This window comes from Anolis sagrei, chromosome 1 (genome assembly GCF_037176765.1).
Source record: "Anolis sagrei isolate rAnoSag1 chromosome 1, rAnoSag1.mat, whole genome shotgun sequence".
Lineage (NCBI taxonomy): Eukaryota > Metazoa > Chordata > Lepidosauria > Squamata > Dactyloidae > Anolis > Anolis sagrei.
This window is the reverse complement of record NC_090021.1, coordinates 278,437,868-278,685,476: the sequence shown is the minus strand read 5'-3', so window position 1 is coordinate 278,685,476 and position 247,609 is coordinate 278,437,868. Positions and strand designations below refer to the sequence as shown.

General features: G+C 42.0%; 2 protein-coding genes across 9 annotated transcripts; both read right to left on the bottom strand.

The window, feature by feature from the left end:
* Positions 1-9,034: 9,034 nt before the first annotated feature.
* Positions 9,035-33,310, bottom strand: MDK (midkine). Its single transcript, XM_060763846.2, has 5 exons — positions 33,109-33,310; positions 15,575-15,654; positions 14,810-14,971; positions 12,792-12,953; positions 9,035-10,165 (listed from the first exon to the last, which is right to left on the bottom strand). The coding sequence occupies exons 2-5, from the start codon at positions 15,651-15,653 to the stop codon at positions 10,140-10,142; spliced, it is 429 nt and encodes a 142-aa protein (XP_060619829.1). The 5' UTR covers position 15,654; positions 33,109-33,310; the 3' UTR covers positions 9,035-10,139.
* An 11,989-nt stretch (positions 33,311-45,299) lies between these two features.
* DGKZ (diacylglycerol kinase zeta) lies at positions 45,300-243,582 on the bottom strand. Of its 8 annotated transcripts, none has more exons than XM_067462746.1 (33): positions 195,239-195,606; positions 141,975-142,067; positions 105,913-106,021; positions 104,219-104,314; positions 100,079-100,156; positions 99,518-99,574; positions 96,839-96,907; positions 95,452-95,523; positions 92,395-92,511; positions 91,685-91,756; positions 88,861-88,956; positions 88,649-88,731; positions 86,600-86,660; positions 84,123-84,236; positions 83,839-83,979; positions 82,200-82,278; positions 81,001-81,056; positions 80,372-80,434; positions 80,047-80,120; positions 79,833-79,944; positions 78,267-78,466; positions 76,944-77,044; positions 75,972-76,051; positions 74,304-74,348; positions 73,966-74,035; positions 64,806-64,846; positions 62,503-62,684; positions 61,287-61,318; positions 58,450-58,493; positions 56,017-56,137; positions 54,956-54,992; positions 53,699-53,798; positions 45,300-49,035 (listed from the first exon to the last, which is right to left on the bottom strand). In XM_067462746.1, exons 1-33 carry the CDS (start codon positions 195,298-195,300, stop codon positions 48,919-48,921), a joined length of 2,874 nt encoding a protein of 957 aa, XP_067318847.1. In that variant the 5' UTR covers positions 195,301-195,606; the 3' UTR covers positions 45,300-48,918. The 8 variants fall into 8 exon arrangements, with proteins under 8 accessions (XP_067318847.1, XP_060619858.2, XP_060619868.1 ...); XM_060763875.2 differs by lacking the exon at positions 195,239-195,606 and adding an exon at positions 178,454-179,250; XM_060763885.2 differs by lacking the exons at positions 141,975-142,067; positions 195,239-195,606 and adding an exon at positions 242,909-243,582.
* Between the last annotated feature and the right edge of the window lie 4,027 nt (positions 243,583-247,609).

Here is a 247,609-nt window from a genome sequence, read left to right as displayed (position 1 = left end):
AGAGAGATTAGATTTGCTCCCTCCCTCTTAACGTTTCGGAAGCAACTCAGAACGTGGCTGTTTGAGCCAGCGTTCACAAACACAGAGTAAAAGATACAGATAACTGATATAGGAACGGATAACTGATGATGGAATTGGACAATGCTTGACAATAAGGAGACGCCAATGATGTTGTTTTTATTGCTGTTGTGATTTATGTAATTTTAATGTTTTTAAATTGTATTATGATACTATGTATACTGTTTTGTTGGAAACTGCCTTGACTCGCCGATAGGCTGAGAAAGGCGGTATACAAATACAGTAAATAATAATAATAATAATAATAATAATAATAATAATAAGAAGAAGAAGAAGAAGAAGAAGAAGAAGAAATTGTCAATATTTGCTTGAGATAGTGCTCGCAGTTCTGGAAGGACTCTTAATTTTTTGCATCTCATAGACTTAGCATGGGGATTTGGTTAACAAGTTTTAAAAAATTCATAAGTAATCCAGGTTTTTTTTTTAATCTGAAACATTTCGGGGGGGGGGGGTTGAACCCCTAACCCCTCCCCCCTCGCTACAGGCCTGCTCCCCGCATAGTTATGCTGCTTGGATTGATGGGAGATTAAACCCAACAATATTTGGAGCACTACACATTTCTCTACTATCACTGTTCGACTACACAGTATGGCAATCCATCCTAAGAATAAGGAAGATCTATGGTTAGGGCAATTAAGGAGCATTGCATAGATTACGTTTATAATGAGACATAAAACTGCTGGGGTCAGATATGAAGAATTGGAAATAACATGTGTGCAGTTAATTAGACCAACAAAACTTACAGGCCTACTATGGGTGGAATGTGAACATTTTTCCCAATCTCCTGTGACACCCTGCTGAGTCCTTCCCATTTACCGGGTCCAATGATTGTGATCACAGCAGTAGATCTTCCTACTGCCACCATCAACAGCAATGACTGTGGGAGTAGACAGAAGACCCTAGAACAATTCCTACCTACCCAAGGGGCCTTGGTACCCTGCTAAGGTAATTTCCCAAGAAACGTTTCCCAGAGCACCTGAATTATTTGAATGGAAATAAAACACCCTGGAAACAGTGGCCAAGATCTTTAGTTAGCCTGGCAGAACACACTGCTCTACCATCATAATTGTGCTCCTTTTCCACCTCAATGCACTGGCATTGTCTGGGCCAGGATATACCCCCTGTAGGCACTCAGGCAAGGTTTGTGTGTGGTATGACCTAAGGAGTAAGAAAGAATACCTGCACCTACAGCCAATACCTGGCATGTCCAAGGCTGGTTGCACTGAGTGGGAGGGTGGTGAACAAAGAGGCACTTAATACTTCCCTGACAATAATGTAAACCTCCGCCCCCAGATACCCAGGTGTAACAGGAACTTTCACTGTGCATATCATCAACATGCTTTCAAATAGTATGGCCAGGACTGGTTGTATCACGAACCTCTACAGGGGCTGGGGCAGGGGCAGGGAGGGTGAAGCAGTGGTAGCTCCCGAGTTGTTCCTTGTGAGCTTTCCAGTTCCTTCTTTCCATTAATGGAAAACAATGTGTAAGTGTGCTGCACAATCCTTCTGGAGCCTCTAACCTAGTGTGTTAAACTAGATAGAGTACATGAAAAGTGCTATCCCATTGCCATTGTTACACTTTGACCCCCAGAGCAGTCAGCATCTATATAATATAGTGATAGAGGATGACCATTACTTTAGTTTGGTTCACTTGACAGTAGATTTTCTGTCATGCTGAATTGTTTCAGACTCTTTAAAGCTGATTTGTTGACTATATTTTTATGCAGCAGGGCAGTAAAGGATCAGCACAGTCAAAATGGGTTTTTTTCCATGTCAGAAGCAACTTGAGAAACTGCAAGTCACTTCTGGTGTGAGAGAACTGACCGTCTGCAAGGATGTCGCCTAGGGGTCGCCCGGATGTTTTGATGTTTTACCATCCTTGTGGGAGGCTTCTCTCGTGTACCCGCATGGGGAGCTGGAGCTGACAGAGGGAGCTCATCTGCGCTCTCCCCAGATTCGAACCTGTGACCTGCTGGTCTTCAGTCCTGCCAGCACAAGGGTTTAACTCACTGCGCCACCAGGGGCTCCAGTCAAAGTGTGATATAGGGAGAGACAAAAAAAAAGAAAAGAAAAAAGGAATGAACCCAACATGCAACATTGCATTCTGTTTCCAAAATGGCTAACAAGATGTTAGCACCCTCCCATCTATTTTGAATCAGCTGGGGACTGTTTACACTATACTATGACCCCCTAAATTTGTGGGGGATCAATTCCAGGACTTTGTGTGAACATGTGAAATTGTGAATTATATCAAATCTCTACTCAACCAAGACAGGTGTAGGGCCCCCAGAGTAAAGACATATAGGCCTCTTGCTCAGCTGAGACAGTCATGAGCAGCCTGACCATGCTTCTCCTGGTGGAGTAAAGGGATGGAAAATGTGAGGAAGGATTTTGGTTAGTGGCAGCAGCCATGGATCATAGGTAAGTGAATACCCCCTGGTATCGGAACTGATCCAATTGATACAGGTGTTGTCACGCACATATGTAGGACAACATGATTCCACTTTAACTACCACAGCAACTTGAATTAAGTCCTGGTATTTGTAGTTTTGTGGGACACAAGAGTTCTCCAGCTGAGAATTCTAAATATCCCTCCCAAAACTACAAATCCCAGGATTCTATAGAATATAAGGATGGCAGTTACAGGGAGATGATCATGATAAAAATTCCCCAAACACTGTGAGGGATAGCATCTCTGACATTGGGTTGCTGTGAGCTTTCCAGGCTGTATGACCATGTTCCAGAAGCATGACCATACAGCCTGGAAAACTCGCAGCAACCCACTGATTCTGGCTATAAAAGCCTTTGACAACATGTCTCTGACATTGGCATCAATGTATAGCCATTAGGGTTAGCAGTTATTGAAAACCTCTTCTATGAATCTGTTCACTACAGAGGTTTGGAAAATTAGGGGGATTAGGGGGTTCACGGAGTCAGAGAAAATGGCTGCCTCCCTCAAAGAAACCAAAGCAAATGAGGCTGGTGGGATAGGTCGTGTCATCCTCCTTGCTGCTTTTCATCAGTTTTCATGGCTGCAGGAGGAGCCAGGTTTGTGTGGGCACCTTGCCTGGGAAAGTGCCTCCAGAAGGAGCTCCCCTGGGAGCCAGCCGAGTGCCGGTGCCATGCATTTACCCAGGAGAGCTGGTTATTGCCCTCAGAGCTGTCTGCCTCAGCAAGGTTTGCCCAGTCTTTGAGTCTGCTTCTAATCATCCCACAGCTTTTGCAGCCTTGCATTGCGTCTGGTAGCAATTATGCTGCATTAACTGAGGAATTCTAGCAGGCTGAAAAGCCTGGGGCAGGGATTTAGTTCCTCCAAGGAAAGAGGGGCATTGGAAGGAGGAAGAGGGAGGGTGGGCATTCAGCAGAGCTTGGAGAAGCTACTCTTTTGGATTCCAACTCCCCAAACCCTCCAAGCCTCATTGGGTGGGATGGGGACCACATGTAATGCTGCCACTGCAGGAACACAAAGGACCTATGGGAGTGTTTAGTCAATAGGCTTGGCCATGGAGTACACTTGCGTTCCTTGCCATGTGGAGAGACACTATTTACCAGACCAGGCACAGTGACACTGAGAATGAGAGAAGATGTAAAGACGGTTAAAATGCCCAGTCCCCAACAATGAATGCAAAGATACAAGAGGAGATAAATGATCTGGCTTTTCTCCATTACTAGAGAACTAGCAACAGACTACTGTGTGTGGAACAACTGTGATGGGAAACTACAGGGAAGAGCAGACTGAGATATAGAAGAACAAGTGCATTTTTGTATGTTTTGGGTGTTTGTTTTTAAAATGATGTTGAGCAGATATCGTAGGAAGAAAAAGATATTTTGTGGGGCCGAACCCGATTAAAAATTTTTTTCATGTCAGGAGCGACTTGAGAAACTGTGAGTCACTTCTGGTGTGAGAGAATTAACCATCTCCAAGGATGTTGCCCGGAGGACGCCCCGATGTTTTGATGTTTTACCTTCCTTGTGGGAGGCTTCTCTCATGTTCCCACATAGGGAGCTGGAGCTGACAGAGGGAGCTCATCCGCGCTCTCCCTGGATTCAAACCTGTGACCTGTCGGTCTTCAGTTCACCGGCACAGGAGTTTGACCCATTGCACCACCAGGGGCTCCATTAAAATGAGCAAAGATGACCCCAAGACCTCATCCATTTCAGTGGGATGGGTACTGGAGACAAACTTCATCACACTTAAAGGATTGTCCTGATGGAGTCAGGCCATGTAAGAGGTTGAGAAGAAAATTGCACACTACCACTCAGAAACAGACAGCAGCCAGACTGGCAGCTGAATTTGAATTTATTATTGGCATATAGACAGCATCCTCCATCTCACCAGAAGGCAGCAGGCAGTGCAGTTTTGCCCTTCCGGACTTCACTGCTGCTTTCCGTCACTCAGCACCTGCCATTTAAAGCAGCTGCCTCATTGTGCCTAATGATAGAGTTGGCCCAGGCTGAGAGCTAAATTCCTAAATGAGGATGGAGCATCTCAGTCCTCACACTCTCATGCTACTGAATGGATTAAGAACATAAGAAGGTAAGTAGTTACATCAAATCATACCATTAGTTTAGTTATAACAGTATTATCCACACACAATGACTGGCAGCAGCTCTCCAGAATTTCAGGCAGGGAACCTTGTTATTCCTGTCTGGTAATGCCAGGAAGTGAACCTGAGAGATGTCTTTGGTGTGCCAGGCATATGCTTTGCTATTGAACCACCAGAGTCTTTGATTTTTTTGGATCATCAGAGTGGAACTGAGTTTGAACAATAACCACATACAAGATGAATGGATCGGTTCCAAATGTAGATATCTGTTCCGAATGCAGTACACGTCATGTACACATCCAAACTGTCAGTATTGAAAAGTGTTTCACACTTGTTGATTTTCATCAATAGAATTGTACATTCCAAAGCTGCAATCACAAACACACCCGATGAGAAGTAAAGCCCCAAAACAGGAAGGTAGGAGAAATCTTTAATAATTATCAATATGAACTTTCATAAATCAACATCTTCAAACCACTTCTTTAGATGCACAAATGAAGTTGATATTAATGCAACAGGAACATTAACAGTTAATATGTTTGTTGGAATCAGGGTGTAACAGGATACAGGAAGATGCAAATTACTGGTATCTCAGAAAAGTTACTGACTTCAAGAAAGGCAGATGTATTGTTTTTGAATTGCAGCAATAACAGACCAGAAGCTTGACAGTCCTGTGTCATCTTATACAACTCTTTGAGTGTGTATGGCTGGGATCATAGTTACATCACTGTCTCTTTTTATGCTGTAGCATAAAAATTCCTTGGTGGTGTAATGGGTTAAGACCTTGTGCCAGCTAAACTGCTGACCCGAAGGTCAGCATTTCAAATCCGCGAGACAGGGTGAGCTCCCATCTGTCAGCTCCAGCTTCCCATGTGGGGACATGTGAAAAGCCTCCCACAGGATAGTAAAACATCTGGGCGTTCCCTGGGCAACATCCTTGCAGATGGCCAATTTTCTCACACCAGAAGTGATTGGAGTTTCTCAAGTCACTTCTGACATGGAAAAAAAAATGCTGTAGCAGGCTAACTTGGCTTGTTGTTTGGTGACTTCAAGTCATTTCCAATTTATGGTAATATCACAGGGTTTTCTGGGGTGGCTGAGTGGGGAATTTAGCCCTGGTTTCCAGAGCTGTAGTCCAGCACTCAAACCACTAGACCTCGATGGCTGTTTCAGGAAAATTGGATTCAAGAAGCACCCAGACATTTTGCTGCCTCAAAGTGTGTCATATTCAAGGCCAGATAAATTATTCCGGCAAAAGAAGCAGCAAATCCCACAAACACCATTCCTCATCCATGACAGTAAAAAAAATATGCAGTAAGAGTATGACGATTTGCTATCACTTCATGACAACTGATTGGCAGTTGTCTTGAAGTGGCTTTCCCACCTTGTAGCTATTCTCTCAAATTTTGTGCCTTCCAGATACGCTGCCCAATAGCCATATTGGGTGCAAGTGATGGGAGTTGCTGTCCAACTTGGGACATTAACAGGTTGGAGATCCCTGCAGAAAAGACCTAATTACATGGGAAATCAAGATACTTTGTCTAGATAATGGCAACTTTGCAACCATACTCATTTGTACCACCTCTTTCCTTCATGTTGCCAATTAATCACCATTCAATACAGTTTTGACTTGGTTCCTATTGGTCATCCCAATTAGAGTAGACCCACTAAATCAGTTATTGAATAGCGAGTCAACACATAGGTATAACCGCTGGATTTAATGAGGCTCCCTTAGTTAGAGCTAGCTGTGAAATTTAGGTCTTTGTGTCCCAATTATGCTTCCCTCCTTTTCTTTTCCAGAAAAGTAGCTACAGACAGCAAAGAGGAAGAGGGACCTGTTTCCATTTGTTCTATTCACTTCTCACAAAAGGCCTCGTTTTATTTAATTGCTTTTAAAGTTCTTTTTATTTAATTGGTTGTATGAATTTATATTCAGCGGCCTCTGAAGAAAAAAAGACAGAACAGATGATATATTTTAGAAATGCTATTTTTTTCTCAAAAAGAAAGAAAACCCATTAAATCAGAAAGTAGGAAAGCCTCATTAAATCTTTGCCAACTCTCCTTGCTCTCTGTTTTGAGTGACATAACAACGTGAAGTATCTCAGGTCAGAAATGAGCTGAAGGAATGCAGGGAGCAGCTGGTAAAATGTTAGTGGTGTTCTCATCACATCTTTCTTTGAGGTGGAAGATCTGTATTATGCTACACCAAACACCATTGTGGTATTAACAAGGCTTTCAGCATCAATACAGTACTAGAAACTGGTTCCAACTGTTGTCTTCTTTGTTTGACACAGTATGGGGAATCAAACTGCAACTACTAAAAACAAATGTAACAAGGTAGGTGTGTATGAGGGACAGTAAATAGACTTGATAGAAAGCCAAGAAAAATGGAAAGGGTTTTGCTCTAAGAAGTCATTTTGCTGATATGTGCATTTAGAAAAAGTTAAAATAGTTCTACATGGGTTCTCCAATGGTGGAGCATGGAACCCTCTGAAAAAATGAATTTAAATAATCTTTTTTAAAAGTCTCCAAAATTATTCTGAGGATAGGTAAGTTGTTGAATTAGACACAATAGCATTTCCCAATTATAATATAACATATCTGAACTGATAAATATCAGAGCGCTCATTTACTCAACATTTAGACTTGTGAAGCCCCTGGTGATGCAGCAATTATACTGCTGAGCTGCTGAACTTGCTGACTGAAAGGTCGGCGGTTCGAATCCGGGGAGCGGGGCGAGCTTCCGCTGTTAGCCCCAGCTTCTGCCAACCTGGCAGTTTGAAAACATGCAAATGTGAGTAGATCAATAGGTACCGCTTCAGCAGGTATTCCATGAAGTCATGCAGGCCACATGACATAGAAGGTATCTACGAACGACGCTGGCTCTTCAGCTTAGAAATGGAGTTGAGCACACACACCCCAGAGTCGGACACAGACTTAATGTCAAGGGGAAACCCTTACCTTTACTTTTAGACATGGTCCTTCACTTTCTGTGCCCAGAGCTGATTTAATCTAAATAGGTAAGGTACAGTTTATTAACACTGGGCTCTGTTAAGGTTAAACAGCAGACTTCTCCCAAGACATGAAACATGAAAGTGCCCATTTAGGAGCAAGCATGCTATCAGATCTGGATAGCTCACTTTGTGATTGGTGAACAGACCTATGCAGTTAGGGATTGCAAGTATTTTGCAAACAACCTCACTCCATGAGATTCCCACAGTCCACTGATTTGTTTTAATCTGAGCCTCCTTCTACACTGCCCCATATCCCAGGATTATCCATTTATTCCCGATTATATGGCAGTGGAGACTCATATAATCCAGATCAACTATTAGATCCTGGGATATAGGGCAGTGAGCTTCTTTACTTTGGGTGTGGTTGACTTCAGGGACAGCTGGTTGATCTGTGAACTGCAAATTGAATGTTTAGTTTACCACATTTTCCTTCATAATTGCTCTGAGGTGAACAGGAGCTTTGCTGGTGCAGGACTTTAGGTTAACTGAGTATCTATATTATTGGACCCACTAGTTACTTATGGGTGACCCTCTAGATCAGTCGTTCTCAACCTGCGGGTCCCCAAATGTTTTGGCCTACAACTTTCAGAAATCCCAGCCAGTTTGCCAGCTGTGAGGATTTCTGGGAGTTGAAGGCCAAAACAGCTGGGGACCCACAGGTTGAGAACCACTGTTCTAGATATTGGTGAACTACAACTCCCATCATTCCTCATCACTGACCATTCTTGCTGGATCCAGCAGCCAAATATTGGGAGGATCACATGCTGCCCAGACCTACTCTACTTAGTTAAATACAAGAGAGAACTTTTATGTGATACACTTTCCCTGGCACACAATTTGGCTTTGAAAAGCTGACAGGTATCTGGGACTTGACACTGTCTCAGTCTAGTTTTCTCTGGCAGACAAACCCTGTATTTAGCCTCACCTTGCCTGAAGCGGTTGTTTTTAATATCCCAGTGTCAAGCGTGTCTCACTCTGTTGTCCTAAAAAAATGCACTAGGGAAATCTGAATGGACAGCCAGCTCGTTGCATTAACCCTCCAGTCAGAGTCTGTCAGATTGTTCTTGGCTTGCTGGGTGTTGTCATGCTTGAAGTGGTGATCTTCCTTTAGTGGTACCTCACTGTGACTCTTAGGTTCCTGTTCTCCACCCAGTAGTTACTAGATCCGAAGCTTCCTCACTAATCATGCTACCGAAACTTGGAACAGGTAAGTATTTTAGACTCCAACTCTCAAGATCTTCCAGCCATCATTGACCAATGCTGGCTGGAGGATGCTAGAAATTGAAATTCAACAAAGTGACTTTTCCAGGCCCTGACTCTGATCCAGCTAGCCCTGTTGTAGTTCACGGATATATAACCTGAGGCACAAAAATAGGACTCGAAAAAAGAAGACCGTTTTTGTAAAAAGATTTTTATTGGAAAAAGGGGGAAATTGTAAAAAGCAGGGGAAGGGCTTACCCAGCACCTGAAAAGGATGGAAAAGCCACAGCATCCCAGCAAGAATATAGACAAGGAGGAATGAGGACATAGTGATTGAAAAAGAAACAATGCTCATTTAACTCTGGGAAGGTTCTTTCTTGGGTGCTGAAGGAGATGTGAGACATGGCTTATTGGCAAAAGTCCAAGTAAACATGGAGATCTGAGCCACAAACACACACAGACACACTTCTCCACATGGAGAGTCTGCTGATGAAGCAGCTTGCATCGAAGAATGCTGGCGAAGGAGAAAAATGCATTTGCAAACACACACACACACACACATTATGGGAAGGCAGTACAGATTTACGGTGCAATCCTATGAGTGTCTACTCAGAAGAAAGCCTGGCTGAGTTCAGTGGCACTTACTTCCAAGTGAGAGAACATGGGATTTCAACCTAGGTCCCTTGTAAGTCTATGAAGGGCAGAAACAACACCAAAGAAGTTAACACCCTGTTCCCTTATTTAGGAGGGCAAAGTGGAGATCCTCACCCACTGTTTTCATCACAACTCTTACCCATTTTATTACATTCCTCCAAATTAGCCAGTTTTCCTTAGCTGTTTTGATTGAGAGCTTTTCTTAGGGCAACAGGGAATTGCCTGGAGATGTACCAGAAGGCCATCTGACTCTGACAAGGGATTCCTAAGGTGAATAGTGCAAGCCACAACTCAGCCCAACCTACCCCCATCTCAAAACATATCAGACTGAATACTGGAAATGAACCAGAGCAAAGAACACTAGGATGCAAATGCATGGGTTGGGGGGTGGCAGATTCAGAGAGAGTGGAGAAGGCAAAGGGAAGGCCAATAGCGCCTTCATCAAAAGAGGGTGGGGTTGCTGCTCTACAAAACTAGTGATTAGAAATGGTATCTCAGTTAAGGGCAAAGTTGTGGAGGCAGAAGAATAGTGGGATTTGGCAGAACATTGCCGAGCTGGGAGGCGCCACGCTGCAGCTCCAAGTGGTGTGTGTCCAAGTGGGTTCAAGCACCATGCCCTGAAGATGGCGGGGCTGTATCCGTCCTTCTAGTCCTTCCCCTTTCCTTTTCTGGCTGTTTAAAACATGAAAGATAGAAAAGTATTAGGGTAACACATAATACAGTTCACTTGATTTGGCTCTGTGTTAGTCTGGCATTCTATGGCTTTCTCAAAGTTGATAGCTCCTTGTCAACTACCATGCATTCTGGCTGCATTACAGTTTAGAAGTAACACATTAAAATTAATGATGGCTCCTTTGGTGCAATGGGTTAAACTCTTGTGCTGGCAGGACTGCTGACCAAAAGGTCGGCAGTTCGAATCTGGGGAGAGGGGTGAGCTCCCATCTATCAGCTCCAACTTTCATGTGGGGGACCATGAGAGAAGCCACCCACAGAATGGTAAAACATCCGGGCAACATCCTTGCAGACAGCCAATTCTCTCACACCAGAAGCAACTTGCAGTTTCTCAAGTCACTCCTGTCATGAAAATAAAATAATGAAATAAATAAATAAATAAATAAATAAAAGATGGCTACTTGTTATACCTCAGAGCTACAAGGATAAGTTTCTTACTTTTAAATGTTTTTATAAAGACAAACAAAGCATTATCATTTTTGTTAAGTAAGCTTTGCATATTATAGCAAGATCTTGACAATTGTGGAAGTAGAACCCCACCTACTCATCTGATGGCTCCCCATTTTAAAAGAAAATGATGATTGTTGACCTAGCTGCTAAGTAAAATGGACAAAGTGAACGGGTGTGATTCAAGCTTCTGACAAACTTTACTGGACTGCAACTCCTTCTACTTTGCAGTGTTTGAATAAAGATATTCGCTGGCATTCCAGCATCTCCCTCCACACTGACTTACCAGGCGACAGCAGCAGCTGTAAGTGCTGGAGATCAGTTTCATTGGTCAGAATGCAGCAGATTGATGTTGCCAACTCTCTCCTGCAAGCAATCTCCAGTGCAACAATCAGAAGCAGGATCCCTGTTACAATCACTCCATGTACTGGAGCATTCATGGGATGGAGGTGGAAAAATCAATCTGCTGCTCCCTGATTGACTGGAGAACACACTCCTATTGCTCACAACAACTGCTGTCCATTACATCAGAACTTGGGAACTTTTGTAATTTTGATATATTCCCAGCAATACTGATTTTGAAGGGATTATCAGAATGAATCAGTCATGTATCCTTAATTCTAGGTTACACATCTGCAACTGCAAATGTGCAACCTAGAACTACCAGGCTAGTATATTGTGAGTAATAATGGGAGAAGTAGTGTATTAACATATGGAAAGGTAAAGCCCCCCCCCCCCCCCCAATATTTATTTATTTATTATTCAAACTTATATGCCGCCACTCCCCTGGGGCTTGGAGCGGCTTACAAGAACAGGCTAAAATCAAACACAATTTAAAAACAATTTAAAACAATTGTTTTAAACTATTATTGTTTGGAGACTACTCTGATGACTGGAATTTTGAATAACCATTCCCAACACTGAGGGCCCTTCCAGACAGTCCCTATATCCTAGGATCTGATCCCAGGTTTTCTGTTTATTCGAAATTATCTGGCAGTGCCGAATCATATAATCCAGTTTAAAGCAGAAAACCTGGGATCAAATCCTTGGTTATAGGCCCTGTGGGATCAAATCCTGGGATATAAGCCCAGTCTTAATCAAGTCAAGAATTATTTGGAGTCTTCCCCCATAGCCTGAACTTAGAAAATTTCTGGGTTTTTGTGTGTGTGCAACCAGCATTGCCAAACTGATCACATTTGTGCAAAAAGAATCCATTCACCTTATTAGACAGTCCTGCATATTAAATGTGACAGAAAACCAGAGAAGGAAGGGCCCTTCCTCTCTTGGCAAACTCAGAAGTTTTAGGTTTTATTTGAAAGAAACAAATAGGCATTTATTTGGCTAGGAGTCAGAATGTGTGTTACGAGGATCAATCATGTGCAAATAATTACTCGCTTGAGTGATCTTGCAGAGTAAGCTCTGTCATGGCAAAGTCAGAGAATTACACAGTATTATGACTTCTCTTCTGTGAATTGGAATAAACCTGTGATTCTTCCAGTTCATATAAGATGAGCTACAATATCACAGGTGTTCTTGGCTCCAGTACTACACCGTACTCCTGCGAGTCTTAACAAATGTTGTAGTCTATGGTCACAGTTTTGCTAGAATTATCAAAACAAAGGGCAAGATTCAAAAAGGGTCAAAAATGTTCTCAGGCAAAAAAATTCTGAAAAAAGTACAAATACAGCCAACAACAAACTCAATACAGCAGAGTCCCACTTATCCAACCTTTGCTCATCCAACATTATGTATTATCCAATGCAGTCTGCCTCCCATATGGATCCATAGCTGTTTCAATACATTGTTACTACATAATATTACTGTGTATTGAACTGCTTTTTCTGTCAGTTTGTTGTAAAACATGTCTTGGTGCATAATTTGTAAAATCATAACATAATTTGATGTTTTTCCTTAATCCCTCCTTACTATCCAACATTTTTGCTTATCTAACATTCTGCTGGCCCATTTATGTTAGATAAGCGAGACTCTGCTGTACATCACATTTTTTTCCATCCCTACCGTTTGTGTCCCTGTACGTGTGTAGTTACATTTTTCACCAAGATGAATGGAAGTTAAAACCCCTATAGCAAATAAACTGCTTATAGTTGCTCGGACTGACCTTTGGATTTTGACTTGGTCTTAGGAGAGCAAGGCTTAGTCACTTGAATAGTTTCCTGACACTCAGCATTGTACAGAGCCTTCTTCAGAGTGCCTGAACGGGCCTTTAGACCAGTTGCAGAATCGCAGCCACCCCAGCTTTCAAACTTGTACTTGCAATCCGCTAGGAGAGAGATTAAGAACCATTAGATCAGTTTAATGCTTGCAACAAATGCTCATCCTATGTGTGGTACACTTGAGGGTCTATATTCCCTGTACTTCTACTAAATCTTGAATCAGGCCTATGTAGTCGGACATGGATCCTCTATAGCTCTGGATATTTTGATGTGGGCAAAATGTAAACCCAATTCTGTTTTCAGATCTCAAAGAAGATCAGTGAGTAGTTCAGCCAGGATTTGCAGGCAAGATTTCTGACTCCCAGTAATTAAATACTAGGTCCCCAATGCTAAATTATACTGCTGAAATATGAAAATCCCAAGAATACAGGAGTAGGAAGCACTGTGAAATGTGGAAGCACTGTGAGCGCTGTTCAGTTCTGTAACATAACACAAATTCCTTGCTCAGGTTTTAAAAATAAACAAGATGGCAATTCTAAAGGTGGAAAAAGCCAGCAATAATTTAAACAAGTATGACAACAAACATTGGGAAGTATCTATGAGGGAATAGTTGTAGGCAGCTGTTAGATTTGTACTAGTTGCCAAGCTTCTTTTCCAGCTAGTTACAACCTAGTTCTGTTACTGTAATTAAACAGAGACACACAAACAGACAAACAGAAATGTGACTGGGAAGTGGGAGTAGCAGAATTATCCTGGTACGGAGGAAAAGAAACAAAGAAAATGGCCAAGAAGCCTCTTTCAGCTAACGTCCAAGGCAGCCAATTCTTTACAAAACAGTGTGTTATTAGTAACTGGAATTTATAATGTTCTGTACTGCTGGATTCAGCTATTATTATTGTTGAAAAATATTGAAACGGTCCATGATCTCAGGATGACCTTCACATAGCACCCTGCCTGGTAAATCAGCTTACCAGTCAGAGGAAACAAAATAGAAGGTGCCAACTCTCTTGTTACAACTGCTCCATGTGCTATTCGTTTATTTTCAAGGACAATTCAAACTGGCACCGTATTTGGTATCTCTCCAGAAGCAGGTAAAGACATTTGTTTTGGCAGGCATTTGGGAGCCGATTATTCAGAGGAAAGGACCATAATAAGAGTTTATATTTGTTGTCTTTCTTTCTAATGCACATGCTTTTAACTGCTTTTAATTCTATGGATAATGTAATTATATTTTTAATGGCTGGAATCTTGTATCATAGCTATGAAAGTATAACAGAAGATATACAATTGTGAGTGTAACATATTCACAATTCCTAGTTTTGGAACTACAATTGAGATTGAGGACTGTGAAAGCCCTCAATCTCAATTTATCAGGAAGCAGCTGCTGCATCGACGGGGGTCCATTCCAGAGAGTGTAGTAGCGAGACAGTGTAGTAGAGAAACAATAGTGAGCTAGAAGGACCAATAGTCTCTTCACCAAAGCTTGGGATGGGGAGATGACAGCTATCGAAAACCACAGCTACCTATCTGTATAGAAAGCCCAGTTCACCGGATATGCTCTTAACATGGAAATGCTGTGGTTAGCAGATTACTAGTGCACATGCACTGTAAATGGTGCAAGGGAACACTGCAATGATATTGGCAGTAAGTTAAAATAGCAACAAGAAAAGTTGTTTTACGCTAAGTCAGACCACTGACAATCTAGCCCTGCACTGTCAACTCTGACAAGACCGCAATGACTCTCCAGATCCCTGGGTCTCCCATCTTAAGTCCTAACCAAGCCTAATCCTGTTAAGCTTCTAAAAGCAGAGACCAAGTATCTTCAGGATGGTACTATTAATTCAGTAATAGTGGCCAGACATATATGAAGGCTAAACATTTTAAACAAGCTGCCTGACCCTTTTAAGCTTGATAGGTTATCTGAGAAGCCTCATTATTTTCTCTCAAAACCCAATGCGCTCACCTCCAAATTCCTTCTTCCAGTTGCAGGGGATCTTGCACTTCAGTTTCTTGGTCTCTTCATTACAAGTCCCCTCACGGAAGCCAACGCCACAGTCTTTGCTGTTGGGGACACAGGGGCCCCAGCGCCATTCCTCACAATCTGAGCCATTTTTCTTCACCTTGTCTAAAGACAAAAGTGGAAAGGGAGACAGGGAGTTATTACAAAACTTAACATATACCCCCACCCCTTCCTATAATCTTCCACAGGGCATTAAGAGCACCCCTTGCTCTCTCCTCTGACACAACCTGGAGGAATGGGGCAAATTATAGGAAGATGTTTGTTTCTGCAAGAACTGCTACATAGTGGAATAGACTGACTTGGAGAGTTCTCCATCTCTGGAGGTATTTAAACAAACGTTGGATAGACAACTTTCAGGAAAGTTCTACTTGTGTATAAATGGCTCCAACTCTATAGATCTCATCACATGGATGAGGTCCCAAGGGGCGATTTGCCACCATCCGTGGTGAATCAGCAGGGCAGCGGGGCAATCCCAGCACCCCATATTCCCCCTCGCCTGCAGCCGATGCTTTCCCATCCCATGTGGGGAAGCATTGCTGCCGTGGCTTGGCCTCATAGTTTTCCATGAAACATGGGAAGCCTCCCACAGGGCCCCACCAGAAGTTGCTGAAAGCATCCTAGGATGCTTAATTTGCCTCATGTGATGGGATTGTATGATTCTATGAAAAGCAGCCTGCAAGAGAGCTTCACCAGAGCTCTACTACATACCTTTTTTATTCTTGCCAGCCTCCGAAAATGCAACCAGAAGAACCAGAACCAAAAGGAGAAATAGCCCACGGACCTGCATTCTATACAAAAATAGACAAACAGAAAGGCATCACATCTCTGTATCAAGGGAGGGTGTCCCAAGAAGAGAATTTCTATTTTGAAGTTTGGGTGCCAAGGACTAATTGGGGCTGGATAATAGAATACACTGTAGCAGCATTTCTGCCTCCAGGAAGAAACAGTATCCTTACATAAAGGGTTGTGTAATTCCACCATCACATTCACTATAGCAACAGACATGTGGATTTGTGCTCAAGGATGGGAAAGCGTAAAACAAGGATGACCCCATCGTGTTGGATCTCAAAAATAAGCAGAGTCAGTCCTAGTTAGTACTTGGATGGGTGTCTACCAAGGAATACCAGAGATGCCCCAGTAGGCCTAGGAAAGAAATCCACCCTGGAACCTTGGAAAATTTGACAGTACTGTGCTAGAAAAAAACAATGATCTGATTCAGAATAAGAGATTTTTCTACATTCTCATGAGGCTTGGGATACTGTAACAAGGCAAGAAAGAACCAGGTCTTCAAGAAAATGTAGTGTTAGCAGCGCATAATGTTTTGACCCATTCCAGGCTGCAATCCTGCAAAAAATGTGTGAACTCCCCCTGCAGCTTAAAATCCGAAGTAACTACAGATGTACATCCATATGGAAGTTTCGCCCCCAAAAGCACATTTTTGATAAAGCAAGACCACAAGTCATGCTTTTGAGGAGAAGCACAATTCTTATATTGAAGAACACTTTCAGCTGTGGCGGTAGTAGGGTCCCAAAGGAGGCTGCAAAGAAAAAGAAAGAAAAGAAAACAGTGGAGATTTCTACAGAGATCTGTTGGTTCAATGTACCCCTTGACTGCCTTGCTGGTTTGAGTAAAGAGGACTGCTATCAGTCTTATAATCCAATATGAACACGACACCTCTCCAAAACTATAATGTAAGCAAACTCATGAAAATAAGGAGTCATGATGTCTCATAAATGGTAGCACATCTATTGTTGTTTATTCGTTCCATTGCTTCCGACTCTTCATGACCTCATGGACCAGCCCACACCAGAGCTCCCTGTCAGCCATGGCCACCCCCAGCTCCTTCAGAGTCAAGCCAGTCACTTCAAGGTCCATCCAACTTACCCTTGGTCTATGCATCTATACCCTGCAATTATAATTAGCAACTTCTACAGAACGGGCTTTATCACTCTTTTACTTCACAGTTTTCCAAAACTCTTTCTGAGTTCCTTCTTTTAAGCTCCCACTCCAGTTGGCAAACTGGGAATCCAGTGCACATGAAATGAAATCCACTGAATTAATTCTATCATGTCTTGAGCAAAGAGCTCTTCATTAGAGAACTGTATCTTATGAGAGCCTTTTCAACAACTTACTCAAAAGGACCTGGTAGCTTGCTGGCATCTATAACAGTGACTCATTTTGGGAAAGCCATTAAAGAAGATATAATATCCCACCGAGGAAGAGCTATGTGAAAACCACTGGGATTAGCCACAGCTAGTATCAATGTGTTCAGCCCCTGTTGGATGGTCGTTTTCCCCCCATCTCTTTCTGTTGTGCTTCCCTTTGGGTATGTTTTGCCACTTGGCAACCTCTCACAAGGCCTCTTGCACTTCTACACAAGGCACTCCATTCCCACAGTGGCACTAGTCAATGGCTAGACCATTCACAATGCCTCTCGGCCCACGGGCCCCAAATAAAAATGCCGCTACTTACACGCAACCTTACCCAGTGCCTTTAAGCAGTGGCAGGAAAATGAACAGAATTGAGACCTCCCTTTACAAAACAACCCCTCTGTCCCGGCCCTCTCCCCAATTTCCAATCTAGAGCAACCATGTGGAAACCAGGAAAAGCACAAAAACCTGCCAAAGGGATTTATGCTGCTGCCCCTGTCTTTGGAAAGCCAGGGAGGCTTCTGTGGAGGGCTGGCAGCAGCCAGGAGGCCCTGCGGCAGCTCCCCGCTCCCCTGAAATGCTCCCCTCATTTCCCAGTGCCTCTTTTATTCTTGCGCTCAGCAGGCTGCCTCGCCAATGCCAAAGCTCCCCGAGGTTGGGGGGAATCTCAGCTGCCATGGAACTTTTATGCAGCTCAAAAAGAATCCAGGGTGGGAAAAAGAAACCCCGACAGGCACAGTTTTGGAGAACTAAAACAGAAGATTAAAAATAAAAGCCCAACACAATTAGATCCCATGTGGAGCTTTAGAAGGCAGGCTGCTCCCCCTGCTGGCTCTCTTAATGTCAGCCTATTACCATATCCCCACAAAAGGGTCTATGGAAACAAGGCTGGGAGTAAGGGAGCTAGCTAGGCACTATGTGTGCATCTGTGTGTGCGCGCGCACCAACACACCGTACACACACCACCAGGAAAGGGAACAGGTGTAAAGAAGAAAGGAAATGTCTGCACAATTGCTTTGCTGTAGCAAGTCTGTGCCACCATGGTGAACCGAGAGATCTGAACTGCCCATGCCAAGAGTGGCAGATTATTCCACGGCCTGGGATACCATCACTTGGCCATTTCTCTTCTGAAGAAATCTTCCGTTCTTCCGAAGGGCTAGCAATAGGGAACCCTATAGCAAAAACTAGTCACCCGTATTCTATTCTCTCCCTGTCCATTGATTTTGCCCATACATAGAAACCAGCAGCTGTGCTCCCTCCCATTCGTGCAACAGGGCATGAATGCAATTTCTACTCATCCAGCAGAGCCCAGCAGCAAGGGTGACAGGTCAGGTCATCAAATGTAGAGCCAGGAAAATAACTCCCCTGGTGCTACTCAACAAAGAGTGAGCAGAAAACAAAGTTCCTATTTAGTCATACTGGATTTGCTAGAATACCCAAAGGGGTCCTATCCCATATGTGCAAGCCTTTTTGGTGGCACAATGGTGCAAGAAGACATCAGATTATGAATATGACTACACTACAAGGGGGACCCCTCTAATTCAGCATGAGAATGTGGCCACCGAATAGAGACCACATCCATTTTATCAAGCTTGTTACTGAAATTTAGAGGACATAATAGCCACAAATTTCAGCTTCAGTCCTATACATTTTAAATGGTCAAAAGGAAAAGTCAGACAGTAATTCTCAAACTCTGCTCCTCCGGGTGTCCTAGCAATCTTGTTAGGCCTTCTGAGAGTTGAACTCCAAAACATCTGGAGCACCAGTTTGAGAACTGCTGTTGTAAAGAATATTTTCCTGCTCTCTCATATGCATTTTCATTGTGAAGCATAAATTCTGCAACCTGAATATATATGATGAATGTCTCCTGCTTTTACATATTTTGCATACTTTATGTTAGTTTCACTGAAGAGGAATATATGCAAAGTATTCAAGTGCTGTTCTTTGACCAAATAAAAATCCTAATCAACAGAGATGTCATCAGTAAATCTCCACAGATATGTCCCTTTTACTTGCCTTAAATTAAAATGTAAGATTTTCAGTGGTGTGACCAGTACCAAAATGTCAATCCTGTAGGGCATATACACATAGTTTGATATATATTGAGGAAATTTATAAATAAAGTTTCATTTTTATTGTCCTGGCGAAATTGTGGGATACCATGGTAGAATGATATGGAACCTTGAGATTTGTAGTTTGGTGAGGCACTAGATCTCTTTGGCTGAGAATTTTAAATACCAGTGCCAAAACTTCAGATCCTGGGATTCCATTGAATGGACCATGGCAATAAAGTGCCATGGTACTATAAATGTGTGATGTTATTTACAGTCATTACAGTCATTTACAGTCCCATAGGCTATTTTACCATCCCTTCCATCTTTTTCCTTACAAAACAAAAGCAATTGAAGAATAATAATAATGTTTTAAATGTATTTTAATCTAATGTTTTATCTTTTGTATAATGCTATATGTAGTGTGTTTTGTATGTTTTCGGCATCAAATTGCTGCCATTGTAAGCCGCCCTGAGTCTCCCCTTTGGGGGTTGAGAAGGACAAGGTAGAAATGTTGGAAATAATAATAAAAATAAATAAATAAATAATACTGGCAAAATGTTGTTTGATTGGTAGCACTAGAAATCATCAGCCCTTGAATGCACCTAGAGGCACCTTGAATGTGAGCGAGGTAGTAACACCTCAGGTAGAGGTTAAAGCAGAGACCTGGGCATGAGGGCTAGAAACTTTAGGCGATTGCTTAATATAGATTTTTAAAAACAGTGGAAAGATGACCTCCCAGGCTCTTCTGCATAAGGTTCCTTAGTATTGATCCTGAAGGCATATAACACCTCCATTGGTATATTGGTAATATTGACATTGAATATCTACTTTTGTTTGGAAACCACCCTGAGTCCCTTTGGGGGGAGAGGGCAGGTTAGAAATGAAGTTGTTGTTGTTGTTATTATTTTACTGACACAAAAACACAGTATGTCACAGAAAATGAGATACATATGCTGGATTTTGTATCACAAAATCACAAGTCTAACACTTCCCAAGCGTCTAGAACTGTGTGATGCATTTTCGAATGATGAGTGCAGATCCAAGTAAGGTGGCCTTTTGCAGTTGACAGATCGTGATTTTGTCAATGTTAATAATAATAATAATAATAATAATAATAATAATAATCTGGAGAATCTAACCAGCATATGTCTCCTGTTATTTGCACTTGTGAGATATTTAATCTCGTCCCCCTATGCCCCCTCAAAACAGAGGTGTTTTGGAAAAGTCAGTTTGGAAGAACAACAGACACAATGCAGTGGGTGAAAGGCCCTTTTGCTTCTGCTCCCTCCCTTGGAGCGGCTCACAGAGGAAGAACTGATTGCACTGCAGATCGGGATGAAACATGCCATGCTCAGTGTAGGGGAAAGAGATGGCCAAGAAGGCTGAGGGGAAAGAAACACTAGGTCAGCATTTTTGCCCCCTTCCCCCACCGTGCCCCCCCAGGCAGCTCATCCACAGACAGCAGCTCTTGGTTCATTATTCAGGCTCCACTGGGCTCACCTTTTGTATGTCTGTCGCTGTGAAGCTGCCGGATTCACTCTGAATTGAACTGTCACACAGAATTACACAGGCTAGGTAACTGAAGGCAGACCCCTAGGGACAAGAGCCACGTCCTCCCCCCCCCCCCCCCATAAACACCCCTGCAAGCTTGAGGTATGCATCCACAAAGTGCTTTCCAAGGTGTAGCCCTGGCCTCTTTCCTGCAAGGATCTTGAATGGCTTGAGTGGCAAAGGTTGAAGAAATATTACTTTCTTTGGAAAGTACTACTTTCTTTGGAAAGTAATTCCCAGAATCCTCCAGCTAGCATGGCCTTTGGCCAACATGGCTAGGTGATTCCTAGATATGAGATCCAAAGGGTAGCCTTTTCATGCTCTTGGAGCTAAGCACTAGACTCAAAATTTGCTGTAACCAGACTGTCTGGGAACGAAGTAGAGCTTAAGCTATTTATCAACCACTCAATCAATCAATCAATCAGTCTTTTTGTGAGATAGGGTGGTTTAGAAATAAAGTAGAGGGCAATCTAGAAATATTTTTATTAATTATTATATTATATATTATATATTATTATTATTATTATTATATTTATAATCACATTATACCTTGCCTTCACCCTGTCCCCCAAAACTCATGGCAGCTTTATACTGCCATGGAAGTTAACAAGCTAAATAAGGCAAGTTGTCAGGCTTAATTAAGGACTGGCCTCTAACTACAAAGAAAGTCTAACAACATGCTCTCTTCTTCCATTATTTCTTTCTTAATGGGATCGCCCTTCTGACACACTTTGTTTTGCAGAATGCTGAACATGTACAATGTCCTGAGCTTGATGTCATGACTATTGTTTCATGGAAATGGCCATTCACTCCAGGTTGGTTCTTGAATTAGCCTTTGGGTGCAGTTGGCTGCTCCTTGATTCTTTTGACATCAGGGTAAGGCTTAAAACTGGAGACACAAAGTGTGACTGGCTGGTGATGCTTTTACCTCTTATGTTTGCTCCATATAATGCTCACCCAGGAAATGACCATAATCCTTTTCTTACTAATGTTTTGAGGGACGATTTGTGGTGGAACATCTAAATACCCCAGAGGCATGAAATCCTGTCTGATTTTGAAAGGGAAGCAAGTTCATGCCTGGCTAGTACTTGGATAGGAGACTACCAACAAAGGCCAAGTGCTATAGGCTTTGTGCAGAGGAAAAAACCTGCAAAACTACCTCTGAGTGTGTTACTGTGAGTTTTCCGGGCTCCACATCCATAGCTTCAAAGGAAAACTGGGTTGCTGTGAATTTTCTGGGCAGTATGGCCATGTTCAAGAAGCATTCTCTCCTGACGTTTTGCCCACATCGATGGCAGGCATCCTCAAAGGTTGTGAGGTTTGTTGCAAACTAGGCAAGTGGGGTTTATATATTTGTCGAATATCCAGGATGGGAGAAAGAACTCTTGTCTGTTTGAGGCAAGTGTGGATGCTGCAATTGCAATCACCTTGATTAGCATTGAATAGCCTTGCAGATTCAAGATTTGGCTGCTTCCTGCTGGGGGAATCCTTTGTTGGGCATCGATTAGCTGGCCCTGATTGTTTCTTGTCTGGAATTCCCCTGTTTTTGAGTATTCCTCTGAATATACCTCTGAGTATTCCTTGTCTAAGAAAGCTCTATGAAATTCATGGAGTCATCATAAATCTTTATATGTATGCGAGGCCTTGAATTTTGCCATTATTTTTTGTAAACCGCTTTGAGTCCCCTCTGGGATGAGAAAAGCGGTATATAAATACAGTAACTAAATAAAGAAATAAATCCAATGCCTTTTTTAAAAGTGCCATCTCTTCTGGCCTGAGGTTATTGAAGCTTCCTAGAGATCAAACTGTTCCTTTCTCGACACACAAGAGTTCTGATAATTGATTATTTATATCCTGAATCTTCTATTTTCAACCAAAATGCAGAAGAACTGTTGTTCCTGCTATGATATCCTGACCAATGCACCTACTGTGGCCAATGTCATGGGTGCCCTGCTTTTTCTGGCTTTGGCATGCTGTTTGCCATTTTCTCCAGATTTAACCATTAGACCCTTCTGGGGTAACTGTTCTCAAAAGGATACCTCACCTGTGAGATCAGTGGAGGCAGATCTTCTCGCTCTCCTCAGGCCACCTTTCAACATGATCACTGGTCATGCTTTGCAGAATTGAGTTTTAAGCCAAAAGGAACTTTTCCTAAGCTCTAATGGTGCATGCATCCATTAAATTAATAACATACCCAAGATACATGATCAGTATGCAAACCAGGTTACAAATGAAACTCTAAGAGGAAGGGGGGGGGGGGAAAGGAAATGGCAAAACAAATCTGTAGCTGTGGGTAGAGAAATTAGGCACTGCTTAAGTGGAGAGGTATTTTACGGCACCATAAAAAAGCCGACGATCAAAGAACAGGAGGAAAGGCTTGTCGTCATAGAGGATGGAGTGACAGCACTCCCCTGTGGCCGGAACAGAGCATAACCTCCAGGACACCAAAGTTGGAAAAATGCCGAGACACATACCTCTATCTGTCTGTCCTGTATGTCTGACAGCATCGAATGTTTGCCATATATGTGTTCTGTGATCTACCCTGAGTCCCCTTCGGGGTGAGAAGTGTGGAATATAAATGCTGTAAATAAATAAAAATAAATACATCTATCTCAAAACATATTTGTCTGTTGAGTGGATGCTGCCTAAAAGGACAATGAAGGATGGTGTTAGCTAACATGCAAATATGTCCACCATGTTTTTGAAAAAGCTGAATATACTGTACAGTAAGATTCTGGTATCTACAGGAGATGCATTTCTAGTTGAACTGTGGTTGTGTGAACCTGCAGATACAAATGAATGCTACTGAATTACTTCACTTCTTGTCCCAACATAACTTAGAGATTGCTACAAAAACATCCTCTCTAGGAGTTTACTAGGTCCCTCAAGGTACAGTAGAATTGCCTGGAGGACCTATCAAATTCCCTACTTTCTCCAAAGTGTAGGTAAGTGAAATGATGGATATGGGTTCTGTGGCTATGGAGGTCTTACTGCAAATGTAGGCTCTAGTAAGCTAAATGCCTTAGGTGCAAGCAAGTATTTTGCATAGGTAGGAAAAGCCCATGTAAGAGGCCATCATAGCTGTAATCTCTACTCAAGGATGTAATCAATCCAGAATTTTGTTGTATATAAAGAATCGGAATTTAGATTTTTGCTCCTTCATCTACTTGAAAGCTTATTTTAGGAGGACACCTTCAGCTCTCCATTCCACATCATGATTAGTGTCCTGAGTGGTTACAGTAGGATTATTATCTTACTACTCAGGAGGTTGATAGCATGACAATTCAAGTAAGTCAGAGATCAACTCTGAGCTTCTGTGAATTCATCTGAAATGGGCATCACCTTGAAAGGGACCAGGAACTATCAAAAATTAAATATGGTGCCTGTTTGGTTTTTACTTTTCTCTCTCTCCTTCTTTTCTCTTGTTAATTACTACAATCAAATCATCTATTTAGTTGAGATAAAATTTCACACATTGCACAAGTAAGAATGAGACAAAAATTAATAAGATAACAAAGCATTGGCTATAAAGTATTATTGCATGCAGAATAATTTTTTTTAAAAGTTAGAAAAGAAGTAAAAAATGGAGATTGGCATAGTTAAACAATCCCAAGTGAGAAATGTATTGAGAAGAATCCAACATATGAGGCATTTTGCCATTCCAACCCCTTCCAAAACTGCAATATTTTCAGTGAGCAGCGCTCCCTAGATCCCTTGATGACTCATTATACACTCCTGTCACATTCAACTTAAAGCGTATTCTGGTCTTGAAGCATACCTCATTCCCACTTGCTCTTTTGCCTCACGGGTTACACATGCTGAGCTATAGCTGAAAGTTTAGACATACTTTGGCAACAGTGAGGATTGCCAAGGATTTGAGTAACCCTGGAACAAGTCCATGGAAAACCTCTGGGTGATGTTGGAATGGGACTGTAGGTGCCAAACACAATAATGAGGGGCCCTTTAGTTTTCCCTTGCCTCTTTTCTTTGCCAAGAGAGATCTGCTCCAGGTGTCCCTTCTAGACCAGTTGTCTGCACAAGGAGATTTAGATGCTATGCTCTGGACCAGATATGTCACTCTGCACACAAAGAACAGGCTGTGCTAACAGTACAAATTTGGGGCTGTAAGCTTATGCCTGCCTGCAAAGTAGTGCTATTAAGACTCCAAGGAGTAAAGCTGCATATGATTTGGTTGGCAATTTAAACCAGTAATGTTTGGCTAAATCTATAGTACAACCCCCACATCTGCAAGGGATACATTCCCAGATTTTGTATAGATCTACACAACCTTGGATAATAGCAAACTCTATTATAATGAAGGACCTCCATCCCAAGAATACCATAGAGTCCTGCTAATGACCTAGCAAATACCTAGAGGACATATGTTGTCAGACATGGATAAAAGATATTATGGATAACTGGTTCTGCAGACACAGAGGTCGTACTGTACATGTCTCCTTGCCTTGCATTACTACTCTCTGTTTTGATTGCTTCTATCAATTATTCCTACCTTCCTTCTTCACAAATTGTAGCCCTTGCATGAGTCAACCAGTCTGTGTATTACCTCTGCAGGGATCTTACCAAGGATAGAGAGAAAAGACTATGTTCTCCTAAATGGCACTACACAAACTGCAGAATGATCCTATTTTGCTGGAGGAAAACCAGATCACTCACCAAATACACAAACATTTCTTCTAACATTATCAATATACCGGGTTTTCATGCTTTCCTTTGCCTTGGAATCAATCTGTATCTGTTGCAAGATATGACTATTGTTAACCTGTCTTTCAAACTCTTGGTGGATCACCAAGTGAATCTAAAAGAGCCCCTAATTCAAACCTCTTCATTTACAATGTCAGCCTTGTCCAACCTTGTATGTATGCTTCAGATATCTTGGACTTTAATTTCCATCATTCCCAACCAACACTATAATTCCCATCTCCAATCATAGCTATAATGGAAACTGCTGTTTAACACATCTAATGAGAGGCAGGCTGGGGGAAAAAACAACTACTTCCTATAGAAAAGTCAGCACCCCCCCCCCCCCATGACTCCAATAATATTGACTTCATTCATTACAAGAACCTTCTAAGGGTGGATCTACATTGCAGTGTTAATACACTCTGATACCATTTTAACTGTGATAGCTGAATGCAATGGCAATCGTGGAAGTTGCAGTTTTATAAGGTCTTTAGCCTTCCCAGCTAAAGAATACTGGTGCCTCACCAAACTACAAATCCCAGGATTACATAGCATTGAGCCATTGCAGTTAAAAGTAGGGTGAAACAGCATTCATTCTATAGTATAGATGCATCCTAAATTAGGTTAAATACAATGACTTTCAGGACCAAGGAGGATTTGAAACCAATGTCTGTATTACAAGCATTTGGTATCTACCACACTGGAAGTGACATATATGTTTTCCCCTTGAATCCAAATTTCCTCCATACTGAATTAAGTGGGTCATAAATCCAGTTCATAAGAAAGGTCACAATTTTCACAATACAGATTTCAGCTGCCATTTGATCACTTGTTTAAGAGGCATATGTAATAATATATATCTTTCTCAATTAGTCCTTTGCCTAATAAGGTGAAGGAGGTTGGAATATCGTAAGAAAATAGTTATCAGTTGCACTATAGGATTAATATCATCAGTCAGCAGCAGTCAGAAAATGATCAGATTTATCAAGTTATTTGAAATTCAAGAATGTATGTGCACTCCCATCAAACCTTGCCTGATATTCTTTACTCAGTTGTCAGTTAGTGAAGAATATAAGGCAAGGCAAGATAGGAATACACAAAAGGCATGCAATTCAATTTCATGTCCACAAGGATGGCATCCTTACCTACACAGAAATGTGTTCAGAACAACATTTCAGAAGCAAAGAACACTTAAGTATCCTGAAAAGGACACTTTTAAAAGTCCCCATTATCCTAGAATAAAACAACAAGTTCAAATGGGCATAATTTTAGCATATAAATAGAATACAGGTCATCTCTCATCTGAAATGTTTGGAACCAGAAGTGTTTTAGATTTCAGATTTTGGGATGTCTGCAGATTTTGGGACGTCATGATATTCTTATTGTGTATAAAATCTTGGAGATGGGACTCAAATCTAAACAAAATTAATTTATGTTTCATATAACTTACACAAACATTTTGAAGGTAATTTCATACATGTTTTAAGTAATTATAGGCATGAAACAAAGATTCACCACCAAAAAGCAAAAGAGATCACTATTTCCACCACCTATCTGGACAAGTTTGGATTCTTGAATAAGGGATGTGCAACCTTATTTGGAACCAACTCTGATTCTGAACTGTGCATGTTATCTTTATTGCACCAACTTTCCTTTCTGGTACTTAGATACTTTTAAAATGACTGTATGTCTTCCTCTCCTGCCTATTCTGGCTCTCCTTTGTGCTCTCCCATCTTTGGCCCACCCCCTCACCTCCTTATTGAAAGGCATGAAAAACTGGCCACTTCTCCATGCTTTCCCCTGAAGTTAGTAGCCTTCTCAGGTTTCATGAGCCAATGCAGTTGCAAGACCATCTTCTCTGCCTTCAGGCTGTATCCTGGCATACCTCAGGTTCTTCCTTTTATGCCTTCTCTCCTCCACCTCTTCCTCCAGTTTCCCATCATGAGGCTATACTGAGCAATCTGGAAGAGAACCCACTGACTGGTGGATTCTTTTTTCCCATGGTTCATTTAGCATATAATCATTTAGGAATCAGTGAAGATTAACCCCATTGTTTATCTTCCACTAGACACACCATTTTATTTATCTATCTCCGCTATACACACCATTTTATTTATCTATCTCCTTTGCATTCAGCCCACCTCACTTTGTTTAATCCCTTTATCATCTTATAGTTGTGTTATTATGTTACTGTTATTATTTTATTGTATTACTTTGTTATTATTTAGTATTTTATTTGATGTTATTGCCTGTTGTATGTATTTTATTTTGCCTTATTATAATTCTTGGACTTGGCCTCATGTTAGCCGCCTCGCTCTCTTCGGGGAGATGGTGGTGGGGTATAAATAAAGATTATTATTATTATTAATTTAGAAAAGGAAAACGTTACTCAAGCTCCACTCTTAAAAACATTTCTATGTGTATGTGCCTTCAACTTACCAATTATGACCCTATGAATTTCATAGGGTTTTCTTAGGCAATGAATTATCAGGGGTGATTTTGTTAGTTCCTTCCTCTGAAAAAAATGCCTATAGCTTTTGGTATTTTTTAGTGGTCCCCCATTCAAATACTGACCAGGACTGAGCCTGAATATCTTCCAAAACCATACAGGATCCAGTGCCTTTAGGGTGCTTAGGTCACCTAGAAATAAATTCCACTGAATGCACTGAGCTTGGAAAAATTACTTTTTTTACTCCAGCCAGTGTGGGAGCTACAGCATAGTAACTTTCCCAAATGTTGGCTCTCCGTCTGAAGGTACTACATGAAATCATGGTGTTTCTAAACAGGACACAAGAAAAGTACCACACCAACCCAAATGTGTCATTTCAAACATTAGAGCCCATTAAGAAGCAATGTGTTGAAGGGTGACCAGTCAAAAAGCTCTGAGATACAAAAAAAGCTTTTGATCTCTATAAGGTGGGCTGAATTCTGGAGAACTATTAGTTGCACAATTGCCTGAAGAGTTTAGCTGGAGAGCACAGCTCGTGGCACATCCCTTTCACCAGCAAAACATGGAGAACACTGAGCTGACACAACCTGGATGAAAATGAGCTTTTCTGATGCAACTGATCCAGGAGCAGAAAAATTTAAATGCCCACTTACATTTTAGAAGCAATCTTCAACAGACCATACAGAATAAATGGGTATTATTACCATAGAAAAATTGATGAGTTGGACCAGAGACAAAGGACACCGAGTTAGAGATCTTATTATTGTCTGTTCAGGTTTACAAACATGTTGCAAATCTCTTGAAACACAAAAGATTCCTGGTTTTCATTTTAAAGCCATCACACTTCATCTTCTTATGAGCACAATTCAAGAAATCTTACCCTAGCACAAGAACAGAGCTCTGTTGACCAGACTGGATCCCAATGACACATGTGCTTATTAACTCCTTCCCTGGTGTTTGTACCTACATTACAAACATCTACAGGGAAATGGACTGTGTGTGGACATGGCCTCTCTGGCAGAGGATTGGACTCCATGAAGACATGTCAGGAAGAAGGACTACCTGATGCACACACTTCATGGTCAGGTCCAGTTGACATCACCACACTTCCTGTTTTTGATGCTCTAATACCAGGTGTTTTGAACTTCAGCTCCCACAGTTCCTAATAGCTGGTAAGTTGGCTGGAATTTCTGGGAGTTAAAGTCCAAAACACCTGGAGGCCCAAAGGTTGAGAACCACTGCCCTAAAGGCACCAGATCTTGTCTGATCTTGGAGACTAAGCAGGGTCAGCCCTTGTTAGTACTTGGATGAGAGATCACTAATGAATAGCAGGTGTTGTGGACTATATTTCAGAGGAAGGAACTGGCAAAACCATCTCTGAGTGTTCCTTGCCTAAGAATTCTCTATGAAATTCATGAAACAGCCATAAGAGAGTTTCCCATAAGCCAACAGGCAACTTGAAGGCACATAACCACACGTCTGAGTTGCAGAGCCAGTGTGGTGTAGTGACTTGGACATTGGACTATTATTCTGGAGACCAGGGTTCAAATCTCCACTCAACCATGGGAAACCGATGAGTTACCATGACCATGTCACATCTTGGGCTACATCTAAACTGTAGAAGTAATGCAGTTTGGCACCACCAAGTGCCATGACTTAATGTTATGGAATCATAGGAGTTGTACAAGGTTTTTAGACTTATCTGCCAAAGGATGTTGGTTCCTCACCAACTACAACCCCTCAGGGTTCCATAGCATTGGGTTGTGGCAAATAAAGTGGCGATAAACTGCATTAATTCTACAGTGTAGATAAACATTTGGACCCAGAAGAAGATAATGACAAACTCTTTTGAATAATTTTACCAAGAAAATCCTGTGATGGGTTTGCCTTAGAGTTGCTGTAAGTTGGAAACAAGTTGGCGCACAACAACAATATCAGAGAAACAGAGATGGAAACGGCAAAGAACTAGGTCCAAATCTAATAACCCGCTGACACAATGGTTACAATTTGAAATGTATCTGCTAAGAGAAGAACATAAAGTCAGTGTGGGCATCATGCAGTCCCCTGGGTATTGTTGGATTGCATGTCCCAGCAGCCCCAGATAACATTGCCATTGGGGAAGAATGCTGGGATCTGAATCTGGAGGGTCACATGATTCTCACCCCACCCTAAAGGGTTTTAAATAATCCTCCTAAATATGTAATACTATATCAATCCATTTATCATAGAACAAATATCTAAAACACTTGGGAGGAAAAAGGAGAAACATATTACAAAAATAACACATTTGAAGTGGAAATGTATGCCAATTGTCTAAAAATGCAGAAATGTGAAATACCAGGAGGTGGGTTGGTGGGTGGGATGGGTAAGGACAGAGAAATTGGGCGGGGGGGGGGGGGGGTGGGAGGGAATTCATCGTTTTACCATCACAGTTTGATTTTTCTGATTTTTTAAAAAGAGAGTGTGGAGTATTTTCATTCAGAACAATAAATGAAATGTTGAAGACAAGGTATTAATATATTTATTCCCTCCTTATTATATCTAAAACCAGTGCAGAAAATAGTATTTTATGTTGGGTGAGATATTACTCAAAATGGCGGTCAATATACCAGTGGGTGAATTATCATCCAGTCCAAAGCAACTTTTCAGGAAAGAAAAAAACCACACGTTTGAAGGAAAAAAAGACAGCTCAGCCCATCAGCTTGGGAAGCATAGATATGCAGTATCAGATCAATGCATTTCTTGGTTATGGTTTCCCCTTCTTTTTATAGGAATGAGTGTTTTATCTCTGCTGGTACCATAGAGGACTTATGGGGACAAAATAATTTTCTTTGTGTTGTGGAAGGCTTTCATAGCCGAAATCACTGGGTTGCTGTGAGCTTTCCGGACTGTATGGCCATGTTCCAGAAGCATTTTCTCCTGATGTTTCACCCACATCTATGGCAGGCATCCTCAGAGGTTGTGAGGTCTGTTGGAAACTAGGCAAGTGAGGCTTATATGTATATCTGTGGAATGTCCAGGGTGGGAGGAAGAACTCTTGTCTGTTGGAGGCAAGTGTGAATGTCGCAATTGACCATCTTGCCTCAACCAGACAAGAGTTCTCTCCTCCACCCTGGACATTCCACAGATATATAAATATCACTTGCCTAGTGAAAGGTCAGAAGATAATGCTTCTGGAACATAACCAAACAGCCTGGAAAATTCACAGCAACCCAGTTTTCCTTTAAAGTTATGGATGTGGAGACCATTGCAAAAGAGGGATCTTCACTCTGCAGGAAGCAGCCCTGCATCATCATTGTTAATGTAATGTAAACAAATGGAGGACAGGGCTTGGCTGAGAAAACGCAGTTGGTTTGGGGAGACCTTGTTCAGAGCCATTGCTATAAGACATTAATAAAAAGCAAGCGCAAAGACCCATTACACCTCTTATAAAAGTGGGTTTTACGTGCAATGTTTTATTATATTTATTGTATGTATTTTAACTATTTAAACCTAAGTCTGCACAGTACTATTTAATTGCTTTGCAATTTTTTTCGCCTTGTTTTGAATTGTGACCAAAGCCTATGGTTAGCCACCTTGAGTCCCCATGAGGAGAAAGGCAAGGTACAAATAAAGTTGATTATGATGATACTTGGGTTGTATATGCATTGTATGTGTGTGTGTGCATGTTTGCTACAAGACAAAGTGTCCCAGTTTCCTGGGCACATTTCCTTCTTGGAACCAGCCCTGGTGAGAAATATCTCCCTTCTCTCATTCTTCTCTAGGCTGGAGCATTTCCAAAAGCAGAAGCTTTTGATCAGAGCGAATCTCCTCGTTTTGCTTTGTGTGCATTCTCAAGTTTCCAAATGCCCAGATGGGGCAGTCTCAGGCTGAGGGAACAGATAAGGACCACAGCACCACCTTTACTCAAACTGACCTGCTTTTTACTCTTTGCATAAAGCATAACACTTAGGAGAGAATGCTTCTGGAACACGGCCATACAGCCCGGAAAACTCGCAGCAACCCATAACACTTCAGCTATTCCTCTGCCTGCAAAGGCCACATGTTAAATGGCTTTAGAGTTGCAAGGGCTGGAATGGATTTGGGGGGGTCATACACTAGAGACCTCTACAATGATCAAGAGTCTATACATTATTGGCCTATTCATTCAGTCTGAAAATCATTAACATCAAACGGATTAGAGTTCAGCATTGTTTCAGGTGCGTTGTGCATCTGATTAAAGAAAGTTTACTCAGAGACACTAATGGTGTGTGCTTGAGTTCACTTGGCAAAGCTTAATGAACTCCCGACTTTAATCCATCTTTGTCACATTGTGACTAAGCTGTGGGTTTCCCACTAGCTCAGGCAAGGGCAAACAGGCCCTCCGGGTGTTCTGGACTGCAACTCCCACCATTCCTAACAGCCTTGGGCCCCTTCCTGAAAGGAAAGGGCTGTTAGGAATGGTGGGAGTTGAAGTCCAAAGCACCTGGAGGGCCCAAGTTTGCCCATGCTTGCACTAGCCTTTCCATGGCATGTATGCCTACCCATGGAGAAATACAGGTCTCCTGGATGGATTCTCAGGAAGTGCCATGTGGGCATTCTTCAGTATATGTGGTGCCTGCAAGAGAAGCTACACTCCTTGCAGCTACAGGTGAAGAAACAGGATTGGAGTTATAGCTATCAGAAGGGGACCCAAAGAAAGAAAGGAAGTACGGACGGAAGGAAGGATCTCATCCCTCCAGCTACTTTCCCTTCAAAATTCACAAGTGGTCCACAAAGGTGGCTGGGATAGAGACCCATTCGCTTTCAGACCCCTTTCTCACACTTGATTTTTCTGGAGAGCTATGAAAGGTCCCTCAAGTAGGACTTCTGGGGCACCTCCAAGAGCCCCCTTTTGGGGACGGGCTTTGATGGAGAGAGTTGACAGAGTCAATGGGTCCCACCAGCTACCATTGATGTCCAGGGCTGGGAAGAAAGCAACCCAGAGAGGCGTAAAAGGAGGGCTCCCCAGGGCCACCCCGGGATCCCCTGGCTTTCTCTCGCATCCCCGACCGATGCCTTTCCCTTTCCTCGGAGAACACCCATCCATTCGTCCCGATCCCCGGCTTAGTGCCCAAACCGACGGTTCCCTTCGGCTTTATCCCGGATTAACGGGACGGAAAAGGATGGCCACTCTCCGAGCTGGGCGCCTAAGTTGCGAGAGCAGCGTGCCCTGGATCCCCAACTGGGGGCGGGAGAGAGAGGCTTGCCAAGGCTGGGGCTCCCACTGATGCAAAGGGTCCGGGGGTGGCCCCTGCTTCTCTCCCGCCGGCCTTCCCTCGCATGGGGACGGGGAAAGGGGGCACCCGGGGGTCTTGCCTGGATGGACGCCTGGACGAGTCTCCCGGCTGCTCCTGGCTGCTCCTTCCCCGCGGGCTCCGCTCCACCGCCTGCCCCGCTAACCCGGCTCCGGCTCTCAATCTCTCTCTCTCTCTCTCTCTCTCTCTCTTTGCTCTCTCTCCTCCTTCCCTTTGTGTCTTCAGAACGAGTTTAAGCTGGTCACATGGGGACCCAACCTGGCGCGGCGCGGAGGACCCTGACGTCACGCGCCCAGCTGGCAAAGGGAGGGAGGGAGGGAGGGAGTGGGAGAGAGAGAGAGTTTGGGGGAGCCCGAAGTTCCTTCCCCGGCTCCTCCCTGCCTGCCTTCCCTGCCTTCCCTCGTGGAGATGCAGACAAAAGGCAGGCAGGGAGGAGGGAAGGAGTTGTTTTTTTTAAGAGGTTACTCTTGAAATGATAGTGAAGAAAGTGTTTGCAACCAAACAAATGTATGTGTTGCTAGTCAGGAAAGAGGCAAGGGAGATGCACTCAAAACCCTTCTTGCTTGGCACCTCAGTTTGTGCTGGAGACAAAGGGGAGGCCAAAAGGTCACTTTCCAGTCCCTTGGAAGCACCCTTCTCCATTCCAATGGAGGAAAAGAAAAGAAGAGGGGATGATGGGAGAAGTAACTCCAGCTGAACAGTGAGGATGAACTGTAAGAGCTGCTTAAGAGTGTTGCGGAGTTCCCTTCTATATTATGAAGGTTTTGGAGCAAAAGTTGGATGGGCTGTTGTAGGCTTTTTCAGGCTATATGGCCATCTAGTGGACCTCAACTTACGGTGGCCCTATGGATGAGAGACCTCAAAGTCACCACGTGACCAAAACCCCTGCTCAGGTGTTGCAAACTGAGGGCCAGGGCTTACTTGATTGCCTCTATGCACCTGAGTAGCATCTTTATCTTTCCATATTGTCTTCTGCTTTACCAAGCATTTTTGACTTTTCTAGTGAGCTATATCATGATTATGCCCCAACTGAGTGAAGGAAGATAGATGCTTTTGAACTGTGGTGTTGGAGGAAAATTCTGAGAGTGCCTTGGACCGCAAGAAGATCCAACCAGTCCACACTTCAGGAAATAAAGCCTAACTGCTCATTGGAAAGAATTAAATTAGAGGAAAAGATGAAGTACTTTGGCCACATCATGAGAAGATAGGAAACCTTAGACAAGACAATGATGCTGGGGGAAGTGGAAGGAAAAAGGAAGAGGAATCGACCAAGGGCAAGGTGGATGGATGGCATCCTTGAAGTGACTGGCTTGATTCTGAAGGAGCTGGGGGTAGTGACAGCCAACAGGGAGCTCTGGCATGGGCTGGTCCATGAAGTCACGAAGAGTCAGAAACGATTGAATGAATAAACAACAAACATGAAAGTCTCAGTTCAGTCATCTGGCTTCTATGGTAGGAAGGGTTCAGGCTTGATTGGCTCTAGGACCGTGATGATGAACCTATGACATGCATGTCAGTACTGACACGCGTAGCCATTTTCAACGACACGTGGCCACATGTGGCCCCATACAGAGAAATATGGGGCTGCATGCCAAGAAGGATGTTTCATCTTCAGTTCCTGCATGGCCAGGTGTAGTAGCTGAGGATGAAACATTTGCTGTAGTGTAATGTAGACACTTTGTGCTGGAGGTCTATAGGCCAAAACAACAGAAGTCTGGCACATAACATATAGTTCTGGAACTTCCAATTAGGCCATTAGGAGATCATTGACCAGGGGAGCAGGGAGCAGCAGAATGCTACAAGGGATGCATATCTGGGGGCCCCGTGATCGCCATTACCAGCAACCACATAACCACAGCAACCATCACCCAATCTACTGTTCTGGGGTGTTGTGGATTTCTAATTGACCATCATTTCTGAGAAAAACAAGGGGGAGGCTGGGAGAGGTGAGGGCCTGGGCAGATTGACAGATGAAGTTAGTAGTGCTTGCTTGGGCCTGAAGTGTACAAAATACCAACTTTCAATTGAAGATTTAGCCAATGAAATTTAGCAACAAAATTCATTAATGGGCAGGTTAGTTAAAGAATTCCCCTTCCCCCTCACTTATCTCAGGTCACGGCACCCCACACAAGTTAAATAATATCAAGACCAACAAAAGGAATCTGACTGACGGATGAACAAAGAAGTCATTAAACAGGTAAGTTAAATATTTAGTTTTTGGTTTATTAAATACAGTTATATATTACAATTCTATATTTTTATTATTTAAACTATAAATATCGCAAAATTATGGTTTTTTTCCTCAAAGTGACACGCCACTCGAGTTATGCTTGTTGTTTTTTTTGGTGAATTTTGACACACCAAGCTCAAAAAGTTGCTCATCACTGCTCTAGGACTTATTCGTTTATCTTATTAGCAGTTCATGGTGCTGGCACTTAAGCTCTCCTCCAGCATCACATTTCAAGTGGGTTAATTTTCCTCCTGTCAACTTTCTTCATTATCCAGCTTTCACAGTGATACATAGAAATTGGATTTACAATGTCATAAAGTTAGACCAGGGCCATGGTGGCACAGCAGGTTAAACCGCTAAGCTGCATAACTTGCTGATCAGAAGATCAGCGGTTCGAATCCACAAATGGAGTGAGCTCCTACTGTTAGCCTCAGCTTCTGCCAACCTAGCAGTTTGAAAACATGCAAATGTGAGTAGATCAATAGGTACTGCTTCTGCGGGAAGGTAACAAACAGCACTCTATACAGTCATGCCAACCACATGACCTAGGAGGTGTCTACGGACAACGCCGGCTCTTTGGCTTAGACATGGAGATGACCATCGCTCCTCAGAGTCAGACTTGACTAGATTTCATGTCAAGGGGAAACCTTTACCTTTAAAGTTAGCCCATCTTGATTTTGGTATTCAGTGACAAATTTGTCTCATTCCTTCACTGCTGCACCTTCCTAGTCCTGGTCTTCTCATTTCTTAACTACTGTCTCTTTTTTGATTAATGGCTGAACCAAGGTATAGGAAATCTTTAACTACTTCATTGTTTACATTGTCTACAGTTATGTGAAGTATCTGTAGCCATTGTTTTGTTCTTTTAATGTATGACAAAGTTGCTCCTTTGCTTTTGAAGATTAGTGGTGTCATTTCAATCCAACTTCGTGTTTATATCTATATTTTCAACTAGAAGTACTCAAGTAGGATTGAAAGATGATAGCAGCATGTGATGATGAGGATGGTGGTGAGGATAATGATGAGGAGTTGTTGAACTAAGATTCAGAAAGGAAAGGATCTTCTCAGTGGTGATGGCTAGGATTTTAGCATTCCCTTCCCGGGATGGTTCATTTGTCCCACCCAAATACTTTTTACCATCCCATAATTTGATGGAGATGTTTGCTTTCTAGCATGTATGTGGCCTGATCAGTTTCTGACTATATGATTTATAACAGTCACCATGAACAGATGGTTGGGAAACACACAACCTTTCTTATGCTGTTGGAGCGCAGCTCCTATCAGCCCTGGCTGGATTACCAAAGTGAGGGATATTGGAAACAGCTGGCCAACAACATCTGGAATGCTACACATCATCCAGCACTACAATCAGTACTAGTGATGGAGTCAAGTAGTCAAGTATCTACAGGCATACATATTTTCATAAGGGACATGGCATCAATTGTTTGTTCCTGTGTATCAGTAGTGGGAATATTGAAACCTTCCAAATTTTGATGAATGGCAGCTCCCAGAAGTAGCTATTAGGAGTGTTGGAAATTGAAGTTCATTGACGTCTGGAGTGGCACACAATTGCTACTCTTGCTCTGAACCTTGGTTGATCTTTTGACCTCTTCTCTGTTCACAAACTTAAGTGATCTGGAAAGAGATTTATGAAGTATTAACATTACAGACTGAGCTTCAAACATGGGCTGGCATCCTTTTAATGACCCTTGAAAGAATAAATGAGTTTTGGAGTAGAGGAGACATGACATATTTCTCTGGTGAACTTTATGCTAGTCTCATTTATGCTAGGATCTCGATACTTTCTGAGCACATCTCCCTCTATGAACTATCTCAGAGATTAAGATCTTCTGGGGAGGTCCTACTCTTGGTCCCACCTCCTTCACAGGCGCAGTTGGTGAGGATGAGCAACAGGGCCTTCTCAGTGGTGGCCCCTTGGTCGTGGAACTCCCTCCCTAGTTACATCAGATTAGCCCCCTCCCTCCTGACTTTTTGGAAAAATATGAAAACTTGGATGTGGAACCAAGCTTCTGGATAATTGATTAGTGCAATATATGAATATGGAATGGTGCAATGGTAACTGGAATGGCCTGAACTATAATTGTTGGAGCTCAGCCTGTGATTGTTTCAGGATCAGGGTGCTTTGGATGTGGGGAATGATGTCAATGAGTTTCAAGATGTAAATGGTTTGGTCAATGACACTGATGCAAAGAATGACCAGGAGTTCCCTGTTCAAAGTGTAGTTTCCCATGAGAATGTCCCTAAAGGGTGTTGGGATGATGGTGTGTTCCCTGAATTGCTACCAGAGAGTTCCCATGATTTGGAGCTTGAAAACAGCTTAGCACCAGGTGCAGAAATTAATAAGCAAATAGATAGACGGGAGGAGATTAGTCAAAACAGCAAACCGAACAGTGGCTTCAGCATTCTGCCAGGCTCCGAGAGAAAAAGAAGAGATTATAAACTAAAGCAAAACCAATTTCTGAGTGCTTGGAATAAAGCTAACGAGGAGATAAAAGTCCCAAGTACAGTATATGTAGTCAGATGAAGCATAGTTTGGAATCAAGTCAAGATCTCGTCCTTGTTTCATGGAAGCCAAGCTTGGAAAATTCATGTTTAAATGCCTTTTGTTTCATGGTTTTGATTCTTGGATTCTATGATTTTATATTCATGTCTTGGATTCATGTTTCCTGGTTTCTTGGATTTTATTAGAGAAATTTTGACTTAGTTTTCATGGACTTTGCTGGACTATTTGCCCTGGACTACTTTGGTCCTCCTTATCTTCTTGCCTAATTGGATTTACCTATTTCTTTAAAGTGTTTTTTTTTTTTACTTTACTGCTTTTTAATTATCTTCAATAAAAGGATTGTTTTTCCTACTCAACAGTGTGGTATTTAAAGTCAGAGGGCTTTTCCTGTTCTGGAGTGCAACAACGATATTGGATTATGTGATTTTAATAATTTTAATGTTGAAATGTTTTTAGTGGGTGTTTTAATGTATATGTTTTTATTTGCTGGATATGTATTGTATGCATTGTATGACATCAAATTTATGTGCGCCACTCTGAGTCCCCTTTGGGGTGAGAAGGACGGGATATAAATATGGCAAATAATAAATAAATAAATAAATAGATTTGTGGTATCCTTTCTGGCCCATTTATTCCTTTCATATGTCATGCTGGAACCCAGAGGATTCTGTGAAATTCAAAAATTAGCTCACTGCTTTAAGATTTTTATTTCATTCTAATAAGAGGTATTATGTTACTGTTCTCATTTTAGCAATGAACTCTCCCAGAACCTCTCTCTCTCCAGCCTTTTAACTAACCACAGTAAAATCTTGGGAAATGACCCATTTGCTTTTCTTCAGTCCAACAGGATCTAATGGGACGGGCTCTCCTGCTGAGCTGCCAGTAGACTGTGGGAGCTCATGTCATACCTAAGGAATTGGATTGTGGTGAAGAATGAGACCATTTTTCCACCATCCTGTCTGGAAGGTTGTGCAGAGAAAGCTAAAGCTGTCAAAGAGTTTATGAGCTGCTGCAACATTGAAATTTCTTGCCAAACCATCTCTAGTTTTAATCTACATACTATTGGCTATCCCTTAATTTCAGCACAACAATTGTCTGGTGTATGTGAGAGAGCAAGAAAAAGAAGAAAGTGTGAACATAAGCCGTTTGGCATACATGCCTGCATAAGCAACACAGAAAGCTTGAGAGGTCTGCTATGGACAAAATCTCATAAAAATGCATTGTTTCTCTGTGGTTTCTTTTTGTTTGCTTTTCAGTGAGCGTGAGATCAGCAAAATATCTTAGTCACATCGAACCATACTTTGTACTAACTATACAGTATAACTCAAACCGTGATTTAGTTTTTAGGTATACATATAAACCACAACCTAGAGTTTCATGTCTGTAGCCCCAAGAAATGAGAGTGGTACAGAAAAAGACCTGGTGCAGACTAGTTATTTGAGTGTTGCATTCGGATTTTAGGAAACCGGGGTTTAAATCCCCACTCAGGTATGGTACTCCACCGGGCCACTTTGGCCAAGGCACAGTGTTCCCAACCTGAGAGGAAGGCAATGGCAAATTTCTTGGAGAAAATATTGCCAAGAAAATCCTATTAAAAGGTTACTGTAGGTTAGAGTCAATTTGAAGATACACAACACCAACACATGGTGGTACAGATACATTTTCCTGCACTTCTGGTCTTCAAGCTTAATGACAGATGGAGAAAAAATTTATTCTGATTTTTTTCTGAATGAAGCAGAGAGTGTTTGAGGGTTGGGACAAGCGTAGGGATACCAAGGTGCTTCTTTATAAAGCTATTGTCCTCCCAACCCTGCTATACGCTTGCGAAACATGGACTGTCTACAGCATTCACACTCAACTCCCAGAATGATTCCATCAACATTGCATTCGCAAAATCCTGCCAATCTCTTGGGAAGACAGGTGGACAAATGTCAGCGTGCTGAAAGAGACAGAGACCACCAGCATTGAAGCGTTGCTCCTAAACCATCAACGTTGGACTGGCCACATTGTCCGAATGCCTGATCATGGTCTCCCAAAGCAGTTACTATACTCCCAATGTAATGTTGGTGGACAGGAAAAGAGAATTAAAGCAAACCTTAAAAACTGTGACATAGACACCGTGAACTGGGAAGCCCTGGTCCTTGACTGGAGGTCAGCTGTAACCAACAGTGCTGTGGAATCCAAAGAGATGAACGTGCAGAGGAAGGTGTGTCAAGCCAAACCTGATTCGGACCACCTTCCACCTGGAAATCAATGTCATCACTGTGGAAGAACATATGGATCAAGATTAGGGTTCCACAGCAACTTAAGTATCCACTGCCAAGATCCTGCACTTGGAAGGCCATTGTACTCGGACAAAGAGGGATCACCTAAAGTAAGTAAGTAAGTATTAAGCTTGTATTCTACCCTATCTGTGAAACATGTGAAATACTGTAGTGTAAACTGGAGGCAGTACTTGACTTTGGACAATGTATTCTCCACTCTTTAGAGCCATGGAAGAATGCCTCAACTGATTCTCCTACATATCTTTTTGGGAAGAGATTTCTTTCCATAATCACCATAAACAACAAACCCAACATTGTTAAAACCTCTTACATGGATTTTTATTTTCTTTAGTCTCTCAAAATATATTTGTAATTCCCCAGAAACATTGGTGCAGTAATCTTGTGTGAGCATCCTTTTCATGACTCCCGTTATGAACACTCAACTGTGATGTCTCTGCCTCATGCATAGGAGTCTATGGTTGTTTCCAGATGGTGAACTTCTAGTGTTAGCAATCAGAAAACGCAGTGGAGTTATTCCATTTCACTCCTTAATGAAAGCTTATAGTAGAAGACAAAGTGCAGCAGTGGTAAAGCAGAAGTTACATACACTGTCAGCCCCACCCAGTCCTTTTCATGAAATTCAGCAAACTTGGCAGGATGGTTGTATAACAAAGGTTTCATTTACAGCTAAAATTGAGATATACCCTGTGACTGTGTGCAGATCCCCATTGCCAGATTGGGAACAATATATTTAGAAACATAAAAAGCTATTATTTCTTAATCAAATTACTGTATGTGATGATGTGGAACTTTAATGTACTGAATCAAATTTGTTGTTGCTGTCTCCTATTTTGCTTCCGTTTGAACTCTTCAACTTTTTTTTGGTGTTTCAGGAGCGATTTGAGAAACTGTAAATTGCTTCTGGTGTGAGAGAATTGGCCATCTGCAAGGACGTTGCCCAGGGGTGCCTGGATGTTTTACCATCCTTGTGGGAGGCTTCTCTCATGTCCCTGCATGAGGAGCTGGAGCTGATAGAGAGAGCTCATCCGCTCTCTCCTCAGATTCGAACCTGCAACCTGTCGGTCTTCAGTCCTGCCGGCACAGGGGACAAACCCACTGCACCACTGGGGGCTCCTCTTTTCAACTGCAAGGTATATATTCACCTGTGTTTTTCAACTATGGCTAAGAATGCTACGAACATCTTCTCTGAAGGACTCAAATCTGGTGTGTTTTCTTTATGAAGTAGCAACAGTGGGAAGTTGTCTGGGGCTTTGAAAATGGAGGCTTTTGGCTCTGATGGGAAGAGTTGTAGGGTTATGATTGCGGGAACAAACGTTCTTCTCCTCTTGAAGGAAAAAAACGAGGACAAACTTCTTGTATAGCTTAATTGGGAGCAATATTGTGCAGACACAGATGCAGTGATGCACACTTGGTTTCCTTTGTCTTGAATAGCATTTATAAATGTCTTAGTCGAAGCAGGGCCATGTGTTCTGGGTATAAAGTGTCTTGGCCTTTGTTTGTTATCCTGGACAGAAAGAAAATGGTAGATCTGATCATTAGGACTCTTGTGCACTCTGTCAGGCATTTATGGCAAGCTTCCGTAGGTTAATTAAGCTGCTGGCAGGGTATATTTCTAGGAATGTCCTTGTGCTTTTGATTTGCTGGGCTTGTTGTTTCTATCCCTCTATCACTTACTTACTCAGCACCCCTCCTTAGCTTCTTTACAAACCCAGGAGCCTGTTTTCTGGCACCGTTCCATAACTTTCTAGAGACTGTGGGAAGACTCAGAAACCCAACACCATTTCTGAAGAAAGATATCATTTTCCCTAGAGAATGGTAACTATAGTCCTGTGAGAACAAAGAACTCTGGCTAGAATTTATCTCCATTACCAATAATTTTGACCACAGCGCAAATAGAAATCTTGATGGTTTCTTGGAAGTGTTTGCTGATGAAGTGGTTAGAGCCGCTTCACATTTTATATAGGAGCCATGCTCTGAGTGAGGTTCCGGCTGTTGAACAAATTGTGAATCATTAGCATGACCACCCAGCATTCTCAAGACATGTAGACACACTTTGTTCCTTCACCATTGTTCTGTTTCTAGTAGAAAACATGCAATTCAGCTGCTGCAAAATGCAAAGTGGTTTTGATTAAGGACTAGCTTAGAAAAAACATGGTCAGACCTAAAGTTAGTGTTTCAGGTGTAAAAATATGAAAATGAACCTCTTTCACTACATACATCTGGATTCTTGGTATGCAACAGGCAGGGGTGGTGCATAAAAGAGACACTACAATTCTTATGTTTCCGTTTGCTTTTAATGGCGTACAGAGAGAGGACATTGCTCCTGATGCGTAAGCTCCATTGGATGCCAGCCTTCTACCAAGCACAATTCAAAGTGCTGGCTTTCGCCCAGTTCCGGCCCTGTTTACGTGTCCAAAGGTATCTCCATCTATGAGCTAGCTATAAGTGGTTTTAAGGTTTAACATGTTTTTAAAGATTGTTTTAATGTATATGCTTATTTTACTATGTATGTCCATATGGAATCGAATTGTTGCCTATATATGTAAGCCACCTTGGGTTCCCTATGGGGTGAGAAGGGTGGCGTATAAATATGGTAAATAAAGAAATCTGAAATACTGAGAGTGTGGGAAACATTCCAGGGAACTTAAGGCACATAAAATATGACCCTGTGTTTGCAGGAGACATGTTTCTGGACTTTATGTAGATGTGAAACCATGAATAATAATGGATTCTATTGAAAGGATGGATTCCTGGTCCAAGAATACCTTGCACTTAGAAAATGATAGGACATATTTTCTCAGATACCCATAAATAAAACTGCAGATATGAGGGTGGGAGTTCATACTGCATGCCATTGCAGGGTCAGGTTTTGGGGTAGGGGAATAGTTCGGAGAGAGTAATCTAAAACAGGGACATTGCCAGTTATAAATCTTCAGCTTTTTTCTTCTTAGTCAGTGGGCACCATCTTCAGCCCGTTGATTCCTGGCTTCAGTGCTGTTTTTCCAAATTTATTTAGTGGGTTTTTGTTTTTTAAAAAAGGAAGGCCTCTAAGTAGCATCACTATTCTCAGAAAAAACTGTTTCTATGGGACTATTTTAGAATTTTCATCTTTTTATAAAAGAATAATACTGACAGACAGAGGAAATGAGATATTCAAAAACACGTGACTCAGCTAGCTAAACGAAGACCAAAATTACAAGCAGACCTTGGCCTTAACTTTCAAACCACATATCCTTTCAGGAGATATGACCAGGCAGTTTATGGACAGGGGTGGGGTGGATGCCAAAGAGTTCTTTTGAGGAGTTCCAAACTAAACATTGCTGATTAAAAATTCCAAGCTATATTATGAACAAGTAAATCTATTACAAATGAAAGGGAAAGTCTGATTCATATGTTCAAGCTTGCTCTTAGGAGCCTGTAGCCAGAGTAAAATTGATGTTAAAGCCTTCGGGGAGTCTCTGCCCTATACTTCAAGAATAAAGCTGATCACCTCAGTTAAGTAGGGAATTGTCTTCTCTGCATGTTAGATTGCAGCTGCAATCTAAAGTACATTTACTTGGAGGCAAGTGCTTGCTTAAATAAACATGCCTTACTTTAGAGTAAAGATTGTGAGGATTATTGTGTGTGGAATCCAAGCAATAGCCATATGAAGGGGGAAGGGATGCTGGAAAGACTAAAGAAAGGTTGAAAAAAAATGGAATTCAAGAATGAAGATTTTGATCTCAGGAGTTTGGAAATGGTGGCTTTTTGCATGCTTGTCATACTGCCAGTTTTAAATTGATGAAAGAACACGTCCAAGAATTTCTCTTCTCACTCACATCTCAACTTTGGTAAGACCTGTTTAGTACCCTACATATAACAAAGAACACCAGGGAGAGTACCCACATTGAAGCAAGACTTGAGGGCAGATGGCTTGTTCTTATAACAAGCTTCTCCCTGGATTTTATCTGGTGATAAAATGGGGCATAGGGTGGCTACCTGTGCTTGATGGGGTCGCACTCCCTCTAAGGACACAGGTCCACAACTTGGGAGTCCTTATGGACTCTGCCCTGACACTTGATGCTCAGGTGTCACTTGATGCTCAGGTGTCAGTGGCTGAGAGGGCCTTTGCACAGTTAAAGCTCGTGCGCCAGCTGCGCCCGTACCTCGTGAAATCTGATTTGGCCATGGTGGTCCATGCCCTAGTCACCTCTAGGTTGGATTACTGTAATGTGCTCTACGTGGGGTTGCCCTTGAAGACGGCCCAGAAACTACAGTTGGTCCAAAGATCTGCGTCCAGACTACTTATGGGAGCTGGTTACAGGGAGTGGTCTACCCCTATTTAAACAGCTCCACTGGCTTCCAATAAGTTTCTGGTCTCAATTCAAGGTGCAGGTTATTACCTATAAAGCCCTAAATCGACCTGCTTATCTCCACAATTGCATCTTCCCCTATGAACCAGTGCGTACCTTGAGATCATCCAGGGAGGCACTGCTCTCTCTCCCCCACCTTCTCAAACATGGTTGGTGGGGACGAGGGAGAGGGCCTTCTCGGTGGTGGCCCCCTGGCTCTGGAACTCCCTCCCTAGGGAGATCAGACAGGCTCCAACCTTGTCCTCTTTCCAGAGTCAACTAAAAACCTCTGCTTTCAATTAAGCAGTCCACCAGTAATTTTTCCCTGTCCCTATTTTAAATTCAGCACTTTACATTTGGCCCTCTCACGGTCTGCCTCAACACTTTGATGACACTATTTCCAGTCCTAGCAACTTGATTGATTCTCCTCTTCAGGATATATTACACTCATGGAGCCTGAACCTCAGCTATGTCCCCCCCCCCCCCCCCCCCCCGCTTCATCTTAGCCATATTGTTAGATGATGTTTACAATTGTGTTTGTTTTTATATTTTACCTGATGTTTTGAATTGTGTATTCTGTTTGTAAGTTGACCAAGAACTGATTCATAACCCCTTTGGTACTATTGATGAAGAGTGGTCTCTGGTCAAGTGGTCCCCAGTCGAAGGAGTCCCTGGTCAAAGTGATCCCTGGTCAAAAAAAGGTTGGGAACACAAGTCTACAAGAATGGGGTTTGAATTAACAGAACCGCTAAAAAGAAAACCTCAACAATTTGGAGGTCTAGTCAAACATTGAATACCAGCTAGATTTATGCAGATCATAGATGCAGATCCTTTTCAGTTATAGACATCACCTCATATACAGAGACATGCACAAAGAGGAAGTAAAATGTCTGTCATATATTTTAATGGCAAAATTCAACAAAACATTTATACTGTCCAAGAGGAAAGCAATGGGAGCACAAGCTCCCAACACAGTTACAAAAAAATACAATCAATCAAAAAGGTGTCCTAATGGTTTAAATTCTAGGGGGAGAGGAAGTAGGTATTGCACGGGAAAGGGGGAATTCACCCTCAAACATACTCCTCCCCCTCAGAGTAAAACAAGCCAAGGTTTGAATTGCACAGCAACTCAGCTTAGGACACGCACGCGTGCACGGACACACATACATAGAAACTGGGGAAAACAGTGTGCTTTTGAACTACCTGTACAAAGTTTAAGACAACATATAAAAGGAGGGATGAAGAGACAGCAGGCCCATGGGGTATAAAAGCTTCCAGGAGGCTGGCCTATACATCCAGCTATAGAAGTACAATTCTGCACAAATTAAAAAGACCAAAATATGAACCACTGTGAGGTACCATGTGACTACCTAAAATAGGCTTGGGCAACCTATGGTCCTCCAGATCAGGTCCGCACAATCTGTGGCCCTCCAAGTACTCTGGACTTCAGCTCCAGGAAGTTTTGACCATCAAATAAGCTGGCTAGGGCTTCTGGGAGTTGGGAGTCACAAACACCTGGACACAAACCCATGTGCAGGCCTGCTCCAAATGTTAAGTTTGCAGTTCCCACCAGTACCAACCAATATGGTAAGGAATTGTTAGAGTTAACAATCCAACAACATCAGAAGGGCTACAAGTTTCCTATCCCTGATCTAAGATTTTAAGACATGCTCTTCCACATGATCTGCAGTGCCCACCAGTAAAGGAGGTTGCCTTTACTAGTCACTGGAGCTGTCTAGAAACAAGGACCCACTGACTCAGTCTACAAGGTGCATGTGGACTTTAATTGCCTGAAGAGTTTTGTATGCTTTTTCTACATCTCTGGAGAGGAAAACATGAAAAATGTCACACAGGTTACAGTATCTGAATGAACTTCTGGTGTGGTATTGCCCACGTCTTTCCAGGACTTGTGATTGCAGTTGCGCTTGTTTGTATGACCTTTGTTACATGATGCTATCTCTACATATGGAACGGGGCACAGGTAGATAGGAGGAATAAAGTCCCAAATGGTAATACAGATATGCATTGAAACCTTGGAGCTGCTATCGTGACTTTTCAAAAGCTCCACAAATCATGAGAGCACGGGTACAAAAAGTAAAGTCAGTCTGAAAGGAAGACAAACTTTTAGACAGGCTCAAATAATTCCCTAATGGAGAATGGTATCTGGATAAAATGCATTGCACTCCTGACCCTAATCACGCGGAGTGTTCTAAAATGTGGAAAACCAAGACCAGTCTTTGCACTTCATCCCTGCTGATTCAAATTACTGTAAACAAACTTTGATTAGTCTTGTGTGAAGACTAATTTTCCCCATCACTTTGACCATGACTTTAAAGGCAAACATTCCGTTGACAGAACCCATTTCTTTCTTCTTCTTTGCACTCTAGTGCTGATCTCACTCCATAGAAAGCCAGTCATTTCCCAACTGTTTAAGATCACTGTTTGCAGATGCACCAAAATTTAAATGTTCTTGCTGCAAATTCAAGACTGAAACTCATCATAAATGTTCTGTTCACTGTCAGTCTGTTCTTACTAAGCAGAGTTTTACCCCCTTAATATTCTGACAGGATTTTAAGCCTGTAAAACTACATATCAGAGCCCGCCCCCCCTCTTCTATAGTGGCTAACTCTCTCCACCATTTGGATTCAACACCAGACCAGTTGGTTACCTGCTCAAAATCTTTTGAGGGTAAATGAAACTAGTTATACAGCAGCTTGATATGCAAACTGGTTAAATGCAATGAATTCAGAATACCTCAAAGCAAACACAGGCTTCCCGGTTGAGAACATGACTCTCAGTATATGTGCCTGGCCTTATCAAGGAACAGGTTCCTTTAACCATGAGCTTTTTGTTTTTAGCATAGCAAAAAAAGAAAGAAAGGAAAGGGGACAAAGACTTTGGCTAGCAAAGATATTAGGATAAAGTGAAGGATTACTGAGGTCACAGCATAGTACAGAGCAGGCATGGGTAAACTTCAGCTCTCCAGGTGTTTTGGACTTAAACTCCCACAATTCCTAACAGCCTCAGGTCCCTTAAGTGGCTGAGGGGGAAAAGGAAAGGGTCCGAGGCTGTTAGGAATTGTGGGAGTTGAAGCCCAAAACACCTGGAGGGCTGAAGTTTGCCCATGCCTGGAATAAAGGGTAAGTTTTCTAACAATTCAGCTGGAAAATACATGAGGTTCAATGTATGTAAGCACAGGGAGGATTTAGGAATAAACTGCAAATACCATTCCTGTTGAAGTAAGGAATTACGTGGCTATGCAGAAACATTTCTAGCTGTTACTACTAGTACCAGTAGCTTCCTGGTCCCTGGATAAATAGATGCAGTGCATGGCATTAACACTGGTTGATTACTCTGCTCCCTTGACCTTAGTGTATGAAACAGTCAATCTTACTTACCACCCTATAATATAAAGGGGAATGGCCCAGAAAGAGTCCTTCATTCCTAACTAGTAGCCTATTAAGGTTGCGTTTTGAAACCACACCATTTGAGCCAACATATCTTGTACACATTCATAACAGGCTATTTGCCAACTCAGTGTGTGTGAAAGGAAGAGGAAAAGCAGTTATGTGAGAATGGAAGGAGGGGGAAAGTTGGAAAGTAGGAAAGATGAAGAGGCACTTTACTCGAAATGTCTAGTCCAGCAGGCTCAAAAGTCAGCTTGGAACAGCTTGCCCAAAAGAGGGCGCGATGTTCCCTGGACACAGCAGGCACTACCATCCTGTTACATAAGCACCCCTCATAGTACAGGACATACAACAAGGAGTCAACAGGGCAAAAGGGATGAACCAAAGGGAAAAGCAGAAGGTATGTTGCCTTGGAAAGCATGCTAGAATGGCCTATGACCTGATTTGGGTTCCTGCAACGTTTTCCCATGTGACTGTAACTCAAGGTTTGTGTGAGTCCCTCAATATCATGATGTATCGGTAACAGAGGCAGGGTTGGAATATATCACCTGCATGCTATCCCTTTGTTCTGCTATGTCCCCAGAATTGTGCTAGTATTCCTCCAGTAACAGGGCTTATCAGGAAAACAGACACTGCTACTGGTGAAACTGTTGGGAAAGGCAGCATCTACTGCTAGGAGCCAGGTTAAGTGGGACTGAGCAGCAGAAGGCTCGCAGCAACAGCAGATTCTGTGCTTTGGAGACATCATATGCTAGCTGATAGGGCCTCACAACTGGGACACTGTGAGGGTTGAAGGAGAACAAGCACTTCCCTCCCTGTGCTCTGAAGGGAGAATCCATGACCCTCAACTAGACCTGGAGGCTGGTAGGAAGGGAACATTAGGTAGTGGAGTCCATCCCTGGAATGTGGTGGTGGTGGTGGGAACAAACGGGAGTCAGCGCTGTTCAACATCCATTACACTAATAAATAACCATGTGGTGGCTTAGCCCAAACCAAGCTTTTCTTCCTCTCCTTGTTAGGTATTCAAGGAAAAGCTGGCCAAGCTCTTGTGCCACTCTGCTCTCCTGGGCAGGGATAAGGCACACTGCTCAGCGTTACACAGCTGTCTCCTGATCCTCTCTTTGGATCATCTGGTAGTGCTGTCGATTTTCGAGGTAGGCAGCCAGGTCAGGGTCATTTGCCTTCTCGGCTCTGTGCTTGGGTGTGTCTCCCTGAAGAAAAGAGAAACAAAACATGTATTTATCTTCAATGTCCTCCCTTTCTCCCAATATTAGGACCCAACATGGACCACAATGCAATTAAAAAACAGACACATCTAAAACACAACAAGCTTTTGTACTGACATAAAACAAATCTAAAATACATCAGGAGATAGCTTCCTTCCCACCTTTGAAACCCCTTAATTTAGCTGCTAGTCAGTAGCCAAAAACCAACCAGAATCAAATAGGTCCAGCAGAAGGACAATAATGCAGCTTCTGTGGGAAGTGGGTTCCATAACCTTAGGAGCAGACACCAAGAAGACAATCTCTCTCATGTCCTCATAAAATGTGGCTGTGATAGCGATGAAACTATGAAAAAGGTTTCCCCAGAGGTCTGAAAACTTGGGAAGGTTCAAAAGAGACATTTATTTTTCTGCAGATAGCCTGAGTCCTTCAGAGAAAACAAGTCACAGATGTTCTGCCTGAAGACGTATAAGATCTCATCTCCCAGCTGTAGCAGCTCTGTTGTGACATATTTGATTTTAGCCTGAATAGTAGGCACCATAAGATTTGGAAGGAGCCCCCGGTGCTGCAATGGGTTAAACCCTTGTGCCGACAGGACTGAAGACTGACAGGTTGGAGGTTCAAATCCAGGAAGAGCTGGTTGAGCTCCCTCTGTCAGCTCCAGCTCTCCATGTGCGGGCATGAGAGAAGCCTTCCACAAGGATGGTAAAACATCAAAACATTTGGGCATCCCCTGGGCAACATCCTTACAGACAGCCAATTCTCTCACACCAGAAGCGACTTGCAGTTTCTCAAGTCGCTCCTGACACGAAAAAAAGAAGAAAGAATTGGAAGTGAGATTGAAAAGTAAATGGAAAATTGTTAGGCAGTGTACTTATAATGCTGACCCTCCTTTTCCTTATATGCCCAGTAGATACAGGTGTCAAAAGAAATGGGAGGTATTGCTTTTATTTCCATGCTCTACATCAGTGGTTCTCAACCTTCCTAATGCCACGACCCCTTAATATGCTTCCTCATGTTATGGTGACCCCCAACCATAAAATTAGTTTTGTTGCTACTTCATAACTGTCATTTTGCTGCTGTTATGAATAGTAGTAATGTAAATATTATGGGTCCCCCTTTAAACAACCTATTGATTCCCCCCCCCCCCCCCCCCAGTCTTTACATTAACATTTTTAAAGAACACTTAAAATAATTTGGCAGCAAATAGACAAGAAACCTAAACTAACCAAGACTAGTAGTTATCTAAATTCTCACAACAAGCTTGTGTCCTATATTCAAGGGATGATGTCCCTAATGCAACAATAATGCTTTCTACATCTGCTTAAAATCCTGGTCACTCTATGTACAACTTTCTATAAATATCAAGGTGGTGAAGAAGAACCTAGAGGATGTGGATTTTCTTATATTTGTACTGAAGAGCAAGAGAGGTAAAAGAAAAACAGCTGAAGAGAAGAACTGCTTAGCCTAGAACATCTATGCACACTGGTTGCAATGAGCAGACAGAGGCTCCCATAAGTGTCTGTGATTAGGATCTATGGCGACAAGTACTGCCTCGGGGGCTGGAGGAGGAGGAGGGGCAAGGCAGGAATCCAGAAAAGCATGCTGGGAAGGAGTGTCTTGGGATTGCTGGGAGATTAGCAGCTGACAGCTAGATAAGACCTCAAGGACCTGTTTGCATTTGCTCCTGCCCTCCTCCACAACTGACTAGTCAGTTGGAAAATAAAAGCCCGTGTATGTATATATGCATGTGGATTCATAACTGCACCTTCCACATGTGATTGTGCACATAGGGAAAGGTGAAAGCTTTGCTCAGTTATGCAATGAAATCTTGCCATAAAAGTTTGCTCCCTTGGTCTGCAGGAGCTAGGATAATGCAGCAAAATGATTTTTATTTTGGGATGGGGAGGTTAGGTGTGTGCTTGGGAAGTGCCCTGAAATACCATCCCTCCAGCCTCCCACCCCCACAGCCTCGCTAGCTCCTGATCCCCAAGGAGTCTCACATTTCATGAACGTATTGCAGCCATCTGGACTGCGTCCACTAATGAACTCCTGCACTCCATAAAAAGCAAATCTGTTAACAGCTTTCAGCCATGTCTCCCCCTCCTTCTCCCCTCCTCTATCCCACACAAAACTCCCCCTCTCCCTCATTAACTAACCCCCCAGCTCTCCCGCACTCCATCAGGGCTGAACAAACTCACAGCTAAGAGAGGCCAAGGAAAACTGGCTCTTTGCCGTCTCCATTGAATTCTAGAGAGGGCAATCCTCCCACGCTGGCCCTCGCATCCCAGTACGGAGAAGGCAGCGGTTGAGGCAAAGGAGAAGGAAGAGACCCAAGCCCCCAAGGACAATTTCCAGCAACATTTCATTGGAGAGCACAATGGGTCAGACATTCAGGGACTCTGCTATCACATATATGCAGCTGTAGAAACAAGGGGAAGTTGCACTACTGACCTCTCTCCAGCTACATACAGACAAAGGCAGAAGCAAAGGGCATGGGATTAATTCATGAACCCACTCACAATATACAATGTACAGGTTCACACTCCAAAGAGGAGGTAGTACACACACGTTTTACCACTACTGAAAACCTTATCATCACCACCACCAGCTTCAGCATCTCTTTTCTCTTGCAATATGAACAGCAGCAGGACACTTTTCTCCTTGAGCAGACAGAATCTACACCTGGATCATAACTCTATGTAAACTCCCCTGGTTCTGGGAACTGTAATCTGATGTTCCTCTGACACATGTGAAGCAGGAGCTAACTGTGTTCCAGTCATGTTACAAAACCATGCTTGTATATTACCCAGATTATTCTGCTCCCATCACGTTTAAACACATTGTTTTTCAGTCATGCTGCAAGCCATGCTGATTTTTTTTAATGGCTCCAGGTCATTTTGTTTACACAAACAAAATCAATCCATGTTACACAGCATGTGCACCAGCAAAACAAATAGCATACAGCAAACTACGGTAGTTTCTTTTTGTCAATGGCTAATATGAGGAGAGACAAATATAAACAGAATATATAGTTCAGTCTTTGTAGTTTGCAAGGTGCCCATACTCATAATCCACAATCTTCCTCTCCCCTTTTTTACATTTCCAGGGCTATCTACACCACTTGGGACTTTTGATTTGGTTATGTCACAATGCCCAAGGTATTGGTAATAGGGTTAGGGGAGCAAAAAAGCAGCTAAGAATATGCTATTAAAACTTGTCCAGGCAGTTGGCAAAGAACTTTATTACTTGTCTGAAATGCTCCAGTGCTTTTATAGCTCCGTTAGCCTCAGCACTGGTCAGGTGAAATCACAGGCCCCAGCGGTTTTTGGCAACATGACATGATGCATCCCCATTTGATAATCCTACTGCTCAGCTTCAGGTCACAACAAACAGCAGGCAGCAAGGCAAGATTACTCCCCTTTCAACTGGACAGAGAACACATGTTTCTTTCTCCTTTGCACTGGCCAAGCTCTGGGAAGCTTGTTATTAAAGTGTAACCTCAATTCCTCCCCCCAAATTGTACTGGCACAACACTCTAATTGCATCTCAACCACCGCATGCCAAGATGCTGTGACACTCTGATGTTAAAGGGGACACCACTCAGGCAACAGAAGTCTATTCTACTGCTTGAAGTACTAATTCCGATGTTTTCCCTTCAGTAGGGTAGCATACAGAACACACGAAACTCTGCAATTAGGAGAGGGAAAAGTCTTCAGTGAGGCTGTCCTTGCAGTGACCTCAAGGAGTGATGGTGAGTAGAAATGAGACATTCTGGCTGGATGTTTAGAAGATAAACAAACAAACAATGATAGTGGCAGAATAAGAGAGATTTAACTCTTTGAAAAGCTCTTGGGTTAAATACTGCAGATCACCCGCAGAAGTTAAGTGTCCTTACCAATATGCTTTCATTCTTAGTTTATAAACATATCAAGTCATGTTTCCCTATCCTGGCCCCAACAAAAATTAGCATTTTGGTTGTCATATTATGGTGAAAGTTCAGATTCACATTTTTTCAGCCAGAAAAAACTTGTATACAACGAAATCTAAGAGTGTTCAGTTAGTCTCCATACTTTTTCCTGACACTATATACTATATGGATTGTTGTTAGTACAGGAGTTGCTTTTGTTGAACTCAGAAATAGGGTAACTTAATAGGGCAACATTTTTGCCCTCAGAGATGAATTCCAATTTTAGAACATCCAAAAGCCATAATCCAGCAATGAGTGGGTCGAGATGTACTTCAGCTATACACCACTGTCCAATGGTTTCCTGGTCTACTACACACTAGAGTGAAATTCCATGTGACATGATCTCAGGACACAGATTGGAGCAGAATTCCACAAAACAGCTTCCTGGGCTGCAAATGAGAACTCTGTTCCATTGAACAGCTTCCCAAGCTACAGACCAAAGTTCACATCTATTGAACAGGAAACTACAAATCTTGGACTGCAAAAGCTGATCTAAATTCCATGAAATGGCTTCCTTGCCTGCCTCATATTTTTGGGCACCAAGAGAAACAGAAGAAACTTGTTACTGGTTTGGGAATCCCCACATGCTGCTTTTGCTAAGAATCACTACTTGTTGAGCATAGAAATTAACTACTAAAACGGGTGTTCTCAACATTCCCTTTTTGCAGATAAGACTCTTACCTGCAGGTCAGTTTTCATCAGTGATGCCCCAGCTTCCACAATGTAATGGCAAATTGTGCGCTGGCGAAGAGTTGCAGCCAGGTGTAAACTGGTCTCACCCCTAGGAGCAAATGACAAAAAGGAGGGCTATGGTGAAGACCACACAAACCCTCCTCTCACATCTGTGAAGGTATACATAACTACGGCAGAGGGTCTGGAGCTATTTTGGGGCAAAGATTCTCTACTGAAGGATGAGATGGGGTTTGCCTTAGCACAGGCATAATAAGCCAGATACGTTCATCACTGAGCTTTAACCCGCATCCCCTGATGCCCTCACTATCCTTCTTCCATCTTCTCAAATGGCTTCCCAGCCTATGCCTTCCCAGGTTCAAGGAGGAGAACCTGAGAAGGAAAGGAGATTCCACCTGAACATTAGGAAGAAGTTCCTGACTGTGAGAGCCGTTCAGCAGTGAGTGTGGTGGAGGCTCCTTCTATGGAGGCTTTTAACCAGAGACTGGATGCTGGATGGCCATCTGTCAGGGGTGTTTTGAATGTGATTTTCCTGCTTCTTGGCAGGGGGTTGGACTGGAAGGCACGCGAGGTCTCTTCCAACTCTATGACTCTATATTTTATATTTATCGTGTCATCAGCAACCATACCATTGTGTTACAATTCTAACAGAACAAAACAAACACACAGATTAAAAAGAAAAAGAAAGAAAAAACACACAGATTTTGCAAACTTGGTAGTTGGTTAAATGTCCTTTGACCAGTATCTGGCCACTTGGAGTGCCTCTGGTGTTGCCGCAAGAAGGTCCTCCATTGTGCACGTGGCAGGGCTCAGGTTGCATTGCAGCAGGTGGTCAGTGGTTTGTTCTTCTCCGCACTCGCATGCCGAGGATTCCACCCTGTAGCCCCATTTCTTAAGATTGGCTCTGCATCTCTACTCTATGAGGTAGTTTCACCATGTGAATTTGACCACCTCCTGGCTCTTAGAGAATGGGGCTCTTTAGCAAAAAGACCTCAATCTCAAAAGTGAACGTCTGCACTCTTTTGATTTTGAAAAAGTCATTTAAAATATGTTTTCAGTGAGAGTATAACCCATGGAGTAGAATTGTCTTCTAGAAAGTGCTCACCCTGGCACTAAGATGACTCCTGTCCAACTAGGAACAGGAGATGAATGAACACAGGGAATAGTGATGAAGAGAACAAGCTGGCGTTTTGCCCACTTCAGAGCACTATGATCATAACAAACACTATCAAACAGGATGGAACTTACTTCTCTTCTTCAGCCATGTCCAGAATCTCTGCAGGAGCTGGAGACAGAGTTGAAAGTAAAATAGTAACATGCCAGTCCTCATGAATATGCTAAGAACAGCATCCTCCCTTCTCCATATCCACTGTGGAAAAAATCTGCATTTTCTGTGGGTTTCAAGCACTTCTACAAAATTAACCTCATGGCTCTTTACCTGCATCAAATACAGTCTGGCATTTTCTTAGCTATCAATTATGCAGCTCCCTGTTTTTTCATTCAGCCCACCATAACCTCTGCCAACTTTCTAGTCTCAGAGGTGGGAATGGGGCTTTCAAGTATCTTTTTATTTGTAACTGTTTAGAGAACAGAAAATCTAGGGTAGAAATAATATGCAGGAAGTTTCTTGTATGTGGATGGCAACTGGTAAATTCTTAGATTTATAGTAAAAACAATTTCAGACTTTGATAAGGCATCCTTTACAGTATGTATATAGTTTTAATGTATTTTTGGCATCTAATGGCTGCCTGCTGTAAGCCGTCCTGAGTCCCTCTTCAGAGGTGAGAAGGATGGAACAGAAATGCCTGAAATAAATAATAAATTTCTCAAGGAAATGGCATAAAAGAGAACTGCTGCTGGTTACAGTGATAATGAAAATTCAGCAAGGAGAACTGACATGTATGAGAGATTGTGTTAGCTATTCTGAGTACAACACATCTGAGAAGAAAATAAAAACTCTAATAACATGCCGCCCATCCTGCAAGGTAGAGTTTCTTTGTGTGTGTGAATGCACAAGCATGCAAAAACTAGGGTCATCACTGAGGTACAGTATTTTTGACATAGCTTAGCCAGTAACAAGACAAAGCACAATCTCATTTCCAGTTAGAAGAGTCAAGCTGTAGTAGTACTGACTTTGTTTAACTCTATGGAGCATTTTCCGAATCCATTGTGTAAACTCTTCCTTAAGATCTGCTTGATGGACTTCACAAATATTTGATTTAATCCCTCACTGGATCCCCATTAATTCCTTACTGTCCCATGGATCAAATATAATAGCAGAGCCCCTATAAATTTTCTGATCAACTTACCATTTTCAATTATGTATTTGACAATCTCCTTGTTCCCTGATTTGACTGCATGATGCAGGACAGTTTGGCCTGAGTGATCACGCATCATCAAGTCCTTTCCAGCCTGGTGCAGTTCTTTGAACTAAAACATGATAAGAAAAGCTCAAGCTATAATACAGTCTTGAGGATGGTATTTACAATGTGATTTATAAAAAAATAAAACCCAAAGCAAAACCAAGAGCAGACCACTAAAGAAAACAGCTGTTTACCAACTATTTAGACTGTTGTATCAAACAAAAACAGTTAACAGTGTTGAAATTTTCAACCTAGAGAAGATAGTGATGTGACTCGCTTCCTCCACAAAGGGAATTCCACCCACAGAACCTGACTTCCGAAATGTCTGATCAATCCCATCAGTAGAAACCTCTTTTGATAGTATGGGGATATGGAAAAAGAATGGTTCTTATGTGCAATACATTCATTTTCAAAAGATAAGGCAGGAACATCCTGTAACTTGAGTTACTCCTCCCACTTGTTCCAATAGGTAGGAAGAAGAAAAGACCTTCTGGTGTTGCCAAATGGGAGAGCAGCCCTTCCAAGGTTAGTTGCTAACCCAGCCAAAGAAACAAATGCTTCAGAAAGAAAACAATTTAATAATTATTAGCAATTTGGAAGACATACAAAACTGGTCAGAAAGGAGTGGAAGGAACAGCTTGTGATACAACTTACTCTCCTATTAGGAAAGAGGTCCTTTTCCTCACCACTATAATCTAACATGCAGGGTATCAGAGCTGGGAACACTACCAGTGATATATCATCAGGGCTGACTCCATGACGTTTCAATTGAACCCAACCTTTACCCTCAAACAGAGCTCTGTCTTTTACAAAGCACAGGAGGTGATCCTCCCATCCTTTTGCCCGTGACCATCCAAGAAGCTGGAGATGTGGACATCTTGGATGTTCTGTATTTATTCAAAAGGAGAAGCAGTTTCCAATCCCCTGATGCTCTGATCATTTCCTTCCAGTCATGTGCTAAGGGTGAGAAGATATCTTCCTCTGACTAGATGTATTGCGGTTATGAGGATCTGGGGGTTCATGTAGTGGCGCACTCCTCTAGGCCACAACTGTAACACTGTCTACCAGTACTAACAGAAATCTGTAGGGAAGCCACATGGAAGTCACCCTCCACATTCATTAGAAATTACCAAATTGACAGCTTTGACTGAAGGCCCCTTTGAGTGGAGGGTGGGTCCTACTTTAGGTAGGTAAAACCTAAGTCACGGGGGCAGCAGCACTGCCTACTCTAATCAAGAAAGCTTTGGTAGGTCCCAAGTTACAGGATGTTCATCCCTTATCTGTAGAGAAAAGGAATGTTGGTTTTCATCTGCAATACATTTGTTTCATGAAAATCTTGTCTACTATGATGGGTGCTGGTGGGGGAATGTGTCAAGAGTAGACTAATAGGAGAGAACAGCCATTTTATGTATGTCCTACAAATTGCAAATAAAGATATTAAGGTGTGTTATTTTATTCCTTCTTGGGTCATTTCTTTGGCTTGGTTCTTGGCCCTTCTAAGATTGCTCCCCCATTTCGGAACACCAGAAGGGCTTTCTTTTTCTTGGCCACTTGAGTGAGTGAAAGGAGCAACCAAAATTACGGGATCTGTTCCTGCCTTATCTGCTGAGGAAACCCTTAATTCCATAGACAAAAAAGAGATGCAGAGATAATACTACATAACTACATGTTAGCCAATTTTAAAAGATTGTGGGTGATTTAATTACCATGAAAAGTCACTGTAATACTTCCTTACTTACTCGGGGTCTATAAATGTATCCCATGAGACTAAAACTGGCATACCACAATTAAACAACACAATATTAAGGAAATCCAGTGAGCTTCTCTCTCCCTATATTGCAATATTAATTGTCAAGGCCATTAGTTTAAACTAGCAGCTGGAAATTAGTTTAAACTAGGGTCACTATTTGTGTATATCTATACCGTGAGGCAGCCATGCTCCTGACTTCATTATTTTGAGTAAGTTTTCTCTAAGAAGAAAGAACGGTATGAGAACATCATATGTATATGTATGTGGAATGGGTGCATGATTGAAGAACTAAGCATGCTTCTAAGGAAGCTGTCAAGGTGTCCTTATAATCCAACAATACTTGGAACGCCCTCTTGGTAAGCTTGCTAGAAAGTCTATTGGATGGTTATATCTGAAAGGAAGCCTGAACTGCTGGGAGCACAGGGGATGTGTGTCCTCCTATGGTGAACACTAACAAGCAGGCTTAACCAGCTGGCATCATCAAGAGATTGCAAAAGGAAAGTCAGTTCATAGCACTGTATCCAATAGGAGAGGAAAGAAGTGAAGTGACAACAGTGTAGCAAAGGGATTTGCACCCTCCTCAGTTTTGCAGATAGGGTTGTTGTTTTTTTAAATGCAGTAGCTGTTACCTTTTGGAAATCGTTATTCTTGGCAGCTTCTATCAAAATATCATCTGCAAGGAGGAGAGACAGGTCAGGGTTACAAAATCAAGCAGGAGATAGGGAGAAAGGGTGGTGGGGAAACAGGTGGACAGAGGCTAAAGGGATTGTGACTGAGGTTCTAATCACCAACAAAGAAAGAAGCCACATGGATTACCTAATAAACTCAGGAGATGCTCATAATCTATGGAAAGAGTGTGTAAATTTATTTGGCCAATAACATTTCGGTAATATAAGGGCACTTTTACTGCTGTAGAACATCCTCTAGAACAGTGGTTCTCAACCTGTGGGTCCCAGGTATTTTGGCCTACAACTTCCAGAAATTCCAGCCAGTTTACCAGATGTTAAGATTTCTGGGAGTTGAAGGCCAAAACATCTGGGGTCCCATAGGTTGAGAACCACTGCTCAAGAATGATTCTGCTTAAGTTCTCTAAAGGCCAATGTTACTTTTAATACACAGCATGCATCTGTATCTGTCCTTTTTTCCTACTCAAATGCATAGGAATTATTTGGATTCAAACCCCAGTGAACAAGAGTAGAGAGCATTAATCTTTAGTTCCATATTGTGTTCCCAATACAGATTTCTCTCCACAACACAAAATTCACATTTTAAAAATTAACGTGCTCCTGTTCAATGGCAGACATGGGGCCCTCATACAGATCAGGAACCCAATAGGGGGACAAAGTGTTAATGCTTGGTCTAGAATTTTGTTTCAAAATAGTGCCCCACACTGACTTTTTAGGAAGCCCTCCTCAGCTATAGCGGTATATGCATTAAAGGTAAATTGTACTTTAGTCATTGGCATCTAGAAATGCATGGAGTCTGGGAAAATGAAAAATGAGAATGGATTATGGAAGTCCACAACATATTTTATTTGAAGTCTGAAGACAGCATGATTAATGTTACCTCAGCATTTGCTGAACATACTGTTTTGCTGTTTGGGTCATTTCCTGTAGTTACTCTTCTGTGTATCATGAGAATGGGGGAGCAAGTATGTACATACTAAACACATGTATACATATAATGAGTATTCTTTGTGGCATTTCTTGATCTTTTCAGGTTTCTGGGCATTATGATTCCTTTCCTTTTGTTTCCAGGCCTTAATTAATAATAAGCTGTTGTTATATAGGTCTGGAAGGGATGAAGAAAGCTTCACAAGACTAAGGCAAACGAGGGAATCTGTAAGGAATTAAAGAAATACACCCCAAAGGAAAATTAGAGGAATAAATAAGGTGGGAATCATAAACATTAAGGGAGAAAGCAAGACAAGAGAGGAACATACAAGCAAACAAGGCAATTTCAAATCAGAGCTTGGAAAAGTTTCTTTTGTGGACTACAACTCCCAAAAACTCTTAGCCTGCATGGCCAGTGGTCATCCTAGTTAGAGTATTCTAGAACCTGTGGTCCAAAACGTTTCCAAGCTCTGTTTCCAAGGCACAATGTAATGAATGCTCAACAACAAGAGGTAAAGCAGAAAGAGTAAGCAGAGAAGGCAAAAAGCAGGTGTCCCCATGGAAACAGTGGATAGGGATGCCTCTTGTCAGTGACTCACTCACACTTCCAGGAATTCAGCTCTGTTCAAGCTCCAGAAAACACATTCTATTTGTTCAACCCAGGGAGGCCCCCGACCTTGTGCACATACCTTTGGGAAACTTCACTGGTGCCTGGCAGAGTCTAGCTCTGCTCCCTAACTGTGCATCCCAAGTCTCTACAGGTGGGAGATTAACCCTTCACAGCGATGGTATTTCCTGCCACGTTTTATAAATGAGCTGAGGAAGACAGCTTGTTAAGCCAATGGATGTCAAATCTCACCCAGCCAGTAATTTCTGCAGCTGCTCCCTGGAAGGAATTTTCTGATCAGTGCCTTTGTAGCACTCAATTCTTGCAATATGAAAGTGGGAAATCTTTGGCCTCCAGGTGTTGTTCTGGATGCCACTTTTTGCAGTACTTTATCATTGGCTGCGCTGGGTGGTGTTAACAGAGGCTGTTGGCCAAAACATGGGGAGGAGGGGAAGATTTCCCGTCCCTGTGGCTAGACAGCATGGAGAACAGCACAAAACTCCAATGCTTCTGCATGCCAGCACACTGTGCAGCTCTCCAGTCTGTCTTGTAACTTTTCCCCAGAGGCTCTACAGCTGAAATATATCCAGCTGTAGTTTGCTCAAGGCTAAATGTCAATTCCATCTCAAAGTATACTAAAACTCTTCTGTTTTCAAGCCTGGGCCAATTCCAGAGTAAGCTTTTGAGGCTTCACAGTCATAAGCAGCAATAATGCAAATGTAATTGTGATATGCCTTTCTCTTTATCTGTATATTAATTTGTGCTTTACTATAAATACTGACTGTTTTCCATCTCCAAATTAATACCAGCATGCCAGTTCCGTGAATCATCTAATGATAACTCCAAATTCCCTGAACTGGAAAAAGTATAATTTTCCAGGATGGGTTATTACCAAAATAGTTCCCAAAAGCTCCACTGTCCACCAGAAAGCACTTCTCTTGACAACCTCTACCCATCTGGATTTATTACAGCAATAATTAAAGTACAGCATAAGGCATAATAGAGATGTCCAAGATTAATGTAAAGGAGGTTGTGTTTAGTTGATTGTCTAATGTTTGCAAACACCCTTCAAGACGGATCATGCAAAAGGGAAAAAACCCATGTTCTTAGATTGTAAAGAGCAGAAATGGTGTTACATTGAGGGACTGAAGGATATAAACATGAAACATAAGCAAAAACAACCATGACCTGAACAAGAGCTAGAGAAATTATGTTGAAAGCCCATCTTGAGAGTTACAAGCCTCACCTTTGAGTGAGTAGCTGTTCTCCATTTCGGACCTGGGAAAATAAAACAAAGATGCAAAGCTCAGATTAAATCACAAGTCTCTTTCTCAATTTTCCCAGTGCCTTCCTCTACAGCCAACCAACCAGCCACCAACTCCTTTATCTAAATGCTAAGCTTAATTATGCTAGTAATATAATTAATAGGAACTCCCACAAATTTAGACTTTTGGTCTACTTATGTGATCAGGGGAGTGGAAAGGTTGAAGGGAATTCAGATCCTATATGGTTTACCCCCATCAGTCACTTTGTTCTGCAATGCCTGATCTGTATATTTCTATTTCTCTTATTTATTTATTTAGAGTACTTATATTCCGCCCTTCTCACCCCGAAGGCGGGTCAGGGCAGATCACAGAACACATTTATGGCAAACATTCAATGTCTATTATACAATGACAAGACAGACAACAGATAGAGATATATTTAGGCTTTTTCTCATCATTTGGCATCTTTTGGAGGCTGTGCTCAGTTCTGGCCACAGGGGGTGCTATCGCTCCATCTCCTTGCCGAAGAGCTTTCTTTGTTCATAAACTTTCCTCCAAAATGCTGTGCCTAAGATACCTCCCCGCTTAATGCAGTTCCTATTCATCTACTCTCATTGATGTTTTGAACCTGCTAGGTGGGTGGGGGAGCTGGGCTGAAGGTCAGGAGCTCATCCTGACTCGGTTTTGAACTGTCAACCTTTCAGTTGAAGGTCAAGAGCTCACCCTGACCCAGCTTTGAATTGTCAACCTTTTAGTTGGCAAGATTTACTGCACCTGCAGCTGGTGTTTAACCTATTGTGCTAAAGCCGGCCCTTGGATCAATTTGCTACTCATTTTTCAGCGCAGGTTTGGTACATAAGATTTAGTAATTTATATTTCTGAGTCTATTTCAATTCCGTGAAGCTTAAAATAATTTTCAACAGAATCTAGCAGATAAATTGCAGCTATTTACCAAGAGACCAAAAAGGCTATCTGTTGGGAATGGTTTGATTGTACATTCCAGCATGGCAGGGAGTTGGTTGCATGGCCCTTGTAGACCCTTTCAACTTTATGATTTTACGATAAAAACAGTCAAAGCCTGCAAACATAACATGCATTCTTTGCCTCTGTTCATCCTTAAATTACTCTTTCTTTAGGACTTTTCCCCAACCTTGCCAGATCTTTCTTACCTCCCAGTAACCAAGCAGACAGCCTCACCTGGAATCTGATGTTGTGGATGGTGAAACTGAGAGAGAAGGGTGTTGCCTGGTGGGGGTTGAGGGCACATCAACAAGGTCAGGCATGGCAGGTGATGTGCCTACTGTCTGGGTGCGCACAAGTTCTGGGTCCAACACGAAGAGTTCATCTTGGGAGATCTCAGTTACATAATTAAGATGTTCCTGAAATGGTATATGAGCCAATCATTTCAAGGATAACATTTCCTTATACTAAACTGCTGCTCTCCAAATACATCCATAATTTCTAGTTTGGAGAAAGATGCATTAAATAGTTAAGAAATTAGGAAAAGTCAGAAACTTGCAATATGGATAGCAACACAGTACGCTATCACTTGAACAAAATCCAACGAAAGCTTGGGGCTTTTTCTTTCTTTTAAGAACACAGCATCCTTATTACAGTGGTGGTAGTAGTGGAGGATTGAAGGTATAAAGGGGAAAACCTTATATAAATTCAGGGGAAATGATTACATATAAACAGGGATTATGTTATTTCTACATGGTAATAATCTTAGTAAAAATAACTCAATTCCTGTTTCTATTGTGTAATTTCTTCATGGTAATAATCTTAGTAGAGCACCGGTGGCATAATGGGTTAATCCAGTGGTTTGGCCTTCAACTCCTGAGTTGCCTGAGTGCTGAGAAGGGCGGTATACAAATATAGTAAATAAATAAAATAAACTCCCAGAAATCCACCTGCCAAAACACCTGGGGACCCATAGGTTAAGAACTACTGGGTTAAACCCTTGTGCCGGCTGAACTGCTGACCAAAAGGTTGGCGCTTCGAATCTGGGGAGAAGGGTGAGCTTCCACCTGTCAGCTCCAGCTCCCCATGCGGGGACATGAGAGAAGCCTCCCACAGGGTGATAAAACAGCAAACATCCGGGCATCCCCTGGGCAGATAGCCAATTCTCTCACACCAGAAGTGACTTGCAGTTTCTCAAGTCACTCCTAACACACACAAAAATCTTAGTGGATAATGTTTTAACCTATTTATTTTAATATCTATATCCACAGATTTTAATTAAGTGTCATCTATAAAACTGATTAGGATGGTTGTATATCCTAGACTTTCTGCTTTTGATGTTTTGAACTTCTGATTTTAACATTTTAATGTTTTAAACTCCTGGTCTGTGACTGTAATAATAAAATTCATTCATTATTTCTCCAAGTTTTAAACTCTTCTGCTTGTATAAACTCTTCTGCTTGTATGACAAGCAGAAGAGTTTAAAACAATACCTTGGAGAAATAATACACTTTACATTTGTACTCTATTTTCTAATTGATTAAGAAAATCATTCCCAGAAAAAAGAAGGAAAAAAAACCAGATCGTTGGAAATCCTACATGAAAATCTCAAAAAGTAGCTAATCTTATATATCTGTTTACTTATTTTTTTTTCTATATTTTACTCACTGGGTTTTTTCAAACCCACATAACTCTAGATATCTTGTTTACTAACTGTAAAAAGCTTGAACTATCCTATTATTATGATTGCAGTATACTAGTGCTACAAAAAGGTACTGTACTGTATATACTTGACTGCAAATTGATCTCCTGAGTAAGCCGAAGGCAGGTTTTAGGAACAAAATTACAACATTTTCTGTGACTCATGGAGAAGTTGAGGGCAAAACCTGGTGGCATGTAACAAGTAAACCTTCTCCTCTAAAAAGGAGAGGATCTATTTACTTAAGAAGCTTTTGACTCTGCAGAGGCACCTTGCTCAGGACTGGAGATGGAGGGAGAGGAAGGGTGAGGTAGTCAACTGACACTTGTTGCAATGGTTGCTGTCATCTCTCTCCACCTCATGCCCCACAAATAGTGGGGAGCATGAAGCTCACTGAACTGTTGTCATTGTTGTAATCTTATTTCCAGCACTGACCCATGGACAAACCCGTAGAGTAGATATAGTATGTAATTTCACTGGAGATAATAAATACTTTTACTGCAGGCCTAAAATATGAACATGTAAACCTCCCAATTTCCAGGGGCATTTTCTCTAGACCCACCATGAGAAGGTGTCTTAAATATTTCTTCACCCAAGTGGATCAAGTATAAAAGGAAAGGGATTATCGAGAAAAGTCTAGTAGTTTTTGACTGCAGGAAACAAATACCTGTAGCCTCAAGACTGAATCCCTTTACTCAATAAATATAATCATAGGGCTTGGGATATTTAACGGAAATGAAAACCAAGATGTCTGCACGCTGCTGAGGAGATGGCATAGCCAAGTCCACAGGGAATGTATAGTCAAACAACCACAGTCTATGGAACAGAAACAGGATCTCACCTGGGCACGGTCTATTCTATAAAAACGGTCTGCTGTTGTTGCTGCAAGAGAAAGACAAAAGAGTACTTATTTATGTAGTGTCTTAGAATTCAAAACAGTTCACATACATTATCTCAGATGTGATAAAAGGCGGCATCTTTCACATACTGTAGAGGCAAAGTTGAAGTAGAGAGTGTAGACGCAGGCTTGATGATATTTAAGAATATGGTTTAAGAGGGCATAATGTATTAGAAAGCCTCTGAATGATTTGGGTCACTGGTATAAACTAAGGAGGAATTAATACTACATTTTGGGAATATCAACACAGGTAGATGTGGAAGCACCATAACATAGTGCCTCCTACTTCTAGCTGGCACAACCAATCCATAGGGGTGTTGTTATAATTTTATGTGACTTGTTTTATACTTTTGTACTGTTTTTACCGGTTGTATGTTATACGTGCACCCTGGAGTGCTTTGTAAACCACCCCGAGTCCCTTCGAGGAGATAGTGGCAGGATATAAATAAAGATTTATTATTATTATTTATTTATGACCAATGGTATCAAAAGCTGTTGAGAGATTCAGGATGATAAATGAGTTAGCACTCCTTGTCTTTCAGCTAGAATAGGTAGTCATTCATGGCAACTATGGCTATTTTGAGATGTTACTCAGGTCAGAACTGTGTCCAGATGACATTTCTTCCAAGAACACCTGAAGTTGCTCTGCCATCACTTGCTCCAGGAAATATTAGTGATGGCAGTAGCTCTCATACACCTTGAATGGGTTGGAGTGGACTGTTTAGAGCATATTCAGCTGTTAGGAATTGTGGGAGTTGAAGTCCAAAACACCTGGAGGTCGAAGTTTGCCCATGCCTGATCTAGCCTTTGTTCAAAGTAGCACAAAAAGTGCTCTCTCCGTGAAAAAAATTTCAATTATTTTATTTTGTTTTTATCACACTTTTCTCCCAATATGGGCCCTACGGCTCACAACATAAACTAAAAAAAATGTTGCTAGAAGCAATAGTAAGAAAACAATTAAAAACAATGAAACTCTATTAAAACAGCACTTATTTAAAACTGTTTAAAACATTTTCAATATAACAATAAGGATAAACATTTTTCCACTACAAGATCCACAGCAACCAGTTAATAGCTAAAAGCTTCTCTGATGATATAAAACAAATTTAGACTTATATGAGCTCCCCTCTAGCAGTGAAATGTATTTATTTTGATGAGAGGCAATGTGTTCTGTGTTCATGTATTCCATATTTTGAAAGTTACCATGACAGTTATCTACAATATGTGTTAAGAAAAGCTGAATTTTATGATTTAATTTTTACATACCAAAGAAATTAAACATATGCACATATATGAGCTATTTAGATTTGCTCCTCTACTAGTCAGGAGAAAATGGAATGTGGAAATGAAAGCACTGAAGCAATAAGTAAGTGATTACTGGTAGAATCCTGTATGATTATTATGTACTAAGCACCATAACTATGGTGATACATAGTGGATTATGGCCAGATACTCCCCTCTCCACTCTTTGGTAACTAAATACTGAAATCAACTGGGGTCTAGTCCCTTGCTGATTGAGAAGCAGCTGTCTGACAGTCCCACCCCTTCTCATGAGAGGTCTTGGATGCAACAAGGAGAAAAAGGACTCCCATCACGCTGGAGTTTATTGTGTAGCAGTAGGGACATCAGACAGCTATTTAGATAATCAACAGAGAATTCCAGCTGCTGCATTCTGGTAAATGTAACCCCTAAACTAAGGGCTATGTAAGGACTGTGAATACATAGCACTTACAGATGCATAACAGTAGGTTACTTATTTATAACCACCCTACAGAATTGTATCTACATAACTGACTTGTCTGCTATACAAGACAAACCTCAAATGCCTCTCTGAACAAAGAAATATGTCATGTCAGGGAGAAAGCTAGGCTACAACACTCTCCTTTAACAGCTCGTTTTCTGTGTGAGGAAATCTAATTTAGATTCTGGTTTACTACCTTAATCAGAAATAGTTCTTAGAATGGGATACCAACATTCAACACCGTGTGAGTAGAGCACCATAAACTTCAAATACAGAAACTTTCAAAAAGAGCAGTAAGTATACAAAGTATTTGTTGAGATGAAAAATTAATTAAAGGTGAAGAGGAAAGAAAGAAGTTATCATTGAAGAAGCCAATGCTGGTTTTGCCAGCCACACTACAAACTTTATTGCAGATTCTGCTTATACATCTAACCATCTATTGTTTCTGAATGGATGTGGAGTGAAAACAATTCTCTTGGCACTTTCCTTTGAATACATTTCACATCAGTCAAAATGGTTGATCAGGAAACTCTTAAATATCCTGTAATACTCATTAGCTGCTAACCTGAGAATCAAGATAGATGAACATTTCCAGGCATGGCCTCCTAGTCTTTAGGTCCATATGTGAAGCAAGTGAGAACACATATTTGAACAAACTGTTGAAATGTGTATTTCAGAGTCACCTCTCAATATTTATCTGAAGATAAAGAGGAATTCCATTCTGATTTCCGAAGTCAAGCAGCACCCAAAACTGCTTTCCAGAAGAATTTCCACTGTCTACTAGTGGAGCCCATAGTCTTTCCCAAAAAGAATGCCAGTCTAGACACATCTGGATTCCAATAAGCATTCCCTTTACAAAAATCACAAACTTGTATGGGGAGTGTCCACTCTCCTAACATTTAGACCTATGTTTTTACAGCAAAAGCTTTACAACTGTGACTTCCAAAAAGTGTCCCTGCAAATGGCAAGAAATAACTGCTCTCAGTCTGCTGCAGTATTTATTAATGGAAGATACTTGAAAATAGCCTTTTAGGGAAAACTCTCCAGTGGTAAAATATAGGAAAATTTAAAACAAAATATAATAAAAACACAATTACAGCAATAAATCTGCATATGTGTACATATTTCTAAATCTTGTAGGACTATCTGTGTACAAGGACAAGTATGCCTGGGTCAAATAACGCCCAACACATTAGTGCAGGTGTAGGGATACTACTGTGCTACTTTAATATCCCTAAACCAACATGCTACCCCTCTATTCATGCTACCCCTTTATTCTGACTTGGTCAGACCACACCTGGAATATTGTGTCCAATTCTGGGCACCACAATTGAAGGGAGATGTTGACAAGCTGGAATGTGTCCAGAGGAGGGTGACTAAAATGATCAAGGGTCTGGAGAACAAGCCCTATGAGGAGCGGCTTAAAGAGCTGGACATATTTAGCCTGAAGAAGAGAAGGCTGAGAGGAGACATGATGGCCGTGTATAAATATGTGAGGGGAAGTCATAGGGAGAAGGAAGCAAGCTTGTTTTCTGCTGCCCTGGAGACTAGGAGACAGAACAATGGCTTCAAACTACAGGAAAGGAGATTCCACCTGAACATTAGGAAGAATTTCCTGACTGTGAGAGCTGTTCAGCAGTGGAACTCTCTGCCCTGTGATGAAGGCTCCTTCTTTAGAGACTTTTAAGCAGAGGCTGGATGGCCATCTGTTGGGGGTGCTTTGAATGCGATTTTCCTGCTTCTTGGCAGGGAGTTGGATTGGATGGCCCACGAGGTCTCTTCCAACTCTAGGATTCTATGATTCTATAACATCCCATTGTTTGGGAGGAAGCCAGCTTGAAGTTCACCTGCTACCGCAGGTCATGGCTGATGGAGACAGAAAACAGGGTATGAGCCATGGTAGTGCCCATCCCTTTTCTGCTAGGACTTCTTTGTGATCTGTGGAAAGACTTTAAAGTCACCTGTTGCTTTGGATCCCCCTTTGACAATGAAACACATTAAAAGTTTTGAAGGAATAGCTCGATAGGGGCAAATGAAATAAACCTGTATCCATCAATACAAATCCAGTTTAGACTCTCATTTTGTTGATGGTGGCATCATGACCTAAATGCCACTGATGTCATAAATTGGGGGTGGAGTACAGGAAAACAGCTCAAGTAAGTGAATCTTTTGGACTGGGGAGGGGTTGCTATCAACTGAAGAGTGCTTTGGTAAGTCTGAGGTTGCTATGGCTGGGGGCGACAAAGACTGGGGAATTTTCCTTGGGAATAGGGGCAGAAATGATGGAGGGAGGGAGGGGTGTCCATGACACAAGCCAGAGCAGATTAGAAGACTGAAAGAGCCTCGTTTATCCTGTCCTGGGGAGAGATTTACAGCCGCAGAGCTGTTGATGAAGGCCAGTAATTCAACCATTTTAATGAGCCTGCAGTTGCCCTTGAATGCCACTCCAGTCTTTTCCATTGACACATTTTCCTCAATTTGGAACATGCTGCTGGGAAACTGGCAAAAAAGAAGAAAATAATCTACAGCAGCAATATCTGTGAACAGTCTCCTTATATGTAGGCACAGAGGCGACTGCCTCCTCTCAGTGGGATCCCACAACCAAACATCCACTCTCTGTCTGTGTGTATTGATAATTTCACATCCTTTGGATCAGAGATAACAGATAATGATGTGCATTTGGAAGAGTGATTTCCTCTCATTCTGGAGACTGAGGAATGAGATGAAGTTAACAGTTTAGTAGCTGACACAGATGCAATGTCAGCACTATACACTTTCTTGAGAACTGGGCTAGGAAGAGGAAGGATGGTCATATTTTAAAAAGCAGACAGTTGGCACCACAATAGTGTCAGAGGTCAGTTTGTAAAAAGAAGAGCTATCTGAAGAAAGTAGATAGTACATTCTCAAGACCTTACAAAAAGCGGCCATCTTGGCAGTATAAAAAATCATAAACCCATGTTGTGATAATATTTTTATTTGGCTAATCAAAACAGTTTTTGGGTTTTTTTTCTTTGATTAACTGATTATCATTGCAAAGATTTTGGAATTCTGCACTCTCTAAAGTACTGGCTTGAAGTAAAATTGCTCTCTACCATAACTACCTTCAGGCTTGGTTTGACCTTGGCCCACCTACTTTAGTTTTCGGCTCTCTTTAGGAATCCTTTTGCCTCTGCACAATTATATTATCATGATTCCATTTTAACTTTAGATGGAGTTCTGAGATTTGCAGTTTAGGTAGGGACATTTCCTGTCCCAACGCATCTCCCCCTGTGAACCATTGCGGAGATTAAAATCCTCCGGGGAGGCCCTGCTTTCCGTCCCGCCATTGTCACAGGCACAATTGGTGGGGACGAGAGACAGGGCCTTCTCGGTGATTGCTCCCCAGCTATGGAACTCCCTTCCTGGTGAGATCAGGTCAGCCCCCTCTCTCCTGTCCTTTAGAAGGATGGTAAAAACTTGGCTGTGGGACCAGGCTTTCGGGACAGGGCAATAAAGCAGCAATAGGAAAGATTACCAGACCAATTAGATTTGACGTGGATGACTAGGACAGTTTTAAATGGTGTATTTTAATATTTTGATAAATGTCCTTAATGTTTATGTATGTATATAAGAACTTGTGTCCCGACATTGAATGTTTGCCATATATATGCTGTGCTCCGCCCCGAGTCTCCTTCGGGGTGAGAAGGGCGGAATATAAATGTTTTAAATAAATAAATAATAAATAAATTTCTCAGTCAAAGTTATAATGCCTTATTAAACTACAAACCCTAGATTTCCATAGGATGCACCCATGGTAGCTAAAATGAAATCAAAGTGCTATAACTGTATAGTATGAATGGGCCCCAAGACCCTCCTGAGTTGGTATTAAATTCCCCTGCGACAGGTGCACTTCTCATCCATTGGGCCGCAAAGGTTGTTGGGACTTGCAGTAGCCACAGCAGGGGGAGGCTTGCTGTTGTCTTTGAGGCCCGGTGCAGCAAATGAGCCCAGTAGGCCATGCAAGCCACTCCCTGTGTGTTTGGGAACTCATTCCAACATTGCTACAGGGACACAAAAGCCCCTATTGTTCCAGCCTGTGGGAGAGTCTCAGAGTTTTGATCAAACCAAACTGAGAAACTACAGGGAAAAAAATGCGCTACTAAAAGTGAAATGTGTGGCTTGGAAGGCTTTAGGAACACAGCATCAGACCTTCAGGTGGGGGGGGGGGGCAGAAAGAGGAAAAATAGGGTCTGAGAAAAGCACTGAAACAAAGCCATGTTTGTAAACAAGCCTCTGCTGCCCTGCCGAGCTCTTGGGGGTTCTTGCAAAAACACAGCTGGTTGGATCGCAAGCCCAGCAAGGGAAAAATCCAAAACAAAACCAGTCACTCGTCTTTCTCCTTGTCTCATTACTCTCCCAGGGCCAAAGTGGTAATTGAATTTGATGTACAAAAGGTAACACTGAACACCAGCGTATTCACCGATCCCAGCAAGCACATTATCCCCGCACCTTTGCCTACAGAGCCATCTGCTGGAGAGCAACAAGATGACTAAAGCTGAGAGGGGACAAAGAAATGGCAATACTCAATATACAATATACTAAGTCAAATATACGTGCAAGGTATTCCCCCCCCCCCCCCACACACACTCAAATGTATCAATCCCTTGACAGTCAAGAGTAGCTATGGTGATTATTTGAAGACTAAGTAAATACATAAAAGCTAAAGGTTTCCTCTTGACATTAAGTCTAGTCGTGTCTGGCTCTGGGGGGTGGTACTCATCTCCATTTATAAGCCGAAGAGCCAGCATTGTCTATAGATACCTTCAAGGTCATCTGGCCAGCATGACTGCATAGAGGGCTATGACCTTGCAGCCAAAGTGGTACCTATTCATTTACTCACATTTGCATGTTTTCGAACTGCTAGGTGGGCAGAAGCTTGGGCTAACAGCAGGAACTCACCCTGCTCCCCAATTCAAACCACTGACTTTTTGGTTAGCAAGTTCAGCAGTTTAGCAGTTAAACCCGCTGCACCACCAGGGCTCCAAGTAAATACATACACATTTCATTTTAATTTACAATTTTATATAAAGTGTTCAAATTGTCATCCCTAGGCAGCAAACTGTTGAAGAAAGAGTTACAAACTACATTAGATGTTTCTCTTGAAATTTCACAGCACTTTTCTACTATTAGGATCTTTAATCCGTTTCAAGATGTGTATATTTTTTTGAAAACAAATTCTGGAATCCCTCTCCTCCCCCTGAATTATATAAATGGTTATGAGTGTGTACATTTTGGATTACCCTATATGTTACTTAGAGGCCTGTTGTCCCGCTTCTGTCTCTAGTGCTTAGAGCCAATCATAATAGATGCAAATAACAGAAAATTGTAAAGCCTTTTTAACATGCATGTAAAATAAAAAATAAAACTGATGAAACAATCAGATAATTTCCGCTAAAATGTTGGCTGGTGGTTGGGGTGTGGAGGGCCTGAGTTTCCACCTTAGACCTCACCATTATCTACAACCCCATCCAAGTATATAAACACATTTTTGCCCTCCATTTCTCCTTTAAAATGGTAATCTGAAGTAATATCACAACATATTTTCAGGAAGACATGGGGGAAAGGAAGTATTTGAGAAGAGGTAGACATTTGGGGGGGGGGGGGGGAGAAGATTTATATTTGTGTGTGTGTATACACTGTGGGGCTCTGGGTATGATTTGGGGGAGTTTTTAACCTGAGCACACTGATTTTCTAACAGGTGAGTTGAGGACTAATGTGAAGCTTCTAGGGCCTGGAAAAATTGGCTTCAGAGTTACATGTGGTCTGCCGACTGCACCTTTCATATCCCCACTTTGGCTGGACTTCCAACGTAAGGTATTTCAGTGATGATCCAGGAGTCTATTTTAGAACCAAGTGAGATTCAGTACAGGCTAGGTATAAGCAAGTATACTAGAGGTAAAAGTACTAAGTACAAGAGCTGGATGAAGTCTGTCCCTCCCGTCTATCAATCAAAATTGAGGACAGTAAAACATCCGGGCATCCCATGGGCAATGAGTCCTTCAGAGAGAACAAGTCGCAAGTGTTCTATGTATTGTTGAAGGCTTTCATGGCCGGAATCACTGGGTTGTTGTAGGTTTTTTCGGGCTATATGGCCATGGCCTAGAGGCATTCTCGCCTGCATCTATGGCAAGCATCCTCCGAGGTAGTGAAGGTCTGTTGGGACTAGGAAAAAGGGTTTATATATCTGTGGAATGACCAGGGTGGGACAAAGGACTCTTGTCTGTTGGAGCTAGGTGTGAATGTTTCAACTGACCACCTTGATTAGCATATAATGGCCTGACAGTGCATGGAGCAAACTTTTGTTGAGAGGTGATTAGATGCCCTTGTTTGTTTCCTCTCTGTTGTGCTGTTGTAATTTTAGAGTTTTTTAAATACTGATAGCCAGATTTTGTTCAATTTCATGGCTTCCTCCTTTCTGTTGAAATTGTCCACATGCTTGTGTATTTCAATGGCTTCTCTGTGTAGTCTGACATGGTGGTTATGAGAGTGGTCCAGCATTTCTGTGTTCTCAAATAAAATGCTGTGTCCAGGAAAGAGGAAACAGAAAGGAGTAAACCATGAAAATGAACAAATATTCAGGCGAAATGTCAGGAGAGAATGCCTCTAGACCAGTGGTTCTCAACCTGGGGTCCCCAGATGTTTTTAGCCTTCAACTCCCAGAAATCCTAACAGCTGGTAAACTGGCTGGGATTTCTGGGAGATGTAGGCTAAAAACATCTGGGGACCCCAGGTTGAGAACCACCGGTCTAGTCCATGGCCATATAGCCCAAAAAAAAACCTACAACAACCCACAGATGTTCTGTTTGAAGACATATAAGATCTCATCTCCCAGCTGTAACAGCTCTGTTGTGACTTGTCACATATTTGACTTTAGCCTGAATAGTAGGCATCATAAGATTTGGAAGGAGCCCCTGTTTGCATAGTGAGTTAAATCCTTGTGCTGGCAGAACTGAAGACTGACAGATTGGAGGTTCGAATTCGGGGAGAGTGGGTTGAGCTCCCTCTGTCAGCTGCAGCTCCCCATGTGTGGAAATGAGAGAAGGCTCCCACAAGGATGATAAAACATCCGGGCGTCTCCTGGGCAACATCCTTGCAGACAGCCAATTATCTCACACCAGTAGTGACTTGCAGTTTCTCAAGTCACTCCTGACATGGAACCCCCCCCCCCCTCAAAAAACAAACAAACAAACAAAAAAACCAACAACCCAGAGTTGAAAGATTCTGGAAGTTGATGTTCAAAAAGTAATATTTCTCATCTATAAAAGCTGGTATATATTTACACAGCCGCTACACATGCACACTTATACATACATATGTACTTACAGTCCAAGAAACACCACTTAGGGGATAGCTTCTGGCATGACAGTGTCTTTGGCTTGGCTCCATCCCCTTCCTGCATAAAAAGGAATCAAATATCTCAAGTCTTTTTTCCATCTTGGTCGCATTTGCAAAAATCTTTTTTGGTTTGTTTATATACAAGTAGCTCATTTGGATTTTGACAGCAACTAACAGGCACAAAGCTATAGTACATGGATAAGACTCAGAACAGACGTACTGCATGTCACCAAACAGAAACTGATGGAAGCTTATCATGCAGGACAGAGGCAAAGAAAGAGGGAAAGGAGGGATCTCAACAAGGGGAAAAGGCAGAAGATACACACCTGAGGAAATAGGCTCTGAATAGTGGGAGGGCATGGAGGGAAATCCTGTGGAAAGGGAGGAGCTGAGTTAACCGAGTTATGACACAGCTATAGCTCTCCCAAAGGAACATGTGGATAGCCTCCAATGCACCCATATTAGTTTCCGCCATCCAAACCATTGAAAGCAAATAACCCCAAGTGCAATAAAGGGATTTTTAAGACAGGAGAAGAAATAATGAAACAATGTGCTTAGAAACTATGAGTCCAGCCCCTTCTCCCCTCCCAAACAACCATGAAACAATTTAACCATGGTTGTTTTATGTAATTGACCTATGGCTAAAATAAACCTTGTGAAGTTCAGGGCTTTTCCACACCAAACACTAGTAAGATCCAGTGAAGGGTGCATATATGGTAGCCAGAAAGAGCAAACAACCAGCCACCACTGATTATTATTAAAATTTTAATTAGGTAGATTGAGGTTTCATAGAAATCCTTAGGGGTCACAAAAATTGTATTTACAAATGCTGCACTTTGCTCACCCCTGCTCTAGAAAGTGGCTTTCCCCTTGTGTTAATGTCATTGAAGCAATGGAAGAAGCCAGCAGGATTTCACAGCTAAAAGGAATTTAGGTGTACTAATTATGCAGAACTTCTGAAAGAACTGGAGGCTGCACAATAGGATTCCAATTGTGACAGAACAGAAATCAATGCAAATAAAACAGACAAAGGTTTAACATGTTAACAGTTTCTACAGATTTGTAGAATGAATCTTTTTGTTATAAATAACTTGACATTTTTTCCAGAATGTTAAAAGGGAGGTGGCCGATCTAATATCTATAGGGAGGACGTTCCACAGCCAAGGAGCCACCGCCAAGAAGGCTCTGTCTCTCGTCTCCCCCAAACATACTTGTGGCAAAGGCGGTAATGAGAGCACGGCCTCCCCAGATGATCTTAGAGTCCTATATGGTTAATAAGGGGAGATGTGTTCAGCCATGTAAGTTGGGCCAGAACTGTTTGGGGCTTTATAGGCTAAAGCCAGCAATTTGAATTGTGCCTGGTAGCAAACTGGCAGCCAGTGGAGCTGGCGCAACAGAGGAGTTGTATGCTCCCTGAGCGCCGCTCCTGTTATGTATTGTAATGTCCATATTACTATTTTCAATCTGTTCCAGTCAGGGTGGTTTACAAAAAACACTCTACTCCCCTTTCCCTTAAATCTATAGAGCACGCAGTGTCCTTTTTAACTGTTTTCTTTGGATTTTTCCCTTGATAAAGAGTATTAGGTTAACAGCTATTCCGTTCTATTCATGGCTTAAAGATTCAAAAGGCTAGACAATTTCCCCAACTTGGTAACACTGAAATGTGCTCAACAATAACTCCCATTACACCTAAAGGATGTTTGCTGGATATGGTGGGCGTTACAGTCTAGGGTCTTTAGGGGAGGGGGCAAATGGGAGGGGGGCTGATCTAGACACACTCAAAATCTAAACAAAGAGCAATAACAAAACAGTAGTTTTATTCCCTTTGGGATGGAAGCAGAGCAAACTACTGCTGTTCAATCAAGCACCAACATTCCCATGAGGAGCAATACTATAGAAGTAAGAGCATTTTAGCAACCTGCCAATTAAGGAGTAGTAAAATTGTGCCAAGGCTGCACCCTTTTTCCTTGCCAAAAGTTTCTGAAGTAACTTACCTCCTGAAGCCTCTCAATGTGTGTCCGGCACAGCTCCAGGTCACTGTCTCCTGGCACAACAATGATTCCCAGGGGCACAGCTGAAGAAGTGAAACCGGGAAACATCATTTAGACTGCTAAACAAATTCACAATAACCCAGCCTCTCAAATATTCACTGAGCAGACGTTAGGAGGTAATTCATGTGTGCAGCCCACATACAGAAAGTAGTGCATTGTACCATCAAACAATGCACATGAGAAACAGCCTGTCTGAAAGCACTCCTGGGAGAAACACTGTACATATGGAAATCTAACACACCACGGACAAAGGCCTAGAGAAGACAGCTTTTCCCATAGATGTTTTCACTTTTCAAGTACAGGTAATTCAGATGAGGGCTCTTTCAAACAAAGCAGTTTCACAAGACACTATCATTTCATAATTATCAAGCAAATTAAGTTAAGAAAATCTGAATAGGTAAGGTGACAGAAGGTGAAATAATATCTTGTTTCTAACCATGTAACATTGTCCTGTTATAACCAAATGTGTTTAGCTACAGTTGGCCCTCCATATGTGTGAACTCCACATCTGCATATTCAACCAATCACAGATCTGAAAGCTCCCTTTGCTTGCTCTTTGATGCTGGAAATTGAAGAGGTTGTGTTGCCCACAGAGAGCTGGGAATAAGACAGTGTGGCCCTTGCCACTTCTCTATCTGCTTTGTGCCTATGGTTACTGGATGATCAGCGAAGGGCTTTTCACAACTGACTGACATACAATCCAAATCAGGCTGCTTTGTTGGCCATTTTATTTAGATGTTAACATATAGGGCATAAGTACCTATGTATCTTGGAATCTGTGGGGGCTCTGGGACCAATCCTTCATGGATATGGAAGGCTGATCAGATAGGCTATTGGCTCAATGTTTCAGAAAGTTCCTTCAGGCTGCTTTATCCTCAACACCACAACACCCTGGCTTTCAGTGCAACTACTCACAGGCTTCCTTGAGCTTCTCCTTGTCATAATGAAGTGCCTCATAGTCGTGCATGCCAATTCGGCTTACGCGGATTCTCAGCCGTTCTGGAACTGGCTGCTGACTGTTTGCACAACAGGAAGGAAAAAAATTATGGAATAATTATCTCTGAACTACTGAAAGTGAGAAGATGGCAGGCAGGTGAGGAAGAGGAAACAAGGCATCTATGAGCTAGCATTTTTAAAAAAGCCTCCTAGTAATAAGAGCTATTAACAGCATTGACCTTGCTTGTGCACAAGGGCTACTTCCACAGAACAGCATTTACAATGTATAAGGTAACATCTACAGTGAAGTTTCCTTTGGTTTAGCATCCATTCTTCAGAATGAAGGTTAGCATGCTGCAGGCATCCCTTAAAAAGCATAGGGGAAATGGATAGAGAGAGGACATCAATATGCCCACTTCTCCGACTCTCTGAACCAATCTCATTACTATTCTACATTTCTCAGCATCAGTCTCATTATCATTCTACATTTATGATGCACATGCCTGAACAGGAAGTGAGTTATGATTGTTAGCTTCCTTGATACTTTTTCTTTTTCATGTAACAATAGACAATACAGTCTGGAAGGGGGCTCCGTAACTGAGAAGAGCTGGGGATGTAGGGAAATGTTGCAATTCCTGCACTACAACAGCAGATGGAAGCACAAAGGGAGCAAGGTTTTATACTTAACAACATTCAACTTCACCATATTTATGGAGCTGTTTATAGTAAAGGTAAAGGTTTCCCCTTGACATTACATCTTGTCATGTCTGACTCCGGGGGGTGGTGCTCATCTCCATTTCTAAGCCTTTACCTTCCCGCAGAAGCTGTACCTATTGATCTAATCACATTTGCATGTTTTTGAACTGCTAGGTTGGCAGAAGCTGGGCCTAACAGCGGGAGCTCACCCCGCTCCCCGGATCTGAACGGCCAACCTTTAGGTCAGCAAGTTCAGCAGCTCCGTGGTTTAACCTGCTGCGCCCCCAGGAGGCAAATATTTTAATTTTGTCAAATTTCATACATTTTTGTTTTTCTAAGATTTTGCTTTTTGATGGATTCTGATGTATTGTAATCTAGCACACACTGCTGAAATAAAGTTAGAGAGAAATCAACTGATCTAAACTCAAGTAATTCTTGTGATCACAAAGTCCTCCTTCTATAAGGAACAGGAAAATAACAAGACAACAGGGAAGACATTTTCCAAATCATGAAGACTTTAGCTTTTAACTTGTAAAGTGACCTTCATCCCTTGAACCACAGCCCCAAGGATGTCCCACCCAACTATCAGCATCATATAAAACATACTCATTGAGCAGAGGCATGGAGTTGCGCCTCTTGGTCTTCTGCACCATGTTAGCCTGGTTGCGCAGGGAAATGTGAATACGGGAAGCTCCCAGCTTACAAGGCTCTCCATCCACTTGCATGGGAATGGCCTTGGATGTGGTGAGTAGCACCTCCCGGCACTGGTGCAAGCGCTCTCCATGGCCTCCCACCTGCAGCGCCGCCTGTAAAAGGAAGAACTGCATGAACTGGAAGGAACATAATGCATCTAACATCAGTTTGAATTAGAGGTGTTACAGGTGAGCTGAACCTGGGCAGGAAAACAATTGCATATCTATCCACTAAGAAGATGCAGCCCAGAGGCTTATAGGACAGTTACACTATTGACTTCCATATCAAAGAAATACACTGCCCATGATGTGTACTGATAAGTGTTAGCAGGGATGATAACAACAACAACAACAACAACAACAACAAAATAACACTTTATTTATAGGCTGCCCTATCTCCCCGAAGGGACTCGGGGGGCTTCCAACACATATGGAAAACCTTCAGTGCCAGGAAAAAGACATAATAACAATGCACATCAAAGAACATAGAACAGCCATTACTATAAACTTAACATCAAATACAAACTAACCAAATAATAAAACTTGACAATCCTAGCAAACATAATCATATAATATGAATTCGAACAGGATAACATTTAAAACAACTAGAAATTGATAAATTAAGAAATTGAATTATCCACAGGGATGAAGAGGTTACTCTAGGAGCCACGAATGCCACTTGTATGAAGCCTTCTTCATACAAGCTCTAAGGGAAAGCTTCCCCTGCTCCTCTAAAACTACTCTTTTAAACTACTCTTTTAAAGGGCAAAACAACCAATGTCCTTCTCCATCACACCTGTAACTGTACTGAGCATATATATGGAGGGGCATCTGACTGCATTTTATTCCTGTCCAATACACACAATCCTCTTTGTACTAGCAATTTGCATTGTAAACAAATTATAACCCATTTGAAAAATGGAGCTCCTTCATGCAAATATGAAATACTGGTTTTGAATTCCTAGTATGGATCAGGGCTTTTATATTCCTTGCTTATTCACCCCCTCCCCACTTCCTCCATTTTAATTTTCAAAGAATGCCACCCAATTTTCCCACTAAAACAAACAAAAATAAAAATGAAGCCCCCTTTCAAAACAAAAACAAAAACAAAAAGTAGCTGTGGCAAGAGATGTGTCTGCAGCTGCAGGGATATGCATAAGGGACCTCAGCATTAAACTGAAATTATGTTTATTTTATTCATGAGAAGCATGTGTTCCAGACTAAGTTATATATAAGGTTCACGTGCAGAAGAACAATGCACAAACCTTGTGTGATATAGCTCTTCCAGGCAAGCTTACAGTTGCACAGTAAATTAGAAGGTTGCCATTATCAATGAAATCAGCTGACTGCTCAGTTATATTTGTTCATTAAATCCTCTAAGAGCTGCCTCATTGTAAGTGAGCACAAATTGCAGCCTTGATGGGTAACGGTAATGTATTGCCACCCAATTCACCAGCCATCAGTGGCTATACTGACTTACCAGGGATGTCATAGTGAAACCAATAACCTCAAGGCAACCATCATCATGGCGCTGAGGCTCAAAATCATGGTGGTCTCCAGGATTTCCCCAAGGCATGGTGCCTGCACAGTACCTGCATGCAGACAGGGTAGGGTGAAAACGGAGATTTGTTAGTAGGGATAAATAGCTTGAGCTCTTGGCTAATGCCCCAATGGGCTACTGGGAAATAGCTCACCTTGGAATGTTTAGAAAGACGAGACACTGAGGCTTCAGTTCTTGAATTTTAGGAGTTAGGTCTGTTCCATCACACTAACAGAAAGGGGGCAAGGAAGAAATATATTTGTTAGTCTGTCTTCAAAAGGAATTTAACACAAGACATTGTTTTCCAATGTGGGGAGAAAGGCAAATTCTGACTGCCTATTAAGGCAGGAGATTATTCCTAAAGGACATTCACATATTTTAACATGGGAGCAAAATGACTTTCCCAGCCCAGCCAGCAACCTTGTGTCTGATTCCCCAAAGCCCATAAGGAACCCATTAGGGCCATGGCACACACTCACCACCACTTTGATGTGTTTTGCTAAGTCTTTAGAGCTCCCCATGAGGAAATCAGAGAACGCTGTCTGCCAACAGAAGAGAAATCGAGTTAGTTTACACAAAATGACCTTGCATTCGTTCAGCTGACTTAAGCAATAGTTGAGAAGACAGATGGGTTTCAGGCAATTTCCCAACTTCCAGTAGAGATATGGATATGCTGTTTTCCATGTGTCTCAGATAAAACAGCAGGAAAAGGCAGATATTAAAACACTGAGAGTCTCAAGGGCAACCCCAATGCACACACTCCTTACTACTCTCAATTTCACTGATGCTGCATCATATCAACAGAAACATGAGATGCTACTTTTACTGAGTTGGACCATTGCTTTGTTCAGTCCAGTTTTATCAAAAGTTACTGGTATCTGCTCTCCAGAGTTTTAGGTAAGATCCTTGGCAATTTCTAGTAATATCCCATCTAAGTGCTAAATAGAATAATAGAATCATAGAGTTGGGTACTCCTGCACTCTTCCTACAGAGTCTTGGGATGCAGTCAAGTTGCCCTTCTCTGTTCTAGGAAATGAACATATGGGTGTACTGAGAACAAGGAAATAATTTTTGATTGGCACACAATAATACATTCTTTTGAACTCACCCCAGCATAGAACATTTTATTCCGAAATCGGCTGTTGAATTTCTCTGGATTTGCCTCTAGATAAAGAGATTAATAATCAGTCACTTGCCCTCTGAAGGGAGAGCCCACCCCTCCCTCCCTAGTCCCATGGCTGTAGTTTTCAGTTGTGGTTTCTCAGTAAGTATAGCATTATCATTAGGAAGGTGGGCCAGTTTGGGGGGGGGGCGGGGCGGGGCGGGGGGGGGGGGAGAGAAAACACAACTCAGTGGAAACTCTTTTAGGACTGCATTTCCTACAAACATACATCTAGCACAGTGCTTCCCAACCTGTGGTCTGTGGAACACCAGTGGTCCCCGAGAACTAAAATACACTCCACAGCCTCACTGTTATTACACCACTGCAATGAGAGTAACTGGTCTCATGAAGCCCTCTTATAGTGCTGAGGCAATGGGAACATTGGGAGGCGAGAGGATGACTACCTACGAAAGGCGCAACAACTAGCCTCCTAACTGCTTCTCCTCCTCTTCCTCCCCCTCCCCCTAGAACCTGGAAGTCGGGGCGACTTGGTGTTTTCGTTTTTAGGCCTGTTCCTGGGATTATTTGGGGTGCTGATTCAGAAAATTGCATTGGATAGAACACATCAGCTCTAGATTATTAAAAGTGGTTTACTGTGGTGAGCAGATGTCAACTACTGGATGGAGTAAGTTCTGTATCAGAAACTAGAGCTGATGTGGTCTATCCAATGCAATTTTCTAAATCAGCATCCCAAATCACCAAACCAAATCTAAAGTTGACCAAAAATTGATTTGTAACCCTTCTGGTACTAATGTTGGAGAGTGGTCACTGCTCAAAGTGGTCCCTGCTCATTTTTTTTTTTTAAAAAAGGCTGGAAACCACTGCTCTAGCACAACCATTATCAATGGGGGGGGGGGGGGGATCTGGGTACTACAAAAAGTAGTGTTTTGCAACAGATATAATACAATAACGATCACTTGATATTTTTCTAATTTACCTTTATTCCCTTCTGCTGAATGAAAAATGCTTTTATTCTGCTTCTAGGGCAATTGCCTTCACTGCCACTTTCTCCTCCCTTTATACTTTGAGTTCATTGCTTTCAGACACTGAAGATGTTTTTTCCCCGAAGGAAGGTCTTCCTTCCCCCTACTAAATTCTGATGCTTGGAAAGTATAAGTTGATTTCCACTTTTTGTTGCCATTTACCTCGGGATTCATGGAATTCCAACGTCACACGAGCATCAAAACCAAGGCTGAAATAATTGTTGAAGACATCAAGAGGGAGCTGGAATAGGAAAAATGCAAAATGCTGATCCTGGGATTACTGTGGAAGTTGAAGCATAGCTACTTGTACATAATTAACTAAATCAAAGCAAAACCAATTCTCCTCCTGAGGTGACAGATATATCGTCATTTCCTTGGTTTTCTATGAATCAGCAGACAAGAGATTTTGGAGATCCAGATTTAAGCCCTCATTTTGCCATGGAAACTCAGTGAATGACTTAATACTATATATGGTTTTCTAGTTTAATCTACATCACAAGGTTCCCTGGAAGATAAAGCAAAGAGGAAAATGTCACATAGAACACCTTAAGCTCACCTTAAAGTGAAATAAATTCCACAAATCTATAAAGAAACCTTCAAATAAGATTGTTGTACATTCATTTTGGGCTGTGTTAAAGTTGCTTATTGAATAGGAAAGGATACTAGATGGGACTAATAGGTTCCAATGAAAAAAAAAGAAAGAAAATTAGAAACCTAATTAGATTTCCTCTTGGTCTATTAACTGTATAAAAATAATGCTTTGAGGCTGAAAAACATCTCTAGGAATATCCTACTGGTCTTAAAAGATCTTTCTTGTGTGAGAAATTCAAAGGGATTTATAAAACAAAGCCTCGCTAAAACTTCAGTGATTCTAAGACAAATATTTCTTTTACTCAAAATGATTCTAAAGTATGTGCTAGGGCCAAATTAGGTTATTATGTGTATGTATATTAGGAAGGGCTAGGGGGATAAACAAAAACAACATTCAAAAGAAGTGACAAAGGCCTGCCATTTCCTCACTTTAATGCATGTGTCCCTTTATTTAGAATTCTGATGGGAAGTATGAAGCTATTTAGGAAGGGCAAAATCTATATGCTTAAACTCTTTGAATATTTGAACATACAATAATGCAAGATTTTCTACAGTAGTCTGTGATTCATTTTAATACAGTACAAAAATGAACCACTTCTTTTTTCTTCTCTGTTTCCCATCTTCATTTTCAGGATATATATTTTTAGTTATCCATTTGTTTGCTCACATGGAAATATACATACAGTAGAAAAAGTGCAAATGTAAGTTTGTTTTCTGTCATAACACAGTGTATATTTGAATACATTTCAACTGTTTCCTACATGTGATCCACCATGAAAAATACAACAAAGTGTACTGAGTATATTATGTTTGAAATGGGTAGGTAATTCAAACGGGCAGGATATTAATAGTTTATCAGGTTTTACCAGGGCCCTCTGGTGGTGCAGCAGGTTAAACTGCTGAGGTGCTGTACTTGCTGTCTGAAAGGCTGGCAGTTTGAATCTGGGAGCGGGGTGAGCTCCCGCTGTTAGCCCAGATCCTTCTAACCTAGCAATTCAAAAACATGCAAATGTGAGTAGATCAATAGGTACTGCTTCTTGGAGAAGGTAATGGAACTCCATGTAGTCATGCTGCCCAAATGACTTAGGAGGTGTCTATGGACAACGCTGGCTCTTCGGCTTAGAAATGGAGATGAGCACAAACCTCCAGGGTCAGACACAACTAGACTTAATGTCAAGGGTAAACCTTTACCTTTACCTATGGATTTTACCTTATCTGCAGCAGTTTCATCCTTCTCTTCAGAGTTTGCCTCAAGGTTGGGCTCCACCAGTAGATTCCAGCGGTCAAGTTGCACAATTTCTCCTTCTTCTACATGTGAAAGGATCTTTGACAAGGGCTCATCTGTGTATCCCTGTGTGTTGAGATGTGCTCTGTGAATGACTGAAATTCTAAGCAGACAGTGAAGATAACCTCCCTTTAACCTTAATTCAGACTTACTCACTGTGTTGACCTGAAACACAGTGAAATATTGAGCAGATATTGACACACACTTACCCCACCCCAGTTAAGTGTTCTTGCGAGGTCATTTCCTGTCCCTAGAGGAAGAACAGCCACAGGAGGTGGGGGATTCAGCCGTAACTGGTCCAAGACGGAGAGGATCCATCCCACCTATTAATCCAAGAAAGATACAAGAGTTTCAAACACAGTTTCTACTTGTAATTTCTTATGCCTTTACTTTTTCATTAGACATTTCCTGTATTCCCTACAAATACCAACATAGTCCATCTCTGAAAAGGAATGAATAAACAAGTTTGGGAACACCATGTGAGTATGTAGGCCCAAATAAATTTAATCTGAAAATTACTTGCCAACATCAAACAAAAAATATTGGCTGGTGTATGGCAGCTGTGAAAATAGCAAATTTTATGATAGGTATATTTTGGAGAAGACTCGAAAATATACTGATAAAGACAGTCCTCGAGTTACAAACATCTGACTTACAAATGACTCCTAGTTAAGAATGGGGGTGAAACAACAGGAAGTGAGAGGAAATCTGTCTCTAGGAAGGAAAATTTACCCCTGAAAGAGTAATCATGGGAAAAGGTGTCTCAACTGAAGCTTTATCACCAATCTGTGTTTCTACAACAAGACAAATTTTCCAAAACCCAGTTATCACAGTGACAGAAAGTGAGGTGAAATATGAACAGGGGCACAGACAGCAAAACAAAAATAACAGGGGTGTTAATCTTTCCCTGTGCCACCCAAAGCTAAAAAAATATGTATTTTTGGCTATAGTTACACTTAAAAAATGTACCAGTTCCAACTTACACACAAATTCAACTTAAAAACAAACCTACAGAATCTATTTTGTTTGCAACTTGGGGACCACCTGTATTCCAAAAGCTACAACTATCCACATGTGTGTTTGAGATAGTCACATCCTTGTTTTCTGAGAGTTCAATGGGCACACATTTTGTTTCATTCACAAAATTTTTAAATAATTTTGTGAATTATTTGTGCAAAACATTATTTTCAAGCCATTCCACATGGCTCTGTAAACTACTGACAACAGATGAAAGCTATTATGTGTATATGAAATGTCAATGAATGTTGTGTTTAGACTTGCATTCAATCTCCAAGATTATGTATATATTTGTATGCAAATACAAGCATTCCAAACTCCAAAAACTTTTGGCAAGCACTTTGAATAAGGGATACTCAACCTGGTCTATAATGTCTTTATACAATTTTACAGGAGTAAGACCATACTTTGAATATTGTGCACAAATTCCACATCAAGGAAAATATCAATCAAAATGATCAAGTGGTCAGAGCAAGTCCCTATAAAGGAAGACTACATTAAAGGTTTCTGATTTTTACAGGGTTTTTATTGTTTTTCTTTACAGAGGCAATTATGGGTGACAGTCTGAGGTGTATAAAAGTATGCATGATGTGAAGTTTTCCCCTTTCATATAATACAATCAGACTCACATAGTGCATGGCTAAACTAAGTAAGGGATTTGTTACCGTAAGATGAAATGAAGGCCACCAACCTGGATGTCTATAAAGTGAATTAAACAGATCCACGGAGAATCAGATTATCAATGGTTATTTATAATAGACTCTGACTTCAGAGGTCAGGGTTCAAATACCTGCTTAGCCATGAAACCCACTGTGTGATCTCATGCAAGTCACACTATCTCAATATTATTTTATGTTGTTTTCTGATGCTGTTTTTATAAATTTTACTGTGTTATGTTTTAATTCCATGTTTGACTGGGCTTGTCCCCATGTAAGCTGCCCCAAGTCCCTTCGGGGAGATGATAGCGGGATATAAAAATAAAGTTGTTGTTGTTGTCTCAAAGGAAGGTAATGTCAAATTTCTTCTGAACAATTTTTGCCAAGTAAACCCTGTGATAGATTAGAGTCACTATAGACTTGAAGGCACACAACTATTTGTTATGATAGCCATAAGGACCATTACTTGTGATGGACTATGGTACTCATATTCCCTAACAAAGAGTATTTAGCCTCTAGTACAGGCAAGGGCAAACTTCGGCCCTCGGGTGTTTTGGACTCCAACTCACACAATTCCTAACAGCTGGTAGGCTGTTAGGAATTGTGAGAGTTGAAGTCCAAAACATCTGGAGGGCCAAAGTTTGCCCTTGCCTGTACTAGAGGCTAAATACTCTTTGTTAGGGAATATGAGCTGGAAAATATTATTGTATACATGTCTTTCTAGGGATGTGTCATAAGTATCTAGTTGACCACTATGGGAATGGAATGCTAAATTAGATAGGTCTTTGGCACAGTCAAAAAAGCCTCTCTCTCACTTAATTGAAGAGATAGCATACTGCAGCCTAAGAATGTTGTCTCTAGCAGTTACAGCTGAATTATATAACCTGATGAACCCATTACGAGTTGAAGCAACAACATGCTCCCTTCCCTAAAAGCTACCAGAGTCAGCTGCTGGTGCACAGCTCCATCCCTTTACAGACCATCACGTACACAAGAGATCAACGATCACTTACTGTGCCATCTCCCCCACATGCCAGAATACGTAGGTTGTGCACTTTACGATACATTTCCAACCTGCAAAGAGCAAGAGTGAAGAGAGGGAAAGGGGAATGAACACTATAAATCACAACCATACACATCAGAGAAATGTAATTACGAAGTGCTATTCAATTCCATAGAAATGCTTAGAAAAGCAGATGGCCAGTGTGAGACCAAGAAGATGAATCAGAACTTAAAAGAGGACAAATTTACTATAGAATCATTCCTCAAACTGGCGAAACACTCCATGTCTTCATTATATTTCAGAGAGTTGTTGCTGTTGTTATGTGCTTTCATTTCAGGGGACTGTATGCCAGAATTACAATGGAATGTTGTTTGGTCTGTGGTACTTAAATCTTTGGGCCAAAATTCTGGAATCCTAATGCAAAACTACTGCTTCTATGGCTCAGAAGAGGATTGTGTAAGGATATGAAATTAAAGTAGTCCACTTTAGTACACAACTTGGAGGGCTTTTATTCACAGCATCACCAAAATTAAATCTGACTTGATGTCAAATAACAACAAGCAACAAATTAATGTCCAACTGAAAGCTAGTGTCATGACAGAGGACCGGGTTTAGCAAACCCTGTACAAGATATAAATCTTGTTTGGTCAGATGAAGCCCTCTCTTTTAGCCAAATCTACTCTACGGTGGAGCTGCCTTCCATCTGACTGGGTTCTTTAGTAGTTTTCACTCAATGACACCTTATACCAGGGGTCCTCAAACTAAGGCCCGAGGGCTGAATACAGCCCTTCAAGTTCCTTTACCCGGTCCTCACTCAGGGTCAACTTAAGTCTGAAACGACTTGAAAGCACACAACAACAACAACAATCCTATATAATCAGCCAAAAGCAGGCCCACACTTCCCACTGAAATAGAGCAGTTTACATTTGTTAAAATTGTTCTTCATTGCATTGTTTTAAAGTGGTTTTTTTGCATAGGAAATTTTTTTCAAATTATAATCAGCCCTCCAACAGTTTGCAGGACTGTGACCTGGCCCTCTGTTTAAAAACTTTGAGGACCCCTGCCTTATACCAATTGAGCACCGGATCACTTTCAAAGTGATGGTACTCACCTTTAAGGCCTTGCATGGTCTGGGGCCAATGTACCTGAGGGATCGTCTCACCCCCTACCAACCCCAGAGATCCCTCCGTTCTGAGGACCAAGATCTATTGGAAGTCCCCAGTGTCAAGACCTTGCGTCTAACGGCAACCAGACACAGAGCCTTCACAGCAGTGGCGCCATCAGTCTGGAATGCTCTGCCACCTGAAGTTCGTGCCCTGCGGGACTTACCAGCTTTCCGCAGGGCATGTAAGACATACCTGTTCCGACAGGCTTTTAATGTTTGATACTGTTGTTTTTAAATTGTTTTAAATTGCTTTTAAACTTTGTTAGATTTTAGCTATTCTTGTAAGCCGCTCCGAGCCCCAGGGGAGTGGCGGCATATAAGTTTAAATAATAAATAAATAAATAAATAAATACTATGTCATGTGTAGAGGTAGTTGATGACTTTCATATCCATGGGCAAAGAACCTAGTCCCAATATTAAATGACATATTCAAAACTCTACATGCTACTACACTTTAGACAGTGTCATTAAATTCTAGACTAAAATCCAGAGTGGACACCATTGACATGGGAGCTGCCATTCAAGTCAGATGGTATGAGTGCTCACAGATTAAAAGTCCTGTGTTAGGTAGCAGGAGTAAGAAACCAGCTCTCCTCCAGATATGCTAAATTCCAACTCCCATCCATCCATGGTCAGTAATGGGTAATTGTAATGGTGATCTGGAGGGCCACAGATTTCTCCATGTGGGTTTTTTTGTGGTGCCCTGCTCAGATCCTTTTAACTGCACAGCCTCAAAGGGTTCCAGGGACATTCAACTGTTGTGACTCAAGAGGGCCATGTAACAGGTGAATAGATGTCTATATGGGAATGTTTCTAGGATTTACACTCTGTCTCTACTTGAAATGAAGCATAACTGCTGGGATGAAACTCAGATGCCTATGAACTGCTACTCACGCTTCTTTGGGGCCTCCTTGGCTAAGATCAAAAACTTGTCGTGGGTTGAGGTACCACATAAATGACTGGATCATTTTTGCACCCTAAAAGTATACAGAAAGAAAAGAATCAAGAAAACAGGGGAAAAACTACACTAGGATTGAGGTGAAAAGATGCTCAGTTCAGCACACAATCTGCAACCAAAAGGAAATCTGCACGGAAATTAAACCTACCTGATTTCCACCACTCTTGGGGTTCACAAACACTAGCAGTGGTTTCATGAGGGGGGCTGGGACAGGCTTGATAACAAAGGGCTTCCATCGCCCTTCCTGTAAAGTGAACCCAGAAGATTACAAACACCATCAGGACAAATGATTTTTTACTATAGTTTAGGGAGGGCTTTTTTGGGGGACTTCTGGTGTTAGCCATTAAATCTCACATCATACTATAAAAACAAGTTGCTCAGAATGGAATTAATGTGTAAAATGTAATGCACAAAATTTGCTCTGATTTTTATGCTGCAGCAAAAAAATCCCCATAGCCTAAACTCCAGCTGTTTTTATTCTATTTTATATATTTTCACACTCTAGTATCAAGATGCCATTAACTAGGGCTTCTCACCTGTAAAGAATACACTGGTATATCTAAACTGAATAGCTATTTTTGGAGAAAGCAAAATACAAAATTTTACTTCACAGTCTTTTGGACACTGTAGTCTCTCTAGCAAGCAGCAGCAGATAGTAGTTTACTTGAAAAAAGTACAGAAATTAACACACGATAAATTAAGATGTGATATTCATGGAATGTACTGATGTAATTCTAATACAGTATTAAGAAGGAACCAAAGGAGTTCTTGAACTAGGCTCCTATCAGCATTATTCTGGAATTCCATGACTGCATTTAGACAATGATACCATGAGTTAATTAAAATAAAGTTAAAATAATTTAAAATAAAATACCCACACAACAAATAATATGTATACAAATAAAAGTTAGTGTACACACAGTAGCAAATAACAATGTAAATATTAAATATAAAATAAAGATATGTTGTATACAAAGTACAAACACAAATGCCAACTAACAAGAATTACATATTAACGTACATCAACACGATGGACACTCATAAAACTAAATGTATTTTGGCTTTCCTCAGTAGTTGTACCTTAATATTGGCAAAGGTGTCAGTAGGTGAGACAGTAGTATTATTTATGTATTTATTTATTTCAAGCATTTATATCCCGTCCTTCTCACCTCTGAAGAGGGACTCATGACAGCTTACAATAGGCATGAAGATGTAAAATGGCTGTGGATGCTGGGATGACCAGGGTGGAGATGGTAATGCAAAGCATCAGTGTAAACCGGCTCTATCAGAACAGACAGTTGTCCTGCCAACTCCTGAATGTCTCAAGGACCAATGGAACAGTTTCTCTAGTGAAATAAACTATTTGTTGTCACCCTACTGATACAAGTCACTTTTGGGACAATGGGCTTTTACAATAGTATAGGATGATCTAACTTTGGCCCTCCAGGTGTTTGGGGCTTCAATTCCCACAATTCCTAACAGCCGGTAAGCCAGCTGGGATTTCTGGGAGTTGAAGTCCAAAAAACCTAGAGGGTCAACGTTTGCCCATGCCTGATCTATATTACAGAATTAATGCAGTTTAACACCACTTTAACTACCTGGCTCAATGTTACGGAATCATGGGGTGTGTACTTTTTAAAGATCTGTAGCCTCCTCTAAAGTATGTTGATGCCTCACCAAACTACAAATCCCAGAATTCCAAAGCACTGACCCATGGCAGTTCATGTTGTGTTAAACTGCATTTTAGCTACAATGAAGATGAACCCAGAGTCATCAGAAGGATTCTGGCCTGAGTTAGAAAAGGTATCATACCTGTGGCTGAACTATAGGGCATAAGCTTTCTATGCTCTAAAGGTCAAAGTTTACCAGACTACCAGCAAGACTGGTCGACTTTTGAGAAAAGACAAATATATTGGAAAGTAACTCCAGAGCAGGTTGCCAGTGACAATAAACTCAAGCTAAATTTGTTTTGCCTTTTGTCAGCAGACTATACTTTTGTTAGCAAACCACACCTCCCCCTTCAGCACCCAGGAAAGAATCTCTCCTAAAATTAAACAAGCATTAGGTTCTTGTGAGTTTTTTCGGACTATGGAGCCATGTTCTAGAGGCATTTCTCCTGACGTTTCGCCTGCATCTATGGCAAGCATCCTCAGAGGTAATGAGGTCTCTGGTAGTGAGGACCTCACTACCTCTGAGCATGCTTGCCATAGATGCAGGCGAAACGTCAGGAGAAATGCCTCTAGAACATGGCTCTATAGCCCGAAAAAACCCACAAGAACCTAGTGATTCTAGCCATGAAAGCCTTCGACTAAACAAGCATTGTTTCCCTTTCAGTCATTATGTCCTTGTCTATATCCTTGTAGGATCCTGTGACTTTATTTCATTTTCTGGAGCTGGGCAAACTCTCTCTTTCTTTTAAAAATAAAATTTCTCCCCAGAAAAAGTCTTTCTACAGAGGAGCAGTTGAGATTCCAGTTCTGTGTCACTGTGTTCTGTGAGCTAGAGAAATGCTGGCTATTTTTGAAGCTAAGCTTGCAAAACGTTTTAGATTACAGTTCACAGAATGCTCCAGTCAGCACTACCACTGTGGAGAGCCACATTTTCTTAAGCCAATATATCCAAGTTCAGTTTTGAGAGAGGCACTTAAAATAATAATAAAAAAACAACCTTTCACAAATTCTTTCTATATCCTTCTTTAGGCCAAGGTTTTGCTTTGTACCCAAGACCCTTCTAAAATAATAATAATAATAATAATAATAATAATAATAATAATAATCTTTATTTATACCCCGCCACCATCTCCCCAAGGGGACTCGGAGCGGCTTACATGAGGCCAAGCCCAACAACACATCAGTAAAAGCAACAAGCAATACGCAAATAAAACAATACAATTAATATAACTCAACATATAGACAATAGCAAGCAAGGGTTTAAATCTCAGCCCCCCTTCAACCCTGACCAAAATCTCTGACCTCAGGCCCCTTTTTGCTGGACTTTCGCTTGAATGATGTCCTCTTTTTCTTCTTACTTGACTTTAGTGGGTTCTGGGGAGGAGTGGAGGAAAAAAGAGATATCAGGATTTATTGATTGATTCATTTATTCATTGGTTTCCTATCTTTTTCCTGGCAGAAAACTTAAGTAGACTTACAACAAACAAAAGCAAAGTATGTTTAATACCTTCTAATTGAAAAGCTTAAAAAAGAAACAAATAATGCCATTAAAAGCACATAGCTAAAGCAATGTAAAACACATTCAAAGCATATTTAAAAATTAAGAACACATTCAAGAAAGCATTGTTATAAATGAAAGTCTGCCCAAATACAAAGCCATTTGCCTGCGGAGTGGGGCCTGATGAAACCTTCTGTGGGAGGGAGTACTCCAGACTGGGAGCAGCTACTGAGCCCTCCCCTGCCTTAGGCTTTATATGTGGTCTTTTGAAGGCCTTTAAAGGTCATAACCTACACTTTGAATTCTGCCCAGAAATATACTGATAACCAATGAAGTGTTTCAACAAGGGAGCCAAATGTTCCATGCAACCACTCAAGCCAGAACCTTTCTTGTAGCATTTTGGACCTTCGGAAGTTTCCAAGCAGTTTGTTACAGTAATCCTAACACAATATAGTCTGGGTTAAATGAAAGTAAATTTGGTTTGAAAGGAAAGACACCTGAGGAAGCAATGTACCTGGGGATGCCGGACCCTCAGAATCCAGGTGGGAGGGATGACCACAGCAGCATGTGCCCCAAGTGAGCAGGGCTCCTCGATGTGCTGCAGCATGAAGCATGAAACTTTACTGTGATACTGAAAGGCAGAGAAAAGAACAGAACCAGTCATTTTTTTCAGCCTAGTCAATATTGGGTTTCATCACTGGACTGCAGAAATCTCCTGTGTTACCAAGTTTCCAGACCTCAATGGATAGCTAAGCTAAGACAGAGATAGAACCAGGCTGAAGGATTCCTTTCCCCACATTCCTATGCATGTTTTCCCAAAAAGGGTTTTGTCTTCTTCACTCTTCATGCCAGCTACTGTCTCCTCCCCCTTTGATGATGTAGTAATAGAATTCTGTGAGGGAACTTCCTCTTTAAGTGTTATTGCCCTGGGTTGACCATGCAGTCTCCTCCTTTGTCTCTTTTTCCTATTCTTCCTTCCTATAAGGAAACATTTTTTCCTCTCTCTAGACAAAATGTAGTTGCATGGATCTTTTTATCTTTTGCCTCCTTTAGAAGATGAGATTTAGTAAGCTACTGAATTCCAAGACCTTTTCTATCAAGAATGTATTTCCTTTACTTCAATAAATATTTTTGAACCTAAAGTTCTGACTCCAATCCTGATCCATCCTAAGATATAGAAGTCTATGCCTGTTCGCCACACATAAGTTTCTGCTGGTTATGAAGTTTACTTCTGGTACTCTGCTCTATTTGTGGTGCCAACACCCCAACTGAGGGTTATTTTGAGTCTAACAGCTTAGATTCCTCAATGGTCAAGGACAAACACAGTGCTTTTGAAGCCTGTTTCAAGTACAGGACTAAGTCTACAGATGCAGCAGAATCAGAGTTTGGATTGTTTTTAAAAGTACAAGGATGCTGTGGGGAGTTTCTTGAAGGTTATATTCCATAAAGTACCTTTTCCAAGCTCTGAGGAAAACAAGGCAGGAACCAGGTGGTAAATTTTCAAAACATTGGAGTTGACAATGCCACTTGGATGGTCAAAGATCCCATGTGATTCATCCGTATGATATATAACATAATGTTGTTGTGTGTGGAACTACAGCACATATATCCTCTAAACATCCTTTGGACTTGCCATTTAGCTGCTGCAGTTACCCAAAGCCATCCCTTGTTGGATATAGAAGGGGATCTAACTAGATCTCTCCAGCCAGAAATAGAATGATTATTTTGAGGTCTGCTGGAAGTCTCTGAAGGGCTCAGTAGGCCAGTGGTTCTCAATCTGTGAGTCCGTAGGTGTTTTGGCCTACAATTCCCAGAAATCCCAGCCAGTTTACCAGCTGTTAGGATTTCTGGAATTTGAAGGCCAAAACATCTGATGACTCACAGGTTGAGAACCACTGCAATAGACAATGAAATCGTACTGTCGAAGGCTTTCATGGCTGGAATCACTAGGTTCTTGTAGGTTTTTTCAGGCTATAGGGCCATGTTCTAGAGGCATTTCTCCTGACGTTTCGCCTGCATCTATGGCAAGGATCCTCAGAGGTATCTGTGGAATGACTGGAGTGGGGCAAAGAGCTCTCTGCTGAAGCTAGGTGTGAATGTTTCAGCTGACCACCTTCATTAGCATTTGAAGGCTTGGCTGAGCCTGGGAAAATGTTCTGTTGAGAGGTGTTAAGATGTGCCTGGTTGTTTCCTCTCTGCTGTTTTGCTGTAGTAATTTTAGAGTTTTTTAATACTGGTAGCCAGATTTTGTTCATTTTCATGGTCTCCTCCTTTCTGTTGAAATTGTCCACATGCTTGTGGATTTCAATGGCTTCTCTGTGTAGTCTGACATGGTGGTTGTTGGAGTGGTCCAGCATTTCTGTGTTCTCAAATAATATGCTGTGTCCAGGCTGGTTCATCAGGTGCTCTGCTATGGCTGACTTCTCTGGTTGAAGTAGTCTGCAGTGCCTTTCATGTTCCTTGATTCGTGTTTGGGCGCTGCGTTTGGTGGTCCCTATGTAGACATGTCCACAGCTGCATGGTACACGGTAGACTCCTGCAGAGGTGAGAGGATCCCTCTTGTCCTTTGCTGAACGTAGCATTTGTTGGATTTTCTTGGTGGGTTTGTAGATTGTTTGTATGTTATGTCTGAGGATGCTTGCCATAGATGCAGGCGAAACGTCAGGAGAAATGCCTCTAGAACAGGCATGGGGAACCTTCGGCTCTCCAGGTGTGGTGGACTTCAACTCCCACAATTCCTTGAGGCCAAGGTAAGCCTTTGGGGTGAATGCCGAGCCTCAAGGAATTGTGGGAGTTGAAGTCCACCACACCTGGAGAGCCGAAGGTTCCTGACCCCTGCTCTAGAACATGGCCCTATAGCCCGAAAAAACCTACAAGAACCTGACAATGAAATCATTTTGCACCTCATTATGAGGACATAACAAGTCACATCTCCATCCCTACCCACAGCTTGAACAGCTACCAGGATTGATAACTGTGAATAGCAGAAGACTATACCAATCTCTGTAACCTCTATAACAATAAAAAAGGCACATAGACATAATGCCTGTTTATGCCAGTAACAGGATGCCAAACTCTGTGGCATAGAGAGGCATAGAGAGGTGTGCAGACAGAAGGGAAGGAGAGAGAAAACTATGTTTTTAATACTAACTTTTAATACTAACTTTAATACTAGCCAATACTAAAAATGTGTCTTTAAAAAAAAAAGCAGGATGGAGAAAGCAGGCTAGACTAGGTAGAAAAATATTTCCCTGTGCCACATTAGCTTTCTACACAGAGAAGTATTAAACACCTTTCATTATATCTACAATGGATAATGAACCTGAGCACATTTCTAACCGTAAACCTCAATGTTGACTATCCTCACTCCACTGTTTATGAAGATTAATGAGACATGGTAATAGAAGGCACTTCTGCACACACAGAAATCATGATGCAAATGCTAGTAATGAAGAGCAGCAGTAGCAGAGGCTTCAGTGAGTATACTTCTCTATACTTTGTGGAAAGGAAGCAAAGGTACATGACAAAAGAAAGGAAGGCAACATAGCAAACAGGTACATGCTGCACTCACTGCTTGCTTACACCAGGAACAGCTGATGGCTACAATCTCCTTGCTGTGGAAGGCAAATTTCTGCTGGAAACCCTGCAAGAAAAGAAAAGAGGGAAAGAAAGTTCATAAGGGAAGGTATGTAATACTTGTTTGATTTTTCATTTTGTTTTGTTTTTACTGCAGTGAGAAGCAAATGATCCATGAAGGCTGCAACCCTGTCTTCAAAGGCACAGGTTTGTTGACCATAAGAACTGATTGAAAATCCCCTTCCAGTGTCTTATCCCCTTGATTTTAGAGAGGATAGCTGTGATCTTAATTCTGGGTTTCTAGCTTCCATTGAAGATTTCTCAGTAGTCCTATGTATGTGATCAGAGTTCAGTGTCTTGTATTTGGGGGGGGGGGGGTGAGGCTGAGCAGGAGGTGTTTTGTGGGTATCGTGATGGACTATGACAGATTATGAGTAATGTGCATGGAACTGGGAAATAGTAAGGCGTTCCCAGCAAAAGGCAAATATGTGCCTTGAAATGGGGCAGGGGAAGAAGACTTGGAGCATAATCCAACATTGGACTTCCCACAACAGCAAAGCAAAATTCAGCAAAAATATTTGGAGCAGGGAGTAAGCATTTCCTTCCCTTCAGAGCTATCCCTCTGATGCTTCTGATAAACCTGAATGCTTCTGATAAACCTTCCTCAATGGAAGGATGCTTGATTTATCCATGGGTCATATCAAAATCCACACTTTACCACCGAAAACCTGTCTGTGACTTATACAAAATACATCTTATGCAAGACTATTAGTAATGATGAGCTCTAATGAGGAAGATCTTAAGATGCACGGACACAGCATATTATTTGAGAACACAGAAATGCTGGACCACTCTAACAACTACCATGTCAGACTACACAAAGAAGCCACTGAAACCCACAAGCATGTGGACGATTTCAACAGAAAGAAGAAAACCATGAAAATGAACAAAATCTGGATACCAGTATTAAAAAACTCTAAAATCAGGACAGTAAATAAAGAGCAACACTCAAAAAGCAGGGGAATTCCAGCCAAAAATCAATCGGGGCCAACTAATATCTTCCAACAAAGGATCCCCCCTTGAAGCTGCAAGGCTATTCAATGCTAATCAAGGTGGCCAATTGCAACATTCACACTTGCCTCAAACAGACAAGAGTTCTTTCTTCCACCCTGGACATTCCACAGATATATAAACTCCACTTGCCTAGTTTCCAACAGACCTCACAACTTCTAAGGATGCCTGCCATAAATGTGGGTGAAATGTCAGGAGGGAATGCTTTTGGAACAGGGCCATACAGCCTGGAAAACTCACAGCAACACAGCATTATTGCATCTGCAAGCTAAGTATGAACATCTGGACAAACACATAGATTTTCCTCTCACCTTTCCACATTGTCGGCATTTTCCTTCCTGGCGTCTCCGATGCACCCAATGATGCCGTACAATAGTAGGCTACAAAGAAATAAGGGGAAAGGTTCATGAAGAGTTTGAGCAAGTGAAACTGAAAAAATGCATAACAAGTCTCTTAAGCACATATCCTGCCTGTTGGTGTGATGATCCCACTGCAAATCCCTATATTCCAAGGGATTATGGTTGTTCCTTTTGATTCTTGCTCATGGGTCCAACATTTAAGGATTGCTAACAAGTGGAATGACTACATACTATTAGGTGGATAAATGTTTATCTCAGTCACCATATAAAAACCCCTGCCAATTTCATACAATTGGATGATAATCTGGAAAGAAAGCTTTGGCGGAATTATTCTGGGGATATAAAACTGCCTCCCAGGAAGGTTCGTTGATCCAATGCTAACCCTTAGAAAATAACACTGCTCTTTGTGACTGAGACTAATAAGAAAGAGAAAAATGTGATTACATTCTATTTTGATTTGTTCCCACCATTCGGCTCATTAAGCCCCTTTGACTAACTTTGTCTTCTTCTTAGAAAAAAAAGTGAAAACCTTTTTATGTCAGCTGACATATGGTGGGAGGAACAGTTGGCATTTCATGCTAACTTGACATTTCTCTCCTCTGTGGTGTTTGTTTGTAAGTCTTTATGGCTGCATTTAAAAGAATCGTAATTCTTTTTACTGCTAATTGTTTTATTAACTGTTTATTACCCCAAGGGCCTTTTCATATCAATAATGCAATTGCACATAAATGCACCATAAATACAGTTGTGAAAGTACGGTATTAAACATAGGCCAAAATTTAATGTGCTCCTTGTATCTGCCAGGGCAAAAGTGGAGGTCACAAATGATGCAAGATGGGGAGCAGACTCAGGAGTTTATTTTCTTGTTGTCCAACATTCTTCCCTGCCTTGCTTATCTTGTTAACCTAGGTATTCATCCAATCTACTCTAATGGTAATCCAGGTTCTACAATTACTGTATATCAAGAGTCATGGAAATAAGAATCAGATCCTACCATTACTTGTTTTAACTTGTGTAATGTATTGTATTGTTTGTTGTTTATATATTTTTTAATTTGTTTATACAGGTATTGAATGTTTGCCTCTATTATGTTGGAAACCGTCCTGAGTCCCCTAGGGGAGATAGGGCGGGTTACAAATAAAGTATTATTATTACTACTACTACTACTACTACTAAAATCAAAACCATGAAAAAATGTATTGTATTTGAGAGCCCAGGATCATACCCTTGCCATGCCCTCTCATTGGAAGGCTAGGATGGTGAATTGATTGCTAATGACTATACGTTTTCTCCATTGGTTTTTTCCTTTTGAAATCTGGCAAGTAAAATATAAAGAATGGCAAGGCATGAGATAATACTGTGCATTTGAGAGCAGTAGTGGCATGTATGTCAAAAGCTATTTGATTTATTTAAGAGAAGAGACTCTACATCTGTATCCAAGGTGGGTGTGAAGGCTACACCAAGTAGCTTACATTTCCTCTGCAACAGAGCCCTGAGCGACCAAGCATGGAGACTGCCTGGTGGTGAAACAATATGAATTCCCATTACCTCCACCCTCAACTCTTCAAGACCATGGAGTGTTCTTACTCTAGGTCTCATCCTTCAAGCCAGAATATAGACCTGCTCCTCTCTATTTTGTGTGTGTGTGTGTGTGTGTGTGTGTGTGCGCGCACGCGTGAGGAGCAAGTTGCTTCTGGTGTGAGAAAACTGGCCATCCACAAGGACGTTGTTCAGGGGACGCCTGGATGTTTTGATGTTTTACCATACTTGTGGGAGGCTTCTTTCATGTTCCTGCATATCTCCTCACTAATGAAAAAGACACTAAACATGCACTATGGTCTTAGGAAAGACAGCAAAGTTGCTGCCCATGTTGTTAAACTGAATTTTGTCTTATTTATAAGATTTCATTGACATGCTACCCATATTGTTAATGATATCCTGTACATAATACAATACCTAAATATTCCAGAATGAATGCTTAATGTTCTTAGTAATGACTATCTATTTCCCTAATTTTCTGTTCAGGAAAGTCTAATCGTTTACAACATTTTATTTTGGCAAATGCAAACTATTTATTATTTATTTATTTAGTATATTTCTATACCGCCCCTCTCAGCCTTCCGGCAACTTGAGGCGGTTTACAAGGCAAGAACTCAATGCCACTTAGGACACAGATTACAATAGACAATATAAAAACATCAGCAACAATAAAATCAAACATTATAATGAAACATACTTCAATCGATAATCAATGTCCAGTTCCGTCATATAGTTATTCTGTTATTATATCCATTACTCCTAGCTAGGTGTTATCTCATTATTTCCTTTGAAAAAGAAATTCTACACATTATTAAAACATACAAACAATTCATGTCTAACACTTATTCATTGGTATAAAAATATTGCTTTCTTCCTTCTCTATGTGCAGATTCTCAAAAGAATGTTTAGAGCCACAATAGTCTACTATTACCCACAATTTTGTAACTCAGGTTTATCCTGGTGTACATTATGAGACTGGGATACAGAAATAGGTTTAGGATTAGTATTTCTTACCCACTGTGTAATGTAAATTATTCTGCATAGATAATTTCCTGATTGTACAAACCCATAAACAGCCCATACAACTCTCACCTCTCGGACATTCCTTGATCCAGATTCCCTGAAGGAAGGCTTGCATCGAAAATTTATCTACAGATTTAACATAAAGTGAGTGAATATATTTTGAGAAAAAATGAAACATTTTTATCCCCACAGGAACATGTTATTCAGACAAGGGAGTCCCTCTTCTTTTTCCTTCTATCAGTTGAGACCTTAGAATATGGATAAACATGATTGCCCAATATAGCGTTTGCCAACTGATCCATATAGCTCAGTGATTTCTACTCAAACTCAGTGATGGAAATCCCACAAAGATGTCTCTCAGGCCACTCATTTAATGTGGCACAAATAGAGTTACCAGATATTGAACACAGAGACTTCTGACTTCAAAGATATGAATTTTAACTTTTGTAAGTACAAATACAGCTTGCATTTAGAGTCAACAAACAAAGTAAGAAAACAGAGTTCTTGGGAATTTCTCCCACTAGGCATATAAATGTTCTTCCAATATGAATCCAAGCAGAAATGTTCCATCTCTTTATTAAATCTGATTTCTTTCCATATAGCAATGCAATATTACCCATATTCACTCACTTTCTCTAGCTGTTCTATACAAGGCGTATGGACTACAATCTTGCAGGCTGCACACTTGCGTTTGGAGAAAGGTTTTTGCTGCAAGTTCAGAAAATGAAAAGATGACATTATAAGTTGTTCCTGGAAACCATGCAAGCTTCACTTCTTAATACAATGACTCTGAGGAAAAAATAAAATATAAACCATAAGATACAAGCCTGGAAAACTGGGTAAAAGTCAATTCCTTCCCATGTCCCCATCTATGTGAGAGCCAAAAACGCAATTATTGTAAATATGTGGAGCAGATATTCTTTCCCAACTCTGTGTCATAACAAGCAAATGCAATCAGGGATATTTGGGTTGCTGAATAAGTATGGGTTTTCAACATAGAATTCAGTGACATGGGTCCTTCGAAATGTTTCTTTCTGTCTCACTTCCCCACTTCCCTGGGGTCTGGCTCCAGGATCCCCATCCACCACTCCTGTGGATGACAAAATCCATGAATGCTCAAATTCCATTATATACATAGGTGTAGTGAAATAGTGTCCCTTATATAAAATGGCAAAACTACTTTTGGGATTTAAGTTGTGCATGGTTGAACTCATGGATACAAAAGTTCAACTGTATTTAAATTAGGCTCCGATTTTTTTTAAAAAAAACCCCTAAATTTAATTGCTAGCCCAAACTGAGACAATTAGATGTGTACAACTGTTTTCTTACCATGGCACAAATTATTTAGCGGGCATATTCTAATTGAGTCGAGTAAATGGATACTTAAGAATGGAAGATAAACAACAGGAAGAGAGAGAATTCTGTCCCTCGGAAGGGAAATTCACTCCTGGAAGTCTTATCATGGGGAAAAAGGTGTCTCCACTGAAGCTTTATCACCAATCCTTGTTTCCACAAGCAGCCAATTTTTTTTTCAAAATCCAATTATCACATGGACAGAAAATGAGGTGAAGTCTTCTGAACAGGAGCACAGACAACAAAACAAACACCACAAGTGTGTTAACCCTTCCCTATGCTTGTATGTATGCATCTGAGATCATCTGGGGAGGTCTGAGATCATCTGGGGAGGCCCTGCTATCGACCCCACCACTGTCACAAGTGAGGCTGGTGGGGACGAGGAGCAGGGCTTTCTCAGTGGTGGCCCCTCACCTGTCGAACTCACTTCTGGGGGAAATCAGGGCATCATCATCCCTCCTCGCCTTTAGGAGAAGGGTGAAGACTTGGTTATGGGACCAGGCCTTTGGGCACTCCGGCAACTAAATCAGACAACCAGGCGAGTAAGACCAGCAGGATTGATGAAGTGGAACGTAAAACTAGATCTATGAGTAGCGAACGCTGACCATGTAAGAGGAGAAATTGGGTTTGTATTTGGTTTTATTGATTTTATTGATTTTATGGTTATAATGTATATTTGTTGTTAACTGTGTATTGATGTAATTCTGTGTTTGATTGTCTTTATGATGCAGGCATCAAATTGTGCCTTGAGTCCCCTTTGGGGTGAGAAGGGCGGGGTAAAAGAACCCCAAATAAATAAATATGGTGTGTGTGTATGTATGTATGTATTTATTTACTTCGCTCGTATACCACTTTTTTCACCCTAGGAGGCCTCAAAGCAATTCCCAACAAATTGCAAAATTCAATGCCTCACATATGGAAATGTAACGTAAAACATGATATATATGGCTGGAGTTACACTTGAAAATGTACCTGTTCCAACTTACATACAAATTCAACTTAAGAACAAACCTTCAGAACCTATCTTGTTCATAACTTGGGGACTGCCTATATATGGGCATCTGCAGACTAACATTTGACTATTTTCATCAAGAACAAACCTGCATGTTTATCTGGTTTATCCACAAGATAAACATACAAGTCAAATTGTATTTCTTTATTTTCAAGTTTTCTTATTTCCTTTGTGACTCTTGAAGGCTATCAAAAGCACTACAGGTGAAGAGTCGAGTCCTATGGTGGCTTTATGATGTGCAATTTTAAACTTAGAGCTGTGATTACATATTTTACCAGTTTGCACAAGGAATTCTCTAACGTTGCTGGTATAATTCTGTGGAATTAGACTCTGCCAGGTCTCAAGAAGACTTTTGCCACAGGGTGATTTTCTTAAGAAGAAGAAAAAAAAAATCCTAAATTCTTGAATACAGCAGGCTTTTGGTATTCGCTAAGGTTACGTTCCAGGACCTCCGTCAATACCAAAATCTAAGGATGCGCAAGTCCCATTACACATAATGGTATAGTAAAATGATAGCCATTAAATAGTATGGCAAATAGAATGATTTGAGTTTTGGATTTTTTGAGGGGAGATAAATATTTTCAATCCCTGCGTGGTTGACTCCACAACTACAGAACCTCTGGATACAGAGGGCTAGAATGAACTGCTCCAGTTACAAAGTTGCAAATATCAGAGAACTGGTAATCTAGCCTAGGTTCATAAGCTTCTACTGGTGACAGTTTTTCACAATAGATTTTTGTTAGCCAGAGCTTGAGTTTGGTATCTGTGCCCCTAAATCATATTTTTAGGCATGCCGTTACTTTATATAGCTGTTACCTCTGATGGTTGTCAAGCTAGCATTACCTCTCAAAGGACTTGGCAACACTCTTTCCGGTCATTCCTACTGATAATTGGGAATAGCAGGGATTGAGCCAGATTGGGTTTTGTTATTTTGTTTTGCATTAAGTGTGTGTTTTCCCACTGAGCTATGGCCCAGTTTTGTTTCATGCCTTTTGCGGAAAACACTGAATTTTTCTGGTTCTCCCTAAGCAATTAATTATGTTTTTAAAAAAAAAAAGAGAGAGAGAGAAAGGACAGGTTGCTTATCTCTAGCTATGGACCCTTGAGTGGCCCTTGTGAAATCACACATATGGGTTGTTCTGTTCCTGTGTAAAGCTGGTCAGAAACCTCTAGAGCTACGTGAATTCATTTTTCCAGTGTCATAAGTGGGTGTTCTCACACTTTCCTTCAGCTCCTACACGCCACAGCCCACAAAAGGAAGCAACAACAGACAAAGAGCAAAGACAGTGGATGGATTGCGAGCTCACAGATGATCACTGGAATAACCAGTTGCAACTAAGCAACATCGTCTTCTCTCTCATCACATAAAGGCGTGACTAATAAACTGGCCCATGTGGAAGTAGAATAGTTGTCAATGGCAAAGAAAGTACTGCACCCCAAAATCGCCTCCTTTCGCTCTTTACCCCGGGGTGCACACCAAAGGCAGCTGCTACCGTCATAAGCAAATGTGAGCCCCCACTTCCCCTTCTAAGCCTGTCCTGACATTCGTTTCCCTCTCTTGCTCTCTGTCCCACAGCAGCAATGGCTGCCTTTGCTGCGCACATGGGACAGGGAGTGAGGCATAACTGTATTAATTATAATTACAACTTAGCAAGGAATAAATCCACTCTTTTGTGATCAACTTATTTGTTGATGTTTTTGAGCAGTTATATAGGTGCAGACTCACTAAATAGTGTAGGGGGGTTATCCGATGGTTCAAGCACTGGAGAGTGTTGTCCCAGGCTATACTGCTGTTTTGTTTTTTCATTTTTTTTTCATGTCAGCAGCAACTTGAGAAACTGCAAGTCGCTTCTGGTATGAGAGAATTGGCTGTTTGCAAGGACGCTGCCAAGAGGACGCCCGGATGTTTTACCATCTTGTGCGAGGCTTCTCTCATGTCCCTGCATGTGAAGCTGGAGCTGACAGATGGGAGCTCATCCCACTCTCCGGATTCGAACCACTGACCTTTCAATCAGATGTCCTGCTGGCACAAGGATTTTTAACCCACCGTGCCACTGGGGGCTTCATATTGTTGGTGTCAAGAGAAGAATGAGTTCACTGCAGAATGTCACAGGACAGATATTTTTCAAAATAACTAAGAAAAATTATTTTAGTCATTCCTGAGAATTGGGAAAGAGTTGCTTTTTCAGAATTGTGACCATAGTAGTAATTGATTAAATTTGAGGTCTTAAGATGATAGTGCTAACAAATTGTTTTCTAAAGTAGTTTGTCAAGCTTTCAATTTCTAATTGATGACTTATGGGGAGGATAACTTTAGATGATTTCCGTTTTGCCCCCACCAGATGTCAGTATATCCTCACAGACTGAATCAATCTCACCATAGTTAGCCTTTTACCGAAACTTACCAGCATTTTTGCTACACAGTTTTGCTCCCCCACATAGCAGAAGTCCCCAGAGACATTGGTTTCAAACCAGATGTGCTCCCCATAAATTGCACCTTCCTGAAAGAAAAATACAAAGATAATGTTCATGTTCTGCAATATATTATGGGAGAAGCAGTTTAGGATCTGGCCAGTTTTCTGCCTAAAGATATCAACCCCAAGAGAAAGACCATCACAGCTCTCCAGCTTGGCCCACAGGACAAAACAGGAAGACAGAACTTTGGTCACACCAAAATTATTACCTCATGGCAAGACTTCATTGTCACACTAATGTGAACACAACTTTGCTTCATCATGATACAAGTGTTTCCTGTTTTATCACCCACTAACTACCAACAGCAACATGAAGAAGATTCACAATACAATGGTCCGAACAGCCTATGAACTAGGGCAGACATGGGCAAACTTCGGCCCTCCAGGTGTTTTGGATTACAACTCCCACAAATCCTAACAGTTGGTAGGCTGTTAGGAATTGTGGGAGTTGTAATCCAAAATGCCTGGAGGTCCGAAGTTTGCCCCTACCTGAGCTAGGGCAAGTTTGTTTCTTTCAAATGAAGGGATTTGGGTGAAAAAATGAACATCACGAATCAATGGAATTGGCAAATATGAAAACACATAATGTTACCTGTGAAAGGTAAGAATTTACTCCAAGTGCTGTACTCATTCATGGTACAACCCCCCCCCCTCATTTTTAAGACAGCTGTTTTATAGGAGATAGCTGGGTCAGTCTTTTTCAACATCAGAAGGAACAGAAGGGTCCTTTGAGGCTCACCGATATCTTTTAGCATAAACTTTCATGGACTCCAGTACAAGAACACTTGCACCTCATGAAATGGACTAGAGTTTGTGAAAGCTTCTGCTGAAAGATATTGGTGAGCCTCAAAAGTGCTGCTACGGTTCCCCTCTCTCTCTGATCCCTGTGTTTTGTTTCATTTTCAGGACATGACTCAAAAGATGCTTATTTTAGTAGTAAAAACAGTAAAAACTGTCAAGTTCAGAAATAAATTCCATCCATATGTGGGGTATAAATTCAATATGTTGGTGATGATTCTGGGCTAGGAATTCTAAAACCATTTTGAGGACATGTGAAAACATCTTTCTTTTATACAGTAAGTGAGAATGATAATAATAATGTTTTACTTATATCCCACCCCCCTCTCCCGTCTCCTTGTTCAGATTCTAAATAGTCCTTGAAGAATTCAAAATAATGTGTGTTGTTTTGATAGATTAATTTGAATGTTTTATATTCACGCTTTATGTTCGTTGATTATATTTTATTTAAATTATAGTTGCTATGCTTAAGTCGCTCTTTATGTGGTGTTATTTTGGGCCATTGCATTTATATTTACTGTTACTGAGGCATTTAATGTTTGCCTTTTTGTTTGTTGGAATCAGCCCCGAGTCCCCCAAGGGGAGATAGGGTAGAATATAAATAACGTTTTATATCATATTATTATATATAAAATATTTTGGGCCTTTGTATGATTAAGAAAAGCATATTTCAAGCATCTTGATGTACGTCATAATTTTCTTCTGTGGACCCAATCTAGAAGGGTAGCTCTTTGTGGACAAGATCTATACTGGTAGGCCAAGAATGGAGAAAAAACACCAATCTCCCTTAATTTGATTTGTCAGATCTAGGAAGAGACTGAACTTACACTCCAGTCCACAGTATTGCGAATTTCCCGTTCTGAATCACTTCTCAGGGCTAGTGTTGGGGCTGGTTGGGCTACCATGTGCTGGAGACCAGACTTGGCAATAGCTTTTCTGAAAGACAGGGAAAAGAGCAGCTATAAACACATTTTGTTGAAATTAATTACTAAAGATACACAACATTCACAGCTCCACTTGAATGAGAAGCTACAAAGGAGACAAGGAGGGGGAAAATAACTCCATGAATTAGCATCAATGTCAGGAAACAGCCTTGAATTAGACAGATATTTCTACAAAACAATACTTACCCAGCTCAGCACTAGCAAATGTCTCAGTTTCTATTTATACCAGTGGCTGTGAGAGAATCAATCTCTATTTATACCAATGTGTGGCAAGTCATCTATAGTGAGCAGCTAGCCACACAGACAAGACAATTTATATCATGTAGCTGATAAGATACAGGATAAACTAAAAACAAAAGTAACTCCTTGGTGGCAGCTGGCATGAAGAATAGATCTCCATCTTTCACTTTTGATAGAAAAACTAAAATGAATAGCACATAGCTTTCAAGTTGCTTCTTGAGCCAAATGTTCTAATGCTAGCATGATATAGAATTGGAACTTTTTGCAATGGCATTTCAAAATCAAAGGGTACATGCCCAAAATGACACGGGGTGTTTACAGATCCATCCTTGTCTTCCTGTATTTTTTCCTTCCCACAAGTCAGACAAGAGAACAAAAAATTCATTTTTAAATTGGATGTATTTTTATCTCAACCTTCCTTCAACTAGCTCAAGGCGTTTAATGTAATTTCATGGCTTTTACTCTCAGTTGAGGTTGACCATGTGTGACTGACCTAAATTGCTCCAGTGACCTTTGCAGCTAAGCAGGGATATGAACCAGGATTGTTTAACATACTACGACTCCCTTGCAGTAAATCAACATTACACTCATGAAAGCATATAGAAATGATTGCTGTATTAAATCTATAATTGGAACTACTGAAAGAGAGAGAAAAAGTAAGATAAAGAGAATGTTAAATGTTTGTTCACATAGACATATATAAAGACAGGTAGGGGAGTGTGTTGCTATAAGCATGTTAAGAGATGTGAAAACTATTCAAATCTGTTATGAAGACATGGGAATAATGGTGGGAGGCCATCTTCAAGTACTATATCACTAGCTTTAGCTCAGAAATGCTGTTTGATTAAAAAAAGGAACAGTACACACAAAAAAGAGAAGTCAGGATGCTATGTAACAGGATGTTGGGATGAGGTAGGCTTAGAAACCTTGGTTGGCTATGCTTGTTGGGTGACCTTGGACAGCTCAGCCTAATGTCTTCACATTTGATACCCTTTGAAGGAAGAAGTAGACAAACTTTTTGCAATACACTGCCTATTTCTGGTCTTCCACAATTAATGAAAATGAATATGCATCACTGTTGATGTCTGGGCTATGCTGGCCTTTCTCCACCTCAAATCATCTTGATTCCATTAAGCCATTCATATGGCAATAGGGCACAGTAAGCTTCAACAAAGTCTTCCTGGTGGGCAAGAACTATTCTCAGGATTTGTGTGCAGTCAATAATCTACCAAATAGTTCCAAGGGACACTTCCCCACCTCCTGGCAACCTTCTGTACCCTGCATGGGTGAAGCAAAGCACCTGACTTGAGAGTTTCAGTGGAGTACCACTGTGGGATGAGGTACCTGCAGTGGCCCTGAAGCCCATACATTGCTTTGCTGTGTGCAGACTCTGTAGCTAGTAGGTGGGAGGACCTTTGGTACAAGTAATGGGCCCTGGATCAGCAGGATGCTGTGGAGGAGGTTTGGTACCTAAAGGAAGATCCACTTACAGCTCTTTCCCTTCCTGTTCCGCTGTCAGACCACTTCCTTCAGAGCCTGAGGAAGCCGCTTCCTCACTCCAGTCGCTCTCCACCTGTCCCTCCTTCGAGGACTCCGAGCTGCAGCTTTCAGTACAAGGCACCCTCCTCCTTTCCTCCTCCTCTTTATATACCTGGATGAGGCTGGCTAGCAGCAGGGAAGGCCCTATGAGATGAGTATCTATGGCACGCACTCGGCCACCACGTTTCTTCTGGACAGAAAACCTAGGGCTCAAGCGAGGGGTAGTGGTGCTGGATCTCCTACGGGAATTCAACTGAGGCCTATGACGGGAGCCCAAGCAAGACAGCCCTTGCATCTGGATACTGGATTCACGCCGGCGCTGTACCAGTACGGTGGAGGGCTGACCCACCACAGAGCGCCGCCTTGCTTTGCTGGCAGGCAGACTCAGCACACTTGTGCGCCGGGACCCCAACAAGACAGCCTTCTTCCTGAAGTGCCTTTTGAAAAAGGATTCCATAGCGAATGGGAAGGCTGTTGACAAAGAAACCAAGTGTTTTACATGGGGAGCTCACAATACCCTATCTAATATCCATTTTTGTGCCCCCCCCCCCCACCATTTTAGTCCAGTGAAGTACTTTTTAAAGGAAGAAATAAACCAGTTACTTTGAATTTTGTGAGGAGAAAAGCCTCCTCTACAGGGTCTAAAAGGGCAAAAATGCCCCCCTAGACTCTAGAGGAGTTGCATTGTTTTGCAGTGTGGAATGTTAAGGGAATACTTTCCCAAAGCCTCCTATTGTCAATCTAAACCCTACTGCAATGGTCAATGGACAAAACCAGTCTTTGGTTTGGTAGTTCTACATTGCTACACTGAACCCACTTTTTAAAATCTCATCTGTCTCCTTGAAACTTGAGAAAGAAGTACAAGAAAACTAGCAATCAGAAAATCTCACACATCCTGCCAGAGAACAGGTGTTCCATTTTACAAGTACAAAATAGGGCAACCAAGACTCATGACAACTATGGGACATTTATGTTCTTTAGAGTCATTTCTGCATGAAACAATGAATTATCTCACAGATCCACTTTTAGCTTTTACATACAGCAATTCAGATGTCCAGACTCCCAAGTACTGGGCAGCCCAATTGTTTATCATACTATGTTAACTAATAAAAAGTACTGACATGTAGCCCATTTAAGATCATTAAAGGAACCACTGCTGGACTATACCAAAGTCCTATCTAATTCAATATGCTGTTCAGACAGCGGCCAATCTGTTGCTGACAGGGATTTCACCAAGAGGACATGAGTCCAACTGCACACACCATACTCTCAAGTAATTAATATCATTCCTATAGGTTGCTCCTGGAACCTGCTGTCTGCCCCAAAATAGTTTCCTAACCTTTTTCAAACCACAGAAAATAGCCAAGTAGAAGCAGTACACATCGAATATTGAATACTCTTGAACTGGCAAACTTTTTTCAGATGTGAGAACCAGCAAGATTTTTCCCCCTGGACAGAAGAACTCTGAGATAAACCTAAGAGCCAGAATTTTCGTAAAACAAGTCAGAAACAGCAGGGTAAAATTCAGCATAAACAGCCACAATGGAGTATGATAACACCTTTCCAAAAATTACACAGAATTGGACTCTAAGATACATTAGGGATATTTATGGGAGAAAAAAGTCCCCAATCAGTTGTAACCCCCAAAAACAACTCTTCGGGGATTACAATGGGGATGGGGAGGGAGTCTCTTGAATAATATAAAATTCAGAAGGGTTACTGTAGATGTAGATCATAATACACTTAACTGTGCCATCAACCAGTCTCAATGAGTTTTCAGGAATATGTACTAATAGGATAATAACATGGCACAAAAATTGTACCAGCCCCACCATGCTGGAGAAAAGAAAAATGCAACTCAACTGTACTGCTTTGTGGGAGGAGGCAAAGCAACATACTCTAATGAGAAATTTCAATGAGAAATATTCATGGCACATACAAATACCCTTTTTTATTCACATGACAAGATTAGAGCCTCATCCGCTTCATTAGTAAATGTTTTGCAAAAATCAGTTTTATGTTCATGTCACACTCCCACAAAGTAGTACCACACTAACCAGGTTGACCTACTACTACCACCAAACATCAAAGTGGCCAAAGAAACCAGCTTGTTAACAATGAAGAGTGAGGGCCGGGAAATGACCTTGGAGGGCCATATCCAGCCCCTGGGCCTTAGTTTGAGGACCCCTGCTTTATATCGTGGAAAAAATGATATAAAGAGTGCTGGCTCCTGTTACTCAATTATGAATTTCGATTACAAGTTTCTTCAATAGTAAGGCCTGGAGTTTTGGCCCACTAGATAATCAGGGTTGTGGTAAGCTTCATGTTTGTTTAACAACAGGCGGCTGAAGCTTCAGCATAACAACGAAGCTAGCCAGACCACACAAGGCAGGTTCCTTCCTCCCAGGCAACTAAGCAGGAAATATTACAGCTTCAGTCAAGTTCCACAAATTCCAGCATCTTTTGTCTTATTCTATAGAAGGGTAAACATAGCTTGCTTTAACTGAGAGATTTCATGCAATTCACAGGCATATAAACAATGAAAACCCCAACACACTATCTGTAGATTGAGGCTGTCATTTTGGATGTCAGAGCACCATGAATTCAATGGCTCTTCCTGCCTTGAAAGGACAAGTGGTGGTCTTCAGAGCACTCCCCAGAGAGCCAGCCACTTGGGCAGAAACCTAGTGATATCATTCCACTTTAAGTGCCATGTCTGAGCATACAATTCCTTGCACACTGGAAATCCCAAGAATCCACATGACAGAGCCCTGGTAGCCCTGGTTGTGCAGAGTGAACTGGGCCCATTTCTGAGTTTTACCAGTCCAAGTTCTGAGTTTTACCAGGTTCGCAGCTTGGGGGTGATCCTGGACTCATAGCTGAGCCTGGAACCCCAGGTTTCAGCGGTGGCCGGGAGAGCTTTTGCACAACTAAAACTTGTGCACCAGTTGCGCCCGTACCTTGGGAAGTCTGATCTGGCCACAGTGGTCCACGCTCTTGTTACATCCCGAATAGACTACTGCAACGCACTCTACGTGGGGTTACCCTTAAAGACTGTTCGGAAACTTCAACTGGTCCAGTGAGCGGCAGCCAGATTGCTCACCGGAGCGACATACAGGGAGCACACCACCCCCCTGCTGTGTCAGCTCCACTGGCTGCCGGTTCAGTTCCGAGCACAATTCAAGGTGCTGGTTTTGACCTACAAAACCCTGTACAGTTCCGGTCCAGTGTACCTGTCCTAACGTATCTCCCTCTACATCCCACCCCGGAATTTGTGATCATCTGGGGGGGGGGCTGCTCTCGACCCCACCGCTATCACAAGTGAGGCTGGTGGGGACGAGGAGAAGGGCCTTCTCAGTGGTGGCCCCTCGCCTGTGGAACTCACTCCCGGGGGAAATTAGGGCATCAACATCCCTCCTCGCCTTCAGGAGGAAGGTAAAGACGTGGTTGTGGGACCAGGCCTTTGGGCAATCTGACAACTAGACAAGGACAACCAGACGAATAGGACTGACAGGACTTGGAATTGGAATTTGAACTATGAGATAGCGAACGCTGACTGTCAATGAGGAGAAATTGGTTTGTATTGGTTTTATGGTTGTAATGTAAGAATTGTTGTTAATTGTTAATTGATGTTATTTTGTTTTATTGCTGTTATGTGATGCGGGCATCGAATTGTGCCTTGTTTTTTGTAAGCCGCCCTGAGTCCCCTTCGGGGTGAGAAGGGTGGGGCAGAAGTAACCGAAATAAAATAAAGAAATGGCATGTAGAGGGGCCTCTGCGCTTCCCTTTCTGTAGGTTGTCCCTGCATACGAAGGGCTGCAAATCAAGGTTTCAAAGGAGAATTACACTCATAATGTAAAAGTAATGAAATGCAAGAAATTAATTTCCAACAAGAACTATACAGCTGTATTACGTTGCAAGTGTATTCTTGATTGATAATTGTGTCAATCCCTTTTGGTGCAACTGTTTAGAAGTTATTCATACTGGATTAAAGTTATTTATACTACAGTTATTCATACCCCTATGAGAGTGCCCCATGTTGCTGCATCACACTCTCTTTTGGGTGTTGGGGAACACTGAGGGGAGCAGAAGTAGAATGCTTTTTGCAATTCAGGCATGCAGTTCATAGCATTAATTCTCTTCTAAAAGCAATATAGTTTGAGTTTCCTTTATCTGAAATGTGTGGGAGAAGTATTGGATTTCAAATTTGAGTATTTCCATGTATATACACAATGGAATGAAGCATGAAATCAATTTATGTTTCATATACATTTATACACATAGCCTGAATATTACTATTATATTTTAAAATAATTTTGGTGTATAATGTTGGTGTATATTGAAAACTCAAGGTAGTGCTAAGGTGTATAAAGAGCGGCAAAATAATAATCCAAAGAGAGCTATGCTGCTGTTGCTTTGGACTGTCCAACGCATCAACTGGATAGCCCCTAACTTAAGTATCCTGCCAGTTAGTAAGCAATTGAGTAGAAAGGTTCCAATCAGTGAAGTTGTTTCTGTGCTATTTTGTGAACAGTGGTACAACATGGCTATTCCTATCCGTGGATATTCTTTCTGTGCTTCAGAAGAGACACAATGCCTATTAAACAAAACGAGGCTAGAAGCAGCTTTTCTTGGCTTGTAGCTTAAAGGAGGCTGTGGGGCAGCACTGTTCCTTCCCCTATAAAATGCAACAGTACACTAGAAAAATTACAGAGAGGGCAGGACATGAAGTCTGCCAAATGGGGTTTTTCCTATGACACCAACTCCCATCCCAAGAATCAGGAAACTGCTGAAAGAACAGGAGTTATTTATAACCTCCACTGTTGACACAGGGACCCCGTGGGCTCTATTCACTATCGCTTTGCCATCAGGATGCTAAAGGGGCTGGACACAGTCTTGGGAAGCTTGGCCAGGACTTTTGCTCATCTAAGCTCACAGGCCAAGGCTTCCTTTTGGCTCATGTTTCCATACAGTCTTCTTACTCCTACACCCTCCTGACATCCTAAGATGTATTTTCTCACACACCTCCTCTTACTCCGCAAAATATCTTCTTTCCAGCTTTACCAGGTCGTCACCTCTCTAGCTTCTTCTATTTGTCCTAGCCAGTTTCTGAATCCTCCTGTTCACTGGCATGTAGTGAGGCCAAGCCTGCACACTGCCATACCTGGCAAATACTTATTTGGCCAAAAATACTGTGTGGAAATCAATCAATCAATCTTTATCTATATCCCACCCCATCTCCCCATGGGGTGGCTTACAACAACCATGGTTCTGTGGCAATCATTCAATGCCACAGAAATAAACAATAAATTAAACAATATAGGTAAATAATATAAACATTTAATCATAAATTATAATAAAACACTCATCGTTGAGCCTGGATCCCCAGGTTTCAGCGGTGACCAGGGGAGCATTTGCACAGCTTCGGCTCGTGCGCCAGCTGCGCCCGTATCTTGGGAAGTCTGACTTGGCCACGGTGGTACATGCTTTGGTCACATCCTGCCTCGACTACTGCAACGCTCTCTACGTGGGGCTGCCCTTGAAGACGGCCCGGAAGCTCCAGCTAGTCCAGCGCGCGGCAGCCATGTTGTTAACCGGAGCGGGACGCAGGGAGCACACAACGCCCTTGCTGTCCCAGCTCCACTGGCTGCCGATTTGCTACCGGGCCCAATTTAAGGTGCTGGTGTTATCCTACAAAGCCCTAAACGGTTCCGGCCCAAAATACCTTGCGAACCGCATCTCGGCCTACGAGCCCACGAGGACCTTGAGATCATCTGGGGAGGCCCTTCTCTCGGTCCCGCCTGCCTCACAGGCACGCCTGGCGGGGACGAGAGAGCGGGCCTTCTCGGTGGTGGCCCCCCGGCTATGGAACTCCCTCCCTGCTGAAATCAGACAGGCGCCTTCCCTCATGGCCTTCCGCAAGGGCCTGAAAACCTGGCTCTTCGAAAAGGCCTTCAACTAAGTGCTATGTTTTTTGGAATGACCACCGGAATGGACTATGACTATGAGATTGATTATGACCCCAAACTAGACGAAGCGGATTTTTAGATGTTGTGTTATGGTCTTGATTTATTGTAAACTGTTGTCTTTTCTATGTTCTGTACACCGCCACGAGTCGCCCTCGGGCTGAGAGTGGCGGTTAACAAGTGCAAATAATAAATAAATAATAATAAATAAATAAAACATATTTCAAAATAACACTTTTAAAAATAATGTTAAAAGCCATATCCATAGTTTAAAAGCAATATCCAGAGTTAAAAACCATATCCATAGACCCTTTCTTATTTGATAAAGTCAGATCTTCAAACATTCGGTGTAAATGCCTTGCTAGGACCACTAGGGTCTCCAGTCCATGACATTTAGATACCAGCTCAGGGAAGCTCTTTATGACTTCAAAAGAGTGATGAATTTATGTGCATATGAGCCACCCGGCGGCTTTAGAACAAGAAGTCACAGGGACTCTCCCTAGGCCAGTTCTCCTATCACTTTTCCACGTGCATGACATATGAGTCATAAACCACATGCACCCACCTGGCACACGAACATGCAGCCACTGACATGGGAATGGTCCTTGAGATAGTGAAGCCTCCTGAATCATCTTAGCCTTGAGGCTCTCTGGTCTTATTTGTGAGGAACACTCAAGTGCTTGACTGAGCAGAAGCTGATGTTCTCTCCCTGCTTTCATCTATCTCTTTGCTAAAAACAATATGACTGTTGAACTGCGCCCCCCCCCCCCCAAATGTGAACCTCACAGATAGATATCATGACAGTAGCCTCTACAGTTTGAGTGCTGGCCTTCAGAGGCAGGCTTACGTGTACATAACCCTGCAAGAGGAATGAGCCAAAATGGTTGTCTGCTAGCCGCATCAGCACTGTCCTATTTTCAGACTCCATGAACTGGCTAGCATAAAGAATAGGTGCACCTGCTCCTACTCAGCGCTGCTATTAAAGAAAACAACCTTAGTAATAAAACTGATATTTTAATAGTGGCGAGCTGACTGCTTTGGATGAAGGAGTCCTTCTATAGTTAAACAAAATTTGCCCAGTCACACTAATGGGGCGTCTTTCTTCTGTGCAAAGAGAAATAAAAGGGAGTTGGATTTCTATTCTGGTGTGCTTTTCATTTGGCTAAGCACGCCAAGCAAAAGAACCACACATGATTTTTGACATCAACACTATTGTTGGGAAGTCAAAGAAATAATACTATATATAACATGCACAGATCTCTCAGAATGGATTTTCAAGGAATTTGAGCCCATCTGATCCTTGATCAGGACTAACATGCCTATTTAAATCAGTTTAAAATACCAAGAGACCCACTCAAACAACTTTGGATGATGCAATTTGGTGAAGATGCATGACAATCTTCAACTTGCTACACAGAATTATACAAGTAGCCCCCAAGTTACAAACATCTACCTTACAACCGACTCATAATAAATAATGGGGTGAGACAACAGGAAGCGAAATAAATCTACCCCTAGGAAGGGAAATTCACTCCTGAAAAGAGTTATAACAGGGAAAAAGTGTCTCAACGGAAGTTTTATCACCAATCCTTGTTCCTAAAACAAGTCACCTTTTCCAAAATCCAACTGTCTCAGGGACAGAAAGTGAAATGAAATCTTCTGAACAGGGGCACACATAGCAAAACAAACACCACAGAGGTTTTGACCCTTCACTATGCTATCCACAGCTTGCATGTATGTGTGTGATTGTAATTACACTTTAAAAAATACTTGTTCCAACTTACACACAAATTCAACTTAAGACCAAACCTACAGAACCTATCTTGTCCGTAACTTCTTGGGAACCGCCTGTAGTGCCTGGACTAGGTACCATGGATGTAGAAGAGAAATGAAACTAGTTTAAACTTGTTGTACAGACACGCCTTTAATTCATGAGAATTCTGTTCTAGTTAGTCCTTACATAATTCTGTAGTGAATCAATGCCTAGGAGGCAATGGGGAAAATTCCACAGTAGAGACCAAAGAGTGCTATCCATTTGCCCAACAACTCATCATTTACTTATATATGACATCAGCATGCATAACATACAAAGCAGAAACTTGGCCACTAGTACATATATAATAACTTCCAACCACTTCCATGAAAAGCTACCCATTTCTTTTTGTAAAAAAAGATTTGGTGGGACAAAGATCCCATTAAGTGCTTAAGCAGACTAAGCTGTGATTAAGGTGTGCCTACCTATTAATGTCCATGGACATGACGTTCCCAAGAAAAAGATGTACACACATTTGGAACAAAAATAGAACAAGCAGCCCAGGTATGATGTTGAATCTTGTCTTGAATAATTTTTTTCCAGTGTAGTGACAGACAGGCTTTCCTGCTAGGCATATAGAACAATTTGCCTTTGGGTAGAGGAGAAGACCTGCCTGGGATCCTTTTACTCTTGTGGCTCAATCATTCAAATCTATTTTTAAGTCTGTGTAATCAACAGCTCCATATGGCTCATTATCTGGTGATCTGGAAAGCAGTGGGCTGAGATTAGACGGAGACCTTCACCTTATTCTAGGACTCCAAGATGACTTTCCTTTACTAAGGAAATGATAGACCCCCCTCCCCCAGCTTGGAATTCTTGATAAGGCAAGAAAATATTCCCACTTTTTTCTGCCTTTATCTCTTTATGCCATATCACATTGTTTATTTATATCCTAGTTCTCCATCACAAAATTCATAGCAGCTTACAAAAGACTACACAGCTGTCTCCCTTCACTATAATGAATAGACTCAGGCTCACTTAGTGTTAACATTGTGTCTTAAAGAAATGTGTGTCTAGCTTGCGCAGAGAAAACCCAGAAAAATAGAATTGCTTGAAACATCTGAAAGAATTGGGTGAATCTAACAAAAGGACACCTCTCTATAGATTTTAAATGTCATTATTTCTAAACAAATCTGTCTATCTGAGTAACAATTGGAGATATGTGGCAAAGGATCACCCTAATTTCATTTATATGAGACACAAAGACCTATACCTCCCTAGTAGTCCCCCCCTCTAATCTGGTGTCCCCATAGCTGCTGCTCATAGTTAATTAGCAATTTATTCAATAGCAGTTTAATCAGTTTCTGGCAACATATGCACTGAGTGCCTAGCAGAAAGGCATAGTTTTCTGACTGCTTTGCTACTCTACTGCAGTTCACTGAACTCCATATATTTTGGAAATAATGGTCTATCCACTGAGGTATGATCTGTTATAGTGGCTTGAGTCCTGGACTGGGATTCAGGAAGGTCACAGTTTGAATCCTTCTCAGTCATGGAAATATACTATATAAGTGGTTCCCAACCTTTTTTTCTGACCAGGGATGACTTGACCAGGGGCCACTTTCACCAGGGACGACTCTCCGACATTAGTACCAAAAGGATTACAAATCAGTTTTTGGTCAACTTTAGATTCAGTTTGGTTATTTGGGATGCTGATTCAGAAAATTGCATCTGATAGACCATATCAGAACTAGTTTTTGATACAGAACATATGCCATTCAGTAGTCGAGACTTTGTATTTCTTGGTGCAAAGATTACTGCAGATACAGACTACAGCAAGGAAATCAGGAGACGCTTACTTCTTGGGCGGAGAGCAATGTCCAATCTTGATAAAATAGTGAAGAGTAGAGACATCACACTGGTAACAAAGATCCGCATAGTTAAAGCAATGGTATTCCCCATAGTCACTTACGGATGTGAGAGCTGTGAGAAGATAGATGCTTTTGAACTGTGGTGCTGGAGGAAAGTTCTGAGAGTGACTTGGACTGCGAAAAGATCCAACCAGTCCATACTTCAGGAAATAAAGCCTAACTGCTCATTGGAGGGAAGGATATTAGAGACAAAATTGAAGTACTTTGGCCACATCATGAGGAGAAAGGAAGACCAAGGGCAAGATGGATGGATGGCATCCTTGAAGTGAATGGCTTGACTCTGAAGGAGCTGGGGGAGGTGACGGCGGACAGGAAGCTTTAGCGTGGGCTGGTCTATGAGGTCACGAAGAGTAAGAAACAACTGCACGATTGAACAACCACAACAGTCGCCATCTGATCGCCCACATAAAACCATATTTAATAATCTATAGCTGATGTGGTCAATTCAATACAATTTTCTGAATCATTACCCCACATAACCCCAGGAACAGGCCAAAAAATGAAGACACCAAGGCACCTCCACTTCCAGACACCACATGGAATGGCTCCGCTCAAGGGAGAGAAGAAGAGGAGAAGTGACAGTCAGGAGGTTTGTTGTTGTGGGTAGTCAGCCTCTCCCCTTCCAATATGCCCGTTGCCTTGGCACTATAAGAGACCAGTCGCTCTCGTTGCAACGGTGTAATAACGGTGAGGCTGTGGACCATATTTTATTTCTTGGGCACAGGTTGGGAACCACTGTACTAGATGATCTAGGGCAAGTCACACTTTCTCAGAGGACGACAAATCTCCTCTGAACAAATATTGCTAAGAAAAGCCTGTCACAGGATGACCAAATATCAGAGTCAACTGGAAAGACTAAAACAACAAAAATTAGTTCAACCACAGAGACTACCAACAGGCAGATATTAAACAGAATAGAGTAGGGAAGTATAATCCACTAAACTATTTCCTTCCTGTCCTGCCAAAAAAAAGAAGTTCCCTGTGCAAAGTATGCGTGGTGCTTTTAAATTATCATGCAAAACAACCTTCTGCTCAGCGAGCTGAAACTATCCAATAATCCCCTTTCAAAGTCTTGCAAACAGTTCATCTTAATATCATTCTGTGTTTCCTGGCTCCAGCTTGCCCAGCAATCGTACATCTCCAATCTTCATCTTACACTGACGCTGAGCTAATTATAAAGTAAAAATACTTTCGAAAATGTTTTTTGCGCTGTCTTTTCAGGGGCTGCATATTCCTCATATATAATCCAATCCAAACTGTCAAACTAAAAGAGAAGATTTTTCTGCATGAAGTTTCAGGATACAGCCTTCTCACGTAAGATCCTCAAAAAAACATTCTTCACATTCACACATGCATTAATACATATAGATAACTTTCTAGACCAGACATAACAGGTTTTCAAATTTGTTCCCTGTCATATTTTTAAAAAATCACTATTTACTCATTCTGATTTTAAAGAACTAGCTGACTGCACTATAAGAAGAAAAGATCAGCTAAGTGATATTTCACTGTGTTCTTGAAAGGTGCTTACTCGGAGCCACAAAATGTGAATGCTTTCAACACAGGATGGAAACTATGAAACAATAATTAAGCACAGCTGGATAGATAGAGAAATTCCTGACACCACTAATTAAATATAGCCTGTCTTATATCTGCAACAATAGAGAAGGTCAGAAAGGACGACCTTCATGTTTATTCAAGAAATTAGGGGAGCTGTGCTGATCAGAACTGGTTTAATGCTAGTGTGGAGCTGAAATGACATTTGTTTGTTTTGTAAATATTTTCTCCCATTGGATAATGTATGCATGAATGTGCTCATACTATAATCCTTACTTTTGAAGGTGGAGGCCTGCAGGGTTGGGGAAAATATTCCGTTATCTAGCTGAGGATGTGCCTATCTACGCACGATAGGGTAAAAAATAGAGACTGTGTGTCCACATGTTCCCTCTTCAGCATACAATCTGTTGTTGCTCTGGTGTTTCATTTTTTAAAAATGCTACCTTCCACCTGGAAATAATGAGGTTATCATTTAGCCCAGGGGTTCTCAAACCTTTTCAGCTGTGGAGCCCTTTTTGAAGCAGAAGTTTATTGTGGAGCCCCAATAAATGTTTATACACTGTTATATTATATTATATTAATATTGGAGCCCCCGGTGGCGCAATGGGTTAAACCCTTGTGCCAGCAGGACTGAAGACTGACAGGTTGCAGGTTTGAATTCGGGGTGAACGTGGATGAACTCCCTCTGTCGGCTCCGGCTCCCCATGTGGGGACATGAGAGAAGCCTCCCACAAGGATGGTAAAACATGAAAATATCCGAGCGTCCCCTGGGCAACGTCCTTGCAGACGACCAATTCTCTCACATCAAAAGCAACTTGCAGTTTCTCAAGTCGCTCCTGACATACATACATACATATATAAATTTATAATGTATATATATCAGACATGGACAAACGTTTTGATGCATTGTGTTTTAAAATTTGACAGATGTGCCGAGCCAGTGGGAGATGAATGGAGTGTTTGTGTGAACTACCTGGAAAAAAAAAAACAATTTCTATGCACACTGAACATATGTCATTTGTAGTTCGGAAAGAAAAAAAGAATGAACAAAAGAAAGAACAATACAATATTTAAAAAGAAGAACAATTTTAACCAATATAAACTTAACAGTATTTCAGTGGAAGACTCCAGGGGCTGTCCAGTCCAACCCCCTTCTATCATGAAGGAAAAGCACACTTAAAGCAACCCCAACTGATAGCCATTCAGCTTCTGTAATAATATTAATATTAATAATAAGAGCAACCCTAATGGGTCATCCAGTCCAACCCCCTTCTGCCATGCAGGAAAAGCACAAAGTACCCCCTGAGCGGTGGGAGGGAAATAGGGTTTTAGAAGCAAGGAAGGCAAAGGGAAAAGGCTTTTGGCAGCAAGGGAAGTGGGGGAAGTGAGAGGAGCAGGAAAGAGGATGAAAATCTTGTAGGGGGGAGGAGGACGGAAGCACGGAGCCCCTCAATATGCTTCACGGAGTCCCAAAGCTCAGTGGAGCACACTTTGAGAACCTCTGACCTAGCCAACTAGATTTGGGTGGGTGATAAATGCAACACAATGTAGTCTGAGCACTGGACTCTGGAGACTGAGATTTGATTCACTGCTCGCCATGGAATATCACTGGGTGACCTTGGTGAGTCAAACACTCTCAGTCCCAGAAAATGCTGAGGTAAGTTCATCTTAGGGTCATCAAAAGTTAGAACAACACAAAACACCCAACAATATATGCACTAAAGGCACCAGAACCTATCTGATCTTGAGAGCTAAGCAGGGGCAGCCCTGATTAGTACTTGGATGGGAGACTACTGGGAGACCTACAGAAGCTGTAGGTAATATTTCAAAGGAAGGAAATGGGAAAAATCACCTCTTATCATTTGTCTAAGAAAATCCTATGAAATTCATGTGGTCACCACCACCTATAGGCACACAAGCGTGCGCACACAAAAATCTTCTAGTCCTTGTTTGGCTTCAATAACATCACAAACCTGCTGTTTCTTACAGGAAGAAACCAGAATGGTGGTATAAAGTTTCCAGAGGGATTATGTGAAGTACTGAGGTTGTACGCCACTCATTTCTATCGAGAGTACATCTTTTTTTGCCATGAGTTTTAGCCATTATAATCTTCCTCCATCTAAGTACTATCCAGGCCTGACCCTGCTTAGCTTTGGAGATCAGACGAGATCAGGTGTGTTCAGGGTGGTATGGCCGTAGGCTATAATTTTCCGTCTAAATTTCTCTGACAAATATCCTCAGACCTTTCAAATCCAACTTCTCATTTCCCAGCCATGGACACCTTTGCAGACAATGGAACGGCAAACAAAAGCCAGATCAAAACATGAACGAGAATTAGAAAAGAAATAACAACGGGTATATTAAGCATGATTGTGAAATCATGGCTCAAAACATTTTAGATTCTTATCTTTTAGTCCCAAAAGATACTCTATTCCATGACTCATCTAGGGAAGAAATATAAATGTGTCATCATAATGATGTAGAACGAATGTGAAAGGAAAATGTTGCACCTCATGCCTGTTGCCAGCTATGAGGTTGCTGCAGCTGAAAATTTGAGATGTACACTCACAACACTTGCCTTGACCCAAAATGACCAAATTGTGACCTCCAGGCAAATGAAATTTTGCATGGATCCTGGTAGTCCCAACAAAATTTAAATAAGAGAGAAATAACATTTGCCTTAAAAAGGAATGTTTACTTCCAAAAAGGTATTATTAGCTTTTTGATTCTGAAACGTGACATTTCTTTTCACTGGGTGACCATGGCTATGTTATATATTTTCATACCCAGAAATGTATATGAAATGACGTCATAAGTCAGAAACAACATACAGGCACAGAACAACAAAATATTTAGGTATATTTTTGAAAATGGAAATGTTCCATACACTGTAATCATCTATTTAAAACATGTGAATGTCATGTGCCCTGCAGCTGCATTGGCACCAATGTTATTCTGATAAATCTTGAGGTGGTTGGTTGTGACGGCAAAACTCATTCTTGGGTCATAAGTTATCAATTGGCAAATAAAGGAAGCCACGACAATACAGAAACTGGCTGTTTGGGGACAGGGAACTAAATGTGGGAAGGAAATGCGTTGTTAGCAAACTTGCTTCCTAAAATCCATTTATTATAATTTTTGAATCATGAGAAGTAAAAAGATAACCATAACACCACTATCTGGTTTTAGTGGACAAAACTGAAGCCTGTCACTGGTGCAGAAGGCTGTCTAGTCTTTTTCTAGAGCAGGGAAGACATTTTAAAGGATGTCAGGGAGGGTGGGATCTTGGACTCCAGGTTATGTTAAAATTTAACATTAGATTGTCTGTTTTAGAGAAAGAGAAAACAGTAAAGAAGAAGATTCTCATTCTTGCTTCTCCTTTCCCTTTGCTTTTGTCATCTCCTCATCTGGTGGCAAAACTGCCAATTCTGCTACGCCACTCTTTCTTTGCCTTTGGATTGCTTCTCTCATCTGCTCCTCTGATGGGAAAAAACACAAACTCCATGCCATTCTTTTCACTCACTTGTGAAGGAGAAATGCAATTTCATCATGATGTTTCCTGTGGGGTCTTCACAGCCAAGATAGGTTTCTCTCTCACAAATGAGGGAAGGGGACAATGCAGAGTTTGCAGATTTTTCCTCTGCAGGAGAAAGAGATGACAAAGGCATCCCAAAAAAGGACTGCAAATCAGCACCATGTTGAGGGGAGGTGGGGAAATTATCAGAGAATCACAGAATTGAAAGAGACGACATGGGCCTTCTAGTCCAACCCCCTGCCATGCAGGAAAGGCACAAAGTACCCCCGACAGATGGCCATTCAGCCTCTGTTTGAAAGCCTTCAAGGAAGGAGCCTCCACTACATTCTGAGACAGAGAGTTCCACTGTTGAACAGTTCTTACAGTCAGGAAGTTCCTCCTAATGTTCAAGTGGAATCTCCTTTCCTCTAATTTGAACATATTGCTCAGAGTCCTAAGCTGGGGCTAATTCACTTTGCTGCTTGATCTGAGGGAAAGACACCCTCTCACAAACCTGGAGTGAGGTGCTAAAACTTATTTGTATTTGTAGCCTGAAGAGGTTAAGCCTTTTTAATTTTTACCCCTTACTACTGCCAAGTTCTGCAGGTCTGTTGTATATACTCACGTCTAGACATTTTAATAAAAAAAAATTCTGGGTTGATTTATCCACAGATCAACTCATTGAAAGGGGAACCATTTCCTTTTCTAGCAAAAAACTAGAGCTTAGATCATTTCTGGTGAATCTAGAAGAAGCATTAAGCCCCTCTCTGCTCTCTCCACCACATTAATAGTTCTGGTCTTTTTGGATGCCTGGGTAGCAGTGCTGATCAGGGGAGGGTGTCTCCTCCACTCACGGTGTTATTGATGCTTCACCTCTCCATGGAATGACCCTTCGCCTATCCACAGATCATATCAAAATCCATAACTTTAGTCCCATAACTTGCTCTCAACTTACACCTTTAGTAGACTTATACATGAGTATATACGGTGGTCTAAACACGGAATGGGCCCCATATGACGAATGGCTGCATTGGGAACAATCAGCTCTCATCTCCCACGGTATGCAAAGGGACTTGCTCTTTATGCTGGCTTGTGCAAGGAACACAGCTGTTCATTCCCAAATCCCTTGGTAAAAAATGAGGAAGGAATTTTCTTTCTTATACTTTCCAGTATAAAATCTGGAGAGATTTCAAGAAAGCAATACCACTCTGCTGTAGTCCTAGGTCTGTGAGCTGGGGACAGTCAGAAGAAAGGGGAAGGGGGAGTTCCCAAAGGCTTTCTTCTGGATAAAAACATTAAATTATAGACTTTTTAAAAGAATGACAAACTATGTAACACAAGTTGTTTGTATACTTCCATGCCATTTCTAAAAACTGCACAGCAGGGAGACTTCCATACAAGATTATGTTCAGTACACTATGTAACATGATTTTTGTCCCTGGGCTATAAATGTCATTTCCTAATTGGTTCTACCATAAAACATGGAAAAAGTTATTAAACTGCAAAAACTTTGTTTCTGTGGGACATCCTGCAGAACATTTTGCTATAATTTTCCAACAAATATCTCATTGAATCTCAACCACTTCAACAAAGTTTGTGGCAGCCACAAAAATAAAGCTTCTGGAATATAATAACTACTTTCAAAGTAAGTATTGTACAAGTAACCCCTGGTGGCGCAGCAGGTTAAACTGCTGAGCTGCTGAACTTGCTGACCAAACGGTCAGCTGTTTCAATCCAAGCAGCAGGGTGGGCTCCCACTGTTAGCCCCAGCTTCTGCCAACCGAGCAGTTTGAAAACATGCAAATGTGAGATCAATAGGTACCACTCCAGTGGGAAGGTAACGGCACTCTATGCAGTTATGCTGGCCACATGACCTTGAAGGCATCTACAGACAATGCCGGCTCTTCGGCTTAGAAATAGAGATGAGCACTTCCCCCAAGAGTCGAACATGACTAGACTTAATGTCAGGGGAAATCTTTCCTTTACCTTTTACCGCACAATTAAACAAGAAATAACACTTTCTAACAGGAGGAGGAACAGAAAAAAAGATCAAATTTTGTTACAAATTGTATTTAGTCTGCTTGTCACTAGGGAAGGTTGTGAAAATGCTTTTCTTTGTTTTACTGATACTGATGTTTCCTCTGTTTTCACCTTTATTTTTAAATTGTTGTTCATAAGTTGGTAAAGGAAAGAGATTCCTTACAGTTCATGATCTTGTAGCTACATTTGTAACAATAAGATTTTTTAAAAACTTCACATTTATTATATGAATTATGCAATATATTATATGAAACCCCAGTAAAAGGAATGTTAAACACGATGCATTTGGTTTATCTAAAGCAAAAAAGAAAATCACTTTCATTCGGGGGAAGCATTTTCTCCCATATCTTCAAAATTTTTGGAAAATGTACATCTTCAGGGATGCACAGCAAGACAAGGCCTTATATTATTGTTGACTCCCATCTACTTGCTAGATTACTAGCATTTGGTTGAAAATACTTTTTTTGAAGTAAAATGTTTTCATGATGACACAATCTGCTGTCCTCATTTCTACATACTGAGATATTTTTGTGTATCTTTCACCACCAGAAGAATGCAAGCATCGTGTGGTTAGAGCAAAAGGCTAGTTTAAGTGATATCCAATGTCCATATACGTGCAAATGATTGCTTTGTCGGGTGAAAATAATATCTTACTGACAAATGCAACTGCACACCATTCATTCCTGTTCCTCCACCTCACCAAACAGGCACGGAAAAGCTATACAACCTAAATCACAACTATGAATTCTACTGAGATTTGCAGCACAAAACTCAGCATGCAAATTCATCAATCTCAGTAAAGTCGCCCTTGCACCAAAGTTGGTTCAATAACAAGTCCTAGAAAAGATAAGAAACTCCCTGCCTCCAAACCGAAAGTTCAAGAGGCCCAAACTGCATTTCTTTTAAATGTGTTGGTTGCACACAAAACTGTACTGACTCGCAAACATGCTCCTTCCTGAAGCTTCCAAAACCAGTATGCAGCAGTTCCCTATGTTTATATCCAAATGTCTTACCCTGCTTTCCTGCCACACTTAATTCCTCCGCACGAGCACACTCAAGGAGTGAAGGTCATTTCCCACATAGCTATCCAGCATTTCCCTTCCCTCCCTCAACATTTTCTCATTTCCTGAGCCTGACTGCAAAACCCAAGCTGAGAATGTTTAACAGGGGAGGAGGAGGAAGAAGAAAAGAGGGCAGAGTCTTTGGTGACCTGATCCGGCGCTGAAGCAAGAGTCCTTGCAGGTGAAGAGCCTGGGGCTGCAGCAGCCGGAGGAAAGGCTGCCAGCCCTGAAAAAGATTCAGTCCTAGTTTGGAGAGAGAGGTCTGTGTTTATCCCTCTGCCTCCTCCCCATGCTGCAAATCATGACAGCCCTTATTTTAAAATAACCAACTGCACTTCCTCCTAGAGTAGCTCTGGGGGTGGCTACCTCTAAAAGGGGCGGGAATGGAGGGAGCGAAGGAGTGAGAAAGAGAGATATGCATACTTACAAACCCCAGAGCCAAGTCCAGCGTAGGCAGTCTCGGCAGCAGAAGGAGCATGCAGACCTACTTCTATTTTATGTCATTCTTTCTCTCCATCCGCCCACCCAACATACAATGCATAAAAAGAAACAACTGCGAAAATGTCAAACAGCAACTTGGCCAAAGAAACTTTGCAAGCATTGGAGCATATCACGCAAAAAAGGGTTCCCAAGCTTCTGGGATAGGATTTTTATTTGTTGTTAGCATCTTCATAGTTTTTCAGCACTTTGTTTAGAAGCCAAAGTGAACTCTATTCTAGATATCCACAGCGGGAGAAACCTCACAAGCTTTCCTCTCACACAGAGTCGGTCCTGCTCACCTACTCTTTGTCTGGCCACATCTGCTTTTTGACTCACAGCCACAGCCTCTTGGCCCACTTCATTGTTGCAAAAGGTCACCCTCCTGCTTCATTTCCTTTCCATTCTTCTACTTAAACAAACCTTGTTTTCGACTACAGTTTTAATGATGTTTCTCTACTGCCCCATAAAATATTGGATGCAGTCATGTAAATTCATTATAAAAAGACTGGACAGCAGCACTAGTACACAACTTTTATTAATTGGTTCTAAAGTTATTAGGCAACTGCTTCTGTTTCTTTTCTTTCAACAAATAGTGACATAGTAAGAGCTTCACTCACTGCAGCCAAAGCACAGGATGACGTTATGATCCAAGAAAATAAAATTATTTACTTGGAAGGCTTTCTGTGTAAAACAAGAACTGGCTAATCCGTGTGCGACACAATTGTTCTTTCACTTCTTACATACCATATATATATAGACAGGAATTCAAAAGGAAGTAAACTTTGAATTATTTCCTTAGCAGAAATGCAAACATGCGCCAAGTGATGTTTCTTGCATCCCTTTTCCACTGATTTGGTTTCATTTTGCAAAATGTTTGTTCTGGATTGTCTCTTAAAATGGAATCACAGTAAAACTGTGCCACAAATAAGGTAAAATAAGAGGTGGTTGACTTGTGGTTAATATATTTAAGGAAAGTTGCAAAATAGCTTGTAACACGTGGAAACTATAAGAGAAAAACAGTTTATGCTTATATTAATTTGAGGGTTTTTTTAAAGCAACATAAAAGAGAAATGTATTGTCGAATGCTCAAAGAGAAAGAAAAAGGCACCTCTAAACAATGTTTATTCTTCACTTTCCCATTTGTATTGTCTTTCTCACCAGTAAAATATATGTTCTATCAAAACCTTCTTCTTAACCAACTGGGGCAGATTTATATTTACTAGGCAGTCCATTGACTAGGAACCGTGGTGGAATAATGGCTTAAACCAGCGGTTCTCAACCTGGCCCCCCCAGATGTTTTTGGCCTACAACTCCCAGAAATCCCAGCCAGTTTACCAGCTGTTAGGATTTCTGAGAATTGAAGGCCAAAAACATCTGGGGACCCCAGGTTGAGAACCACTGGGTTAAACCCATTACTCCTTGTGCTGACTGAACTGCTGACCTGAAGGCTGGTGGTTTGAATCGTCAAGATGGGGTGAGCTCCCATTTGTCAGCTCCAGCTTCCCATGCAAATACACACGATAAACCTCCCACAAGATCGTAACACAACCGGGTCTTCCCTGGGCAACGTCTCTGCAGCCGGCCAATTCTATCATACCAGAATCGACTTCCAGTTTCTCAAGTCGTTTCTGGCATGATAAAAAAAACCCATTGACTGACTGCTGTTCTACTGATGAGTAATTTCCATTATCATTAATAAGCAATATAAAGATGGAACAAAGAATCCATGTCAAATTATGGCATCATTATAGGATAGAGGAAAAGCTCTTTTTCTCAAAGCACCAGAGACCACTGCCAAGATAGTTTGCTAATAATATTGTTATTCCATGTGGAAAAAGAAGCTTATACAGCTTATTTTATTTTCTAGTTTATGCAGTTTTATTGTATTTATGTGCCTCTTGATAGAAAATAAACTATGGGAGTTCTGTTTCAAGCCAGGAGAAACAGCAGGAAATAGTCTATTTATTTATTTTAAAGCAATTTTATACTGCCCTTCAGTTTCCAGAGTGGTTCATAATAAGTCATAAAATGCAGTGAAATAATAGGAACAGTTGACAACAGTAAAGGGCAGCTTTAAAATGATCACAATGGAAATTCCTAAAGATTTTTTTAAAGTATTTTCCTGGTGTGTAGAAGGCATTCACCAAGGAAAAAGGCTGACGAGCAGGTTATCTCCTTGGTTTCCACTCACTTCATCACACACAGTGAGGACTCTAACATGGAGAAAAAAACCTACCCTGAAGAAGGTTTTTGTCTAAACTACAGACAGGTTATGACTATAGCTATTTATTTATCTGGTACCAGCAATGCACCTGAACATTGGGAAGAACGTCCTAACTATGAAAGCTGTTCTGTAGTGGAACTTTTTTGGAGTCTTTTTAAACAGAGGCTGGATGACCATCTGCCAGGCGTGATTTGATTGTGATTTTTCTGCTTCTTGGTAGGGGGTTGGACTGGTTGGCCCACGAGGTCTCTTTGTCCTGTTTTGCTCTTCAAAACAAAGCCTTAATACAAGGTTGAAAGTAAAAGAAAAATGCTTTACTTCAGCAAACAGAATGGATAAGCAAATGCAATTGAAAACAAAACAAAACAAGGAAGTCTTAATGCAGACACAAATTGAAGTCTCTTACAAAAGTCCCAAAAGAAACAGCAGACAATGGGCAAAGATCACAAAGTTCTTAGCAGCAGACACAAAGCAGGTTCAGTCAGCAACAGAGTCGTTGTTACCAGTGAAAGCTGACTGCTCCTACTTCTGATTTATACCTCACGCAGGAGGGGCTAGGGCATCTCCTAATTAGTTCAGCATTTTTAGCAGCTATTCGAGCTGAATGGTGTCTGTGCTCTGTCTCCCTTCGTCTCTCTAAAAATGTAGGCACTTGCAAAGCCTCATCATCTGATTCTTCTTCTCCCTCCAATTCCTGAGCACTTCCCTGCTCCCCTTCCTCCTCCGAAGATAAGGAATCCCTAACACTCTTCCAACTCAATGATTCTATGGTTTTACAAGTGGAACAACCAAAAATAGTGTCCACAGGTGAACACTGTGAAATATATGTATATTCATATGTACACACAGAGAGAAGAGGATAATATAAAATTCTACAATACAATTGTAAAACAAATTATCCAGAAAAAAACCTCAAAATACAATATAATATATAATCTGACCAATATTTTAATCAAATATACAAGATTCTAAAACAGTATTGAAATAACATTCCAAAAGCTTTGGAAAACAAACAACCTGAAGATGCCTGCCATCGATGCAGGTGAAACGTCAGGAAAGAATACTTCTAGAACATGGCCATACAGACCGAAAAACCTACAAAAACTCAGTGATTCCGACCATGAAAACCTTCGACAATAGATTTTTAATTGAGATTTAAAAGCATCGAGGGAAAGAGCAGTCCACAAATTTTCAGGGAGGCAACTCCAAGAATATGGAGCAGCAAGTTAAAAAGGACAAAGATGAGCCAGGGAAGAGGCGATCCCTGGGTGGGAGAGAAGCCTAGAATTCCTAGAATTTCAGAACTCCAGCAAGCTGGTAAAAAGAAAGAAGGACTTAGAAAAAAAAGAAGCTAGGTTGAGTTAGGCTTTGGACAATTAAACAAGAAGCTTGTACTGAATCCTGGTTAACCAATGACAAAAAGTAGGGTAACATGATAAAAATGATGTTCCAAAAAGATACTTTTAGCACCTAAATGTTGAATGAAAACCTGATACTGTGGTGAGATAATAGATCATAGAATCATAAAATTGGAAGAGACCCCGTGGACATCCGGTCCAACCCCCTACCAAGAAACAGGAAAATCACATTCAAAGCACCCCCGGAAGTTGGTCGTCCAACCTCTGTTTAAAAGCCTCCAAGGAAGGAGCCTCCACCACACTCTGGGGCAGAGAGTTCCAATGCTGAACAGCTCTCACAGTCAGGAAGTTCTTCCTAATGTTCAGGTGGAATCCCATTTCTTGTAGTTTGAATGGAGATAACTCAAAAGAAGGTAATTATCAAGGCAGGAACTGACCACATTAACTAGTTAACTCTACAACAAACTAAAGTGACCAAGTGAAAAGCTAATCGGTGATAACTCATTTTTATGTGAGCAAAAAAGGGACAGGTGTTCATTCACTGTCACTAATTTTTACAGTAGAATAAAACGTGATACACAGTAGAATAAAACGTGATACAAATTCCAAATAACTTCTTGGGAAAAGAACTGGACATTATTCTAAGATTATTCAGCATCTCTGCTCCCCAGAATGGGTTAAGTAAACTTCCACTGGAGCGACCTTCAGATGTCTCATCAAGACATCCATCTCTCCCAAAAGGTTCTACTAAAAAAAGTTTGCAGATCACAGTAGGAAGAAAGCAACAGCTGGCTTCATCTATTGAAAATCAATTAATTCTAGTATGTGTATGTACATATTAATGACTGAGGCAAGCTGTGAGAAGCAGGACAATGGAGAAAGAGATGCTCACCATGGGCAACAAACACAAGTCTCAAAACTGCAAGGCAATTTTCTTAAAGCTCCAGCTGTTAAAGTAACAAGAACAGACATTTCAATTCACAAAAGACACCTCTATTGCTTATTCCTTTAATAACATGGCTTGCGTAGGTAAACAGCTTAGGAAAGCAAACATAGAAGAGACATTTACATATCTTTACAAAAAAACTCATGAAGGAGGCATGAGTTAAATCTGCCAAAGATGAGCAAAAGATAGAACTACCATGACTATTTCTGCACACACAACTAAAATGGCCCAAGCTCCTAGACCTGTCCTTCTTCTGGCAAAAAAGAAGGGCAAACTACTATTTCTAGAGGCTTTCAGGAGCGGCAATCTATTGTTTGAATGAATCCACTTTCAAAAACAGAATTACTCATTGAATCACTTTTTGTTTTTCTTTCTTTCTCTTTCCTTTCTTTCTTTCTTTCTTTCTTTTTTTTTTGGAAGGGGAATTTTTAGCAATGTTTGCAGCTTCCTGACTATCCTGAGACAGAAAAACTAGCCCTCAACCCACCAAAGTTGAGTAATCCTGAGTTAAGCTATTAACAACCAGAAACCTGTAACTCGTGTCACACTTCCAAGAGGAAGGAATGTCAATAAGAAAGTGATATATTCTAATTAATCTGTTTATGCTGGTAAAACCTCCACTGATCACATTTAAAATCTTCATTGATCTCTTCTTTGTAAGCTTAAAACCATGAAGCTGGTGCCCATTCCTACAGTGGAAACTACAGATGTTACCCAATCAAATATATCTTAGTTGATCAATCTGTGACTTTTACTCAGTGAATCTCTTAAGTGAGGAAAACTGAAATAGTTTCCATGTGAGAAAAAAACAAAACCAATGTGTTATTGTAGTGTATCCTCTTAAAAGAGTCATTTCCCCTGCCTCATTTACACAGGAGAAAATGTATCTTTTAAGAGGAATTCCACAGTGGGTCATAACATTGATCACAGCCAATCAAATAGTAAAGTAGCAAGCAAGTTTTTAAGTTCTCCATAACTGTTCATAATCAGGGATTGTAGTGGTGAGGAAAATGCTAACTCAGTGTTGTAGCCAATTGGTTTGCATATCTAAGCTCAGTTCCAAGATGAAGACTGCAGACCTGCAGACTGATAGAATTATTTTCTGTTAGGATCTGCATATTATTTCTAGGATCCTGAGCAAAGCAGTGGGGCTTTGAATTTAGCAGTTATCCGAGATGTTTTAAGACGGCCCCTGCCATTTCCTGTTTTTACAAGTTCATTGGTTTATTTTATTTTATTTATTTTTAAAATTGCAATGTTGACTGAAAATACTATGTAACACAATTTTTGTTCCTGGGTTATAAATGTCTTTTCTGAATTAGTTATATCATAAAAACATAGGAAAAGTCTATTGAACTGCAAATACTTTGTTTTTGTGGGGCATCTTGAAGCAGATTTTACTATATTTTTTCAATGTATATCTCACTGAGTTTCAACCAATATACCATAATTTGTGGTAACCACAAAAATGAAGTTTCTGGAGTACAACAACTACTTTCAAAATAAGAAATGCACAATTAATAAGGAGCATTTATAACAGATTAAAAGTATAAAGAGACACCATGGTGTGGTGGTTTTAATGTGGACTATGTACCTGGAGAACAAAGTTAAAAACCTTGCTGAAATCCACTTGATGATCTTGAACAAGCCACACTCTGAGCTTCAGAGGAAGGCACAAGCAAACCCACTCTGGAAAAATATTGCCAAGGAAACCCTATTACAGGTTCATATTAGGGTCACCATAAATTGGAGCTAACTCCAAGGCACATAACAACAACATTATTTACCCAATAAATACTGCTAAATTGAATTAATCTTGCCATCATAATGGATGGATTTTATGCAAACTTTCTATCATTCATGCATTATTCCTAATATAGGAATGAAAGTCTGCAATCAGTGTCTTGGAAAAAAGAGCTCAGAACAACTTCTGTTTATTCTTTCATGAAAAGGGGGCCATAGTACCTTTAACTCATCCATTCTTCTCTGATTTCAGAGATTAACCTTGACCAGGCCAGATAAGCACTTGGATGGGAGGTCACTGAAAAACTCCTAGGGCCTCCCTGTACAACAAGGAAAGAATTTTGCTTGAAAATTTCAAGCGTTCTTGCCAGTCAGATTTGACAGTACTGGCCTACAATGACTAAGGGCCTGATTTAGGATAAGGCAGTTTCCTATAATTCTGCATTAAACCAGCCTGAACAGCACACCACAGCCAAAAGCATTATGCAGTATTATTCATACTTCCCATACCATTACATGAAAATAATTAGTATTTCCTGTTTCTCCATGCATATTAGAAGCCAACAGCTTACTCTGACCTTCCAAACATGCTGAAATCTGTCCAAGTCACAAAAAAGGAAGCATAGCTCATTTATGTATACAATGAGCCTGCCTTATCTTTGGAAGCTTGGTTCCGGGACTCCATGTGGAAAGCAAAGCAAATGCAGATTATTAACTAGTGGCAATGTGAACATGACTGCTTCAGCATTTTCCAGTCATGTCACTTCCATGAAATAATAGGTGGATTCATGATACATGGTTAATTGAAATGATCATGGATCCAGGGCCCCCCTGTATTATGCTGTTCAACCTCTTCTGGGATCTAAACTAAAAAATCTCCCATATTGATGTCAGAAAAAGGCAAAGCAGAGAAGATCAACAAATGTCAGTAAGTCCTCCATGTTATAACATCTCTTCCTATCAGACAAAAAAGCCTCACTGAGTTTACAGCAGGTAGGACTGAGTGGGCAGAGTTGAACACTGGGAATAAGTGCTTGGTTACAAATCGTCACACAAATCATGTATATCTTTTTAGTCACAGGAGAGTCAACGAAGACAACAAGGAGATAGAAAAACAGAGCTGGGTAAGATCTACACTGGTGTCCCTTTCATTTCTGAAGTTCTTTCTACTCAGTGAGCACACCTTAAGGAATATAATGCAGCATCTACTATATCAACAATTAAAGTATTGTAATCATGGCATCATGAAGAGGTGTTTGGAAGATCACATGACCTGTGTCTCACTCTTGGTGTTTACAGTTCCAGCACAATCCACAAGTCACAGCTGTAAGAGAAGCAGGGAAGACATGCTACTATTTCAAGTAGTAGTTGTTTTTTAGTCTTGTAAAAAATTGCATCCAGACAAAAGATCAGGGGCAAAGAGTGTGCAGCAAAAGCATGCCATTCATTACTGTAAAGGGATAAAATGCAGTTTGGCCTTAGAAATCTAGTAAAAACCATGTAAATAAGTTCCAACATAAAAAGCTTTCCAATATGGAAAACTATGTGATGGACACTGAGATTGTGCTGAATGAATAGTAGAATTGTCATCAAACCAAAGGGCTGGGAAGGGAAAGTGTGTGAAAAAGCTGGTAAAGATTTATGTCTATGTCAACTGAGTGGAAGAACCATTTTGTTTCAGTGTGAACTTTAAATTTTCCCAGTTTCCAACAAACCTCACAACCTCTGAGGATGCCTGCCACAGATGCAGGCAAAATATCAGGAAAGAATGCTTCTAGAACATGGCCATACAGCCCGGAAAACCTACAACAACTCAGTGATTCCGGCCATGAAAGACTTCAACAATACATTTAACTTTAAAGAAGATATCCAATGTGCTGAAATCTGACCATTAAAACAGGTTCAGGATCATGATGAGTTCTTTTAAAGGAAGGGTGGAAAAAGTGCAGCTGCAGGTTACATACAGCTCCCCAAGGCCTCTCAGGACTAAAAAAAAAAAAACATAGGGGAAGAAGGATGGCTTGTGTTTTGTTTGTTTTGCTTTGGAGCAATTTGTTTTGCATCCAAATATCCCAAAGTGATTTTTGGGGGACCACGAAGATCGTTTCCAGTGCCAAAGTACATATGATGAAATTCAATGTACTTCTGCTTTAAAAATGAAATGTGAATCTGTGGCACTGAATGACCTTTTGGTAGGATTAACAGACGTATACTCATCAGTGGCCAGAAAGGCTATTGAGCTCTGCTTCCCTTTATGTCCACCTATCAATGTGAATCAGGCTTTTCAGTCCATTTTTATACCAAAAGCAAATTTAGGAGGAGGTTGGGTGACGCCCTGGATTGATGTACTCAGCTGTCAGACACAAAGCCCAATTTCAAAACTATTTTAAGTACACAAATGAAACAATTTCATTTATCATTTTAGGTATGAATCCAATATTTTCTTGTACAAAATAAATGTTTGTGTTTATATCCAATATTTTCTTGTACCAATATAAAGGTTTGAAGCAGCTTTTGATGCTATTGACCATGGTATCCTTCAGGGTCTTCTCACTGGGATGGGACTGGGAGGTATATCCAGAAGGTGGTACTGGGGGACTTCGGACACCTGGCCATTGACCTGTGCGGTTCCTCAGGGCCCCCTCTCTCCTGTCCTTCTGGCAGCAGGCTAAAATGTTTTTATTCAGACAGGCTTTTAAAGATGAAGGTGTTTAAGATCTAGTCAGGGAATGCTGTGGTTTTTAAATTTGAATATGTTTTGCTGGATTTTAACTATGATTTTTTTTAGTATTGTTTGTGTTTAATTTTGTATATTTGTATATTTCAAATTGTACACTAATGCTTTCAATGTAAGCCGCTTTGACCCTCCTTGTGGTGAGATAAAACGGGGTATAAATAAGTATAATCACACTAACCATAATAATTTTTTTTCTATTTCCAAATTTACTACTTCATATTACAAATTCAGGCAATAAGGGTAGATGAAAGAAGTGAGAACTCTGTGGGTTTACAGGAAAATCAGGGAAAGAGTTAAAGTTCCATAGGCAAAAGAGTCTTCTGAATGGTTCAATGACTGAAAAAGTTTGAGAACCAGTGCTCTAGGGGCCCAGTAAGCCCCAAAGGCAGGTTCTGAGCTGAGCATTTTGAAATCCAATATGGACAGTCTGCTATATCATGCGCTGTCATGCTCACTAATCCACTTCATGCTCACTAATCCACTTGCCAATTGAATGCATATACTATAGATTAAAATTGAAGTATGTTAAAAGTTCATTAATCCTCCAGCCATTCTCAAGTCCCATTGAGGGTGGCTCAGGTCTCTTCCCTTCACACAGTGTGTAGCATGGGCAGATAATGCCTCTTCCACTTCCTAAAGTCAAGTTAGGCAGCGTTAATTTCCGTCTTCCAAATTCAAGCAGAAGCCACAGTTTTTAAAGAAGGAATTCCTTACATATATGTAGTCTATGCAAATTGGCAAGAATTATTCCACTCAAGAGGTCTGATGTACCATGCTGAGAAACTTATATCATATGCGAGGACCTGATCCAAGCACAGCAAATACACTTATTAGACTGAGGCAATATTACCAAGTAAAACTGTCACTATCCTTGCATTGGGTAATGACTTCCATATTATCTTTTGCATTAAACATCATTGGGGCTGGGAGGGCAAAACATGGCACCAATATATGATGTAAGAACAGGGCCCAGTATAAGATTCAAGGCAGAGACTGCTTCATTGGATAAATAAAGACACAAGGGTGTTAGTGTGATATATCATATAACAAATAAATAAATAAATAAATAAGTAAATAACTTTATTTATAAACCACCCTATCTCCCCTAAGGGACTATATAATTTACATAAGATTTCACTGTCAGAAATTGCTTCTAATGCTATTACTTTTATGTAGCAGGTGGATTCTTCTGTGCTATTTTTACAAGAATGGAAAATATAAATATGGAGCTATATCACAGTGACAGCCTGTTCTCTTTTTAAAACTTCCCCTGAACTAATATAACTTCCCTCCCTTACAAATTAGAATATAGGATTAATTTCTTTCATGCATCAAGTGACTAATGCAGTGTTTCATTTTTATTTATCCCCACATACTGAAGCTGACAAAGTGACAGACTTGCCCAGCTTTAAACGTTTTGAAGAGTGGACATGTTCAAATGTGCACTGAAGCATGCAAATGAAGCAAGACAATATATGCCAACTGCTTTACTGAGATGTCACCCTGGTGGGGAATCATCCGGTGAGGAAATCCTGTCGAGCTCAATGAAATTCTAAACATGCTTAGAAAAGACTCCAATCCCAGATGCCCACACATTTTTGATACCAAACTGAAATACATAGACCTTCTAAAGAAACCTTCTTAGATTATCAAATATTAAGTAGCCCCATTTAGCAGGAGTGGGTAACTTTTGGAGTGGGTAATTTTGGAAAGCTAAGAAGAGGCTTGCCTCCTCCTTTACTTCTATTCTGCCTTTCTCCCCGCAGGGACTCAAGGCGGCTAACAAGAACAATAAAGTATAGACCTACAATCCTTGTAATGGCATTCAAGGGGGCATAGGATACAAAAGATCACCTGATGGAAAAAAGGAAGGGGGGGGGGTAGAGATCCACCATCAGAAAAGATCTATTTTGGATCCCACCACCAAGTTCTACAGTCTATTCTAACTTCTCACTGTTGAAGGTCAGAAGTCAAAGAGCTTTGGCAACAGAAGAGGTTTCTCAAAAGCAGGCCACAGGGACTTTGGATTTGATCTCTAAGTATCATTAACACAAAAAATGTATACCAGCTCTGAGGCTGGGGCCAAATCCATCAGTTACTGGAACTGGAGCGATGGTAGGAAGAAAGAGAGAATGCTGCTCTTCCCTCCCTGGGCTGTAAATGTATCAGAGAACTAACATTGGAGCTCTCCAACTCTTCAGGCATGAGTGCCTTGTAAAGAAACAAAAATAAGCTTGTATTTGATTAACATCTTTCCCTACCAATACATTTTGCTGGATTTTTTTTAAATAAAGAAAAAACACACACACACACACATGGAGCAGAACCAGGGAAAATACTATGATGTAAGAACAGGCCCCAGTATAAGATTAAAGGCAGAGACTGTTTCATTGGATAAATAAAGACACAAGAGTGTTAGTGTGATACGTATACCATATAATAAATAAATAAAAAACTTTATATATAACCCGCTCTATCTCCCCTAAGGGAATATATAGTTTACATAAGATTCAATATATTTTCACTGTCAGAAATTGTTTCTAATGTAGCAGGTGGATTTTATGTAGCAGGTGGATTCTTCTGTGCTATATTTACAAGCATGGAGAATATAAATATTTAGCTGTATCACAGTGTATATGATTAACATCCTCTCCTACCAATAATCTTGCTGGATTTTTTTTAAATAAAGAAAAACACACACACACACATTTAGCAAAAGTGCAAATGAGAAGCACTAGATTAAAAGACATGCACCTCTTATCTCACATAGAAGGAAAAGTCTTCTAAGATAACATATACAAGCATGCTTCTAGTTTCCTGTTGCAAAATTATTTGAAATTTACACATGTGGATAAGAGAAAGAAAGCAGTAAAGAAGGATTAGTATACAGATATGTCCCGGTTGCATTGTATAAAAATGCCTAAATGCATTGTTCACTCGGATTCATCTTTCAGGCAGTAGCCACTCTATATGGATTGTTTCATATCAGGGATGAAAGCAGTAGTAGCAGCAAAGGAGAACATCTGACATGGTTGAGGTCACCTGGAGAATAGTCCAGCAACAGAGAAAGGAGATTCACACAGCATTATTTATTTCATGTATCATGTTCTTCTTCTGAGGATTTTGAGAAGCTTCAATGCAGCTGACCTCATGGTTTTCCATCTAGGCAAATTACAGGGCCTGGTCTGCCTTAGCTTCAGCAGCACAAAGGCATCCACAAACTATGTGGCTACGGCCAATTGAATAACATTTGTTTTTAGACATTTAATCCAGTCTTTGCAATCCACAACATATGAATTTACACTTCATGGTGATTTAGGGATTGTAACTGCATCCTGACCATTATAATAATGGAGCAGAACCAGGGAAAGTAACAGCACAGCATTATGACCACAGATGCACAGATGCATTCATGGACTAATTCTCCACCTGCCAGATTAAAAAATGAAATTCCTCAACATCTTTTTAGGCTACTGCAAAAAGAAGAAGAAAAGGACAGGTTTTGGCTTTTGCTTGCACTATCTCCCAGGAGTATACATTAGCAATATCTAACAGCTGCTACAAATCCAGATTGTACAGGGTTAAGAGAATTAATGCTGCAAGAGAAAGCTCTCAGTAGGGAAGCTAACAAGTTCTCATTAATGGCTTCCCTTTTTAAAATTAACTTCCCCTGGGCTGCAGGACTATATGGGGGGAGGGGGGGGCACAGGGTAGAAGCTAATGAGTAAATGCCAAGGAGGATGCTGTGCTCCATAAAAGGCACCAAAGAGAGTTCTTCTTGCATCTTCCCAGGGAAGGTCTCTGCAGGTCTCCATTCCCAAAGGTCCCCCTGATCTGTCTCTTTCAGGGAGGTTAAGAGGAAGATAAGAAAAGATAGATACTGACTTGCAAATATCTGAAGGAAAACAGTTTGCAATGACATAGAAATGAAATGGGTTGGGAGAAAAATCTAGTGGCACCTTTAAGATTAACTGGTTTACCTTAGCATGTGCTTCTGTGGATTTCAATCCACTTCTTCAGAAAAATTGGTGGAGTGCAATATTCAACAGAAAGGGGTAAGTTATGACACTGATCATAAAATTTAAATTAAATTAGCACACATGAACACACAACCACCCAAGTTATTGGGCACTGTATCTCATTGAAATATGTTATCTATGGCTTATTTGTGGTGAAAGGATAGCATGGGAAGAGACGACCACATAGTCCCCCTGGTGTCTGAAGTCCTGTGTTACACATCTCCCAAACTTCTCACTTCTTAGACCAAAGCATTTAGGAAACAACTATTCTTACCAATGAGATAAAACACAAGGATTTGGATTTCCTGTCATAGTCCTGTAGCACAAGGCTAACTAATTAATTATAGCATTAGCTTTTGTGAAATACAAGGGGGATTTTGGAAGAATGTTTCAAGGAATATTTCAGGAAAATCAAAGAAGCAATGCTACTCTGCAGAGCATGAAGGAAGGGGAAAGAAATAACTGCAGAGGAGGAGACAGAAGGAATCATAGTTGTCTGATGCAAGGTGTGTACAATGTTTGCCTTCTTACCAAAACTACACCTGTAGCAGGTGCAAATTGGTAACTTTCTTGGAAGAGAAGGTCAATACTCTACAGGGGAACTTCCTGGATAAAACAAAGGGAGAAAGGATCATACAGAACCAACAGGAAGAAATTGTGAAGAAAAATGGAAGAGGCCTATAAATGTGAAGAAACACCCTGGAGGCAAATCGCTGTCTGAAGCAAACCATACTGAAGGGATTCAGAACCTTTCCAACTAAGCAATCACTTTATATATCTTGCTCATTTGTACATCTGGGACCAGGAAAGAGTCAAGGTAACTTCTAAACCCAATAGAAGAAAGTGGTTGGGATTCATTGCTCAGGAATAGAGAGGCACCTGCATGCCAGGCTAACGAGATAAATCAAGAAGTGTGCTGTTCTCCTGGGAGCCATACCTGGGATGTCACTGACAATTTGCAAAAACTCAGCAAGAAACAGAACAGCACCCCTTTCTCCTTATTCATGTGGTTATCATTCACAGAGCCAATAACGCCTTTGAGCAGATTATTTCTGATTATGAAATGTTGTATAGGAAGCTGAAGCAGTGTGAGGCATGGCATTCTCATTAATTCTGTCAGTAAAGAACAGAGGACAGGATGATACTGAAAATGAATGATTGGCTGCGTAAAGAGGGTAGAAGGGACAAATTTGGCTTCTAAGACTGCTGTCTTTACTTCTTAACTAGATAACTACTGGCTACAAAAGCTGTACCTCATGTAGACTAGGAAGACTGATAAGTAGCATGGCATGTCTAATTTATATATTTACTCTATTTATATCCCGCCTTTCTCTACCCCAAAGGGGACTTAAGGCGGCTTTACAAATGGCAACTATTTGATGCCTTTAGAGAACAATACATTTCAGTTAAATTTTTAAATTTTAAAAATTAAAAAATTAGAGTTGAAATGCACATTAAAATATCTAAACATTATAATCACTATTAAAATCATACCATCCACAATAATAATTCGTGGCTGTTCCAAAAATAATTGCTGCCTGAATCAGTATGGAAAGAACTCTTGTAGCAACTTTGAGATCAAGAGAAAGAAATTAATAGCATAAGCTTTTACAGATGTAGGTTGACTTAAATCTATAGAAGCTAAAATATGGGTGATAGTGACAGAAACCTAAAAAGAGATTCCAGAAGAACCAAGGGAGTCACATTCTCTCCACGTGTTCCCCAGGACAAGCTACCAACTGAGGCAAGCAATGCTATTTCTTTACCTTAACCAAGCCAGAATAAGAAATCGGACTGTATCTAAAAATAGTTTTATCTCTGAATATCTTGAGTGGAGACTCGTATCTCGTTTCTCAAGTGGGAACTACTTAGTATTGGGAACAGTTATCTAAGGGCAGAGTATCTGATTTTTTTTCTTGTTATGTTTTTCAGCAAATACTGCTTTTTAAAGGCAGTATAAACAACAATTTAGAAAAGCATTCAACATTTTTAAGGTCCAAAGCAGTTAGAGAAGATAAGAGCTGTAGTCTAAATACCTGGAAGGAAACTGTGCTCCTTTCCCTTCAAAACAATCACGGTTTCTACACTGAATTACAAAAGAACATTCCCAGTGGAATGTAGCATAGTCAATAAAAACCAAGAAACACAACACAACATCTCTGGAAGACATGCCACAAGATACATACAATGCTTTTGCAGTTAATACAGATCAAGGTTAGGCAACTCGTGACCTTCCTGATGCATGTGTATGACAGCTGTCATAATCCTTTCCCCAATAGCTAGGAATCATTTGCAAGCCAAAACATCTGGAGAGCCACAGCTGCCCCCTCCCCTTAAAAAATCTCGGGTCCTTGTATTGTTGCTGCAATTTGAAAAATATTGGTGCAAGTTGTATTTCCATTTTTGGGCATGCATGTTTTGCAATATCCACAAACAACATGCAGTTATTGTTTGGCATTAGTCAGAAACAAACAGTTTTTTTAAAAAAGAGGCTGTTTTTAGAAGATCTCCCCAGGCCCAAGTCCAACTAGCCTTCCAGTTATTAGGGAATAGAACATCGTGCCTTAATGCCACTCCGAAGAGGTAAGATACACAGCACACACAGCACAAATTTTCAGATTTGCAGATTCTGTTCCAGTGTCGTATGCTGCTCTCCAACACAAAGGCCAGTGACTCATGCACACTTAGTTAGCAACCTTTGGTTCAGAGGCCCCAATTAGTGCAGACTCTAGAGGGACAAGACGTGGGTGGAAAAAGAGAGACTTTTCTCAGCAGTAGACGGAGCTGCAGCTAACAGCACTACAGAGCTTAGGCAAGCTAGCAAAAATACCACATACTTATAAACTGCTGGCCTGTGCTTTATCCTGTGGGCTCCGCCATGGCCAGGTTGGCTGCCCTGGTGGCAAGGCAGGACTTCGCCGTGATGGAGTCTGGGAATACAAAGAAAGTGGTCAGCAAGCCCCAACTAGGAAGTAAATTGGATTTTTTTCTTACCTCTCTGCTCATTTTACCGAATGCCTTGGGGATTTTGCAATTTTCCCATTAACAGATTGATACTCAATGCCAATGACATGCTTATGGGTTCTAAAGGGCAACCAGCAATACCTTCAAAATGGACAGACAGTTCTCTTCCTTGTCTGACATTTCCATAGCCAGTTTTTCCCATAAATGTTGCTCCCACTTGGACCCAACCTAGGCCCATTCTGGCTTAAGCAAATACCTATCTTAAGAAAAACAAACTGAGCTCAGTTTGGATACTAAACGGATATTCACAAGGTGAACATAGTAAGAATACTGTTGGATCAGCTCTTGGAAATGCCAAAAAATAGGCAGATAAAAGAAGAAGGGAAGTGAAGAAAGAAAATACCACTAATATTAGTCCCAACCACAGTTGACTCTGGTCTTACGCAGTCATGGGTGCATATTCCTTCACAGCATTTCCCCCAAGGGAATGGGCTCCTCTACATTTAAAAAGCTCTCATATCTGCCCTATCTAGGGTGGTATCTTGTCTTACAGGACAATCAATCTGAAGCCTCCAGCTGCACACAAATTCAGCAACAACCTTTCACGATATTGACCCATTAATTTTCAAGACTAGCAGTCACTGACAGCTTTAAACTTTAGGGAGGATAAGGATATCTACATATGGCTGCTACCACATGCTGCATTAGCAAATTACAAGTGGAGTTTCCCAAAATATTTGTCTGCCTGAAACAGAAGAAAAAGTCCGACCAGAAAAACTTATCTGTGGATGACAGATTACGCTTAGAAGAATTCTCCCTCGTCATACACAAAAGGCAATCCTTCCTCCAATATGGTGCCTGTTGCCAAGGGTAGGCATTACGCAAGTTTTTTTCTTTATAATTATTGCTAAAATCTCCACGCATTACTCACATAATCAATCAACTATGGTTTACACATAGAGTGACTAGCATACCAAAGGTGCTTAAACAATCTAGGTGTCTGTTTAATATCTTCACTTTCGGTGTGAATTCCAGCTCTTCTGAGGTCTCTAAAAGGAGGTCAGGATTCCCCATGGCACATGTTCCTCTCCCTCCTTCACCACTTTTAGTGGCCCATAATTTTGAGAAGTCGCAATAAGTGCAAGGTGCACTTCTCACCAGCAGGTGGAGTTACCTCCCTACAGAGAGAAGGAGAATCATCCAGTGGCTCTGTCAACACATTTCAACACTCTCTCAATGTGTGTGACCCAGATACTTCAGGGAGAAGCTCAGAGAGAAGAGTCAGGTGGCAGATCTAACAGGAGAAGCTCCATTACCCTCCCCCTCTTCAGATCATTGCCCCAGACTGACTCCTGGTGCTGTCATCATCAGCATTCATTCACCTTGAGTGCTAGACACAGATATTGATTTGTACATCAAATACACCGAGGTAAGGCACCAGCCGTATGTTGCACTGAGTGACCATGAAGTTTTGTTTAACTGGGACTCAAATGAGACAGGGGCTTGTTTGCATTAAGTTCCAAAGTATAAAATCTTTGAAACACTGTAAAGTACACTGAATTGACTTTGTCTAATACCTATGAATGTTGACAACTGTTCTTTCTAGAGTAGACTAAGGAATCTATCCTAGAAAGCCGAGAGAGATAGAAAACGACTAGGAAGCCCCTTTCAAGTTCTCCACCTATTCTCTACATCAAGCAATTGGAATTCAGATTTCTTAAATAAGGTACACAAGACAACTGGCTGCCTTCAGAAGGAACAGAGGCAAGACCTATGACTAATTCATGAGTCCTGTCTTCAATGGCATCCCATGGGTTTTACTCCTCCTTGCTGTATCATCAACTGGTTGTGGTGAAGTGGCTTGTGTGTTCCAGTGAACCTGTGAGCAAAGTCATCAAGAGTCATGTACTCCCAGCAAGATCTCTCATGGTGGCAAGGCCACAGGGAAGAAACCAGACAAAGCATGATGTGAAGACCTCAATGTTGGAGCAGGCAAATGATAACATGATGCATGTTACAATGGCAGTGATGGGGGACAACGGCTGCAACAGATGAGAAGCCACCGGTCATTGTGATAGCCATGCCATTGGATCAAAACCTTTCTGTGAAGACTGTGTGTTTGTCACTATGCACTCATCTCCACAAATAAAACAAATTTTCACACAGGCATCTTCCAAGACAAACCATAACCAACAAAAGTCCCAAGGTGATTGGCAAGTGGCGATGGGGACACAACTATGAAATACAAAAGCCCCTGACTACAGACAGGCATGGGCAGTGGATACCGATTCAGTTGTTCTAACTCAAGGCACTTGAGAGGTTCGGCAGCTGTGTCCAAAACTGAACAGCCCTACTTAGGTTCTACTCTGCTCACCCCAAATGGGGAGGAGGCTAGAAAAGGTGCCCTAAACATAGTCTGCCTCTTTTATCCCTGACTGGACTGTTGCATCCAGAAGAGTCACCACCTTGTGGCCAAAAAAACAAACAAATAAATTTTGGAATGCAGAACATATGGACACTGTTGGATAACACAGTGAACGCCCTGGACATAGGACTGCTATTATTGCAAGGAAGCTGAAGTATTTAACACTGATATAGCAGCACTACAAGAGACACAAAGAGCAGAAGAGGGATAGCTAAGGAAGAAAAAAAAAGCTACACTTTCTTTTGGAAGGGACTCCCTGAACAGGAATGACAAAGACATGGAATCAGCTATGCTACCAGACACAACCTGGTGAAGCATCTGTATGAAGCATCTGTCAGCATTCACAAACAACTCTCATTACAATATTGGAAAGAGAAGTACCAATATCTTGCAAATCCCTCAACAACAAACCAGGGATGACCTTGAAGCACTGCCTACTTTGGAAGAAGTCAGCAAAGCCATCAATCAACTAAAAAACAACAAAGGTAGCAAGCCTGATGGGATTCCTGCTGAACTCTTTACAGAAGGTAGGCCTGAGCTGATGCAACTCTCCACAGATTGATTGAAAAAGTGACCAGAAGATCCCAGCAGACTTCAAGGATGCCATTATAATCGCCCTTTTCAGAAAAAGGGAGAAAGAAGAGACTGTGGAAATTATCTCTTTTATCCACCATCAGAAAAATCCTTGCAGGGATCCCCGCAAACAACCTTCTACCTATCTCAGAAGACAGCCTCCCTGAATCCCAGAATAGTTTCAGCCTGTCCAGAGAAACAATGAATATGACTTTCACTACACAACAGCTCCAAGAAAAATGCAGAGAACAAAACTAACCTTTCTACATGGCATTAATCAATCTTGCAGAGGGCTTCGACACCGTGAATCATAGGTGCTCTCTGGACCACCTCTTGAAAACTGGATGTCCTGATAAATTTGGGAACATTCTGCAACTCCTCAATGATGGCATGATGGGAACAGTCTTGGACAGCAATGGCTCACAAAATGCCCATTTAAGGCGAAATCAGGGATAAGTTATTGCCCAAACCTTATTTTCCATCTTCATAGCTATGATTCTACACCTTGAAATCACATATTGAACAGATGGCAAGTTCTTTCAACTCAGCAGGCTGGAATCCAAAAGTAAGGTCACTATAGAACTCCAATATGCTGACCATAACATAATATGTGCTCATTCAGAAGACCTACAAACCACATTAAACACCTTCTCAGAAGCACATTGAAGCTTAGCCTCTCACTTAACAGTGAGAAAAACCAAAGTGCTCTACCAGCAGGCATCAACCAACCTCTCTGCAATGCCAGAAATAAAACTTAATGGTGTAGCGCTAGAAAATGTTGACCATTAGGCAGCCACCTCTCCACAAAAGTTGACATTGACACTGAAATCAACACCATCTGATTTCTGCGAGTCCAGCATTTTTTCGGATGAAGCAGAATGTGTTTAAGGATTGTGACATTTGTAGGGATACCAAGATGCTTGTTTATAAAGCTATTGTCCTCTCAACTCTGTTGTGTGCCTGCAAACCATGGGCCATCTACAAATGTCACTCTCAATTTCTGGAAAGATTCCATCAACACTGCCTCCAAAAAATCCGTCAAATTTCTTGGAAGGACAAGCAGATAAACATCAATGATCTGAAAAAAAGCAAAGACCACCTGCATTGAAGAGCTGATTCTCCACCATCAACTTTCTTGGACCATCCACATTGTTTGAATGTCTGATCACTGTGTCCCAAAGCAGTTACTTTATTCTCAGCTCAAGAACGGAAAACAGAATGATTAAAGATGATCATGAAGCTAATCTTAAAAAATGTGGAATAAATACCGACAACCGAGAAGCCCTCGGGAACATGCTAAGAGGAAGGAATAGTATAAAATATTTAAGAAACTAAGTGCATAGAATCATACTCCAATATTATGGCAGCTCTACTAGCTGCCGGTTTGCTTCTGGGCTAGATACGAAGTGCTGGCTACTACCTTTAAAGCCCTAAAAGGTTTGGGTCCAGGCTATTTGAAAAACTGCATCTCCCCTTATAGACCAACTTAGTCACAGAAGTCAGTGGAGGAGGCTCTACTTTTGGTTCCACCTCTGTCTCATGCACGACTGCTGGGAAAGAGAGAAGGGGGGGCTTCTCCATGATCGCTCCCCACCTCTGGAATGCCCTCCTTAAAGAGATAAAAATGGCCCCTTCCCTCCTCTCCTTCAAAAAACAATTAAAATCCCGCTTGTGCTCTCTAGCATATTGAGAAGAGAAGGTCTCGAGAATGATAGTCAGCTAATACACCTCCGATTGTATATTACCACTGTACTCTGGCTCTAGTGGGTTGGCCGGCACCGCAGACATTATTGCAATTATAGTTAATTTAAAATCTTTTAATGAACCTTTGGGAGCTCTACTAATTGAGGTTCATGTTTTAATGGTTTGATATTATTTTACTGTTTAACTATTTGTGCAATTTTAAGTCTTATATTATAATTAGTTGTTTGATGTCGGTTTGCTTGGGATTAGGTGGGTTGTTAATGTATGCATGTTTATACCTTTCTTGAGACAATGAATGTTTGCATCTGTGTTTTTTGTTTGCTGGAATCCGCTCTGAATTCCCCTAGGGGAGATAGGGCAGAATACAAATAAAGTTGTCGTCTTCCTCTTCTTCTAATAATTATTTTTTGAAACACAACAAGATGAGTCCACAGCAGGTACTCTGCTAGCTGTTGTATTGGATCACATGTTGGACACTTCCCGAGTGTCTAGGACTGTGTGATTTATCGGCGAATAATGTGTGCAGTTCCCAGTAAGATGGCCTTTTGCAGCTGGCAGATGGTAATCTTGTCAGCGCCTATAGTGTTTAAGTGCAGGCCAAGATCTTTAGGCACTGTACTCAGTGTGCCGATCACCACTGGGACCACCTTTACTGGTTTGTGCCAGAGTCTTTGCAGTTCGATCTTTAAATCCTCATATTGTGTCATCTTTTCCAGTTGTTTCTCTTCAATCCAGCCTAGTGTAGAAGGTGCCACTTGGGGAGGGGGCTGCTCACCATCCTCCCCATGATGCCATTGCAACATCGACAATCCATACTTTGTTTTTTAACACGATCGTGAGGCCAGGAGTATTGTGCTCCAAAATTCTGTAAGTCTGAATTCGGAAGTCCCAGAGTAGCTTGACGCGTTCATTCTCTGTAACTTTTTCCAGCTTGTGGTCCCACCAGTTCTTTGTCGCAGGCAGATGGTAATTGTGGCACAAGTTCCAATGTATCATCTGAGCAACGGTGTTATGCCTCTGCTTGTAGTCTGTCTGCGCGATCTTCTTGCAGCAGCTGAGGATATGATCTATTGTTTCATCTGCTTCCTTGGGATCTAAATAATAATAATAATAATAATAATAATAATAATAATAATAATAAGATATAGCATTCCTTTGCCTCTTAACAATGTTCCCTTGGCTTAACTCTTCTTTACCTGGAGGGGGTCCACAAAAAAAAAAGAGAGAGAGAGAGAGAGGCATGTCTCCAAATGTTCAGTGAATAATTGTTGTTATTTGGGGGGGGGGGGGGAGAACCCTGAAGAAGGTCACTGAGATGTATATAGGCTGAAATGACCATTCCCCAATTTTTGTCTATTTTATCAGTAACAAAATCATACTGTCTTGTAAGATATGGGTTTTTTTTATGGCCCCTACCATGTTGACCTAACAACACCAAGCCACACCTGTTATCAACAGAAGGAAATCATCATGTTATTTCCCAAGCTATGTCCAGGTAACCTGGACATTTTTATATTCCTATTGTCCTCCCAACCCTGCTATATGCCTGTGAGACGTGGATTGTCTACAGACGTCACATGCAACTCCTGGAACGATTCCATCAGCACTGCCTCTGGAAAATCCTGCAAATCTCTAGGGAAGACAAGCAGACAGCTTGCTGGAAGAAGCAAAGACCACCAGCACTGAAGCGGAGGTCCTCTGCCATCAACTTCGCTGGACTGGCCACGCTGTCCGAATGCCCGACCACCATCTCCCAAAGCAGTTGCACTACTCCGAACTCAAGAATGGAAAACGAAATGTTGGTGGGCAGGAAAAGAGATTTAAAGATGGTCTCAAAGCCAACCTTAAAAACTCTGGCATAGACACTGAGAACTGGGAAGTCCTGGCACTTGAGAGCTCTAGCTGGAAGTCAGCTGTGATCAGCAGTGCTGTAGAATTTGAAGAGGCACGAATGGAGGGTGAAAGAGAGAAACGTGCTAAGAGGAAGGCGCGTCAAGCCAACCAAGACCACCTTCTACCTGGAAACCAATGCCCTCACTGTGGGAGAACATGCAGATCAAGAATGGGGCTCCACAGTCACCTACGAACCCACCGCCAGTACACTGATCTTGGAAGATAATCCTACTCGGACAATGAGGGATCACCTAAGTAAGTAAGTATAGATTCCTAGAAATCTAAGGCCGTGACACACAATATTGATTCCTTAGTAATGAATCCCAGGAAAATGCAGGGAGATTGCCAGGAAATGATACTGTTTTGGTCCCAAACCCAAAGGAAAGTGATGCTAAAGAGTCTACAGATCTAGAATTCCAAATGCCACATAGCAGTACTATCTGCTCCATAAAGTAAAGATCACGGTGACTATTTCCTAGGCAGAGCGAACTTTGAATGTATAATGAATAGCATGAATAGCATGAGAAGTAACAGGAAGGGCTAATAGGATTGGTTAGCACTATTTGATACCTTAATGGGGTGGCACCAGGAAAACCTGCTATTTTAAAGGAGCATGGTATTACATTTAACACAGTAAGATTTATTATCTAAGGGAAGCATATATTATAATTTTCATCTGGTCAAGATTCCTCAAGCTTGGTACCCTCCAGATGTTCTGCAGCCTTCTCAAGACTATAAGGTAAGCTGTGTTTTTTGATGACAACCCCACCGTCTGGTTGTTGATTAAGAAGCTTAGTGCAGAATCAGGGCAGCTTGAGGCTAGAGCCACCAATGGCCACAGAAGATGCGATGCAATTAATGTGATTGAAAGAGAACTTTCACATGAAGTAGATAATGTATGGTTTGGCACACTCTGCTCCCTTCCCCATGCTGTGGTCAAAGATGAACGTGGGCATTTGTGATTGGTGAGATTTGGCACCCAGCAGCCAATACAGCAGAGGATGCCTCACTCAAAGCAGGGAGCTCCCCCACCTACTCAAGGCTCACAGCATCCAAAGCTAGTCATATTATTTTGGAAATGAGGCAGAAAAACTTCACAGGTACCTCTCCACCCACCATTCTTGGCAATAACGACACAACAGTAACAGATCAAAATAACTAACAATTTTCTCTTATTTCCTAATGCTCCAAATCTACTCCCTGGGGTAGGGTTTACTCTGTCTAACGGCAATGCCAGCCGCAAGCAGCAATTTCCTCTCTCCCGAGTGAAAGCTGTTCCCCCTGAGAGTCAACAAGTAATTCCAGTTGTTTCTGAAAGCAACGTTTAGTGTTCAGAATGTATCAGGCATATAGAATTTTCTGAAGAACTTCCCTGACAAAAGGTTCATGTTATTTTTGTGTTCACCTCTTCTTTTCCCAGACGTTCTCACAAGCAGCAGCTGTGAAAACAGGTGAATAAAGGGGGATGGTTGTGGCAACAATTTATTATTTGGGAACAGAGGCTTGTATGTGGTGGGTGAGGGCAGGGATGAGCCATGCGACTTTTATTCAGCTGCAGCTGTACATTTCACCTGTCTTTTGCAGGGCAATCGTGGTTTTACAAAACAGATTTTCAAATGGACTCTGCAGAAGGCAACACCAGCATTTTACGGTTTCTGACAAAAGTGAGCTAGAGATATGCGAGCTCTAACCCAACAGGCAAAGCAAACTCAATTTGCTTTAGAGTGTGGCATATTAAGCAATCTTTGATAGTTTTTGTCATTTTGGTTTTGTCTTTGCATATTTCATCTCGCTCCCAAAAAACTTTGAACTTTGGCACACTGTGGATGCTTATGCTAATGCCTATGAAGTTGTTTTTTTGTTCTGAATATGAAATCTAAACTTTGCACCACATATTGATTTTTGCTCTCCTTTAGTTTCTGAACTTCATCCAAATTTTGTGTAATTAAAAAAAATTTAAAAAATGTGTTGCAGTTTTTTAAAGTAACATTGAGAACCTGAGGGTATCACATGCTAACCAGGGCAGCAATCTTGCAAATTCACTACAAAAAATGCATGTCTAATACATGAGGATGCCTGCCACGGATGTGGGCAAAACGTCAAGAGAGAATGCTTCTGGAACATGGCCATAACAGCCTGGAAAACTCACAGCGACCCATGCCTAAACTATATTTGTGTTTTCAGCCTTGGGCAAACATTACATCAAGATTAAAATTATACTCCCATTTAACTCAACCACACAACTGTACCTAGAAGTTGCTGGATCTATAACCATTGTAGACAAAAGTTTCTAAATTCATACTTAGTTGGGAAAAAAGGCCAACTTTGAATTATTTCACTGTTATGAAAATTCAGTCCCAATATTCACCACACTGAGAAATTGAGTAGAAAAAACTAATAGAGAGGGCTAGGAAATTCTCATTAGGATGTTGTTAAGAGAAAAGAAACTGTGTGGGAGGAAGGATCTGTGAAGTTCAGAGGAACGTTGTATGTGTGGGGGAAGTATTAGCCACCAAAACACAAGTCGAAGAAAGGATGTTATTCCGTTATAAGAGCCTGGAGAGTTCATCACCTGATGCAAACTAACATCAAAAGTAACAGAAATGAACACCAAATTCAAATCAGTATGTGTCTTTAAGTTTCACAGATGAGATATACTATATGGCAAGTTTGCTTGTGCCAGAGCAAGGCCTGAAAAGTTATTTCCTTGGACTACAAGTCCCAAAATTACACAGTCAGTTTATCTCAAAAAAGGAGGACATTTCCAAACTCTGAGTATGTCCACTTTAGCCAGAACATCTCCAATAAATATGCTTCTCAATTAATATATTTATCATGCAAACACACCCTTAAGATTTCAATCTTGGGAAGTGCCACTGAGAAATTGATTAAAACGATAAAGAAAAAGGGCACAGTTGTCTAGACTGCTTTCATCTCACCACTACCTCTCCTCCCAGGAGAGGGCCTCAAGGCAGCATTTATTGGAATACACCCACGTCCAGGTTTGTGACCATATTTGTATCATGACTAAAGCTTGCCATTAGCTGGCACTGCCAGGAATAGCTTTAACAGAAGTGCATTAACAGCTCAACAATGACCATTAGCATTGTCAGGAGACGGTCTGCAGGGCCTACAGAAAGCATTTCAAAATGCCTGCAAGAGCAAGAAAAAGCAGGTGTGCAAATGTAAGCATGGTGGGTTGCTGAAGACAGCACTGCAACTGGAGTGTCCGATTAAACCCAAACACATGTCACACTCTGTTCTTTCAGCAATTGTCATAGGGTGCCTAGTAAAATAAAGGTAAAGGTTTCTCCTGACATTACATCTAGTTGTGTCTGACTCTGGGGGATGGTGCTCATCTCCATTTCTAAGCTGGGGATCTGGCACTGTCTGTAGACACCTCCAAGGTCATGTGGCCAGTATGACTACATGGAGCTCCGTTACCTTCCCACAGAAGTGGTACCTGCTAGGTTGACAGAAGCTGAGCCTAACAGCAGGAACTCACCCTGCTCCCTGAATTCAAAATGCCAACCTTTCAATCAGAAAGTTCAGCAGCTCAGCAGTTTAACCCGTTGCACCACCAGGGAGAAGTAGCTAACAGGAATTACCCTTACCTTGTCAGTCTTAGGAAATGTTCTTTCAAATATACCATCTGGTCAGTCCCAAAAAATACATGGCTTGCAAAAAAGTCATCACACAAGAAAATAGTTCAATGCAATGACATATGCAACACCATTCTGACATTCCTAGCCAAACAGTGCCGAGAATCAAGAGGCAGACACTAACAAGGGCTGGTCCTGTGTCCCCATCAGCCAAGCTGGTAATGGAGATGGGTCTGGGAGAAGGGCCTCTCCTGAGGATCTCAGGGCCCAGACAGGTCTGTACAGGAAGATATAATCTGCCAAATAGCCTGAACCTGAGCCATATAGGATTTTATAGCTCAGGACCAGTATCTCCTGCTATGAACCATCACGAAGCTTAAGATCATCAGGAGAGGCCCTGCTCTCGATCCCACCACTCTCGTAAACACGGTTGGCGGGGACTAGAGTCAGGGCCTTCTCCCCCGTCTGTGGAACTCTCTCCCTAAGGATATCAGGTTGGCCACCTTCCTCCTATCCTTTAGAAGACAACTGAAAACCTGGCTCTGGGGCCAGGCGTTCGATTAGAGGCCAGCGGCAATAGAAAAAGGAAATTTGGATTTTGCGATATGGATTCTCCTGGCTCGGCTTGGTTTTACTGGCACATTAATCTATTAATTTATTGTTAAATTTCAGTGATGATGATGTACAATGTTTTAAAATGATTTTATTGTGAATTGTAATTTTTATGGTATTTATGCTGTTAGCATCCTCTGATGCTCATGTGAGGCTACGCTGAGTCCCCCTTGTGGGGAGAAGGGTGGGATATAAATATATGAAATAAATAAATAAATAAATTTTGAATTGTGCCCAGAACAATTTGGCAGGCAGTGAATCCATTGCAACAGGGGGGTTTTGTGCTCCCTCTAGCCAACCCCAGTTAGCAATCTGGCCACAGCTTTTTGGACCAGGGAGTCTCACTCAGTATGATTAAGCAGAAAGCACTCTGTTGCTGTTTAGGAAATTTGTATTGTAAGCATATCTAGGGTTCGGTGTTAATGTCTTCTACATAAATGAGATCCAACCTCCAATGCATGGAAGTTCCAGGCAGGGCTGGAAAAATACCTGTTTGGAATCAGGCAGAGCACTGCCCATCTAAACTGATAGTACTACTTAAGCAGAGGGACCAAAAACTTGATTCAAAAGTCAATCCCCCCCCCCCCCCCCATTCCTACAAGAGCATAATATAGAATGCAAAGTCTCTCCAATAAAATCAGATACAGAGTCCCACTAAATTTAACCAGGATGGAAAAGAATAGCATGGTACGGTACGTAATCATGACTCTGCCCAGGATGTCCAGGCACAGATTTTCCTACACTTAACATTTTCCAAAACGCATGAGCTTGATGAAAGGTTCTTGTCTTAGAACACAGGAAATACGAAGATGCCTTTGGCCAGCCTGAGGACATCACAGGAAGTAGGACAAACTTCTCACAGTAGGCAGCAGAGGCAAGAGTTCTTTTCGAAAAGTCAAGCTGCAATCTGTGGTGGAAAGTCTGAATTTAACGGCAATGAGTAACAAACTCTTTCATGAGCAAGGTATTTTTGATCTAATGAAGTGTGAAAAGAGAACAGTTAACAGTATTTCACAGCCAAGGCTGGATTAAAATAAGCCAAGACTGTAAATTGAGAAGACACTATAGCAGATAAACACAACATACAACCCTCCAAAATACTTTGGGCAGCTCGCAAAGGCTGCCACTCTCACCAGTTCCCCTGCCTTGGTCACCCTTTTGTGCTCCAGGAGATATCCATGCAAAGTCAAGAGCACCCTTGGGGGAGCATGAAGTGCTGAAGAGGGTGATAGTAGAAGATACAGGGAAGCCACAAGCCAAGGAGAACCAACACGTTTGGCCAGGGCTGAGGCCACAGCAGCCATACTCCCTCCATGGGCCCAGGCGCCTCGTTCAGCTGCCATGGTGAACCATAAGTAGCTGGCAGGAGATGGAGCCACTACCAGCCCCAGCCCCCTCCAAGAGGAGGGTTTGGGTGCAGGAGCAAGGAGAAAGAGGCAACAAAACAGCTAAAGAGGAGGAAGCTAAAAATAAAAACAAAAACCTACTGCTTGAGAGGTTGCATCACCATAAATCATGTGATACCTGGAAGGCTAACCATTTTAGTAAACTTCAAAGTCATAGGGTGCATCTACACTGTGGAATTAATGCAACTTTAACTGCTATGGTTCAATTCTATAGAATCTTGGGAGTTGTAGTTTGGTGAGGCGCTAAAAACCTATCTGTGGTTCAAAGAAATTTAGCCTATTTTAATTTTGTCCTACCTAGTGCCAAGTTGTGCAGTTATAGTATTTCCCAAAAAAAGTGTATCATTCCAATAGTTAAGGTAAAGCTTGAAAATTGGTATTTTAGGTCCTTCATTTTTACCAGACTTCTGAATAAATACATCACTCATGACAGTCCACATGGGTGTTGTACTCAATTCAGATAGTTTGTGTTGTCGTATATTATCACAAAGTTCAACTTACTGTGTGGTTTCTGTTGTATCAACCCACTTCCATGTGTGTGTATTGACACAAATATAACTTTGAGCCAATTTTTTCCACTCAATGGCTTGAAGGACAATAAGCACATGATAGTAGTATACAACCTAATCATCTCTGCATTAAAAGATCATGTATTTTGCATATTCAGTGAGCATGCAACAAAACAATAAACCAAGCAGATAAATGAAGGCTTACAGGCACTTTGCAATGATATACAGTCTGTATTATTGGGTATGCCACAGAGAAGCTTTGTACAAGACAAAAGACTAACTTTAGATATAGAGATAAGTGTCCTTTCCGGAACAAAACTGAGTGGCAGCCCCACTCTTTAAAAGCTATGGCTTTGGTTTCCTGCAGCCACATTAATTCATTTTTCTTTTTGCATGTAGGGATAAGATGAGACAGAACTAGGGAAGGATCACAGAAAGATACGGGTCTGCTACTCTTTGCTGCGCAGCAAGCCCATCTACATTCCTCAACGTTACCAGAATTATGTTCATATTCACCTTTGTTTTTAAAAGTACATATTCCACAACACAAAAGCTTGCACTAAGAAGTAAGTTACAGTGTACTACATGGCGATATAATCATAGTTGTAAGCCGCTCTGCATTCCCTTTGGGGTGAGAAGGGTGAGGTATAAATAAAGTAAGTCAATAAATAAAATACTGTATTTTATGGCATATAAGACTACTTTTTATCCCAGGAAAATCTTCTCAAAAGTCAGGCGTCATCTTATATGCCAGATGCCTTCTTATAGGGAGGTGCTGATTTTTGAGTCAGACTCAAAAATCTGCAGTTGCCACATATGGTGCAGGGAAGCTCAAACACGGCCGCAGCCGCTTCCCCATCATATGAGGCGACTGTATGAAAGCAACAAGGGTGGTGCTGTACAAGGACGTAGAATAAAATCCACTCACCAGGATTCATAGGCAGAAGTGACTTAAAGCAGTCCCGCTTCTGGAGTTACTAGAATACCAAGTTGGCAAACTTGGTGTTTTGTTTGTTTGTTTTAATACAATACAACTGTTTTGGTTCGCTCCTGACACAATAAATAAATAAACGCAGTCCCGATGATGAGCTGAGGGGGTGCCTCACCAAGAAAATGTAAGTGAAGGGCAGAGCAAGCTGCAGGCGTCTGGAATGTCAGGGCATGGAAAAAATGGATAGAGTGGCGGTGTGCCCAGAAAATCACACCTCTTTCACCCATCTGGCCTGCCCTTGTATCGCATTACTGTACCTCCTTCTCTGCCTCTCAGATCTCACTCCTGAGGACTGCAGTGAAGCAGCACAGGTGCACATGTGTGAGATCTGAGAAGCAGAGAAGGAGGTACGGTAATAGAAAAATTACGATATTGAAATCAAATCTGATTTTTTAACATTTTTATTTGGTGTGCGTTGGAAGAAGGGTAGTCTTATACGGCAAGTATATCTCAAACTCTATATTTTAACTGGAAAATCTGCAGGTCGTCTTATATGCTGGAAAATATGGTAATTCTACATATCATTAGAAAAGACAAACTACAGAAATCAAATGGTCCCATCTCTTGAACCTTTAGCTCAGTGGTTCCCAACCTTGTTTTGACCAGTGACCTCTTGACCAGTGACCACTTTGAGCAGGGATCACTCTCCAACATTAGTACCCAAAGGGTTTTGGTCAACTTTAGCAGCCTTGGTTTGGGGTGCTGATTCAGAAAATTGCATTGTAAGTAAGTAAACTTTATTACAGTCGATGACCAGATCATAACAGGGGGACCCAGTCCCACACATTGCACTGCATAGACCACATCAGCTCTAGTTTTTGATACAGAACATATGACATTGTCAGCAACAGGGAAGCAGTGGCAGGAAGCATGAAAAAAGCGGAAATAAAATAAAATAAAGAGGAAGGAGGCTAGTGGACCAGATTTTCATCCTCTTGGCCCACTGGTGTTCCATGGCCCACAGGTTAAGAACCATTGATTTAGCAGGTTACTTAAATGCTCCGAGGACTAGTTATCACACAGAGTACTGGCACTACATGAATGCTTGGACACACTTCACTGTGCAGAGTGAAATGAAAGGTCCACTCATTTCATGTTTTAGAGGGATGACAAAATGCAGGTGAAGAATGTAAGACAGTTATCTGAGGCACTGACCTTCTCTCGCAGCTGAGCTGACCACATCTAAAGCAATAACCTTCAAGAGGAAAAGAGCTCCACCTCTTAAAGAAAGTGAAGAGGTGTGGGTCTGAGTTAAGCATCGGATTGGGGAGGGGGGGGGGTCACCTGAGAACACAAACACCAAAGGAAACCACAGCTCCAAAGTAGTACAGCTGAAGGCTAAATATAGAGGGCTCACCCTATCTCCTTAGAAACTGTCTCATAGCGTGTCATGCCCTAGGCAAAAAAGGATCAAACCCACACACAACACTCCTCTTCTCATTGTTGCCTGTACCACTCATGGTTTCTTCCGGCTCAACAGAGCATACTACGCATTTTTCCAGACTCTGCAAAAGTACAGAACTTGGAACTGCTTGTAGATTTCAACCTGTTAGTGCCTTCAACCCTAGTTTTGGAGAAAGGGTGGAATATAAATAAAGTTGTGGAATGTCCTCCCCTTGGCGGCTCCATCAGAAACAACACTGACGTTATTTAGGTGTCAGCATAAACAAAATAAAAACGTCTTTGAGGCCTGATTTCCCACAACATATTTATGTATATGATTTTAAATGGTTTTAAGCCGAGTCTTGATTTAATGTATATTCTGTTGAGAGATTTTGTAATAAAAACAGGCTATAAGTAAGCTTTTAAATAAATATTCTTGATACTGTTATAAAGATGTTTTGTTGTTACATTACAACCAAATGTAATGTAGCATTTTGGTTGTAATGTAACACCCCTCCTATGCATTTTGCATTGCACAAACCACAATCGACAAAATTTCTCTTACAGATCCATGCCACTCCACTAATGCTGACACCACACACAAGAGCTTGATTGTGTGGGATATATTTTTTTTCACTCTCCTCTTCTTGCTAGCTATGAATTTGGTTAGTTTTTCTTTTTCAAATGTTTGTAATTTCAATCACATGCTCCGCAGAACTTGCTGTTCATCATGAAGTAAGTTACTGACATAAGTACTAAAAATAATGCTAATAACAACTGTAGAAAATGTATTCTCCTCACTTCTAAGCAATGCAGCTGAGTACAACATCTTCACCCCATTTGTGTGCTTGCAATGAGGTATCTAGGCTTCAGAAGGTATGATATGATTATTCCCACAGAACTGAAGCCCAGAAACAAGCCAATTAGAAATCCAGCAATGTTCCTTGAGAAAAGTTCCCATTCTGGCAGGTTCTATATACCTTGCTCCCATCCAAGACCAGATGATACCAAGGCTTAGGGTTAGAAGTGGGAGTTACGTTTATTTCTTGCACATCAAAAAATAATGTGATTGGTTCCACATCTCCACCATCTTTCCACCACTACTCATGCACATGCTGCCCCATGGCAACTGAAAATATATTAGAAAATAAGGCATGTTTTACATTCCATTATTATTCATTAAAGCAGCTTTCTAATCCATTTGGCTTTGGGTATCAAAGTGTGAAAACTCTATTGGCAAGATGTAATGGTGCCATAGTAAAAGGTAAAGGTTTCCCCTGACATTAAGTATAGTTGTGTCCAACTCGGAGGGGTGGTGCTCATCTCCATTTCTAAGCTGAAGAGCCGGCATTGTCTGTAGACACTTCCAAGGTCATGTGGCCAGCATGACTGAATGGAGCACCCTTACTTTCCTGCAGAAGCAGTACCTATTGATCTACTCACGTTTGCATTTTTTGAACTGCTAGGTTGGCTGAAGCTGGGACCAACAGCGGGAACTCACCCCACTCCCAGGTTTGAACTGCCAACCTGTTAGTCAGCAAGTTCAGCTTCTCAGTGGTTTAACACGCTGCGCTGCCAGTCAAACCTTCTAGGGGGCAAGTTTCCCAACCCACTCAGTTGAGAATAATAATAATAATAATAATAATAATAATAATAATAATAAACCAAGATAATTCCCAGAGAAATGAAATAAGCAATGAAATCTGGTCGCTCATGAGCCATGCCAAACAGATATCATTAAGGTCTGATATTCACTCCACTTTGACTTCCTGACATGATTAATTTGCACACAAACCACAACATGTAAAATCTACAGAACAGAAAGAATAATATTGGAAAACAGCTCTGTGTAAAAGAAACCAGGTTTCAGCCCATTTATTCACTGCCTTCCATGAGGAAATGTAAATTAGGAGAAGTTAAAAATCAGCAACTATTGGGAGACAATTGCAGTTAAAACACTGTACATCTCCCAGTGCCCTGCCTCTGCCACCAAACTGTAAAATATGCAGACCTGCCTGGAATGTATCCCTCTATCTTCCTTTGCAGCTGACATTCAGGTCCCATTTCATTTTGCACCAATTTAGAGCTGGGGCTGTCATTCAGGGTGTTTTTCTATTTTCCTTATCGATGATTCTTTCATGAGGCAAATGGGAAAGGAGGCTTTTCTTATAGCCTTTGACTTGATCTCTTTGAGGTCCTCGCTCTTGCTTCTCTGTATAGGAAGCCCTCTATGTCACTAACAGTAAGAGCCCAACATCGCAAATGAAGTACCAGATGGTTATGAAATATTCTATTCTATAGAATGGAAAGAGAACGTCAGGCAATAGTTTTATTTCATTTGGATGGAAAAGCCATATCAGCCTGCAGGGCAGTTTGAGATGGAGGAGAAATTACTCCTCAAAGGTTACTTAACTGAGCTTCAATGAAACTGGTCTCCTCTCTGTCTCCCACCTTTGAAGCACAACACTGTGTCCATACTCCAGGCATGAAACTAGCTATGCCCTACTTCATGTTTTTCACACTGCTGAAAAAAGACACAGACCTCACAGTAAAGCGAAGCAAGAGGAGGCAAATATTCCACTTTATAAAAACACTGGACACCAATTCTTTTTTGCCTACTCCTCTGTCAGGAATATTAGAGAAGTCCTTAGCTATGCAGACTCCAACATCAGTCCTACTAGTGATGACTGTTGGCAATCTTATCTTCACTGCCTGGTACAAACAAAATAAAGGGAGGGAATTAGTTGTCATATTTCCCCGCTGGCACCTAATCATTATTTGGAAAGTGTCCCTTCAGGACAACTGGGAAATTTAAAAAAGCAATCTAATCCTCACCATCTGCAACTCTTATCAGCCCAATTAGAAGAATTACCAAGCTACAACCCGGATACATGCAGCCTTCATTTCCCTCAGTTAGTGCTGGAGCCAATTATTCAACACTTCCCTTAAGACAATTACAAGATACAAAAATAGGCCTGATGTCAAAATGCAGGAGCCCGACCTGCAGCAGCTCAGGGTTTAGAGGAAGTTGCCTCTTCCTCTTCCCCAGCCCCATGCCTACCTCTCAGTCACAAGAACAAACTTCTTTCCAAGAATAATACTGTGGGTGCCATCTTCATGCTGTTCCCACAGAAAGCCTTGGAGAAGCACTACAAGATACCTCCAATGGTTCCTCCCATTTCTGTTCACTAGAACAGAGGCACAAGAGAATTCTGGTGTTAGAAATCCCAGTGTGATTAAAAACAAAGGCCACTAATGGAAGTTGAAGGTTGGCTTTTCTCTCAATGCAGTGACAGTGAAGAGAGACTATCTCAAAAGAGAGAGTCCAGTCATGTGCTTTTCTCAGTTTTTATGTGCTTTCATTTGAAATGTAAGGTTGGACAGGCTCCAAGTATCGTCTGGAGAAGCCCTCGCCAATGCAGGAATCCACAGTAAAACATTCCTGACAAATTGACACTTAACATCTATTTTAAAAACTCAAATGAAGGAGAATCCATCTTTTTTAAAAAGTAGCCTCTTTCACTGTTGAACAGGAAGTTCATCTTCAGTTAAATGCTCTTATCTTCCATGCAACAATCTTCAAGATACTTGAAGATAATTATCATATCACTTGTCAATCTTTGCTATTCCAAGCTAAACATATTCTGCTCTGAAATATGCAATTGATCGATCAGAGAAATCCTCCTGGAGAAAATTGAAGGAACCTATACATCAGTGTTCTTAACCTTCCTAACGCTGCGACCCATTAATACAGATCCTCATGTTGTGGTGACCCCCAACCATAACATTATTTTTGTTGCTACTTCATAACTCTAATTTTGCTACTGTTATGAATCATAATGTAAATATCTGATATGCAGGATATATTTTCATTCACTGGACCAAATGTGGCACAATTACCCAATGCACCCAAATTTGAATACTGGTGGGGTGGGGGTGGGAGATTGATTTTGTCATTTGGGAGTTGCGCTTGCTGGGATTTAGAGTTCACCTACAATCAAAGTGCATTCTGAACTCCACCAATGACGGAATTGAACCAAACTTGGCACACAGAACTCCCATGGTCAACAGGAAATACTGGAAGGGTTTGGTGGGCACCTACTTTGGGTTTTGGAGTTGTAGTTCACTTATATCCAGAGAGCACTGTGGACTCAAACAATGATGGATCTGGACCAAACTTGGCACAAATCCTCAATATGTCCAAATGTGAACACTGGTGGAGTTTAGGGAAAATAGATCTTGACATTTGGGAGTTGTAATTGCTGGGATTTACAGTTCACCTACAATCAAATAGCATTCTGAACCGCACCAATGATAGGATTGGGGCAAACTTCCCACACAAAACCCCATGACCAACAGCAAATATTGTGTTTTCTGATGGTCTTTGGTGACCCCTCTGACACCCCCTTGCTACCCCTGCAGGGGTCCTGACCCCCAGTTTGAGAAACACTGCTATACACCAATGTGACCTATCCTCTCAATTACATATAAATGAAATATAGATTATGTAGGGCTTAAATGATTATCAGATCTCTCCAGTACGAGATTGTCTATAACAGTGGTTCTCAACTTTCCTATTGCCACGACCCCTTAATACGCTTCCTCATGTTATGGTGACCCCCAACCATAAAATTAGTTTCATTGCTACTTCATAACTGTCATTTTGCTGCTGTTATGAATAGTAATGTAAAGATCTGATATGTGGGATGTATTTTCATTCACTGGACCAAATTTGGCGCAAATACCCAATACACCCACATTTGAATACTGGTGGGATTGGGGGAGGGTATTGATTTTGTCCTGTGGGACTTGTAATTGCTGGGATTTATAGTTCACCTACAATCAAAGAGCATTCTGATCTCCACCAACGATGGAATTGAATCAAACTTGGCACACAGAACTCCCATGACCAACAGAAAATACTGGAAGGGTTTGGTGGGCAATGTCCTTTGGTTTTGGAGTTGTAGTTCACCTACATCTAGAGAGCACTGTGGACTGAAACTATGATGGATCTGGATGAAACTTGGCACGAATACTCAATATGCCCAAATGTGAACACTGGTGGAGTTTGGGGAAAAGAGACCTTGACATTTGGGAGTTGGGGTTGCTAGGATTTCTAGTTCACCTATAATCAAAGAGCATTCTGAACTCCATCAGCGATGGATTTGGTTTGCCACACAGAACTCCCATGACCAACGGAAAACACTGGAAGGGTTTGGTGGGCATTGACCTTGAATTTGGGAGTTGTAGTTTACCTATATCCAGAGATCACTGTGGACTCAAACAATGATGGATCTGGACCAAACTCTACACGAATACTCAATATGCCCAAATGTAAACACTGGTGGAGTTTGGGGAAAATAGACCTTGACATTTGGGAGTTGTAGTTGCTGGGATTTATAGTTCACCTACAATCAAAGAGCATTCTGAACCCTACCAATGACTGTATTGGGCCAAACTTCCCACACGGAATCCCCATGACCATCAGAAAATACTGTGTTTTCTGATGGTCTTTGGTGACCCCTCTGACACCCCTTCGCGACCCCCTTAGGGGTCCTGACCCCCAGGTTGAGAAACACTGGTCTATAATATATTCTTAATAATGTGTAATTAGAAAAGTTTTATGTTATTCCTTCACCTCAATGGAGTGAAAGCATTCTGATCAAGTCTCGCCTCTATAAGTACATAAAAGTACACAAAATGATACAAACTCTTTGTAAAATCTGAACTACACACAAAAATCTAACACAGCTAAATAATATAAAATATACCTGTAATGACAAGCAGATTTTTTGTGGAGTTAAAAAAAAAGTTTCATCAATCACCAAATACAAAGGAAACCTTTGCTGAAGATGACAGCAAATAAAATTGGATTTATTCTCACCCTGGAGAACCCATCTCGACTGAAGGAGAGAAATAAAGTGCTTTGATGAATCATCATATGAAAAGGAGAATTAAAATTCAAAACACACATCTCTGTGCATCAAAGCTAATGAAAAGTTAACACAAGTCACATGAGCTGAGTCTTAGCCTCAGTATGCTCATGTTGATGCCTGCCTAAAAGATTCACTCAGAAAATCACTGAACTCACATCTAATTATCTACCGTATAAATACATATATAAGACAAGGGCAGGTTTTGGGCCAAAATCATGGATTTTGGTATGAATCATTGGTAAGTCAAGGGTCAATCCATGGAAGGGGGAAACCACCAATGTCATCACAGGGAGCCTGCCACCCCTAGCCACCATCAACATTTCCCCACCCAGGTATTTAAAAAGGCCAGAAGTGACACCACAATAGAGACTAAAGGCAGTTAGTGCTTCTTTTAGGTTCTCTCAGAATGGAAAAAACTCTTACCTTTCACCACTCTACTCAGAGGAGAGGGTGGATCCTCTTTCAATAACAATTAAGTTATAGTAATCATATTGACCCATGGATAAGTTGGCCCAGATTTTTTTGGGGTTAATTCTGACTAAAACCTTTAGTCTTATATATACAGTACTTGACTTGTGGCTACTATTTCTCAGGGCAGAGAACCCGTCTCTCTCCAACTCCCATCAGCTCCTTGATAGAATTCTTTATCATCAACTATTAAAGAAATTAACTCTCCTGTGTTACTATCCCAACCTGAATGCTATGGACACTGTATTACTAGGTTGTTGTAAGTTTTTTCAGGCTGCATCTATGGCAGGATTCCTCAGAGCTTGTGGGGACCTCACAACCTCTGAGGATGCCTGCCATAGATGCAGGTGAAACATCAGGAGAGGATGTATCTGGAACATGGCCATACAGCCCAAAAAACCTACAACAACCCAGTGATTCCAGCCATGAAGGCCTTCAACAAGTCACTGTATTACTTTGGAAGGAATGATACTCATAGTATCATTCGCAGCATGCAACTACCTTACAAATATAGATTCCAGCCCTGCAATCTGCCATTTACTGGCTTCCTAAGGTGAGCAAAAACATTCCCCAGTGACCAGGAACATCCCCCCATCACTACCACACATAATGTGCGAGTGCAAATGCAGCAAGAACAATTCTCCAATGGACTGGGGAGATTTATCAAATGCATTCTTTCCATATATTTTCAAAGATCAAAATCAGAGAAGTTACTTTTTAGAACTACAAATCCCAGAATCCTCAATGTTCATGACAAGTAAAAAAGCTATCTGAAATATTGGGGCCTTTATAGTCTAAAGAAGTACCTTTCCAAGAGCTAAAGGACTGCAGCTCTTCTCTTTCAGAATTAAGGATGAAAGAAAAAGAACACCAAGAATAGCTACTATCAGTTTGTGTTGCTCATCACTGTCAAGCAGGCATATTTAGTGTTTATGGTTTTGCTGTTATAGCAGCTACCCAACCCTGTACAATAGGAGTCAGTAGTGCCGAGGCAGGGGAGGAAACTCGATGCTGGTAGCACTGCTCAGCAGTATTTGTCGACAGGCTTACAGGATGGAATTGTGGTTATGCAAGCTGGTCACCATTGACTAGGGAAAGTGCATTTGCAAGGTTTTTCTCCACACCAGCAGCAAGTATGTATTGTAAAGCTGTCAGATCCAGTACTCAAACAAAGTCTCTATGCTTTTAAAAAGTTGCATAGAAGAGAGAATTTCAGTAAGTGCGGTTTGGCTCCTGGTACTTTTTACTGGGAGATGCTATGCTGCTCCTGTCAAAGTGCTTCCTGAGTGTGGGTGCTTAAAGTAAACCTGGCTCTTCTCCCATAATGAGTCCAGGTAGAAATGTGACTGCTTACTCACCTAAGGGACACGTGCATGTGCACACACACACATATGAAAAAGTTTCACTAGCTGCTTTCTAACATTCTTAAACACAGAGCAGGCTTCCACTAAAGGCAAATAGCTTCTTCAAGTGTCATTCTGACTAAAGAGGGGCAAACTAAAGATACTGACACTTAAGAATGCAAGGAATCCACCAAGGGAGAGGCAAGTGGAATTTCTTAGGGACGTGTGGAATCACCCAGAGCAGAAGCATGAATTTCAGGTGAGGCAAGATATGACCACTCCCAATATAGGCAGAATTTCTAGCAAATATTGCTTGTTCTCGCACATAACTTATGTCTGTTGTCCTCTTCCTGCAAGAAGCCAGACATTGTTAGACTGGAAGCCTCCTAGTCCAGCACCATTGGTTACATTGTCTGGTGCTTATGGGAGTACAAGTCCAACAATATTTGGGAACTCTATGCTAAGAACTGGAGGCCTGAATGGTTTCCCCTGAAGTACCTGGCTGAGGTTCCAGAACAACGTTTGGACAGTATTTATCATCTTTTGCATCTGAAAAAATACTTTTCCAAGATGAGAAAAAGTCCTGCAGCCATACCATTTACTACCAACGCATACTTGGCCCAGAAGACTCTCTGGAAACTGCCTGAGAAAGATTAGCTCATGGCCAAACCTGTAAATATGCAAAGGTGGACTTAGCAGGCCGTTGCCAAGCTTGGGGGGGGGGGTGTCTATATCTATTAGTTGAATAACTTATGGAGCCCTTTTAAGGTAAACACATAAATCTAATGAGCTTACAGATTAATTCTCAGGAAGGGTTTTTAAAAAATTTAAAAAAAATAGAAAAGAAAAGTGGAGCAGAAAAGTAAAAAGTATGACTATGGTCTCAATGAAGGACTCGTTGAATTAACATGAACTTGTAAGTCTCATGTACTCAGCTGGTTTACTCTAACTGGGACTATCTCTTGGATTTAGGACACAGTTCCCAACAGGAAGAGGCACAAAACAGTGGGTGCATACAGAGTGCCATACATATTCATGTTCAAATTCAAAGGATGAAAAGGTTGTTGGTTTATTTGCATGACTGGGGATTCTGGGAGTTGCAATCCAAAAAGGTAACTCTCCTGAACTCTGTTGAAGTTCTTTGTGTATTAATTGTCGAAAAGTACGTGACCTGAATGCTTATAGCAGCTAAAGTAGGCAGTTTCCCTACCTTACTCAAGTACATCCTAAGTGTCTGGGAGATAGTACTTACAAAATGAGGAACATCTCAAGTCTACTAGCATTCCAGTCTACTAATTTTTATAACAGCCAGCCAACTGGCATGGACATACAAAAAATTAAGCCATGTTTTATAGTCAGTATACAGCTGAACCAAGCCTGTGCCCTGGGGGAGTGTTAGTGGAAAAGCTTACTATTGGAACAGCAGCTGTGTATTACCCACCAACTCATCGGCCCTCAAGTCAACAGCCAGTCCAACATGCAAGTGTAAACTATCTGTACAATACCTCAAATGTACTGTCCTTTTATGGCATTCACGTCCAATGTCTTCCCCCTCCATCCTCCAGCAAGATACATCAAATCATGCAAGCGAGTATAGCCAGTTATTAAACTTGACCACATCAATGAAGCCTCTTTTTTTCTTTTTGCTTAAGTGAAAACAATCCACCTTGCCAAAAAAAAAAGTCATCTTGGTGAATGCTGGCACTGCTAGAATTATTCTAGCCTAGAAACCAGAGCTTGGGAAAATTACTTTTTTTTTTTTTTTTTTAGTTATAGACTGCATAATGGTCCAGCCTGCATGGTCATCACACTTAGGAAATTCTGGGCATTATAATTCAAGAACAGAGCTCTTCTGCACTCTGAAGAACAACTATATGCCCTTTCACCAAATCCATCCCATTCTAGTCTAGAGATGGATAAAAAATTAGCAATAAAATTTTAGAATTTCCAAAATTTCAGTAGACCAATCAATTATCCTTTAATCAAAAAATATTTAGATGTGAATGGATATTGCTGAATAATAGGTGCTCACTAAAGTACTGAAAGACACTTGGCATACAGTGAAATAAAACTATCACTCACTCCTTTAAAAACATCAAAGGTGACCTTTCTTTTTCTTCAATTCCCTATAATAGTAACTCATTAGAACCAAAATAGCCCCCAAAATGAGTAAGCGAGACTCAAATTCACCACCTAAGATAGAACTTGCTCTAATTGTAAAACCACTAAAATTAACTTGACTGATCTATTTATTAAAAGCTTAAAGTCCAAGAAAAAAAAAGCTAGCTCTCTGCTCATGGTTACAGAACTGTGGAAATGAGCAGACTGCTTGAAAAATGTGTTACTAGAATGGAAAGACAGATCTGCAACACTTTCATATCTCATGATTCCTAGAATCATCCCATCCCATGACTTAATGAGCTGAATCATACAAGTATTGCTTTAAAGCCAAGGGCTGGATGACTTGCAGGGCAAGGCAGGATACATTTTCGACTAAGAGCATCCACTACATCTACTTAAGCAAAAACACAGAGTCTTTATTTCTTGCTGATGATCAACATCTTGGATAACCCTCGATATCTATCAAACTGTTCCTCCTTGCTATAATTTTTCAAGACAGCAAATATCTTCTGATTCATTGACACAGGAAAATTATTCTTCTACCCATTTTTCTTTCTATATGAGCTCTGATCCCAATCAAAGACCTATGCAGCCTCATGTGATAGTATTGGTGATCTTCCCGAAAGAAGGTGTGGACAGATGCATTGAAGGACAACTGAAACAAAAACGAGCAAATAGAAGTATGTTGACTTATTCTCCAGCTCCTGTCCTGTTTGTCAGGCGCAATGACCTCTATGTTCATTCCATTAAAGGCTTCAAATGAGGCCAAAGAGCAAAAACGAACCCCCTTGACTGGAACACACACATATTCCTCTGAAGTCAGAGCCAGACTGTAGAACTTAACCTTGTCCTGACTGACGAACAACTCCTTAAACAAACGAGGCACAAAAATCAACCACCTTTTGGAGCTTCAGCATAAACATATGAGGTCCACAACCACAGGATGAATTTTCCGACCACTATTCTTTTAGCGTATTAATGAGGGAAAATCCGTATCCCTCAGGAAGGTTTTGCCCTGCAACATCATGAACCCCTGCTTATTTCTATGATTGTTTATCCTGATGCAGGTCAAAGACTTACAAAGCGGCATGGGACTCCTCGCTACAGGAGAACATGGGTGATATCTGTTGAGGATACGAGCAGTAATCTTCCTCACTGGCTGAGAATCACATAAATGTTTTGGGCTAAAGGGGAAAGAGCAGCGGCACTTTGGCAAAAACCAAACCCTCTAAAAGTAGGGGTTTTTTGACAGGTGATTCCTTATTCATTGGTTACAGAAAACACTGCCTTTCCTAGGGATTAACGAGACCAAAGCTAAGTCATCTGCAAAGTTATTTAAATAAAACAGCACACATCAGGGGAATGTTGGCTTCATTTCAGATAAATTCACATCAGTTTTTCCTTCATGATTCAGTGGGTCTCATTAGCATGCCTCTAATTACATAAAGATAAGCAATGTCTTGTGAAAACAACACACATACACACCCTTCCAGCACATCACGGATGTGTCAACTTCCTCCATGGGCAATCAAGGGATCATTCAGGAATTATGTTGTCTGCCTTGATCTTGGAATACAGAGACACCTAGGGCAATTTACTATGTTTAAAGATAAATACCTGTCAGAATTAGATACAGCCACCCTCCATATTTACAGTTGTGACTTAGGCGGATTTGATTATAGACGGATTTGATTTAAAATGTTCTCTTGAGAAGTCTTTAGGTCCTCCATTGTGACTCTGATCTACTTCCTTCAGTCATTCTGGAGAACCTAGAGATTCCTAGAGACACCACCTCTCTAGGAATCTCTAGGTCCTCTAGTAAAACTAGATATTCAGCTTTTGGTTGAAGATAACCATAGAGTCATGTTGGAAGACTTCGAATCTCCTAGGAAGGTGCTCCCTGAGTAAAAATGAACAGGGATTTCTTTATTTGCACTTTTTCACTTTCATAGGGGTCCTGTGACCCTAACAGAAGCAAATGTGAAGGGTTAGCCATACATTATCCAAGCTAGAAACAGAGAACAACTCAAATCATCATAGGGCCCACAATAACTGACAGGCACACTGCAGCCCCAGCCTCCCGATATGTAGATTCAGAACAGTGTATTTTTGGACAGTCTTCTCACATGTCTCAATGACAAATTCAGTGCAACTTGTCCTTAAAAATCTACAAATAAGACAACACGTGAATATTGGCCAACAGTCACCACAACTTTCTACTTAGCCCAGTCATTTGCCTTAACAGATCACTGACAGGCTAATCAGATACTAGAGCACTGTTTTCTGGTTTCTAATTACATCCTTTGAAGCTGAAATTACAACTTGCTTCCAGTCTACACCAACAGCATCCCACACTGAGGATCTCATTTGGTGCAGTTACACTGTACTTAGGCAACACAACCCTGAAACAGCTCCCAGAAGCTGCCAGCCAGCACAAACAATGGTCATGCAGACTGGGGATTTTGGCCATTTCGGTCCAAAAAAGTAAGTTTTCCAAGCCCAGCCCAATATTTCATGTCACTTTTCCCAATCTCCCTTCCATCAGGCTAAAGAAATATTGACTCCAAACGTATAGTTTAGAATGAAAAATGTAAAAGAATTGATGCCCTTTTTAAATGGAAGGTACCGGTAAATTAAAAGGTGTGAAGGTGAAAGTGAAAGTCTATCTAGACCAGTGGTTCTCAACCTGGGGTCCCCAGATGATTTTGGCCTACAACTCCTAGAAATCCCAGCCAGTTTACCAGCTGTTAGGATTTCTGGGAGTTGAAGGCCAAAAACATCTGGGGACCCCAGGTTGAGAACCACTGATCTAGACAATAATATCCAGTTCTTTTCAGTTGCATATCACTATACTTAAGAATAAATTGCACATTACTGAAAGGAAACATCAACAAGATTTTAGTTGCATTTAGTCTATCCACTTCACTTGACATTCAATTGTCTCTTCACCTGCCTTCCCCAAAGCAATTCTCACTTGACCTAGCACTTATGGTCTGCACAGAGACAATGTAATGGCTAAAATGCTGTCTCTAAGAACTGAGGGAACTAAATACAAATTTGGACTTTCTGAAATGTGATGCTGTAACAACACCAGTTCACACTCCCTTGTAGATATAAAGTGTGAATTGTTTTCTCGTCTGTAGAAATAAAGTGTGAATTGGTTGCAGGACATTTGCTCTGGGTGTATGTGCCTTACAACAGCGTTCCTCAACCAGGGTGTCGGGACCCCTGAGGGGGTCATGAGGGGGTCTCAGAGGGGTTACCCAAGACCATCAGAAAACACAGCATTTTCTGTTGGTCATGGGGGTTCTGTGTGGGAAATTTGGCCCAATTCTATTGTTGGTGGGGTTCAGAATGCTCTTTGATTGTAGGTGAATTATAAATCCTAGCAAATACAACTCCCAAATGTCAAGGTCTATTTTCCCCAAACTCCACCAGTGTTCACATTTGGGCATATTGAGGATCTGTGCCAAGTTTAGTCCAGATCCATCATTGTTTGAGTCCACAGTGCTCTTTGGAGATAGGTGAACTACAACTCCAAAACTCAAGGTCAATGCCCACCAAAATCGTTCCAGTATTGTATGTTAGTCATGGAAATTCTGTGTGTCAAGATTGGTTCAATTCCATTGTTGGTGGAGTTCTGAATGCTCTTTGGTTGTAGTTGAACTAGAAATCCCAGCAATTACAACTCCCAAATGACAAAATCAATCCCTCCCAACCCTACCAGAATTCAAATTTGGGCCTATCATGTATTTGTGCCAAATTTGGTCCAATGAATAAAAATACATCCTGCTTATTAGATTTTTACATTACAATTCATAACAGTACCAAAATTAGAGTTATGAAGTAGCAATAAAAATAATTTTATGGTTGGGGGTCACCACAACATGAAGAACTGTATTAAGGAGTCGCAAATTTAGGAAGGTTGAGAACCAATGATTTACAACAAACCCATAAATTTCATGCATTTTTAAAGCAAGGTTTTCCCAGTTTCTTCATCTGAAACATAGCCTACAGCACATGGTGGTCTTCCATCTAAATACTAACCAGTGCTGACCTTGCTTAGCTTGCAAGATCAGACAGAATCTGGTGCCATTGGCTATTTGTGCTGCAAGCCCCCAAACGCCTTCAGTCACCTACAAACTGCCCATGTTACAAGGATTGCCTTTCCCAGCCAACACATTAACATATCAAAATTATCCAAACTTAACAGTTTTTAAATTCTGTACGAAGCAAAGTGTTAAAACATAAGCTCTAATTGATTGTATAAAAGTTAGAACTGCAAGGGCAAGAAAGAAGAGATTTCCATTCACTGTATTAACAAGCAGTACCCCTCAGTAGGACATATATGGTGTCACATTAACTCCAGAGCAACCCCAGTCCAAACCAGAAAGATTAATCAATACTGCTGTCTTTGTTCCAGCCGTTATGAGTGTCCTGGTTTTTCTCAACTTTGTGAAATAATCAGATCTGTTGCAAGGATAAGAGTGTCCAGTACTTACCAAAGGAAAGAGAGAAAAAGAAAATGTTCTCTTGAGTCAACATTCTGATAAATATTCTGCATAAATCCCATCATTAATGGACCCGCTCTACCGGATTTTGCAGAATGTATTCAGTATTTTTTCTTTATTTATGTTATTTAATGGATTTCCATTGTTCTGCAATAATATAAAAATCTACAGGTTGAGTACCTCTTATCTGAAATGCTTGGGACCAGAAGTGTTTAGAGTCTGGAATACCTACCTATATATGCATAAACATGCATAATGGGATACCATGGAGTCTAAACACAAAATTGGTGTATGTTTCATATACATATAGCCAGAAGGCAACTTTATAAAATAATAATTCTGTGCATCAAAGTACAGGTGTCGCTATCTCAGACATTGTGTGGATCATTTTAGATTTTGGAGTATTTTGGATTTCTGCATAAGGGATGCTCAGGATCTGTAGCTTATACCCAGCCAAATATCTGATCCTCAGTCCACTCAGCCAGTGCAGTGCCTTTCTATAGAAAACAACTGGAAGGAAGTAGGAAATCAGCACTAGATCAAGCTATGGATGCAGTAGATCCAGATTCTCACAGTCATGTCCTGAAGAATATTTTTGTATATGCACTGAGCTTTGGTACTTGCTTCAGAATAACAGCTAATTTCATGGAATATATCTGAGCAGGTATAATCATGACTAGAAGACTGGACATTTTTGGTATGTTTAAAGCCATGGATAACTAAACCCTACAGAGGGCCAACTATCACAAGTGAGATTGGCAGGGACGAGGAGCAGGGCCTTCTCAATGGTGGTCCCTCACCTATGGAACTCACTCCCCGGGGAAATTAGATCGGCGACATCCCTTCTTTCCTTTAGAAGGAAATTGAAGACATAGATTTGGGACCAGGCGTTTGGGCAATCTGGCAGATAAATAAAGGACTGCGATGACGGATAGGAATAGACAATGTGGAATGCAGTATGAACTCTGAGTTGGCGAACGCTGAGCATGACATTGGTTATTGATTGTGATTTATAGTGATTGTTTTAATTGTTATAACTGTTTAATTGTTGTTTGTATGCATTTTGTATTACTGTGTAGGCATCAAATTGTGCCTGTCTGTAAGCTGCCCTGAGTCCCCCCTCGGGGGTTGAGAAGGGCGAGGTAGAAGTACACGAAATAAATAAAATAAATAAACTGTACTTTTATTAACCAACCAAAATGTCACAGGATAACTTTGTAATTAACTAAACTCCTCCTCCGATAGCTGGTAAAGAGAGTAGAAAATAAATGTAAGATGAGAAAGGTCTAAAAATTAGGTCAGGTGGTATGATTATAAGACCTATAACTAAAGTAAAGATAAAGGTTTCCCCTGACATTAAGTCCCAGTTGTGTCCGACTCTGAGAGGTGGTGCTCATCTCCATTTCTAAGCTGAAGAGCCTGCGTTGCCCGTAGACACCTCCAAGGTCATGTGGCCAGCATGACTACATGGAGCGCGGTTACCTTTCTGCAGAAGCGGTACTTATTGATTTACTCACATTTGCATGTTTTTGAACTGCTAGGTTGGCAGAAGCTGGGCCTAGCAGCGGGAGCTCACAGCACTTCCCAGACTCGAACTGCCAACCTTTCAGTCGGCAAGTTCAGCAGCTCAGTGGTTTAACCTGCTGCACCACCAATACAAACACTAATTAAAATCACTGAAAACATGCAGATGGCAGAGTACTGTGTACCTAGCAACACAATTTAGAATAGAGAATCAGGTTTTCTTACTTCTTATAGGGCCATTCAACACCCTTCAAAAACTATCAACAAATAGTTAAAGGCTATTATGGGCTGTCCACCTGAACTCTCCCCCTATGAACTGGCTTGCGTGTTAAGATCCCCCAGGGAGGCACTGCTCTTGGTCCCACCTCCTTCACAGGCACGTCTGGTGGGAAAGAGAGAAGGGCCTTCTCAGTGGTGGTCCCTCAGCTATGGAACTCCTTCCCCAGCAAAATTAGATCGGCTCCCTCCCTCTCAGTCTTCAGGAAAAAAGTTAAGACCTGGCTGTGGAACCAGGCGTTTGGGTGCAATATGGAATCAATATGAAGCAGCATAATTTACAACTACCAGACTAGGTGTTACGTTTTAACTGTTTTAATTCCATGAATATATTTTAATTTTTTTTCGATTTTAATGTTTAATGTGTTGCATTTTATACTTGCATTAGAATGTGGCATTGAATGATTGCCAAAACTGTAAGCTGCTCTGCGTCCCCTTTGGGGTGAGATAGAGTGGGGTAGAAATATAGTAAATAAATAAACTCTAATTGCCTAGGTAAAGTAAAATTAGGATTTCTTCAATGTAAACAAACAGTAATTCGTGTCTATTAGAATTCACCCTATGGCTTGTTAGTACATGCCCAGTATTGGGCTACAAGTACAAAACTGGATTCTGGTAATGTGGAATGCCTTCAACACTCTGAGTCTGCATAGCTCTGGAAACAGGGGTTTTGTTGTGATGGTGCTGAGTGGCTTGCATGTATTTATTTATTTACTTATTTACTTTATTTGTATACTGCTGTTCTCAGCCCTTAGGCGACTCACAGCGGTTCACAACAAGAACAGCAGAAATTCCATACCATAACACAGTATAAAAAACAGTTAACATCATAACATATAGAAAAGTATACAATTAACAACAATATACAATTAACAACAATAGCCATTCGCTAGCGTCTCATCACTAAAAACATGATCCAGATCTGTCATCCATTGTTCCAATCCTATGTTCATTACCTTCATTGCACTAATTATTTGAACGCCTGCTCAAACAACCAGGTTTTCACTTTTTTGCGGAATACCATTAATGATGGAGCTAGTCTAATGTCCGTGGGAAGGGCGTTCCACAGCCGCAGGGCCACCACCAAGAAGGCCCTATCTCTCGTCCCCACCAGCCGTGCCTGGGAGGCAGGCGGGATCGAGAGCAGGGCCTCCCCGGAAATCTCAAAGTCCTGGTGGGTTCATAGGCAGAGATGCGGTCGGATAGGTAGCTTGGGCTGGAACCGTTTAGGGCTTTAAAGGCCAACGCCAGCACTTTGAATTGAGCCCGGTAGCAAATTGGTAGCCAGTGGAGTTGGCGCAGCAGGGGGGTTGTATGCTCTCTGCGCTCTGCTCCTGTTAGAATCATGGCTGCCGAGCGTTGGACTAGTTGAAGCTTCCGAGCTGTCTTCAAAGGCAACCCCACGTAGAGAGCGTTGCAGTAGTCATATTGTGTCTGATAATCCAAGCTTCACCTGCAGAAATTCCCTATACTACTGTAAACTGGTAACCTGCGACAGTCCTGTCCTCTGTTTTTCCCTTCCAACTTCTACTGAAATTATCCAGTTTGTGTTTGAACCAAGAACTGGATGACCACATAAGAAAAGGTATGTCTCATAATTGTATAGAATTACAGCCAGACCTCCACATTTGCTGCAGTTTAGGGGCACAAGACCTCTGTGAAAGCGGAAAAAAATGTTATTTAAAAAAAAACTGGGAGAAGCTCTCACTAGGGTTTTCTAGGTCTTCCAGCAGGAATCAATGGTCAACTTCCACTGAAAGCCAAACATTGATTTGCATTGTAGAACCAAGAGATTTCCAAAGAGGTGTTCTCTCTAGAACAGTGGTTCTCAACCTGTGGGTCCCCAGATGTTTTGGCCTTCAACTCCCAGAAATCCTAACAGCTGGTTAACTGGCTGGGATTTCTGGGAATTGTAGGCCAAAACACCTGGTGACCCACAGGTTGAGAACCACTGCTCTAGAAACTTTAGCATGACCTGAGAACGTTGACCACAGAATCAAACTGAAAGGCCTAGAGATTCCTGAATGACATTTTAAAATAAATGAGTGAAGAATCAAATCTGCAAAATTCAAAAGCGCAAACGTGAAGGGACAATCGTATTGTGTCTGATAATCCAAGCTTCACCTGCAGAAATTCCCTATACTACAGAATTATATTAAAAAGTAAGCATGGGAACTATATGGTTGCCCAGACGTTGCTTAACTACAATTACCAGCATTTGCCATCATTCTCTATGGTGGCTACACATGATGGGTGCTGCAGTCCAAAAAGTCCTGGAATTCCGACTCCCATCTCTATTTAAAAAAAAAACAGCTAGAAGCCCTCTCGTTCTCTTTTTCTTCTGGGAATCCTAAGGTGGAGGAATCTAGTGTTAACGTGATGTGTCACAAAACCACTCTAGATCTTAATGCACTCTAGTTCTCAGATTTCAATATGTTGTAAATGTGTATGTAACGTTTGCCACATTGTTTGGAAACCGCCCTGAGGCCCTTGGGGAGATAGGGCAGGTTACAAATAAAGTTGTTGTTGTTATTATTATTATTGGATACATAACAAGATTAATACACAGAAAATAAGATCACTATGCTGGCTTTTGTATTGGATCACACGTCAAACACTTCCCAAGCATCTAGGACTGTGTGATGTATCAGCAAATAATCCATGCAGATCCAAGTAGGGTGGCCTTTTGCAGGTGACAGATGATGATTTTGTCAGTGCTGATTGTTTTTAAGTGCAGGCCAAGGTCTTTAGGCACTGCACCCAGTGTGCCATTCACTAGTGGGACCAACTTTACTGGCTTGTGCCAGAGTCTTTGCAGTTTGATCTTTAAATCCTCATATTGTGTAAGCTTTTCAAGTTGCTTCTCGTCAATTTTGCTGTCACCTGGGATTATTATGATTATTATTTGTATCAGTAGCCATGTTGGCCTGGTAAAATAGTCCCAAAAGCAACACATATGGGGTCCGTGAGAACTTCCTGCTTCTCTTCACATGTTGATATAATTTGAGTTCTTGTGTAAATTTGTGAAATATGCCCAGACCAGACAATATCGCAAGACTTCCTATTGCAAATAGCCAGCAATGCCGGGCCTGTGTACGCATGTGAAAGGACTGCCAATGAAAATAAGTGTTTCAATTTATTCCCTAACCCAGTTCTACATGGCAAAAACAATGAAATTACAAAGCCCCACAAGCCCGACATCTGTTACCACTGGCTTAGAAGCCATGTTGTGATTACAGACAAGATTGTGAATCCTTTAGAGTAACAATGATTTCCTGCTCCATTTCCCAAGGCTTGATGATGTGCAGGGTGGACCACAAAAGAGCTCTGAGGTACAATAAAATAACAGTGTACAATATTCAGTTCGCAAGATTTCATTTCTCACATGTAATGTAAATATAGTTCTTATATATTCTGTATACAATTTTATGGACAGTCTTAAGGAACACGTGGACAGCATCTCTTCACACTCCAGTGTATTATTTTGCTTTGGGGAGCCTCCCTTCTGCTGTTTGGCAAAACAGAACTCACAGCACCTACTTCTCCACCTTTGAGTTCTCTCTAGGATTGGGTGGCAAATCTTGGGTGGCAAATCTTTGGCTCTGCAAAGAGTACAGACTACATCTCCCACAGTGCTGGCCGAGGCCCCCAAGTGCCAAAGTCCGAAAGATTTGGAGAATAAAAGTCCTTTTTTTCCCTCTCTCTCAAAATATTTTGGACTTCAACACTCAGGAGGCCTCGGCCAGCATGGTCAATGATGGAGGATTATTTATTTATTTACTTTCAACATTTATATGCCGCCCTTCTCACCCCAAAGGGGACTCAGAGCGGCTTACAAGTAATATGTACATACAATATATTACATTATTAGCACAGCACAATATTAGTATTATATATTACTATATTGTACTATACTACTGTACTGTAATAATATTAACATATATAATTATTATACTGTATTATTATCAGCATTATATTGTATGATATTATTTTCAATATTATATGTGTACACAATATATTATAATATTAGGGGAGATGTTAGGAATTGTGGGAGTTGAGGTCCAAAACACCTGGAGAGCCGAAGTTTGCCTATTCCTGGTGTAGATGCATCCTGTTTTTTTTTTTTTAAGATCCTGCAAGACTACAACTCCTGTGGCCGCCTGTGGAGAGTGGAACGCACAAGCAAAGCACTCCCGAGGGATAGTCATCCCGCCTGTCTGTGTGGGAGTTGCAGTCCAAAACACCTGGAGAGCTGAAGTTTGCCTATTCCTGGTGTAGGTGCATCCTGTGTGTGTGTTTTTTAAAAAGACCCTGCAAGACTACAACTCCTGTGGCCACCTATGGGGAGTGGATCTCACAACCAAAGCACTCCTGACAGATGGCCATCCTGCCTCTCTGTTTGGGAACTGAAGTCCAAAACACCTGGAGAGCCGAAGTTTGCCTATTCCTGGTGTAGATACATCCTGTGTTTTTTTTAAAAAAGACGCTGCCAAACTATAACTCTTGTGGCCGCCTGTGGTGAGTGGAACGCACAAGCAAAGCACTCCCGGCAGATGGCCATCCCTCCTCTCTGTGTAGGAGTTGGAAGTCCAAAACACCTGGGGACCCGAAGTTTGCCTATTCCTGGTGTTAGATGCATACTGAGTTTTAAAAGAAAGATTCTGCAAGACTACAATTCCTGTGGCCACCTGTGGGGAGTGGAACACACAAGCAAAGCACTCCTGACAGATGGCCATCCCGCCTCTGTGCGGGGACAGAAGTTCTAAACACCGGGAGAGCCGAAGTTAACCTATTCCTGTGGGGTTTTTTTTAAGATCCTGGAATACAACAATTCCTGCCACCACCTGTGGGGAGTGGAACTCACAAGCAAAGCACTCCTGACAGATGGCCATCTCCGCCTCTCTGTGTGGGGACTGAAGTCCTAAACACTTGGAGAGTCGAAGTTTGCCTATTCCTGGCGTAGATGCATCCTGTCTTTTTACAGGAAAGATCCTGCAAGCCTACAACTCCCGTGGCGGCCTGTGGGGAGAGCACTCCCGGCAGATGGCCACGCCGCCTCTCCCTGCTGGGCTCACCTCCTCCCGAAGATCTTGAGCCCGAAGCGCTTCTTGCTGTGCCTCCTTCCCAAGGCGGGCGCTCTCTCCGGCTCGGGGCACAAGGAGGTCTCGGAGCTGGCCGAGGACGGGGAGCTGGGGCAGGTGGCGGAGGCGGCGGAGGACGAGGAGGCGCCTCCAGCAGGAGCAGCAGCAGCAGAAGGAGCAGCAGCCCCGCCGCCAAAGCCGCTCTCCGGGGGCTCCATCCGCCCCGCTCTCACCTGGCCGGAGTCATGATGCCCTCCGCGGGCCCAGGGCCAGCCTCCCCTTCCCCTTCCCCCTCCGCCCTCCGGGGCCCATGGGCCACCCGCCTCAGGAGCCTCAACGGTCGCCGGTGGGGGAGGCGCGGCGGCGGGACACACATCCCCGGCGAGCCTCCTCCGCCGACTGAGCCGCGCAGGAAGTGTCAGCAGGCACCAAGGTAAGCAAGCCAGCCAGCCAGCAAGCGCCCGAGGACCCCGCTTAGCTGTCCGGGGAGCTGCCTCCTCGCAACGGCGCCCAAGCAAAGAAGGCAGGCAGGCAGGAAGGAAAGAGGCGCCGGAAAAAGCAAGCCGCCCGCGCCACCTGCCGGCCGCAAGCGCGTACTGCATGCAAGGAGCCCGGTTGAAGAGTCGGGACAGAGAGGCTGGGAAAAACAGCAGAGCAGGCATGGGCAGGAGCCCCTGGTGCCCCCAATGGGTTACACCCTTGTGCTGGCAGGATCGAATCCAGGGAGAAGCGGGTTGAGCTCCCTCTGTCAGCTCCAGCTTCCCATGTGGGGACATGAAAGAAGACTTTTTATTTTTATTCCTATTGTTATTTTTTTCTTCTTTTTTCCGGGTCTTTTCTTTTTCTTTTTATTCTATCTTTCTCCTTCCTACTCCCTTAATTATAACAAATATGTTCTCTCACTTACGATGTGGACTGCAAAGGATGATGGATTTGTAGTACTTTCAACTCCTTCGGTTTCCAGAGACCACTGTGGCTCCCAACAAAGACCAATAAAGGCCAAACTTGGCACACAGAGCCCCCATGACCCAATCTACTTCCTACTGTAGTTTGGAGGAGGGCGAATCATGGATAATGGGACTTCAAGTACCTCCACACATTTCCCAAGACCACTGCGACCCTCATCCGATGAAGACCAAACTTGGCACACATAACCCCCATGACCCCCTTTAGTTCCTGGTGAGGTTTGGGGGAGGACAGACAATGGATGATGGGATGTGTAGTACTTTCCAACCCTTCGGTTTCCACAGAACACTGCAGCCCCCATGATCCACTCTACATCCTGTTGTGGTATGAAGGAGGATTCACCATGGATGATGGGACCTGCAGTACCTTCACACACTTCATGAGATCACTGTGACCCTCACCAATGACAGAGTAAGATCGAACTTGGCACACAGAGCTACCATAACCCACTCTACATTCAGGGGCTGTTTGGAGGAGGATGGACCATGCTCGATGGGATTCACAGTACCTTCACTAACTGATAAAGAACACCTTTGCCACACAATGCCTTTCTCAAATAACCCAGGCAGCGCCGGGTCCCCAAACTAGTCTATAATAAAAGTCAGTGTTTGTATGTATTTCTGTATGTGTGGGAGATTAATTTGGCAGCTTTCTGATTGGCTCTCACTTTCATAGGCCACTGTGACCAGCACGGGTGACGAACCTGGACCAAACTTGATTTCAACACTGTTCTCCAGAGTCATAGTCCAAAGCTCAAACCATTACACCAGTGGTTCTCAACCTATGGGTCCCCAGATGTTTTGGCCTTCAACTCCCAGAAATCCTAACAGCTGGTAAACTGGCTGAGATTTCTGGGAGTTGTAGGCCCACAGGTTAAGTAACACTGCATTACACTATGCTGGCTCTCAGCGATCACACATAAACAAATACAGCAAGCAACACATTGCTTCCTAGAATACCCTGCCCCTGACTGTAAGCACACATGTGCAAAAACCCAGGCATTATCACTTGAGTCAAGACCTTGGCTTGTGTCAACATGGAACGCATGCCTAGATGATTTAAAAGCCCACAGACAACATTTCTCACATGCTTGTTTTGGATGCCAGTAGGATGCTGTTATTGCAGTGTCTAAAATATATTTGAGTGCTTGTTATTAAGCTCTTTTGTTAATCACTTCACTATAACAATAGATAGACAACACAGTTGGCCCTCAATTTTCACCGGTTTTACATTCATAGTTTCAATTATTCACGAGTTTGAAGCCTGCTGCCTTCCGAATGTGAGGGTGCTATTGGGGAGGTGTACATAGCGTGAGTCTCTGTTCCACCAGGCAAAACAGAGATTGCAGCACACAGGTAAGAGGCAGAGCCAGACCTAAGATGCTTAATTTTCCTTCAAATGGGAAAGTGATAAGAGGATTGTTGTATTGATCTTAGTGTTGTTAGCAGTTGTGGGTTTCTTTTTAGAGAAATAAAGCAATATATACATTATTATTATTATTACTATTACTACTACAACAACAACTATTATTGCGACGACTACTGTGAGAGAATTGGCCCTCTTTTTTTGTGCCAAGTCACTCATGACACAAAAAAAATCTTACTACTATTCAAGTCACTCCTGACACCAAAAAAATCTTACTACTATTATTACTACTATTATTGGAGGTGGCAGAATCTTGACCTCTTCTGGAGGTTCAGACAAAAGCACACTGCAACAGTCTCTCCTAGTTTGCCTGATCTTCCTCATTACTAACTTTTGCTATCTTGACCACACATTGATGGTTGATTGCCACTTGTGTCCCAGATTTCATCTGTTAAATGTTGGAAGGCATGGAATAGATACTGGGCAGCAGAGGGAAAGAGAATACCTCTTTCAAAATGAGGTAAGGCTCCATGTCCAATAGGATGCTGGGCCTGTGGAATAATCGGTAAGGAAGGGATTCCTGCAATTATACACACTTCCTTGTAAAAGTCCCTTACTGGGTGGTGAGTAGAGAGTGTCCTTGCATTACTTTGCTGGAGCAGGAAATGAAGAAGCCAGAGTTCACTTTCTGCAACAAAGAAACAGTGGCTAACATGTGAAACATTTGTAGATTCCTCAGTATACTGTATAATAAAACATTAGGGGAATGGGACTGGATCTTGTGCACAGATATTGTGGACAATCCTGTGAAACGTGGACTGCCTACAGATGTCACGCTTAACAATTCCATCAGCATTGCCTCTGAAAAATCCTGCAAATCTATTGGGAAGACAGGCAGACAAATGTCAGTGTGCTGGAAGAAGCAAAGACCACCAGCATTGAAATGATGTTCCTATGCCATCAACTCCACGTTGTCCGAATGCCCAATCACCATCTCCCAAAGCAGTTACTATACTCCCAACTCAAGAATGGAAAACAGAATGTTGGTGGATAGGAAAAGAGATTTAAAGTTGGGCTTGAAGATAACCTTGAAAACTGTGGCATAGACACCAAGAACTGGCAAGCTCTGGCCCTTGAGTGCTCTAGCTGAAGGTCAGCTGTGACCAGCAGTGCTGCGGAATCTGAAGAGGCACGAATGGAGGGCAAAAGGGAGAAACGTACCAAGAGGAAGGTGCGTCAAGCCAACCCTGACTGGGGCCACCTTCCATCTGGAAACCGATGTCCTCACTTTTGCAAAACATGTAGGTCAAAAATAGGGCTCCACAGTTCCCTACGTATCCACCGCCAAGACACTGAATTTAGAAGGCCATCATACTCAGATAACAAGGGATCACCTAACTGAACTGTGGACAATTGAAAAAAGCTTCTGCACCAGAGGGAACAATAAATAAAATGGTGTTTGTGACTCAAAAGTATTTGTGAAAGCCATTTCTTCAATTTCTTCAATAAGTGGGAGATATGGGGTGAATGTTCAGCTTCTCGGCATTTACACTACATGTTGCTGGCAAAATGTGACTTTCCAAGTTTTGTCGCTTTTAGTAATGAATAAAGCAATGCTGCCCCCTATCTGTGTCTATTAAGAACATATTTAAAAGTTAGTATGGAATAATGTACCGTATGAATTTCAGGGAGAGGAAACTGATGTACTGCAAATGTCTGGCTGCAAAGCACTGTCAATTAATCCAAGGTGGAATCTTCTTAATTAGAAATGCTTTGAGTGACTATGCAGAAGATTTTTCTGATCAAATCACTGCATTCTCTCTGCCAAATATAAGCAAAAATCAATAGAAGCGCATTTTGAATACAGGAGCCATGGATCCCAAATTCATTACTATACCCCAGTGGCTCTCAACCTGTGGGTCCCTTGGTGTTTTGGCCTACAACTCCAAGAAATCCCAGCCAGTTTACCAGCTGTTAGGATTTCTGGGAGTTGAAGGCCAAAACATCTGGAGTCCCACAAGTTAAGGACCATTGGAATATACATTTACCTTGTTGCAGTCAATGAAACTTCTGAGAGAACATGTGAGGAAATGAGTTTAGCTATAGGAATCTTTTGGTTCCAAACCAATAATCCCACTTAAAGGTTCCCAAAATGTGTGATCCATTAAAGCAGGAGGTGAACGGAAAGCTGATCTTGGGGAGAACAGAAAAGGAAATGTGGGATGGGAAAAGGAAAACTTTTCAGTTAATTATCCAAGTGTGAAGGATACACACGCTAAAGCCATTCAAGAGGATTCACTGTAGCTCACTGCAAACAATATACAAAATAAGAAAATAACATCATAAAATTAGAGGAGTATCAAAAATAAAAAAAAACTGACAACAATCTATATGCTAACAGATGGCAAGATGAGGGGGTGTGAGCTCTGATTTTCAGCCACAATGGCCCTGATACTTCAAAAGGGTAATAATGGATGCCTGAAGCTCTCTTCCTGGGGGACACAAATCACACCTTACTCATATATTCCATTCATCCATTCCAGATAAGGCCCCACAATTTTCTTGCTTCATTGGAACAACAGACCAGCCAATACAGACTCCTGTTCTTATCCTTCTTCTCTTAAGGCCCTTCTGTTTTATGGCAGCGTGCAGAGAACAAACCACACACCAACCCCGAAGTAATTCTAACCATCCCCAAAAAGACATTTGTATAGGATTAATCTCAGTATCAGTTGAGAAACATGCAGCACTGGGAGAAAAGCCAAATCAGATGTTCTGCTAATTGATCAATTGTGACAGCAGAGGAGTATATGTTGCAGTTATAATTCTCTAGATCAGGGGTCCTCAAACTAAGGCCCGAGGGCCGGATGCGGCCCTCCAAGGTCATTTACCCGGCCCTTGCTCAGGGTCAACCTAAGTCTCAAATGACTTGAAAGCACACAACAACAACGATCTTATCTCATCAACCAAAAGCAGGGCCACACTTCCCACTGAAATACTAATAAGTTTATATTTGTTAAAATTATTCTTCATTTTAATTATTGTATTGTTTTTAAGTGTTTTTTGTACTACAAATGATATGTGCACTGTGCATAGAAATTCATTCGTGCTTTTTTCAAATTATAATCCGGCCCTCCAACAGTTTAAGGGACTGTGATCTGGCCCTATGTTTAAAAAGTTTGAGGACCCCTGCTCTAGATCATAATCATAGCCCAGCCCAATCCTAGTTCAAGAAATCCTATCCATTGGGGAGGCAGGGGGAGATATGCTCGTTCCAGGACTTACATGACAACTTGAGCACCTTGGTAACACCTATATTCTGAGGCCTCGTGCATACATAGATAGGTAGTTCACTCATAGGTCCTATTCAGCATAACAATATCTATCTATCTATCTATCTATCTATCTATCTATCTAAGAATTATGCTGGATAGGACCTACGAGCTATCTAGACCATCATTCTCTTTATACAGTGTTCAACCAGGTGTCAATGAATAAGACACGATTGCAGTAGCATCCTTCTTTTCATGTTACCAGGAGCTGATTCATAAAGGCATAAAATCTGATAGTGGAAGCAATATACAGTTATCTTGAATTATAAGTGGTAATGAATCTGTTCTCCATGAATCTAACCAATTCCCTACCAAAGCCAGAACTATGTCTCATGGCAGTGAATTCCACTGCTGAACTATACACTGTGCAAAGAAATAGTACCGGTAGTTCCCATTAAATGTCATGAATTGCCCAGTATTCAGCCTCTGTAGCTGACCCTGGGTTCTGATATAAAGAGACAGACTGCTTTCTATACACTTTGTTCAAATTGTATAGTGTTATGCAGCTATGGTCACATCTTTCCTTACTTGCCCTGTTTCTACATTATCTGTTTCACTTTGGGATTCCAACCCAAACATCCAAAGCTCATTTCACCCTAAAAAATAGAGATGCCAAAATGGGATATCCTACAGTAGACATGAAAGAAGTGGGCAGAAAAATAGAACTTGGGTTGTGTTTAAATAGGACTTTAAATTCAATGCAAAAGCTTGAAAGGATAAATACAACAGATTTTAAAATAACTTAAACATTTCTAAAGTTAACACATTAAAATTTATTAAAAGACTGTATTTGTTGCCATCAGCCTTGAAGTCATTTCTGACTTACGGCAACTCCCAAGATGTTTTCTTGGCAAGATTTATTCAGAAAGGGGTTTGTCTTTTCCTCCTACTGAGGCTAAAAGAGTGTGATTTGCCCAAATTGATCCAAGGGAGTTCCCTGGCAAGGATCAGAACCTCAGGGCACTTCTACACAGTCCTAAAACCAGCACAGAAGTGGGTTTAAACACTGCTTCAGTGCAGGTTCCTGTCTCCACCCACCCACCAAACCCTGGCCATGAAGCCACCCGGAAGCCCCCCATGTACCCCTAAAACTTACAAAAAAGGTCTCTGGTCGCCATTAATCCTCTTCTTGCATCCTCATAGCAAAAGAAAATGACACTGAGGAGTGAGGAGGAAAATCTCTCCTTGCCCCCCCCCCCCCCCGTCTCCTTGCACAACATTTTTCTGTGCCAGGAGGACACAAGAAAAAGATTTAGAGACCTTATTAGTAAGTTTTAGGGGTAGAAGGAGGGGTGGGGGGAGGGGTGGGTGCCCTCTCGTACCTTTGGGATTCAGGAGTCCAAAAGGTGCAGGATGGCAGTAGGGACAGACCCCTGGGGTCATGGAAAGTGAACCCAGAAGTCAGTTCCCACAGGCCCAATACCTTATTGGCCCTGGGCCTTTCAGGAATCTAATTAGGTATTCAATTAATTTGGTTTCCTTGGTTTGTTCTGAATTAATTTTTTTTTTACCAGAGGTGTCATTTTACCAAGACAGGTCCTGCATTTTGGGACTGTCTGGATGGGCCCACCAGGGGTTCAAACCACTACACCATGCTGGTCCTCTATACAAATAGTTTAAAACAACACTGCGCAACATTAAAAAGCTAACCTAGTTTGTAAAAACGTGATGGTAGTAAAATGTTTCAATTTACTGACACAAGGACAGGGGTATTCCAGCCTCCCTAGGGAGGAAGTTCCAAAGTCTGGGAGCAACCATTGGGCCATGGGCACCAGAAGAGAAGACACAGGGCAATATTCTTTCTTCCCTGTTCTTCAAATGTTGTTACTTTCTTGGCTGTTACTTTCCCTTCTCTGCCCTATTGCTGAACATACTCTCCTTTTAGCATAAGATCTGTCCCGTGTCTTGATCCAAGGAAGCCAGAGAGAGAGAGAGAGAGAGAGAGAGAGAGAGAGAGAGAGAGAGCCTACTCACTGACTGGTAACAGTGACCAGAATTCTCCCAGCTGTTTCTCTGTGTGGTTGTTTGCTTAATTTCTCCAGAGAAGCTCCTGCATGCTGGCAAGCTTCATGACAGATAGTTAGTTATTCAATAGGTGAAATTATTCAGTGGTGAAATCATTCCTAATATGGAGCCAAAAGCCTTAAGGGTCATTCCATCAACCACTATGGTACCTTCCAAGCCACTTAAAATGGCATACAGTAACAAAAGTAAAAGAGGTCAATTATGCAGAAGAAGAAACGGCAACAGATAGAGCTTTTGTAATATGCCACGCCTACTGGAATCTCCTCTTTTTCACAACTATTACAGGTACAAGAGTCCTATCCTGTTTTTTTTACTCAGAAACTCTACCTAAGCACCAGAGTCCTACCAGGATGATTGGACGGGCAAACCTATGCATGTGTCCTCTCCTTTTAGGATCACATTGATCATAGATGCTGTACACTATGCCTTTGCTATATGTGAGGTTTCACTAAGGACCACTCATATAGAGTAAAACTGTGGAGATGACATGATGGCACACCATAAATCAAACTTACTGTACAATATTTGCACATTCAAAATTGTATATGAAATGAGAAGTGTGAAGGGAACTGCTACTGTATTAATAGAGCTGGTTTGATTAGACATGCAAGGTAATGGAGCAAAATGTGGGTGTTTTGAGGGAAAGTGTAGAATGTAAATGAAGATTTATTGCTAACCACAAATGTCTTTATTAAATACTCATATTCTGTCAAAGTACCACATAATGGTAAATTATTACTACAAGATTTTGATTGCTAAGTATTACAAAACAAATACTTGCAAGTTAGTATTATTATGGATGAATGACTGTTGGTGTACAATCTTCACATATAAACTGACATGTATGAAATTTGTAAGAGAGGGAAAAATGCTAATATATTTTAAGAAAAATTGCCTTCCTTTTAAAGGATTCTATGATATCTGAAAAGAAGATTCCAAATACAGTATGCTCCCCATATCTGCAGGACTGGTACCTTCAGTTTCATTTCCTAAGTCCTCCAGTAGACATTTGTTGAATTGCATTCACTATTATCAGCAATTTTCACTAACAATTTATAGACCAGAAACATGCCCCCTACAGAGATGAGGATCATATTGTAATGCTATTATATAAACTTTTACAAATGTATGATGAGTAAGGACAGAATTTCTTTGCTCTTTGTTCAAGAACGTAAATATATAAAATTGTTTTGTTTTGTTTTGTTTCTCTAGATAAGCATATAACAATAGATAACAGTACCACTCTCAGGCTACATCAATCAAATGTTCAAACTACAAAAAATATTTAAGAGTGTATTCAAAAACAAAATGTATGAATTATACTTGTTACGTTTTGTCAAGTTGGCTTCAATCTATGGTGACACCATGAATGAGAGGCTTCCTTGAGTTCCGGCCATCAGCACCCCTTCTCAGGTCTTGCAAACGTAGAACCATGGCTGTCTTTATTGAATCTTCTGTTTGCTGATGGCCAGAACTCAAGGAAGCCTCTCATTCATGGTGTCACCATAGATTGAAGCCAACTTGACAGCATGTAACAACAGGTATAATTGCGGGCAGCACTGAAGACCGACAGGCTACAGGTTCGAATCCGGGGACAGCATGGATGAGCTCTCTCTGTCAGCTCCGGCTTCCCCATGCGGGGATATGAGAGAAGCCTCCCACTAGGATGGTAAAACATCAAAACATCCAGGCGGCCCCTGGGCAATATCCTTGCAGCAGCCAATTCTTACACACACACACAATCTACCATATATCCCAGTTCAAAGCAGATAGTATGGGATTTTATTCAGCTGTGTGGAAGGGGCCTGAAACAACTCCATTGGCTGCCAATCTGTTCCTGGGAAGAATTCAAAGTGTCTGGCTATGGCCATTAAAGACCTATATGGCCTGGGTCCAAACTATTAAACCCAATTTCCCTATGTGAGCTTGTCTATGGTCTAAGACAGTGGTTCTCAACCTGTGTGTCCCCAGGTGTTTTGGCCCACAACTCCCAGAAATCCTAGCCAGTTTACCAGTTGTTAGGATTTCTGGGAGTTGAAACCCAAAACATCTGAGGACCCACAGGTTGAGAACCACTGGCCTAAGATCTGTGGAGGAAGGCTTTCTTTCAGTCCTGTCACCATTAAAGCCACATTTGGTGAATACACAAGAAAAGTCTTCACAGTGACTGCTCCCAAGTTATAGAATTTCCTATCCCACAAAGTCAAATTGGCCACCTTCCCTGCTGTCTTTCCACTGGTGGATAAATACCTTCTTACTTAAGGAAGATTTTGGCTTGTAGCGTGTTACGTCAGATAAGTATTTTAATGAGACATGATTTAAAAAATATTTTAGAGCATATTTTAATGTTGTTTTAAAATTGTTTTAAGGTGTGTTTTTTAAAATACTTTTATTTTACGTTTTGTATTAAGAGTTTTAAAAATTATATTGTGATTTTCTAAAGTTGTATGCTGCCTTTCTCCTGTGCTGGGAGAAAAGTGGGATATAAATAAGACAAATAAATGAAACAGTTATTTGGATAGCATTTATACATTCTTTTGAGCCCCTGGTGCCACAATGGGTTAAACCCTTGTGCCGGCACATTGCTGACCGAAAGGTCGGTGGTTCGAATCCAGGGAATGGGGTAAGCTCCCATCTGTCAGCTCTAGCTTCTCATGCAGGGACATGAGAGAAGCCTCCCACAGGATGGTAAAACATCTGAGCATCCCCTGGGCAACGTCCTCACAGACGGCCAATTCTCTCACACCAGAAGTGTATTGCAGTTTCTCAAGTCGCTCCTAACACTAAAAAAAAATACATTCATTTTAGAAAAGAAGGATCTCTTTCCTGTATCCTACTTTGAGCTGGATTTAGCTGACCTTGTGATAAATGCTTGGAGGGAGGGGGTTGGGTAATGTGCTCAATGGTGCCTCTATCTTCTGTAAATCTTTGTTCTCTTTATTGTGAAGCAACAAATTCCCCAGTGTACACAGGTGATGAGGTCAAAGCAGTCATGGAGTTGGGGAGAAGAAGAGGAAATAAAGTATGCTGGAATACTGTCATGCAAAACAACAGGAGAAAGTGGGCACATAACTTGCCTAAAGGCTAGCTGACCCATACAGTAGCGGGCTATTCAACCTGTTTGCAGTATCTTCATAATATGATGCTGGAAGAGTACAAATGAGTGGCCTAGTTTCAAAGCAAGAGTATGGCCACTAGGAAGGACTCTTGCATTCTAACTGAAAACAATGTTAAGCTTGATGAGTTCAGAACCAAGAGCCTTCTATGATGTAATGGTTCGAGTGTCCAATTCTGGGCACCACAATTTAAGAGAGATACAGTATTGACAAGCTGGAATTTGTCCAGAGGAATGCAACTAAAATGACCATGCCCTATGAGGAGCGGATCAAAGAGCTGGTTATGTTTAGCCTGCAGAGGAGAAGGTTGAGAGGATCACCATGTTTAAATATTTGAAAGGATGTCATAAGGAAGAGAGGGGGCTTGTTATCTTTTGTTCTGGAGACAAGGGTTCTTTCTACACTGCCATATAATCCAAATTATCAAAGTAGATAATCCACATTATCTGCTTTGACCTGGATTATCTGAATATGCACTGCCAAGTAATCCCATTCAAAGCAGATAATCTAAATGTTATATGGCAGTGTAGAAGAGGCCTAGGACACGAAGCAATACGTTCAAATTGCAGGAAAGAGATTTTACCTGAACATTAGGAAGAACTTCCTGACTGTAAGTGCTGTTCAGCAGTGGAACTCTCTGCCCCAGAGTGCGTTGGAGGCTTCTTCCTTGGAGGTTCTTAAACAGAGGCTGGATGGCTATCTGTCAAGGGTACTTTGTGCTCTTCCTGCATGGCAGGGGGTTGGACTAGATGATCCATATGGTCTCTTCCAACTCTATGATTCTATGATTCTAGGAGTATTAAACTAGGAGTATTAAACTCTGGGAGACCAGGGTTCTATCCATCTATGGAAACCCATTGGGTGACCACATTCTCTCCATTTCAGAGGAAAATAATGGCAAACCTATGAACAAATATTGCTAAGAGAACTCTGTAATAGTTTGCAACAAAGGACATGAGAGAAAATCTCCAAATTCTGGCACTCGCACAGAAGAAAACCTGTTTCCAAGCCACTTAGGGTCAAGAATGATCTCAAATCATTTGTTGGGAGGAGGTTGGTTTTTTTTTTTTTTACGTTTTTTAATATTTTCAGCCTGCAGAGCATTAAGAATTTGCTTATTACTATATTCTTGGGGAATGCAATGCCAAAACTTGCCAACTATTAATTTGCCAGCTGCTATGAACTTGAACAGGTTGGAATTAAATTATTTTGGATTAAATACTTCATATATTAAATTCTAATGTATCTGGTGGTGGGTTTATTATGTATTTGCCCTGTTTATTCACCACTCTACAAGGACATTTTTAAAATGTTAAGTGAAACTGGGTGAAGGCAATAATCCAATGTAAATAGAAAATCAATCTAGGATCCCAAGGCATTTCATTAGATGGGATTGAATGAATTGTACACATCCCTGCAGCTTGCCCAGATGTTCCCTGATGGTCTTTGAGAATGTAATGCACATTTTATTCTGTATACATACTTGCAAGACATCATATTCTGCAATTCTCTATACCTTGACATACACAGTGTTTCAAAATGATGGGTCCAAATTCAAAGCAGTAAATTTCACGATGAAAACATGTTAAAAGAAGCTGTGGTAGTGCAATGGGTTAAACACTCATACTGCTGAACTGCTGACTTGAAGGTTGGCAGTTCGAATCCGTGAGACAGGGTGAGCTCCCGTCTTTCAGCTCCAGGCTCTTGCCAACTTAGCAGTTCAAAAACATGCAAATGTGAGGAGATAAATAGGTACTGCTTTGGCAGGAAAAGGCAAAGAGACACTCTATGATGCTATGAAATGGTTTAATGAGTTATCAAGATATCACATTTTACTAACCATTTTGAGCTAGAAACAAATGATAATAAAAAATAACCCCACAAATGAAGAATATCTCATTCGGCCTTATATTGCAGATAACCATCTGCACAGGAAGAAGCATCTAGCAGAAATCCTTTGAAACTCTATTTCACCACCCTTTCAAGGGGCAAGAGTTCATTCATGGGCAGATAGTAGTTGCGGGGAAAAATAGCAATTTCAAATAGGATCCATTGTTTTGAAACACACTGTAATGCTTGTATAATTTTACTGCAATTTTCTCTCTCATAAACATGTAGACACCCCACACCATCCCTTCTTGTACTGAATGGGTTTTTGTTGTTGCTTTTTGTGCTTCGCTTTTGTATACGCACACCAAACTCTGATAACTCAAAGCTTTACATCTCTGTGGTTTTAGATACGGAAGCCGTGTCCAACCTGTCCTCTTACTCAACATGCATGCTTATTTGCGCTGTCCAGTGGCGATGTTGACTTCACCTAGGAAACCACACCTGTTCCCTGGCAATGAGAGCAGCTGTCACATCACTCCCTCACCTCCCTTCTTTGCAAAACAAATGGGGTTCACCACCATCGCTTTCCTCCCCCTCCCCCAGTTTTCACACTTCATGAGGAGATTCACTTTAAGGCCACGGGTATGAGCCAGTGTGCGGAGGGAAATACCATGCCTGGTGATGCAGTTTGATACCACTTGAACTGCCACGGCTCAGTGCTATGGAATGCTGGGAGTTGTACTTTTACAAGGTTTTAAGCTCTCTCTGTGAAACGTGTAGTACCTCATCAAACTACAACTCTTATTTTTTTTTTGTAGCCCTGAGCCATGGCAGCTACTGTCAAATTGCATTGATTCTCCAATGAAGATGCACCCTCAGATTGAAGGATTTCATGTTCCAGCTTCCTCACAAAAAGGAACTTCTTCAAATCCAGCATTCCCCTGGCAGGAATCAGCCAGGCCTTGAAGCAGCAAGGCTTTGTAATGCTAATCAAGGTGATTAATTGCAACATTCACATTTGCCTCCAACAGACAATGTTTTCTCCCACCCTGGACATTCCACAGATATATAAAGCTTCCTTGTCTAGTTTCCAACAGAGCTCATGACGTTTGAGGGTTTTTTTTCCCATGTCAGGAGCAACTTGAGAAACCACAAGTCACTTCTGGTGTGAGAGAACTGGCTGTCCGCAAGGAATTTGCCCAGGGGATGCCCTGATGTTTTGATGTTTTACCATCCTTGTGGGAGGCTTCTCTCATGTCTCCGCATGGGGAGCTGGAGCTAACAGAGGGAGCTGCCTTTTGCCTGTAGTGCAACACACATTCGTAGGGAACCCGGCGCTAAATCATTCGTAGACAACCTGATTCTGGGTCGGGGTTTTGCACATAGCAGAGCATCTCCCTCACTACGATCTATTGAAAGTCAGCCCTCGACACCTCTGAGGATGCCTGCCATAGATGTGGGTGAAATGTCAGGAGAGAATGCTTCAAGACACCTACTAACCCAAGGGGTGACCATCACTCATGGCCAGACAGCCCGGAAAACTCACAGCAACCCTATAACTCCCATGATTTCACATCACTGAGCCAGGGCAGTAAAAGTAGTGTCAATCAAACTGCTTTCATCGTCTAGTGGCTGCACCGTCAAAAAAAAAGATGCCATTTTCAAGCTTCATCACAGAAAAAGGACTTGCCAACACTCAAGAGCGAAAAAGTCATTGAGGATCTCCATAGAGAGATTAGACCAGTCATGGGCAAACTTTGGCCCTTCAGGTGTTTTGGACCAACTCCCAACATTCCTAACAGCTTCAGGCCCCTTCCTTTCCTCCCTCAGCTTAAGTGGCTGAGGGGGGAAAGGAAGGGGCCCGAGGTTGTTAGGAATGTTGGGAGTTGGTCCAAAACACCTGGAGGGCCAAAGTTTGCCCATGACTGGTCTAATCTCTCTATGGAGATCCTCAATGACTTTTTCGCTCTTGAGTGTTGGCAAGAGCGACCCCAAAGAGTGACCATCACTCAAAAAACTGATTTTGTCATTTGGGAGTTGTAGTTGCTCGGATTTATAGTTAACTTACAATCAAAGAGCTGAACTCCACCAACGATGGAATTGAACCAAATTTGGCACACAGGACTGCCATGACCAACAGAAAACACTAGAAGGGTTTGGTGGGCATTGACATTGAGTTTTGGAGTTGTACTTCACCTATATCCAGAGAGCACTGTGGACTCAAACAATGATAGATCTGTAGCAACTTGGCATGAATACTCAATCTGCCCAAATGTGAACACTGGTGGAGTTTGGGGGAAATAGACCTTAACATTTGGGGATTGTAGTTACTGGGAGTTATAGTTCATCATCAAAGAGCATTCTGAACTCCACCAAGGATAGAACTGGGTCAAACTTCTCACACAGAACCCCAATGACCAGCAAAAAATACTGTGTTTTCTGGTGGTCTTTGGCGACCCCTCTGCTATTCCCTTGCGAGTCCCCCAGGGGTCCTGAATCCCAGGTTGAGAAATGCTGCCTTAAGGCCATCCAGTCCAACTCCCTTCACCAAGGCAACGAAACATAACCAAAGACCTCCTGACAAAGAGCCATCCATAGATAGATAGATAGATAGATAGAAGATTCACACACACACACATATGTACACTAGCTGTCCCCTGTCACAAGTTGCTGTGGCCCAGTCTGTTTATATGTGTTTTGTGTGTGCATATATGTGTGGATATATTTGTGAATATATGTGGTTTTGCGCATGTGTTGTAATGTATTTTTTTGGCTTTTTAAGTTCTTTCACTGTGTTTTTCTGTGTTTTTATGAGTGACGGTCACTCCTTTGGCCTGATAGGTGTCCTATGTCCAAATCTGGTGTCAATTCACCCAGTGGTTTTTGAGTTATGTTAATCCCACAAACCAACATTACATTTTTATTTATATAGATGACAGATATAGTATCATAGATTTGAAGGGGACCCCTAAAGAAGGACAATTATATGTTGTATGTTCCAGAGTAGGCAAACCAGACAATCTCTACATCAACAGTGACAGAGAAAGAACAAAAAAAACTCTTTATCAACAAGCGGTGGCCAAAAAAACCAATGGGATTTTGGCCTGCATCAATAGGAGTATAGTATCTAGATCCCGGGAAGTCATGCTACCCCTCTATTCTGCCTTGGTTAGACCACACCTGGAATATTGTGTCCAATTCTGGGCACCACAATTGAAGGGAGATACTGACAAGCTGGAATGTGTCCAGAGGAGGGCAACTAAAATGATCAAGCATCTGGAGAACAAGCCCTATGAGGAGCCGCTTAGGGAGCTGGGCATGTTTAGCCTGAAGAAGAAAAGGCTGGGAGGAGATATGATAGTCAAGTATAAATATGTGAGGGGAAGTGATAGGGAGAAGGGAGCAAGCTTGCTTTCTGCTGCCCTGGAGACTAGGACGCAGAACAATACCTTCAAACTACAAGAAAGGAGATTCCATCTGAACATTAGAAAGAACTTCCTGACTGTGAGAGCCCTTCAAGCAGTGGAACTCTCTGCCCTGGAGTGTGGTGGAAGCTCCTTCTTTGGAAGCTTTTAAACAGAGGCTGGATGGCCATCTGTCGGGGATGCTTTGACTGCAATTTTCCTGCTTCTTGGCAGGGGTTGGATTGAATGGCCCATGAGGTCTCTTCCAACTCTATGATTCTATAAGCATAAAGAAATTACATATATTAGAAACCAACACTTTCTCGTTACTTTCTTTTCGAGATCACCAGACTGGGTCACAACAACGCGTGGCAGGGGACGGCTAGTATATATAAAATAACTTTTGAAAAAGTGATGAAAGCGCCAGAGGCCTTTGTGACTTTTGTCCCTCTCGGTCTCTTTTCCCTTCCCGACTGGAGGCGCCTTTCCTTTCAGGGCAGAGGGCAATCCCCACTCGAGTCCCCGAGGCGCTCCAAGCCTCGGAAGGCAGAGGGCGAGTGGCTGCCCTGCTCCAGAGACCTCCCTTCCTCCGCTCAGTTGGCAAAGGGAGGAAGGAAGGAAGGAAGGAAGGAAAGGAGGGGAGAGCCCTTGGCCTTTCTCCTTCCACAATGGCAGGATGTAAACAACAGCCGAGGCGTCGGGGGAAACCTGCGGGGAGAGGCGGCTGAGCCAGGAGCGTACCTTGCCGGGGCGCTTCTCCCGGGGGGGCTCCGCGGCACGTCCCACGACTTGTGCCACCACATCGGTCCCGAGGGGAGCCTCCTCTTCACCGGCCCCGGGGCTCCGGAGCCCGTCCCAGCCCGGCAGCAGCAGCAGCAGCAGCCTGGCCTCTTCCTCTTGGGGCCATCGGGCCAGCCGCTTCGTCCGCCCGGTTCCTCTTTCTTCGGCGCTTCCTGCAAAAGGGGAGCCGCGGGGAGCCTCGCGCTGGGTGAGAACGACGCACGTACACACACACACACACACAGCAGCAGCGGCAACAACAACAACAACAACTCCAGCCCCTGGGAAAGGCTGGGACAATCCTTGACGCAGAGGAGACGCTTCTCCCGGGCAAGTGGGAACACGTTCCCGCCCCACGAGGCTTGGGGAGGATGGAGGGAGGCAGGGAGGGAGGGAGGGAGGTCGCCTTGAGGGGAAGGACGTGCCTCCTCCCGGCAGCAGCCGCAGGGGGTTTACCCCCAAGAGGAGCAAGGCAAACCCCTGGAGGAGGAAACCTCCTGCGAGCCCTGGAGGAATGGGTCAGACCTCACAGAGAGAGGTAGACCTCCTCCTGTTGGAAAGACGACTGGGACACTCCCTCCCTCCACTCGGGAAGCAAGCCAAGCGACTTTCCCTTCGCAGATCTTGCCCTGCTGCTGCCACCAACGCAAGGCCCGGGCACACTCAGACTTCTCCTTCTGATTAACCAAACCAAGTGCTCGGCAGGCCTCTTTTTTTCTTTCTTCCCTCTTTCCCTTTCCTGTCCTTTCCTGTCCTTTCCTGTCCTTCTTTTCTTCCTTCCTTCCTTTTCTTCTTTCTTGCTGTATTCCTTCCTGTCCTTGCCTTCCTTCCTTCCTTCTCTCCTTCTTTCTCTCTTTCCTTTTTTCCTTCCTTCCTTCCTTCCTTCCTTCCTTCCTTCCTTCCTTTCCCCTTCCTTCCCTTTCCTTTCCTTTCCATTCCTTTCCTTCCTTCACATCTTTTCTTCCTTCCTTCCTTCCTTCCTTCCTTCCTTTCTTTTCCTTTTCTTCCTTCCTTCCTTCCTTCCTTCCTTCCTTCCCTTTCTTTCCTTCCTTCCTTCTTTTCATTCTTTACATCTTTTCTTCCTTCCTTCCTTCCCTTCCCTTCTTTCCTTTTCTTCCCTTCCTTCCTTTCCTTTCTTCTTGTCTTTCCTTCCTTCCTTCCTTCCTTCCTTCCTTCCTTCCTTCCTTCCTTCCTTGATAGCTGTGTTGCTGAATGGCAAATCAAATTGCTGCCCTGGGAACTAGGGCTCTGCCTCAGAGGAGTGTCCTATGTCCTATGAGGAGCGGTTTAAAGAGCTGGGCATGTTTATCTTGCAGGAGAGAAGGGTGAGAGGCATATTTAATACAATCATAGAATCATATAGTCGGGAGAGACCTCGTGGGTCATCCAGTCCAACCCCCTACCAAGAAGCAGAAAAAATAGCATTTAAAGCACCCCCAAGAGATGGCCACCTAGCCTCTGTTTAAAAGCCTCCATATAATAATCATAATAATCTTTATTTATATCCCACCACCCTCTCCCAAAAAGGACTTGGAGCAGCTTACAAGGCGCTACAAGTTTAGCATATAACATAAGTATACATGAGTATAAACACAATATCACATAAAATTTATGAAAACAATCACTATTAACATATCAAATAAAATAAAAACACAGTTTAAAACACAGACCATCTGTAGTTAAAACTAGCTGCCTTCAAATCACAACTAAATTGCCAAACTATTAACCCTAATAAAAGATAATTTATAATAAGGGAATTTATAGTTTTGTCAAGGACACCAGGCTGGAATGATATAATAAGTTTAGTCTTGGCCAATCTGCAAAGGGACCATCAACCACAACCAATGTTGCTAAATCTGTGTACATTTGACCAAGGTTCTATATTCTACATTTTATATATTTATAGCAGATATGCATAGTAACGTGGGTACTGGAACATTCATGTGAATGTCTCACTATCCTTTTCTATAATTTCATTTTTTATTTCCCATAAGAGAACCAGGGAGATAGGAGCCCCTTGGAAGCCTTATGTACCCCAATTTGTACCTCCCAACCTGTGGTGTGCAGGCCTCCAGAACTGGGTACCCCTGCAACCACAGCCCCTTATGTGTGTATAATCTTGTTTATGCTTTTTGTATCACTATATGAAATTATTGGAGAAGTCACCAGCTGAAGTCTTGCAGTGACCTTTGCCCACATTTCCTTGTTCTGGGAAGATCTGCAAGCATCTTGCCAGGCTACATTTGCATTTGACAGGATCTATCAGCTATCTCAATGGAACCTATACAAACAAGTGGCCCAGGGGATAACAGGAGCCGAATGGTCCACCCTTCCTCTTTGTCACTGCTTGGACAATACATGACAATACATGGGGTTTCCAGTCAAGGGATAACCATGCCACCATCTTGGGAAGGCTATTTTCCCCTTTGTTATTCCCAGCCATTAGACATTTCTGTGGACACTATTTTCTGTTGAAATATATAAGGAAGTCTGGTGGTCGAGCCACTGGGCTTAATCAGGAACTGGAAACAAAAAGGGACAATGAAGGTTTTGGGAGACCCATCAGGGTCATTGTGCCCACATATCAGGGATATTTAATCCCATCATCAGTCATCATTTCCTCCATCGTTCTAAGACCTGCCAGCCCCTCTGCAACCATTGGAAGAGGGAAATTTACAACAAAGGCAGGTGGCGCCCTTCCATTGGCTGGGAACAGTGGGAATTTTGAACCTGAAAAGTGTATAAAAGTGCATGTTCTATTGCAGTGGTTCTCACCCTGTGGGCCCCCAGATGTTTTGGCCTTCAACTCCCAGAATTCCTAACAGTTGCTAAAGTGGCTTGGATTTCTGGGAGTTGTAGGCCAAAACACCTGAGGACCCACCAGTTGAGAACCACTGTTCTATTGTGTTATGGATCTCAGCTATCTTTCAGCAGGCTACTGCAAGCTGCCATCACTTTCAGGTGAAATTAAATAAATACTTCTGCTTCAATTTGATGAGAGTTATTCTGGAATATTGGCTTCTCTTTCTCACCAGGGTAAACCCACAGTGTCCTGGATCTCACTATCCATTGCCGGTCTAAATTGCTCGATAACACCCACACAACCTCAGCTTAAAGATGTTCAAAGATGGAGAATTCACGCACACACACACACCTGAGGCAATTTCCCCTGCACTGTTCAGCACTTGAATAGAGTGCCTGAGAGGGCGAAAGGATTGGACGGGTCCATTTTAGGAGTGCTATACAGTGGGCCCTTAGTGTCTGGTGGGGTTTACATCCAGGACCCCATAGAATATCAAAATCTGCAAATGCTCATCCAAATTAAAAATCCATCTACTAGACCAATATACATTACACAGAGGATCCCAATCCAACCTCAGTTTGAAAACCTCCAAAGATGGAAAATCCACCACCTGCCCAGGAGTTGCACTGTTCCACTGCTATTCAGCTGTTGATCAGACTGCTTGGGAGGGTGGGGAGACTCCCCATTTTTGGAGGGCTTTAAGGCAGTAGTTCTCAACCTGTGGGTTCCCAGGTGTTCTGGCATACAATCCCCAGAAATCCCAGCCAGTTTACCAGTTGTTAGGATTTCTGGGAGTTGAAAGCCAAAACATCTGAGCACCCACATGTTGAGAACCACTGCTTTAAGGAGAGGTTAGTTGTTCATTCGTTCAGTCGTCTCCGACTCTACGTGACCTCATGGACCAGCCCACGCCAGAGCTCCCTGTCGGCCGTCACCACCCCCAGCTACCTCAAGGTCAGTCCGGTCACTTCAAGGATGCCATCCATCCATCTTGCCCTTGGTCGACCCCTCTTCCTTTTACCTTCCACTTTCCCCAGCATAATTGTCTTCTCTAGGCTTTGCTGTCTCCTCATGATGTGGCCAAAGTACTTCAACTGTGTCTCTAGTATCCTTCCCTCCAATGAGCAGTCAGGCTTTATTTCCTGGAGGATGGACTGGTTGGATCTTCTCGCAGTCCAAAGCACTCTCAGAACTTTCCTCCAACACCACAGTTCAAAAGCATCTATCTTCCTTCGCTCAGCCTTCCCTAAGGTCCAGCTCTCACATCCGTTGATTACTACAGGGAATACCATGGCTTTGACTAGGCGGATCTTTGTTGCCAGTGTGATGTCTCTGCTCTTTACTATTTTATCGAGATTGGACATTGCTCTCCTCCCAAGAAGTGTCTTCTGATTTCCTGGCCACAGTCTGCATCTGCTGTAATCTTTGAACCTAGAAATACAAAATCTGTCACGGCCTCCCCATTTTCTCCCTCTATTTTCCAGGTGTCAATCATTCTTGTTGCCATCATCTTGGGTTTTTTGATGTTTAGCTGCAACCCAGCTTTTGCGCTTTCTTCTTGCACCTTGGTTAGAAGGCTCCTCAGCTCCTCCTTGCTTTCGGCCATCAGAGTGGTGTCATCTGCATATCTGAGATTGTTAATGTTTCTTCCAGCAATTTTCACGCCAGCTTTGCATTCATCAAGCTCTGCACATCGCATGATGTGTTCTGCATACAAGTTAAAAAGGTTGGGTGAGAGTATGCAGCCTTGCCGTACACCTTTCCCAATCTTGAACCAGTCTGTTGTTTCGTGGTCAGTTCTGACTGTTGCTACTTGGTCCTTGTACAGATTCCTCAGGAGAGAGACAAGGTGGCTTGGCATGCCCATCCCACCAAGAAGTTGTCACAATTTATTATGATCCACACAGTCAAAGGCTTTAGAATAGTCAATGAAGCAAAAATAGATGTTTTTCTGAAACTCCCTGCCTTTCTCCATTATCCAGCGGATATTGGCAATTTGGTCTCTCGTTCCTCTGCCTTTTCTAAACCCAGCTTGAACATCTGGCAACTCTCGCTCCATGTTTTGCTAGAGTCTTCCTTGCAGGATCTTGAGCATTACCTTACTGGCATGAGAAATAAGGGCCACTGTACGGAAGTTTGAGCAGTCTTTCGCATTTCCCTTTTTTGGTATGGGGATATAAGTTGATTTTTTCCAGTCTGATGGCCATTCTTGTGTTTTCCATATTTGCTGGCATATGGCATGCATCACCTTGACAGTATCATCATTTAAGATGTTAGGTTAGATACAGAGGTTAGATGGGCATATTTCTGGAGAGCTCTTGAGTGGGCCCTTGGTATCCTCTTCGCTTTGGTTCCAGGATCTCCATGGACATCAACATCTACGGATGCTCAAGTCCCATTTTATACAATAGCATAGTAAAATGTTGTCCCGTAGATATAATTGTAAGATAAAAGTTTGCTTTAAAAATACATATATTTTCAAGCTATGGATGGTTGAATCTGTGGATATGGAGATCTAGCTGTAATAGTGTAATTCCCACATGACGGGGTTGGACTAGATCAGGCATGGGCAAACTTGGGCCCTCCAGGTGTTTTGGACTTCAATTCCCACAATTCCTAACGGCACTTAAGCAGCTGAGTGGGGAAAGGAAGGGGCCTGAGGCTGTTAAGACTTGTGGGAGTTGAAATCCAAAACACCTGGAGGACCCAAGTTTGTCCATGCCTGGCATAGGTGGCTCTTGTGAACCCTTCCAACTCTAAGAAACTACAATTCTGATTTAACACAAATTTAACACAAATTTAATTTAACACGAATGTTCTTCAGGTATACATGGCCAGGGAAATGATGATGAGAAAGAATACGCTTGCCACTCCGATGTTGGCAGAAGAGGGATCTGCACCAAAAAGAGAGAGAGAGAGAGTTTCCTTGACCTAGAGACAACATGCCATGCTCACTTCTGCAGGAGAATATATGACAGCCAAGTATGGCACACCAAAGAAGCAGCTGTGCCAAAAATGGCACGAGTTTTAGATGTTAGTTTTCCTTTTTGTGCCAAAATCAGTAAGGGCTAGAAATACAAGTAAAAAGAATCCACCAGAATGTTTCCATTTGCTAAAAGATTTCAAGCATACAGTTTTCCACAAATATTATGCTGTATAAAATTAGTTGTTACCTGGGAAGCACATGGCTTCCATTCATTTTACTTTTTTTGGGAGGGGGGCGGGGTAAAGTCTGACAGTTTAGTTTTTATTATTGTATATTTTTCCCCATTTTTATACCACAAATAACAGAGCCTCTGACAAGCTCCTTGTTTAAAATATTTTTTACAGTTTCTGAATACCCAATTTTCCTATCAAATTCATAGCTGGAGCTTCTTCGGTAGCATCAACATTGGCAGGACGGTGAAAAAGAACTGAAAAAGCAGACTTTCAATGCAGGGTTGAAACACTGTGTTTGCAGTAAACAATGTAATAAACAAAAAATAGCTTTATATTATGCTTCTTTCATGCTAACTTCCTTGCTTCCTCATTTGTTTCAAGACCTATTTCAGAGTGCTTGTTTCATAGCAGCCCAATAAATGTTTTATCCAAAGTAAGTAGGACTCACTTCCATGTAAAACGACATAGCAGCCTTTAACAAGCAGCAATATCCCAACAGTCCCAGAAAAGGTGATTATTTGTGAAATACGTATGTTAGACACCGAGTAAAGAAAAGTGGGTTAAACCACTGAGCTGCTGAACTTGCTGACCAAAAGGTCGGTGTTTGAATCCGGAGAGTGGGGTGAGCTCCTGCTGTTAGGCCCAGCTCCTGCAAACCTAGCAGTTCAAAAACATGCAAATGTAAGTACATGAATAAGTACCACTCTGGTGGGAAGGTAATGGCACTCCATGGAGTCATGCCAGCTACATGACCTGGGAGGTGTCTATGGACAATGCCGGCTCTTCAGCTTAGAAATGGAGATGAGCACCACCCCCAGAGTCAGACACAACTAGACTTAATGTCAAGGGGAAGCCTTTATCTTTACTAGGTACAAACAATTGCTGTGTAAGTACAGTCTTGAATGCCAAGGAACTTATTGAAACCCTAACCCTTTGTACCAGGAAAGAGCAATTTTCAGACATTTGGGAAGCTATATGCCTCAGTTGCATAAGGAGGACCATAACTTTCCCTACAGCATTTCATTAGTAGCTAAGGTCAAAGAATAGGACCCAAAATACTAGCATATTTTAGCTTAATGTTATTTGATCATCTGGTGGCTGTTCACTGTCTTTTGCTTGTTGGCTTGTTATAATAATTGTCTGTTGCATTAATTATTGTTACATTTAGACTGCTCTGCTTTGTGGATGGAAGTCAGAGGCAAGGCATAAAATACATATTAATGTGCAACCAGAAGGGCTGCTTTTTCTGGCTCTGCATTGCAAAATAGCTCTGATAAATATAGCTTGCACTGAAATCCCTACAAGCCTCTAAGCTTCCTTCAGCACTTTATAAACATTAAATAGGAACCCAGGTAAAGGCTGGATAAAGGCAGATGAGTTCCCAAGACAGGGAATAGTGTCAAAAACAGATAGCCACACTGTGTGTGCCCATGTGAAAGCTTTTATGGGAGAGGCAACACAAAAATTTAATAGCACACAAGACAGCTATACCTAAATCCTTATGTGTGCAACTGCATTGAGCCCGACTGCCTATTTCCATAAATTTATATACAAATAACACCAAAAATATTCATTATATCAGAAGGAGTAAGAGAGTCCAGAAATTACCAGAAAAGGAAAATAAGCAGAATATACTCTCCCCCCCCCCCCCCCGCCTCATCAGCGCTCCATTCACTAGTCATTGGATGGCTGTAGCAACTGCTTCAATTGAACTACTGATAATCTGATTGGGAACCAAGTAAACAGATTATTGGGGGAAAGGTAGCAAAAGCAGGGAACTTGTGACATGTCTGAAGTTCCATGAGGAATTGAAAGTGTCAAGAAAAGCTCATCAGACCAAAACGGTCATATAGAGAAAAGGAAGTGGGGTGTAACCAATTCTACAAACAGAAATATCATCTGAATGACCCCACACAGGCACATCCAGAAGACTTTCCAGCACCAATGGAAACAGAAACTGAGTTATTTTCACACCAGAAAGCAAAGATGCCAGAATAAAAGCCCAATTTTTCTATTGCCATTTAAAATGTTGAAGGCTTACTCCAAGCAAAATTGATGCAAGCAAAATTGTAAGCAATGACACCAGCTGATGACTGACTGGCCTCCCAAGATATCCATCCCTAGATTGATAACTCATTAGTTTGATAATCTATAAAGTATGATGCCATGCTACAACTGTGTTCTGTAAATGAATGCTCAGAAACCATCAAGGTCTTTGCATTTTCCTATAATGTATACTCTGATCTCTATACACAGCTATCCTAAAATGCAGTAGCCATATGACAAGAATTGGAGTGAATTATGAAAGGTGTTGGCGTAATGAAAATAATGTGTACTTCACATTTTATCAGTCCACATACTGTCTTGCCAGAGAAAGAAAATAAATCACACAGATGATCAATAAAAAAACAAGTAGTCTACTCTTTGTAACGCAGAACAACATATTTCCATGCTTACCTGTCTGAACGTATCTCCCCTTACGAACCCTCTAGGAATTTAAGATCTTCTGGGGAGGCCCTGCTCTTGGTCCTGCCATCTTCTCAGGCTCAATTGGTGGGGACGAGAGACAGGGCCTTCTCAGCGGTGGCCCCTCAGTTGTGGAATGCCCTCCCCAGGGACATTAGATCGGCCCCCACCCTCTTAACATTTTGCAAAAAGTCAAAACCTGGCTATATGAGCAGGCTTTCCCAAACGCAGTGTAGCTGTTAAACTCTGATCTCGGAACGGTTGGACAACGCGACTGGATAATGATGCGGAGGACTTATGGTTTTTTATTATGTTATATTGATATTATTTGTAATGAATTTTTATCTATGTTAAATGTTTTTAATGTTTAATTATCTTTGTACTGCTGTGGGCATTGAATTGTGCCATTTTGTAAACCGCCATGAGTCGCCCTTGGGCTAAGAATGGTGGTATAGAAGCATAGTAAATAAATAAATAAATAAATAAATACAACCATGAGATCAGTTGCATTGACTCACACAATGATACAAATGGTATTTCGGTGTTCATGTGGAAAACTTCCTTCCAGCAGTTCATGAAGCAAGAACTATCTTTCTCTGTGCAAGCACCTGCACAGCTCAGCTTGAGTATTTATTTATTTATTTATTTACGACATTTATATGCTGCCCTTCTCACCCTGAAGGGGACTCAGAGTGGCTTACAAGTAAAATGTAAATACAATGTATTATACTATTACCATAGCACAATATAAATATTACATTTATAAGCACAGTGCAGGAGACAAGATGGAACTGCCTTCCTGGCTCCTCTCTTCACTCTGCTTCACTCTGCTGGAGGTGGGGGGGGGGGGGGCGCTGGTCTCCCAACTGATGACACTGGAGGCAAGATGGAACTGCCTTCATGGCTCCTCTCTTCACTCTAATCTCAGAGCAGTAGTTGGTACTGGGGGGGGGGGGGGAGGGTGCTCCCAACTGATGACACTGGAGGCAAGATGGAATTACCTTCATGGCCCCTCTCTTCACTGTTGCCAAAACTCTCAGGCTCAGCTAGCTCCCTGGGCATGGCTCAACCAATCAGCTTTCTGCTTTGCATGTCCAGTTAACACAAACACCAACTGATTTCTTACATGCCCTAACAAAAGGGAATATTTCATTCAACATTTCTTATATCCTGATGGGGGAAGAGTTGTAGAGAAACACTAAAGGGGGCTTTATCAAACTTTATTTTCTAACCCCAACAGGCAATATGACTCTGCTATGAAGTTTTCTAAGGTACTCTATTTTAAGATGATGCCTCAGACTCTTCCCATGAACTATGATGGGGAAAGAGTAGTGTGGTCCTCCAGATGTTGTACTACAGCTCGTAGTAGCCATGGCCAGTATAAACTAGTGGCAAGGAATGGTGGAAATGAAAGTCCAGAGGGACACTTAATTCCCATGCCTAAAATATAGTGTCTGCCTGGTAATCTTTATCAGAAGAATTATTAACATGGTTTGCGACATGCTAAAGAGTATCATACACATTTATGTAAGAACAAACAGCACCAGCAACCTGATGTTTCTCTTTTTGAGAAGACAGAGCTGCCCGTGTCTGCTCTTTGTTGTTGTTATGTGCATGCAAGTCAACCCAATATTATGGACACCCTAAAATAAAGGTATTTCTATCTCTGTGGGAAAAAAAACTGCAACCCTCAAGTACAGTGAACAATCCTATTTCATTGCCATTACTATTTCTGCTTCATTGACTATTCCAAAGCCTTTGACTGTATGGATCATAATAAATTGTGGCAAGTTCTTGGTGGGATGGGCATACCAAGCCACCTTGTCTCTCTCCTGAGGAATCTGTACAAGGACCAAGTAGCAACAGTCAGAACTGACCACGGAACAACAGACTGGTTCAAGATTGGGAAAGGCGTACGGCAAGGCTGCATACTCTCACCCAACCTTTTTAACTTGTATGCAGAACACATCATGCGATGTGCGGGGCTTGATGAATGCAAAGCTGGGGTGAAAATTGGTGGAAGAAACATTAACTACCTCAGATATGCAGATGACACCACTCTGATGGCCGAAAGCAAGGAGGAGCTGAGGAGCCTTCTAATCAAGGTGCAAGAAGAAAGCGCAAAAGCTGGGTTGCAGCTAAATGTTAAAAAAACCAAGATTATGGCAACAAAAATGATTTGACAACTGGAAATACAGGGAGAAAATGTGGAGGCCGTGACAGACTTTGTATTTCTAGGTGCAAAGATTCCTGCAGATGCAGACTGTGGCCAGGAAATCAGAAGACGCTTCCTTCTTGGGAGGAGAGCAATGTCCAGTCTCGATAAAAAAGTAAAGAGTAGAGACATCACACTGGCAACAAAGATCCGCCTAGTCAAAGCCATGGTATTCCCTGTAGTAACCTATGAATGTGAGAGCTGGACCTTAGGGAAGGCTGAGCAAAGGAAAATAGATGCTTTTGAGCTGTGGTGCTGGAGGAAAGTGCTGAGAGTGCCTTGGACTGCGAGAAGATCCAACCAGTCCATCCTCCAGGAAATAAAGCCTGATTGCTCATTGGAGGGAAGGATACTAGAGACAAAGTTGAAGTACTTTGGCCACATCATGAGGAGACAGCAAAGCCTGGAGAAGACAATTATGCTGGGGAAGGTGGAAGGTAAAAGAAAGAGGGGCCGACCAAGGGCAAGATGGATGGATGGCATCCTTGAAGTGACTGGACTGACCTTGAAGGAGCTGGGGGTGGTGACGGCCGACAGGGAGCTCTGGCGTGGGCTGGTCCATGAGGTCACGAAGAGTCGGAGATGACTGAACGAATGAACAACAACAACAACTGAAGTATTCAGACTCCAGACATCTTTTTATGTGGTGTTTCGTAAAGGGTGCCATTTCCCCTTCATCTTAGGCACCCAAAGGTATGGTAGGTATTTTTAGTATAAGTTTTTAGTATAAGTATTTTATTTCACATCTCTAGTGCAAATTCGTTTTCTAGATTCTACAACCTTTGTTTTCTATTCACGGAAATACCTGCTGTGCGTATTTATATATAGCTTCAATTGCAGCTGAAGATGTTAGGAAATGGTGGATTTAACAGTAGCTAGTACTATATTTCAGAGGAAGGAATAGACAAAACCACGCCTGAATATTTCTTACCCAAGAAAACTTCACTAAATTCATTGGGACGCCATAGGTCAACAGGCGACTTGAAGCCACATATCAACACACAAACACAGTGTGGCTGCTAGCAGTATTAATGCTGCACAGAGTGTAGTTGCAGAACTGCAGAACTTCAGAGTAGTTGCTTTTAATTACTTCCCTTTTACTCAAAACAAAAGTACAAACAGAGATTGCATTACACCTGCAACTTGATGGTAGAGAACCTCACTGCTTCTGTAGCATTACTGAGAAGTCCCAGTTTATTTTATATACCAGTGCATCTAAACTGCAAAATTAATATGGTTTGATACTACTCAAAATGTCATCCTATGAAACCACGAGCGCGATAGTTTTAAAAGGGTTTTAGCCATCTCTGCCATATAGTGTTGGAAGCTTCTTAAATTATAGCTCCCAGTCCCACAGCATTGAGCTATAGCAGTTAAAGCAGAGTCAAACTGTAACATTGGCATGTACAGTGGCACAGGCCCGTAGCCAGGATTTCGTTTCGGGGGGGGCTAAAAAATTTTCGGGGGGGGGGGCTGAGTTTCGGGGGGGGGGCTGAGTCTGAGTGAAAGAGGGTCTAGCCTAGCAAACCTTTTATATCATTACCCCAATACCCCCATACATATGGGATATATTGAGAATGGTGATCAAATCATGATATTAATAAACATAACAGTTTAAATAATGCACCAGTAAGGCCTTTTCGCGAACCACCATGAGAATTTCGGGGGGGGGCTGAAGCCCCCCGAGCCCCCCCCCTGGCTACATGCCTGCAGTGGCATGTACCCTGTAAAAGTAGTCCCCCTCCCATTCACATCATGGCCATTGTTATTGGAGGGGTGGGGGGATAATTATTGATTAGGAATTTCACATAGTTCAAATGCTGGTTTGTATTGAGCCTAGCTTGCCTCATCCTCTCTTATGTTAGATCAGTGGTTTTTGGTCAACTTTAGATTTGGTTTGGTTTGGTTATTTGGGGTTGTCATTCAGAAAACTGCATTGGATAGATCACATCAGCTCTAGTTTCTGATGCAAAACATATGCCATCCAGTAGTCTCCATCTGCCTGCCCACAGAAAACCATATTTAGTAATCTAGAGCTGATGTTGCCTATCCAATGCAATTTTAATCGGCACCTCAAACAACCCCAGGAACAGGCCTAAAAATGAAGGCACCAAGGTGTCCCCACTTCCATGTGTCATATGGGATGGCTCTGTTCGGGGGGAGGGGGGAGGAGGAGAAGCAGCACTCAGGAGGCTTGTTGTCACACCTTTCGTGGGTAGTGAGCCTCTCCCCTCCCAACAACCCCGTTGCCTTGGCATTATAAGAGGGTTTTGTGAGAATAGTCACTCTCATTGCAATGGTGTAGTAACAGTGAGGCTGCAGACCATATTTTTCTTCTTGGGGACCACTGGTGGTCCGCGGACCACAGGTTGGGAACCACTGTGTTATATATTTGTTTTTTTTTAAGCAGTGAAAATTGATTTAGTTATTATTGAAAAAATGGGACAGTAAAGTGTTACTTTAAAAATCTCTAATTCCAGTGGTCTCTAACTACTTTGAAATGGAAGCAATGTATAATTACATTTTAAAGTAACTTTCATAATTCTGTACAAAATGCAGAATGGACAGAAGCTTCTCAAGAGTAAAAGAAGCGTCTACTTTAGAGGGGAACAGCCATCCTTCTGTGTTCTCTTTAATAAACCCTAGTCTCTCTTAAGCAATTCCCAATCATCCTGACAGGTCTTCTCCTTTTGTATCATTCCAAGTTTAAAATAACAATAACAATTTGAAGTGTGTGTTCCTTTTCCAGCACGGCAGTGAACATCTCCCGACATCATTATTTAACAAGGATATAGTTGTTCAGTACAAAGATACACAATGAGACTGCTGAAATTCAGAGTAACTCAGTGAAAACCTGTCTGGGAACAACCGCAGTAGACTTTCTCTGAATAAGGAATGCAATCTTATTTGAATAAGAGCTGATCATATTAAAAGCTTACTTCTTTGGGAGGCACCAAGAACCCAGGATGTGCAGAATTCCCAAGATAGTGTGTTTATATTTATTTATTTATTTATTTATTTATTGCATTTATTGACCGCCCCTCTCAGCCCGGGGGCGACTCGGGGCGGTGAACAAACAACAAAAAGACAGTGTACAGTGATAATGACAATACAAACCAGACAAATACAACATAACATATACTTATGCTAAAAATCCGCTTCGTCAGGTCCTGGGGTCATAGCCAAAATTCATAATCCTAGTTCATTCCTATGTCGTTTCAAGAACACTCAATTGAAGGCCTGCTCGAAGAGCCATGTCTTCAGGCCCCTTCGAAAGGCCATCAAGGAGGGCGCCTGTCTAACTTCAGCAGGGAGGGTGTTCCACAGCCGGGGGGCCACCACCGAGAAGGCCCGCTCCCTCGTCCCCGCCAGACGTGCCTGTGAGGCAGGCGGGACCGAGAGAAGGGCCTCCCCGGATGATCTCAAGGCCCTCGTGGGCTCGTAGGCCGAGATGCGGTCTGCAAGGTATTTTGGGCCGGAACCGTTTAGGGCTTTGTAGGATAACACCAGCACCTTAAATTGGGCCCGGTAGCGAATCGGCAGCCAGTGGAGCTGGGACAGCAGGGGCGTTGTACGCTCTCTGTGTCCTGCTCCCGTTAACAACATGGCTGCCGCGCGTTGGACTAGCTGAAGCTTCCGGGCCGTCTTCAAGGGCAGCCCCACGTAGAGAGCGTTACAGTAGTCGAGGCGGGATGTGACCAAAGCGTGTACCACCGTGGCCAAGTCAGACTTCCCAAGATACGGGCGCAGCTGGCGCACGAGCCGAAGCTGTGCAAATGCTCCCCTGGTCACCGCTGAAACCTGAGGCTCCAGGCTCAGCGATGAGTCCAGGGTCACACCCAAGCTGCGAACCTGCGCCTTCAAGGGGAGTGCGACCCCGTCCAGCACAGGCTGTAACCCTATACCCTGTTCGGCCTTGCGACTGACCAGGAGTACCTCTGTCTTGTCTGGATTTAGTTTCAGTTTGTTCACCCTCATCCAGACCATTACAGCGGCCAGGCACCGGTTCAGGACTTCGACGGCCTCCTTAGTAGCAGGTGGGAAGGAGTGACAGAGTTGGACGTCATCTGCGTACAGGTGACACCGCACCCCGAAACTCCGGATGATCTCACCCAGCGGCTTCATGTAGATGTTAAACAGCAAGGGGGACAAGATGGAACCCTGAGGAACGCCACAAGTCAACGGCTGTGGCGTTGAACAGGAGTCCCCCAGTAACACCTTCTGAGTGCGACCCTCCAGAAATGACCGGAGCCACTGCAGAGCAGTGCCCCCGAGACCCATCTCTGCAAGGCGCCCCAGAAGAATACCGTGGTCGACGGTATCGAAGGCCGCTGAGAGGTCCAGGAGCACCAACAGGGACACACTCCCCCTGTCTAGCTCCCGGCGCAGATCATCCACTAAGGCGACCAAGACCGTCTCGGTACCATGTCCCGGTCTGAAGCCAGACTGTGCCGGATCCAGATAATCCGTGTCTCTCAAGAATACCTGGAGTTGTGAGGCCACCACGCTTTCCATGACTTTGCCCAAGAAGGGAAGATTGGAAACAGGCCGAAAGTTGTCCAATTTAGTGGGGTCAAGTGATGGTTTCTTCAACAGCGGCTTTATAATAGCCTGTTTTAGGCTCGCTGGAATCTTGCCTTCCCGAAGGGAGGCATTAACCACCACCGTTACCCACTCGGCCAATCCCCCTCTGGCCTCCTTTAGAAGCCAGGATGGGCAGGGGTCTAGGATGGACGTGGTGGGTCTCATTCCTCCAAGTATCTTGTCCACATCCTCGGGTTTCACAAACTGAAAAGAATCCAACAAAATCGGACAAGCAGGTGCTTGTGTCACATCCACAGAGACTGCATCTAATGTGGCATCCAGCCCAGAGCGGATCAAAGCGACTTTGTCTGCGAAGAACCGAGCAAATGCTTCACAGCGCGCTGCCGAGTTGTCAGGGCTCCCACCTGAGATAGGGGGAGTTAAAAGACCTCTGACAACTCGGAACAACTCCGCCGGACGGTTTTTTGCAGACGCAATAGTGGCTGCAAAGAAAGTTTTCTTTGCAGCCTTTATTGCCGCGGCATATGTCCTCAAAAAGGACACAAACCGTGTTCGGTTTGGCTCGCTTGGGTCCGAGCGCCACACGCTCTCTAGAACCCTCTTCCTTCGCTTCATCGCTGCCAGCTCCTCAGTAAACCAAGGGGCTGGTTTAGCTCGGTTACTTGAGAGGGGACGTTCCGGAGCGATCATGTCAATAGCCCTGGTCATCTCCCCATTCCAGAGAGCGACCAAGGCCTCGACATGATCACCTACCGCGGTGGCGGGAAACTCCCCAAGAGCCGTCAGGAATCCAGCCGGATCCATTAGTCTCCTGGGGCGGACCATCTTAATGGGTCCTCCACCCTTGCAGAGGTTAGGGGGCGCAGTGAGCCTAAATCTAATCAGGAAATGGTCGGTCCATGGCAACGGAGAGATGGACAACTCCTCCACACCGCCACCCTGCTCCCATCCCTGGCAGAAAACCAAGTCCAATGTGTGTCCAGCACTGTGGGTGGGGCCAGTTATTTGTTGGGACAGCCCCATGGTTGCCATGGCGGACATGAAGTCCTGAGCCGCACCTGTGAGGGCTGCCTCGGCGTGGATGTTGAAGTCCCCCAGCACAAGGAGCCGTTGGGACTCCACCGCCAGGCTCGAGACCACCCCCGCTAGCTCAGGTAGGGAGACTGTAGTGCAGCGAGGTGGACGGTACACTAGCAGAATCCCTATTCTGTCCCGGTCTCCCACCCTCAGGTAGGACATATTATGTTTTTAAAATGTTTTAAATAATGATGTTGTGAAATATTTTCAAATACTATTTTGTTAGGTTCTTGTGGGTTTTTTCGTGCTATGGAGCCATGTTCTAGAGGCATTTCTCCTGACGTTTCGCCTGCATCTATGGCAAGCATCCTCAGAGGTAGGATGCTATTACAACTATTTTGTTGTTTATTCGTTCATTTGCTTCTGACTCTTTGTGACCTCATGGACCAGTTCACGACAGAACTCCCTGTCAGCTGTCGCCACCCCGAGCTCCTTCAAGGTCAAGCCAGTCACTTCAAGGATACCATCCATCCATCTTGCCCTTGGTCAGCCTCTCTTCCTTTTTACTTACATTTTCCCAGCATCATTATCTTCTCTAAGCTTTCCTGTCTTCTCATTATGTGGCCAAAGCACTTCATCTTTGCCTCTAATATCCTTCTCTCCTGTGAGCAGTCAGGTATTATTTCCTTAAGTATAGACTGGTTTGATCTTCTTGTGGTCCAAAGCACTCAGAATTTTTTTCCAACACCACAGTTCAAAAGAGTCTACCTTCCTTCGCTCGGCCTCCCTTATGGTTCAGCTCTCGCATCCATAGGTTGCTCTCGGGAATACCATTGCTTTAACTATGCAGATCTTCATCACCAGTGTGATGTCTCTACTCTTCACTATTTTATCGAAATTGGCCATTGCTCTCCTTCCAAGAAGTAAATGTCTTCTGATTTCCTGGTTGCAGTCTGAGTCTGCAGTAATCTTTGCACCTAGAAATACAAAGTCAGTCACTGCCTCCATGTTTTCTCCCTCTATTTGCCAGTTATCAATTAGTCTGGTTGCCATAATCTTGGTTTTTTTATGTTCAGCTGCAAACCAGCTTTTGCACTTTTTTCTTTCACCTTGGTTAAAAGGCTCCTCAGCTTCTCCTCCCTTTCAGCCATCAAAATGGTATCATCTGTATATCTAAGGTTTCTTTCAGAAATTTTAACTCCAGCCTTAGATTCATCAAGCCCTGCATGTCGCATGATGCACTCTGCATACAAATTGAATAGGTTAAGTGAGAGTATACAGCCCTGCCGTACTCCTTTCCCAATCTTGAGCTAGTCTGTTGTTCCATAATTTGTTCTTACCGTTGCTACTTGGTCGATAAACAGATTCCTCAGGAGACAGACAAGGTGACTTGGTATCCCCATACTACCAAAAACTTGCCACAATTTATAATGATCCACACAGTCAAAGGCTTTAGAATAGTCAGTAAAACAGAAATAGATACTATAATTTCATGTAATTCATGGTGTGTATGAGACTCTGAGGTAGAAGCGCTATAGCTAAAAATGGTTGTAGTTGGGATTAATTTTTTACAATAGTGGTGTGGATGGTGGGTTCTTAGGCTATTTCATGTGAGTGACCAGTTTGTTCTTTTCCCACTGTGTCAGGAAACATTCTGAGAAAGTCAGTACCATCAAACCCAGTCATTTCCTGTACCTCCAGATTCAAAAATGCTTGCCTAATTAGATATCATAGGATTTACAAGGAATTCTGGGCAAATGTTAGCAGAAAAAAGTGAAATGACAGAGCAGGTGAGCACATATTTTCCCACATAAAGGTCCCCACCATGTCACCCACCTTTTAGACCAGAAAACCTTTAGATTTGGTGGGTGAATCTCTCTCAGTAAATACAGCACTGAGCAACGCCCCAGTGGTTACAACACAGCAGCCAGATGGCTCCTTCCCTCAGCTATGCATTTCAAATGCTAAGTGCAGGAAGAAGTGCCCACCAGCTGGGAGGGGAGGACAGTGCCATATGCAGCCTGGAAGAGAAGAGGAGACTCCAAAGCAAAGGCCAACTGACTGAATGAAGAGGTGGGATTGGCAGGAAGAGAGCACAACAGATATGAGCACCATGTGTTGGTTCCTGCAGGCTGTTCCATCCCTTTGGGAAAGTTTCCAGCCAAAGGAAGGAGGAAGCAATAGCAAGAGAAACCATCTGCCAGAGTGGAAGATGAAAAACATGGGGGCGACTACTTCAAATCATTCGGCAAGCTAAACTCTCTGAAGTAACAAGTGGATTCAGAAACAGGTCATAGAATCATAGAGTTGGAAGAGACCGCATGGGCCATCCAGTCCAGCCCCCTGCCAAGAAGCAGGAAAATTGCATTTAAAACACCCTGACATCTATCCAGCCTCTGTTTAAACGCCTCCAAAGAAGGAGCCTCCACCACACTCCAGGGCAAAGAGTTCCACTGCTGAACAGCTCTCACAGTCAGGAAGTTCTTCCTAATTTTCAGATGGAATTTCCTTTCTTGTAGTTTGAAGCCATTGTCCCGCATCTTAGTCTACAGGGCAGCAGGAAAAAAAAGCTTGCTCCTTCCTCCCTATGACTTCCTCTCACATCTTTCTGCAACACTGTCAACCAGAAATCTGGGAATACAGCATTCCCTTTTACAGTAATCATTTATTTTTCATTCTTTCCAGAATGAGCAAATCTTGCTTCCCAGGCACTGATAGCTATGGGGGCGTGTAGGTTAAGGACAATAAAAGTAAATGTATTCATAAACCACTGGCCTATGAATGCCTTATTTGTTTGAAATGAGGCTAGAACAAAAGTTCCTGTCAACAAACAGCAGGCCCAGATTGCTGGGAACAAATGGCAATTTGATTGTGCTATTCTACAAAGCCTGATTAACATGATTAAAAAGGCTGGCAGATAGGATTCAGAAGGAAGGTAAAATTGGAAAAAGCTGTTCATCAACCTAGCATCCAAAAAGCATCTTTCTCATTTGAAGATAGCTCTCACTTGGAAGTCGTCAATATAGTCCTGCGCCTACATCTCATTTCCCAGTACAAGTCACAAAGACAACAGTGGCATTCTGGACTTCACATGGATCAAAACGGTACAAAAGAGGTCACTGGTGCAGCAGCAGAAGTAGCTACTGTCAGGGCCCTTCCACACAGCCCTATATCCCAGAATATCAACGCAGAAAACCCCACATTATCTGAATGTGGACTGAGATAACCCAGTTCAAAGCAGATATTGTGGGATTTTCTGCCTTGATATTCTCAAATATGGGGCTGTGTGGAAGGGCCCTCAGAGCCTACATCTTGGCCAAAGCAAGTGTCTTTATCTCTTTGATGAAGCTGAATCTGTTTACATTGTGAATGTTTGTTTAGCACAGATGATGGTTATTATGCTACCCACAGATAATTCCTTTAAAAGAAAAATACAGCATATTTGTTATAGTTAAAAGAAATGCGAAGGTAAGATCCAAAATACAGGGAAAGAAACTCCACCTGAACATTAGGAAGAACTTCCTGCAAGTAAAAGCTGTTCAGCGGTGGAAAACGCTGCCTCTGAGCATGGTGGGTTCTCCATCTTTGGAGATGAAGAGGGTTCAGAGAAGGACAACAAAAATGATAACAGTATAGAGAAAAAATATATGATGAATGGCTTGTTCAATTTGGGGAGAAGAAGACTGAGGGGTGACATGATTGCACTCTTTACAAGGGCTGTCACAGAGAAGAAGGGGCAGGTTTGTTCTCTGCTGTCCCGAAGAGTAGGGTAAGGTCTAATGGTTTTAAATTACAGCAGAATAGATCTTGATTGAACGTTAGGAGGAACTTCTTGAGTGTAAGAGCAGTTTGGCAAGGGAATCAACTGCCTATGAGAGGTGGCAGTCTTCTTCACTGGAAACCTTCAAAAAGGAGGCTAGGCTTTACCTAGCCTACTGGAGATGCTTTACCTACTGGAGATGCTTTAACTAGAGGTCCTGTATTGAGCAGAGTATTGGAAATGATGGCCCATAAGGCTCCTTCAACTCTGTGATTCTATGGCTCTGTACGCTAATTTGTATATATTGCTGCAAATTCAGAATTAATTCCTACATTTCAATTACAAACAGAATATCTCTCATTCTATTTCTACCTTTCACCATAGTGTTGAAGACTGTAAACTGGTGGATTTTGGCTACTTAATCTGGGCTAACTATGGGCCAACAATTGACTTTCCCTTCTTAAACTTATGTATCTTTCAGGGAGGTTGGGGCAGACAGTCCATCAAATAGCAATCACTCTCAAATGATCTATTATTCTCTATCGAGTAGGACAACATGGATGTCCTAATAAAGATTCCTTCCTCCGCCCCTCCCCCTGCATTTTCTGTCAGTCCTCAATGACAGGAGAGGGATGGACCTATCTTAAAAAGTGCTCCATCAGTGCCTGAATTAAGAATGACTGAACAAAAGGCATGAATTGTTCTCCTCTTACCATTGCAGATCACAAATAAATCCCTGATGTTATACTGCCCTCTTCCTGCTGTGAGACTCAGTGTATAGGATCAGCTATAGCCCAGCACTCCATCAGCTCAGGATCTAAGTACCCCTGCATTTCTGTGCAATTTAAGACATCCTTGTTGCAATTTACTCTTTGTACTCTGGCATCTAAAGTGCATTTAAAAGAATAGATCAGAGGTTATAGGTTGCAAACTGTCAGTGTGTTTTATTCCATTTAAATCAATTTTGCCAAGTTCTCTGCCTTCATTTAACATGCTATTGTGTTTCTCAGTGAACAGCTAGATTATGTTTTCTATTACCATGGAGCAAAGGCTTCAATGCTTAGCAGGATGAAAATCCAGCTGATTTCATTTGGTTTCCAAGTACAACTGGAAAATTTAAGATCACAATTCTCAGTTTAGCACAAGTTGCAGGTGTGAAAATGAAGTAGCCAACTCTGAACAAGCTACACTTCTCTGTAAGTCTGGAAGCAGAGCTGGACCTCACAGGCATAGATTCCAAATGGCTCAAGGAAAAAACTACTGCCATTTCCAGAAAAATTGATGTAGGGTTGGCAGTGATGCTTAAAACCAAAAGGGGATTGTTGCCAGTTGGAACCACATAGATGCAAAAGGCACCCTGCTGGTCTTTGAGCTTTGGGGTACTGCACCGCTGCTCTCAGTGCTACAATAGTCACCCAGATGTTTGGTCAGACTAGTTAGTATTTTTAGGAGATAAATATCTTCCCCAGAATCTGGAAGTTGTTGAAAACCATAGCTCATAAGTGGTTGTAATATATGGGGGAAATGAAGAGGAAACATCTTATTGGTGTGTACAATCAAAGGATGGGGACACTGTCCTGCTAGGTAACTAATTCCTCCAATACCGAATTGCTGTGACAACTAAGGCCCAAACCTACTCTTCCTCTATCCTTCCTCTGCCTTAAATTCATTACATCTAATCACATACTCCAAAGCAACTGAGAATATAAGACTTCTGAGTGAAAGCCATTCAGAAACTGGACGTGTTGAATCAGGATTTAAAATAATTTAAAATCATTTCTTTCCTGGCAGAAAAAGCAAATGTTGCTTCCCTCCATAAGTCCAGGAGCATGGTATGGAAGGTCAACAAAGGTATTTTGGTACCTGGGACAGAAAAGCTTACAAGCATCTCCTGCTTTTCTGGTTTATGATACAGTAATACATTGAATAGCAAACAATATGATATTCTTTCATAACTTACAATCAAAGAGCATTCTGAACCCCCACCAACAACAGAATTGGATGTTGCACAGTCCCCAATGGCAGTGGCTATCTCACTCATCTTTCTAAACAGAAAAGTGATAAGCCCAAGACATTGGCATATATTGCACTAGTTCTCAATGCCTCACACAAGTACTTATTGGGTAAGTAGCAAAGTGGTATAGTGGTTTGAGCACTGAACTGTGAAACTGGAGAAAAGGCTTTGAATCCCCATTTGACCATAGAAAGCCATTGGGTGATCTTAGGCAAGACAATTCTTGAAACCTCAGAGGAAGGCAAAGGTAAAATGTCCTTCGAACAAATCTTGCGAAGAAAAGATGATGATAGGTTCACATTAGGGTTGCTATGACCTGGAAACAACTTGAAGCACACAGCAACAACAATCCAACAGCCGGCTCTGTTGGGGGAAGCAACCTTCTCAAGCCTCCTCTATATGATGTTTGTCGGTTTTGTAATGTATCATTTTATAACCTGAAGTATGTCTTATTTGATTTGCAGTTTCCTTATCTCTATATATCTAAAGCAGTGGGAGGGGCTGAAAATCACATGACTGACTCTGTGGCAGTTTAGAATGTTCAGATTTAAACAGGATGACAGTTAGGGAATGTCAGTTGAGGAATGACTGTTAGAGAAGTGTGTTGAGCCTTGAATAAGCTTGAGTATAGAAGTCTGAGTTCAGAAGCTCATGTTAGGAAGTTAGACACTGTTGAGGCTTGTGTTTTATTTGAAAGTAAACTCTTATTAAAGAGAGCTGTATAGAAAAACAGTTTATGAAGAAACTGTTAAAGATTATAAATTCAAGATACAAACTGTCTGAAACGTTAACCCCTTTTTAACCCTTGACAAGAAATGTGCCTGTATCTTTAAATACACAAAGTTATCAGTGAACAAAACTTGTTAATCTTTAAAAAGAAGTCTTCTTGCATCATTGTCTGCTAAAAGTACCAAACACAAAAAATACTTACATGCCCAGTGATCATCAATCAACATATATAAAATTTTTCTGTTTGTTTTGAGTGACATCATAACTCAAAATCCGCTGGATGAATTGCCACCAAATTTGGCCACAAGACACCTACTAACCCAAGGAGTGACCATCACTAAAATTGATTTTGTCATTTGTAAGTTGTAGTTCCTGGGATTTATAGTTCACCTGCAATCAAAGAGCATTCTGAACCCCACCAACAATAGAGTTGGGCCAAACTTCCCACACAGAACTCCCATGACCAACAGAAAACACTGGACTTTGGTGACTCTTCTGACACCCTCTCGTGACCCCCAAGGGGTCCCGACCCTCAGGTTGAGAAATACTGCCTTAAGGCCATCCAGTCCAACTTCCTTCACCAGGGCAAGAAAACATAATCAAAGCCTTTCTGACAAAGAGTCATCCAGCCATAGATATTGATAGATATATGATTCACACACACACATATGTATATGATATAGTATTATAGATTTGAAAGAGACTCCTAAAGAAGGACAATGATATGTTGCATGTTCCAGAGTAGGCAAACCAGATAATCTCTACATCAACACTGACAAAGAAACAACAAGAAATACTATTCACCCACAAGCAGAAAGAAATAACAGAGATCAGAAACCAACACGTTTTCATTATTTTATTTTCCAGATCACCAGACTGGGCCACAGCATTGCATGGCAGGGGACGGCTAGTTACTAAATAAATTCTGCTACCCCGATTAGGTTGTGATCCTAACAGTTCATGATCTGTATCCCAATGGTCAGTGATCCTAACAGGTCATGATCTATTATTCCCAATAGGCTCTGTTTTGTGTCCAAGTTCTCAAGACAGTTCTTTTAAAATTTGGACAAAAAACATGGAGCAGATTGCCCATTCCACTTATGTGGAAACCACTACCGACTAGGGGTTGTAAGCAGGTGGGAAGAATAGGTTGGAAAGGAGATGCTCTTTGTATCTGAAATTCATATTAGAGATGGGGATTCCAGAGAAATTACAAGATATTTATCCAAGAATCCACAAGAATATCCCAGCATTTTTAGCACAAGGATGAGGGATGGGAATCAGAATTCACAGGCAGATACAATTAAACAGAAGAATAATAGATGGGAAACTAGTCTTCTTAGATAATGTTCATAAGAGCCATCTTTAAGGAAAGGAACAAGTTGTGGGTATTAGAGCGAGAGAGGTGGGGTTCTTGTTTTTCACAAAGCATAATCTCTCCATCCCTTCCAGGCAGAGTTTAATTCAGAAGCGGCACGGCTCAGTTTGGTAGGAGCGCTTCTAACAAATGAATGGCTGCTAGGTAGGATTATTTGGTGGCAAGGAAAAAGCATCATTTGTACATATACCCACAGCATTCTTTTGATTATTTCTATTGCATATTATCTGGAGCTGATGGTCATATTAGGAATGATATGCAGATGCATGCAGCTTTCCCCTTCACATTTTTCTTTTTACCTGAAATTGCTTTTTGAAGAACATGAAATTAGATAGAAGAATATCAAGAGAAATATAAAACACTCTCCTTTCTAGCCACTTCTCTGCCCAAAATGCACTTTCTGCTTATAAATACATATCCGAGAAAAGCAAGTGGGACAGATTTTGAGTGGGAAATGAACAGGAGGAACATAGTTAAGCAGGCATCACTCTCCACTGTAGTTCCTTCATTTAAACTCACAGCTGGTGTACCTGGGTTTTAAGCTTTGAGAAAGATGCATGCATTTTCTCTTAAAATGTAGTTTTCAGCCTAATTTTGAAAGGTGTTATCAATCAATGTTGCCAGTAAGTCCTTTCTTTTAAGGAAGCTTGGGGAGAGGAGAAGCATGTAAACACAAGAGAAGGAAAAAGAAATTGAAAAGTCAAAACATGCAGGAGCAGCAGCAGAATGGGAAAGAATGGAAAGAAAAGGAAAGAAACATGCCATTGTGGGAATTCCTGATAAAGGCTGCATCTATACTGTCGATTTAATGCAGTTTGACCTCACTTTAACAGCCATGGCTTAATACTATAGAATCCTGGGAGTTGTAGTTTTACAAGATTTTTTTAGTTTTCTTGGCCAAAGAGAGCTAGGGCCTCACCAAATTAAATCTTTCTGGATTCCATAGCTTTGAGCCAGGGCGGTTAAAGTGGTGTCAAACTGCATTAATTCTACAGCACTTATATGTCAAAATAATGTGACTGATCTTGATGGCCCTTGGCTTTGGAGAAGGACCATTTACTGCTCCTCCAAGTTACCAAAAGACACATTGGTCTAAACCAGTGGTTCCCAACCTGTGGTCCATGAACCACCAGTGGTCTGCAAGAACTAAATTATGGTCCGCAACCTCACCATTACTACACTGTTGCAACAAGAGCTACTGGTCTCACGAAACCCTTTTATAGTGCCGAGGCTTATTAAATATGGTTTTCTGTGAGCGAGCAGATGGCAACTACTGCATGGCATATGTTTTGTATCAGAAACGAGAGATGATGTGATCTATCCAATGCAATTTTCTGAATCAGCACTTCAAATAGCCAAACCAAATCTAAAGCTGACCAAAAAACTGATTCATAACCCTTTTGGTACTAATGTTGGAGAGTTATCCATGGCCAAGTGGTCCCTGGTCAAAAAAATATTGAGAACCACTGGTTTAAGCCTAAGACAGGGTAATATAAGCAGCCCTACATAAGTCCTGTTCACATTGAGGCTTTTGCCTTTGTGCTCATTCATATGGATCTGAGGAAGACATTGGTAAAATCACCTCTGGTATTCCTTGCCTAAGAAATCCCTATGAAAATTCATGGGGTCACCATAAGTCAACAGGCTCAAAGGCACATATAATCATGGATCATTAACAACATAATGATTTACCGCCTTCCTTGTCTGTTTGTTTATTAAAAGTATCTATTTTTAAAAGCCAGGTCTTTTTCCAAGATGGCTTTCATTGTATACAAAGGAAATGACAATGTTATATAAAACAAAATCACCATAAAACTGTAAGGGTCAGCATAAACATAGCAGTAAAACTGAGAACCAGAAAACTGTGCTAGAGCTATAACAGGAAACAACACTCAGCTCACCAAAATATTGTTAAAAATACAATAACCCAAGTAATGGCACTATTTTATACATTTATACTCAGAAGCATGGCCTCATTGAAAAGTAGATATGGATGGCAGCTTAAATGTTTCAACACCTGAACCCATGCTGAGGTACTGCAGTCCTCCAGATGTTTTTGGCCTGCAAATCACATCCATTCAGCATCCTCAGCGATGAAGGTTTATGGCACACATGGTGCAAGGACATCTGAAGATCCACAGTTGTCACTCTGTTTTAACCCTCTGCACAGAGAAACTACTTCAGATCCTATCTGTAATTGAATTAATAAGCAATGCACCTGTGTGCTTATTATTTTTGGACTCTTGAGAACATGATTTAAACCAAGATGTTTTAAAGGAGAGTATGTTTTGGGCAACTAAAGTAACACTTCTGAAACTGCTGTTTTTGTGCATTGGCATATCTTTGTTCTTAACAGTTCAAAGAGATATTATCTAGGTTTATCAGTTTAACACCTGAGAAATCTAATTGCCTTGCATGAATACTAGTGGATATTTATTTATTTGTGGTATTTGTATGCTGCCCATCTCAACCCCAAAGGGGACTCAGGGTGGTTCACAGTGTTGGCAACTATTCAATGCCATCGATAAAAAACACTATGTTGTTGTTCATTTGTTCAGTCGTCTCCGACTCTTCGTGACCTTATGGACCAGCCCACACCAGCGCTCCCTGTCGGCCGCCACCACCCCCAGCTCCTTCAAGGTCAGTCCAGTCACTTCAAGGATGCCATCCATCCATCCTGCCCTTGGTCGGCCCCTCTTCCTTTTGCCTTCCACTTTCCCTAGCATAATTGTCTTCTCTAGGCTTTGCTGTCTCCTCATGATGTGGCCAAAGTACTTCAACTTTGTCTCTAGTATCCTTCCCTCCAATGAGCAGCCGGGCTTTATTTCCTGGAGGATGGACTATAAAACACTATAAAACATCAAAATTGATCCTCTATTTACAGCTAAGGAGAAGGTTGACTCAAGAGAGTTTTTAACTCTTCTCAGGAAGATCATACAATCTCTACCAAGGTCATGCCTTTCCAAAAGATTCCTGGTTTTCCCAAATGATTATGAATAGCCATTTTCTAAAAAGTTATGGAGATTTCTGGGTTGTTGTAGGTTTTTTCGGGCTATATGGCCATGTTCTAGAGGCATTCTCTCCTGATGTTTCACCTGCATCTATGGCAAGCATCCTCAAGATGCTTGTCATAGAGGCAGGCAAAACATCAGGAGAGAATACCCCTAGAATATGGCCATATAGCCCGAAAAAACCTACAACAACCCAGTGATTCTGGCCATGAAAGCCTTCGACAATATATGGAAATTTCCATTTTCCAAAAAAATTAAAAGTGGTGGTCAAATAAATGCAGGCAAATGTATTCACAGGGATATTTCATGCACACAATCAAAACTTGTATTATTTGTATCTGTGCAAGTTGTATAATTTTATCTGTGCAAGATGATGTAATACACGGCTTGCACACAAAACCACACAAAGTGGCTTCCATATATTTCAACTATGTGGCCAGAGGGAAGAGTTAGACTTTTAATGTTATCTACAAATACCACTTTTGTACATAAATACCTCCTTTTTAGAGCATTCCTTTGTAGATAGATGTTCCAAAATGTTAGAGAGCAGGCCATATTCTAATTCAAGCACTGTTCAACCACCTTATACATTATGATGCCCACTCACAGGTGCAGTGGACACACACAGCATATTTGTTAACTTTGCAATGTGCCAAGAAGGAAAGGCAGAAATAAACTGTGATTCTTTTGTCTGGTTTGAATTTCTAAAATACTTGCCCAAACATTTAAAGTGAGTTACATATTTAAACCTGAAAGCTGCTCAGGTTCCTATTGCAGCAACTTCAGCAAAAGCTGAAGCCAATGAGCCTTGCAAATCCAATGTCATTAAAGAGCCCAGGGTTGGGATGTGCTAAATATAACCCATATATTCAGCCCACGCTCCACCCGCTTGAAAAGTACCTCCACACATTCCCTCTATTTCTGGAACAAAGAAACATTTATTTCCATTACTTTAAATACATCAACGGTATTCTTTTCAATGTCTTTATGTAAAAACTTATGCCATATGCCCCGCCTGCTGGCTGCCGGATCTGAGAAAGAACAGACACGAGCCAGGCATTACTCAGAAAGAAGTATCGACTTTCTTAGAAAATTAGCATAATGACATTAAATGTTTGGTCTCTGACACAGGCTGGAGGAAATTGATTTTGCAGAATTGTGCTGTAATATTTAGAGGCTCTGTGGCCATCTTTCCCAGGATTTCCCTCCGTCTTTATGTCAATATCAGAAGGTACAAAATACTCAACTTCCTTTCATTTGAGTGGAGATATGATCTTCAGTTCTGATGGTGCCTAATTTAAAAATCACTGCTTTTCTCAATCCTGTGAGGGACTCAAGGCAGCTTACATATATAGGCAATGATCTGATGCTATTTAAACATACAGTGTTGCCTTGCTACTTTGCGGTTCGCTTTTTGAGGACTCACTGTTTCGTGGGTTTTTGCCTCCTGACAACGATGGATAGTGGAAGGGGGTTTCGCCCTCCCCCTCGGGAAAGAGGCAGCCAATCATAAAAAAGAGAAAGGGATACAAAGCAATATGTAAATCTCAGCCTTATAGCCCCTTCCTTATAGCTAGCAAAAAAAGTACGTGGTGCCTTTAAATCTTTCCTTGCTTCTGCCTCACCCTCGGAATGCGATATATAGCATAGCGTCCCCACTTCACGGATTTTCACTTTCGTGGGTGGTCCTGGAATGTAACGCCCGCGATATGTGAGGGAACACTGTACATACATAGTAAAATACGCATATACATTAAAACAGCCATTAAAACATATGAAACCTTAAAACACTTATTAAAATCACGTTATCAAAAATCATAATCTATGGCTATTCTAAGTTGTCATTTCACTATTCCGGTAGCACAGTGGGTTAAACCCTTGTGCTGACAGGACTGAAGACCGACAGGTCGCAGGTTCGAATCCGGAGAGAGCACGGATGAGCTCCCTCTATCAGCTCCAGCTCCTCATGCGGGGACATGAGAGAAGCCTCCCACAAGGATGATAAAACATCTAAACATCTGAGCATCCCCTTGGCAATGTCCTTGCAGACGGCCAATTCTCTCACATCAGAAGTTTCTCAAGTCGCTCCTGACATGATAAAAAAAAACTATTCCAAGTTTTCTAGTGGGTTACTAACCAAACACTTGTTCCCACATCAAGGTCTTTAGCCTTTTCTTGAAGGTCAGGAGGGAGGGGGCTGAACTGATTTCATTAGGGAAGGAGTTCCATAGCCACCACTGAGAAGGCCCTGTCTCTTGTCCCCACCAATTGCATCAGCAAAGGATGCTGGACTGTGAGCAGGGCCTCCCTAGACAATCTTAGCCTCCTAGCTGGCTCATAGAGGGAGATACGTTCGGACAGGTAAACAGGTAAATACCGCATTATGGTATTAAGAAAACCGCTATTCTTTCCATTTCAGCATGTGACAAACAATATGGCAGTACCAGCATGGCAAAATAAAGATAGCCATGTTACCTTGCTTACATTCCAAAGGTGGGTTGTCATTATTATTATTTGAATCACTCTAAGCCTGCACACGAGAACAGGATTATACCTCATGAAAAATGGCAAGACCCTTTTCCAGAACTTCCTTGAAACTCCTCCTTGTTGATGTTATAAGAAAAGGTCCGTGTGTTTGCCCAGCAGTTCAGCTTTTGAATTACACCAATCTTGAGTCTTCATAATTAAATCAGTTCTAGTTCAGTACATTTTTTAAAAAAAGATCAAGCAGTGAGAAGTTTAAAAATAGCTGCTTTAAAAATTGGAATTAAACATTTCATTTTAAAAGTATTAGTTTATTAAAACCAGCTTAATTCTCCAAAGCAGCTTACAGGTGGGTGGGTGTTGGGGAGGGGGGAAGGGGGCTTTACTTGACCATTTGCCAGCCTCATGAAGATTAAACAAGTTTGGTTTGATTAGGTTGGTGTTTTCCATTGTTTTTGAAAACCAAAATTATCCCATTGTGGGCAGGCCAGCTCCCAGTGTGGAAAATTCAAATTGAGTAAAGAATAACTGAGAAATACATTTTGTGTGCCCTTTAGATGAATCTTGTATGTACCTAGTTAACATACGTCTGAGTCATGAAATATACGAGTGAAAAGGAAGAGGAAGCATCACGATGAAACATGTATAAATACAATTTTTGTTGCCTATGACAACCTGGCCATGTCTCAGCATGCTCTTTTTGTTATTGTGTGCCTTTAAGTCATTTCCGACTCAGGGCTTCCTACCACAATCTATGGTCTCTGCCCATCTCAGCTGCTTGATTCCCAGTTGCAACACAAGTACATAGCATTTTATTGGGGCAATGTGGAAGCGGCCTAAGATCTTCTGTCTCCCAAAGTGGGAAACAAAAGTTTTGTCACAGGCCCCATCTACACAGCTATATAAAATCCAGATTATCTGTTTTGAACTAGATTACATTAGTCTACACTGCTGTACTAAGTCCCCAAGAGGAAATAGGGCAGAATATAAATAAAGTTATTATTATTATTTGATACACAAGATTAGCACACAGCAAACAAGATCACTATACTGTCTTTTGTATTGGCTCACATGTCAGACACTTCCCAAGTGTTCAGGACTGTGTGAAGTATTGGCAAATAATGCGTGCAGATCTGAGTAAGGTGGCCTTTTGCAGATACAGATGGTAATTTTGTCAGTGCAGGCCAAGGAGACACTGCACCCAGTATGCTGATCACCACTGGGACCACTTTTACAGGCTTGTGCCAGAGTCTTTATATCCTCATTTAATGTAAGGTTTTCCAGGTGCTTCTGGAAAATTATTATTATTATTACTATTACTATATAATCCAGTTCAAAGAAGATAATATGGATTTTATATGGCAGTGTAGATGGGGCCCTAGTGTACATCATATTTTTCAGCTGTTCAGTCCTATCTGTGCATTTACTAAGTACCAGGCATATGGGGTGACCAGCTGAGATATATAAAATGTATAATGCTAAATAACTAAAGTGCAGTTTTGTAAAATTGTAACCATAATGGAATTTGGATGGATGACACTGTTTTTAAAAGCAAATTTCCAAGCTTTGACATTCTGCCAAAGCCCATGTTGGTGTCCACATAGGGGAGGAAGGGGTAAAACGTCCCCTTGGTTTTCAAAAGGGAAGAGTTTTTGGAGACAGTGTTGTTGGGCATTCAACTCATGAAAATGGGTTCCAATGAAAACATAACTGCTTACCCACAGACAGGCCCGTAGCCAGGATTTCGTTTCGGGGGGGGGGGGGGGCTGAATTTTTTTCATGGGGGGTTTCGGGGGGGTGAGTTTCGGGGGGGGGGGCTGAGTCTGAGTGAAAGAGGGTCTAGCCTAGCAAACCTTTTGTATCATTACCCCAATACCCCCATGCATATGGGATATATTGAGTATGGTGATCAGATCATGATATGAATAAACAACAGTTTAAATAATGCACCAATAAGGCCTTTTCGCGAACCACCATGAGAATTTCGGGGGGGGGGGGGGCTGAAGCCCCTCAAGCCCCCCCCCCCCCCCCCCCGGCTACATGCCTGCCCACAGATCAAATAATGAGTGGTGAAATGAATGGGGCCACGGTGACATAATGGGTTAAACCGTTGAGCTGCTGAACTTGCTGACCAGAAGGTCAGCACTTCGAGTCTGCGGGACAGGGTGAGCTTATGCTCCTGCCAACCTAGCAGTTTGAAAACATGCAAATAATGTGAGTAGATCAATAGGTCCTGTCTCAGGGGAAGGTAAATGGCACTCTATGCAGTCATGCCGATCACATTTCCTAGGAAGTATCTATGGACAATGCAGGCTCTTCGGCTTAGAAATGGAGATGAGCACCACCCCCAGAGCTGGAAGGGAAAACCTTTATCTTTATCTGTGCATCTGTGTTTCATTGTTTCTAGGCATTGAATGGCATTGAATGTTTGCCTTTGTGTCTATACATGCTCAGGGAGATAGGGCAGAATACAAATAAAGTATTATTATTAGGAGTGCAGTGGGTTAAACCGCTGAGCTGCTGAACTTGCTGACTGAAAGGTCATAGGTTTGAAACCGGGGAGAGCATGAGCTCCCACTGTTAGCCCCAGTTTCTGCCAACCTATTACTTTGAAAATGTGCAAATGTGAGTAGATCAATAGATACTGCTCCGGCGGGAAGGTAACGGTGCTCTATGCAGTCATGCTAGCCACCTGACCTTCGAAGTGTCTAAAGGCAACGCTGATTCCTGGGCTTAGAAAAGAAGATGAGCACCAACCCCCAGAGTTGGACACAACTGGACTTAATGTCAGGGGAAAACCTTTACTTTTAACCTATTATTATTATTATTATTATTATTATTATATGAAACAATTTGTGCTAGAAGCAATATTTATACCTGTATGGTGTCTTTTTCAGAAATGTGGGCCATGACTCAAAGAGCCAACTCAGGCTGATCCTGCAGTTGTTCTTAAGATTAACAAACACTGTGTGGGGCTCACAGTTTCCTAACTCATGGTGTGCTAGAAGCACTAGGTATTCTGTGTGTATGCAATTTGAACCCATATAAAAGCTCCATGTAGGTGTGTCACTGACTTTCTTTTTTTTCTCCTTTGATGGTGACGATTACCCTCTGTCCAGGTGCTTAGTCAACAAGATAACCTAAATTTGCCTGCTTGCAAATAGTTTGAATTTGCACACAGTAATCTGTAGGCATAGACTGACATGACGTATACAAATGTGATAGTGCCACCCAAAACCTTTTACTATTTAGGTATTCTCCTCATGTAGGAAAATTCTCTGACCTGCAATGGTTGCAACAGATGCACTCCTTGATCCAAGACAGACCTTCAAAATGTCGTGATGTATTCACCAGGGAGACCCTCTCAGGATGTGCGTCAGACAAGAGGGTGGCCATCTGTCTTTTTCGACAGAAGACAACAGTTTCTTGGAAGAGCTCTCAGGGGAGAGTCTGGTACTCAAAGACATCCACTGTTTGAAAGGCTGTCTAATCCAAGTCCGAATTACAGATGAAGAACTATAAGCAGGGGAAGTGGTTGGGGAGCACACTAGAAGGCATATAACCCATGTGCCCATTACACTCTTCCCCACTCGAATGAGGTAGATAAGTCTTTAGCTTTGTGTTCTTTTTTTGTTTCTATGGTAACGAATGTTACATCACATGAAAGCCTTATGTGTCTAATATATGTTTTCAAATTTTTGTGTTTAAGGCACCAGTCATCTAGGCACGTGAGAAAACAAAATGGCGGAATTTAAGGCGATCGCATCTCCCTCTATGAACTGGTGCAGACGCTAAGATCCACTGCGGAGGCCCTCCTCTCGCTCCCACCACCGTCTCAAGCCCGGTTGGTGGAGACGAGGGAGAGGGCCTTCTCGGTGGTGGCCCCTTGCCTCTGGAATTCCCTACCCAAGGAGATAAGGCTGGCCCCATCCCTCACCTCCTTCCGTAAGAACTTGAACACTTGGTGGTTTCATCAGACCTTTGATAATGACTAGTCTCAAGCTCTTGATCCAACAGTTAGGACTTGGCCTTGTACCTTATCCATTCCCCAGTTCCCTGACATCTGAGGGCACCTTTTCTACAAATGAACATTTCAGTTCAATGCAACACCCACCTGCATGGAGAGTAATGTAAATGGCAGAGAGAGAGTGAGGAGGGGGCAGGGATGCTTAATTTTGGCTGTGTTCCCATCCAGTGTCATTTTTATTAAACCTGGCATGCAGCCTCTGAGAAATTAACTCTGAAGGATTGCAGCCTTTCATGGAAAGAAGGGCTGCTCCTCTCTAATTTCAATTATTGTAATTATTTATTTCTATTTTTACATTGCTATTTACAAATTCATATTGGCAGATTTTGCATTAATCAACATCCTCTTTTGAGGGTGAAATGCTATTCCTCTCTTGTCTTGGCAAAGATATGAGTGTAGGCTGCTATATGTAAAGCTGCCTTGAGTCCCCTTCGGGGTAGCGAAAGGCGGGATATAAATAGAGTAAATAAATAAATAAATAAATAAATAAATAAATAAATAGACTGGAAATGTCAGAAGGTGTTATGATGGGGGGGGGGGGGGACTAGCCTCAACTCTAATGGTTTCTCTATGGAGGCAGGAGAATGTTATCTCCATCTTGTATTTCCTAAGGCTATTGTGACTAAGATCCTCTATCAAGAAGGCAGAATGCCTCCCTCCAGCTCACCTTCAGGTTCCAAGAGGAGGGCCTGCTCCTGCTTACCTGTGGGGAGGATAGCTACATCTTCATCATCTGTTTCCATCATCAGCATTGGAAATAACAAGCTTCTCAAGCCTCCACTAGTTATTTGTTATGGTGGGGAGGGGGGAGAAGGGAGAGAGAGGAGGTTGGCAAGAACCTTTAAGCCTAACAACAAGTGTAGAAGAACGGGATCGTATGGCTCGGAACTGCGGCATGGAGGGGGGGAGGTGTTCCACTAGCCGAGGGGCCCCCATAGAGGTCGTGGTGGGAAGGAGGAGATGCGGGAGACGGAGACCTCGAATTCGGCTTAATTCGGACCGCTTATCCAAATTAACTATTCCCAATCGGTCTCCGAAGGTAAATTGGTGTAACCAGGTGAGCGGGCCCTCTGGCTTGAAGGTGGTGTTGTTGAACGCCAGGTCTGTCAACGGAAAGACATCTTGGATCCAGGATTTAATCCTGGAGGAGCGGGCAGACCTGGCGTGCATCACGGAGACCTGGTTGGATGAAGCGGGGGGCGTAAACCTCTCCCAGCTTTGTCCCCCAGGTTTCTCCGTGCAACACCAACCAAGAGCCGGAGGACGGGGAGGCGGTGTCGCAGTGGTCTATAGAGATTCCATCCATCTAATCAGGACCCCCATCCCGCAGACCACAAATTTCGAATGCGTCCACCTGAGGGTGGGTGACCGGGACAGAATAGGGATTCTGCTAGTGTACCGTCCACCTCGCTGCACTACAGTCTCCCTACCTGAGCTAGCGGGGGTGGTCTCGAGCCTGGCGGTGGAGTCCCAACGGCTCCTTGTGCTGGGGGACTTCAACATCCACGCCGAGGCAACCCTCACAGGTGCGGCTCAGGACTTCATGTCCGCCATGGCAACCATGGGGCTGTCCCAACAAATAACTGGCCCCACCCACTGTGCTGGACACACATTGGACTTGGTTTTCTGTCAGGGATGGGAGCAAGATGGCGGGGTGGAGGAGTTGTTTAGCTCTCCGTTGCCATGGTCCGACCACTTCCTGATTAGATTTAGACTCACTGCGCCCCCTAACCTCCGCAAGGGTGGAGGACCCATTAGGATGGTCCGCCCCAGGAGGCTAATGGATCCAAATGGATTCCTGACGGCTCTTGGGGAGTTTCCCGCCACCGCGGTAGGTGATCATGTCGAGGCCTTGGTCGCTCTCTGGAATGGGGAGATGACCAGGGCTATTGACAAGATCGCTCCGGAACGTCCCCTCTCGAGTAACCGAGCTAAACCAACCCCTTGGTTCACTGAGGAGCTGGCAGCGATGAAGCGAAAGAAGAGGGTTCTAGAGAGCGTGTGGCGCTCAGACCCAAGCGAGCCAAACCGAACACGGTTTGTGTCCTTTTTAAGGGCATATGCCGCGGCAATAAAAGCCGCAAAGAAAACTTTCTTTGCGGCCACTATTGCGTCTGCAAAAAACCGTCCAGCGGAGCTGTTTCGGGTTGTCAGAGGTCTTTTAACTCCCCCAACTTCAGGTGGGAGCCCTGACAACTCGGCAGCACGCTGTGAAGCATTTGCTCGGTTCTTTGCAGACAAAGTCGCTTTGATCCGCGCTGGGCTGGACGCCGCATTAGATGCAGTCTCTGTGAATGTGACACAAGCACCTGCTTGTCCGATTTTGTTGGATTCTTTTCAGTTTGTGAAACCCGAGGATGTGGACAAGATACTTGGAGGAATGAGACCCACCACGTCCATCCTAGACCCCTGCCCATCCTGGCTTCTGAAAGAGGCCAGAGGGGGATTGGCCGAGTGGGTAACGGTGGTGGTTAATGCCTCCCTCCGGGAAGGCAAGATTCCAGCGAGCCTAAAACAGGCTATTGTAAAGCCGCTGTTGAAGAAACCATCACTCGACCCCACTAAATTGGACAACTTTCGGCCTGTTTCCAATCTTCCCTTCTTGGGCAAAGTCATGGAAAGCGTGGTGGCCTCACAACTCCAGGTATTCTTGAGAGACACGGATATTCTGGATCCGGCACAGTCTGGTTTCAGACCGGGACATGGTACCGAGACGGTCTTGGTCGCCTTAGTGGATGATCTGCGCCGGGAGCTAGACAGGGGGAGTGTGTCCCTGTTGGTGCTCCTGGACCTCTCAGCGGCCTTCGATACCGTCGACCACGGTATTCTTCTGGGGCGCCTTGCAGGGATGGGTCTTGGGGGCACTGCTTTGCAGTGGCTCCAGTCATTTCTGGAGGGTCGTACTCAGAAGGTGTTGCTGGGGGACTCCTGTTCAGCGCCACAGCCATTGATCTGTGGCGTTCCTCAGGGTTCCATCCTGTCCCCCTTGCTGTTTAACATCTACATGAAGCCGCTGGGTGAGATCATCCGGAGTTTCGGGGTGAGGTGTCACCTGTACGCAGATGATGTCCAACTCTGTCACTCCTTTCCACCTGCTACTAAGGAGGCCGTCGAAGTCCTGAACCGGTGCCTGGCCGCTGTAATGGTCTGGATGAGGGCGAACAAACTGAAATTAAATCCAGACAAGACAGAGGTACTCCTGGTCAGTCGCAAGGCCGAACAGGGTATAGGGTTACAGCCTGTGCTGGATGGGGTCGCACTCCCCTTGAAGGCGCAGGTTCGCAGCTTGGGTGTGACCCTGGACTCATCGTTGAGCCTGGAGCCCCAGGTTTCAGCGGTGACCAGGGGAGCATTTGCACAGCTCCGGCTCGTGCGCCAGCTGCGCCCGTATCTTGGGAAGTCTGACTTGGCCACGGTGGTACACGCTTTGGTCACATCCCGCCTCGACTACTGCAACGCTCTCTACGTGGGGCTGCCCTTGAAGACGGCCCGGAAGCTTCAGCTAGTCCAACGCGCGGCAGCCATGGTGTTAACGGGAGCGGGACGCAGAGAGCATACAACGCCCCTGCTGGCCCAGCTCCACTGGCTGCCGATTCGCTACCGGGCCCAATTTAAGGTGCTGGTATTATCCTACAAAGCCCTAAACGGTTCCGGCCCAAAATACCTTGCAGACCGCATCTCGGCCTATGAGCCCACGAGGGCCTTGAGATCATCCGGGGAGGCCCTTCTCTCGGTCCCGCCTGCCTCACAGGCACGTCTGGCGGGAACGAGAGAGCGGGCCTTCTCGGTGGTGGCCCCCCGGCTGTGGAACGCCCTCCCTGTTGAAGTTAGACAGGCGCCCTCCTTGTTGGCCTTTCGTAGAGGCCTGAAGACATGGCTCTTCGAGCAGGCCTTCAATTGAGAGTATCTTGAATGACACTGGAATGGACTAGGATTACGAAATTGGCTATGACCCCAGGACTTGACGAAGCGGATTTTTAGTATAAGTATGTGTTCTGTTGTATTGTCTGGTTTGTACTGTCTAAATCTTTTGTATATTGTGCTTTTTGTTGCTGTTCACCGCCCCGAGTCGCCCTCGGGCTGAGAGGGGCGGTCAATAAATGCAAAAAATAAATAAATAAATAAATAAATAAATATATAACTGCTTACTGTATTTTATATGTATGTATCGGTATGCAATTTGACTTTAACTCTTTGTTGTGGGAGGGGCTACAGACCGTGTGATCAAAACTAGGTTTGTTCAGGACTCAAACTCCATTTCAGAAACAGTTCAGCTTGGAGACTTCAGTAGAAACAAATGTTTTTAGAAGTTAGTTGAAACAGACTACAGAGACTATTAGACTCTCAAAATGGAGAGATTATGGACGATTGATTTTAAGAATGATGCCCTGTGTTACCTACACAAAGAAACTATTTCAAATCCTATTTGTAACTGAATTGTACCTGTATGCTGAATACAAGACATTTGTGAGTAAACTAACTGTGTAACTTTTAAAGAAGTCTGCTTATTTTTGTCTTTTGAGAGCATGATTTAAAGGCAAATATATTTTAAGGGATAGTAGATGTTTTGGACCAATTAAAGAGAACCCTTCTGAAACTCTGCTCTCTCTCTCTGTGTGAATGCTGGTGAATGCCATTTTCCCAAAAGGTTATGACTTTAATAGGTTGTGCTTTTACCAAGAGGTTAGGGCATCATTTTTCAAAAAGTTGTGACTTCTAACAAGGTCATCCCTTTCCAAAGATCATAAAATCTCCAAAAAAAAGTTATAGAGATTTCCATTTCCCAAAAATCAGCACCTTTAGTGACTTGATAGCTGCTGGAGAAATAAGGGGATTAGCAAAAGGCTAAAGAATAATTCCCTGCACCTATTCAAAAAGCAACATAAGCACACATAAGCCACACTTATGCACATGTATATCACTGACAAGATGCTACCTCTGCATCATGAGCAATAGGTTGCGTCCCTACAAAAGGCATTCTGTCTTTTCCCCTTGAATTATGTTTTTCGAAAAAGAAAAAAGTCTGAGCAAAATTGTCAAAGCAATACAAACATAAATAGTATCATCTGGATTCTTCTTCAAGTAGAACTGAGAGATTGCCCTATAAAAGCCTCATTTCAAGAGTCCCAGGCTGAGCTGCTTAGGGAAAGAGAACTATTCCTTCAGTGTGACCTGATGCTAGTCCAACATACTATAACAATGTCATATATCTTCCATATGACCTGCTTTGTTTGATGTGTGTGGATTGTGGGGCTTCAAGTTATCTGTCAACTTAGGGTTTTTCTTAGACAAGGAATAATCAGAGATGGTTCTCCCAGTTACTCCTCTGAAATATAGCATACAGCCCCTGGTATTAATTGGCAGTGTCCTATCCAAGTACTAACCTGGGCTTACCCTGCTTAGCTTCCATGATCAGATGGGATATTCAGTCCCACAGCAAGTGTGGTTATTGCTGACACAAGCTTAAAGCTATTTCCAAACTGATCATCCTTTCTCTGACTTATATGTTCTTATTTAGGTTTTAGGTAGGTTATAGAAATGACAATAAAAGCCAACCCTCCCTATAGTCTGCTTGGAAGGGATGCTGGTACCTACGCATAAATATAATTAAAGATAAGAGTGCTATTCAATACTGCCATGTGGACCAGTATGTCATTTTCTGATGGTATTTTAATGGACTGGCCCACCCTCCCTAACAGAATTCACTTCCACATAACAGGAAAAGGTGTCTGTGTCTATTCTTAACTATTTAAAAAGTGAGGATTTGAACAATTTGTCCTGACTGACAATTTAATGAGTCACCTTCAGCAGCTTTCACAGAATTAATCATACCTAAGAATTGCAAGCAGAGGAGCAGAGAAGGATATAGGTGCATGCGAGGAGCGGGGAAGGGCATCAACAGCCAAGGAATGTGGACTTTACTGCTTAGAAAAATTGGAACTCCAGGATGGTGGTGTTTCAGTGGAACAATCTCAAAAGAGCCCTTGGCCAGACAGGAAGGTGACACTGCTCCCAGCAGCAGTACTAGATAGAGTCTGGACCAAGTCCAAGATTATGATCATATTAGTTTGCAGTATGTTCCATTCGTCCTGCAGAGATAATTACAGCCAGCTAATCCACCCATAAAATGAGGTCTGAGCATCTGGAGAAGTCGACCTAAGAAGCACAAATCCTACTCGTTTTCCTTTTCCAGTCTGGTAATCTTTGACTTTCAGTGACCAAAATGCCCTAAAATCTTCAGAGGCTCAAAGATGAACTTCTTATTGGAAACACTACATCAAGACAAGTCAGTTATCCATTATGATTCAAGGAACCCTTTCCAAAAAAAGCTAATTTCAGTACATTAAAGTAGTGTCTAGTAACCTGGGGTTCCAGCTAAAATTTTGCTGCAAGATCATAGGAATACAGGAAACTTTTATACTGAATCGGTCCACCTAGCCCAGTACTATCAACTTTCAACTATCCTATTCAGGGTTTCAAGCAATATTATTTTCTTGCTTTACCTGGAAATTTCTCATATTCCTTCCATGGTCTCCAATCATTATGCAGGAGGCCCTCCTTTCGCTCCTACCATCATCACAAGCACGGTTGGTGGGGACGAGAGAGAGGGCCTTCTCGGTGGTGGCCCTCCACCTCTGGAATGCCCTTCCTGGAGAAATAAGACAGGCCCCATCCCTCCCCTCCTTTCATAAGAGCCTGAAGATCTGGTTGCTTAAACAAACCTTTGAGAACGACTAGTTCTAGCTCTGCCCCAGATACTGTTGAAATTGGCCATATCTTTTTCTACCAATTACCCAGGCCACTTTCTTCTATTAGGCCCTGGAAATGTACAGCCATAGACTCTACCTAATTTCCTGGGCCCTCTAAAATCGCACTAGCCCAGCCTTTTAAACTACCTTGAACAGGCAGGATTATTTTAAATATATGTGCTTTGTGGTTTTTAATGTTTATATTGTCTTGTTAATTTTATGTTAATGCTGTTTTCTTTGTATCTATTGATTATGTTACTTGGAAACCGTTCTGAGTCCCCTTGGGGAAATAGAACGGTATATAAACAAAGTTTTGTTGTTGTTGTTAGAAACTCCATAGGACAATTACCACAAGTCAGTACTTAAGTCAGCAATGCTTTACCTTGCAGCCCCCAAGATGTTGCACTGTAACTTCCAGATGTCCTAGACAGCATTAGCCAATGGCAAATAATGCTGGGAGTTGCAGTTCAACAATATCTGGCAAGCCAAAAGTTTCTTGCTTCTCTTTTAGGAGCACATATTAAGCAACATAAAATCTGAGATAAACATCTGGCATCTTCGGCAACCCCTGCATGCATTCTGACTCACATCTATCAGATTTACTTATTCATTTGAATAATTTATATCTTGCTATTTCAGTGATCAAAGTAGTATTCAAAGTGGCTGACAAGATTCAAAACAGAATTAAGCCATCACCAATTTAAAAACAATTACTACACTTCTCTAAAAAGCAGAAATGATGAAACACTCCATCCATCACAACATACTAAGTTTAACAAAAGGACTGGTGGAACAAAATTGTTCAACTGGCAACAGAGGCGAAGGAAGGAAGGAAGGAAGGAAGGAAGGAAGGAAGGAAGGAAGGAAGGAAGGAAAGAAGGAAGGAAGGAAGGGACAATGTGGAATGAATTTATGGATTCTGAGCTGGCGAACGTTGAGCATGAGATTGATTTTATTGACTGTGATATATAATTGATTGTATTTAACTGTTATAATGGTTTATTTACTGTTTATATATGTTTATCTGTATTACTGTGTAGGCATCAAATTGTGCCTTTTGTAAGCCGCCCTGAGTCCCCCCTCGGGGGTTGAGAAGGGCAGGATAGAAGTATGTGAAATAAATAAATAATAAATAAGGAAGGAAGGAAGGAAGGAAGGAAGGAAGGAAGGAAGGAAGGAGTAAACGCTTCTATAGGGGGGGAAACCCCTCCTATGTGTTCAGACAATTGAAACCCACCCATGTTGGAGTAAAGAGAACTCATTCAGTGGAATTGCACAAGCCTGGGTTTGGAACAGAAACACAACATATTCTCCTGATCTGGAAATTTTGGGGTAGAGTCAGTGTATCACTGATAGTTCTGCTGGACCTTTAAATATCTTTTGATCCCATAAATTTCAATAGGTTTTCACATTACCTGAGAAAGATAGGTCTTGGAAGCATCATGTGAACATTGTGCTTTATGCATACTTTGGGTGGGAAAGTATTTGGAACTGCTATTGGAAGGGGCATCAGAATAACAGTTTCCCATAATCCTATTCTGGTTCTACTGCACAACACTATGGCCTTGTATCCAACTGAACAACTCAACTTGGCTCAGCCTGGAAGTCAGTGGAACTCAACCTGTGGGTCCCCAAATGTTTTGCCCTTCAACTCCCAGAAATCCTAACAGCTGGTAAACTGGTTGGGATATCTAGGAGTTGTAGGCCAAAATACCTGAAGACCCACAGATTGAGAAACACTGCTTGTATACATGTATACATACATACATACATACGTACATACGTACGTACGTACGTGCTGTGGAATCAGAAGTACTAAAGCTGTGCCATGGATTTCCCTACAAACAAAAGAAGTGTCATGAAGAAATATTGCCTACCTTCCCAAGCCTCATATCTTCATGATAAACATGGTATGTTTGAAGCTCGTGTAAGGATACAATGAGTTCTCTTAGACCCACAACAACCTTGTGAGGTTGGTTAGACTGAAAAGTGACTTGTTAAAAGTGAATTTGAACCCAGGTCTTTTCTTTGTGCTAATCTAATATTCTATTCAGAGAATTAGGCTACATACAAACATGCTTAAAGCTGAGAATGGCCATTGGCACTTTACACATTTATGGCAAGAAGCAGCATTGTTGGTTTCACAATTATACATTTGTATAAAGTACAGATTCAACCTAATATGCTATTCTGGATAAAAAAGGGCTTCCATGATTATCAATCAATACAATATATCTGTCTGTTACTTCTCTGGTTGATGATCAAAGATAGAGTCACCAATATAAGGCAAGTAAAGTGATAGCAGCTGAGAAAAATATGTAAGCTTTTGGGTGTCATTGTTCTGTTCTTCAAGGGGCTTGAGGAGATTTACATTTCTTTCTGACTTTCTAATCATAGTAAATTGTGTCTTCCTGTATTACACACACAGACCATAACATCCAGGTTTTGTACGTGTGTTGTTATCAGTTCCTCAACTTGCTGGAGACATATCATAAAGTTGTTCGAACTGAAATGACACTGCCAACTAATACATTTCTAGCTTTCCAAAAAAGAGTTCTGCGATACTCAAAAAGTGTTTGCATTCTCATCCATAGAAACCCAATTTTTATCTATGCAAATGGCAATGGCTGGTTTTTGCTGCTACATTTCTCCAGCTTTTATGTTGTTGGGTGATTTAGGAGCTGTCCCTTGGATTTCTGGTACTGTCTCTTGAAGCCACACTGTTCTAGCATTACATTATGGGTATGATCTATGTACCTGTCTGCAGTTCAGATACTGTAAAGTGTTATGATACCCAGTTTTAACTATGGATTTTAAACTCTATGTCTTGTGTTTACTGTATTTTAATCTTTGTTCTGTGCATTTTAATAAATATATTTCATAGAAATACATTTTAATACCGTATATGTATTTTACATAATATTTTATAATTATGTGTTTTTAACTGTGTTGTGCCAATTGTGGAGAGATGGGTAAGAAATAGAAATATTATCGTCGTCGTCGTCATTATATAAAACAATAATAATAACAATAACAACAATAATTATAATAACAATAATGATCATTTCAGTCTCTCTTCAAATGGATGTTTCTTATTATTATTTTACCTCGTATCATGTGTTTACCCTGTCGTATTATTTTGTTATTGTTTGCATTTCATTTTGATGTTATTTTATTGTAATATCCTTGTGTTTACCCTATTGTATTTTTTGTTATTGTCTGAATTTTATTTGATGTTATCATTTTGTATATATTTTACTTTGCTTAATTGTAATTTTTGTGCTTGGCCTCATGTTAGCCGCCCCGAGTCCCCTTGGGGAGATGGTGGCGGGGTATAAAGATTACTACTACTACTACTACTACTATTATTATTCTTTTTACATCATTGTCATTATTTCTTACCTGCCTCTCCCTATGGCTTGAGGTGGAAAAAACAGCAGATCAAATACAGCATATAACATCAGTTAAATATAAATAAACAAGTTAAAAACACATAACATCGATTAAAAAACATATAAGACATATTAAAACAATCAGTCAATCGGGCTAACTGCAGATTTAATTGGTATTCATGCCAAGGAGAATGGATTTTCACTGGAGATTCATAGATATTAGTGAGTACATGAGCTGAAAACTGAGATAAACACACCTTCCTCTGGCTTGAACAAAAACGGTTAGTCCAATCATTAAAATGTGAGGAGGAATGATTTGGGTAAGGCTGCCTTCCCAACCAGGACAGGCAGTGATGCGGGGAACACAAATGGCAGCATTTGGTTTTAATTCATGTCCTAGTTGAAGTCTCCTCTCCTCTGCCCTCAGGCTTTACATTAACAAAGTTTTATTACCTTGTTTGCTCATCTGGACTGCTTTGCTATCACCCGAAGATTAAATGTTGTTTTTTTAAAAAAAATTGGGTGGGGGAGGAAATGATGAAATAAAACCAGAGAACAGATTGTATCTTGTGAGAACATTGTACTGATTTATCAGACTGTCCTTTATGCCCTAATGATGTTGCATTGCTTCTATGCATCAGCCTCAGTTTTTGATATGAGGCCATCTCTTTTTCTCCAACCAAGACTATTTTGAAATAGTAGGCTCATTGCTGACAGAAAAAGCCCAAGGCTTTTCTCACTTGTCCCCTTAATACTCCAGGGATGGACCAAAACAGATAGCAGTGTGAAGTGCCGCATGGCAGCCTTCTGACCCTACTTTTCCATGCAAAAAAAGACAAGACTGGCAGTTCGCTTTCTCTTCAGCACTGACAAGAGCAAACAGCATCCTTCAACAGAAAGGAAGAAACCATGAAAACGAACAAAATTTGGCTACCAGTATTTTAAAAAAACTCTAAAATCATAACAATAAATAAAGAACAACACTAAAAAACAGGGGAATTCCAGACAAGATACAATCAAGACCAGCTAATCACCTCCCAACCAAGGATTCCCCTGGGCAGCAAGAAGCCAGACCTTGAAATTGCTAGGTGATTAAATGTTAATCAAGGTATTCAATTGAAACATTCACATCTAAGAGTTCTTTCTCCCACCCTGGACATTCCAGATATATAAACCCCATTTTCCTAGTTTCCAACAGACCTCACAAGCTCTGAGGATGCAGGCAAAACATCAGGAGAGAATGCTTCTGGAACATGTTCATACAGCCCGGAAAACTCACAACAACCCATCCTTCAGGAAGTCTGAAAGAGACTGGGGTAACTGAATATGTACAGGCCAGGCCACATATGGCCAATAGCTTTTTTTCTCCCTGCAGTATTGGTTGGAGCATTATGCTATAAATATGGAGACTGGGGTTCAAATCTGCACTTGGCCATGAAATCTAGGAGCAAATCACATTCTCAGGCTGAGAGGAAGGCAATGGCAAACCTCTTCTGAACAAATCTTGCCAAGACAACTCTGTGATAGGGTCTCCATAGGTTTGAAATGACTTGAAGGCACATAGCCATTTTTGCTGTCCCCTCTCAGCATCTGCAGCCTTGTTTAAAGGTAGGGTCAGCTGCAAGGAAGGATTTCTTTCCAAGCCTTTGAATGGAGTGCTGATTTCCTCACCTTTCTCACACACTATTTGCATTTACTATTGGGTTGTTGTGTGATTTCCGGGCTGTATGGATGTGTTCTATTATTAATAATAGCAGTAATTTATTAGTAGTAGTAGCAGTATTACAGACTCTGTTCAAGTAGATCTGAGCCTTACAGGAATGCAATAGACTCTCAGTTAACCGGAATCAAAGCAACCAGAAGTTTCAAGCAACTGGCAAAAAATATAATCAAAGAAATAATATGTGTTGTCGAAGGCTTTAATGGTCAGAATCACAGGGTTGCTGTGAGTTTTCCAGGCTCTATGGCCATGTTCCAGAAGCATTCTCTCCTGACATTTCTCACACATCTATGTCAGGAATCCTCAGAGGTTGTGAGGTCTGTTGGAACCTAGGCAAGTGGGGTTTATATATCTGTGGAATTTCCAGGGTAAGGAAACTGTTGTCTGTTTGAGGCAAATGTGAATGTTGCAGTTGGCCAGCTTGATTAGCATTAAATAGCTTCAAAGCCTGGCTGCTTCCTGCCTGGGGAAATCCTTTGTTGGGAGGTGTTAGGCGGCCCTGATTGTTTCCTGTTTGGGCCGTACAGCTCAGAAAGAAATAATACTGGTATTTTGAATAAAATGCTGTTTTTATAATACAGTAAAGCAGAAAGCCCTTGCTGGCGCAGTGGGTTAAACCACTGAACTGCTAAACTTGTTAACCAAAAGTCACAGGTTTGAATCCGGGGAGTGGGGTGAGCTTCCACTGTCAGCCCCAGCTTCTGCCAACCTAGCAGTTCAAAAACATGCAAATGTGAGTAGATCAATAGGAACCGCTCCAGCGGGAAGGTAACAGCGCTCCATTCAGTCATGCTGGCCACATGACCTTGGAGGTGTCTACAGACAATGCTGGCTCTTTAGCTTAGAAATGGAGATGAGCAGCAACCCTCAAGTCAGACAACACTAGACTTAACGTCAGTGGAAAACCTTTAACTTTACTAAAGTAGGAAAAATGTGTTACATTAGGTTTGTCTCAATTTGTCTTCATTTCCTTTTAATTTTTGTTCTTTCATATTAATAACAAACCAAAATGGAATGTTTGATATGGTACAGCCTGGGTACAACAACAACAATATGGTACAGCCTGGGTACAGCCAATGGTACAACAACAACAACAACAACATTATTCTTATATCCTGCCTCCTTCTCCCCAAAGGGACTCATGGGGACCAAGCCCAATATAAACAAGGTTACAAAGTGACACAATTTAAAACATATAACAATCAACTATATTAAAACAATAAAAGCAATAAATATAAAATATCATAAAACATAAACCAAGCAACAACCAACCAATATCTGGAATAGCTGCATGTGCAGATTTGAGACGAATAGGGCAGGGCAAGGGCTAGTGCAAACGCAAACTGTAGGGCCGGGGACTGGGAATAAAGTGCTGGAGATCCGACTAAAAGATTGGTTCTCAACCTTCCTAATGCCGTGCATTGTGAGTGATTTTTCACCTTGTTACTTTGCACTGTTTTATTTTACTCTTATGTTTTACTTATTTTATTATGATATTTTTTGTTGCTCTGTATTTATTTTGCCTCATATAAGCCGCCCCAAGTCCCCGTTGGGGAGATGGTGGCGGGGTATAAATAAAGATGATGATGATGATGATGATGATGATGATTATATGATTGGAGCCCAGAGAAGTGCATAGGTTATACTATTATAGAACAGCATGAGTGGGTACCATAGTTTCTTCAAGACCCCCACAGAGAGGTTAGAGCAGGCATGGGCAAACTTGGCCCTGCTCCTGGTGTTTTGGACTGCAACAGCCACCATTCCTAACAGCCTCAGGCCCTTTCTGGGGAAGGGGCTTGAGGCTGTTAGAAATTGGGGGAGTTGAAGTCTAAAACGCCTGGAGGGGCCAGGCTTGCCCTTGCCTGGGTTAGCATCTGCTGGGGGCCACACCAGCAATGGTTTGGGAGGGGGGCACTGGACATGTGGCTCTGTGGGTCCACTGGGGAGCCCATCCAAGGATGGAAGAGGGTTAAGCGGCCGAGAGGGCAAAGGAAAGGGACTGAGGCTTTTAGGAATGGTGGGAGTTGCCATCCAAAACGCCTGGAGGGTCCAGGCTTGCCCTTGCCTGGGTTAGCGTCTGTTGGGGGCCACACCAGCAATGGTTTGGAGGGGGGCACTGGTCATGTGGCTCTGTGGGTCCCTCAGGGAGGGCGCCTTACCTGTAGGAGACCTGCTTTCGGAGGGAGAGGTGGAGGAACTGGTCCTGGATGCCCCCCTGGGCTCCTTCTCCCGACGCCGAGGGCTCCAAGCCCAGGCCCAGAGGCAGGCAGGTCGGCAGGGACTTCCCAGCGCCCAGCACCCGCCACTCCTGGCCCCGGGCCGAGCTCTGCAGGCTGCTCTTCCGTCCTCGGGCGGGCTCTCCCTCCTCGGCGGCTCCAAAGCCCCGCCAGGTCCCCGAAGCTCCGGCCATCCTCGCCTCCGAGACCCCTTCCAAACCTCTTCCTCCGGGGCTGCGGCGCTGCTTCCTCGACGGCTTGTTTCGGGAGCCGGGAAATCTCTCTCTGTGTCTCTCTCCTTCCTTTCAGAAGCACCGGCGCATCAAGGAAAGTGGGTTGAGGGCAATGCGGAAACTTGAAGGAGATGGTTGGAGAGCCGCCGATGGGCCCCCGTCCTACCAAGACAATTCTCAAAGGACAGAGAAGAGAGGGAAAGACCAAGGGCGCCACAAGAGGACACAGGAAGGGACACCGAGAAGAGGTCGGCGACTTTGGGGAGGAGGAAAAGATGCTGCTGGACTTCACTGCAGTGCCTCCTTCCCGGCAAAGCGGGTCGGCGCTGGCTGAGGAGGAGAAATGAACGAGGGGAATGAGGCAGGAGCCGGCACGGATCCTGCCGCCGGGAAAGGCAAAGCGAATGAAGGGATGGGGAGGAGGAGAGGAGGGGGGGGGAGGAGGGCTCCCCGGGAGAGTGAGGCGGGGTCACCTGGGAGACACTCGGGAACCGGCGCTTAACCCTCGCCGCGCCGGGAAAAGCCTTGGGGGAGGCGCAAGGAGGGCTGGGCTGGGCTCGGGTTCAAAGAGCCCCCCAGAAACTCGAGTCCCCTTTCATCCTCTCTTTTCCCTTTCTCTTTTCTGCCTTATTTTGGGCTTCCTTATCCAGCAACCTCATCCAGTGGTCAGAGGTCGTTTTCTGCCTATCCAAGTTAAGGAAGTGGTCTGCAAACACTTAGACACCAACGCGGGCATTGCTAACATCCGTAGGGATACCAGTAAAGGTAAAGGTTTTCCCCCGGATATGAAGTCCAGTCGTGTCCGACTCTGGGGTGTGGGCTCTGGGGTGTGGGCTCATCTCCATTTCTAAGCCCATGAGCCGGCGTTGTCCGTAGACACCTCCAAGGTCATGTGGCCGGCATAACTGCATGGAGCGCCGCTGCCTTCCCGCCGGAGCGGTACCTATTGATCTTCTCACATTTGCATGTTTTCGAACTGCTAGGTTGGCAGAAGCAGGGATACCAAGGTGCTTGTTTATAAAGCTACTAGCTATACCCGCCACGCGTTGCTGTGGCCAACCTTCCCTCCTTCTTTCTCTTCTTTCTTTCTCTCCTTCCCTCCTTCCTTCCCTTTTCTTTCTTTCTTTCTTTCTCTTTCTCTTTCTCCTTCCTTCCTTCCTTCCTTCCTTCCTTCCTTCCTTCCTTCCTTCTATTCTTCTTCCCCTCTTTCCCCTCCACCTTTTCTTTTCTTTCCTCTTTCTCCCCTTTCTTCCTTCTCTACCTATTCTTGGACTACAACTCCCAGCAGTCCTCCTGATCGATCTATCTATCTACCTGTCTATCTCTATCTAATCTATCTATCTGGAGGATTGCTGGGAGCTGCAGTCCAGGAATAGGAAATTGGAAATATGCAGGGATTGGGATGCTCTCAAAGAAATCCAAGGAGAAGAAAGCTTGCATCTTGGAAGCAGTGCATTTGGATCACCCTCCTCTCCTAAAGGGGCTGGTCTAAGGGACGATGAGAGCTGTAGTCCAGAAGAGAGTGTGGGTGTGCTATTGTGTGTTTTGTTTTTGCACATATGCTGTAGCGTCTTTTTGCTTTTTTTTTTTGGCTTTTAAGTCCCTTCCACTGAGTTTTTCAGTATTTTTATGAGTGATGGTCACTTGTTGGACTGAGAGCTGTATTGTGTCCAAATTTGGTGTCAATTCATTCAGTGGTTTTTGAGTTATATTAATACCACAAATGAACATTACATTTTTATTTATATAGATTGTCCTCTGAACCCTGCTATATGTCTGCAAAACATGGACTATCTACAGATGTCACATGCAAATCCTGGAACGATTCCATCAGTGTTGCCTCCAAAAAAATCCTGCAAATCTCTTGGGAAGACAGGCAGACAAATGTCCGTGTGCTGGAAGAAGCAAAGACCACCATTGTCATCAACTCTGCTGGACTGGCCATGTTGTCCAAATGCCCAACCACTGCCTCCCAAAACAGTTACTCTACCCCAAACTCAAGAACGGAAAACAGATGTTGGAGGACAGGAAAAGAGATTTAAATATGGGCTCAAAGCCAACCCTAAAAACCGTGGCATAGACACAGAGAATTAGGAACCCCTGGACCTTGAGCACTCCAACTGGAGGTCAGCTGTGACCAGCAGTGCTGTAGAATTTGAAGAGGCATGAATGGAGGGTGAAAGGGAGAAATGTGCTAAGAGGAAGGCATGTCAAGCCAACCCTGACAGGGACCACCTTCCATCTGGAAACTGATGTCCTCCAGAACTGCAAGCACTATCTCAGGCAAATATTGACAATTTATTCACACTGTCATTACTTGTAGCAATAGCTGATGTAGCAAAGCAACCAAGTGGGGGGGGGGGGGAGTTGTTGAATGCTTTTATTAAGGAGGCCTGACTTGATGGAGATGGTTGACAGGGGCGGAGCTGCAGGCTATTGAAGGCTACTCTGCCCCCTGCTGTGCTCTTTGCTTCAGTGTGAGCTAGGAGGCAGGTTTCAACCCCCCCCCCCCATGAAATTTTCAACCCCCCCATAAAAATTTCAACCCCTCCTGAATTTTTTTTCTGGCTACGGCCCTGCTCCACAGCCACCTACGGACCTGCCCAGACATGGCATCTAGAAGACAATCATCCTTGAGCTATGAGGGATCACCTAAGTAAGTAAGGAAGGAAGGAAGTAAGAGTCAAAGAATCATTGAGTTGGAAGAGACCTCGTGGACCATCCAGTCCAACCCACTGCCAAGAAGCAGGAAAATCACATTCAAAGCAATCCCCACAGATGGCCATTCAACCTCTGCTTAAAAGCCTCCAAAAAAAAGAGCCCCCACCACACTCCGGGGCAGAGCATTCCACTGCTGAACAGCTCTCACAGTCAGGAAGTTCTTCCTAATTTTCAGGTGGAATCTCCTTTCCTTTAGTTTGAAGCCATTGTTCCTTGCTCTAGACTCCAGGGCAGCAGAAAACAAGCTTGCTCCCTCCACCCTATGACTTCCTCTCACATATTGATACATGGCCATCATGTCTCCTCTCAGCCTTCTCTTCTCTTCTTCCCATGATTCTATGACTGGGCTGGGCTCAGGTTCACAGAGGACCCCTGACCTGCCTCAACTCCCAGGAACTGGAGCCCCCTTCATCATATCTTTTCCCTTTCTCCTTCCTGCCTTAATTTGGGCTTCCAAATCCAGCAACCCCATACAGTGGTCATTTCTTTCCTATCCAAGCACTATAACTACAGGCTGAAAGAGGCCATCTGGCCCACCTTGGTCTTGGGAAGGTGAAATTCAAAATACGTGGAGGAGCAAAGCTTAAGAAACATAGATTAACTTTGTGTGTGTGTGTATTTACCTTCAGGCCACCTGCTGATTTAAAATGACTATATGAATTTTTTTTCATGTCAGGAGCGATTTGAGAAACTGCAAGTCTCTTCTGGTGTGAGAGAATTGGTCATCTGCAAGGATGTTTCCCAGGGGACACCTGGATGTTTTACCATCCTGTGGGGGGCTTCTCTTATGTCCCTGCATGGAAGCTGGAGCTGACACCCCACTCTCCAGATTTGAACAGTTGACCTTTCAGAGAGCTGATCAGCAGTGGAACTCTCTGCTCCAGAGTGTGGCAGCGGCCCCTTCTTTAGAAGCTTTTACACAGAGGCTGGGTGGACATCTGTCGGGGGTGCTTTGAATGCAATTTTCCTGCTTCTTAGCAGGGGGTTGGGCTGGATGGCCCACGAGATCTCTTCCAACTCTATGATTCTATGATGTTATGAATCATAGCAAAGTTACTACAGTAGGAAGTCATATTGTTTATGCATTTTATGTCTTTTTCCTTTCTTTTTTAGTTTGAGGCGTATGTGTCTTTTTTCTTTGGTGTATTCTGATTTGAATGTATGTAGAATTCTGCTCAAATATTGAAACACAGAGTAAAAAAGAGAGAAAAACATGGATAAACTGGGGAGGAGGGCACAGTACTGAAATGATGCCAAATCTCAAGAATGTGGGAATAATTTGGTCCTGGTTTCCCCAAAGAGGGGAGCAATGTCTTATTTTACATCTCTGCTCTGTTGACGGGCTTCGAGGTCCATAGGGTTGACATGTCTATTAGTTAAACTCTAGAGTAAGGCTCCTCCAGTACTCAAGGCTACCAATACATTTTGCTGCCTGAGGCAGAGCAGAAAATGCTGTCCCCTTCCCTGCATTCAGCTGTGAGAACACAAAGCTAACCAAGTTATTTTGACACATAAGCAGATAATCCTACAGCCACCTCCTTCTTCATTTCTGGCAAAAAACAAAAAAAAAAAAACAGTAATAAATGACTTTAATTTGCTTCCATGACATCCCAACATCTGCAACCTTAGGCAGCAACCTTAATAACTAATAATAAGGTCACACACACACACACACACACACACTTATTAG

What these genes read in the sequence shown, in the direction of transcription:
- MDK (XM_060763846.2), bottom strand. Translation starts at nt 15,653, where the DNA reads ATGCAGGTCCGTGGGCTATTTCTCCTTTTGGTTCTGGTTCTTCTGGTT. An exon ending in GGCTGGCAAGAATAAAAAAG is followed by an intron (nt 14,972 to 15,574) that starts GTATGTAGTAGA and finishes TTTTGTCTTTAG; the next exon opens with ACAAGGTGAAGAAAAATGGC. An exon ending in CTGGAAGAAGGAATTTGGAG is followed by an intron (nt 12,954 to 14,809) that starts GTGAGCGCATTG and finishes TCTCTCTCCTAG; the next exon opens with CGGATTGCAAGTACAAGTTT.
- DGKZ (XM_060763875.2), bottom strand. Translation starts at nt 179,235, where the DNA reads ATGTCCCCACATGGGAAGCTGGAGCTGACAGAGGGAGCTCAACCCGCT. An exon ending in ATGAAACTGCTGCAGATAAG is followed by an intron (nt 82,279 to 83,838) that starts GTAAAATCCATA and finishes TTCCTATTCCAG; the next exon opens with CTCCCTCTTGATGTCTTCAA. An exon ending in GGAATTCCATGAATCCCGAG is followed by an intron (nt 81,057 to 82,199) that starts GTAAATGGCAAC and finishes CTCTTTATCTAG; the next exon opens with AGGCAAATCCAGAGAAATTC.